The sequence below is a fragment of the Schistocerca serialis genome, chromosome 8, assembly GCF_023864345.2.
Source record: "Schistocerca serialis cubense isolate TAMUIC-IGC-003099 chromosome 8, iqSchSeri2.2, whole genome shotgun sequence".
Lineage (NCBI taxonomy): Eukaryota > Metazoa > Arthropoda > Insecta > Orthoptera > Acrididae > Schistocerca > Schistocerca serialis.
In genome coordinates this window covers 531,049,921-531,338,278 of record NC_064645.1, presented here as the reverse complement: position 1 = coordinate 531,338,278, position 288,358 = coordinate 531,049,921, and the positions used below count along the sequence as shown (strand labels likewise).

At 39.8% G+C, this 288,358-nt stretch overlaps 1 protein-coding gene across 2 annotated transcripts; it reads left to right on the top strand.

Moving 5' to 3' along the window:
- Window positions 1-53,541: 53,541 nt before the first annotated feature.
- On the top strand, window positions 53,542-263,398 carry LOC126416299 (vacuolar protein sorting-associated protein 16 homolog). 2 transcript variants are annotated; one of them, XM_050083957.1, is made up of 16 exons: window positions 53,543-53,717; window positions 53,806-54,124; window positions 97,489-97,633; window positions 123,806-123,927; window positions 145,559-145,734; window positions 172,281-172,527; window positions 173,659-173,784; window positions 174,182-174,309; window positions 176,634-176,778; window positions 204,347-204,481; window positions 218,725-218,886; window positions 219,072-219,221; window positions 228,915-229,159; window positions 255,173-255,269; window positions 256,387-256,490; window positions 262,800-263,397. In XM_050083957.1, exons 1-16 carry the CDS (start codon window positions 53,662-53,664, stop codon window positions 262,942-262,944), a joined length of 2,502 nt encoding a protein of 833 aa, XP_049939914.1. In that variant the 5' UTR covers window positions 53,543-53,661; the 3' UTR covers window positions 262,945-263,397. The 2 variants fall into 2 exon arrangements, with proteins under 2 accessions (XP_049939915.1, XP_049939914.1); XM_050083958.1 differs by lacking the exons at window positions 174,182-174,309; window positions 176,634-176,778 and having other exon boundaries at window positions 53,542-53,717; window positions 262,800-263,398.
- The last annotated feature ends 24,960 nt before the right edge of the window (window positions 263,399-288,358 follow it).

Here is a 288,358-nt window from a genome sequence, read left to right as displayed (position 1 = left end):
TAAGAACATTAGTAACGCCCAAGTTCTCACTAAGAAGCTCAGGAAAACTCTGTAACAAACCCTGTAATTGAGAAGCCTGATGTGGTGAGAGATGGGTAAGATCAAACTCATTAGCCATAGCCGCAACAGCCAATGCGTCTGTTTTTTGATGCACGATACGTTTAGCGCACTCACAGAAACCAAACTTCTCCACAGGAGCGAGAATAATCCAAGATTAAGCCCGTCTTGTTGATGAAATCACACCCTAAAATTAGATCTACGGGCAGCTCCTTGACCAAGGCTAACAACAAGGACTAGGAAAAATCCCTCGGACCCAACCATGCAGAGGCAACACCTGGCCATTGGCCACCAAACATCTCTGCACCAGAGAAGGGGCCGACCGAACTTTCGTAAGATGACCAAATTCCAAAAACCACTCGAAGTTCAATAATGAAAAGGAGCTACCAGAATCCAAAAGAGCACAAATCGGTTCGTCACCTACTCGAGACCAAACATAAGGCAAGGGCGGTGATGAGGGAGCGACAACATGGGTACGCCAGGGTCTAAAGGCTTGATCCCGAGGTCGCTGCCCAGCCCTGCGTCATTTATCGGCTCTGGGTGCGCAAGGGCGAACGCAAGAGCGCACCAATTGAGTCGTGCTAGCGCATCCGAAACAACGGCAAGGTTTCGTTTTTACGGATCCAGCAGATATCGACACTTCAGAATTTCCCTTGCCAGCACCAGTGGCCTGCCCCTTAACACGTTCACTGCCACTGTAATTGGCCTTGCTTTGCCACGTAACCAATATTTTTCTTAATAGAATCTGAAAATATATTGCTAAAAGTAATATAACATGTATTTATTTTATAAGTACACAATCAAATTTACTCTCGTGAATCAAAGTTGTTTTGGGGCGCACTAAGGCGTCCGTGGCATATCAGGCCATATTCTGTAGCGGGTGGCCGTGGACGCGCCAATGCGTCTAGTGTATTGTTCCCGGTTAGTGTGACAGTTTAGGTTACTACAATTTCATTTTATATTCATAAATGAAACGAAACATCCTACTGACAAACGACATATTTATTGGACAAAAAATATAGTAGAAACATTCAAATACAAACACAAGATCTCGAAGAAACTTCTGAAATAAAATGTATGTCAAATCTAAGAAAAATACAATCTAGAGCTTTATCCATTACTCTCAAACAAATAAAATAAATACAAAGTTTAAGAATAGTACCGACACATAACTGTCGAAAAATAAATGAGCAACGAAAGTGCTATCTGCCTTTAGAGGTGGTGAATAACACAACAATTCAAACAATATCCTGCTTTATTTGGGCAATCTAGGCACTCGTAAATCGTGTCTGTTCGTTGTCCACGGCTGGCGCATGATCTGCACTTTTTTCGCGGTGTTTTTGATTTTCCATTGGATTCTCGTTTTACCACAACATGTTGGGGATTTCTGACTGGCCGTTCTACCTGCTTTCGTGGCAATAGTGCTCTTATAATACTGAGTCTAAATTCTTGGAGGGGCATTTTTGTGCCACAATATTTATTGTGTAGGGCATGTGCGTTTGTCAGTATCATTTCCACAACGTGGATAAAAAGTTTCTTGTACCAGCGTATGGTTTTGCGTTCCGAGAGGTAATATGATAACATCTGATCGTGCCGATCAACTCCCGCCATAAATTTATTGTAGTTTACAATGGCCAAGGGCTTAGATTTCTTCTCCTGTCTTTTGGTTTCAACCTCAACCATTTCATTTGTAAATGCATTAGAAATGTAGCAAACCTCCCTCTTATCACGCCACTTACCTATCATAACTCCTTCCGCAAATCTGGCAACGGCTTCACCTTTTCGTAGTTTTGCTTCCTGTATTTCCTTGGGTGTATCCTTCCTATTCGCCCTCAGAGTTCCCGTGCAGTGGGTCTTCTTATCCAGGAGCAGCTTTGCCAATGCGAAGCTGTTATAGTAATTGTCCATGTACACATGGTGACCAGCATTCAACTTTTCATCTAGTAAATGAAGAACAATTTTTTGCGCATGGCCTCTTCCTCCTAAATCGTCCAGCATGCCAGTGTATACCGCGAATTTTAGGACCATTCCAGTGGGAGTTGTCAAAATATATAGCTTTATGCCATATTTGTGCTTTTTGTTTTTGATGTATTGGCGGAAAAGTAATCGTCCACGCCAAAGGATCATTGATTCGTCCAGAGACAGTTCCCGTCCAGGGTAGTAAACTTGGCACATCCTTTCATTGAAAAAATTGATAACGGGACGTATTTTATACAACCTGTCGGATGGTGTTGGTTTGCCCTGTTTTGGATTTTCAGAAAAGTGTAATGCACGTAGTATTAGCAGAAAACGATTTCGTGAAATACTATCGGCAATTCCTTTCACGTTGAATAAAGCGTCCTTTTTCCAATAGTCCTGCAAATTCCTCATCTTTACATTTCCCATGTGCAGGAAAACTCCCAAGAACACTAACAATTCGCCAACAGTCACATCTTTCCAACAGTTTATTCGTGATTGTCCTTTGGTTCCCGCAGAAAGGAATAATTCAATCGCGTTTCGATTTGTTTCTTCTACAACTGTCAATAGAAATTCGTCCGTCAGCAAAAGACGAAAATAATCTAAGGGAGTGTTTTCCGTCGGTTGAATAAGCAGTCCCTCATTTTTTATAAATGGGCAATTTCTCATTCCAACTGGCTCTCTTTCCCACGCAACAGTTGTATCAGCTGCGTTATCTCTTGTTACCACTCCTTCTGCCATTTCCCTGTCGCTAGGATTCACAGCCATTTCTACAGTCTCATCTAAAACAAACTCGGCTCCGTCAGACTCTTCACTGGATTCCACGCCGTCCTCCTCACTGGCCAGTTCCGTTTCCGAATCGCTTTCTTCTAATATTCGTAATAATTCCGCATCCGTTAGTTTTTGTACGTTTCTTGTGTCCTGTGTTTTACGTTTCTTAGGTTCTGAAGGGCCCGCCGTGTCACGATTGTCTTCCATTTTCAGTCCCACAACAGAGAAAAACTGTAGGGAAAACACACGAACCGCACCCGCAAAAATTGAAAACAATACGTTCTTAGAGTGCCTGCGCAATGAACCACACCGAATGGCTGTGCCCGACTAAACTGTGGCGCTGAGAAACAGCTGAGTGTCTCGCCGCGCAGGCGCGTCGACGGCATATGCACTAGTATCGGCCGGACGCGCTGGTGCGCCGATGGCAGTGAACGTGTTAACTTGATGACATACATCGTTCCCAAGCGGCAACGCCGATTTCGCTACAACCGCGGTACAGAGCTATTCCCAAGTTGAAGGCTGATTACGGAAGACAAAGTTCGACTTACCCGCCGCGCATTCCCCTAATAACAACAGACACCAACTCTCGTTCGGGCAAATCGATTAACAAGGCCAACAGCTCAAATTTTGTCACAACAGTGACAAAATGACTTGGCGCAGAACACAAAAGGCAGTAGCCTCCCCCCAACCCCCACACTTTCGTCTAAAATTTAGTTATGCCCTCATAATATTACAATAACTAAGCCAGGAATTCCATGCACAAGTAAAATGTAAAACGTGCATGCAGTCGTACACAATCAAATGACCAAACGTGCACCATTAAAGGAAAAACATGGAATATCAGATTTCCGACTTTGGTAGTGATGTATTTTACTTTGTTTTAGAACATTGTACAACAACCAGTTCTTCTAAATTCTCCCCTGTACAGGGTAGCCGTGCGCATTGGGATGCTGAGCTGAGATGAGACGAATCCGTGTATTCAGGAGGTGAGATGTTTGGAATCCGACCACCGACAACCTTGAAAATGATTTTCACTGGGCTCTTTCCTATTTCAGTGTAGGCAAATGCCGGGAATAGTTTTTATTATCGACCACAGCCCATTCCTTCATTCCTTTCTTTCCTGACAACCAAGCAAGGTGGCGCAGTGGTTAGCACATGGGACTCACATTCGGGAGGACAATGGTAAAAACCCGCATCCGGCCATCCTGATTTAGGTTTTCCATGATTTCCCTGAATAATTTCAGGCAAAATGCTGGGATGGTTCCTTTGAAAGGGCATGGCTGTTTCCTTCCCCATCCTTCCCTACTCCGAGCTTGTGCTCCGTCTCTAGTGACGCCACTGCCGACACGACATTAAACACTAATCTCCTCCTCCTTCTTTCCTCACAGGATTCAATTCCCTTAGAGATGCAGCCTTTCTGCTTATATGGAAAGAGCTCCGCATCAAACATGAGCCAGCATCTCTCTGGAGACTCCCACACTAAAAGCTATATGATAAATTCATAATAATCCAAATTCTCTTTATTTAGGCTCATGTGTTTATCTGCTGGGAAATTGTTTAACACAGAAAATGGTCTTTCTACATTGCAAGAAATGACAAATGCATATGTTTTGTAGGGAGCACATTGTGCTCAAGTGGGAGTGATATAGATGCTTGTAAAACAATAAACTGATAGCCAAGATCGCAGGAATTCTTTTTATTCCATGATTACCGATTTCGGCGAAAATAAAGTCGCCATCATCAGATCTAGGGAGGGCAGAAAACACTATAAAAGTGGGCTTGGATTCCACTTATATAATATGCATACATGTAAATTTAGTTACATACCTTAGGACACATACAGGTTACAACATCAACGCAAACAATAATGATATTAATCGTTGCCTGTAACTTGCAGGCCTTACAAAATTGTCATAAGTAGCACATAGACGTCCAAGAGAGATGACATTACAAATTTTAAGTGTCTCCATCACATACAAGCGCAAGCTAGGTACTATCGCAACTCTGGCTCTGTTCTTACACTACAGGCTGCATCGCGAGATGGCGATAGCAGAAGAGGCGCCAATGAATGTCACAGCTCACGTCATAACAGGCTCTGTGTGTGTGGTAACATTACGTCATTAAGGCTTGTACATAACTCTAGAGATCACTGTATCACGTAAACATATACAAAACTTATGAAAAATGCAGACCTACACAATTGCACATCTGCGTGGTCACATATAGGACATATCGAAAAGCAAATGCGAATTTCATGAGAACTGCAGAATTACAAAAATCTACATCTGTGTGGTCCTATACTTAATAAGATATGATCATAAAAAATGGCTCTGAGCACTATGGGGCTTCACTTCTGAGGTCATCAGTCCCCTAGAACTTAGAACTACTTAAACCTAACTAACCTAAGGACGTCACACACATCCATGCCCGAGGCAGGATTCGAACCTGCGACCGTAGCGGTCGCGCGGTTCCAGACTGTAGCGCCTAGAACCACTCGGCCACTGCGGCCGGCAATATGATCATACATAGATATTTCATGGGATCTGCAGGTTTATACACAGCACATCAGTCTGGTGATATATAAAATCAACCGAAAGTATATACAAATTTTAAGAACATTACAGGGTTACGCAGTGCATACCTGTCGGGTCATACATAAAAATACCAATAAAACACACCTTGCGTATGAGCACAGATTTTTCTGGTCATATCAAATGCTGCACAGCGACTTGTATTTCTCCATTATTGAGTTTCCAGGACCATTTTTGTACTTCCTCCTTTCATTGATCAGTTGAAGTGTTTATTATGTTACCCATGGTTTCTTTGCAGTTACCTTCTTTTTACCTATGTTTTCCTTCCCAACTTCTGTGATGGTCCTTTTTAGAGATGTCCATTCATCTTCAACTGTACTGCCTACTGAGCTATTCCTTATTGCTGTATCTATAGCCTTAGAGAACTTTAACCGTATCTCATCATTCCTTAGTACTTCCGTATACCACTTCTTTGTGTATTAATTCTTCCTGACTAATGTCTTAAACTTCAACCTACTCTTCATCACTACTGTATTGTGATCTGAGTCTTCGTATGCTCCTTGGGTATGCTTTACAATCCGGTATCTGATTTCAGAATCTCTGTCTGACCATGATATAATCTAACTCAAATCTTTCCCAAGTATACCTCCTACTCTTGTGATTCTTGAACAGAGTTTTCGCTATTACTAGCTGAAACTTGTTACAGAATTCAATTAGTCTTCTTCTTCTCTCGTTCCTTGTCCCAAGCCCATATTCTCCTGTAACCTTTTCTTCAACTCCTTCCCTTACAACTGCATTCCAGTCTCCCATGACCATTAGATTTTCATATCCCTTTATATACTGTATTACCCTTTCAATATCCTTATACACCTTCTCTATCTCTTTATCTTCAGCTTGCGATGTCGGCATAAATACCTGAGCTATCGTTGTTGGTGTTGGTTTGCTCTCGATTCTGATAAGAGTAACCCTATCGCAAACTCTTCACAGTAACACATTCTCTGCTCTACCTTCCTAGTCATAACGAATCCTACTTATGACGTTACAGAATGCAAAATAGGTCAACTTACTGATTTGTCCATCCCCAAGATTTGCAATGATTGTATGCACAAATGTGGCTGAACCAAGTTGTTTTAGGAGTTCCAAAACGTATTTTTACCCATTTAAAATCTCATCAATATGACTGCTAAGAATTCTAAAGTTTCCATCCTACTTATTATTTCATCACCTCATGTTACACTTATCATTAGCATATTACCTCTACATGTGCAGAATTCAATATGTTGTATCTTTTTAAAATTGTGGGTGAGACCATTCACAGAAAACCAGTCAATGATACTTTTTAGAACTTGGTTTACCATTTCTTCTGTTTCTGTACGTATGGATCGATTGATTAAACTAATTCTGCTTGTTGTATACTAGATGGAAGATCACTTACATATATGATGAACAATAGTAGATCTAATATTGAACCTTGGGGAAGCCATATGTCAATTTATGTAAGTGAATATTACAATAAATTGATGTTTTATGGAGTTGCTAGTATAGCCAACCAGTGGATAATTTCATACCTAACCAAAAGAATGCAGAAAGTGTACTTAGTAATTCAAACAATATAGTCCAGGGGCATAATTTTGACTTGGGAGAAATCACATATGGTGTTCCCCAAGATTCAATCTTAGGTCCACTACTGTCCCTTATAAATGTAAAAAAATTGCTTTGACAATTTGCTTTTCTTTTCTCACTCATTGTCACTGGCAATCGGACTATAGGAACATTTTGTCCGATTTTAAAAATCTTTCAGACACTTGTAAAAAGTACATAAACATTGGTATTGTGTAGTGCTTGCTCTCATAATACACTTATTAACTAGCTTATATAAAAAAACCTGACAGCTGCTACTGAATCTCTGTTCCAGTCCAGTACATTAATAGATACTTCTACATCTTCAGAATTATGAGATATAATTACAATACTCTTTGCGTTATTGGCAAATTCAATACACTGAAAGGGATGTTGGATAAAAATATATATATCTGCTCATAAACTGCTGTAACGGGATATGAACTGCTTGAGAGAAGTATGTAAAGCTCCATTATTTAGCTCCAGGTTAATAAAAGAAACCAGTGTCTATAATGTTTTTGCAGACATCAGCGATAAACTTGGGTTTCAGATCAGTCTATCTGTGCAGTACTCTATAGTCAGAAACATATAAAGTTAGTCATTTAAGATAATGAGAACTGAAATACTTTTCTCGTGGAAAATTATTTGTAGTTTGGGAAGAATATAAACTTAAGTATGTTTTTAGATGTGGGATATATTTTCGAGGGTTTTTGGTACATTAAACTATAGGTCGTAAAAACTGTATAAGCAGCTTAGGCACTTCTGCACACTGTGACAATTTACACAAATGAAATTTTCTTTCTCCAGTGGAGTGTGCGATGATATGAAACTGCGTAGTGGACTGAGACTCGAACTTGGGACCTTAGACTTTCATGAGCAAGTTCTCTACTGACTGAGCGACTCAAACATGACTCACAGCCCATTCTCCGAGCTATACTTCCGCCAGTTACTCATATTCTACACTACAAACTTCATAGGCGCTCTCCTGTGAAACTTGCAAGACTAGCACTCCTGGAAGAAACGATGAGCAGACATGGCTTAACTGAAGTCTGTAGGATATTTCCAGAACGAAATGTTCACTCTACAACGGTGAATGCGTTGATATGAAACTTCCTGGTGAATTAAAACTGTATTCTGAACCGAGACTCAAACTTGGGAGCTTTGCCTTTCTCTGGCAAGTGCCCTGCCAACTGAGATACCCAAGCGTGACTCATGATCCCTCCTTAAACGTGATGCTGGCGGAAGTAAAAATTTGAGGATGTGTCATGAGTAACACTTGGTAGTTCAGTCAGTAGAGCACTTGCCGACTTAAGACAAAGGCCTTGAGTTTGAATCTCAGTCCAGCACTTGGATTTAACCGATCAGGAAGTTTCAACTTACCCAAGATAAAAAACTATACTAATCAAAAACTCTAAATTTCACGCAGAATGAATCAGTTCCTTATCCTAAAGGTCAATGTAAGCCTTTGCTGTCTGCCACCGGGCAGTGCTATGACCTGCAACACAAGGCCAGCTGAGTGCAATTGATTGGCTCACCCAATCGGCACCAAGATTTGCTGTCCCTAGACACAACTGATAAAGCGTTTCTAATAATGGCTCTGGCACTCTGTTTAAAGAAGAAGAAAACAAGACTGTGGTCCAGGGAATGGTTTAAAATGAGAGATAAATATGCACATGACAACCTGTTAATGGAAATGTTACACTCAGAATAAGATGATTACATGAAGTTACTGCTGATGCTCAGTGAAACATTCAACAACATGTTTAAATTTACGTCGCCCTCAAATTGGACAGGAAGACACATGTATGCAAAAAGTTATTCTCTTCTATTTGCTCTTCTAATGACAGTTCATTAAAATACCACAACGTAGTAACATATAGCCCACATCGTCCATGGAAGAATCTAAATTACGTTTTATTTTAGTCCATTGCACTCTCATTTGTATGTACACTCCTGGAAATTGAAATAAGAACACCGTGAATTCATTGTCCCAGGAAGGGGAAACTTTATTGACACATTCCTGGGGTCAGATACATCACATGATCACACTGACAGAACCACAGGCACATAGGCACAGGCAACAGAGCATGCACAATGTCGGCACTAGTACAGTGTATATCCACCTTTCGCAGCAATGCAGGCTGCTATTCTCCCGTGGAGACGATCGTAGAGATGCTGGATGTAGTCCTGTGGAACGGCTTGCCATGCCATTTCCACCTGGCGCCTCAGTTGGACCACCGTTCGTGCTGGACGTGCAGACCGCGTGAGACGACGCTTCATCCAGTCCCAAACATGCTCAATGGGGGACAGATCCGGAGATCTTGCTGGCCAGGGTAGTTGACTTACACCTTCTAGAGCACGTTGGGTGGCACGGGATACATGCGGACGTGCATTGTCCTGTTGGAACAGCAAGTTCCCTTGCCGGTCTAGGAATGGTAGAACGATGGGTTCGATGACGGTTTGGATGTACCGTGCACTATTCAGTGTCCCCTCGACGATCATCAGTGGTGTACGGCCAGTGTAGGAGATCGCTCCCCACACCATGATGCCGGGTGTTGGCCCTGTGTGCCTCGGTTGTATGCAGTCCTGATTGTGGCGCTCACCTGCACGGTGCCAAACACGCATACGACCATCATTGGCACCAAGGCAGAAGCGACTCTCATCGCTGAAGACGACACGTCTCCATTTGTCCCTCTATTCACGCCTGTCGCGACACCACTGGAGGCGGGCTGCACGATGTTGGGGCGTGAGCGGAAGACGGCCTAACGGTGTGCGGGACCGTAGCCCAGCTTCATGGAGATGGTTGCGAATGGTCCTCGCCGATACCCCAGGAGCAACAGTGTCCCTAATTTGCTGGGAAGTGGCGGTGCGGTCCCCTACGGCACTGCGTAGGATCCTACGGTCTTGGCGTGCATCCGTGCGTCGCTGCGGTCCGGTCTCAGGTCGACGGGCACGTGCACCTTCCACCGACCACTGGCGACAACATCGATGTACTGTGGAGACCTCACGCTCCACGTGTTGAGCAATTCGGCGGTACGTCCACCCGGCCTCCCGCATGCCCACTACACGCCCTCGCTCAAAGTCCGTCAACTGCACATACGGTTCACGTCCACACTGTCGCAGCATGCTACCAGTGTTAAAGACTGCGATGGAGCTCCGTATGCCACGGCAAACTGGCTGACACTGACGGCGGCGGTGCACAAATGCTGCGCAGCTAGCGCCATTCGACGGCCAACACCGCGGTTCCTGGTGTGTCCGCTGTGCCGTGCGTGTGATCATTGCTTGTACAGCCCTCTCGCAGTGTCCGGAGCAAGTATGGTGGGTCTGACACACTGGTGTCAATGTGTTCTTTTTTCCATTTCCAGGAGTGTATGTTAAAAGAGTGATTTTGTTCATAACCTCTTCCTCCGAAATATATGGCTGGTAAAGATATGATACCTACCTCTACTGCTTTATCCTTGAATGTTGCTTTCACTGTTGTGGGAACTCAGGATACAGTGAGACAAACTGTAAAACAAAACAGTTCTTCACAAAACATATGCAATGAATCATTGACACAAACAACATCCACCATTCTGTCAAACTTTCCGTCAATCAAAATTTCTCACAAACATGCTCGATACTTGACAAGTATGTCAAACAGCACCACACACACTCAAATATTTGGCAAGCATAGTTAGGTTTGACAAAATGTTTGTCAGTTACAGGAGGCCTTTAAACTCTCGTGGAGTGCAGTAGAACAGTATTCCTGCTGACGTCATACACATTAGTCAATAGCAGCGCTACCTCCCAGAACAACCTACCTGATTGTTTCTATTGCCTTTGGTACAGACGGGTTCATATGACATAACTAATGTGACGCCACAGAATGTAGCTCTCTCTAGTGGTACCATGAACTACCGTTCACATAGAATGCCACAAATTATACTAGTTTCACAGCTTTCAACATGGCGTCAACTAAAAACATATGGGTGGTTTTTTTTTCATTACAGTACAGGTTATGGCATTAGAGCTGTGACAAGAGTTCAATACAAGGAAGACAAAGCCTACATCTTATACCTGAAAATATATTTCATGCAGAGATAAATCAGGGACCACAAACATATCTATAAAATAAACAACACTCAAAGACGAAAATGCTGTCTGCTATGGCAAACTAACCAGCTGCTGGCATGTAAACATCATCTGCAGATGCACCACTCTTCTAAGAGTCTTACTGTTTTTCTACTATGTGCATTCCTAATAACTAATTTGTAGTTTAACATCACACTTCGGGGCTATTTTCCACATATAATATAATCTACAATTAATATGGTACTTGATGTCTTAAATCATGATTCGCATTTTTGGTTACATATTAAGTTTATTTTTTTCTTCCAAAAATCTTTAAGGATTATGGGCTAGGCCTACACCATTGGTTTTCAAATACTCGTATTTCATCCAGGTCCATCCACCCACCCACCCACCCACACACACACACACACACACACACACACACACACATTGCTACAGGTCGTTGTTCTTGTACTTCCAGAAGCTGCGAAAGTGTACCTGCCCACCACTGTCTTCACTTTATTCAGTAATAAAATGAAAACATGCTGTAATCAAATGGAGCACAGAAGCAATTACCCCCAGACAACTGCAGCAGAATGCCCATGTTTCGAAATACATCCACAAGCGAACACTGGTTGAACAAAAGTGGCGTAACAAACTACAACCAAGTTGAACCTTTAGTGGCATGAGAAAACTTGTGTGTCCAAAGTTGCGTCACTGAATACCAGGAGTTCAAACATGCAGCTGTGTTGCAACTGCGGTATGCCACTAGTTGTGAGACACTTTAACTGCGTGTGTGAATCCAGCTTAAGGATACAGGGAACTTTATCGGCTCAATATTATGTAAAAATCAACACCTATTTCTTTCAGGCACTGTTTATAAGGTATATGTTTTATAGATTTTTTCATGATATCAGGTAATGCAGCACACGTTCTGAACAAATTAGAAATATTTTGAATATTTTTGAACCTGTTTAGGGTTATTAAAAATTGCAAAGAAATTTATGCATTTTTCCAAAATGGTTCCTCAAATTGAAGTGCCATTGAATCCAATGTTATACATTTGAAGTAGATCAAATTTTTACCAGATATGCATGACATGGTGGCTGAGGTGCTAGACCTATTTAATTCCACCTATTATGTGTATTCCAAGGATAAAAATATCACATCTTACATTTTTATAATTTTTTTTCTAGTAAAAATGTTATTTCTTCTATAACGTAGTTGATTCTGCAATAAAGCTTACGTCTACTACATAAGGATGGACTATTGCAAGTTACAGAAAAAAATTAAAGCTATGCTTTACAAACTTTAGGAAATATTTGTGCCAGAATTCTGTAAAGTACAACTTGTGGGAAATTGCAAATGAAGATACAAGTCCAATTACTCTGTGCCTCAGAACATTCCTGAAGCATATCCCTCAACATGCAGCATTTCTTCACCTTCGAGCTTCCTCTTGCCATTCCTTTTAGCACTTCTTGCTTCTTTGGCAACTTGAAGAGTGATTCTTTCAGCTTCATGAACTCGTCTGTCACACAGAAGCAATTGACCTTCAATATTAGAGCCACATTTTATGCCTAAATTTCTCAGCACTTCCAACCTTCCTATCATTGAAACATATCACTGCATCTAGTACACCAACTTCTAATGTATTAAGTCCTACAAAAACATTCTTGGGTAATCTTTCCCATATGCAATGGTTAAAACTTTCATTTGTATTCTGAGTGCCCCCATGAAGACATTTACTCAGCAAATCAGGGTAACTCAGGTCTCTAAAAATTGATTTTATTTCATTCATAACAGGCTCAGGAAGAGAATGCTTATGATGTTATATTTGACCACTTCCTGTTGCTTTTTCGCAACCACACCAAGAATCTGCTCCTTTAGGGCAAAGTCTGTGAACAGGGTGGTCATCTGTGGACAACTTATGAAAGTAGGTGGCCCATACAGCTTTTCTCATTGCTGTAACATCATTCAGAGGTGCAGTTCGTCTAATGGCTAGTCCATAATAACTCCCAGGAAGGTATATTTCAGTTTCTGTCAATCTGCCTCGGCCGGACAGAGATTTTCCATCAGATAGCAACTTCCCTTTCATTTCTCTTCATAACTTCCTCAATCTAGCACCCATTCTCTTTTGCACATGTCCACAATACTCCAGTTTTGTTACTGCAGATTCAACTTCTGACACCGAATTTAACAGCAACACCAAATGCAGTGGGAAGAGGTAGAAGGCACCGTATTAAGGCTCGTCCAAGCTTTCCAAGTGATTTATTGTTTCCAACTACAGTGCCGTGATCGCCTCGGCCTGCATCACCAGGTCCCGTAATGTTGAGGACACCAATTCGCTGTCCACGAAACGGCTTGGTGCGGAATGGCTGCCTCAGCGACCCGTGCACACACTGCTGTGTGTCAGCCTTGTATGGCCGCGACATCAGGATGCGCCGACAATCGACTCAGCGATCTTCGCCCCTGCCGCCTCATCTACATCTACATCTACATCTACAGCTACGCCTCCAGCGTGTGTTGGGAGCCAAAACGACTGCCTGTGGTAGCGAGCCGTGGAGTGGCCCGCCATTGGCAGGCTATAGACCCTCCATCGGCCTCAGACGGTCGAACCAGTGACCAGTGAATGCTGGCATCCCATTTGTTGCTGTGTGTAGCCGGTGGTGTGACACACCCTACTGTCTGGGGGAGCTGCCACACTTGAATGCTTTGTTAGTGAACCAGAACCTATTTATACGTGGCTGTGCACCTCTGTTCTGCTAAACGCACAGCTGCGCGTCACATACTCATAACACTTGGGTTGGCCAGTGGGCCCCTCCTGCCTGTGACTTGTGCCATGCAAACCACTGTGTGTACTTTTTACGGCGGTTCTACGCCCCTGTGGCCTCTATTTTACTTCGCAACTGCTGGTGAGCGTAACTCACTGTAACTTGCGTGCTCAGAAATATTGCACCAAAACTGACTTTTCCTATCCCAAACAGTAGTGCCACTATATTACTCTCCCCTTTGGAAAGAACCGGTCCTAGGGTCGACCTTTAACTAACTCTTAACTTGTTTGGGTCGGCACCTACGATATATTTCCTTACTTTTAGAAAACTTAAACGTGGTCTAGTGCCCCTTAAAACACATGACATGAAACAAAACGTAAAAATTCCTTACTGGACGACCACTGCTCGATCATCCCCATACCTATTCGTCTCACACCCTTGGTATCCGATCCATTGGGAATTGGACTACCATTGGTTCCCTCTTGGAATTGGCTCTCCACCTGATCAGAATGAAAACAACATGTAATAAAGTTAAGGCTATGAAGACACTTAGCACAGAGGTGCTCAAAATGATTATTATTTGCCGCTGCCTTTCCCTATACTAATCGACATGTTGCACAAGCTGTTTGGCTGATGTGCACCCCTCTTGCTCTAAAATGAACTGGTTTATGGATCTCAACAGACCTGACTCCAGAGTTTGATTTAACAAGGTCAGATACTGCCTTGGCAAAAACTCTACAGTGGCTTCTGGCCAGTACAGCTGTGGCTGCGTAACATTCAATTGCGTGACTCCTGAAATTGACGCTGGCAGGTGGAAGGTTGGTCCTATTATGTTACACGCATTCCATTGATTAAAATTCCGCTCTCCTCAAGCTCTATACGTTTCGCTTCTGCAAATATTGCCCGCTCGAAACAACTTGCTATTACTACCAAATTCTCATAGTTGGAGAAGATCCAATGCATACCGACCCGTTGCAAGCTCAATTTTAGCTCCTTGATGTCCCTTGGACAGTCTAGTCCTTTCCCCCTAGCTAAAAATAACTTCACCGTGCACGTGTTCTTGCTACTAATACCAAATTCTCGTAGTTGGAGAAGAGTCAATGCATCCCGACCTGTTGCAAGCTCAATTTTGGCTCCACGATGTCCCTTGGACAGTCTATTCTTTTCCCCCTTGCTAAAAATAACTGCACCATGCACTTGTCGGGATTGGTTCTTAGCATCCTGGCTGGACATAACCATTACATTTCCTCTATGGCAGCTCTGTAATTCCTCCCTTGTCATCTCGGCGTACCGGCTGTTAACTGCCGAGATCAGCAATACCTCCTCAGTTTCTTACTTCTACCAACTTGCTCAACCCTCCCCTTTTCAGTGTCCTGAGGACAGTGATCACCATCATCCTTCCTCCCTCTTCCAAACGACTTCTGTCCGCAGCAGGCTATACTCGAAAATACATATACGAAAATACAATGCTTAGTTAATCTACGCAAACCCAATGACGCAGAACAAGAAAACACACAAAAAACTACAAATACTCTACTACTTTCTGGATCGCAAGGCATATGATACATCATGCTGTACTCTATCTGCCTGGTTTTCCCTGCGCTTAACACGTCTCTCCACTCTCTCTTTCTTCCTCTTCCCTTCCTGTAACATGCCTGGAATCACATCCGGACAACCCTTAAATGGCCGCAACCACCCAATGTGTACTATCGTTGTTCTAGTTGGCAGCTGAAGCTTGGTATGGCCCTTGATACCTCGTGAGGGACTTGTTCGTTTACCCTTTTTGCGTATAGGGGCTGGACAGCACTACCCATTGCCCCACTCTATTCTGTGGTAAACTTCCTTTCTGCTTCACTGCGTCTTCCTGCCTTTGCAAAGCCTTTGTATTCGCATTTTGTACCCGTTTCCAAACATCCCGAACTGTTCTCGCGAACTGACATACATATTCACCGGTGCTTCCTTTTTTGTAGCTTCACTAAATCAAATGTTTACGGCAGTTTTCGCCCGTACACTACCTCATATGGAGACAAACCGGTATTTGTATGGATTTTTGCATTATATGTGCATACAATATGCTTCAAATACTCGTCCCACTGATGGTGATGAGAATCCATATAAAAACTCAGCAACTTCCCGACTGTTCTGTGTACCCGTTCTGTCCTTCTGTTGGCCTGTGGATGCAACGTGCTTGTCCTCAACTTCTTTACACTCAAGAATTTACACAGTTCCTTCATTAAATCCGACATGAACTTGGTCCTTTGATCAGTAATTATTGCCTCTGGTACAACAAACTTCAAAATCTAGTTTATATTCTTCATGGGTTTGCAGCCAGATCATGTCGTCGTCCTGACACAATATTTCGGCGGACCAGCCGCCATCTTCAGGTGAGTTAATGCTAGTGCACTGCATTAACTCACCTGAAGATGGCGGCCAGCTGGTCCGCCGAAATATTGTGTCAGGACGACGATATGATCCGGCTGCAAATACGTGAAGAATATCAGAAGTTATTACGCTGGGAAAGTCTACGAAATTCAAAATCTAATTGTTTACAAACGCTTGCGCGACCATTGCTGCCTGTTGATTTGGCATAGCCACCATCTCCACATACCTCGAAAAATGGTCTATTATTGCCAGAATGAACCTGTTCCCCTACGGTGTTCGCCTGAAATGTCCTAAGACATCAATCCCCAACAAAGAAAATGGACATGTCACTTCTGGCAATCGTTGTAGCTGTTATCTGCTCCCGACTCAAATCTGCTCTCTGCGCACATGGTATACAATTCTTGACATACTGATCCACATCCACTTTCCTACCTCTCCACCAATACCTATCCATCACTCTCCTATTCGTCGCTCAACACCCTCCATGACCAGATAACACGTGATCATGAACTTCCTTTAGAACCTCATCCCTCAACTTCGCTGGCACTATTACCCTTGGTCTTAACTTCATTTCCCTGCACAGAAGATTGTCGTACATATTAAATTGTGGCTGTGCACCACCTCGTAGTCGAATTCACTGATCCTCACAGCCCATCTAGCGAGCCTAGTGGACGGATCCTTCAACCCCAACAATACTTCAACGCAGCATGATCTGTCACTACCCGAAATCTTCTCCCATATAAATAACGTGTAAAATATGTGATTCCATAGATTACGCTAAGCACCTTCTCTGTTGTTGAGTAATTCCTCTCTGCTGCATCCAACTGCCTAGATGCATATGCTACAGGATGTTCTCTCCCATCAGTTTCCTGACTAAGAACACATCCTAATGCTTGATTCGATGCATTGCATGCTAGTATAAACTCCTTTTCAAAATCTGGAAACACAAGAACCGGACGTGATGTTAACATTTCTTTCAGTTTGTCAAATGCTTTCTGACACTCTCCCGCCCACTCAAATTTCACACCCTTCTGTAACAATCGCGTCAGTGGCTGTGCTAAATCTGCAAAACTCTTCACGAACTTTCGATACAAATTGCAAATTCCAACGAATTATTTCACTTCCTTAACTGTTTTCGGCTCCCGAAAATCCCTTACAGCCTGTACCAACCTCAGCTCTGTTCGCACTCCGCCCTTACTGATGATATGACCTAAATATTTCACTTCTTCCAATGCAAAATGACACTTCCCCAGGCTCAACGTTAAACGAGCTGCTCTTAACTTCATAAAGACTTCCCTTAACCGCTGTCTATGCTGCTCAATACTACTTGAAAACATTATAATGTCATCCAAATAGACAAGACACTGCCGTGGTTTCAAACCCCTCAACACACTGCCTGGCAACCTCTGAAACGTTGCCGGATCGTTTTTCAAACCGAATGGCATTCTGATGTATTGGTAATGTCCTCCCAAGGTAGAGAAAGCAGTTTTTGGACGATCCTCTGGCGCCATCTCTAACTGATGATAACCACTTGTCAAACCCACCGTAGAAAAGTACTGGTACTGTCCTAAGTGATCCAAAGTCTCCGATATGTTTGGAATGGGGTATGCGTCCATTACTGTCTTATTATTAAGGTATCGGTAGTCACAACAGAACCTGTATTTCTTAGTTCCATCCATAGATTTTTTAGGCACAACGACAATGCCCGCTCCCCAGCAACTATTACTATGGTCTAAAATACCGTCCGCAAGCTGCTGATCAATGAAATCCTCCACAATCGGCTGAAAATACCTCGGCATTCTGTATGGTTTACGGTAAACAGGTGCTTCATTCCCTGTTGGTATCCTATGTTGAACTAATGGAGTTGCTGGCAACGGTCCTTGCGGAAAAACCAAATCCTTAAGTTCCCACAATAATTCTTCTATATGCTCTCTTTCTCCTCCTTTCAAATGCTTAATTTTGCCATGGAATGCAGTTCTATCGGCAGTTAGTGGTTGATCGCTTTGCCTACCCCGCGAACACCAGCCTTCGTTATCTGGCACATCCAAATTTGGTACTAAAACTCCTTTTCTCAAATTCGCTTTTGCAGCGCTAAAATTATCCACGTTCACGGGAACTACTCGCCCGTCGTTTCCCTCCTGTAGGCGTACAATACTAAGTTTCACAAAACAACCTAATTGATCCAAAAATTCATTATCCTCCAATGTCTCAATAACACATACTGTACCCAGAGGCAGATTCGACTCCTCACTTACCCAAAGCGTCTTCCCGGTGCCACTAGACACACACTCATCTGAATTAAGCATTAATGCTAATTTGCGCGGTTCAACTGGTTTGTTCATTACGTTGAACGCCCTTCGCGACAGCTTTGCATCGACAACAGTTTCCCCTAGCTGAAATAAAATTCCACCAAGTTCTACAGTTCGTTGTCCAAGGTCAATTTTGGCATGATGTTGATGCAAGAAATCTACTCCTAGGATCACGTCGTAGCCCTCTCTTACCCATGGTACTACCTCCATGCATGCATCAAATCGGGGTTTCCCTATGTGAAAGTGAACTGTCACTGACACCAAAGGTGTGTCCTCCTTATCCCAGTCCAAGCAACCTATAACGTGGTGGGTCTAACTTCCTTCGTCCCATTAAACTCTTAGTAGCTACTGACACTTGCGCCCCTGTGTCCAACAAAATCTTAAACTTTTTAGATCCTATGGATCCTACCTCTGAACATTTCACCTCTACATACATATTTGCAGCATTAAAATTAGACGGGAGCTCCCTTAGGTGGGTCTTGGACTCCCTCTGCCTTTTAACGATTATCCACCTCTACTAACTCCACTTCTCCATCCTCCAGGCTGCAGATTTCCACACCATCTACTCCTCGGTACATTGCCCCTGCACGTGTCCCATACGACCACACTTATAACATTTACACCTGCTGTAAACACTTTTTTTTATCACGTACCCCCGTTACCACGTCTATTTCCTCACGTTGGATTGGCAGCTGAATGGCTGAATACAAATCTTTCGGAGTCCCTTCACGCACTTTCCGCGATTTATGCGCCGGTAACCCCCTCAATAATACATCAAGTGCCCTTTGCTCGGCTTCCTGCAGCAGAACACCATTCGCTTCATCGCTCTAGCCCAACTCGTAAGTGTACTCGTTAATTTCTCTTATTCTGTCCGCAAATTTCTCTACCATCTCAGCCTGTCTTTTCGTCGTTGTACTCAACCTCTCCGTAGAGTGTCAAGCGCTATTCTGTTTCTAGTAGCTTTGTAAAAGCCCCTCCTTCAACTGCTTAAACTGTCCTGCCTTCCTAAAGGCCTCAGAACACCTTACATATGTCTTTGCTTCACCCGTTAATCTAATCTTGGCTACATGTAACAACAGTTCATCCGACCTACCATTCCTCACAGCTGAAGTTTCCAAGTCCTCCACAAACGAACGCACATCTTCAGATGCTTTGCCAGAAAACGGAATAATCAAACTTGCAGCAGCTGGATCAATCTGCTGCTGCAGCACCCTAGGCAAAAACGACTGATCTGATGCGGTTTCCCACTCACTTCTAGATGTTAATTCACTTCTCAACTGCGTATTGTCTGCTATCAATTGTGCTACCTTTTCCAACAAAATCCATACCACTTCTGGTTCCTACACACCTCGCATTCCTGACTCTGCCATTCTGGCCGGCCGCGGTGGTCTCGCGGTTCTAGGTGCGCAGTCCGGAACCGCCCGACTGCTACGGTCGCAGGTTCGAATCCTGCCTCGGGTATGGATGTGTGTGATGTCCTTAGGTTAGTTAGGTTTAAGTAGTTCTAAGTTCTAGGGGACTGATGACCACAGCTGTTAAGTCCCATAGTGCTCAGAGCCATTTGAACCATTTTTTCTGCCATTCTGTTGCTTTCGTTCTCGTTAATCCCGAAAGAAAACAATTAAGTACAAAAATAACCCGACTCATTATCATCATACTCAGTAACATCATGCTCAAACCAATATAAAAGTAACTAAATGCCACGAAAAAAAAGACTTACTGCCACAAATACACTAACACTTGCTCTGACAACAAAAAATACTATGCCCACACAAAACATGCGCAATGGCCTGCCATAAGCCATACACAAAAACACAAAAAAGAAAGAAAACGTCGATCACTCAAAAGAAAACTAGTCAAAACTCACCACATCTTGTGACTGTAATGCAGGCAGTGAATGAGCTCAAACGTCGTACTGTACAGACGACGCCCGCTATTCTGACTCCAAATGTAGATATAACTTCTGACACCAAATGTAACAGCAACGCCAAATGCAGCGGGTAGAAGGCACCATATTAAGACTCGTCCAAAATTTCCAAGTGATTTATTGTTTCCAGCTACGCGTTGCCCTCAGTGTGCGTCACCGGGTCCCACAATGTTGAGGACACCACTTCACTGTCCACGAAATGGCTTGACGCGGTATGGCTGCCTCAGTAACCCGTGCATGCACTGCTGTGTGTCGGCCTTGTACGGCCGCGACGTCAGGATGCGCCAATAGTCGACTCAGCGGTCTTCGCCCCTGCCGCCTCAGCGCCACTCGCCAGCAGCCGCAGGCGGCCCACTGCACGCTTCTTCGCCGTCGTGGTTCAGATCGCGGGCGACGTTCGAATCTGCGCCCCTCGCCTCGTGATGCCTCCGGCGTGTGTTGGGAGCCAAGACGACTGCCCGTGGTAGCGAGCCATGGAGTGGCCCGCCGCGAGCAGGCTACAGACCCTGTGTCGGCCCCAGAGGGTCGAACCAGCGACCCGCCATGGACTGCAATGCTGGTGCCCCATCTGCTGCTGCTGTGTGTAGCCGGTGGTGTGACACACCCTGCCGTCCGGGAGAGCTGCCACACTTGAATGCTTCGTTAGTGAACCGGAAACTATTTATATTCAGCTCTGTGCCTCTGTTTTGCTAAACGCGCCACTCCACGTCACGTATTCATAACACTTAGGTTGGCCAGTGGGTCCCTTCTCCCTGTGACTTGCGCCATGCAAACCGCTGTGTGTACTTTTTCCAGCAGTTCTACACCCTTGTGGCCTCTATTTTATTTCGCAAATGCTGGTGAGTGTACCTCATTGTAAACAGTCCCACGCCTGGCTATAACTTGAACGCTCAGAAATATTGCACCAAAACTGACTTTTCCTAGCCGGCCGGAATGGCCGAGCGGTTCTAGTCACTACAGTCAGGAACCGCGCGACCGCTACGGTCGCAGGTTCGACTCCTGCCTGGGGCATGGATGTGTGTGATGTCCTTAGGTTAGTTAGGTTTAAGTAGTTCTATGTTCTAGGGGACTGATGACCTCAGAAGTTAAGTCTCATAGTGCTCAGAGCCATTTTTTTGACTTTTCCTATCCCAAATGGTAGTGCCGCTACATTACCAAGGTATCATCATAAACATTGAACTCATTAATTTTACTGAAAGATTTAGAGTCCCCACTGACTAGGTACTTTGTATATCTAACGTTATAAATGGACACCAATCTCTGAAATATTTTTAGAGCTCCATAGCTCCAATGTAACCATCATAATTCTTAGAACACTAATGTTCAATATGTCCATCAGTGTTACCATGGCAGGTGTGGCAGTACTTAGATAATCACTCAACATGAACCCATTAAGTACCAGTGTCCTATTTTGAGGACAGAGCACATATTTATTTATAAATACACAATAAATTATTAATTTGCATCTATTACTGTTCTACGTCATTTTTTGACGCTTTTTATAACAAATGTATGCTAAGAGGAAATTAAAAGCAATAAATCCTACCATTAATTGATTATTGAATACTAAGGCACACTTTTCGTTATTACAGGTATTTACTTTATCGACAATTCAGTAATATTTGAAATATGTGGCAAAGATCGTTTTGCGATTATTTATAGTCAACAATGTGTCTTTAAACTACTTGCATTGTTAGCTCAACTAGAGTTATATCCATTGTTATAAAATTTGGAGTACTCGAAATAGGACACTGGGACTTGGTGTTATCATTTCATTTATTTGTGTTGCTGCACGTTCCAATATGAAACTCTGCTACTGCTGATGTATTTTCTTTTTAGAATGTTGTAATTTTACCAGATTTTGTTGCTGAGGTAAGTAACGACCCCTCTTATATATATATAAATTAGAGGATATGAAATTTACTTTGAAACTTACAGTGTATTATGTAAGTATATTTATGAATATGTTACCCATTAGTAAATAATGCAGTTACAGATGGACAGTTTATCTGAGGCAAGCCTATTAGGTTTGGCTATAAGTTGTGGTCTCTTTGTGGAGCAAGGGGCTACTGTTTCAAATTTGATTTATACCGTGGAAAGGATTCAGAAGATACTGCAAGGGATTATCTACTATTGGGATCAAGAGTAGTCCTAAACATGTTGGACTGCATTGAAAAACCCGAGAATCATTGTGTGTACTTTGACAATTTATTCACTAGTAGAGATCTTCTGATTCATCTGACAAATTTGGGACTGTCAGAGAGGATCGAGTTGGTGACTGTCCACTACTGAGCAGCAACGAACTGAAAAAGACAGTTCGAGGAAACTATGACTACCAGTTCAACAGGAATGGTGAAGTGTTATTTGTTCGATGGCACGACAACAGATGCGTTACAATTCATACAAATTTTGACCAAGTTGAACCTTTGGGAGCAGCTACGCGGTACAGTAGACAAGCAAGTAAGAAGACACAAGTGCAACAACCTGCCGTTTTGAAGTTCTATAACGCGTACATGGGAGGTGCTGACCACCGTGACTGGTTAGTTGGAAAATATGCGACGGTAATTAGAGGGAAGAAATGGTACAGGGTCCTATTGCATGTTTGCTGGAAATGGCGCTCGTAAATGCCTGACTCTTCTACAGACTAGTACATGGAAAAAATGCACAGGATTTACTGGATTTCAGACGTGCTGCTACAGTTACATACCTAAAATTAGACACTGGAAGACCGAATATTGGACGTCCAATGGAATACCCATCAAGTCAGTTGAGAGTGATACCAGACATCAGGTTTGATGGAGTTGGTCATATGATTGACAAAAGAAGCATGCAAAGAAGATGTGTAAGAGCTAAATGCAATGGGAAACCAGAAACATATTGTGTTAAATGACGTGTAACACTGTGTGTGAAGTCGATTGTACCATTTCAAAAGAAATAAATAGTTGAGTCTAGAATACAGTTTAGTATGCTATACGATATTGTTAGATCCCAGTGTCCTATTTTGAGTACGGCCATTATCTCAGCATGTATAAATATTCTTTGGCTATTTTTGTACTTATTGTGGTTCATACACTATCTACATTATAATTAAGGAATAAAAAATTCAATTTAAAAAAAATTAATTTGGGACTTAATGGGTTAACAACTTTTCCATTCTCCAGAGAAGTAGCACTTACAACATCATTCAAGAAACGATGTCCTCGACATTTCCATGTCCCATCAAGTGCAACATCAATGTCCCTGGTTCCACTAATATTTACAGTTTCTTTTCTTCTACTGCAAGTTTCATAGATGCTTTAGACACAAACGTCAAAGCACCTAAAAGTATTTTTATGTACTTGCTTAACCTGCTGGGGGAAGGAGGAACGTCCATCAAACCACAAAATGTTTGAGCAGCCTTGTTCCTTTTCCTATTGCACGCACTGCATACACTAAATTCATATTCACATCATATGAATTATGCCGAAAGTTCGAAGTAATTTTCGAACTAGATTTATTGGAAGATCTACACAGAACAACTAATTTTGACGCTAAACCGTACCTGCTATTTCGTTGTTCAGTTATTTCCAGACAGCCTACACAATCGCATTGTTTACATTTCGCCACTTCTTTTATCAAATAAGATAAGGTGCCCACATCAACAACAATAAATCCACTACAAACACCACCATTGTTAACACAAAAATTTGATTCTCCAGGAGGTGTGCCATATAGGAGATTTTTTTCCCTGAAGAACTGACACATAGGCTTCTTTCAACAGTGTGGCTTGCTTTGTTTGTGAACTGCTTATCACAGAATTTTTTTTTAAATTTCTTGATGTGTGTCATAGTTCGTATTTATTGCACACTAAAGGATATGTATGTCCACTAATATATGCAGCACTTTGGCAACAAACATTCAGTAACACGTGAAGAAACTGCTTCAGCGAAACAAAAGTAAATACTAGCAAAGATAATCATTTACAGACACTACAAACCTGCACTGTCACCAACATATACAATGTATCAGACGTATAATCGCTGGAAACAGAAAGTTCACAGTTCTTTTCGAAATAATACTAGTTTATGTAACAGAAAAAAATAGGGCGTGATGGTATACATGACCGTAACTTTAAAATTTGGTATATATAGGTCATTTTTCATTTGAAACCCTATAATGTATGTATCAATATAATTAGGAAATTATATATATATATATATATATATATATATATATATATATATATATATATATATATATATGATTGTATGTGTCTTTTACGAATGGCTCTGGTCCAGGTTTGTTGAAGGGACTGAAATATTCCTCTGTTGTCACAGTACATATATCGTGGCGGCACCGCCGTTTAGGGTAGGGAAAGTTAGTTTTGTGCGATATTCTGAGCACAAGTTACAGCCAGGTGCGGGCCGGATGGTAGTGAGTTATGCATACCAGCTGGAGAGGGCATACACAGCAGTTTTCATGATGCAAGTCACAGGCAGGTGGGGGCCGCTGGCCAACCTAAGTGTTATGCGTACGTGACGCGAAGCAGTGCGTTAGCAAAATAGGGGTGCACAGCCGAGTATAGATAGGTGCTGTTTTCTAAGGGGATTCAGTCAAGTGTGGCAGCTCTCCTGGACGGAGGGGCGTGTCACACCACCAGCTACTTACAGAAGCAGATGGGGTGCCAGCATTCCAGTCCACAGCGGGTCGTTGGTTCGAGCCCTTGAGGCCAATGCGGGGTCCGTAGCCATCCAGTTAGCTAAGGGCTATTCCACGGCTTGCTACCTCGGGCAGTTGTCCTGGCTTCCAACGCACACCGTAGGCATCCCGAGGCGAGGGCTGCAGATTCGGACGAAATATCGTGGGCGCTTGTGGTCACTGCAATCTCAGCTACGCCAGCGAGAAAGGAAGCAGCAGGCCGCTCGGCGGCTCCCAGTGGAGAAGCGCTGATTCAACAGGAAAGAAGGCCACTGAGCCAGCATTGCGCCTGTGGCATGGACCGAGGTGAACAGGGCACTGTAGTTGAAAGAAATAAATCATTTGGGAATGCTCCCACCGAGTTTTAGTATGGCACCTCCTGGCACCCACCCACTACAATATCAATATATATATATATATATATATATATATATATATATATATATATATATATATACACACACACATATATATTTGGTCACTTGCTTAATTGTGAGACATTTATGATAGGTTTTTACAATATATATATATATATATATATATATATATATATATATATATATATATATATATATATGGGTGACACACATGGTGGAGGAATGCATATGCAACTTTTTGTTGCCTGTGGAAATGGGGTTTAAATTCGTTAGCAAGTGTTGATCATATAGTACGTGTATCTATGAAGTGAATGTAGCTCACTATGCATGATATTCTTAACATCAAACTGGTCTAGCCAAGTGACTTTGTGGGAGGACGCTGCCTGTCTACAATTTGTGGTAATAGTGAATGTTGAATATTACATGTATTTGTCTTGTTTCATATGCGTTTCTGCACGGTTGGGTTTTAGTAACATCTATGGTGCAGTATTGCCATTGCTACGAATGAAAAAGAAGTAAGTGAAAGGGAGGGGCCACTTACTTTTCGTAGATATGTATAGTCAAAGAGGGAATATGTGGCACGTTATTTAGCACTCTCTAACATGTTAGACTGTGGTGCTATGCTGTACTATTAGCCGCCATTAAAGCATAGTAGTAAATGTGCGAACTTGTAAGATAAGCAATTACAGAATTTCTTTTCGAAATCATGCCTATCGTTTCTGAAGCGTATAACTGCATGCACAGAAACAATAAAATTATGAATGTTACTTACTTCAAGTGAGTACTTCTTAAAAATATTATGTTAATGGTTTTGTACATTATAACACTACATCAGCACAGAAATAACTTTTATATGTTAAACTTTATGTGAATTTATTTTAACCTTAGATTTCCACTGAAAAACAAGCTGCTGATGAAGAAATGGGTTATTGCAATGAGAAGAGAGAGAACTGGTTTTTGACAGCAGACACTGGCATTTGTTTGTCACTCTTTTAAGCCAAATTAATGTATGAAGTGAATGGCAAAAGGCGACTGTATAATAACGGTTTGCCTTGTGTTTTCGATTTTCCTAATCATTTTCAAAAATGTAAAGAACAGAGAGGGCCACCAACAGAAAAATTGTCAAACGAAATGTGTTTTCAGGTAACTCACACCAGTGTGAATACATCGAAAGCATTGTCAGCATCACTTGTATCTTGTAAGTAAGTATCTTTGTATTTGTAAGTGTTTACAAATTTTTGCCACATTTTTGTGGTGGAATGTATTGACCACATATTGGTATGGATCAAAGTGTTAACACCAGACTTTCACTCGTTTCGTCAATTTAAATATTGCTCTATTACTTCTATTTGAAAATTGTGTGTCAGTGTTTATCTCATTCGTAGTCATTTTTGTTTTGTGGTAGTGTGCTTGAAATTGCTTGGTTTTGAGTGATTGTACATGCCTTGTTCTGAAGTATTAATCCACTGTTGGTTAGAGTACCGTAAATTATAGAAACCATCAACTCTGTTTTTTGCGCTGTGGATATGTAGTGAAACATGGTTTGATGGAAAAGCATCCTTCTTTGGTCACTTGCTTAATTGTGAGACATTTATGATAGGTTTTTACAAGACACTTTAAAATTTGGTAAAAAATAAATCATAAATAAGGGCCTAAAGTTTGTAGTATTTGTTGATCATAATTATTATCATGAAATGAAAATTTACTTGCATGTTTCTTTACTAGTTTTTGCTACCACATTTTCATTTAAAATGTAATTATTTTCTATTTCCTTCCTTTGTAGGCAATGCTGAATAAAGTACACTTGACCATACTGACTGTCTGCCCAGTCCTCGCAAAATGAAACGCAAATATGATGTCATGGAGAAACTGAAGTATGTGAAAACGAAGTACAACAGTTCCAGCCATGCAGCTGAAAGGCAAAAGAGCATCCAAATATCAGTCTGTAATGGAACGACTTGAGAAGAGGCTCTCTGAATCTGGACACTCTGCAATACTAAGCTCTTTTACAGGGGTTGTGAAAGAACTGCGACATCTTCTGCAAAGAGCCATGCCAGTCAATATCCTCTGTCAGGAAGTCTGCATTGATGTACATTGTTATTCAGCACATCCTTACCTACAAACGTTTTTTAAGCTTCCTCATCCAAGGACACTTCGATATTGGACAAGAACAGTGGGTGGGGATTTGGGGGTTACAAGTGAAAGTTTTAATGAACTAGGATATGAGATGAACAATTCAGAGCCAATACTTAGTGAACTAGTTAAGATGAAATGTGCACAAAAAATGATTTAATATGGGATAGCACTGACATGTATGGCTATGTTGATTTAGGTCATGGGTATATAGACAGTGACAACTTTGATTTAGGAATGGAGCCGCTTGTTTTCATGGTTATTGCACTAAATCGGGTATTGTTAAATTAATGGAATTTCTGCAGTTGTTAAAGTAAACTTGGTACAACAGTACTTAAGAAAACTACAGGAAACTGGTATCAATATTGTAGCTGTGGTATCTGGTGGGACGCAAGCAACAGAAGTATGCTATAGATGTTGGGTGTTTCATTTAATGGCCCAAATCAACAGTGTTGGTTTATTTACCCATCAGATGAAAATACAAAAATTTATTATGCTATTAATGTTGCTCTCGTGATTGATAAATTAACGAGAAATTTAATAACTGAAAAACAAGTTCTTGTTAATGGTAGTTTCACTTCTGGAGGGGGGTTAATAGTATAGAATGGAATTTCCTAAAATGGTTAGTAGAGCTTTAAGAGGAGGAAGATTTACACACTGCTAATAAATATACTACATCCTGCAGATTCAACAAAAAAAATGAAAGTAGCAAATAAGATGTCATGTTGCAAAGATATAGGTGTTAAGGGTTTTGAGGATTGCGAAAGCACAGCAAAATTTATAAAACATATTGACTTATGTTTTGATTTGCTCAGTTCCTGTCACCTCCTAGGAAAATGAAGGAAGGCTCCAATTACTAGGAGTAATAGGACAGAAACAGTGAATATGATAGAGGAGTGCATTGGTTACTCGCAAAACCTCATGTTTTCAAATGATACATTATTGCAGAGTTCATCGATTGTGGCAATTTCTGGACTTACAACTGATTTAAAGGGTCTTAAAGGACTCAGTGAAACATATGTTTTGACACAAGATGCCTCTCTGATACCTTTTGACACACAGGTTAAGCCAGGCCGCTTAAAATTGTTTTCTACTTTCATTTAAAGCAGAGGTGTAACAGAAACAATCCAAATGCAATTCAGTCTAAAGCTATGCCTATCGCAAATGTGTGAATGGAAACTGGGAGGCATCTACATCACTGTATTGGATGTTGGTGAGGTCCATGTATCAGGATTAGATAACAAAGTCGATACACAGTTGATAACTGTCATGGAGGTTATAGCACACTATCATTCTATAGTGAAAATGTTGTTGAATACACTGCAGAAAGTATGGTGAGGCAGATATTTAAAAAGTAAATTGTGTAGAATGTTTATCCTCATTATATTCAAATTCAGAAAAGAGTAGAGTAATTAAAATGGAAGACAAAGGTGGCTTATTCCAACCTTCCAGGGCTGTTGTGACGTGTAAAATAGCCGAAAAAGTTTTCTGAAACATCTTAAATTTATTGCAAAATTAAAATAAAAACATATTACTTAAGTTACAAGTGGTAGTGTTGTTATTTTAGCGGTTGTACTATTTTGTGGTAATGACTACATTTTCACTGCAACAGAAGTGAATTATGTGTTATTGGTAAAAGAAATACTGAATTTATATTTCATTTACAGTATCCATTACTTTTGTAAAGCTAAATCTGCAGAGGAGAGAGGAAAACAAATAAGACAAACTTTTTTGACACTTTTCCTGTTTAAAGGACAATGACAGTAATTCTTAAAAAGTGGTTTGTGGACAAAAATTATATGTAGTCCTTTTTTGTGTACAACCAGATGTTTACTTGTTTTGTATACATTCTTCCATTCAATATATATTTTTCTTGTCATATATCTTATCCCATATGATACAGAATTTTGTGAACTTGGTCATGACAGAGGAGAGCACTATAGTTTGCAACATTCCCAAAGTTTCTGACCCACAAGGTCATGTTGTGTCATTTTGTTGTGATTGAAAACTATGTTGTTAATAGGAGGTTGCATTCTAAAATAGATAGGTTGCCATAGCCATTGCGTGTACGTTTACAGTTGCAGAATCACTTTTAATGATTTTTTTTAGTTTCAGAAAAAAGTGTTATTGAAAACAGAGGTTTGGTCCTACTTTATTTTCTGTCAGATTTCTGCTAAATATTCAAATGAAGTATGAATTTGTATTAAAAAATATGGATTACAGATATGTAATTTCCTACAGCAGGTAGTTACATATTTTAATTCATAACTTCAGATAATTTTTGTAAATACAGTAAAATGTGGGAAGTGTAAAATTAATCTGCCACTGAATCTTTCCATCCACATTCAGACAATTAATCATATGGCTAAGTGGCTAAAGTATGATACTGCACCCCCTCTTGGTTTCAGTGACAGACTGATTGTTGGCTTCACCTGTTCAACACATTATCGCATTTCAGTCTAACGTAGACATTCAGTTATATCACAATAACCAAAGGTCTATATTAGGTGGGAAGGTAATAATTTGTTGAACTGATGAAGACAACAAAAATAAATAACATTTTTTGGTGACAGACTGTCCTGTAGTGTAGCCTCATGTTTACATATGCCCATGTTTAACCACATTTTGCCACATTTAACGATGCATTTTATTTAGAATATGGGAAACAATCTAAGAAAAATGTGACTAGGGATGGTCTTCTATGTTACTTTAACAGACTTTTTTCAAAATTTGGTTCTATATATAAACAGTGCAAGATGATATTGAGAAAGACAAGGCTGATCGTTAAATATAAACATATGAGCAAACGCAGTGTGGGGTGATGTTTTCTCCCCCAAGCAACACAGATTTTGTTTCGAACTTGAATAGTCAGTACAACTGAAATTAATGTAAACTTTCTACAGAACATTCTCCCTGACACCTTTGTCATTCATCAAAAATTTTCTGTAACATATGGTGTACTAAAATGTGTATGGGTTATAAGCCAAAGTTTCTAGACTGTCTCTTCTGCTTATATAAATGTGTAGCGACCTGGAGCCGCCTACCGCTAGCGCGCGAGCGCACGTATGTGTATGTTTTAGTGTGCAAGTGTCAAATTTTCGCACATACATCAGTAATTCCGTGCCCGCCGCTAGAGGCGCTGGGTTTATTCGCGTGAAGCGCGGATTATTTATTCATTGTTTTTGTTATCTTGTTTGTTAATTATTCTATGCTTTTTTTATCTCTATTTCTCTAGCGTGTGTTCCTTTCGTATGTGTTTAGTTACACTAGCAACAAGGAGCTCACTGACCTCGACTAGATCTTTGCACTTCACTAGAATCGTGAGGTCTGTATTTTAGCGGGTTACCCCGGCATGATCTGGCCTGCCTGTACGTATGTAACACCAGCAAGAAGGCTAGCCAACTTAATCCTGGAGCTCCGGCCGCTGTTGGTTACTTAGTGTGGCAGAATCAACAGATTCCTACTGCAAACCAACACACATTCCAAAATCAGCAGACACACCCCAGCAATTTGAAAAAATAATCAAAACATATCATACAAAACAGGTGGCAACCAACACAAGAGCCGCTGCAGCACCGATATTTGAAATAGCAGAAACGGAAACAACAAGAACTGGAACAAAAACAGACACAATTATTAGATTAGATTTACTTTCATTCCAATTGATCTGTAGTGAGGAGGTCCTCCAGGATGTAGAACATGTCAGAAGAACAACAATACATGACAAATATTTGCAACTCAAACAAATAAGCTAATGTACCACTCCACAGGTCCCAAGTGGAATGATCGTCATTTTTTAATGAACACTATATGAAACAATCATTTTGCAAATACTTAAGCACTGAATAAACATGTAATACAACTACTATAATACTTATTTACAATGAACACATTACTGCACTGAAATTGTAGAGAAGTTATATTGTACTTATTACTTATATATATACACACACAAATCAGTTGGTTCTACTGAGAAATTCATCATTGGAGTACACAGAGTTGGCCACCAAGTAATCCTTTAGGCTTCTCTTAGATTGAATTTCATTGGTTGTTAAGCTTTTTATAGCTGCTGGCAAGTTATTGAAAATGTGTGTTCCTGAATAATGCACACCTTTTTGTACAAGACTAAGTGACTTGAAATCCTTGTGAAGATTATTTTTATTTCTAGTACCGATTCCATGAATTGAGCTATTGGTTTGAAAAAGTGATATATTTTTAATGACAAATTTCATTCAAGAATAAATATATTGGGAAGCAGTAGTTAGTATCCCTAGTACCCTAACGAGGCTTTTGCAGGTTGTTCTTGAGTTCACACCACATATAATGCTTACTGTACGTTTTTGTGCCCAGAAAACTTTAGCTTGGCTTGATGAATTACCCCAAAAAATAATCACATATGACATTATGGAATAGAAGTAAGCATAGTATGCCAGATTTTTCATTTTTATATCCCCTATGTCTGACACAATTCGCATTGCAAATAGAGATTTGTTAAGACCCTTCAGCAGTTCTGTGGTGTGCTTTTCCCAGTTGAATTTATTATCAAGCTGTAATCTCAAGAATTTCACACTGTCGACTTCTTCTATCTTCTTGTCATCATATGTTAGGCATATACTCGTGGGACACCCCTTACAAGTTCTGAACTGCATGTCATGTGTTTTTTTTTTCAAAGTTTAGTGACAAGGAATTGGCTAGGAACCAGTTATTAATGTCCACAAATATTTTATTAGCTGATCTTTCTAAGACTACACTTGATTTACTATTTATTGCAATGTTTGTATCATCGGCAAACAAAACGAACTTGGCATCTGGTAATGTTACTGATGAAAGGTCATTGATATACACAAGAAAAAGTAAGGGTCCTTAAATGGAACCTTGTGGGAACCCACATGTAATTAGTTCCCAGTTGGATGATCCCTGATAGCTTGATACAAAATGACACCCTTTGTTTCCCACCAGAGATATAAGATTTGAACAATTTTGCAGCATTTCCTGTTACACCATACTATTCTAATTTACTTAAAAGAATATTGTGATTTACACAGTCAAATGCCTTTGACAGATCACAAAATATACCAGTTGCCTGCAATTTTTTATCTAATGAATTAAGCACATTTTCACTGTAAGTGTAGATAGCCTTCTCAATATCAAAACCCTTTAGAAATCCGAATTGTGATTTTGACAGTATATTATTTGAGATAAGATGGTTATAAACCCAATTGCACATTACTTTTTTAAAATTTTTGAGAATGCTGGCAAAAGTGAAATTGGATGGAAATTTCATGCTATTTCTTTATCTCCCTTCTTAAACAGTGGCTTAACTTCAGCATATTTTAACCATTCAGGAAATATTCGGCTGATAAACGACTGGTTACACAGATAGCATAATATGTTACTTAACTCATATAATCACATTCTTCAATTAGCTTTGTTGATATTTCATCATACCCACTAGATGTTTTTGATTTTAAAGATTTTATGATGGATATTATTTCTGCTGGGGTGGTGAGGGTCAAATTCATATTATGGAAGTTACTTGAAATGTCTGGTCTGAGGTATTCCATAGCAGCATCTACCGAACCTGACAACTTCATCTTTTCAGTAACAGTTATGAAATGTTTGTTAAGAAGCTCTGCAACACTATACACATCTGTAACCAATGTATCATTACTATTAATGCTATTTGTCCCTCTTCATGTCTGGTTCTACCGGTCTCCTCCTTCACTATATCCAATATTGTCTTTATTTTGTTATCTGATATGGCTATCTTTTCCATGTAATATATTTGCTCTGATGTCAGTATTACAGTCTTTAATATTTTGCAGTATTTCTTGTAATGTGCTATAGTATCAGCATCAGAACTGTTTCATTTATTGACAGATACAGTTTCCTTTTTGTTTTACAAGATACCCCCATTCCTTGAGTAATCCATGGCTTCTTTGTAGACTTTGCTCTAACCTTGGTATGTTTTTGGGGAAAACAGTGTTTGAATAAGGTAAGCACTTTATTAGCAAAAGTGTTATATTTTACATTCATGCCATGATCACTGCAAACATCAGTCCAGTGAATGTCTCTGAGGAGTGTCCTAAAATAATCAATTTTTGGCTTATTTATTACCCCCTTGAGCTCAGATTTAATAGGTTTTATATCCTGTTCAGTGTTAAGATTTAACAGCAGGAACTGCATATCATGATCTGAGAGGCCATTGACTATCGGTTTTGTAATATAATTTTGTTCATTGGACTTTTCTATAAAGATATTATCAATGGCTGTTTGTGAGCAATTGGCTACCCTAGCGGGGAACTTTACTGTGGGAATTAAGCTGAATGATAGTGTTACTAACTCAAATAAGTTCTTATTGGGAGAGTCTTTAAGGAAATCTACATCGAAATCACCAGCAATCACTATTTCTTTGTTTTTGGTTGTTAAATGGGCCAGTACAGCTTCAAGGTGGTTATGAAGGATTTTTTGTGAAATTCTACTTCTGTTGCACATGCTTCCATATGCTGTTCTAGGCAAAATTTATGAATGTCTATGTTCTTAAATTTATGACAGTTCCTGATGAATGTGGCAACTCCTCCTTTCTCCATTTCTGATCTACAAAAGTGAGATGCTAACCTAAACCCTGTAACACTTGGAAGTTCTATACCAGTGGTCACATGATGTTCAGAGAGGCAGATTATGTCAGCTGGGTTTGAAGACTCTAATTCATCTATGCAGATAATTAATTCATTAATTTTATTTCTCAGTCCTCGAATATTTTGATGCAATAAAGATAGCTGATATTTCACATTGACTGAGTTAAAATTGGGTAGAGTTAAAATATCTGCTGACTTTTGAAAATTCTTAACCAATGGCTGTTTATGCTGATGTAATAAGCTAGAATTATGTTTTTTGGATTCTTTCTCAAACTGAAGGTTTGTCTCAATCCTAATCTCTCTTAAAATTTGGTTTCTTTCTGTCCTCACTACCCTAAAAAAGGGTCTTTTCTGAACCCTATAACCACTGGTATTTTATCACTCATGACAGTGCCTCCCCCCTTTAACTTTCCTGTTATTTTCCAGCCAGTTTACCCTTCCCCTTCCTGTTGAGGTGAAGGCCATGTCTAGTATAATCCCACCTATTGAGAGAATCAACAGGAACCACACCAATGTGTGACCCTGCACCCAACATAAGCAACCGTTGCAACTCCAAATTAACTCTCTTGACAGAAGAATTCAAATGGGGTCTGCTATGCCGCCCAAGAACAGATACAAACTCAACACTAGTATGCATCAATGCTGATGCAATCTTTGCCAGGCCACACTCTATACTCTACCCAGGATCTCTGTCAATACTATTACCTGCCCAACCCACTATAACCAAGGTGTCTTCCTTAGTGAAATCTTTGCAAAGTGATCCTAAATCCTCTGTCACCTGCTCCAGACCAGCACAAAGTTTAAAAAAATTGGTGACCTGGTATTTTGATCCTAGTTCATCCTGCAAAAGCTGGCCAACACCTCTTCCATGAGAACTACCTAACAACAACACTTTCTTTCTGTTTACTGATTTACCTACTTTCTTACTTTTCAATTTGCTGCTAAAAGTTTGTTGTGCCCTGTCTACACCTCCAACTGCTTGAGGCTCACCAGTTTCTAACTGAAGCAACAGGTCAAATCTATTTTCCACATTCACCACGAAGCTGTCAGACAAAGTTCTAGTCATGTTCCTCCTGTTGCCACTTCCCACCTCTCTTTACCCTTCTCTCTCCTTAACCTGTCAAGATCTCCCCTCACCTTGTCTAACTCAGCCTGAAGGGCGGCAATTTCCCCTCCTGTTCTTGTATCTCCCTATCTCTACCACAAATCCTACAAAACCACTGATGAGTCTCACTTACTTCCCCTATTCCCACGCCACCACAGCCACTATCAGCCTGTACAAAACCAACAGCTAAACTGGAACAATAACTACAGCAAAACGTACCAAAATACTGATCCACCACCTAATACAGCATCAACACAAGTCCATGGCAAATATCACCACATCCTGTACAAAATCAAAATTGGACTTTACCCACCAATCAGCAGGTAAGTCAAGGTGCTCAACCACAAAAGCCACAACAGACTGGAGAGTGGAATACACAATACCCTAATGTAGACTTAATAGAAGTGTCAAGTGAAACTCCATCTCCACCTCTCACTCCACCTTCATCTGTATCAACACCTGCATTAATTACGACGACGACGACGACCTGTGACCCAGGTCATGGCTGAAGAAGGTTTGGAGAGCGACTTCAGTATCAAATCACTGTTTAAAATGCCCACTTATGAACGAAACAATGATTATGTAGCAAATAGTTTTAAGCAGCATCCACTGTTATTTATACCCTACAATCATAATAAGAGCTTATCTGATGAACTATTTCTGGAAAATACACAATGTCATTCATCTAGCGATGAAACAGTTTTAGCTACAACTACTGGTATAATAGAAGGTATTCTAACCAGTGTTGTTTTGGACACAGGAGCGGCTGTGACGGTTCTGTCGCATAATTTCTATAATAAAGTGATTGAATTTGAACTTGTACCAGTGTGTCCTGTTCAAAAGTGTAAGATTTTGGCTACAGAACGTAATCAGTCCAGTAGAGCTACGAAACAGGTTTCTGCGACCCTTAAAATAGGTAACAGGACAGTACAATGGTCATTCCTCGTGGTCCAGAATCTAGTTACTAATTGTATTATAGGTTTAGATATGTTATGTGAGAAGGACAGTATTATTGACTTTTCGAAACGTAAATGTTTCCTTAGACGTAAGGGCAGTGAAATCAAGATTGACTTGGATACCAGGACTCTCAAACATGACAAGTATTGTACCAGGAACAAAATTCAATTTTTGCAAGAGCACGACGAAACAAACACACAGACACTCGCCCCTGATGCAGAATATGATGATCTGAAAATACTGATTAGTCATAAGTTAAGTGAAACCACTGCTATAACTGATAATGAACGTAATGAGCTTTATCAAATACCACCTAAGTATATACAGGTCTTTACTACACGACCAGGTGTCATTAAGGCATATGTTTATAAAACTGAAGTCAAGCCTCACCAAATTTTCTATCACAAAATCTATAATGTACCACTATCTCAATGATATGCAGTGTGGCAAGAACTTAAACAGATGTTGCAGTGGAAGACACTTTCATTAACAAGTAAGTTAGTTCATCCTACATTATCACCCTGGGCTTTATCTCTGAAGCATTTTTCATTTGAGATTGTATACATTAAAGGTAAAGACAACATCATTACTGATGCTTTGTCTCATCATCCACAAGGAATGAATGATTTTAACACTGATCTTGATAATGTGAACGATAACAGAATACTCCTAATCCACGATAAACAATATTATCAATATTACATTTATTTATGTAGAAATATGGCGGCTTTACAAAAATCTGATCCGCACTGGAACATGGTAAGCACTATAGTCATAGATCTACATGACCATCCACTGTCTAGCTGTTGTCTGATTTGTAATGATATGTTATTTTATTGTCGTCATCCTCATGGCTCTAACTGATGTGTATGTATTCCCAAGGACTCTGAACACAACTTAATCTGGAAAACACACTTAGTTTGGGGACATTATGGAACAAAGGAGTGCCATGCAAAACTTAGCACGTATTGTTATTTCGCTAATATGAGATGAAAGTTTCACAATGCACTTAAAACATGTGTAACTTGTCAGAAATCTAAATCTTTCAAGGCAGGTCTACATTCCATATTACCCAGCAAACCTCTGGAAACTGTAAGTATGGACATAGGTGATCAACATCCAACAAGTAGTGTTGGTGTGAAATACATTTTAGTATTTTATGACATATTTTGTAAACAAGTTACACTGTATGTCATAAAACCGGCAACTGCTAACGCAATCATCAGATGATGATTAACGTGACTACATGCCTCGTGTGGGAAAACCCAAGGCAATTTTATCTGACAACGCCACATACAACTCAGGCCACAAATGACGGTAATTCTTAAAGGACAATATCATTAAGAGCATCTTTATCTCGAAGTTTGGGTCACAATCTAATCCTACTAAACGAAGTTTCAGAGAACTGAACAGTTTCGCGAGTACATATATACAGCATTCTAATTGGGTGAGTTACTTGTCACTATTTGAAAAAGTTCCCAACAACCTTATTGTATATGACACAACCTATACACCTAACGAGCTTATGTTTGACAACAAAGAATCAAATGAATGGAGCCGTCCATTGCCAAAGCTTTTATCTCAGCAGCTGTTGCAAAGTAAGAGAAGAACTAACAACACTGACACAGCATGCTAATGCAAGAAACAGATACTACTCTAGTAGGGAAAGCGCGAATTCAAGGTAGGCATGCAAGTATTGGTGCCTACTCACTGGTAAACCACTGGACCTACTGTCCCGATGCACAAAAGCATTGAAGACAATTCCACGGGTGGAGGAATTTTAGATGGGTCTTCAGGGAATGTAATGTTCTCGGAATACGATGGACCCTCTCACTGGACAAATTGAGGATCGATGCCAGCTTTTTGCCATCCGAAGTCTTGCATCCATGTCTTCATGGAACATACGTTGTGGAATGGAAATCCACTGGTCTTCTATCACGTGATGCATGACTTAGGAAAAACAGTGTTATCAGTGAAAATAAACAATACAAGAGTGAATGTTCCCACCATCACTGATTCCCACATATCGGCTGCCAAATCCGTGAACAGTGACGCTGATATGCAATAACATTTACATTATGCAAACTACCAAAACAATGCTTACCTTTGCGTTATTTTGTATGTATTATGAATATGAACTGCAAACGACGACACATAATGCAAAGAAAGCTAATCTGAAACAAAAAAAGACATTTTAAATGCAATACTGTTCATGAGAGACAATGACCAAAAATAAAATGTATTTTGCTTCAACATATGTAGTAGTTTTGAGGTTATTATACCTGTTTTAGAGTGTATATTTTTTGTAAAGACTTCGTGGAGTGTCGTGTCACAGTGACGTCTTGCGCACATGCACATACGTACTGTATATAAACTGTGATGACTGTGTCACAAGTTCAACTAGCACTCTAAGAGTTTACTCTCATACTGAAATATACACGACTGCACATGCATAGCAGCTGCAATACCAACATTCACGCGCCTCATTCAAATATTGTATGCCATGAAGTGTATTTGAATATGTATGTAAATAATGTACTGAATGTGCTTTATGGTGAATTGCTCGCCTGCAGGTGCGCCCTTTCGCCTCGCAGTACAGGGGGCAATTTAAAGGCACATTTGCAGGATGGGCATTGATATATTCCAAAAACGTAGATATAAGTTGAGAATATAAATAAAGAATTACTTAAGATACTAACTAGTATAAGCAGTTGTATCGATTGTGGCGTGAAACCGCTGAAACATTAGAATAATTACAAAGCTAAGTTGTCTATCTCAGAAGACGGCACCTTTTTTTTCTTGTTTCGTTCCAGAATGGATGCATATCTGCCAGCGCTGCCTGTAATTATTTGGCACACCGCAATTATTAATATTTTATTGAGTCGCAATCTGACTGACTGTACTCATAGTTCACACAGCAACAGAATTATTTTAAGTCTCTATGTAATTAAATATACTGTAATATTTTGTTAATACAGTGTTATTATTTAATCATTCATTTCATTTATCTTGCAAGCTATTATTCCAATTAAATGGCGTCTTGGCATGGCTAAAGAATCTGCGTAACAAATCTTATGAATGGTCCAGCATGAGCCAATCCTTTGGAATTATTCAACGTACAAAGTCCCATAAATAAATACTTTCAGAAGAGTCACTCATGGTCAAACTTACAGTGAATGGACCTTACAGAAAAAGCCACTGTCAAGCGCCCAAAGTGTGTATTAAGCACCACTAGAAATTTATACTCTGATCACATACTATTATCATTATCTATTATGTCTGTTGGCTGTATTCACAAACCAGACCTTAAAAGCCGATAAATTAAAAGGCCTTACCGCAAACACATCTAAATTTGCATTGGTGGTAAGCCAACTGGAGCAGCAATATACGGCAGAAGTACAAGATATCACTGTCACGCCACCTGAAAGGAATGCATATGAAAGGTTGAAGACGGAACTGATCTGTTATGTATCTGTGTCACAAGAAGAGTGCATCAGTTAGGTAGTAACTCAAGAAGATGTTGGAGACCAAAGACCATCACAGTATCTGCGGCAGCTTAGAAGTAAAATTGACGCTGGTACCATACCAGATCATCTGCTGCGTACAGTCTGGAGCAGTCACTTATTCCATCTATCAAGATGATTATCGTGACGCAGTCAGGGAGTTCTTTAGACGGCATGGCAGAATTAACCGACAAGGTGCTGGACGCCGTCTCACCCAAGTCTATCACACTATCAGCCACACAGTGCATGAGTACTGCCACCACAGTAGCGCGAGCTGAGTATGATGCATTAGCGGCGAAGGTCGATCAACTGATGCAACAGACTAGCCAGCTGGTAGTGCGCTGTAGCGTTGGTGGAGACTACGGCTGGCCAAGATACAAGAGACGCTCCTGCAGCAGAGCCGTGTCCTGCTCACCTGCGCCGTCATCTGACGCACCGTAGGATGTGTGCTGGTACCACCAGCATTTTGGCGAATGTACGCAGCACTGCACCAAACCGTGTGCATTTCCAAATGTCAGCGGCAATTGAAGGTAGGCGCTTCGTCCGATTTCTGGCCTGCATCACAGCTCCTATTCATTAGCGATCGACACGCCTGCTCTAAGTACTTGATTGATACTGGTTGCAACTTATGTATTTTCCTATGTACGACACTACACCAGCGCCGACCACGTACATTGTTCTGCCTGGTGGTCGCGAATAACTCACCTATTGTAACATACAGCTTGCACAGAACAGAGCTGAATTTTGGCCTCTGCTCCATGTTCCTTTGGAATTTTATGGTGGTGGATGTGACAGAGCCAATAATAGAACCGGATTTCATGGCGTACTATAACCTTTTGCCAGATATTATCAACGCCTGCCTTGTAGACCAGACCACTGGGCTGACGGCTGCGGGTTTCCAGAGTCATCCACCCAATCTGCCTCTCTGATTACCGCCACTGACGATGAGTACGCCATGATACTTAAGGACTTTCCAGCGTTAACAAAGCCACTGGGTGTACTGAAGGATGTCAGGACAACACTGTGCACTATATCAAGGCAACCGAGGGGCCACCAATCTCCTGCCGACCATGGCCACTGGTGCTGGACCATTTGAAGGCAGCTGAGGCTGAGTTTGATAACGTGATCATAGAGGGCATCATGCGACCGTCTGACTGCCCCTGGCCTTCACCGTTACACCTCATCCCCAAAAAGTCTGGTGTGAGGTGGCCTTTTGGCTGAATGCCTGCACAATACCTGACAGGTACCTTGGCAAGTACCTTGACAACAACCAGAGAAGGGAAAAGAATCGTATTGGTTAAAAAAGGATCATAAAGCTCAACCTCAGGATCAGAAATTAAGAATTAATACACATGATTTCAGAATAAAAATATATTTATCAATGCATATTTATTTCTTTTCTTTTAATTACATCTGAGAACTGAAATAATTAAAAAACTGTCTCTTGTGCATGTTGTCAAGTGCCATACACATCATTTGAGTAATCATGCTGGCTGTCCCTTTGTCAACACCAGTAAATTCTCCAATGGACAGAAAAAAATCACCAGGGGCAAAATATCTGAGCATCTGTAGTAGCTCGTTCATTGGTAGAAGGCAGTCATTTCTGAAAGAAAGAAAAGAATGATATGAGACAACTGAAGAGAAATTTAAAAACATAATTTGTAGCCACTCCTTCCACCGCTAAGGTTATGTAGATCCAATAACTAACACTTCCTGTTAACTGAATGAAAAGTACCTATGTTCTTGTCACACAGAGATAATTACTTTATAATAAATACGTATTTGGTTTTGTAGATAATACCATGAGAAATACAATAGCTAGCTGCTACAGATTTCTTTAAAAAAACTACTTTCTTATTAATTTTACTGTGTTAAACGTATATTGAATACACACAAGAAAGGGGCATTAGTGCGCTATCAAACTTTATGTTACATTAAACAACTACAACAGGCCATCAATTTCAGAAAAATGGTACTTCACACAAGTACAATATAAGATATTTCAATGTAAGTTACATTCAACTAGTTACAGTTTGAAATAACGGAGAACACTGAAAATAGCTAGATATTCAAGAAAATTTAAAAACATAGCATTCCAGGCACTTCTTCCACATGCTGCAACTATGAGATAACTAGATTTGTGTTCTGTTTCTATAGCACACAAATACAGCTATTATTTTATGATAAATACATGTCAGCTTATGTGGATAATACTAATAACAGAGAAATAGCAGCTACGTTCTGCAGCTGGGGAAGCATCACTTTAAAAAAATCTTACTTTCCTCTTAATCTTTCTGTGTTAAACTTACCCTAAGTAAGAACAAATAGTTCACTGGCTTCAGTGAATAATGATAGGTGGAAACATTCTTCTTGCTGTGAAGTATTAAAGGTCCTGTAGGCCTAATCCTAATGTTTTCAATAAAGGGTGGAAAGTTGTTTTGACACTGCTGTGGTGTTTTAAAAAAGAAGCATTCCCGATAGAAAAGAGAGTGAAACAATATTTTCTGCCATTGATGATATTGGGACACTATTGTTTTGTCAACACGTTCTTCAACAGGAAAAATCGATGTTTTGTCTAAAACAGAAAAAGCTGTTAATGCAAATTGTCGCATAACTGGTGTGCGTTTTTTCGATTTGGTTAAGCCTGTTACGGCTCTGTCTGTTAAACAGAACGAAATAGGCATTTTTGCCACTACAGCAGTTGAACACACACCAGATAAACAAGACTATTTTTGTACCAACTGTCATTTTAATGTGCCTGATTTACGGAAATACATGATGGAATTCACGAGGTACTGAAATCGAATACATATTGTTACAAATAAGCACTATTATTTATGAAAACAGAGAAATAATCTCACCTGTCCGTCATGTGCTCCAGTTTCTCATGTGCAAGACTTATAGGACGAAGTACAACGTCCTTTTATAAGCAAAATCTGCATATAAATTCGGAATGGCGTCGTCACTCTTTCTTTTCCTTCCTCAGTCTTATGAACAATTCAGCCAAAATCTCGTTATTGCTGGCTGCATCTGTCACTATCCCTGCCATCTGGAAACATTATTCCCCGTTTAAGCTCGCTAACTGGCCAGAAATCACTGGTTAAGTTATCTCGACTTTATTCTCTGGTTAGGAGTTATTCCGGGTTCGTACAATGCGTTTCTTGCGCTATTCAGAGTATAGAGCTTATCCGGCTGCTAACCAGGATTGTACAACTGGTCAACATCTTTTAAGATGGCCGTAAAACTCATATGCAAAGTCTTACGGTACTTCTGAGGCTGATCTGTCTCTAACAGCGAAGTAACAACATTCAAAATACACTGACCATTATTCAGGGTATAATCCGCAGATCCAAAATCACATTAACTTCAGCTGCTGCAGATGTTGCTTACAGCATTCTCGTACTGCGTATCCAAATGCTCACTCCACAGACTTTTATACTCTAGGTGTTGACTATGTGTCTATGGTTTTAATCAGAGAGCTGGTATTGAGCCAAGACCACATACAATACATCAGACCACAACACAGAAACCAAGATGGCGGCAGTCTTAGTCTAAGTATTTCAGCAGTACCCTAATACGAATTATTTACAAACTTCATAAATGGAAAGTAGATTCTAAAACTGCTTAAGAAATGTCGTATTGTTATGTATTTTTCTATATTCAAACTTAAATAAAAAGTTGTCACTAAAGCCACAAATTACGTAATAAGTACTATGACGAAGTAAAATCGGGAGATGCAATTCAAAATCAAATCCAAGCAACTACTACACAACACACTTAAATGGCATATTTGGACACTAATAATAATTTGCAAAATAGAAGCTACATAACAATAATAAATGAAGCGTTTAACTAAAGCTCAAAATTGTATTAAACAAAATGCAGTTAATTCTAGTCACTGTCATTACATAATATGCTAGAAGTGGTTTGATATTGAGTAGCTGTTGGATTTATTTGCTGCTCAGTTTGGCCACTTCGTGTTTTGTTATTTTTGCTGCAATGTCTTCATGAGTTCCTATTTTTTGTTTGACAAGTGTTCGAGTCCTACGACTTACCGTAGAAAATAGACTAAGGAAAGGCAAACCAACATTTCTAGCATTTGTAGACTTAGAGAAAGCTTTTGACAATGTTGACTGGAATACTCTCTTTCAAATTCTAAAGGTGGCAGGGGTAAAATACAGGGAGCGAGAGGCTATTTGCAATTTGTACGGAAACCAGATGGCAGTTATAAGAGTCGAGGGGCATGAAAGAGAAGCAGTGGTTGGGAAGGGAGTGAGACAGGGTTGTAGCCTCGCCCCAATGTTATTCAGTCTGTATACTGAGCAAGCAGTAAAGGAAACAAAGGAAAAATATGGAGTAGGTATTAAAATCCATGGAGAAGATATAAAAATTTTGAGGTTCGCCGATGACATTGTAATTCTGTCAGAGACAGCAAAGAACTTGGAAGAGCAGTTGAATGGAATGGACAGTGTCTTGAAAGGAGGAAATAAGATGAACATGAACAAAAGCAAAACGAGGATAATGGAATGTAGTCGAATTATGTCAGGTGATGCTGATGGAATTAGATTAGGATATGAGACACTTAAAGTAGTAAAGGTGTTTTGCTATTTGGGTAGCAAAATAACTGATGATGGTCGAAGTAGAGAGGATATAAAATGTAGACTGGCAATGGCAAGGAAAGCGTTTCTGAAAAAGAGGAATTTGTTAACATCAAGTATAGATTTAAGTGTCAGTGTATGGAGTGTAGCCATTTATGGAAGTGAAACGTGGACGATAAATAGTTTGGAGAAGAAGAGAATAGAAGTTTTAGAATTGTGGTGCTACAGAAGAATGTTGAAGATTAGATGGGTGGATCACATAACTAATGAGGAGGTACTGAACAGAATTGGGGAGAAGAGGAGTTTGAGACACAACTTAACTAGAAGAAGGGATCGGTTGGTAGGGCATGTTCTGAGGCATCAAGGGATCACCAATTTAGTATTGGAGGGCAGTGTGGAGGGTAAAAATCGTAGAGGGAGACCAAGAGATGAATACACTAAGCACATTCAGAAGGATGTAGGTTGCAGTAGGTACTGGGAGATGAAGAAGCTTGCACAGGATAGAGTAGCATGGAGAACTGCATCAAACCAGTCTCGGGACTGAAGACCAGAACAACAACAGGGACCTCCATAATCGATTTACTATCGCAACTCCAATATGTATCGTTTGGTAAAAATCGTAGAGGGAGACCAAGAGATGAATACACTAAGCAGATTCAGAAGGATGTAGGTTGCAGTAGGTACTGGGAGATGAAGAAGCTTGCACAGGATAGAGTAGCATGGAGAGCTGCATCAAACCAGTCTCGGGACTGAAGACCAGAACAACAACAGTGACCTCCATAATCGATTTACTATCGCAACTTCGATATGTATCGTTTGGAGCGCTCCAACTTCAATAGGCAATCATTCTTGGACATTACCCTTTAATTTAATGAAAGATACGTAATCATCCGTTACTAAAATTATAAATGGACAAACATTCCTTTTCTGCACTTCGCTTTTAAAATGCTGAAAGTCAGGTATATTGTCATTTTCGCACCACTTACTGAAACCACATTCATCATGTTCCAGCAGCTGTTCACCACGATCTTCAGGAGTCTTCCTTTCCTTAGGAACTGGTACTGTGTGATAAGAAAGTTGGTTCGGAAATATAGGTGGAACTGCATCATTTGTTAGTTTTGTCCATTTGTTCCTCAATGGTGTTTCTTTGGGAAACTTAAATGTTGAGGTATCGTATGTTTTGCCGTAATTGGATTTATATCCTGGTACACAACAGATACGACCAATCGCAAGAACAGTTCACACTTTAAATTATGCCAAACTTACTACGGAATCTAGAAAATAAATACTAGCGTGGCACTTGTGACGACATTCACAGCTTATAGCATAAATAACAGCTAGTAATAAATGCTTTCGCTTTTCTTGAACGTCACGCCATATTGTCAAGTTGTCAACTATCGATATATGCCTCTGATCAGTGATCTCCATACTAATGCTCGGTTTAAACTAGCAAGTTATTGCAGCAATTTACTTGCGCGGAGGAATTTGCCGCGCGATTTGCGAGTGTAAACATATCGCCAAGTCGACTTGCGACAGTAGCAATTTATTGATGAAGTGACTTGCTGCACGTTTTCCGCTTCCAGTGTGAACACCACACAAGAAATTTCTGCAAGTAACTTGCAGCTTTTAGGATTTAATTCTATTTCCTGCAAGTAGGTAGCGCAAGTTATAGTAAGTATGTCATCTGCATAACACCCATATTTAACATTTTACTTAATGTGGTAACTTAATTTTATGCAACCATCTTACGTATTATATGCAAACAAATTTCAGAAATGCTGGAGAAACGGGAATGGATGAAGCAGGATACAGAACATTTTATTGAAGCCATGGAGAGCTACCCCGAAATACGGAACGTGCATAACCGAGACCTTAAGGATAGAGTGAAGAAGATGAGCGCATTAAGTGAAATCTCGCCGATATTCGACACATCTATAAAAGAAGTACATAGAAAGTAGCATAACTTGAAGACACAACCCCTTTGCTATCTGCATTCACTCGCTTGTTGTTTTAGGAGTCTAGCAAAAGACGATGTGTAATTATTACATGTTATATTTTCTTAGCTTGTCACTTTCCATTTTATGAGCATTAGAAATAAAAAATTTTATAAGCATATCATTCTGTAAAATGCAGTTTATTTCAATAAAAATTTAATTTCATTGTTGTGTTTTCACATACCTTCAAATAATTTTCGCTTTTCAAGACATTAAAAATGGCTCTACATACATCGGGTACGATCAGAGAAATCATGCTGATGGCAATATGAAACAACTGCATTAGGGACTTGTATGAGTCTCCTACAAAGAAAAGATTTCAAAATTCAAACTTTTTTTGTTGTATGTTTCAAATAAATAAATGAAATGCTTATTTTATTCGTAGCTCACCGGTAGCTATAAATCATAGAGTGACTAGCAAACGTTCCTTTGCTGAAATAGCAGTACCAAAGATTGTGTCTCGTTTTGATAGGACGGACGCTATTAACATCAACAAATACTCCAGATCATTTGAGAACATTCTGCAAAAGTTTTCAAAAGTATCCATGCTCTCGATACTAAGTTCTTGAAAAAGCTTATTACAGGCACCATTTTGCGATCTTCTCATTATCTACTCTCTAACCCAAATACTTCTCTTTTCTTTTTCACGTTTTGCATTACAATTACAAGAGCTGCAGCTTATCTCACCCGCCTACTTGTCATTTTACACTTCTGCTGACACTCGTAGTGAAAGCATATGTAAACAGTATCAGCAAGTTGTTGACGCAAGTTTCTTGCTAAAGAACTTGCAGAAGAATCTTGCTTAATTCTTGTGCTGCTGTGTAAACACAGCTGCGAGCGGCTAGCAATAACTTCTGCAAGCGACTTGCTAGTGTAAACGCAGCTTAACTGGATGTACATCTTCTGTCCTTGACCATAGCGCTTATCCGTGGCGCCTCATGAGTGTTTTTTTATATCGTCCGCCATTTTTAGTTAGGCAAAAAGTTTCTCTTTGTGTTTATGAAGTGTATGTTGTGAGTGTAAAATGGTTATTTCGTGCTCTGCATACAACTGTACAAACCGGTGGAACAAGGAAAGTAATTTAACTTTCCACAGGTAATAATTGAATCTCAAGCAATGACAACAATCTCGTAAATATCTTGGTCGTTCCCTTGCATAATACATTGTGTCTTTTGTTTTGGACAGGTCTCCTCTGCAAAAAGGGGATTTGCTGAAACAATGGGTCATTGCCACTAAGCGCAAAGGTTTCACGCCTACAAGGGCTAGTTTCTTGTGTGGAGATCACTTCTTGGAAGAAGATTATTTAGTAAGGCCTGGTACTTCGAGAAGGCATCTCAAGCCTGATGCAGTGCCATCACAGTTTGCGTTTCCGACGCATTTAATGCCCAAGGAAAAGCAACCAAGGCGACAGGTCAGAATAACAACTGAACAGCCTACTGTAGAAACTCACGATTATATTGAACAGGTTAGTCACTTCACATAAACATTGTTTCTGTTTTCAAATAAACATGTTTTCTCATAAGTACTTGCCAAACTTTGTTTCATGTCTGTACAACTTGTATTCTATTCTTGTTTCAGTTTTCTCAGAGTTGTGAAACATCTAAGGAATGTGGATCTCAAACACAAATAGAAATGATTGACAAGGCCACTGACACATGCAGTTTTTTACCAGATGTTGTAGAGACACTGAGAAGAAAAATCAAGAGCCTGCAGGAAAAAATAGGAGAAGAGAGAAGAAAAACTATTCAATGAAAGACATCATAAGTGCTATAAAAAAGAAGGGTTATCTAACAGAGAAGCTGCATGAATTCCTGAATCAACAAACAGGGACTCAGGTGGAATTAGTGTGCAATTTGTTGAATGATAGTGTGTCATCCAAGGGAAACAGGTACAAAACGGACATCAAAATGTTTGCAATGACAGTGTATTTTTACTCTCCTAAGGCGTATGAATATTTACAGATATTAATGCCTCTGCCTCACAAATCACTGGGATCTCGTTGGGCAGGGACTGTGAATTGTGATCCTGGCTTTTTAAGTGATGTGTTCAGGTACTTTGAATTTAACCATCAAGTAAGAACTGAATTTAAAGATTCTAGCCTCATAACAGACAGTATGGCAATTAGAAAACAGGTAGTGTGGGACCAGGAAACTAAGAGCTATACAGGTTTTGTAGATTTTGGAGGAGAAGTTGAAGAATCAAAAGAAGTGAAAGAAGCTTAAGAGGTATTAGTTTTTATGCTTGTGTCCATAAAAGGTAAATTTAAGTGTCCTGTAGCGTATTTTTTTAGTGAATGGCTTTGATGGTAGTGTGCAGGCGAAGTTAATAAACTCTGCTCTAGAGAGGCTAAGCAATTCAGGCATCAGAATTTGGGTAGTCAGTTGTGATGGCACAAGGACAAATATAAGTACTCTTCGTTCATTGGGATGCAGTATTAATTTTCATCAAAATGTTTTTTCTTCTCAGTTCCATCATCCAGTTTCAAACCACAATGTTTACTGTGTTTTGGATATGTGTCATTTAGTGAAATTGAAGATTTGCATGAGACACAGTTTGTACATAAGATTGCATCCAGGTACATTCAGGTGTGGCTGAAAAACATATGCGAAAAGGTTTTCACTTGAGAAAATAGTTCACAATACAACTAGTGTAAGACAAAAACTCAGTAAGATCATTTTATTCAGTAATGTGTAGTGTTGTGCCTGTAACATTGCAGCAGTGGTTAAAAATGTATGGAAATGACAAAAATAAATTTCGTGTTTCAATGTGTTTTTGTGTTCTCATTTCAATACCCTTGCTCATGCTTAATGTTTACAGTATTCATCATTTTACAAATGATAAAAAAGTACATAGACATATGAAGGTGTTTCTTGGAACATTACAATCAGGGTACCTTTTAACTAATCATAGTATCTTTGTACCAGTTGCTACTCTTGTTTCAAATTGCTGGTGTTCCACCTGTTTGTATTATTTGTACCAAATGTAACGTTTTTATTACCTCTGTGATTCATTCAAATGTATTTCCACCTCCCTAAAAGCTCTTAGGCTTGTGATTTTTCTTTAAGTTCTTTGATTGTGAAGTGAGCTTCTGACAGTGATTTAAGTTGAACAAAGCCAGGTTGATACAAATATCTTGATATTTCAAAATAAATCTGGAAACTGAATCAACACTGTTTTACTTCTTATTAACACCTGATTTCCTTTTGTTGGGATGTAAATTTATTCAGAACATTAGATATGGGAAAAATACTATGTTCTTTAAGACTAAAGTTACTCAGAATGACTGAGTAATTTTGTACCAATATTAAAATTGAAATTTTACTCCAAGAGAGCGTCTCTAGTACATATTTCCTCATTGCCAAGCACACCTTAGCAATACGGGTGAAATTTTAGTGTCTGTTGGGATGTAGATTGTGTGTGCAGTACTTTCAAAACGACGGAAAAAAGTGGTGCAAAGTTACCCAGATTGACTTAACTGTTTGTATACGTTAGTTCTCAGTTAAATACGCGCTTTAAACTAACTGATTTCATCGCAATTTCCACGTTGGTACATGTGAATTAGTTCAGTAAAAGAAGAGATCAATTTTCGTGTCAGTGTCACACGCATTTTTGGTTGTTTCATATGGTGCCTGACAATAATTAGCATATTGTTGTAGATATCCAAATTCACGTTTAAATAAACCCCATTACGTTTATTGCCGACGCCAAAGATGATGTCGCCACTGATAAGTGCATGACATATGAGAATAAAACGGTTCCTTACGCCTGGGAAAAATATTGTTTCGCTTTTAGGTACTTTATATTCACGATAATACAGTAGACTTTAGTGTTCATGAGCGTAAAACGAAATTGGTAATTCGTTGCATTAATGTTAATCTAGTTAGTTTTATTATCGTCAAGAATGTAGATACTTCCGAACGAAAACGAGTGCCGCCTTTCTAACTGAAATATCACATACAGTTTCTTGCCTAACTGCAATATGGAGGCGCTAACAGACGACGGCACGCTGTGACAGCCGAAGTTCGCCATCCAGTTAGTATGGAGATCACTGGGTCTGATTTAATGTAGGTGGTTTTGATTGAGCTCACATAGGTGGGTCAAACGGTTATTCTGGAGTAACCGTTATCACAGTTCCAGTTATTCTTTGATAACCATTATTTTTAACGGTTATCAATAACTATCAAGTTATTTTTCACTACCGAATACTCCGACGGGGCTGTACAGTCAAATAAAAACATAGTTGGAATCCATCAGTTTAGTTACCAGTATAACTGCGAGTAGTGTGAAATGGCAGGAATGTCGTACGAATCGTGTCATAACCTTAGCTAATTAACTCCAGGTACATTTCAGTTGATGTTAGAACGATTATTAGTGTTTCATATTATATGTATGTAGGTTATCGGTCGCTATTAGAAGTATTATCCTCGTAGCTGCAACAGAAAGTACGAGGAACTTCACCACAGCACTGTTTAAGTAAAATGCTAACAACATGCGTTTTTAAGTATCGAGTAATATGTAAACTGAATACTGTAGTTTAAATTCGAAGCTTAATTTCTTGTGCTGCTCACTTAATAGAATAAGAGTGCACAGCCTTGTAATACAACAACAAAAATATACATAATGTGACAGATTCGTTTATGCCTGTCCTGTACAAGATAGTCCTATTGGGGAAAGTGTGAGTACGCTAATCAAAGTTTTATGTGAGATTTGGAAAACTGCTCGATTTCTCCAGCTACAACATGTGTAGGCCTATAACATATGAAGACATGCAGATCGAAAAGGTTGACACTGTTACATTCCTGGGACTACAACTCGATAATAAATTCAGTTGGGAACGGCATACCACAAACGGAGCAAAAGTTTTTAGCATGTAAAAGTGTGTAATAAAAATCCTTTGTGGTATAAATTAAGAACATCATGTAGGAACCTGTTCGGCGAACTTCGTATTCTAACCACTGCTTCCTAGTATATTTGTTCCTTAATGAAATTTTGTTGCACGTATTTCCAACCAATAGCTCAATACATAATATCAGTAGTAAAAATAGGAACAGCAATCTACATAAAGACCTAAAATCACTTACCTTGGTCCAAAAAGGGATCCAATATTAAGGAACACGCATTTTCAATAAACTGCCAGCAAGTTAACAACCATTAAAAACTTGGTTTCAGATAAAGTACGGTTTAAATAGAGTTGGAAAGACTTTTGATACAGAAGTGTGCGATTCCACCTGTCTGCTTTGACACATGAAGTCATCAATATGGCGGGAATGGCTATTCTAAGTGTCTCTTATAACGTCACTACATACACACGGCAACAAACACGAAGATACATATAAATAAGACAATAACATCTCCCTCCAAAAAATACAATCAAAGTAATGGGACAACCATGGGAAGGTGGGGCTTTAGGGTGAGGACGAGCTAAATATAATAGTAGAAAAACACACCACGATCCCAAAACACAAAATGACGAACAAAAAGAAAAAAAATTACAACATTCTGGTACGCCAACAAAATCTGCAGGGATTGGACACTTCCCTTCAACTATATAGGTCAAACGTAGGTGACGATACTAAAACACTAATACCTACGACTAAAAGTACGAAAATTGGAATCGGACATTTCCCTTGACCTATATGACGATACCAAAACACCAACAACTACAAAATGGGAATTGGTCATTTCCGGTGACCTATAAAGGTCCACTACAACTATTAACGCTAAAAAACCAACACCTACAACTGCGAAAAATAAAACCAAAACCACAACCTCCAAAATCCACAAATCAAACATCCCTACATAAATTAAAACACATTCAATACTCCGTAAATACACAAAACATCACAACTAGAAAAAAAAAGAAGGTTGCTTACCACCAGCAAATTACAGTGCTGCAAACTAGATCGACCAGCCCAAACCACCCCCTCCCCCATACACACACACACACACACACACACACACACACACACACACACATTAAACGTCTTACCACACTACTAACAACAAACCATTAACACCTAACGAAAACGCCAAACATATAAAGAAAAAAACTTGGTAATTCATTGAAAAAACTTTAAAATATTACGTTTGGAATTACAAACACTGTCGCCAAAGGCTTCACACATCCAACACCAAGGCTCAAATAAACCCCATATATAGGTGGAATCGGACGTTTCCATTTATCCCTTCTCCTACTCTGTAGATGAATACCTTAACAATGACTGTTAGACCAACTTAAGTAAAAATTCTGCTATATTTCAGTTTTGACAGCACTTCGACCCAACAGTCAAGATCAGGTATTCTGTGTATGACAAATTTATTAAAAGTGCATAACTATGTTTTATTGTGACAGTGTATCAATTCTGTAAATATTAGCAGTTACTGTAATATATTCATGTATTTTGACAATCTCCCAACAAATGATGAGGATAATAATTATTATATTCAAATGGTTTATGTTACGCTTTTTGGCATAATAATAAAATATCTGTTCGCTCCAGTAACTATCCTCTATGGAAATATCACCGAGCCAGGAACACAAGCACACAGTCATTCCGTTACCAGCTTCCCGGTTACCTGTAGCGGTAGTCCGATAACTGCCAGAGAACGAGAACTGTGAGCCAATCAAGGTAACTGGCAGAGAGAAATACAGATCTCTCACAGTTATTTCCATAGTCACTCGAATTCCTTATGGTAACTCTCTTTGTACTACCCGTCCAAGCTAAATTGACATATAAGGCGGTGGCTCAAGGGAACGACCGTACTTGTTAATGCCTATACTGCAGCTCCTATCAGCCACCGGTCTGACATTAACTTCATTTAATTGTTTGTGCTAAAGTAACGAAGGCGAACAAAATAGTACACAGTTCGTATCAACAGATGGTGCGCAGTCTCACAGTCATTGCCATGACCTATAGAACGGCTTCCAAATGGTCAATCTCCCTCCTTGGTAGCCAGATCTCCGATGAGTTGATGCGAAAGCGTAGTACGATATTCAGTCAACAGATAGCGCGAGGCACTGTTGGCAGTTATTGAAATATCTGTCAGTATCAGATGAGCAGTTATCGCAGTAACCATTACTTCTCAGTAACCGGTTATTTCTATCAGCTACGTTATTTTATGCCACCTCTAGAGCTCACTGGTATTGACACTGTTATTGACCCTCTGCCGCGCAACGCACTTTGCGTTCAAGAACATCTTTGCAGCTCATAACCCAATGCTTGTTGACACTTCACAGCTGTACGTCAATCGGTAGTGGGTGTGTTTGTTTGTGTGTATGTATATATACGTACCGGCCAAGCCATGTCTGCTATGTTGACGGCGGATTGGTGTCCTTTGGGACGGGATAAATATTACAGGTGTCGTGGTCTGTTTTGTGCAGTTTGCTTCCTTTCTAACAAACGACTATTATTCGTTATGTCCATGTATATTTTATTTTGTTCGCAGAAAATTTGAAATTTATTCAATGGACTGGCATCATGAAATAAATTTAGATAATGTACTGCTGGCAGCTGCACCGTACGGTGGCCCTGTTGCAGTTGTCAGAGACAGAAAAAAGATTGTCAAAGTACAAGGAAGCACTAAACCTATAATATCAATTTATACTGCTGCTGGAAAACTTATATCTTCAATCATGTGGAACAGTGGCCCCATTGTAGCAATGGGGTGGTCATCAACAGAAGATCTCCTTTGTGTGCAGGATGATGGTTCCGTGCTAAAGTACGATATTTTTGGAACGTATCAACATACCTTCAGCATGGGCCAGGTAAGAGTAACTTTCAGTTTGCAGTATGTGTTCTGCCTGTGTAAAACGTACGATGATAAGAAAGACTGTTGTTGACGTTAGTTACACCTGTGTTTCTGTTAAGTCAACAGCAGCTCACGATACCAAAACACACACAGCGACGACGATCCAATGGAATCGGTAACTTCACTTCACCAATGTAGCTCACGATATTACAACACACATAGCTACCAGAACATATTGAAATCATACACTTCCCATTACCAATAAATCTAAAAAAAAACTAATGATACCAAAAAAATTAAATCAAGTATTTCCCCAAAGATATCTAAATCGACCCCCCGTGCCAATACCATAACATCAACCACCAACCAAACAACACAGAAATACCCCACCAACCATCATAAAACACGAAAAATACTACCAAGAATACGACTACATACCCAAAAAAATCAAAGATCCATCAACAAATAAAAACTAAAAAATAAACAAATCCCAATCACAGACAACAACTCAAAAACCAACTGCAACAAAACAGATCCTCCACAACATAATCATAAAACAACCACCACCCACTACCCACACACCTCCACAAACATTACCAACAACTCTCTCCCCCCTCCCCCGGCCACTCCCTCGCCAGTGCCACAGCCCCCCCTCCCCCCCCCCCCCAATCGCAACATATCCTTAATCAACCCTTCGGCCTATGCATTTTACTAATAGCTCTTTTTTTTTTAAAAAAAAAAAAAAAAAAAAAAAAAACGGGAAAAATGCAATAATCCCCAGGGATTCTCTTCTGCCAACAATACTCATCTAAATGAGACTGAAGGTCAAAAGAGTGCGTCTTCCCCCTCCCAATAACTGACTTAACCGCCTCCCCCCCCCCCCCCCCCAAAAAAAACCCTCTGTCATATATGCACATGCTCCAGTCTCATAATTCTTGAATTCTGAACTATGGTTAACAACTAAATGATCATACCTCCTCTGGCTCCACCCCCTATAAGATGAAAAAGCATTGGAAACTAATGTGCTGCCCTTCTCTATAAACTCCTCAATTAATCCCACCTATTCCCTTTTTGTGCACCCCTCCAAAACCCTAAAAACACACTCTGAAAAATCACCCCCAGATACAACAGCCCCCCACACCCATAAACGAACCGGAAACTTAACCGTCCCATATGTCCTCTTCCTAACTGCAACCCGTCAACCTCCACAACCACACCAGACCCACCCCACTTACCCCTGCACTTAATATATTCAGAACAAACTTCCCTACGAAACGAAAACCAGTCATAAACCATCCTCTCACTAACACCAATCTCATGTGCACAATAACTATGGGAGGATTTATATAAAAAATAATACATCTTCAACACTATCTCTCACATGCCCAACCTAGACCTCTCGAACCAGGTACCATGTCTTATGGAGCGCCATAGGTTGTCCCTATGGCACCGCCACATGTAGCAGTCCGTGGTCGGAGAGGCCAGAACTCTGACCAACCGCATGTTCTGCCGACACAAGCTGCACTTCACCACTTCAGCCAACAGCCCGAATAATTGTAAGAATGTTATCAGGGACATCATATTGTCCCCCATTTCCGCCCACAAACGAGAACTATTATATTTATCTGTCATTTTCATACCTAACAAAAGCAGCCACAAATTAAATTAACTGACTCATACAGTGACATACAGCAAACAGCACTGCAATAATGTAGACACAACAAAAACTTAATTCTTAACTCCCTGAAAACAATTTCTGTCGAAGACCAGTTACAAACCACACCTGAGCAAATCAAGTGGCAACACCAAAATGAACCCAATACACAACATAACATACGAACCGTAAACACACCACCGACTGCAACAAAATGACATATACAAACACAACACACTCATAAACTAAACTCCATGCCTTCGTGACGTCACACACCACAACACCCTTACGTCATGAGTCAAAGCCGACGGGTGGGATTGGGCACCTCCATTGAACCCACAAGGTGTTATTGGAAGCTATAAAGTGACTTAAAATCAATCATGAAAATGTAAAGTTAAAGTTAATGGCTAATTTTTAACAAGTGTTCTGTTTTAACTTTAAGTATGTATGAGTGTGTTTTTTTCCTCCACTCAAGATGGAAAGTGGCACATTGTTCCTTGGGATGAAAAGAGACACATTTGGAATACAATGTTGCAATCATTTGCCGGAAACAAATCATGTGTTAAAAACAGTGGGAAGCTCAGAAATGTAATATTATGGATGCCTGCATTGTATCCACAAATAGTCAGGGTTTCAAAAGTCTGTGATTAATGTAGGAAGGAAATTAAAAAATACACAGTGCCTAAATGACATAAATGTTGGACATAATAATTCTCACTCAGAAACATTATTGCACAGTGATACAGAATTTATAACCACTTCACAGTTAGTTCAGTCATTGAATGTATCTCTTGAACACTTGGGCGAGTCTCCCATTGCTAAGAGAAAAATGAAATACAAGAATTATTGCACATCAAAAGTAAGAAAAATTTCTACAACCATGAAGCATAAAATTTGTCCTGCTTTTGCCAAAAGTTTGTCGTCAGAAAGCGATAGTGATTTTGAGAAATGTGGAGTTGTAAAAAATTGAAAAATAAGTCTTCCAGTTGTACGAATTGGATGAAAAGGCTAATGCTTCTAACATGTTTGCCAGATAACTGGAGCATTAGAAAGGTAATGCGTGGCTTTAATGCACTGAACAACATGGCCAGGCAGTCAGAAAGAATTCTTAAAGAAAAAGGCCTTTTTGATAGTCCATATTTAAAACCAGGTATAAGCTTGCCAATAGAGACAATTGGAATTGTATATTCATTATATAAAGATGATGTCGTTAGTAGGACAGTGCCATTTGTTGAAGACTATGACAGTTACTGGATCAGATGGAAGTAAATCAAAGATTTCAAAGACTTAAAGAAGCATACAAAAATTTTAAAGACCAGATTTCCAGCAAAATAGTAGATTTCCACAAGTTTGCTGAATTGAGACCTAAACATTGTATGTAAGCTGGTCAAAGTGGCACAACAAAACCTGAAACTACTGATATAAAATGCTAAATTGAAAGTCGTAACAAAAGGTAAAATCCAAAATTACAAGAAAAGTGTGTTTTAGCCATTGTCTATTGACTGCAATGTAGTGAAATGTGCTTACTGTCCATATGGAACTGAGATGGGTAAAAATTTTGGAAGAATCCTTTGCTGAAAATTCAGGTGAAAAAGTACAATCTCACCATTGGGTTTCAGTTGTCCGCTGTAATCAAGAGACGTTGGAGAAAGATTCGGAAGAATTTATTGATTTATTCTGCAGCAAGTTGTCCTCTTTGGTCCATCGTGACACAACTGCCATTGCATTTGTTACACACACACACACACACACACACACACACACACACACACACTTTTTCAGATGATTCTGCTGCCCAATAAAAAACCAAAAAGAACTTCTTAAACGTTTGTTTTCATGAGGAAGATTTTAAAGTGGAAGCAGAGTGACATTTATTTTGCCACAGCACATGACAAAGGGGCTTGTGACAGTGTTGGGGATCTTTAAAGAGACTGTTGGCTGATGCCAATATGCAAAGACCCTATGAAAACCAAATGCAAACCCCAGTGCAACTTTTTGAATGGGCTGTAGAAAATATTACCCATGTTATCATAGCATATTCAGCTCAAGAAGACTGTGTTGAATCAAAATGTTTCTTGAAAAATCACTTTGAACAAGTACCAACTACCAAAGGAACTCATCAATACCATGCATTCATTCTGAAGACTAGATCAAAAACATGGGTGAAAAATTTTTCTTTAGATTCAGAAGTTTGCGAAAAGGAAGTGTTGAAATTTCCTGATAAACCAAAATTAGCAGCTCTATCAGGCTCCATGACCAGTGTCTATTAAGCAAACTAGGGGCTCAGATACGTATTACAGAAAAATGAAGTACTTGATGAAGTAAAAATAACTTTTCTCTACCTAGCTGGGCCATATACATCCTTCTCATATCCAAAAAGTGCTGATATTCAATGGGTGTCAGTAATGGTAGTTCTGGCGAAAGTAAATTCCATGACTCCTACTGGAAGAACTTATACTTTACTTAAAAATGATGTGTACCAAACGAATGAAGCCTTTTAAAACTTAAAATGTTTAACAGAGCCAGTTATTTATTGGTTAGTTTTACTTTGGACTATTTACTTGAATCCTTATCTCAACAGTGTTCATGTTTATTTTCACGAAAATGTCAGTGTTAGTAATGTTGTAATAATTAACATGAGTGTACAGTTGAAAATGGTCTTTTTCTGGGTTGGTTTGACATGGAATGACCCATTACCAGAAAATCACCTCTCTCCTTGTGCTCATAATGTTTCTATCTCACAGTTTCAATCCCTTCACCTTAGTAAGGTAGTGTTGAGGGGGAGAGTTTTTATTTATCGGTGTCAGACTTCCTGCCACTGTAGCACAACAAACCGAAAAAAAAGTGAGGAAAAGAATACGCACCTCACAGAAAGATCACAGCTCTACATTCCCATGTGCCATTAAGGATGTAGTCATGTTGCATATTTCCCTTATAATGTGTATTCTGCTGTAACTTTGGTCTGTTGTTTTGTCTCTCTTGGCAGCCAGAACCATAGAAGCCTTTCTATTCAGTCAGATAAGCCATAAATGCATTGAACTGGAAACAGTGAATTGGCTGAAAGTTTAATGCAGAATAGTTGCAAGATAATTTTTTTGTAATCTGCTAAAATATTTGAGTATTGCAAATATCATTACTATTCTTCTTGCTTGTGTGCATTAGTTAAGAAGCCAAGAGGAAGCAGACATTCTGTGTCTTTTCAGAATCACTTAAATTTCAGACTCAAAAAACTGAAATTATTATTTAGTTGCCTGCTTTTGTGGGAAAGATGTGGAGAAAATATGGTTCGGATAAATGATAGCAATAAGGTAAAAATTATAATCACGTGCCTTTTCTTAGAACAATAAATAGAAGCAGTTATTTGTGATTTGTGTTGTCCAGCAAGACACTCCTAATTCTTGAATAGCTGTTACAGTTTCAGTGTAGATTTTGAATCCCTTAAATGAAAATCATATTCCGAAGGTATGACTTACTACTGTTACCGACTGAGTATTATTGGGAAGGACCACGGTTCACATTTGTGTCCAGCCGTCCAGATTATATTTTCTGTGACTTTCCTAAATCACTCCAGGCAAATGTGGGGATAGTTCCTTTTGAAAGTATATGCTGAGTTTCTTTTCCATCCTTGAAAAATACTGAGATTGTGCTCCATCTCTAATGACCTCGATGCCGAAAGAACGTTAAACCCTAAACTTCCTTCCTTTTTAATTTTACTTTTACACTGATCTTGTCTTAAAATGATGCTGAAATGGGCATTTTAACAGCTCTGTAACATTTAATAGATAATCATCGTCATCAACAAGAACGACAACAACAATGATCATTTGTTGTCCGCTGTTGGGTAAAGTGCATCTCTTTGGCTTAATCATCAGTGTTGTTCCTGCACGATTTCGATGTCGTTTACCAACTTTGCATTAGTTGGTTGTCTTGGCCTTTCAGATCCAGCAAAGAACTTTCTTGATCTCTTTACCAACCATTTGCAAACTACTTTTCCCATCAGCTATCATTTCGTTTTCACCCCAGTCATAATTATATCTTGGTCCCCAGTGTATTCCAAAATCTTCTGCTTTGTTTTCCATTCTCTTGTAGTATTTTCCACCATCCATTGCTTACTGTACAGTCATTCATTTTTCAATGGTTTTCATTTTAAATGTCCATGCATCACAGAGTCAGAAATGGTAACATCATCATTTTTGTTGCAGTGAGCCACTTAACAGTGAAACATGCAGTTTAATATGGTTTTTGTGATATAGCGCAACTGAGCATTTCTTTCATACTTGGAGCACTACTAGAGTGGAACCCACCCAGCCATTCCACAATTTTGATACAGATATTTTGCCACTTTCTCAGTCAGCTTCGAACATACATGGATTATAACAGTATACACTAATGAAGTGCTGTAGAAAGACAAAAAAGTAGAAAAACTGGTTAAAAAGATATTCTACAGCCTTTTTCAAACAATCTTCTTTATTTCATCATTAGTTTCATTTTCAAATGATTGCTTGTGTAGAATAGGTACCTAAGAATTTTGACTGATGTGGTATCAGTATTATTACATTGTCCAGTAGTCAGTTGATATTGATGTTATTATAAGCCATTTCACACCCACTATAAGATAAAGGCCTCATCTACAGTTTATGATCTCTTTCTAAGTGTGTCCATGTTGTTTTCCAAAATTTTGTAGTGTCATCTACTGATCTTTCATTAGAATGTCATTTTCTTTGCTCTTTTGTTTATTGTAAGGGGTGATCAAAAAGTTTCTGTTTTAAGGCCTTGTTGCCGTGTTTATGTAATCTAGTGCAACCCCAATGTTGGTATATAAGCACCAACATGTAGGCAAGGGATTAGTGCGACATTTGTATCTTTCTCACATGTTTGCAGCAAATATGGAAACATCCACTGTGATGATATTATGAAGAGGGCAGCAAGTCTGTCAAAACCACCATTGTGGAATGGTGCACCAAAGAGTACTGCTGCTTCATGGTAACACACGTCCCATACCTTTAATGTCATAATGCAGAAGATATGCCAACTCAAGTGGGAGGCACTTGAGCACAGCCCTGTAGTCCTAATTTTTCCCAGTGGAATTATCATGCCTTTGGTTCCTTAAAAAAGGTCTTGAAGGCTCAATGATTTCTGTCAGACGAGGACATGCAGCAGGCTGTTACAGATTTCTCTACGGAGCAGGACATTGTTTTTTTCCAAATGGTTTTCTTCAACTTGGTGCATTGATGAGGTGATTTGCCTAAATGTTCATGGCAATTTTGCCTAATTGGCATACCAATTCTGGGCAATATGGCCTTCAAACCGAAACTTTTTTTATCTCCCCTTATACTTTTGCTGAACTATCATAAATATAGAAACTGATCAATTGACCCTATGACATAATTATCAGTTTGTGCCATTTTCTTTTTGATCTTTCGCTTATACACTTACTTTTAAGAATTTCCTCTGGGTCAGCAGAGAACAGTTTTAAAGATATGGACATTCTTTTTCCGGACTCATCTTTCAGTCCTGATTTCCCAAGATCATGATAAAGGGTGTTCCTTGCATGACCTTAGGTGGCTTGCTTGAGTTGTTGTGGTCTTCAGTCTGGTTTGATACAGCTCTCCGTGCTAATCTGTCCCTTGCAAACCTCTTTATACATGCCTACATCGATTTGAACCTACTTACAGTAATCAGGCCTTGTTCTCCTCCCTCCCCCCCCCCCCCCCCCCGCCCGCCCCCGTACACACACACACACACTCTCTCTCTCTCTCTCTCTCTCTCTCTCTCTCTCTCTCTCTCTCTCTCTCTCTCTCTCCATTGCCAATACAAAATGTCCTCTCAACCAGTATCCGATTCCTCCTGTTAATCAAGTCCTACTGTAAATTTCTACTACCCATCTAAACTTTGGGATTCTTCAGTAATGCCCCATTTTGTAAGCTTTATTCTCTTCTCATTCACACTGTTTTTCATCTATATTTCACTTTTGTCCAAGGCTATGCTCCAGGCAAATATCTCCAGAAATGACATCTTAACACTTGAACTGAAATTTGATGTTAACAGCCTCGCGGGGTAGCCGAGCGGTCTAAGGCACCTTGTCACAGTTCACGTGGTTTCTCCCTGTCGGAGGTTCGAGTCCTTCCTCAAGCATGGGTCTGTTGTTGTCCTTAGTGTAAGTTAGATTAAGTAGTGTGTAAGCTTAAGGACTAATGACCTCAGCAGTTTGGTCCCATAAGACCTTACCTCAAATTTAAAAAAAAATAAAATGATTTAACGTTTTTTTTTCTGTTCAGAAATTCTCTTCTTGTTATAGCCAGTTTGTGTTTTATATCCTCTCTACTTTGGTCATCATCAGTTACTTTTCTGTGCAAAAAGCAAAACTCGCTTACTACTTTTTGCACCTAATTTCTTCAGCATTGTCTGATTTAATATGCCTACCTTCCATTACCCTCCATCTACTTTTTGTTGTTGTTCATCTTGTAACCACTTTTCAAGACAGTATCCAACAGTGCAACTGACCTTTCTGTTCTTATGCAGTCCCTCACAGAAGTACAATGTCATCAGCAAACTCCAGGGTGTATGTTTCTTGTCCTTGAACTTCAATTCCCTTATCAAATTTCCTCCATCATCTGCATCTATATCTACACAGCTACTCTGCAATCCACCATGTACGGTGCATGGTGGAGGGTACCACATACCTCCCCTGTTCCACTCAGAAGCAGAGCGAGGAAAAAAACAATTGTCTATATACCTCTGCATGAGATCTGATTTCTCATATATTATATTCTCAGTCCTTAAGCACAAAGTATGTTGGTGGTAGTTCTAGTACCAAGTGCCACGGGTTTTGAATCCGCGCCAGATGGTATGCACCTCGATTACCACTAGAGGTCTCCACAGCCAAGGCGCCATAAGCCATTTTCCACATTTGGAGTTAGTTGCCATTCATCATACCAACTAGAAACTTTTTCTGCCACAGTCACTGAACTTTGGCACTGCACTGTACACCACTGCATCATCAGTAAACAACAGCAGATTGCTGCCCATCCTGTCTACAAAATGATTTATGTATATAAAGAACAACAGCAGACCTATCACACTTCCCTGGTGCACTCCTGATGGTACCCCTGTCTCTGATGAACACTTGCCACCGAGGACAAGAAACTGGGTTGTATTACTTAAGGAGTCTTCAAGCCACTCACATATCTGTTAACCTACTCCACATGCTCATACCTTCGTTTACAGCCTGGAATGGGGCACCATGTTAAATGCTTTCTGGAAATCCAGAAATATGGAATCTGTCTGTTGCCCTTCATCCATAGTTCACAGTATGTCACGTAAAGAGTTTCACATGAGTGATGCTTTCTAAAACCATACTGATTTGTGGACATAAGGTTCTCAGTCTCAAGAAAGTTTATTATATTCAAACTGAGAATATGTTCAAGGATTCTGCAGCAAACAAGTTGGTGACATTGGCCTGTAATTTTGCATGCCTGTTCCTGTACCTTTCTAGTATACAGGAGTCACCTGCACTTTTATCCGGTCACTTGGAAATTTGTGCTGGGTGAGAGATTAACAGTAAATGCAAGATATGTAAGGGGTCAATTCTGTAGAGTACTCTTTGTAAATCTGAATTGGGATTCCCATCCTGACCTGGTGACTTATTATCTTTCACATCTTTTAGTTGTTTCTCTGCACCAGGGATTCTTATTACTATGTCATCCATATGGGAGTCTGTCCGATGTCAAATAACAGAATGTTTGCACCATTCTCCTGCATGGACGATTTATTTAACATGAAATTTAAAACTTCAGCTTTCATTTTGCTATCTACAACTGCTGCACTAGACTGGTTAACAAGGGATTGAATGGGAGCCTTAGACCCACTTTGAAATTTTACATATGATCAGAATTTTTTCAGGTTCTGTGCCAGATCTTTTACTAACAAGGGAACCTCCCCATCGCACCCCCCTCAGATTTAGTTATAAGTTGGCACAGTGGATAGGCCTTGAAAAACTGAACACAGATCAATTGAGAAAACAGGAAGAAGTTATGTGGAACTGTGAAAAAATAACCAAAAATACAAACTAAGTAGTTCATGGGAAGATATGCAACATCAAGGACATCGGAAATGCAGGAGCACCGTGGTCTCATGGTAACGTGAGCAGCTGCGGAACGAAAGGTCCTTGGTTCAAATCTTCCATCGAGTGAAAAGTTTAATTTTTTATTTTCAGTTTATGTGACAAACTCTTCACTTTTTTGGGAGTGATTATCACATTCACAAGAAAACCTAAATCGGGCAAGGTAGAAGAATCTTTTTACCCATTCGCCAAGTGTACAAGTTAGGTGGGTCGACAACATATTCCTGTCATGTGACGCACATGCCGTCACCAGTGTCGTATAGAATGTATCAGATGAGTTTTCCTGTGGAGGAATCGGTTGACCTATGACCTTGCGATCAAATGTTTTCGGTTCCCATTGGAGAGGCACGTCCTTTCGTCTACTAATCGCACGGTTTTGCGATGCGTCGCAAAACACGGACACTAAACTTATTACAGTGAACAGAGACGTCAATGAACGAACGGACAGATAATAACTATGCAAAAATAAAGAAAGTAAAATTTTCACTCGATGGGAAGACTTGAACCAAGGACCTCTCCTTCCGCAGTTGCTCACGCTACCACGAGACCACGGCGCTCGTGAGCTAACTGTCTCCATGATATTGCCTATGTCGCCCATGGACTACTCAGTTTGTATATTTTGCTTATTTTTTCACAGTTCCACACAACTTCTTCCTGTTTTCTCAATTGATCTGTGTTCAGTTTATCAAGCCTATCCACTGTGCCAACTTATAACTAAATCCGAGGGCGGTGCGATGGGGAGGTTCCCTTGTAAGGTATGACAGTGCTAGTTGTATGCTTCACACATAGATCTTTTCACAGATACACGAAGTTGTACTAATGTTTGCTTGTTGTTATTTGTGTGTTCTCTTTTGAACTACGGGTGCAACAGCATCTTACAAAGTTAGTTATTAAACCATGGTGCGTCTTGTCCATTCTTTATCCACTTACAAGGCACATAACTGTGCAACCAAAATTTACAATTTGCTTCAACTTTGCCCATAATTCCTCTGCACCCATCATATTGGAACTGAGGGATGTCAGCTCACTGTCTAAATGAGATGCCAACAACAGCCTATCTGCTCTATCTAGCAGAAACACTCTACTACCCTTCTTGACTGATTTATTAACTTTCATAACCATAGTTGCTGTAATGACATCATGATTGCTAATCTCTGTTTTTGTACTGATGCTGTCAGTAAGGTCCAGCCTATATCTGGCTACAAAGTCTAAGATATTTCCATTGCATGTGGGCAGCTGAGCTAGCTGCTCAAGACAGTTTTCATAAAACATATTCAACAGTATTTCGTGCAACTGTCTGTCTGCATCCCCTGCAATGAATCCATAGACATCCCAGTCTATGCTTGGTATGTTGAAGTTGCCTCCAACTAGCATTCGACAATTTGAGTATTTACGCACTACTGACTGTAGACTATATTTGAATGACTCTAGAACTGTCACAGCACAACTGGGTGGTCAGTAAAAATGTCCAACATTTTACTTGGTTTCATGTTATATGTGATCAGGTAAGTTCATTGTCACACTCAACTTTGACCTCAAAAGGGATAATATTTTTGTCAGCTGCAATGAACATCCCCTCCTAGGGCCTCTAATTTGTCTTTCTGATATACATTCAATGACCTGCTAAATATCTAAGAGCTTTCCTCTTCGGTTTCAGCTAGCTCTTGGTCCCAAGAATAATTTGAGCGTGGGAACTTTCCTGGATGACAGTAAATTTAGGAACTTAATTACAAATACTTGACAGCTTACTGATATAAAATTTTGACACTCAAAGTGTCTTTACTCTGGATGTGGTCTGACTTTCCTTGCTACGTATCAGCTGGCAAGTGTTCATCAGAGCACTTCAAACTACCGTCTAGCCTAAAAAGCCCTCATGTGCACTCCACAAATACTCTGCTATTCGAGTAGTTGCTTCCATTGTGTAATGCACTTGTGACCTGTCAAGGGGAGTCCTACAAATCCTCACACTATAACATAGGTGTAGAAATCTGCAGTCAAGACCGTCATAGAGTTGATGAAGCCTTTGGTTGAGACCGTCGACTTGGCACCAAGCCAAGAGACCTGGATCAACTCAGGGAACAATGCTGCACATTGCGAACTCTGCTTGCACACCATGTATGAGGCCGGCAGTCTTCACCACCTCTGCCAGCTGCATGTATGAACTGAGGATGGCCTCACAGCCCATGCGACAGGCATTGTTGGTGCCGATGTGAGCCACAACTTGCGTAAAACTGCAGCCTGCACACTCGATAGCCACAGGCAAGGACGCTTCCACATCTCAGGTGAGGCCCCCCAGCAGACATACCAAGCACACATTGGCTTTCTTTCTAGCCGTGAATGCTATCTGCCAAGGCGCTCCATTATGCATTTTGTGCCTAATGTTGGAGCTCATGTTAACTAGTAAAACCCTCTCCCTGCATGCCAGCTTGGACCGTGCTGAAGGAGCGGCCACTTGTCCACTCACAGGGTGAATGGGTGAGGACAGGCAGCCAGTCTCTGCACTGGCCCTACGCCTATAGTGATGTGCACGTGTTACTACCTGCCACTGCCAAGCCCCGAGGCAGCAGCCTGAAGATGACTGACCATAGCCAAGACTAACTGAGGACGTAAACTATAAATCCAAACAGTATTCTAGATATGCAACTTGCTACCTTTCTGATGTGTCACTAATGCATGCTGATGCATTAATGAGCTAAGTAGCTGGCTGTTGACTGAGCAACTATAGTGCTACAGATCGAGTAAATTTACCCTGACAAAAATGCAAGATTGAGCCACTTAAACAGAAAAACACACATGAAATTTAATAAATGGGCTGTGAGGAAAATGCAGAAGAAGAAAAACACACTGTAAATGTGAATCAGGTGAGAGCTGCTGCTTGACTGACTAGCTTACTAAACAAACAGCCAGCTCTTGTCAAAACAAAACAAATGAGCAACTACTATGCTACAGAATGAATGAATTTATGCTAGGTTTGCTCACTGTATAGATTGAATAACATTGTGGATTTACTATAACCCTTTCCCACTCACTTCTACACTAATGCTTCCCTTTCATGTTATTTAACTCTATGCGTCATTAAAATGTAAAGTTTCTCGTTTTTCTTTTTTTCTTTTTTAAGGTGATAATATAGTGAACATCCGATACATTACAGAGGGGAGGCAAATAAGGCTACAATTTTTTATACTTTACCTGACTCCTTTCTTATGAAGTGAAATAATTACACCATCAGTACAGTTTTGAGGAATAGTTGTTCTCTGCAGACATTCCATAGATAATTTTACAAAATCTTTACATATTACTTATGCTCCAACATCCTGTATTTTCCATAGCTTAATTTTGCTTCAACTTGGTGTTGATAACATTCTTCTCTAGGCACCTGTTCTTTCTTCATACCTTCAATTGTGTGTATTCAGTAGGGTATTATTTCTGGAATGTCAGTATTCTCATTATGTATTTCTGATTCATGTCTGACACTACACAGACATTTAAAGAAATTTCAAATTCTTGTACATGTGTTAATATGCCAGCTGCCTTTTTAGTTTATGAAATGAGTTACCAACCCAACATATGCTTCTGTTCATTTTTTCTCACTATTATTGTTTTCATTTGATTCTCTGAAGAAATTATCATTATTTCTTTTCATATTTATACATAAGACTAAGAATATTGTTGGTGTACCTGAACATTAACATGTACAAATAAATTTTGCGAATTATGTGTAGTTAGCCATTAACGACAACTTTACACATTCTAGTTAATTGTTGATGAAGGACCAAGAGTCTGATTGTTTATTTAAAAGCAGATGACACTCTAAAAAGTAAACATATCACAGGACAACTCCCAGTCTATCACATAGGTAGATGAAACTATTCATATTTATTACCAGGACTGTTGATATTTTTAAAAAATATCGGGAATCTGAAATATCGATATTTAAAAAAATATCATTAGCAGCTCTTGACATATTGAAAAATATTATCTATATATTGACAGAAAAAATATAGACGTACCGGCCTAGAAAAACAGGGTGTATACGACCCGGGACAACCGGGAGATCCGGGAAAAAAACCGGGAATTTTTTCATCCGGGAGAAGGGAAAACCCGGGAATTTTTTAGAATTCCGCGAATTTTTTGTTGTTTTAGTTTTCAGTTAAATTTTTGTAATTTTAGCTGGTAAGAACCGATACTCTAGCAAAGGATGTTACAGTATCCCACTACTACAGAATAATAATGCAGTACTAAAACTTGAACGAGAGAAAAAACGAAAATAAAACTTAAATTGAAAGGCGCCATATAAAATAACACAATGCACGTACAAGCGTCTGCCTACAGTAAAATGTGCCAAAGGCTTTTGGATGACTATGCAATACTTCATAACAACAAATTGCCTCCGATGAGAGTGACGTCACAACTGTTTACATTAGATTCATTTAAGCAATTACGAGCGGGGTCATGTACACGCGCAGTTGAGTCGCGTATGAATAATACCTTCTCCCGCTTCTGGCTACTGAAGTGTGACTGTTGGCTGTGAAACAGCAACAATAGCAGCAACCAGCCACACGGGGTACGCGGAAAAAATTTTACTGGCGCGCCCAAGCTGCCAGATTCACGCGTGCGCAGCAGGCCATGATCTGGGGTGCCAATTAATATTCTTGAGGAAAAAACCTTGGTTCACAAGGCACCTAGCATTCAGCGCACGTCGGGCCATCGATTATTCATATGATTTTGAAATGCACCTCTGCTGCTTTTTGGACATTTTTGAACACAGTCTAAGTTGATTTTTGAATGCGTGCATAGTGTAAGTGGTGTGTCCACCAGGGGAATCCTCGTCGCATCTAGAATTTTACTTTCCTGCAGACAAATGTTCATCGTTGTTATAATTACTAGCGAAATCCATAGATTCATACTACCAGAGTGGAAATAAACGACTAACAGGAATAACAGGTAAGAAAGATCATGTATTATCTTCACGGTGTATCCAAGAAAGTGAAATTCTAACAGAAAATTATTGGCCGGATCGCTACACTTGACAGGGCCAGTTGTATTCCCGGGCTAACAGCCATTTTAAGTTCCGTTCTGGGAATAGCGCGGAAAACGCATTGTACGAAGACGTAAATGTCGGCCGTTATGACCGAGCGGTTCTAGGCGCTTTAGTCCGGAACAGCACTGCTGCTATGGTCGCAAGTTCGAATCCTGCCTCGGGCATGGATGTGTGCGATGTCCTGAGGTTAGTTAGGTTTAAGTATTTCTAAGTCTAGGGGACTTTTGACCTCAGATGTTAAGTCCCGTAGTGCTTAGAGTCATTTGAACCATTTTTGAAAACGGTGATTGTGGCAGGGCTAGTAAAGTTAACCAAAGAATAAGTTTTGACAGTAGTTGGATTAGTTACAGAATTAGTGATGACAAGATTGTTTGTTAGGACGAGCAAGGAGAAGAAACGGAGACATCACACAAATTATATGACAATTCCAAATTTATACAAAACTTTCATTCTACTACTTTTCGGTCTCGAGCATGAGAAACTGGACTGTATGAATGAATTGATTGTTGTAGGCCAAATAGGTATTTCTATTGGTACTTCGTGAATTATATTGTCATACTATTATAATGATCATTATCGCCAAAACAGTCTCACTTATTTGGTGTGTGTTACAATTGCTGCAATATTAGAAAGGCCTATTTTGTTTCATCCAGCACACGGTGACAAAATAGACGTAATCAGATCGAGAAACCACACCAGTATTAACAGCTTTTTCAGTATTAGACGACGTCATTTCGATTTTTCATGTTGACGAACTTTGATGAGGTAATAGTTCTTTCGCAGAAAGGAAAGCACGCCATGTAAAGCTGTAGCAAGATCAGAGAAAAATCGCTAGAACCTAAGGATTGAATAAATGTGCCTTCTCCCTGTCTCTTGTCTTTGCTGGTTTTAGGTACCCTATATTGAATTTTATGTCACTCAGAAGAGCAGTTATTAGCTAATAGGCAATAAAGAGTGCTTGTTCTCCCGGTTACAAATAATCCCATTCAGTATTAATAGCGATTTTTTTTATTTTTAAAAGGGGCAACATGTCAAACCGGCCTACTGAGAGTAGGAGAGGCACTACAGGACATTTTTATTTCCACTGTCCTGAAATAGTTTGATGGCAACCATTACAAAATATACACGTCTGAGTTCCACGGAGCGAAATACAGTGATGTGCCGTATAAGAATGTTGTTCGAACAGGTGTGGCACTGCACTTCGGCACACTTAAGACCAAATAACATGTTTTACATTTCCTCGAAGATATATGTTTTATGTATTACACTCTTCATAAAGATGTGCGCTACAAAATGAACTTTTTTTGAAAAGCCGTTTTTCTAAAAAAAAATTTTTTTGACGTTCTCTGATGCGCAGAGCAGTCTGAGTTATAGTGGAAAGGGGGGGGGGGCGTAGTCTCCACGTGACCTTCGTTTACATTTAATTTTTGTTTTCTGTTTCCTCTTCGTTTACTGCTCTCACGTCAAATGAAAACAAGACGGATTTCTGTGGCTGGGAGCTATCAAGTGAATTAAAATACATTCGCATAATTACGGAAGGCTAAAATATGTTACTAGTTTCAGATTTTAATTTTTTTCCACTTTTCTGTCAGTCAAGCATTAATCGCCTTGCAGAACAATAAAGTTATTTTTTTCAGTTTGCTAAAGAAATTTGGCTTTCATTAGGCTTTCCTGCTGAGGCAGTAAATTTATTTGAAACGAAGTGTTTAATTCCACACTATTGGCTAGTTTCAACTGTTCGCTGCATTTCAAATGCACGTTTTCATCTTCTAGCACGTATGGCATTATGCCATAATAAAGAACCAAACATAACATAATACAGTACTGGTACTCCAAGAAAATTTACCTGCCGAAAACCACACTGAAAAGCGTAATATCAGATCGAGGCCTACGTCAAATGGGCGCTTTAAGGCGAACTATGCATTTTAGTATGGTTCACGAAATTCTGACGCTATTGGAGTATCTTCTGATGTCTTGTTTCTTTTAGGACGTAATGTAAGAAAGATCTAATGTTTTATACGTACGAGCATACGGGCTTCCCACGTCACCGTAGCTGCGCAAGCGCGGTGACGCCTCTTATCTGGCGCTCCCTGGCAACTGCTGAAATGAATCTAAACAGGTCGCGGGAAAATATTGCGAATTGTGGTTCGAAAAGGGTTATTTTCGAAGTAAATTTCCTTTAGCGCAAGATGAACTATGTGCGAGATTGTACGATGAAATTCTTAAATCATAAAGTGTTTGCTCTCATTTAAAAATCAACTCTTTGATGACGAGCCATTTAGAAGTATTTCGAGCCCAGAAGACCAGAGATTTATGTCGGTATTAAAAATGTTACTGGCGTATTTGTGTGATGTATCTTAAAGTGTAACATGCGCCAAACAGATCAACATTATATGTGAAAGCTCAGCTTCTCTTGTAGCTTATTAATTAGCACACTGGACTCGCATTCGGGAGGACGACGGTTCAATCCCGTCTCCGGCCATCCTGATTTAGGTTTTCCGTGATTTCCCTAAATCGCTTCAGGCAAATGCCGGGATGGTTCCTTTGAAAGGGCACGGCCGATTTCCTTCCCCATCCTTCCCTCACCCGAGCTTGCGCTCCGTCTCTAATGATCTCGTTGTCGACGGGACGTTAAACACTAATCTCCTCCTCCTCCTCCTTGTAGCTTATTAATCTTCGAGACAAATATTATATGCGAAAGCTTTGCTTTTCTTGTAGCAACACTATATATATTAACTTAAACCATTAACTTTTCTTGTTGGTGGAATTAGAATGTAGACTTTTGTAATACGAAAATATGCAGCGTACATGTTGCTGCACATCAAAGATCTTTCCAAAACGTGTTCCCCCCCCCCCCCCCCCCCTGAGTTTCGTTTTCTAAACTCTACGCTGCTATATAAAACCATATCCATTCAAAGGATTGATAAGTTTTACTGTTTCTACGGAAAGTACACTGTCACTTAACACGGAAAAAATGTATTTTCACCCGGGAGAAAATGTATTTTTGACCGGGAGATCCGGGAAAAATCCGGGAATTATTTTTCCTTGTCCACGTATACACCCTGAAAAATATTGGCTGCACATTGTAAATGTACTGTTGGTTTTAAAGCTGCACATTTAAGTACTCATTTACTATTAGATATTCTGTACATCAACAAGCTGGCAGCCTACTTCCCCCTTAGAGCAAGAATTAAAGGAAAATAATGCACGTTCATGATTGGTGATAACCACTTTGCTAACATTGGTAACTGCATGTAAGTGGCACAATAAAAGGTATCTGATGAGACTGTCTTTCAGTTTCGTCACATATCAAATTTGTCCGGAACACTTCATATTCATTTCCCGTTTCTTTTTTTTTTCCCCAATGCCAATGACCTAGCAGTAGTAGTGTCAAAATTGAATGATGAAGCTAAACATTGCAGTTTCTGTTGGTAGTGCTGAACACTGGTTATGTCAGCATTTCCCATCATGTGTCTCCATCCAATGCAAATACCAATCTTGTCATTTAGATTTTTGTTCATCAAACAACGGAAAATCCAGGATGGAATGTAACAATATTATGAGAAGGAAAGTTGCTGCAGAACCAGATGGAAGGTCTTTACTGCTGCACTATGATCCAAAAGGAACAACAGGAAATAAGTCAAGTCAAGTAAGTCATAGCGGAGACGCTGAGCCGCAGATAGGCACAACAAAAGAACTTGACTTTCACAGTTAAAGTTTTCGGTGATTGGCCTCCATCAACTACACACACACACACACACACACACACACAAACTGCAGTCTCAGGCAAATGAAACCTGAAATCAGTGGTTCCGGTTGCCTGAGACTGCAGCTGTGTGTGTGGGTTGTGTTTGCGTAGGTAAGTGAGTAAGTGTGTGTGTGTGTGTGTGTGTGTGTGTGTGTGTGTGTGTGTGTGTGTGTGTGTGCGCGCGCGCCTGCGCATGTTCGTGTGCGTGCGTGTGTGTCTATTGTTGATTAATGCGAGTGGCCGAAAACTTCAATTGTGAAAGTCACATCCTTTTGTTGTGCCTATCTGCAACTCAGCATCTCCACTATATGACTTACTTGACTTGACTTAATTCCTGTTGTTTCTCTTGGATCATAGGGCAGCAGTAAAGACCTTCCATCTGGTTCTGTTGGCAGCCAGACATTTCACTTCACTCAATGTTTTAGCTGTTTTCAGAACTTCTTCTTCCACCATTTTTTTCCATGCTTTTTTCGAGCGGCTATGTCTATGTGTTCCTTGTGGTTTCCAATCCAGTGCTGCCTTTTCAACAGCTCCTTGTTGTTTGCATATTGTGTGACCAATCCACCTCCAATTTCTTTCCTTTATTTATTCACGGGTTGGTCGCTGGTTTGTCATCTCCCACAATTCGTCACTTGATATAACATCTGGCCACCTCACATTTATAATTTGCCAAAGACACCGGTTAGTGAAGACTTGCAGCTGGTTTACAATCATGTTTGAACCTTCCATGTTTCACAACTTTACAGGAGGACTGACCTTACGTTGCTATTGAACAAGCGCAGCTTGGTTCATCTCGAGATGTTCTTATTACACCAGACAGGGTACAGTTGTACAAAGGCTCCATTTGCCTTCCGTATCCAACCCTTTTCATCCTCCTTGGCCTCTCCATCTTTACAGATGGTACTTCCTAGATATACAAAGGAGTCTACTTGTTTCAGTTCCTTTCCATACGCTGTTAGCTTCACTTGTTTTTCAGATTGCATTCTCATTTCCTTAGTTTTCTGAACATTTATTTTAAGTCCTGCAATTTCTGCTTCCTCTTTCAGTCTTTTCAGCTTTTCTTTCATGTCATACAATCTTTACAAGAGCAGACAGATATCGCCAGCAAAGTCAAGGTTTCAAACCTGTCTTGCATTCCCCACTGAATACCTCTTCTCCTACCATCAACAACTCTTTTCATTATGCTATCCATTACCAACAAGAACAATGTAGGTGACGGAATACATCCCTGCCTCAGTCCAGCATTTGTTTGGATACATTCAGTAAGTTTCCCATTGTGTAGCACCCTACATTCCTATCCATCATACATGGCTTTAATAATATTTATTATCTTTGATGGTATCCCATATTCTTCCAAGGTATGCCACACAACTCTTCTATTAAGAGAGTCAAATGCCTTTTCAAAATCAATAAGTGTAAGGGAGAGTGTGTTCTGCCATTCTGCACCCTGCTCAAGTATTATACACAGTGTGTTGATAAGATCGACACAACTTCTGTGCTCTTTAAACCCAGCTTGCTCTTTTCTCAGTCATGCCTCAACTTAGTCCTTGATACGATTTAGCATCAGTCTACATAATACTTTACTTGGTGCAGATAGGAGGCTGATGCCTCACCAGTTACTACAGTTGGTAGTATCCCCTTTCTTTGGCAACTTAATTATCAGCCCTTCTTTCCAGTCCTTTGGTATTTTCTCTTCTGACCATATCTTCTCAAACAATGGATGCAGTAGATTTACGGTGGTGTCAGTGTCTGCTTTTATCACCTCAGATGCAATATTACCCATACCTGGAGCCTTCCCATTCTTTATCTGTTTGAGAGCTATTTTAATTTCAGTCTTAGTTGGTGTGTTTGCATTGATTCTGTCACTGGCATCTGGAAACTTCCATTGCCTATCCCTCTCTTTAGGTTGCTCTCTGTTTAAGACTTCAGAAAAATGTTCTCTCCATCTTCTAAGTTGGTCTGCTTCTGTCATCAACAGTCGACCCTCCTTGCTTTTCACAGGTCTGTTCTTGTTGAAACCTTTTTTAGACAACAATCTAGTGATGCGATACAGTTATTTTGCATCGCCCCTTGCTGTGGCTGTCTCTGCTCTCAGAGCTTGCTCATCAATCCACTTTCTCTTGTCATTCCTCACAGTCCTCTTTATTTGAGAATCAGTAGCTGCATACTCAGCTTGCATTCGAGTTTTCTGCTGTCTTGTTTTACTCATATTTAATTTTACCTTAATCTCTTTTCTACAGCTGATCAAATTCCATGTATGAACAGACATACAATCTTTCTCTAAAAAGGTTTTTAAAGCCAAGGATCTGTTTTCTCACGTTGCAATAGATGTCCTTAATCTGAGTCCATGTATAAACAATACTATTTTCATCATTTTCCTGTGCTTCTTGTAGTGCCTCGTAGTGGCTCCTTAGCTCCCTACAGATAGCTTCTTGTTTTGCTGTTATTTTAAGTTTTCCCACATCATATTTTTTGTTCCGTTGTTCTAACTTTCTGTTTGTAGCCGTGATTTGTAGTCTAAAATTTTCAACAATAAGGTGGTGATCACTGCCAACATCAGCCCCAAGTTTATTTCTCACGTTCATCAGCGACCTTCTAAATTTTTATTGGTTTTCCGTTTTGTGTTCTGGGGATACCCGTGTAACCTTATGGCAATCCATGTGTGGGAATAATGTACCTCCAATCACCAAATCGTGACTGGCACAGAAATTTGATAACATATCCCCATTTTAATTCATTTCTCCATCCGGCCCCGGTAGCTGAGTGGTCAGCGTGATGGAATGTCGATCCTAAGGTCCCGGGTTCGATTCCGGGCTGGGTCGGAGATTTTCTCCGCTCAGGGACTGGGTGTTGTGTTGTCCTACTCATCATCATTTCATTCCCATCGACGCGCAGGTCGCCTAAGTGGCGTCAACTCGAAAGACCTGCACCAGGTGAACGGTCTACCCGACGGGAGGCCCTAGCCACACGACATTTCATTCATTTCTCCAATGCTGCTCTAGGCCTTCATTGTTCTTTCCAAATTTTGCATTGAGGTCTCCCATAATAATCAAGATGTCTCTATTACTGGTACTTTTAATGGTGTCACTTAAGGAGAGGTAGAACTCTTTTTTTTCTGTTCAGTATCTGAGGTTTCTGTAGGAGCATTGCATTGGATAACTGTGACATTTCTAATGTTTGTCTTAAAATTTGCTGTCAGTCGTCTTTCTGAAACCGGTTTCCATTCCATAAGGCTCTTTTTTGCTTCTTTGGTTAACAAAAGTCCAACTCAGTTTCTGTGCTCTGCGTCCTCTCCAGCGGGTCCAGAGTATAAAAAGGTGTATACATCTTGTGTTTGGATTTCTCCAAAATCTAGCCACCTCACCTCACTAAGTCTGAGAATGTCCACCCTGTAACTCTTCATCTGATTTGTAACCTGTTTCAGTCTGCTGGCTTCCCTCAATGTTGTAATATTCCAGAAACCTATTTTTGTTGTCCTTTTCATGCCAAAGATCGTCATACTTGAGTCCGTCTGGCTGTTCTTTTCTGCTGTTTCTTCAATCATGTGTTTTTGGGAGTGCCGGTGATTGGCCCACAGCTCCATAGTCTGGTGGTGGGGCTGCCACCTAAGAGCCTCCAGACTTGCCCAATTTTCTTACTCCCCTAGGGTGGCTGGTTCCCTACGCCTAAGAGTCCCCCCTACCCTTTATTATGATTTGAGATGGCAGGAAAAGGACAGGGTAAGGACAGGCTTGGGATAGGTGAAAAGGACCAGTGGGCTGTTGTGGGACACACTTCGTCTGGCTCCTCCCTCTTGGCCAATCCGGCATGGGTGACCCTGCTGGTAGCTAAGCTACAGTGGGTATAGCCCTCAAGCGTAGACAGTGCTACTGTAGGGGGGTGTCCCCCAAGGAGAATCTCCACTATGTGGTGAGGAGATTTTTGTTCATTATTTTCACCACCTGTTTTGAAGAATGCCAATGTGAAGTAGTAATGTACTAGTTGTGTTAAAAATTGGCTTTTAAAGCTACTGCTATTTCTTCACACTGGAATTTTTGTTATTACATTCACTCCGCCACCGCCCAGTGGAATTGGACTTCTTCTTTTGTGGCACCTATACTTGCTTCACATGGTCAAAGAGAAAGACTATTTGTGATGAAAGCTCAAAAAGTGACTGCTTCACACAGTGAAAGTACATTTATGTTCTACTAAAATTTCAAAAGAACAGCTTCAAATATATACCGAAAATTGTGAAAAAAGTATAATATAAAATAAAAATATGGGCACTCACTATTGCCATTTTGATACTGATTTATATTGGGGGATAAATATCCCCATTATATATATTAATATTTTTTGGGAAAAATATTGATACATCAGTATTTTATCAACAGCTCTACTTACTACCACTGTTACCAAGGAACATAGTAAATGTTGCATGTATAAGAGAAAAACCCACACATAAGAAAATAAGTTAAGCCTAGAAATAACAAGGATAGGAAAAAATAGAAATTGTGTATTTGAAGGATGATCTCATACAATGAAGAGGCATTCAAGAAATAATAAAAGTAATTTTAACAATGAACACAGTCGATTTTTGACAAAATAATTTAATTGGATAGATAAAAGAACTACTCACCAAGCGGTGGAAGAACACAAAAAGAAAAGAAGGTTGTAAGTAGGCAAGCTTTTGTAGCCTTCTTCAGACAGAAGGGTTGAACAGGAAGGAAGAGGGGTGAAGGAAAGGGCTGGAGAGGTTCAGAAAAGTCACCCAGAACCATGGGTCAGGGGAGACGTACCGGACAGATTGAGAAGGAAAGACAGACTGTTGGGGACTGCTTCGGATGAGATTTGAAAACCTGAGAGCTTAAAGGTGGAAGACAGGGTAATATGCAGGACAGAGATAATTGCGTAAACATTGTGCATGAGATAATACGAGTGAAAAGCAAAACGTGCTTTCCTGGAGCATCATATCCAAACCTGGTACTGTTGATCCCCCCAAAAAACAACTTTGGAGCACACCACTGTTCACTCAATACTATCCTGGTCTGGAATGTATTAATCAGCTATTTTGACAAGGCCATCACTTCCTAAAATCATGCCCTGAAATGAGATTTGGCTTACCATAACAGGGTTGCCACAAGTTCTGGAAATCAGAGAATAAAAAAAAAAAAATCTCATTTTTGTCTTGGCAGATAAAATGGTTTGTTTACGTGTGTCGCTTCCCTACTCTCTCATTCTCTGCTTTTCCCCTTCCTACCATTCCCCTCAGCTTGAAGTCAGTGCTGCCACTATTTGTTGCCAATAGCCTAGCAGCTGCCAACGAGAAGCAGGGAGGCATGGGGAGTGGTTTGTTTGGGTCTGATTCACTGCGACTGTTGATGCAGCAGCTGGAGACATTGGCGTGTGTACATAAGTTGTGTCTGAGTGATTATGTGAAAGTAAGTGAGCTCTCATTTTCTGACAAAGGTTATGGCTGAAAATTTAGTTGTGAGAGTGTGATTGCCTTTTCTACTTGCCTGACTGTGGCTCAGCGATCATCTTCATGGTGAGTTGGTACCTATTCTCATTAGCACTGGTTCTCAGCTATTTCTGCAGGCATCTCTAATGGATCATGCCTGCCAATCTGAGGCCCATTGTTTCCCAGCAATGCAGGCCCTGCTCATTGGATATAGTTGTACTGACCTGCCCGCAGGCCACGTCTGTCTGTGTGTGGCATAATGTGGTGGATATGTGTGGTTTATCCATGGACCCAGGACTGTGGTGCTCCTCGGCAGGCTAGAGGCCATGGGCAATGGATTTCAGCAATTGCGACTGTCTTACCGCAAATACATTGTGCAGTGTGGAGTTTTATAGACATTTTATTTATTCTAGTACATTTTGGCACTTCGAAAGTAGTTCGTATGTTATAAAGTATGGATGATAAGAAGAAGAAAATTGTGGCAGTCACTGGCGATTTGTATGCTATATACTCATACATTTCTCGAAAGAAAAATCACAAAATACCTGTTAAATGAAATGATCGTGTGGCATTGACGGCCGAGAGGCCCCATCTGGGGAAGTTTGGTTGCCAGGTTGCAAGTCTTCATTCAGGTGATGCCACATTGGGCAATTTGCACGTCACTGATGATGAGGACAATACAACACTCAGTCCATGAGTGGAGAAAATCTCCAACCTGGTCGGAAATCGAACCCAGGCTTGCTACATGGTAGACAAAAATGTTACCACTCAGCTAAGCAGGCCAACACACAATACCTTTAAAATAGTAGGCATAACGCAGTGGAGAATAACTGACAGTAACAAACATAGTAGAACCAACAATTTGTTGGCAGTCACCTACAGTGAGTTTACACAATATTTCCCCCCCCTTATTCACTTCTTTCAAGAGGCCTATTTTTTTCTGAGGTTATTTATGAAATCAGTGAAGGTATTTTAAATCTTTCTTGGGACTCCAAGGAAGTTTATACTTTTGTCACCAAATGTCTTTTGTTTTATTCAAATAAAATGACATCAATGGTCTTAATGAAACATACATACTATATGGCTTGCTTTCTCCATCTAAACCAAGTTCATTACAAAGGATGTTGATGTTAGTACTTAAGATTTTTGCTCAAATGTTTAGAAATACAGAAGTCCCTACACTTTTTTTGTCAACTGATATCTCTACTTAACCTTGAGATCTCAAAATTTGTCAGGGAAAAATGTTAAAACTTGTCTGGAAATACCAGGGAATTTCAGTTGGGGAAACATGTAGCAACCCTGCACACCTAGAATAGCTTTTCATTGCCCCGCCTCCAATCTCCACAATATTCTTGTCAGACCCTATGCTGATTCTGCACCCGTCTCCCTGTCCAATGGCTCCTATCCTTGTGACTAACCCCAGTGCAAGGCTTGGTCTATGCACTGTCTTACCGCCACCTACACCAACCCGTGACTGGCAAAACATATACTATCAATTGGAGAGCCACCAGTGAAATGACATGTCATATACAAGCTGTTATGTAAACACTGTTTAGCCTTTTACATCAGCACGACTACCACCAAATTATCAACTGGGATGAATGGCATAGACAGAGGGCATTAACTGGCAACACACAATATCCTGTTGGTGAGTAATTTTTTATCTATCCAATTAAATTATTATGAATAAAAATAATGTATTAGCTACGTCTATCTTTACTTCATAGAATAAAATTGAAAAGTTATTTCCACATGCTCCAGTGTGTGAACGCATGCCTGGTTCAACTAAAAGGTGACATGCCCTGAAAAAACAAACTGAAGCATTCAGGAAGGGAGGAGGAAACAAACTGAAACTTCATTGGTTGAAAGGTTACGTAATGTTATTTTAGCGATTACAGTACAAAGACAAATTTACAAAGAAATTGACAATATGAGCTCAATATCAACATGACTTTGCACGCCCTCTGTTCTGGATGCATGCTCCGAGTTGATGGAGAAGGGTGTTACAAAGCTGTTGTAGTCTCTCCTGAGACAAACTGGCCCTCAATTGTTTTAACTGGTCCTGAGCACTGACACTGATATGGGGTAGACGTCTATGCTGGTGCTCCCCACATTCTGTCAAGGATCAGTCTGGGGAACTTGGTGACCACAGTAGTACCCTAACAACATGCTGTCAGTTCATAGAGAGCCCCCACGGGGCTCATGGTTCTTTCGTGAGATCATGCGTGGCGCACACAGGACCCCAAGCTATAACAGCCAATTATTCCTCCCCTGGCTGCATTTCCTTCACTGTGCCCTCCCTCCGTATCCTTGCTCCTTTCCCATTGACCCCTCCTTCCCCTCTCTGGCTATCCACCTGGTTCCCTGTATTACTTGCAATTTTGTTCCTTCTGCCTATTTTTCATCCTTTTTGGTGTTTAGGTGCCTGCTTGACATTTGACCTCCACTTCTAAATTTTCTGTTTTTATTGTGAGCCATTTGGGGAAGAACTCCCTTCCTAGCATCTGTGATGTGGATTCCTTTCCCACCTTCCTTCCCCTCTCCTATTCCCACTGTAGCTCCCCCCCCCCCCCCCCCTTCCCCACTACTAAGTCGCCTGCACGTGTAGCCGGTTCACATGGTGCGGCTGTTATGTACCCATCTGGTTGAGTCCCCTGACAACACAGGAATCACACTACTGATACCTGAGTTGTCCGCTCCCCATGTATGCCAAGGAGTGGTTGCTTGTCTTCCTGGATCATTGGAACTCCCAGCAATGGTTGCTGTGCCAGGTGGCTCTTGCTGTGGCTGGGTGGCACCCATGAGGAGAGCCGCTGATAGGAGTGGGTGGTATCATGGCAGATGCTTGGCGCTTGAAGCATATCAAGCTGCAAAAATCTGGCCATTTTAAAACAGTTATCTTTTCGAATGGTGAACGATCATTGAATGCTGCTTCGTATGACCCGGCAGCCTTCCCTTTCCTGGCTACACCATGGGAGGAGGGCCAGGCTCGCTGGCTTGAGATGAAACACTTTCCCCACTGTTTCATCTGTACTAGGATGGATGGGGACACATTCACTGCCACAAAGCCATTGTTTTTTGTGGAGAATATCTAGGACAAGTTTGGTGAAGTGGAGTCTTTCAGTAAGATGTGGCTGGTCTCCCTGTTGATCAAAGCTGCTTCCTGCCACCCAATCTGCAGCTCTTCATGCGTGTGATCATCTTGGCAATGTCCCAGTGTTTATTGCCCCTCACGAATCTATGAATGTGGTCCAGGGAGTGATTTTTCATAGGGGCCTCATCCTGGAAGCTGATGAGGAACTCTATGCTAATCTGGAGTGACATGGTATTTATTTTGTTCAACGTGTGCAGAAGAGTTGCAAAGACAACCACCATTCTGGCTGTTGAGGGTGAGACCCTCCCAGAGAAGGTAAAGATTCTGTGATGTGAAGCTGTACGTCCCAACACCCATGAGGTGCTATTGGTGCTTGCATTTTGGGCCTATGTCTTCCTGCTGTATGGCTGACCCTCTGTGTGGTGACTGAGGACACGCACTCCTTGAGGGAAGCCCTTGTGTTCTGCCACCTGTGTGTGTCAATTGTCATGACCACCACACCCCTCGCTTGCCGGATTGGCTGGTGTACAAGAGAGAAAAGAGGATCCAAGAGTACAAGTCCCTGTATTGCCTGTCTTATGCTGAGGCTTGCCAGAAATATGAGAGACTCCATCCTGTATAACTTTCTTCAACTTTTGCGTCTGTTATATCCTCTCCCTCCCTTCTATTTCTTCATTACCCCCCTCCCCCGACCCCTCTTCCCAGTGTCTCTCAGGCTGGAAGCCTCCTACCACAACTTGGCCACAAGATGCACCATCTATGCGTCCCAAGGTCGCCTGCTCTCTTTTGGTTCCAGATGTTGCAGACGCCTGTACTCCCTCTGTGCCCTGCTCTCCTTCAGCTCTGAAAGAGAAGAAGAAGGAGAAACTTAACTCCCAAGACAAGCTCCTCCCACCTCCTCCCCCGGTGCCGTCTACCCCTTGCAACCTGAGTCTGACATCTTATTTATGGATGTCACCCCATCCTTGTCAGTGACAACCACTGATAGTGACATGACCTCCTCTAGGCTTCTTTGTGTCTAACCTGGACTCTTGCCACATGATCACCCAGCAGAATAGCAACAGATACTATTGTCTCCTACTGGAAATAAGAAGTCTTGTTTCCTTCTATTCTATGTCTATGTTTTGTCTTGATCTTCAAGAAAAGCACTTCTGTGATGACCACTCATCAACATTTTTTGCTTATCACGCATTCTGTTGGAATCAGTCCAGCCCTGTGGTAGCATCTGGCAGGGTCTGCACTTTGGTTTGCTCCTATGTTATTAGTGACTGGATCCCCCTTCATACCAACCTGGAAGCAATAGTGATTAGAGTGCAAACGACTCCAGCAATCACCACTTGCAATGTCTACTTCCCTCCCGATAGGCCACTTCCATAATACAGCTACTCATGCCTCCGGTTCTCCTCCTTTGGAACTTCAGTGCACACCACCCACTGGGGGAGTGCCACTACAACAAGTAAGGGGCCTCCTAATTGACCAATGTATTACAGACTTCAATTTGTCTCTCTTCTGTGATGGTTTCCCTAGCCATTTTAGTGGCGCTCATGGTACATTTTTTGCTATCAATCTCACGATCTCCTCCCATGCTCTCTAGGCTTCCCAACATTGGTCATCCCATGATAATCCTCATGACAATGACCACTTTCTTGTGATTCTGTCATTCCCCTGCTCCTGCCAGGCAGACCGGCCCCCTTGTTGGGCATTCCACAGGGCCAATTGGCCTTTATATACATCTGGTGTGCACTTCGAACCTCCCTCTCGAATTGCATTGATGTGGTCATGCAAGATGTCTCTGCCATTATTCTTCGTGTTGCTGGCACTGCTTTTCACCTATCCACTCTTTCACCTCTTATTTAACTGTAACTCGGTGGACACAGGATGTAGCAGTTGCTGTCCAGGACTGCCAAAAGGCACTGCAGCGATTTAAACGACACCCTTCACAGACCAACCTTCTCACTTTTAAGCATCTCTGTTGTAAGGCTTGTTACCTTATTAAGCAGAGTAAAAAGGAATGCAGGGAGCACTAAGTTTCCTTCCTGGGGATGTATGCTTCATCACAAGTTTGGTCCAAGCTCCGTAGCCTTCTGGGCCACCACTGTCAGTCAGCTGTCTAGGGTCTTAATTTCCAAGCTGCCCCGTGCACTGATCCATTGGTCATTGCAGAACACCTCGTCATACACTTTACGATGGCTTTGCCGTCCTCTACCTATCATGCTACCTTTCTCCAGCAGAAATGCTGAGTTGAACAGACCCACTCTGTTTCAGTCAACACTGTGCTGAACCCTGTAATAAGCGATTCACTGAATGGGAATTCTTGCAGGATCTTACCTCTTCACTTGACATGGTCGCAGGCCCAGATTCTGTCCACAACAAAATGCTCAACACTTGGACATTCCCCACGAGGCAGCATGTCCTTAGAGTCTTCAACTGCATTTGGCTCTCGGGTGCTTTCCCGTCGCAATAATGAGATAGTATAGTTATTCCTGTTCTGTAGCTCGGGAAGACCCCAGTGACTCTCATCACCTACCACCCAATTAGCCTGACGAATATACTATGTAAACTGCTCAAGAGGATAGTTATCTTGAGATTATGTTGGGTACTCGAATCTTGGGGCATTTTGCCCCTGTATCAGTGTTGCTTCTGGGAAGGACGATCTCCAACTGAACATTTACTCTGATTGGAAACAGCAATCCGACGGGCTTTTAGTAACCGCTGGCACCTTATGTACTGACGGTATCCCACATGTTGGTGAAATGTCCCCTTCTTTTAGCCCTTCGTGCTAAGTATAGTCTTCCAGATTCCTTAAATTTAATATTAGCAGATGATTCACAAATGGCTGAACTGGTCCTCAGTTTCCTCCATGAAAGTAGTTTTTATTTCGAGGTAAAAGGTTTTGCTTTCCTCCTGGAGCAGGGGCAGGATGGTTGTTGTTGGGACATCTCTTCATGCCTTCTTGCTCTGGGACTCCATGACCACTCCCCCATGGAAAGACCGCTCTTTTTATCTGTCATTTTCTTTTTTTTAATTTGGTTTCAACATTTATGCCTTTTACTGTGTGTGTTTTAACTTCATTGTGTTATAATTTGACTCCCTTGACTGGATCAACCCATTTTTAGTGGACCCTCTGTGGGACTGATGGCCTTGCCATTTGGTCCCACAACCCCTGTTGATTAATTAATCAATCAATCAGTTCATAGAGACAAGTGCTATGCCTGGATGAGCAGTGCCCTGTTGAAAAATTGCACCACAATATTGTTACATGTGAGTTAACACATGTCTGTGACATACTGACGTGCAGTTAGAATTCCCTCAGTCGTTACCATATCTTACCTGTAGTCATAATGAATGGCTCCACACACCATCAGGACTAACACAGCCATAGTTCTGTAAAATATTGGAAGAAAGACACCTCTTCCCAGGTTGCTACTCTACTCACTAAACGTGGTTTTCTAGGGTAGTGCAGAATGATGGTTCATTGCTGAACACAAAGCAGCACCATTCGTTGACAGCCCATGGCACCTGGTCACAGCACCACTCCAAACACAATCATGCATGGAATGGTAATTCTCTTGTCTAGCTGCTGCTATTCTTGCACCATTTGTGCAGGATGATACAGAATGTTGCAGGGAGTCCATTACTTGTTCTTGGATGGCAGCACTGATGTGATGGGGTTACAATCTTCACATGTGATGGTCAGGTATGGTTGCCTGCCCTCACATTTCCGTATAATTAGCATCGAGCCATGTTCGCATCTGCGTGCCGACAGATCTGGATATTATACTATTTGACCAGCTGGACAAATGGAGGTCCACAATGGGGCCCCTTTCAATCTCTGCCAGGTACTTATGATGCTGTCTTGCACAAATATGTGGCATCTCCATGTCCTTCACAGTTATCGCTCAACATCTGATGCTATTCAGACCCCTTATGTATCATATCAGGCCTGGTAAAAATGCGAATGTGCACTGGTGGCTGCTGTATCTATCACAGAGCATTGCACCTCCAGTCATTTACATACCCGGCAATGGAGTATATGTGTAAAAGTTACCATCATTGTTTTTTGTCAGGCAGTGTACAAAGAAGGGCTGCATGAATGGTTTGTATGACGCATGGGAAGGCATCTTGCAGATATTGAAAAAGCTAAGCTGGCAGACAAAGATAGTTGCCAGCTATCCTGCGAAAGCCTACTTACAAAGTTCCAAGAATCAGCATAAAGTGTGGAATCTGAGAGTATATTACAACCAACTATGTATCTCCTCCATAGGGGCTGCATAGATAAGACTGAACTAATCAATGCACAGAAGCATTTAAGCAAGCATCCTTCCTCTACTTTGTACACAAATATATGGGAAAAAGCTCTAGTAAGTGACACTATGGGAAACACCCTTTGTCACGCACATCAGTTTATTTTTTGCAGAGCAAAGATGTAGCTGTGATATAGTGCTGTTTTGTGGGCAGAGTGGTTTGCAAGTTAACGTAAGTTCATACAATCCTAACATAGCTACCACTATGACCTCTCAGACCGTTAGGTCCAGGAGACAAATTAGACAAAATATGCCCTTCGACATACCAATACTCCCATGTCACATTTTCTTGTAGCAGATGGTCCACATATCACTGTACAATACATCACATGTACCTAGGGAAAGAAAAATGATGTTTTCCTGAATTTTTACTAGTTTCCTGCAATTGGGCTGTTGCTTGAATGAAACAATTCCTTATTCTTCTTTGTTAGACAGCACAAACTTTACCAACAAGCATAAAACAGGAACAAATGAGATTGAATACGTGCTGCTGAAAGTGTCATGCTTACTACGTAAAGAATTTAAATTGGTGACTGTCTAACTAGGAAACATGTTGCCATAAAAGAGATACAATTTATTGTTGCACACAGTGACATTAATAAAAATGCAGTGAAAGTGGTTTACATGTCTCAGACACATTTAACAATTGAGTGCTTCAAAGGTCCGTGCTGGCCTCAGGGGCCTGTGCATGCCCTTATGAGCACATCATCCATATTGGGTGTCACCAGTGTAGTGTTGCACATGCACGGCACACCTGTTAATGGTGGTCAATGGGTAGGCTGCCCCTGGCGGCCACCTCAAGTAGTTGTGAGTGCATCATTTGACTGTCAACGTGCATTACACATACTGTAGTGACCGAATTATGTCTGCTGTGGGTGATAGGTGTAGCAATAGGTTGATTACTACACTCCTCCTCCTTTGTGGGGAGAAAGACTTACATGTTGCAGTCCACGGTGCTGTGACTGAAGAGAAGTCCATGGTGTCTGTGGTAGAGCTGGGGGTGGGAGCCTAAGATGTGGGAAGTTCCTGATCTGCCCAGACCAGCACGTATATGTGAAAATGAGTGGGATGGGATCACTCCTAACTGCCTGTAAACCCCAGTGTGACCACTGGATAGGACAAGTGATGGGAGCGAGAGCCATTTGGATGTTGGAGTCCATGACAAGGGGTGCCGGCATGGGCAGTGAAGATGGCAGGTTGGAGAGGAGAGGCTCTGGTGATGGAGATCCAGTTTCTGTACTTGCTGACTGCAGCACTTTCTCAGTGCAGTGGGAGGCATCAGCACCTGCTGCAGGAAGCAAACTTGTTGTCAGTGCTGACGAAGCCACGACTGATGGGGTAGGGGAGTGCAGCCAGGCCTGCTCAACTCCTGGAGTGCCCAGGATTAATGAAGAGGTGTCGGGCGAGGAGGGGTTCCTGTGTCCATCCTGGGATGCAGCTGGTTTTGGTGGCGTACCGTGAGTCAGTCTTTGGTGTGAACTATGAAGATGCAGTAACTGTAGTGCTTGTGGATTGTCTGGCAGCAAGAGGTTGAGCAGTGTCTGTGGCTAATAGCCATGCTGGAGCTCGGCAGGACTCTTGGCCCCAGTTGGCATTGTTCTGTAAGAGCTTAAAAAATGTGTGACCCCCTTCGCCAGGAAATCTTCCATGTACTCGCACATTTGTATGTTAAACATTCAGACAAGGTGTTCCACCTCACCATTCAACTGTGGATGGAAGGTAGGTGCTTAATGTAGCAAATGTCATTGTGTATACAAAAGTCCTTGAAATATTGTGCCATGAACTCAGGCCCATTGTTCAAATCCAGGGTGCAAGCAAGCCTTCTGTGAAGAATATCTAGGTGACAGGGGCTTGCCAGTCACGTCTGCTGTTGCAGATGGATGACAAATGGCATAAGAAAATGAGAAAAAGCACCAGTCATGAATAATCAGAAAGTGTCTAAAAAGGACCAGTGAAATCAATGCGGACTCTTTTCCGTGGCTGTGTAAGGGCTGGTCATTGCGAAAAAATCGTGCACGGCACCATCAGCTGATCTGAACATTGGCAGCAGCCATGATGAGGAGTTACACCTCCCAATCAATGCCTGGTCAAAACATATGGCAGTGCACCAATGGTTTTGTGCAAGAGATCTCCCCCTCCTGTGACCCTGATGAAGTAGAGGACCTCCCACTGCAGACTCACTGGAACTATGATGCAGGGAGTTTACTCTTCCATTGATATGCGAATAATACCATCCAAGAGGAAGAGGTGATGGCACAATGCAAAAAAATGCCGAAGTGGGTCCAATGCCCAGCCTGGTGTAGTCCGTATGACCTGTGGGAGCACTGGATCCACCACCACAGCAGAGACAATACAGGAACTAGTGAAGGGGGAGCCATCCATGGTGTGCCTCACCTCTCTGTATCCAGTTGAAAATAGAACAGTTCCCCCTTGTGGGTCCGGGGATTAGAATAGGCCCGAGGTATTCCTGCCTGTCGTAAGAGGCAACTAAAAGGAGTCTCACACGTTTCAGCCTTTATGTGATGGTCCCCCTTAGGGTTTGACCTCCATTTTTCAAAATTTTCCCAAAGAGCAAGCTAATTGGGGAAGGGCACCTTACATAGTGCGTAGTGTCCATCATGCGCTGAGACCTCTCGCGTCCTTTGTTGACATGGATCTGCACTTCTGCTCATTCTGCAGCTGTTGGGTGAGGTCACCCTCCTGGGTGCATTTTCCTCCATCCTCTGTGCAGTATCGCTTTCTGCACTGTCGACAATAATGGACTTCTTTCCTCTTTTGCGCATGACATCCAGCACAGTAGCCAGTCCGTTGTGGTGGGGCCGCCATGTGCCCTGTTGGTTGTAGCCCCCTGACCCTGCACTGTTAACTCTTCACATATGCCAAGGAGTAGATGCCCGGGAGGGCCCCTGGTCGGAGTGGATGGCATCAGGGCGGATGACACGCTATGAAGCATAGTACGTCATCTCTTGCTGGTGATCAAACTCCAGCAGTCTCTAAGAGATCAAGGTCTAACTTCAAAGCTAAGAAATACAACCACAAACCTCATATGTACGAGTGTTGATAGGAAATCTTTCTTCTCAATGAAACCTCAGTTTTTTGTGGAGCATTTAGAGGACAAGTTTGGGGAGGTGGAGGGCTTGTCCAAACTGCAGTCAGGGTCGGTCTTGATCAAAACAGCATCCTCTGCCCAGTCATGGGCACTACTTGTCTGTGACAAGCTGGGAGTGTTTTTGTTTCCATCACACCCCATAAGAACTTAAGTATGGTCAGGATATCATATTTCACAGGGACCTTCTTTTGCAGTCTAACGATGAGCTGCACGCCAGTTTAGAGCGGCAAAGGTGTCCATTTCGTCCGGCGCGTCCACTGGGGTCTGAGGGATAATCAGGTGTCCACCGGTGCCTTCTTTTTGGCCTTTGAGGGTGATACATGACCTGATAAGGTCAAGGTGATGATCTACCGCTGTGACGTAAAGGCATATATCCCTCCCCCTATGCAGTGCTTTAAGTACTGGAAGTTCAGCCATATGTCTTTCTGCTGTACTTCCAGCGTCACCTGTTGGGATTGTGGATGTGCTTCACATCCCAATACTCCCTGTGCCCCACCTCCCATCTGTGTCAACTGTGGAGAGCACCATTCGCCTCGCTTGCCAGACTGCGGGATTCTCCAGAAAGAAAGAAAAATAATGGAATACAAGAACCTGGACCGACTGACCTACACTGAGGCTCTGAGAAAATATGAGATGTTACGCCCTGTCCATATGACGTCAACCTACGTCACTGCTACAACAATGGTTCTACCATCTTCCATTCTGCCGTTCACAGTTGGCTCTCAGAGCCGTCAGACTCCACCTGCCCCCTTGATGGTGGGGGGCACTTCTCTCGCTGTTGCTCCTGCACAACCTATTTCAGGAGCCAGGAGCAACGCCCCCCCCCCCCCCCCCCCCTCCCCCCAACCGTCGGGGACGTCAGTCCTCACTCCCTCACTTCTCAGCTGGAAAAGCGTAACTCTTTTTCGGCTCCTCTCACCAGGAAGGGATCCCTTGGGCTACTCCCTTCCCAGGTTCCTACCAGTGGCCGCAGCAACCACAGGTAGCTGGTCATAGGGCTTCACGGTCCTCCTCAGTCCCTGAGACTGGATCAGTGAAGCCCTCCCAGCCAGACAAACCTAAGGAGCAGCAATAGAAACCTAAAAAGAAATAGACCCCCAAGAACCAAGGCACTGCAGTGGCACCCACACCACCACTACCTACAAGCTCTGTGTCTGAGGATGAGGTGGAGATTCTGGCGTCCGCTGAGGACCTAGATCTTGCTGGGCCCTCAGACACAATGGATGTTGATCGCACAGTTACTCATCTGCAGCAGGTGACCCTGAGACATAGACTGCCACTTAGAGTGTTTCATGCCTTCCCGGTCTCATGATCATGTAATCCTGCAGTGGAATTACGGCGGTTTTTTCCACCACCTGGCTGAGCTACGGCAACTGTTAAGCTTTACACATGCTTTCTGCATTGCCCTCCAGGAAACCTGGTTCCCGACAATGTGAACCCCCTGCCCTCTGTGGCTGTAAGGGGTATTACAGGAACCGTAGTGACTATAATAAAGTGTCAGGTGGAGTTGCGTCTGTGTCCTGAACTCAGTATGTAGTGAACCTGTGCCCCTTCAAACCCTTCTTGAAGTTGTGGCTGTCGGGATAAGGATAACACAGGAAATAACTGTCTGCAATGTATATTGTCCTCCAGTACCCCTGAATGTATTTGCTGCACTGATTGATCAACTCCCTAAACCTTTCCTACTTTTGGGAGATTTTAATGTGCATAACCCCTTGCGGGGTGGCGCCATGCTTACTGGCTGAGGTAGGGAGGTCGAAAATTTACTATCACAAAATCAACCTCTGCCTCTTAAATACAGGTGCCCACATGTATTTCAGTGTGGCGCATGGCACATATTCAGCCATTGATCTCTCGGTTTGCAATCCTGGCCTTCCGTCTATCCACTGGAGAGCACATGACAACCTGTGTGGTAGTGACCACTTCCCCATCTTCCTGTCACTCCCCCGGGATCATGCCCATGGACGCCTACCCAGATGCACTTTAAACAAGGTCTTCACCTCTGCTGTCACTGCTGAATCTCCCTCACATGGTGTCATCGATGTTGTTGTAGAGCAGGTCACAACAACAATCGTATCTGTGGCGGAAAATGTGATCCCTCGTTTTTTAGGGTGCTTCTGGCGAAAGACAGTCCCTTGGTGGTCGCTGGAAGTCGCTGAGGCAATTACAGTGCATCGGCGAACTCTACAGTGACATAAGCAGCACCTTTCCCCAGAGCACATAATAGCCTTTAAGTGGCTTCGTTCCTGCGTTCGCCAGACGAAAACAGGAGTGTTAGGAGAGGTACGTGTCGACCATTTGGGTGCCATACATCACCTTCCCAAGTCTGGATGAAGATTAGGTGTCTTTTTGGGTACCAGACCTCAACATGTGTCCCTGGCATTAACATCAGTTGTGTGTTATCTACCGACGCAAACACGATTGCCGAGCACTTTGGTCAAGCCTCTGTGTCGGAGAACAGAATGGTTGGCAGTGCCCTCAACATTGCATTTATTCAACCCAGTGCACCACAGTGGCATTCACCTGGTGATGGGAGCTTTTAGAATGAATCCGGTGACCAGTGTCCTGGTGGATGTCGAAGTCCCTCAATTGGAGGTTAGGTGTGCACAACTGCTTGCCATTTACGTCACACACGTTCGTAGTTCTCCTGCACATCTGAATTACCGTCTCCTTTTCCCAACCACGGCGGTTCACCTCCCTCATTGACGGCCCAGGTCAGGGCTTAAGATTGCAGTTAGCGTCCAGTCCCTTCTGTATGAACTGGAGTCCTTCCCATTACCACCTCTCCTCGAGGTCCATTCATGTACACCTCTATGGTGTACACCTATGCTGCAGATTCTTCTGGACCTTTTGCATGGCCCTAAGGACTCCGTTAACCCTGTGGCTCTCCGCTATCACGTCCTCTCAATTCTCGACATGTACCAGGACCACGAAGTGGTTTACACTGATGGCTCGATGGCTGATGGTCACATAGCCTTTGCGTATGTTTATGGAGGACATATTGAACAGCACTCCTTACCAGATGGCTGCAGTGTTTTCACTGCAGAGCTGGCGGCCATATCTCGTGCTCTTGAGCACATCTGCTCATGCCCTGGTGAGTCATTTCTCCTGTGTACTGGTTCCTTAAGCAGCCTATAAGCTATCAAAAGTGCTACCCTCACCATCCTTTGGTAGCGTCCATTCAGGAGTCCATCTATGCCCTGGAATGGTCCTGTTGTTCAGCGGTATTTGTGTGGACCCCAGGACATGTCGGAATCCCAGGCAACGAACTTGCCGACAGGCTGGCCAAACAGACTACACTGAAACCGCTTCTGGGGATGGGCATCTCCGAAACTGACCTGTGTTCTGTCGTACACAGCAGAATTTTTCGGCTTTGGGAGACGGAATGGCATAACAGTATGCACAACAACCTGTGTGGCATCAAGGAGACTATGAATGTGTGGAAGTCTTCCATGTGGTCCTCTTGCAGGGAATCAGTTGTCCTCTGCTGACTTCGCATTGGCCATATGTGGCTAACGCATGGTTTCGTCCTCCATCGCGAGGACCCACCTCAGTGTCGCTGGGGCTTACCAATGACAGTTGTCCACCTCTTGCTGAACTGCCCACATTTAGCTGCTGTGTGGCGTATTTTTAACTTTCCCAGCACCCTACCTTCAGTGTTGAGTGACAATGCGTCAACAGCAGCTTTAGTTTTATGTTGTATTCGTGAGGATGGGTTTTATCATTTGATCTAAGTTTTAGTGCATGTGCTTTGTCCCTCTGTGGCCTCCACCCGAGTGCTTTTGAGATGGAGGTTTTAATGTGTTGCAGAGTGGCTGGCTTCTCCTTTTTATTCTCATGGTCAGCCAGCCATGGTAATCTACTCTCTTGTTTTGATCTCTTCTACATGTTTCTTGCGTCTCTCTGTGGTTTTCTTGTCCGATTTTGTCCATTTTAGTGTTTGTTTGCCCTTCTGTCATTCTTGTGGTTTTCTTCTTTCTTCCAGCTGTGGTGTTTTGTATGTCTTAATTATTTTACTCCCATCTTTGTGGAATTATTTTAATTGGAATGAGGGACCGATGACCTAGCAGTTTGGTCCCCCCCCCTCCCCCCCCCCCCCCCCCTCTTATCAACCAACCAACAAGCAACAGAACAGTTCCTCCTGGTCAAATGATGGTTCAGGGCCCGTGAGGAGCCAGGACAGAGAATCTGCAATGTGGGGTGAAAGTGGGTCTCATTATTGTACAAGGACAAGAACGGAGGCCAATGTTCAAGACAATGAACGACTTCATTCAGTAAGTGTGCTGATGGGCTAAATGGGGAAACATGGGGAAACCAAGGGCTTATGGTCAGTAATGAAATGAAATTTTGCACCATACAAGAGCTAAACAGGGAAACCTCGGGCTTATGGTCAGTAATAAAATGAAATTTTGCACCATAAAAGAACACATGAAATTTTTTAAGGCATAGATGATAGCAGCAGCAGCTTGTTTTTCCACCTGAGTATAATGTTGCTGAGCCAAGCTGAGTGTTTTCAATGCAAGGGCAATAAGCTCTTTGGAGCCATCTGAATAGTGATGGACCAGGACCACCACCACCCTGTACTGTGACACATCCGTGGCCAGGACCAGATGCTTGCTGGGTTGAAATGTGGCAAGACATGGCACTGGGTGAAGACTATCAATAAGCTGCACAAAAGTACACCCACAGACTGCAGACCAAATGAAAGGAGCACTTTTCAAAGCAACAGATGCAAGGATGGGTGACATTAGCCACTCTGGGAATAAACTTGTGATAGCATGCTACTCTCCTGAAAGATGTATCGGGCATAATCATAAAGACAGCGACATGTTGTTCCATGGGGTGTATGCTGTGCTGAGAAATTTCATGACCCAAACAGACAATGGAGGACTGGAAAAAGTGAGAATCAGTGGTGTTACATTTGAGGTCTGTAGCCTATAACAGTAAACAAAGAACAGAGGTTACGTTGGTGATCCTCTGTGGTATTACCTGTCACGTTGATATCATCAAATAGTAATACAATGAGGGACAAATATCATAACTTGTTCTGAAAAATGTTGAAAGATGGCATGTGCACTAGCAAACAAAAACATTAGCAGTTGATACTAATAGAGGCAAAAAGGTGTATTAACTGCAGGCAACTGTTATGCTGAAACTTCCTGGCAGATTGAAACTGTGTGCCAGACCGACACCCAAATTCAGGACCTTGGCTTTTCGCAGGTAAGTGCACTACCATCTGAGCTATCGAAGCATGACTCACAGCCCGTTCTCACAGCTTTACTTCCACCAGTACCTTTTCTCCTACCTGTCAAACTTCACAGAAGCTCTTCTGTGAAATTTGCGGAAGTAAAGCTGTGAGGATGGGTCGTGAGTCGTGCTTGGATAGCTAAGATGGTAGAGCACTTGCCCGCGAAAGGCAAAGATCCTGATTTCTAGTCTCGGTCCAACACACAGTTTTAATCTTGCGGGAAGTTTCATATCGGTGTACACTCCACTGCAGAGTGAAAATTTCATTCTGGAATGTCAATGGACTCCAAAGATAGGTTTCAGCAAAATTGATCTTTGAAAGAATTGCCCCCCAGCCAACTTCATGAACAACTCCTCTGGGCAAAGTAGGAAGTAACGATCGATGACTGCCAGTGCAGTAATAATGACCTTGAAGTTATTACAAAGCTGAAGCAGACCGTACAGCTTCTTTACAATCACTAGGGGTATAGCCCATTCACCTGAGGAAGTTGGTCTAATCACTCCCAATGATACATAGTTGTCCAACTCTGTCTTAACATGGTCACATAAAGCTACTGGCACTGGCTGCACCTGAAAAAATGTGAGGGCGGGCATAGAGTTTGAGAGTGATGTGTGCTGTAAAATTGCTTCCACAACCTAACCTCGGGGCAAACAGATCCGAAAGCTCAGAACACAAGGAATCGAATTTGTGACAAGGCATTTGGACTGACACCAGATGCACTGCGTCTAAATGGAAACACCAAAAATAGCAAAGGTTCTAATCCGAACAGCTATTGTTAACCACAAATTAAGTAACAAACTGACCTGTAAACTGTGTTGGTCATAAAGTGGCCAAGAATAGGAATCTGTGGTTTGTTATCACTTACCAGTTGACACTCAACAAGTGCCAATGATGGGAACCATAATGTGATATAATTCTGAGAGTTGAGTAGGACACCATGGCCCCTATGTCAGCTTCCAGGATTAATGGCTGATCCATAACCCGAACAGGCCATGAAGACCCCACAGTACTGACTGGCCGCCATGTCATCCTCAGTCCATATGCGTCACTGGATGCGGAGTCCATAGGTGTCACTGGATGCGGATATGGAGGGTCATGTGGTCATCACACCGCTCTCCCAGCCGTATGTCAGTTTCCGAGACTGGAGCCACTACTTCTCAATCAAGTAGCTCCTCAGTTTGCCTCATAAGGGCTAAGTGCTCCCCACTTGCCAACAGTGCTCGGCAAACCGGATGGTCACCCATCCAAGTGCTAGCTCAACCCGACAGCACTTAACTTCAGTGGTCTGTTGGGAAGCAGTGTTACCACTGCAGCAAGGCCATTGGATCCATCACTCACACTTCCATGAAAAGTTGGTTCTAGCTTGCAGAATGTGGCAAGCACATTGACGGAATGTTATGAATATCAACATACATTGATTCCTGCAATGACTCCTGAGGGGATAGGGTTTAGAGATAGACATACCTCTGCTGTGTGAATTTTTCTTTCTTTCTTTTGTTTTTCTTTTTAACGTTTATGGTGAGAGGCTCTCTGCATGGGACAGGTTGCCCACTTGTGCTGTATGAAACAAGGGTCACAAAGAAAATGGTGTTCACTGTTCTTGCTTCTGACAACATGTTTGTCAATGTCAGCCCAGTGGCTTGTTTTTACTGCAGCTACGTCCTCTTTCCCCCAGCACACTAGGCTCCATTTGCCGGGGCTGCATACTGTCAACAATGGTGACATCAGTCCAGGCCTCTAGTTGGTGGCGCGTGTCGTGGGAGTCCTCAGACGACTGTGCACAGTATTCATTTCAAAATCTTTTCATATTTGGGGTCCTCAAATTGAATGACATGTTGACACATCTCCTTAACTGTGGTGGAACAGATGATTGCATCTCTGACCATGGTGTCCACATAAGACTCCTGAGAGTTAGCTGTGACCAACCAACACTTTCAAGTGAGGCTGTGGAGCTCGACTGTTCAAGCCTGATGTGACTGCTGCGACAGTGACATTGGTAGAATTCAACACACACAAGTGTATGCTTTTGGCGATAGGAGGAGAGTAAACTAGACATGTCATAAAGTGACATTGGTTCTTGTGGAGAAACTAATTGGCTCAGTGAATGATATATAAATGGGGGTTTCACGGTAAGAAAAGAGCCTTACAGTCCTCTGCGTTGGCCCCCAGAACACCATGAAATGTTCATGAAGCTGCTTCTTGTAAATGCCCCATGCTTCCATGGATTCATCTTGGGGGGGACAGCGGCATTTCAACACATCTGTGTGTGCTTGCTTGCGTGCTGTTGTTGCAGATATGACTGTAGTAAAGCCTCCATGGAAGAGCCGTATGACAGAAAAACTACAGAATCTGTAGCACATGAAAGTTTCAACCCTTGAGATTGACATTTATGCTCTAAGTTGAAACATGAGGAAATACACAGTTGTAAAAGAGATACAATTTATTGGGTCATGGAGTGAAGTCAACAAAAATACAAGAAAGTAGTTTACACATCTCGAACTGATGGCCGTGGAGGTCTGTGCATGCCCTTACAAAGATGCTATCCATGTCAGGTGTCGCTGGTGTAGTGCTGTGCGCACGTGGTGGACCTGGTGGATGGTGGTTGATGGACAGGCTGCTCCAAGCAACCATCTTGAGTAGTTGCAGGTGTGCCGTTCGAATGTTGGCACATACTACGCTTGCTGTAGTGGCCCATTTTATGTCTGCTGTGGGAAGTAGGTGGAGTAACTGGCAGGTGATCGGGCATTAAGAATATTGTTAAATTGCATAATTTCAGAAGTTTTAATCTGGATGTAAATGTACTCAGTAAACTAACTTCCTGATGAATTTATGTCATGAAATGAGTCTGCTTTTTCATTCTCAGTTTGCAGCAAACATTAACTCCTAAATGTTATTTGTTTCTGCCAGTAATGATCGGTTTCAACTGACAAACTGCCTATTGGCTTCTGTCTCAGGTTGTTCGCCCGACACTCATCTGATGATTTTACTGACATTTCGCCAACACAAGTGGCTGGCATTGTCAAAGCTTCACCCTCCATTGCCGGTGGTGAACTGGATGGGTGAAGCTTTGACAATGCCAGCCACTCGTGCTGGCAAAACGTCAGTAAAATCATCAGATGAACGTCGGCCGAAGAACCGGAGACATAAGCCAACAGCCAGTTTGTCAACAAGTGGCCACGAAAGCCTTAACAATTTTGGTTTCAACTGAACTGAGATAAACACAATCACTCGTGTCCAGTCTCACACGATACAGAGTCTTATGTAACATATGTAGCTAATCCAAGAACAGCACTTCTTTGCTAACTTTTTTTTGTTTTCCTTTTATTTCAGTGATACTTTTTTTGATGAAAGAAAAAAAAAAAATCTTCGAGCCTGGTGCAAGCATTTTAATTTTATAACACTGTTTTGATTGTATGTCAGTTCCACTGCTTGTTCCATATAAAAATAGGATTCAGGAATTCCATGTCAGTGGCACAAACCAGTATCTATAGAGTCAGTCCTATTTATGTATAGGCATACTGTAGTTGTGTTAATCAAGATAATGCTTATACTGTAATGTCACTGTTAATGTTTGTATTAAAATTAGAGGCAAATTTAAATGTGTTCCACAAATTTTTCAGGAAGCAAAAGACGCAAAGATTCTGGAAGCAAGAATATTTGCGAGCGAGAGTGGAACAGGTGTTGCTGTACTAACATCTTCCTATCGCATATTTTTAGTCAACAGTGTACTTGAACCAAAGGTCTACAGACTTCCAGAAATTCCTGGTAATAATTTTATTCTAATGAAACATTTTGCTGTGTTTGAAAGCAGTTAGTTTGTGTGTGTGTGTGTGTGTGTGTGTGTGTGTGTGTGTGTGTGTGTGTGTGTGTGAGAGAGAGAGAGAGAGAGAGAGAGAGAGAGAGAGAAGGTAGAGGAGAAGAGGGAGGGGTGGAGGGGAAGGGGGCAGTGGGAGACTGAGGTTCACGTCCCCATACATGCAGGTCCAGATTTGTGCTAAGAAAATGAAGGGGGAAAAAACTGGAAAATAAAGATGGTAATGAAATGCATCTTCATTTGATGTGGGTATATTGGAAACTTGTCAGTTAAACATTGTTGCTGTGAACAATAGCAGCAGAAAAGTGCCGCCACAGTAATTCTTATTTTTACATGATTTTTCTTGTCTTTAAGAATTAGGATGAACTCAGCTATTTTTATTTATGTATTTACTTTATATCTTTGATGTACCTCCTTTATAATTGTTCTGGAACCATCTCCTGTTTGCTTTGAGATGGAAGATTGTGACTCACTGTGATTGTTGTGAAGGTTTGTTGCAGCACATTTTCATTATGACATAGGACCAGTTAGCAACGTAGCTTTAAAACCATTGGCATATAATTATTATTCACAATATTCTAAGTTTTACATTTTTTCACTATCAGTAAGCAGATTTTATTACTCTTGAGCTCTGTAAGTATGGATTGTTATCTAAATTCTTCACATCTTACATTTACTACAGACAGTCATACTTATCAGCCTTGTTTTATGTACTATTACCAAAATGTTTGTAGATATATATTGTTATCAAAAGTTTCAAGAAATGACTTAACTGTTTTTTACAGAATGTGAGACACACTTTATTCTTTGAAAAATTGCCTCCAAAATTCAGATGCGTCTTTACTCAAAATTAATATAAACAAGTACGGCATTTGATTTAAAATTGCTACCAATCGTAAAAATGGCCATATAGTTGATACTGCTGGAAACCTATCTCTCTCTGGCAAAATTGGGTTCAACATGCAGCAGCAGTCTACCAATATGAAGAACATAGGTTGCAGGGATTCACAAGCTTGCTAATGATGTCTCCTTCTTGCCCCACCATGACAAACCCAGAATACTATGTAGCGTCATTCCGGTCTACAGTGCCAGTGAATTTGAATTGGAAGCTTTTTGAATGATTTTGTGAGGCCTTTAGCTGCCATTCTCTTTATTTTATGTACAATTGTACAATTTTGGCCCTAGGTCATTTCCGGATATCTAAAATGGAAGCATTATACATTGCATATGTTAGTGACACTTGTGATTTTGGCATAGGTACAAATCATTTCTGCAGATATATGAGGTACATTATAACTTACTTTATGGATGATTCTTTCGTAGTATTGGGTCAGTCCGTATGAAGTGGACCAGTGAGGGTTGCTTGACCATTTTTAAATATTTTAATTTTTTTACATGTCATTGCCCTATATTTGAGAAGTTCAGAACAGTTTTTAAAAATAATTTATCTTGCACCTTTACTGGATGGTGGCCATTTTTATTTCTAGGTGTGCAACGATTTTTCAGTCTGTAGACGTTAGCGAAAATTTGAATATCTCTGCACTGGGTTATGTTACAACATTGCAATTTATGTGATTGTTTTTAGAAAAGTGTCCTCTACAACATTGTCTATTACACAAAATACGCTAAATTCAAAAATAATCAGTCTAAATGACCTCCAAAGTTTGGTATCGAAATTTTTCAAAAATCCACTTGTTAGGCCCAAATATAACAAACAAGGAGTGATTTATGAGAGTCTATTTTTTCCTATAGTTAGATATCATACACTACTAGCCTCATATAGAGCAAGAACACTTACAAATGTTTCCTTAATTTTTTATGAATTTTTGAAATTTGAAAATTCTCATTTTTTGTAAAGTTTGGGGTTATTCTCTCAGGTGGGACTGAATATAAAAATATGATTTTTGCGCAGTTTGTACACCTATATGATAGCAGCATACTGTAAAAATTTCAACATTGATATCTGACTGTGAACAAAGATATGAATTTTTGAAAATGAGGAAATGATTCACATTACTCTACAACTGATCTTAGGGGTGTTGCCTATTTAAATGATTTATTGTTTCATTATAATAAAATTTAATTGTGACATACATTTAGTTAACACTATCACCCAATATTCATTTAGTTTATTTATTTTTAATATTGCAGTATTAAACAATAGGAGCTTTTGCTTTTGTTCTGTGGTAATAAAAATGCTTGGAATTATGCTTTAATAATACAGATACCAACATAATTTCTAAAGAAGAAGAAAACCTACCACCAGCATCATCTGGCTCTGAATATTTGAGCTTAATAGAGAAATTAAAAATTAAATGTTCAGTGACATCTAAAGAGGACAAAGTTAAAATTTTAAGTTTGCTCCCTGACTCATGGTCAAAAGGGAAAAAAAAAGTTCATGATTCCAAGGTATCTCATCGTTTGGTTAAACTAATCTGAAAATTAGTGAAAGAACAAGGGATTCTTCCAGTTTTAGGGAAGAAGAAAGGAGTAGGTATAAGTGAGGAAACAATTAAAAAGGTCCAGCAATTTTTTGAAGATGATGAAAGCAGTAGAATGTGCCCAGGTTGCAAAGGTAGCAAAAGAGTTGTTATAAATGGAGTTCAAGTAACAAAGCAGAAACGACTAGTGCTGTCAAATTTAAATGAACTTTATGTAACTTTCAAAAATTCTCATCCTGAATGCAAAATTAGAAGGTCAAAATTTTTCGACTTCCTCCCTAAGTGGTGTATTTTGGCTGAATTCACAGGGACACACTCCGTATGTGCTTGTTTATATCATCAAAATGTCAAATTGATGATTACGGGTGCAAAACTCAGTGATATTAACTACAAAGAGTTACTAGATTACAGTGGTTAAATCTCAGGAAGAGTACTTGGAATCTTTAACTGATAACTTATAAAAACTAAAAAGTCACCACTATTTTTCTAAAATCCAAAGTAAGTTTTTGAAAGACAAAAAAAGCACAACTTCATGAAACTGAATGCATAGTGCTAGCTGATTTTTCAGAAAATTTCACATTTGTGATTCAGGATGCAATACAAAGGTACCACTGGGTCAATGACCAGGCAACAATGAATCCATTTATTCTCTACTTTAAAAATGAGAACGATGAAGTTCGCAGTTCTTCAATTTGCATTCTAAGCGACTACTTGGAGCACAACACTTTGGCTGTACATGTGTTTCAAAAGTATGTAATAAATTACATAAAAGAACATTTTCCCCAGGTTGAGAAGCTGATATATTTTTCAGATGGAAGTGGTAGTCAGTATAAGAACAAAAAGAATTTTTCAAATCTGTGTAACCACAAAGTAGACTTTGGGTTGGAGGCTGAAAGGCACTTTTTAGCTTCTTGCATGGTAAAAATGCATGTAATGGAGTAGGATGCTCAACAAAACGTGAAGTAAGTAAAGCCAGCCTACAAAGACCAACGACATACCAGATTCTCACAGTACAGACATGTATGTCTTTTGCAAGGATAATATTAAAGGCATTACCTATTTTCTGATCAAGAAAGAAGAAGTGGTTCTGCATATGAAAACAACACTTCAAACCAGATTTGAAAACTGTATAGCAATAAAGGGAACAAGGCATTTCCACAAATTCCTTGGCATTGCAGAAAACTTAGTTCGATGCTGTGTAACATCAGAAACCGAAATTTACGAGGATCATTGTGTCAGTAAAATTACATCTCTGACTTTAACATTGAATGACATAGTGGCATGTGTGTATGATGGACAGTGGTGGCTTGCTGGCCCAAGAACATCATTCAAGAAATCTACTACTGACAAAGTTTGGATACCAATGAAAAATATTTTAAGGAAACTTTCAGTGCTTGAACTTACCACAGCAACTGGGAGGTCTTATTCTATATCACAGAAGCTGTCTGAAGGAATAAGTGTTCTTAGCATTCACCACCAGGTTTAGGAACAGTCGCATCTTGAAGGATGTTAATTGAAAATATTTATTTTAAGTATGTCAGAATAATATAAATATTAATTTCAGTGATGTTTCCACTTTTTGTGTATAATTCAGTGCCTTATTTCAATAATAATTGATTATATCCTGCCAATATCACACATGAATGGGCAACAGCCATAATATCTGTTGTAGAGTAATGTGAATTATCTCCTCATTTTCCAAAATTCATATCTTTGTTCACAGTCAGATATCAATGTTGAAATTTTTGCAGTATGTTGCTATCATATAGGTGAACAAACTGTGCAAAAATCATATTTTTATCTTCAGTCCCACTTGAGATAACTAATTGCTCTAGATGAGGCTGGTAGTGTGTGATATCAAACTTAAGGAAAAAATAGAGTCTCATAAATCACTCCTTGTTTGTTATTTTTGGGCCTAAAAAGTGGATTTTTGAAAATTTCAATACCAAACTTTGGAGGTCATTTTGACTGGTTATTTTTTAATTTAGCGTTTTTTGTGTAATAGACAATGTTGTAGAGGACACTTTTCTAAAAACAATCATATCAATTGCAATGTTGTAACTTAAGCCAATGTAGAGATATTCATATTTTTCCTAAGGTCTCTAAACTGAACATCGTTGCATGCTTACAAATGAAAATGGCTGCCATTCAGTAAAGGAGAAAGGTAAATTTTTTTAAAAAACTGATTTGATCTTCTCAATTATAGGGTAACCACATACAAGATTAATGTATTTAAAAATGGTCAAGCAACCAACTTAATTTTTATTGGACCACTTCATTTGGATTTGACCCTGTTTTATACCATGTATGACCTTACTCCTATGACATGTTATGCTCATAAAATAAATTGTACAGGTTTTCCTCTATTTTAGGACCACATTACTTTTGAACAGTTGTTGCAAAGCTCAAATATATAAGGTCCAGATTTTAACATGCTTAATGTTTGGTCTTTCCCACTCGTCTCGTGTAGAGTGTCTAAGGGATGCTGCAGTCTCAGAATGCTATACAACAATTCAAACAAGTAACATTAGTAGTTTTATTTCTATAAAGCATATTGACAACACTTAACTTTAATGTAGGAAGGTGTTGCAAGCAATGGATGACGTGCAACATAAATCCAAGTCCTCGCTATACACAATGTTCAAACAATCAATGGATATGGATCACTACAATATGATATTGTAGTGCTCTCTGATAGGCCATGCTAATACTCTGCTAATCCTGTCTACTAATGTCCGGCTGAGGCTGGCAGGAGCAGCGCTTATATTTCCTTCGGCTAGAGGGTGCTCCTGTCGTGGTGCAGTCTTATTCCGTGCACCATTGGCCTACGTCGTTTCACCGCCTTCTCCGGTCTTGTGTTCTTCATCTTTGTTCCAGCATTTGTGGTTACACCAGAACATTCCTCTCCCCCAAAGCGATGAACCGTCATTGTGTAGAGAGTGCGACCACAGCGGGGGATGCAGTAGTGTGGGCACAACATTGGGCTGGAAGCTGTGGCTGCAGGGGACGTCAAGCTTCCAGCTGTACCCCACCATCCGGCCTCTGCTCTGGTGGAAACACCCCCGGAAAATCACCAGAAGGGTTCGCATCCACCTCCTGCTGCCATGGACCAGATGATGCAGGCGGCAACCACTGCGGTGTGGGCGGGTCCAGCTGCAGCGGTACTTCAAGAGAAGTTGGAGGCTCCGTCTCCATGGGGTTGTCCCACAGTGTTGTGATGACACCCTCTGGGGGGCTGCTGTGGCTGCACTGTCCTCTGTGTGGTGAATCTGGGGGAAGAGAGACTGAAAGATCATCGTGTACATGACAGAGGTGAATTTGATTCTGATGGCAGCACTGCAAGCCATCTGGACCTGAAGGAAAATAGATGCAAGTGCCAAGTCGACGGATGATCTGTCCTCAAGCCCACTGTGTTCTGCTGCTAAAAACCCTGTAAAACACAATATTATGCAGCGTGAAGCAATACTTCTGGCCCTCCTTTGGCACCGGATGCAGAGGAGGGTGGAGCAGTTGGAGCAGTGTGCAATGGCAACGGCCATGAAGCAATTCCACCGGCGATGGTCCATCTCATCGGTGCGAATGATATGAGATGAGAAATGTTGCAGTGCTCGATCCCTGGTGTGTGTGGAGCAAAGTTTGGCCATCTGCTGCTTGAAGGCTCTGACAGAAACATTCTGCTTCACCGTTTGACTGTGGATGGAGTGGTGCACTAGTCAGATGCTGTATGCCATTGTGCTCACAGAATGTTTCAAATGCATTTGACGTGAACTGAGGTCAATTGTCTGACACTATTACTTCAGGTAAACCTAGGCAGAAAATCAATGACAAAACTGAATTGTGCTATGTGTGGTTGTCGAGTTCATAGGCACAAAAAAAGGAAACTTGCTATGTGAGTCAACCACAATCAACCGATGGGTCTTCCAAAAAGGTCCCACAAAGTCTATACGCACACGTTGCCATGGCAATTGCAACTTAGGCCAGGCAGTGAACTTTATGGTGGAGTGGACAGATTTTCCGCACATGCATGACACTGTGACGTCATCTGTTCTATTGGGGCATCTAGACCCTGCCAAGTACAGTGTCGATGCGCTAACTGTTTCATACGAACAATCCTCCAGTGTCCTTGGTGAAGTAACTGCAAAACTTTAGGTATCAACACACGTGACTGTCCACTGTAATTTTGAACAAGAATCACACCTTTTTCTGTACAATGAGGCTATGCGGATGTGCAAAGTATTGGCACACTACGGAGTTCTTTATGCTGTTCAGTGAGTGAGGCCAAGATGTGCGAATGTAATTGAGCAAAATGTTTAAATTGGAATTCGTTTCCGTGGCCTGTGCAATTTCATTATAGTTCAGCGGAAAAGATTGAAGCAATTCAGAATCCTGAGCATCGATGTGACAACAAGATGCAGCAGAGGTGTCAAAGTCTGTGTCATAGTCAATTGGAAGGCATGAAATTACGTCTGCATTTCCATTTTGAGCTGTCGGACAATACACAATCTTGTACTGGTATTGAGACAACAACAAAGCCCATCATTGCAATTTTTGGGCAGTTCGTACAGGAACTGGTTTTGTCTGATGGAACGAGGACTGCAAAGGCTTGTGATCCGTTACTGAGTAGAATTTTCTGCCATACAAATAGTGGTGGAATTTGGTCACACAACAGACAAAGCCTCTTTCTAAATTTGTGTATAGTTACACTGAGCTTTAGACAACACTTTTGATGCGAAAACAATAGGTCTGTCTTTATCACCAAGTGTGCACTGATTCTGTAAGAGGAAGCGTCAACTTGCAGTACAACTGGCTTGTCAGGATCAAAGTGAACTAAGCGTCAATCACTGAGCAATGCATCTTTAAGTTTTTGAAAAGCTACATGGCACTAAGAAAAGGGGACATTCTTGCAACGCAAGTGATGCAAAGGAGCTGCGATTTGTGCAGCATGAACCGAATATAATAGTTAATTTTCCCTCAAGCTGACTGTGATTCTGTGGTATTGTGAGGTACTGGCAAGTCTCTTATGGCTAACAAATATGACTGAAGAGGATGTACACCTTGACTGTTTATGACATGACCAAGATACTGCAACTCAGGTTTAAAAAAAATCACACTTGTTCAGTCTACACTTTAGTCCTGCATCAGATAACATACCAAACAAAGTACCTAAATTTGCAATATGTTCTTCAGTTGTATGACCTGCTACTACAATAAATAGTTTGAACAGTTTGGCACTTGCACAGTCAGCTGTTCCAAATATCATTGGAAAATGACGGGTGCGGAAGTACTGCCAAGAGGCAAACACAAATATTTAAACAAGCCCAGATGAGTATTCACTACACACACTTTTTGAGATTTGTCATCGAGTGGTATTTGAAGGTATGCAATGCACAGATCAATTTTTGAAAAGTAGCATCCAGCACCTAATTTGTCAATGAGATCTTCTGGGCATGGCAATGAATAAGTATCAATGACAGTTGGTGGGTTGACTTTAGACTTCAAGTCAACACAGAGGTGAATGTGACTTGAAGGTTTGGGGAGCAAAACCAGTGGACTTGCCCAATGACTGGCTGATATGGGCCCAATAACTCCGTTATGTTGCAATTCTTTAATTTCAGCAGTAACTTGGCCCCCTAATGCAATGGGAACAGTTCTGGCCCAGCAAAATTTCAGCTGAGCATTGTCTTTCATGGTAATATGTGTAACAAAACTGTTAGCTTTGCCTAAACCTTCAGAAAAGAGTTCCAGGAATTCTTTTAGCAAGCTAGCTACAGTGTCTTTGGCATTGAATGCAGACACTGACAACACATTGTCCTGAATGTTAAAGCTAAACAAATCAAAAGAATGAAGACCAAATATGTTCTCACAGTCGCATGATTTGAGCACTCTAAAAGTCACTGTTTGCTTATGCGAGCAATACGTAGCAGGCAAAGTACATGTTCTGAGAACAGGAATGTCTTGTCCTCTTTAAGCCATCAGTTGCATGCTAGTTTTAGGCAGGCACGGGGAGCCTAAGAGTTCATATGCATGATGATTGAGCAGAGTGAAAATCTCATTCTGGAAACATCCCCCAGGCTGTGGCTAAGCCATGTCTCCGCAATATCCTTTCTTTCAGGAGTGCTAGTTCTGCAAGGTTCGCAGAAGAGCTTCTGTAAAGTTTGGAAGGTAGGAGACGAGGTACTGGCAGAAGTAAAGCTCTGAGTACCGGGCGTGAGTCGTGCTTCGGTAGCTCAGTTGGTAGAGCACTTGCCCACGAAAGGCAAAGGTCCCGAGTTCGAGTCTCGGTCGGGCACACAGTTTTAATCTGCCAGGAAGTTTCATATCAGCGCACACTCCGCTGCAGAGTGAAAATCTCATTCTGGAAACATCCCCCAGGCTGTGGCTAAGCCATGTCTCCGCAATATCCTTTCTTTCAGGAGTGCTAGTTCTGCAAGGTTCGCAGAAGAGCTTCTGTAAAGTTTGGAAGGTAGGAGACGAGGTACTGGCAGAAGTAAAGCTATGAGTACCGGGCGTGAGTCGTGCTTCGGTAGCTCAGTTGGTAGAGCACTTGCCCGCGAAAGGCAAAGGTCCCGAGTTCGAGTCTCGGTCGGGCACACAGTTTTAATCTGCCAGGAAGTTTCATATCAGCGCACACTCCGCTGCAGAGTGAAAATCTCATTCTGGAAACATTAGTAGTTTTATTTCAATAAAGCGATTGACAATACTTAACTTTGAAATAACAAAAGTGTCGCAAGCAGTGAACGACATGCAACATAAAACTGGGTCCTCGGCTATTTATAATGTTCAAGCAAGTTTGACATACAGTTTGTGGATCGTTACTAAGTGTGATCAAAGCATTCTTTGCAGTACTGTCCACTAATGTCTGGCCAAGGCTGGCAGGAATGACGCTTATATTCACTTCTTTCAGGGGTCGCTCCTGTCATCGTATGGTCCTTGTCAGCGGGCTATTGGCTGAGATCACCACACCACCTTCTCTGGTCTTGTGTTTTTCCTCTTCATTATGGTGCTTGTGGTTACACCAGAACAGAACCTCCTAAACAAAAAAACACACATGAAATTTAATAAATTTACTATGAGGAAAACGCAGAAGAAGATAAACACTCTGTAGATGTGAATCATCTGAGAGCTGCTGCTTTACTGACTAGCTTACTAAATGAACAGACAGCTCTCTTCAAAACAAAACAAAACAAATGAGCAACTACTGCGCTACAGAATGAATGAATTTATGCTAGTTTTGCTCAGTGTATAGATTGAATAACAATGTGGATTTGCTGTAACCCTTTCCCATTCACTTCTACACTAATGCTTCCCTTTCATGTTCTTCAACTCTGTGCTTAATTAAAATGTAAAGTTTCATCTTTTTCTTTTTTTCTTTTTTAAGGTGATAATATAGTGAACATCCAGTACATTACAGAGCGGAGGCAAATAAGGCTATAATTTTTTATACTTTACCTGACTCCTTTCTTGCGAAGTGAAATAATTACATTATCAGTCCAGTTTTGAGGAATAGTTGTTGTCTGCAGGCATTCCATAAATAATTTTGCAACATCTTTTCATATTACTTTTGCTCCAACATCCTGTGTTTTTCTTAGCTTAATTTTGCTTCATCTTGGTATTGATAACATTCTTCTCTAGGGAGCTTTTCTTTCTTCTTACCTTCAATTGTGTATATTCAGTAGGGTATTACTTCTGGAAGGTCCTTATTCTCATTATGTATTTCTGATTCATGTCTGATACTATACAGACATTTAAAGAAATTTCAAATGCTTGTACATGTCTTAATATGCCAGCTGCCATTTTAACTTATGAAATGAGTTGTCGACCAAACATATGCTTCTGTTCATTTTTTCTCACACTTATTGTTTTTCTCTGGTGAAATCATCATTGTATCTTTTCATATTTATACATAATACTAAGAATATTGTTGGTATACCTAAACATTAACACGGGCAAATAAACTTTGTGAATGATGTGTAGTTAGCCATCAGCGACAACTTTATGCATTCTAGTTAATTGTTAATGAGGGCCAAGAGTCTGATTGTTTATTTAAAAGCAGATGACTCTCTAAAAAGTCAGCATATCACAGGACAACTCCCAGTGTATCACATATGTAGATGAAACTATTCATACTTACTACTAGGACTGTTGATATTTTAAAAAAATTTTTAGAAAGCTGAAATATCAATATTTAAAAAAATATCATTAGATGCTCTTGCCATATTGAAAAATTTCTGTAAAGCAGATTGACAATCCTTACCTTCAATGTACAAAGGTGTTGCAAGCAATGGGCGACATTCAACATAAATCCGAGTCCTTGCTATACACAGTGTTCAAACCATCAGTGGATATGGACCAGTACAATATGATATTGTAGCACTCTCTCCTAGGCCATGCTAATACTCTGCTAATCCTGTCCACTAATGTCTGGCCGAGGCTGGCAGGAGTGGCACTTGTATTCTCTTCGGCAAAGGGGCACTCCTGTCGTGGTGCGGTCATAATCGGCGCACCGTTGGCCGACGTAGTTTCACTGCCTTCTCTGCCCTTGCATTCTTCATCTTTGTTCTGGTGCTTGTGGTTATGCCAGAATGCTTAACACTAGGAAGATTATAATTATTTTACAGAAATTCGTTTATTAACCTACATATGCTTTTGTTCTCAATTATATTTAATTATCATTTGTCAGTGGTGTAAATTTGACAGTTTGTATTTTCTTTAAAGTAATTTGTAAGTATTTGTTCTCTTACTGTGCGAACACATCATTTTTGAACAGTTGTTACAAAGGTCTTATATATAAAACTAATCATAGTACTCTAATGAAACTGTACTGAAAAGTATGAGAGTCAAATAAAAACTTCTTAATGGTTGCACGATGTTTCATACTTATTAATAAGTGTAGTGATAATTTTGCATTCTTGCTTCTGTAATGCTTCATTGTAGAACTGGTAAGAAGGTGCCTTGGAATTTCCAATTTCGCAGGTGTTTTTTTCATTTAAAACTCTGTCTGACTGATCCGCTAAATGGATGTAAATCAGACTATGTATCATAGAATGAAAATATGTGAGCTTGTTTGCTCTCGAGTGGCATGATTGGTTGTGAATAATTATATCTGCTGTCAGTTTATGGAAAATATCAAATATGTGTTCAGATTTTTCATTTGAAATTTTTAAATCCAAAAAGTTTATGCTTTTATTTTTTTCCTCTTTCCATAGTGAAATTAATCTTTGGATGCAAACTGTTGAATTGTGGGTATGTCGTAATCACGAGCATCGCTAATGTATCCAACATATAATGCTTCCATTTTAGATACTTGAACATAGCGTAAGGCCCAAATTGTATAACCGTACATGAGATAAAGAGAATGGCAGTGAGGCATCATGAAATCATTCAAAAAATTCATTGCAGTTGCAGACCCTATCGCATTAAAAATTATAGAATCACTGCTTAGCCAGGCACAGGATAAAGTACTACAGTATCAACGCATCAAAGTGAAGATACTGAATGCCACAGAAGCCATCAAGTTAAACAAGCAATGTATATGAGACAATATCACAACAAAATATGCCAGGCTCAAAACAAAAAAAACAAATCTTGTTTGGTACAACTTATAAGAAAACAGTGTGAACATAATTGGGTGAACAGTGAAATCTGTGATAAATTTAGATGTAAGAACAATTTAAATGTTAAACTATATTTAGCTCATTTAGTCTTGCTAGTGTCCTATCATCCCTAAAGCCAAATCCCATTTTATCAGCAATTGATAAATTTATGGGTTATATGGGCTCAGACTTTGGTACCGTCCGCTGCGGAATTTGAATCCCCCCCCCGATAGCATACTTAAGCACCTGCCTCCTCGCGCTCAACCAGCAGTCTAACATCGCGTACGTCTCAGGACATATCGCCTCAGACAGCGTATTGATTTTCGTGTTTCTATTCCAGTGGACATGGTTGTCTTGTTTGGTTCGTACTCTGTTGTCTGTTCTTGTTGTGTCGTAATGTCCTCCGTTGGTCCTGTCTGTCCTCTCCTGTTGTGTTGTTGTTCGCGGGCCGCTCCGCGGGTCACCGCCGTGTTTCCGTCACTACTACCCCGCGACCATTCCGGTCGCCGTTACAACACAAACATTTAACTAAGATAGAAAAAAGTTAAAAAGGCGCATGTAAGAAAAAGATATAAGTACACTCAGTGAAAATAAACGTCACATGCAAAGTAGCTTCATGTTCTCCCACGAGGTAGAATATCTGATCAACAGTAGAATCACTGCCATAGAAATGAATGTACTAAACAAGGTCCTCAAATTTAACATACAACTCCACTTTGGAAACTGATTAAAAATGTTATTGCAAACACTAAAGTAGCACTTGATAAGGCATAGTTGCCACCTCATGTGCAAAACAACACTACTTGCAAAATAGCAAAAATAATACAAACACAAATAAAATGAGAAATTAGGATCAATATAAGAGCAAAGGACAGTAATGTCATATGTCATATTAATAATGAGTTTGAAGAACATAATGCAATGCATGTAAAATCGAGTAAAGGAAATAGATTGATGATTGTGTCTGAAGAAAATTACAGTAGAATCAAGTAGAGTTTTTGGACAAAATAATATTAAAATTATCATCCAGAATCCAGCCAACAAATATAATGCACAATTAAGGAAAGCACTGAAAGGCTGTAACTTCATAATTACAGAAAAGGACATAAAAGATTCCATAATAATGATCACAACACCACCATCACTGCAAGCCCAGCCCAAGATACATAAAGAACAAATCCTGAAGCGTCCAATCATTGACATAGTTAACAGCCCAGCAAATGCTGTCAGTAAAAAACTCAACATACTTCTTAAGAAGTGATACACATATGAAATAGAATACACTACAAAAAAATTGTTGCAATATTCTCAATAAAGTTAAAAATATAAAAATAACTGAAAATGGAGTGTTCTTATCTCTCGATATTTCTAATGTGTACATGAACATTCCAGTAACAGAGACTATAGAAATCATTAAAAACAACTTTCTCAAATATAAGAAAATCAGAGTAGAAGTTTGTGAAATAGTAGAACTTTTACAATTAATCACTTCCTCCAATTACTTCTCATTTCAGAACAAACTTTATTTCCAAGAAGGGAGGGTAGCAAAGGGCTCATACCTAGTGGATACATTAACTGATATTTTTTAAGAAAAATGTTTAAACAAGTTCATTCGAACAGCCAAAAAAATCCTTTATTACTACAGATATGTTGATGACATTTTAATTCTATTCAATAGCATCTAGAAAAGAGTAACATCACGCATTCACAATTCAACAGTTTGCATCCAAAAATTAACTTCACTGTGCAAAGAGAAAAAAGTAAAAACATAAACTTTTTGAATTTAAAAATTTCAAACAAAAAATATGAACTCACATTCAATATTTTTTGTAAACCAATGACAGCAGATATAATTATTCACAGTCAATCGTGCCACTCAAGAGCACACAAGCTCACGTATTTTCATTCTATAATACATAGACTGATCAACTTATCACTGGAAATGAAAAAAACTGAAAAAGAACTGGATTTCTCCAAAATGTGGCATTTTAACAGTTATCCTAAAAATGTAGTGGACATGTTATTCAAAAAGGAAACCAACCAGACACATGCAATCTCACAGATGAAATAACTTTAACCTGAAACACAAATGAACTATAGAAAAATAAAGTACTTGTAAGGCCTTATCTAGGTATTACTTCTGACACGATTACTCAATGTTTCAAGAATACAAAATTATACACCATCTACAAAAGCACTGACAATCTACAATGATTATTGAGACAGATACCACGGAAATCAGAGCTGTTTTTGCAAATGGTCATCTACAACATTAACTGTAAATAATTCTCAATATTTTATATTAGACAAATAGGAAGGAAAGCTAGCACACAATTTAGAGAACACATGACAATAAGTGACAATAATCCATCCACATTTGCTGCACATTTAAAAGAAACCAATCACAAAATATCTAATATAGATGCATCACGTCAAATATTACATACGTTACAGAAAGAATAAATTATGGATGTAATGGAAGGAATTGAAATTTACATCCATCTAAAAGACCAGTCAGACAGAGTTTTAAATTAGCAAAAAGACCTGTAAAACTTGAAGTTCCAAGACAGCTTCATACCAGTTCTACTACAAAGCATTACAGAACCATAGAATGTAAAATTATCGCTGCATTCATTAATAAATATGACTGTAATATGAAACGTCATGTAACCATAAAGAAGTTTTTATTCGACTCTCATATTTTTCAGTACTGTTTTGTTACAGTACTGTTATCAGTTTTATAAATGATCTTTGTAACAACTATTCAAAAATGACACGCTCCCACCATAAGAGTACAATATTAATGAGTTTCTTTAAAGAAAATACTTACTGTTTTACACTGGTGGTGAATGATAATTAAACATAATTGAGACCAAAAGCGTAAGTATGTTAATAAATTATAAAAAATAGAGGGAAACATTCCACATGGGAAAAATATATCTAAAAACAAAGATGATGTGACTTACCAAACAAAAGCGCTGGCACGTCGATAGACACACAAACAAACACAAACATACACACAAAATTCTAGCTTTCGCAACCAACGGTTGCTTCGTCAGGAAAGAGGGAAGGAGAGGGAAAGACGAAAGAATGTGGGTTTTAAGGGAGAGGGTAAGGAGTCATTCCAATCCCGGGAGCACAAAGACTTACCTTAGGGGAAAAAAAGGATGGGTATACACTCGCGCGCGCACACACACACACACACACACACACACACACACACACACACACACACACACATATATATCAATCCACACATATACAGACATAAGCAGAATTCATTTGAATATGTCTGCTTGTGTCTGTATATGTGTGGATGGATATATGTGTGTGTGTGTGTGTGTGTGTGTGTGCGCGCGAGTGTATACCCGTCCTTTTTTCCCCCTAAGGTAAGTCTTTCCGCTCCCGGGATTGGAATGACTCCTTACCCTCTCCCTTAAAACCCACTTCCTTTCGTCTTTCCCTTTCCTTCCCTCTTTCCTGATGAGGCAACAGTTTGTTGCGAAAGCTTGAATTTTGTGTGTATGTATGTGTCTGTTTGTGTTTCTATCGACGTGCCAGCGCTTTCGTATGGTAAGTCACATCATCTTTGTTTTTAAATATATTTTTCACGCGTGGAATGTTTCCCTCTATACACACACACACACACACACACACACACACACACACACACGCTTAGCAACTGCTAGGAGATAACATGCTCCTAAAATAGCGAAAAACCTCTCTAATTTATTTTATGAGCATAATATGCAGTCATAGGAGCAAGAATGTACATGGTATAATATACTACTAAAGAATCATCCATAAAGTAAGTTATAATGTGTGTAGTATATCTGTTGATGTGACTTGTACCTACACTGTGTGATCAAAAGTATCCAAACACTGGCTGAAAATGACTTACAAGTTCATGGCGCCGTCCATCAGTTCTTGATGACAGCTTCCACTCTCACAGGCATACGTTCAATCAGGTGCTGGAAGGTTTTTTGGGGAATGGCAGCCCATTCTTCACGGAGTGCTGCATTCAGGAGAGGTATCGATGTCGGTCAGTGAGGCGTGGCACAAAGTCAGCATTCCAAGACGTCCCAAAGCTGTTCTACAGGATTCAGGTCAGGACTCTGTGCAAGCCAATCCATTACAGGGATGTTATTGTCTTGTAACCGCTGTGCCACAGGCCGTGCATTATGAACAGCTGTTCGATCTTGTTGAAAGATACAATCGCCGTACCCGAGTTGCTCTTCAACAGTGGGAAGCAAGAAGGTGCTTAAAACATCAATGTAGGCCTGTGCTGTGATAATGCCATGCAAAACAACAAGCAATGCAAGCCCCCTCCATGAAAAACATGACCACACCTTAACACCACCACCTCCGAATTTTACTATTGGCACTACACAAGTTGGCAGATGACGTTCACTGGGCATTCGCTGTACCCACACCCTGTGATCGGATCACCACATTGTGTACCATGATTCGTCACTCCATACAATGTTTTTCCACCGTTCAGTCATTCAGTGTTTATGCTCCTTACACCAAGCGAGGCGTTGTTTGGCATTTAGTGGCATGATGCGTGGCTTATGAGCAGCTACTTGACCATGAAATCCCAGTTTTCTCACCTTCTGCCTAACTGTGTTAGTACTTGCAGTGGATCCTGATGCCGTTTGGAATTCCTGTGTGATGGTCTGGATAGATGTCTGCCTATTACACATTTCGACCCTCTTCAACTGTGGGCAGTCTCTGTCAGTCAACAGACGAGGTTGGCCTGTACACTTTTGTGCTGTACGTGTCCCTTCACGTTTCCAATTCACTGTCACGTTGGAAACAGTGGACGTAGGGATGTTTAGGAATGTGGAAATCTCGCGTACAGGCATACGACACAAGTGACGCTCAATCACCTGACTACACTCAATATCAGTGAGTTCCATGGAGCACCCCATTCTGCTCCCTCATGATGTCTAATGACTGCTGAGGTCACTGATATGGAGTACCTGGCAGTAGGTGGCAGCACAATGCACCTAATATGAAAAACGTATGTTTTTGGGGATATCCGTATACTTTTGATTGTGTAGTGTATGTCAAAATCATATGTGTCTCTAATATATACAATGTATAATGCTTCCATTTTAAACACTTGAAAATAGACTAAGGCCACAATTGTGCAATTCTACATGAAATAAAGGGAATGGCAGCTGAAGGTATCCTGTAATCATTAAAAAAAATTGTTGCAGCTGCAGACCCTATTGCATTAAAAATTATGAATTGAAAGTGATTTATGTTATCGGTAACAGTATAGGAGTACTTTTGTTAGTAGCTAGTTTCATAGTGGAAAAAATAAAAGGCATTCATATTATGTGAGCTATAAATTGAAAGAAATGGCTTATGCAAAAGATTATGGGAACAGAGCAGGATTTCGGCTCTGCCAACAGAAAAGCCAGTCGTGACTGATGGGCTAGCAGAGAACAACTCAAAGAAATGAGGGAAATCAAATGTGCAAATAGAGGACTGAATGCAAAATGGCCAAAACTAGAAGATGGCATATTGAACTGGATTCAAGGACACTGTCAAAATGGCATTTGAACTGATAAAAAAATGATTCAAATACACCCATATAAGCTACAACTACAGTGAAGCTTAAGACTTCAAGGGTGGAGTTTGTTGGTGCTACAGGTTCATGAAGCATCATGGGCTTAGCATGCAAACCAAAACCAAAATAGCTCAGAAAATGCCACAAGAGTATGAAGAGAAAATATTGTCTTTCCATTACCTTATTATTCAACATCAAAAGAAAAACAGTGTGGAACTAAGCCAAATAACGTATATTGACAAAACTCCTCTGACATTTAATGTGCCGAGTAACAGAAATGTTGTCATGAAAGGTGGTAAAACAGAAAATATAAAAAAAAGTGGACATGAAAAACTGCCCTACACCATTGTCTTTTTGTGTTGTGCTGATGGTACTATGCTTAATCCAGTGATCTTTCAAGTACAAAACAATGCCAAAACCTTCTGAAATACTGGCGGGTGTTGTTTTGCACATAGACAACAAGGGTTGAGTGGATTAGGCTGGTATGAAATTATGGATTAACAGAGTGTGAGAGAAAAGGAAAGGTGCTTCATGAGTTTAGTAGTTATTTGAAAAATTCTGTGAAAGAGAAATTGAGACAGGGAAATACAGAGCTTGCTGTTATTCTGTGAGGACATACTTCACAATTGCCACCTCTTGATGTCTCGATAAATAAACCATTTAAAGTGTGTGTAAGAGAGGAATGGAACAAATGGATGATGGATGAAATCCAACATGAATTCACACCGTAGGGAGCTTTAAAACAACCTACAATCAAACAAGTGTGTCAGTGGATAAAACAGTTGTGGTCTAGGGTGGAGATGACTTTATCGTTAAATCTTTCAAGAAGTGTGCCATAAGTAATGCTGTCAGTGTTAGTGAAGACCATCATATATATGAAGATGTCAACATCGAGGAAGAGGAGGAGGAGGAGGAAGAAGAAGAAGAAGAAAGTTCAGATGACGATTTTCAGGGATTTTACAAGTCAGTTCGGTTTTTTAAACTAAGAACTTTTTTTTTAGTCTTTCTTTGCAGTCTAATAATAAAAATGGTAAAAATGTTATTTTTAAAAGAAGATACTTAAAAATTAAGGTGCATCTTATAATCTGTAGTGTCTTATAGTGCGTAAAATACAGTATTGTGAAGGTGCAAAGTTCTGAGCCTGCAGTGAGTTTTTGGTAAAAAAACACAGTCCTGAGTCCTATTTTAGGTCAATGCACTGTGCGCTGTGAATGAATTGCACCTGTAAAGTGTGAAGTTGATAGTATGAAAAAATACACATCTGCACCTGCCATAATGTCTCCAAGGACAAACAATTTTTCAGCCTTCATTTACTTTAGACATGGCTCTAGGTGGAAATCAGAGGATATCAAATGTGCTGAATAGAGCGGACATTCCAAAAATTGATAATTCAGATCCCTTAGATAAATTCAATAATTATGAACTGTAGGACAGGATTTAGGTGGGAATGTTTAACTGGGGGCTGTGCAAGTGTGGGCTCTTAAATGACTATAATTTCATTTTATTAACAGGATGAATCACGCATTTACCAAGAGCGCATGCTTAAGACAAAACAGACCTGGAGTTAGTGTTCAGTTTTCCAAATGCCCTAGTGTCCGACATAATGATAAATTCAGTAAAATAAAATCTTGCCCCATGATAATAATAAAGCCTTAGTGGGGCACCAATGAATACACAGTCACAAAATTTTAGGCTTTTTTTTATATATATATAATGGAAGGAAACATTCCACGTGGGAAAAATTATATATAAAAACAAAGATGAGGTGACTTACCGAACAAAAGCGCTGGCAGGTCGATAGACACACAAACAAACACAAACATACACACAAAATTCAAGCTTTCGCAACAAACTGTTGCCTCATCAGGAAAGAGGGAAGGATAGGGGAAGACGAAAGGAAGTGGGTTTTAAGGGAGAGGGTAAGGAGTCAGTCCAATCCCGGGAGCGGAAAGACTTACCTTAGGGGGAAAAAAGGACAGGTATACACTCGCACACACGCACATATCCATCCACACATACAGACACAAGCAGACATATTGGTCTTTAAATATGTCTGCTTGTGTCTGTATGTGTGGATGGATATGTGCGTGTGTGCGAGTGTATACCTGTCCTTTTTTCCCCCTAAGGTAAGTCTTTCCGCTCCCGGGATTGGAATGACTCCTTACCCTCTCCCTTAAAACCCACTTCCTTTCATCTTCCCCTCTCCTTCCCTCTTTCCTGATGAGGCAACAGTTTGTTGCGAAAGCTTGAATTTTGTGTGTATGTTTGTATTTGTTTGTGTGTCTATCGACCTGCCAGCGCTTTTGTTCGGTAAGTCACCTCATCTTTGTTTTTTTTATATATATATATATATATATATATATATATATATATATATATATATATATATATATATATATATATATATTAACCTTTCCTCCAAACCTCTCTCCCAATCTGAAACCTCTGTCCTATCCAAAGGCCTCACCTTCAGCCCCACTCCCAGATTCAACCAAACAGCCCTCGTCAAAGATTTACTGTCCTACACCCATACTCTCTGCTGGAAGTATCACTTTGCCACGAAGAAAAATGATCCTAATCCTACTCCTAATGATCCGACTTCTCAAGACACCATCCAAATTGAACCCTGCCTGGAACAGTTCCGTCCTCCGTCACAGCGGGACCCACCTCCTCTTCCTCAAAATCACCCTCTCCAAACCTTTCAGGAATTTCTGACTTCCAGCCTTGCATCTCAATCCTTCTTAAAAAACCTTAATCCTACACCCAACATCACCACTGCTGAAGCCCAGGCTATCCGTGATCTGAAGGCTGACCGATCCATCGTCATTCTTCCGGCGGACAAGGGTTCCACAACCGTGGTACTTGATCGTCGGGAGTATGTGGCTGAGGGACTGCGTCAGCTTTCAGACAACACCACATACAAAGTTTGCCAAGGTAACCCCATTCCCGATGTCCAGGCGGAGCTTCAAGGAATCCTCAGAACCTTAGGCCCCCTGCAAAACCTTTCACCTGACTCCATCAACCTCCTGACCCCACCGACACCCCGCACCCCTACCTTCTACCTTCTTCCTAAAATCCACAAACCCAATCATCCCGGCCGCCCCATTGTAGCTGGTTACCAAGTCCCCACAGAACGTATCTCTGCCTACGTAGATCAACACCTTCAACCCATTACATGCAGTCTCCCATCCTTCATCAAAGACACCAACCACTTTCTTGAACGCCTGGAATCCTTACCCAATCTGTTACCCCCGGAAACCATCCTTGTAACCATTGATGCCACGTCCTTATACACAAATATTCCGCCGTCCAGGGCCTCGCTGCGATGGAGCATTTCCTTTCACGCCGATCACCTACCACCCTACCTAAAACCTCTTTCCTCATTACCTTAGACAGCTTCATCCTGACCCACAACTTCTTCACTTTTGAAGGCCAGACATACCAACAATTAAAGGGAACAGCCATGGGTACCAGGATGGCCCCCTCGTATGCCAACCTATTCATGGGTCGTTTAGAGGAAGCCTTCTTGGTTACCCAAGTCTGCCAACCCAAAGTTTGGTACAGATTTATTGATGACATCTTTATGATCTGGACTCACAGTGAAGAAGAACTCCAGAATTTCCTCTCCAACCTCAACTCCTTTGGTTCCATCAGATTCACCTGGTCCTATTCCAAATCCCATGCCACTTTCCTTGACGTTGACCTCCACCTGTCCAATGGCCAACTTCACACGTCCGTCCACATCAAACCCACCAACAAGCAACAGTACCTCCATTATGACAGCTGCCACCCATTCCACATCAAACGGTCCCTTCCCTACAGCCTAGGTCTTCGTGGCAAACGAATCTGCTCCAGTCCGGAATCCCTGAATCAGTACACCAACAACCTGAAAACAGCTTTCGCATCCCGCAACTACCCTCCCGACCTGGTACAGAAGCAAATAACCAGAGCCACTTCCTCGTCCCCTCAAACCCAGAATCCCCCACAGAAGAACCACAAAAGTGCCCCACTTGTGACAGGATACTTTCCGGGACTGGACCAGACTCTGAATGTGGCTCTCCAGCAGGGATACGACTTCCTCAAATCCTGCCCTGAAATGAGATCCATCCTTCATGAAATCCTCCCCACTCCGCCAAGAGTGTCTTTCCGCCGTCCACCTAACCTTCGTAACCTGTTAGTTCATCCCTATGAAATCCCCAAACCACCTTCCCTACCCTCTGGCTCCTATCCTTGTAACCGCCCCCGATGCAAAACCTGTCCCATGCACCCTCCCACCACCACCTACTCCAGTCCTGTAACCCGGAAGGTGTACCCGATCAAAGGCAGAGCCACGTGTGAAAGCACTCACGTGATTTACCAACTGACCTGCCTACACTGTGATGCATTCTATGTGGGAATGACCAGCAACAAACTGTCCATTCGCATGAATGGACACAGGCAGACAGTGTTTGTTGGTAATGAGGATCACCCTGTGGCTAAACATGCCTTGGTGCACAGCCAGCACATCTTGGCACAGTGTTACACCGTCCGGGTTATCTGGATACTTCCCACCAACACCAACCTATCCGAACTCCGGAGATGGGAACTTGCCCTTCAGTATATCCTCTCTTCTCGTCATCCGCCAGGCCTCAATCTCCGCTAATTTCAAGTTGCCGCCACTCATACCTCACCTGTCTTTCAACAACTTCTTTGCCTCTACACTTCTGCCTCGACTGACATCTCTGCCCAAACTCTTTGTCTTTAAATATGTCTGCTTGTGTCTGTATGTGTGGATGGATATGTGCGTGTGTGCGAGTGTATACCTGTCCTTTTTTCCCCCTAAGGTAAGTCTTTCCGCTCCCGGGATTGGAATGACTCCTTACCCTCTCCCTTAAAACCCACTTCCTTTCGTCTTCCCCTCTCCTTCCCTCTTTCCTGATGAGGCAACAGTTTGTTGCGAAAGCTTGAATTTTGTGTGTATGTTTGTGTTTGTTTGTGTGTCTATCGACCTGCCAGCGCTTTCGTTCGGTAAGTCACCTCATCTTTGATTTTTATATATATATATATATATATATATATATATATATATATATAAAAACAAAGATGATGTGACTTACCAAATGAAAGTGCTGGCAGGTCGACAGACACACAAACAAACACAAACATATATATATATATATATATATCACATGCAGTATAAATACTTTGCATTACTGAGAATAACTCATCAAAAGAGGCATTCTCTTCTCAACAAGCCGCCACAAGGACACTCCACTACAGCCAACACATTAAGCTAACACGGAGAGACACCGAAGACAACCTACACAGTCAACAGTGACACAATAGCCAAATGTGCATAAATTATCAAGGAATGTAGAACAACAACTTGAATCATTAAAAGCTCCACCAAAGTACACTTCTGTAGATAATTCATTACTTTAGAATATTCAGGCCCCACACTGCCTCATCATGGATTATGAAAATAAAATACACTTATGCCAGACACTGATCTTCAAATTACAGACCCAATAGTGGCCCTGCCATGTTACATCAATTCAGAATCTTGCCAATACACAAATGTCACCATAGACTCATAGGTCAACACAATATAATGGCACAAGTTGTTTTATGCACAGCCTTGCCTTATTATGATGGAAAGCTTTCTTCTGCAGACACTTCCTGACTCCCAGTCCTCTGGACATACAGAGGCATACTCCATGTGCTGCTCCAATCAAATGATGTCTGCAGTTAACAGCATGCCACATAATGTGTTGACAATCTTCAGTCCCACTGTCTTACTGTCTCCATGCTATCTGCTCCGTCTCCAGGTGACATAGTTGAGCTTCCTCCCAGACGTGTTTGCTTTTGTTGGTTGATTCCAATTCCCCCTTTAAAGTGAAATGTATTTACTGTGGCAACTCCATGGTACAGCCATATCGATGCAAAACAAGTTCAACTGGTGCACCAAGCATGGTCCCTGATGCCACACTGCAGCCTCGTCAGCCACAACCCGTGGTCCAGTGCAGGCTCCCAGTTCAAGCTGCTGCTCCAGTTCAGTATTTCGAACCCTGCTCCACTGTGCCTGCCTCACCTGATGGTGAAAGTGGCTGCAAGTTCTTAGAATACCCAGAACCGTGCTCCCAGCATCATTTCCCAGAATCTGTCCTGCTGATGCAAAACACAGTTGGCTGACTTGCCATTCCTGGTCCCCAATGCTGCACCAAACACTTGTCTTCCACAGAAGATGGTCTTCACAACTGGCTTCCTAATGCTGTCCTGTCCTTCAGACTGTCCATTGTCGTGCCACACCACCACAACTAACCTCATTGTGTCCACTGAACTCACATAAGTGCATGCCCCAGTGGCGGTAGAGATAAAAGAGTTGTTCTGTTGTCACCATTAAGTGGGGATGGAAAACAGGTCTGCTGTAAGGTTGCCTCAAAGTCTTCAACCATCACAGGAAGAGTGCCAAATGGGACTCTCTCTTGAATATCTGTGGTGCTACCTCAAGGAAGGGAATAAGTTTGTGTCTCAAGTGGTCACTGGAGACGAGTCATGGTGTTATGACATCAAACCTGAGTCAAAATGATGAAGTCTCCAAGAGAACCATGGAACATCACTACCAACCAAGAAATCCAAGCCCTTCCACACAAGTTTGGGATAGATTACTCTCATCTTATTCCTTGACCAAAAGGCCACCTTCTTATTGGCTTCTGCAGCATGGGTCAATGACGAAGACTCAGCGATACTCACGAACCTTGACTGCCCTTTGCAAGCCAATCAAATCAAAATGATTGGGGCAGCTCCACCATAGGTTCATGTTGCTCCATGACAATGCAAGGTCCTTTCAGCAAACACAGTTGAGGAAGTCTTGCAGACAGTCAAATGGGAGGACCGCAGTCACCCTACGTAGGCTCTGGACCTGCCTTCCTTTGGTTATGCCATTTTTGATGAGCTTAAGAATGCTCTGAGAGGAAAATTATTTACCTTAGAAGAGGATGTGAGGCAGTATGTACAGAACTGGATTTCAATTTTATGAGATGATCATTCACTGCCTTGTTGCCATGGGAAAAGTGCCTCAGCAGTGTTCCAATACATTTGAAGTAAAGTTAGAAGTTCCTGTTTACAGACCTGTGGCACTTTGTAATTTCCATCACAGTTATTTCATACACATTTTTTTCTTTTAGTGTTCATAATACCGTTGATAAAATTTCTGGTGCTGATAGACTTATACTATATTAATAACCCAAAACATTATGACCACTGCCAACAGTGACGTTAGATGCCCCCTGGTGGCATTGCAGACACATGACATGGCAACAACAGTTCGTAAGTGAAACAGACACGGACCGGGGATCACTTTAGTGAAGATATAGGCTTAAAATGGGGAAATCCATTGAGTTAAATGACTTTGACAAAACGAAAATCATTATTACATGGAGCTTGTGAACGACTATCTTCAAAACAGGGAAGCTGGTTGAATATTCACATGCTATTGTTGTGATTATCTAAGGGAAGAGGTTGGAGGATAGTGAAACTACCACTAGGTGCTAAAAGGTTGGATGTCCATGAGTCTTCACAGAATGTGGGGTTTGGAGACTTGTCTGCTCTGTAAAGTAGGATAGATGGTGATCTTTGGCATCTCTGCCGAAAGAGAGCAATGCTGGTACAAACACAAGTGTTTTGGAGTACACTTTTCATCGCACGTTTTTGAATGGGGAGCTCCACATTAGGCAACCCCTGTGTGTTCACAGGTTGACCCAACAGCATAGTCAATTACGATTGCAGTGGGTGTGGGACCATTGGGATTCGACCATCGATCAGTGGAAATGTGCCAGCTCTTTGGATGAATCATGTTTGTGCTGCACTAGGTCTCTGAGGTGCATGGTGGCTCGAAATGTGCAGTGCACCACAGCTACAGGCATGTGTGAGCAGTATTATGTTGTGGGAGACATTCTCCCATGCTTGCATGGGGCCTGTGGTAGTAATTGAAGGAACACTGTCAGCTGTGAACCACCTGCATCCCCTCATGCTTGATGTCTTCCCTGACAATGATGTCATCTTTGAGTAGTATAATTCTCCATTCCTTGGAGCCAGAACCATGCTACAGTGGTTTGAGAAGCATTATAGTGAACTCACATTGACATCTCAGCAACCAAATTTGCCAGCCATAAATCCTATGGAACCCATCTGGGTCGCTATTGGGTGCCACCTTTGCATAAGCAAATTGGTGCCCCGTTATTTACATGAATTACGTGACCTATAAGTAAACATCTGATGCCATGTACCTCCACAAACCTACCAACAAACTGTCGGATTCCTGATATGCAGAATCAGTGATGTATTTTGTTCCAAAGGTGGACAAACTATCTATTAAGCAGGTGGTCATAATGTTTTGGTACATCAGTGTATTTTATCTGGTACATATTATTTTTTAAAAGTAGTGCTAGTTTACATATAAACACAATATCTCACAAGCAGTTCCTTATTTTTTGTTAATTGTAATCAATTTCTTTAACATTTTTCATCTAGGACCAAACATGTCTCCAAGTAGCTGGCAGATTGTAGTGAAAGACCGTGAGAGTAGAGTTCTGGTTGCTAAGGGGCGAGATCTGTTTATACTTATCCGATCTGAGCTGCAAGCCAAACCAGTTGTAAGTATATTTTATGTTTTCAGTAAAAGTAAAATTGAGACAGAGTTCACACATCATCTTCATTGTGAATTGTGAATTATAATGTTTGTACGCCAGGGTTCCTAAAAGTGACCCTAACACTTAAACAATTCCAGTTATATTATTCTAAGATCATTTATGATTTAGCTGGCTTCAACCCAAAGGCTTTTCTGAACACTGCTGGTTTGAATTAGGCATGGGCCTACTGAAGGTGGTGTCCCCTAACTTTCCACTGACCTGAACTGATATATGCAGCCAGTTACCAGGGGCCCTGATGTTTATTGTGGACTCCAAATCATTGTGAAACTTGGCATTTGTCACATCAACAAATCATTGGCAGAGGTGAAAAAAAAAACAATAAATGAGAGAAAAACATCCAAAGACCAAGTGGGGATGAATGTGTAATGTGTAATCTGGCTATTGTCCAGTGGGCCACACATGCATCAGTGAATATACAAAAATATCTATTAATGACTGTTGGTTGGCACATAGTAACATGTAACAGTAAAGAGACTTCTCTAGACATTGATCAGCTACTCTTTTTCTAGTTTAAGCACTCATTCTCATGACAACCAGACAACAGATGCACATTCCTATCCACACCTGTGTCAATACTAACTGTTTATGAGTGGGTGCCCAGACTGACAGGAATGGGAAGGGAAAGGAGGATTTGCAAGAATATATGGTAGGGATCATTTATACCCGTGTAGTTCAAAGATCATGGAACTGGAGGGTTGAGGTTGGAGGGGGCTTGGGGCAAGTGATATGGGATACTGAAGCAGCTGTTAAATCATTGGTATCTGATGTTTACAGTATAGCATGTATAGGAATTGGCTGGCATTTTCATGATAGACAACAGTTTGGTGATGGTCACTCGTATCGGTGGTCTCTTGGTTGTTATCCCAAAATAGAACAGATTTCAATAATGTCAACAAGGCTGATAGATAACTTCGATACTTTCACCTGTGGCCCTATCTTTTGTGGTATGGGAAATGCCTGTGACTGGATGAAAATTTTCAGAAACTTCCTGCATTCAGCCACCTCCACCTCAGTAAGAACTAATATTCTTGAATGTCCTCTCCACATTTCCAACACTGTGTCAACCTATCTTCGAAGAAGACCTCATCTTAATCTCAAACCCATGTATAACCGTGCTGGACTTCTAAAGGGCCTTCCTTCATTTGTTCGCTGTACTGGATGCATTTCTTTGCCATTCATCGTACTGACCAGGACCAACCAAAAGCACACCATAATCTTGCTTCAGACAGGTCCCACCTCCCTCTAAGCATTATCTTTCATCCCTAATGCCCAGCCCCTCACTGATAGCCTTCTTAAGAATTCCTCACCTTCAACTTTGAAACTTTCCTTTGCCATATTCCTTCCCAGTAAGCTCAACATCACAACAATGGAATGAACAGCTATCCATAATCATAAAATCAGGCATGATCATATTGTTCTTTCAGCAGACAAGGGCTTCACCACTTTGCTCATGCATCAATGACTTTTTGTCTGAAGGTATCCGCCACCTTGCTAATACTTACAAGCTTTACCATTATAGTCCATTGCACAAGTCCAACTTGACATCTCACAGCTCCTTCATACATAAGGTCTGTCCCAAAAGCTGTCACAATAATCCATGTTCTTCCTCTCACCAGAAACATCCTGTACACTCACATTTTACCTGCAGCAGCCATAGCTTGACAAACATAATTTCACTGGTTTCCTTAGTGGTTGCGCCATTGTGACCGTTACAGTACTGTCACCGAAAGAAACTCTTTTTCCTCATTGATCTCCGAGCAGTTGTCTGGTGTCCTTTCTCACACTCAAGACAGTCTTCCTGCACTGACTTTCCGCAGCTCTTTTCCATTGCCATCAGGCTCCTGCTAGATCCTCATATACCAACATCCTCTGTGCCCACAACCACGCTGTAGTAGAAAACTTTATTTTCCAGAGCCCTCGTTGTACTAAAACCACCACCTTCTTCCTAATGCTGTTGGCCAACCTCATTATGAGCTGTAGTTATTTCCGCGTTGATGCCCTGATATACCTACAAGTCTGTAGGACTTCCATGGTTACCAGCATGGTACCATCTTATGATAACTCCAAACCAACCCACAGCAAGAGGAATCTGTCACATCCACTCTACTCTGAACAAACCTTGTCCAGTTTAATTCAGGAATGACACTGTCTGTTTTTATTTTTATTTTTTTTTCCAGAGACTCATCACCTATTCCCAATCCACTTCAGTTGATCCTACTCAAGTCATCAAGTTATCTTCCTAACTGATAGCCACATCTCAGGTACCTCGTGAAAACATCTGTCCATATAACACACAACAGTCAGGAAGGTACCCAAAGGCACCACTTTAGCAGTGGGTTGCAAAAATTATACATATGTGCCAATGATCTTGTCAGATGGTCAAAAACCTGCTCAACTAATCCAGAAACATATTTCCGATGTCATTTCATCCTGTGTTATCAACAAATCTACCTCCCGCCATGCCCGGAGTTGAAGGGTTTCCTGCTTGATATCAGACATCATCACCCAAAGCAGTATTCTGTTGCCCACCCATCTACACAGTGTGCTAGGCCATACCTATCTCAACTATGCTCCCAATCCTACATCTCATTATCCTGTGAACAAACCAGGAGCAAGATCTGTTCTGTACAACCACCTACATCTTCCTGTTGTCATACAGTCACAGGTATTTTCTATCCTGTAAATGGTAGGACCACTTGTGGCAGCAACGCTATTTTATTTTAAATTGAGGGCCACCACTGCCGAACTTCCACATTTTGAAAGAAATAATTTCCACTAGCTGTAGAATACTTTTTATCAAAAGTCATGACCTGTTTCGTGCCCTTAGAAGATGCGTCCTCAGGTAATAAAAATTATTTTTAACAGTTCATCACCAAAGTAACTGCCTTAGAGCCACTCCCCATCATTTACATCATGCTGTAAACAAATAGTGCCCTAAAAGCAGAAGTCCTTACTTAAGACAAAGGGGATAGCAGAACCATGCTGCCATAAGCAGGAAGGTTATTGAGCTGCAACAGGCAAGGCAGCAGTGACCACTATGCAATGGGGAAGAAGTTTAATGTAAACATCTTCTCCATCGCATAGCGGTCAGTACTGTCTTGCCTGCTGCGGCTCAGTCAACTTCCAGCTTGTGTCGTGGTTCTGCTGTCTCCTTCATTTTCAATAAGGACTACCGCTTTTAGCGTGTTAATTGTTTACAACATGTTGCGAATGAGGGGGAGTGGCTCTAAGACAGGTACCTTTTGGTCATGACTTGTTAAAAATAATTTTTATCACCTTAGGATGTGTCTTCTAGGTGCTGCGAAACCAGTCATGGCTCTTAATAAAAAGTGTTCCACAGCCAGTGCGGATTATTTTTCTTTCAAAAAGCAATGGTATTACAAATCAGCTGTAGTGAAATTAATGTGTAGCACAGTATGTTCAGGGATTACAACTAATTAACTGTCCATCAACATAATTGGATACTTACAGCATCTAAATACAAATTCTGCTATCCAGCTGCTGAACACACTGCACACAATACCAATGACTTGAACAGCTGCTGCAGTGGACATGCTTTCCCCTCCAATATCAGCTTTTGCGAACTTTGCAGGTCAGTACTGTCATTCCTACATGCCCCCTGTTTATCAGCATCTCTAACGTAAACCTCTGTACTTCTGTTAATGCTTTACCCTTTCCTCATAGTTTCCTTTGCCATCATTTTCCACACCGTTCCTCTCCTGCCCAAACCCCTACCCCCTATGCTATCCCATACCTTCCCTTTCCCTACAGTATTTTATGACATTCTCTTGCTACTCAGTACCTCCCCACCTACTTCCAGAAACCATACTCCTTTCCTCCCCATTCCTACCCCGTCCCATGAGCCTGAGCCATCTCTCATATGTGGTGGGTGTCACTGAGGCAAAGTGAAAGACTGTTTGGTTGTCTGTGTGGTTGTGAAATAAATGTGGCATCATAAATATGAAGCAGTAAATTCATTGTAGGCCAAGGAGGGCATTTCATGGTAAGGAAACCTGTCACAGTCCAAGTCCAAACATGAGCCTAGTGACAATGGGTGCAAAGACCAAAGAGCAACACAAACACAGTCAGAGGATAACACAGTTTATTATAAAGGGTACACTAGCATTGCTGTAAGGTGTTGCGACACTTATACACCAAAGTGCCTTGCAGTAGGCTTTGGCTGGCCTTCCCTCAACCCAGGTGACTAACTCACACAATTTGCAGCCACACACATCATGCTAAGTGGCTTGCAGAACACTGTAGTAGTTACTTGCCAATATCCTGCAGTGCTGGAAAATTCCTTCCTCCTGCTACCAGCCCATAGAACGAAATGAGCCGTGCTGATGTGGAATAGGACACCTGGCATGCAATGTAACAGTGCTGTTGGGACTGTGTGGTGTGGATGGGCTTGCAGTTGCAGGTGGTTGAGTGTTATTTGCTTTGAACCATTCCTTGAAGATGGAAGGTAGAGAAGATGCTAGCCAATGTGCTCCCTGAGGTGAGCACACTTTTCTCGGTTGGGATATTGAAAGAGCCAGTCGGTAGTTGTCGAATAGTGGTTGCTGGGTGCTTCTGAGACTCGGGAGGCAACAGCAGACGTGGTGGTCTATGGAACTGCTTCGTGAGAGCTGGTGACACCTGAGTGCCACATATTGTAGCAGTAAGAGAGATCGATGATGCGTTTTCCATATCAGTTTGCAGTGAGGCTATTAAATAACATGCAAAAAGCCTGCAGATTATGTTTTCAGTAACTCTGTCTTTGAAACTTCCATGCTGTGCTGACCTAAAACCAGAACCTTGGCTTTCTAAGAAAATGCTCTTCCTGTTTGAACTAGCCAGTGATTACACGCAACCTCCAATCACAGTAGAAATTCATTCTGGAAACAAACCCTAGGTTGAGGCTTACCCATTTCTCTGTGATATCCTATCTATCAGAACTGCTAGATAAAGAAAAAATGTGAGAGAGCTTGTTTAGTTTGGAGAGTAGGGGAAAGGTACGAGCAGAATTGAAGCTGTGAGAGCAGATCATGAATTGCACCTGAATATCTAAATTGGTAAGAACATTGTCGTCGGCTAGCTTACTTCATTCTGGCAGAAATTTTAATCTCAAAGAAGTCTGATAACAGCACCCTCTTTTCTATAAAGTGAAAGATTCACCGTGGAACTCTATTTTTGTCATTGTTGCAAATTGTAATAATTTTTACAGAGTGTTAAAAAGGCATTGCACATGTAGAGGGAGATAGCTACTTTATAAAAGTAGCAGAAAGTGCCCACCATTGTGTAATTCTCATAATAGGATATGATGTTTGCATATTCTTAAATACAGTTTGTAACCTATGAACATTTCTGAGGAAATGCAACAACACATCTTGAATTTCTTTGTGCAGTTCAATAATAGTGTATGGGTGAGTTTTGCAAGTAGCATCCTTAATTTATCCCCACAAGAAAATAGTCAGGTGGGTTTAAATCAGAAGACTGAGAAGACCACAGTCCCTTCTTAATCACTTGTCCAAGGAAACATTGCTTGAAAGAGTCATGGTGTTGTTGACTGTATGAGCTGTAGCATTGTCATTTTATAGCAGTTTGGTCTTCATAGTCAGTGTTTACAAATTGTTGCACTTTCTTATGTAATGCTCAGTTGTTCATCGCTGTCCCATGAAAGAATATGATGAAAATTTGGCAATATGATATTGCATACACAAAATCCTTAAGGTCAGAAAGCCATAACTTTACACAGATCATTCTTACTTTGTCTTTGGCAATGCTCCCACTCCCTCCAACCCCCCTTCCTCCTCCCCCCCCACTCTCTCTCTCTCTCTCTCTCTCTCTCTCTCTCACTCACACACACACACACACACACACACACACACACACACACACACACACAAACAACAACAACAACAAACATTTTTGTTCTTTTCAAGCTGTAATTTGATTTATCCTAACATTCACATAACTTATTAAATGGGGAAAGACAACAGTGTTGACTAAAGATGTAATAAACAACAGATTCATGGTAACCACCAGAACAGGAATGGGACAGAGGTAAATGTCCTTGATGTAGATAGATGGGCTGCGGGCACAGGCAATAAGCTGAAGATCTTGGTCAAAAAGTGAACTATTTTTAACTGTGACCATAAGGACTGTGCAACGTGTGTGTGTGTGTGTGTGTGTGTGTGTGTGTGTGTGTGTGTGTGTGTGTGTGTGTGTGTATGTGTGAAGGGGATAAAATTTGCTACAGCCATAAAATTCCATTAGCTATAGTTACCTTTTGGGTGTTGCTAAAGGGTGGCGACCCCACGGAGTTCAGCTTCTAGTGGCTAATTTCAGATTTGACAAACTTGATATTCCTTTGCTGGGGACTGATCCTGTATTACCAAAGGTTTGGACAAGCCATCTTGACTAATATTATTTGCGATAGTAAAATATTGTGCCTTGAATAGCGTAATCTACTGTCTGGTCTGTCTGTCTGTCTGGTCTGTGAGGATAATTGCAAACTGTATGAAGAAGCAGTAGTAGTCTCCCCCTCATGATGCACTATGTGCCAACGGGAATGACAGCTTCACCCTGAAAGCATTCTTGGCAGGCAGTCCGTTGAGCAAGTGCTGCGCCACCGGACTTGCTTTGATGTGTGGGCCTCTGCTGGAGTCACTTTTTATACTCGTAGTTCCTCATGTGAAGAAAACGATTTCCAATCTTTTGTGGGAAAACACCCGCTACTGGATATGTATGGCATCTGAGAGCAGTAACATTCACTCTAAAAGGAGACCAGCTGGAGAGGAGAGCCAGACAGGTACTACTTTCCTATATACAAGAGCTAGTGAGACAGTGAGAAGAATTCTTAAAGTCTTTAAATTGTTCCACCAAGCCAATGGTTATCGAAGATACTGTCAACAGGATTTAAATCCAGAATGCAACACGTCCTATTAATACTGTAACAAGGAACTGTGTTGTCTGGATCGGCAATTAGACATTTTCCAGAGCATAGCACGGATTTTTACTTGCGATACGGCTACCCTCAGTCAGGATGTAGCTTTCCATTATATTTGAAGGCTCACTGAGTGGAGCTGTTGTAAAGTCAGAGTTTTGCCAATGATATATATAAATGCCCTCTGTCAGTGCTGGGGCTGGATTTGGTTTGGTGTGCGAAACTTAATGTGGCACAAAGTCATTACAAAATTCATAAAGGCATGTTGCACCTCTCCACAAATACTAAGGAAACCTTTGCTGTTATTTGTAATTTCATATATGAAGCAAAGAAGGGAATCTGAAAGGTGGGAGGAATATTTAGTGGGGCTCTACAACATCAATGAGTTTTAAACCATGTTATAGGAAGGGAAGAGAATGTAGATGAAGACGAGATGAGAGATATGATCTGCAACAAGAATTTGACAGAGCACTGAAAGGGCTAAGTCAGAATGGACCCCTGGAGTAGATGAGATTCCTTCATAATTATTGAGATTTTTGGGAGAGCCAGCCACCTGTTGTACAAGATATACGAAACAGGCGAAATACCCTCAGACTTAAAGAAGTTCAATAATTCCAATTTCTAAGAAAGCAGGTGCTAACAGGTATAGCATATTACTGAATTATCAGTTTAATAAGTCATTGTTGCAAAATGCTTACCCAAATTAATTACAGAAGGATGAAAAAACTTGTAGTAGCCGACACTGGGAAGACCAGTTTCGGTTCTGGAGACTTGAAGGAATACTGACCAACAACTTACCTTGGAAGATGTGTTAAAGAAAAGCAAACAAATGTTTATAGTATTTGTAGATGTAGAGAAAGCTTTTGAAAGTATTGATTGGAATACATGTTTTGAAGAGTTGAAAGGAGCAGAGATAAAATGCAGGGAGCAAAATGTTATACACAGCTTGTACTGAAACCAGACTGCAGTTAGGAGAATCAAAGGATATGGAAGGGAAGGAATAGTTGAGAAAGAAATTAGATGGGGTTATATCCCAATGTTATTCAATTTGTACATCGAGCAAACGCTGAAGGAAACCAAAGAAAAAAAAATGGAGAAGTAATTAAAGTTCAGGAAGAAGAAATGAAACTTTCGAAATTTGCTGATGACATTGTAGGACTTGAAAGAGCAGTTGAACGTAATGGATAATGTCTTGAAAAGAGCTTGTAAGACAAAGTTAAAAAAAAAAAAATACAAGTGTAATGGAATGTAATTGAATTAAATTAGGGTGCGCTGAGGGAATTAGATCAGGAAATGGAACATGGAAAATAGTAGATGGGCTTCACTGTTTGATCAACAGTGCAGCTGATGGTGGCTTAATTGGAGAGAATATAAAATGCAGACTGGCTATTTCTGAAAGCATTTCTGAAAAAGTGGAATTAGTTAAGTGTTAGGAAGTCATTTCTGAAGGTATTTATCTGGAGAGTAGCATTGTACGAAAATGAAATGTGGATTGTAAGCATTCCAGACAGGAGGAAAATAGAAACTTTGAAATGTAGTGCTGTAGAAGAATGATGAATTTTAAATGGGTAGATTGCATAACTGGTGTGCAGGAACTGAATCAAACTGGGGAGAAAACAAATTTATGGCACAACATGACTAAAAGAAGGGATCAGTTGGTAGGACATATTGTAAGGGTTCAAAGAATTATCAGGTTGTTACTGGAGGGACGTTTTGGCAGTAAAAACTGTAGAGTCAGAACAAGGGATGAATGTAGTAAGCAGGTTCAAGTGGATGTTGGTTGCAGTAGTTATTCAGAGATGAAGGGGCTTGCAGAGGATAGAATAGTGTGGAAAGGCACATGAAACCATCGTTCATGATGAAGACTATGACAACAAGAAGAACAACAACAACATATGAAGAACAGCAGTTTCCTGACCTGTAGGAAGAAGCTGTTGTCATTCCCCTCCACATACCTGGTGGAGACTACACAAGTAATTATTGTTGTATTGTTCTAACTAGCTGCATGTAAAAAGAATTGTAATGAATGCTCATCCACTGCCTTGTCTGGATGATTGAATACAAGCAACACTTTAATCGCCTTTTGTGTAGGCTTAGAAGGTAACCAAGTAATACACTAAATGATCCAAGTAACTCAAATATGGCTTTATTAACAAACTTCTGAACAATAACCTCATGTGACTCCATATGTAACAAGACAAAAGAATCATACAGAAGTTGCAACATAAACAATACACAGAACTCATTAGGGAGCGCTATGATCTAAAAGAACATAGTGAGAGTGGGTTAGTGCTGTTCCACGTGTATGTAGGCACGAGTCGCCAGTAGATGGTGTGGTGGAGACTGTGCCGTGCACACACTTCATACAGGCAGCCTCTAGCGTTAGGCCCAAGCAGATGCAGTTGGTGGTTGATTTAGTGTGTGACACTATGCTCGGTGCACTCACACTCACATACACTAGCAGCAAGATACAGCACACCTCTCCCTCATGCGAAAAGGATTCCCAGGTGACAGAGGAGATGGCAACAGCCCAACAAGAGACATATCCATCGGATATGGAGTGGTGGTAGCTGGTGTCTACGGTAGGGTGGGACAATGTACCAAGTGGGCACTGAACATAGTGCCAGAACATTCAGAGACATGGGTGCACTCGAGGGCAGTGGTCCCATGTGGCACCTGACAACAGCACCACAGAGGAGGGTGCCATCACTATATCTGCATTGCATTGTCATCAGCACGCAGGTCCTAGTGGACCCACCGGCAATAGTGGCTCAGATGATGATGACAAGGGGGCCGGTGTAGAACAGCAGGCTGCGGCAACAGATGTGATGCTGAACACGGACCAGTGTCTGGTACCACAAAACCAGAACCCCAGGGTGCTGCATGTTCAGGAGGCAGCCAATGGGAGGGGGCATCTACATAGCAGGCAAAGACGGACTTGAAGTGGAGGGCAGTGGTGCAGGCTGCAGTGAAGGGGGCTGCACCCTTGAACCAGTAGCTTCTGGTGGCTAGCGGGAGTGCAACTGATCAAAGTGGCTTTCCACCAGCCCATTGGCTGGAGGGATGTCACAAAGATGGCGTCTGGTGGCAGACAAAAGCGGTCAGTATCCTCTTGAGCTGGTGACCAAGCCAATATGCCCACACCAGCGATTGCAGTTCAGAGTGACCGGGTGAACCTTCCCACAGTGGGTGTGGTGCATGCTGCAGAAGCTGGAGGAGCATGCGTGGCTGTCAGCTGTGAAACAACTCAACCCGGCTCTGCTCTCTCATAGATGTGAAGTGATAGGTGCTCACAAAATGGAGAAGGGTGTCGTCTGGTGAAGAACTCATAACAAACTTTTTCATTTGGGACTTGAACTTACTCACTACTTATTCCACCTCACCATTCGCCTGAGGGTGGAATGTCAGAGCTGTAACATGATGAATGCAATGATGCGAAGAAAGGTATGAGAAATGAAGTGGGGCCTCGTATCAGAAATGAGATGCAAGGCAACACCTCAATAGAGAAATCTTTAAAAGCGTGAGAGTTGTGATCTCAACCAATGTTGAGACACACTGGAGAATGTAAGGAAACTGGGCAAATGCATCCACAACCAAGAGCCAACAGGAATTCAAGAAGGGACCCGTAAAGTCTATATGAATGCATTCGCATAGCTGGTGTGGAGTGGGACAGGGGGCAGAGATGTCTTGGAAGGTGCCTGTTGTCAGGCACAGTGCTCACAAGCTGTGACAAAATGCACAATTTCGCCACCAGTCCAGGTCCAAAACACGTCTCCTAGCTGACAGTTTAGTGTGTGAAACTGCCTGATAGCTGTGGTGGAGAATGCATAGACCCTCATGCCATAACATGGTGGGGTGGTTACTCTGGGAGAGAGGTCTTCCATGGACAACAACAAAACACCATCAAAAACAGACCTGGCAGTTAGTGTGGCCAGTCCTTTGAACAAACCGAACCACCTGGTGCAGAACCAGGTCAGAGTAACGACAGCTGCTGCATGAAAGCTTGTAATTGGAAAACCCTCGACCGCAGTCTGCATTTCAGTATAAAGATAGAAGCAAAGCAGTTCTTCGTAATCAAAGTTGGGGTCAAGACCCACAGGAAGGTGGGACAAGGTGCTCACATTGGCATGTCTAGGCAAAGGTTAAAAGTGGATTTCATAATTGTGACAAGAGAAGAACGGCACCAGCATTGTAGATGGTGTGCCGCCTTTTCAGGCAAGGAAGTGTGAGGGACAAGGAAACTAAGGGTTTATGGTCAGGAATAAGGTGAAACTTGGAGCCAAACAAAAAACATGTAATTTCTGGAGAGCATAGGCTATGGCAAGAGCCTCTTTTTCCACCTGAAAGTTACACTGCTGGGCTAGAGTGATAGATTTAAAGGCAAAAGCAACAGGTCATTCAGAGCTACCGGCATGTTGGTGCACTAGGACTGTGCCGAGGCTGCACTGTGAGGTATCAATCGCCAAAACTATGTGCTGGTCTGGAGAGAACCTCGCCATAACAGATTGCAGTGCCCCTAGAGATTGAAGTCTGTCCAGTTCTGCATTCACCTTATCTTTCAGGGTGACAGGAATAGGATGCACACAATAAAAACTAAGCAGACCCTTGGGTTTCAAAGAAATATGAGCAGAAAAATTCACACCCTGTACTTTCCAAAAAAAAGACCTGAAAACTCCTCACACAGTGTTTCCAGTGGAGAATACAGTACCTTATTGGACAAAAGGTGAACTGAGTTGGTGATAGAAAATCCAAATTCCTGAAATGTGTCCATCCTGAACAAGTTCTCAACACCAGCATCACCAACTCTCATACGTTTGAGAATTCAATAACATCACTGCAGCACCTGCGTTAACCTATAGCCGGAGCACTAGTAGCATCATACAGCAGTATTGTACCATCATAAACAGTGTCACACAACTGTGGCTGCACTGTAGGCTTTCTGGTGCAAGTGTCACCTAATAAAAGCATTGCCTTTTAACTATGTACAAAAGCAATGAAAGAAATCATTTTTGATACGAATTGTTTTATTGTTTTTGAAAATATTCATCTTTAAAAACTATACTGTTTTGCAAGGGTTCAAACCAATTATGGGAACATTTTTTCTGCTCTGATGATGCCTCAGAAATACATTTTCAAAGAAGTTCAACAGCTTCTTAATGTGATTAAAGTGACTATCTATGGATTTCTTGTTTGACATAAGGGAAGAAAAGAAACTATTAGGTAATTAACACAATGAAACATTAATTTGATTTTTCTCATAAAATAATCAATTATTTGATGCACTGTGTGGCTGTGGCAGATGGCATTGTCATTATGATAACTGAGGGTAAGTTTTTGGCTATTTTTCCTTATTTCATTGATTACTTGTAGCAAAGATATTGTTGTATAACATTCAGCATTATCTGTTCTTCCATATGTTATTGCTGCAGTTGTGTCAGTGACAGGCCGATTGAAATGGAATCAACAAGTTACCATTTCCTTGGAATTGCTTCCTGGTTGGAACTTCTTTTTTTGGATATCACATCATATTGTAACACCCAAAGAGTGCTGATTAATTTCCAGCTCGTGTGTGTATCCAAATTTCCTCTTCTATTAAAATGTTTTATAAAAATTTTGCATTTCATCAGTCAGATTTTTTTATCATTTCCATACATCAATTGACAAGACCCTGTTTTTTCCATTGCTAAACGTTAATGCTAAATTGAATTTACTGTTGTTGTTGTGGTCTTCAGTCCAGAGACTGGTTTGATGCAGCTTTCCATACTACTCTATCCTGTGCACGCTACTTCACCTCCAAGTAACTATTGCACCCTCCATCCTTCTGAATCTGTTTAGTGTATTCGTTCTTAGTCTCCCTCTATGATTTTTACCCTCCACACTGCTCTGCAATACTAAATTGTTGATTGCTTGATGCCTCAGAACATGTCCTACCAACTGATCTCTTCTTCTGTTCAAATTGTGCCACAAATTCCTCTTTTCCCCAATTCTGTTCAGTACCTCCTCATTAGTTACGTGGTCTACCCATCTAATCTTCAGCATTCTTCTGTAGCACCCTATTTTGAAAGCTTCTATTCTCTTCTTGTTTAAATTATTTATCGCCCATGTTTCACATCCATACATGGCTACACTCTATGCAAATACTTTTAGAAAAGACTTTCTGAAACTTAAATCTATACTCGATGTTAACAAATTTCTCTTCTTCAGAAACACTTTTCTTGCCATTGCCAGTCTACATTTGATATCCTCTCTACTTCGACCGTCATCAGTTATTTTGCTCCCCAAATAACGTCTCATCTGCTACTTTAAATGTCTCATTTCCTAACCTAATTCCCTCAGCATCACCTGATTTAGTTCGACTACATTCCGCTATCTTCATTTTGCTTTTGTTGCTGTTCATCTTCTATCCTCCTTTCAAGACACTGTCCATTCTGTTCAACTGCTCTTCCAGGTCCTTTGCTGTCTCTGATGGAATTATGATGTCAATGGCAAACTTCAAAGTTTTTATTTCTTCTCCATGGATTTTAATACCTACTCCCAACTTTTCTTTTGTTTCCTTTACTGCTTGCTCAATATACAGGTTGAATAACATTTGGGAGAGGCTACAACCCTGTCTCACTTCCTTCCCAACCACTGCTTCCCTTTCATGTCCCTCGACTCTTATAACTGCCATCTGGTTTCTGTGCAAATTGTATATTGCCTTTCGCTCCCTGTATTTTACCCCTGCCACCTTTAGAATTTGAAAGAGAGTATTCCAGTCAACATTGTCAAAAGCTTTCTCTAAGTCTACAAATGCTAGAAACGTAGGTTTACATTTCCTTAATCTATCTTCTAAGATAAGTCATAGGGTCAGTATTGCCTCACGTGTTCCAACATTCCTACAGAATCTGAACTGATCTTCCCCCAGGTCAGCTTCTACCAGTTTTTCCATTCGTCTGTAAAGAATTTGTGTCAGTATTTTGCAGCTGTGACTTATTAAGCTGATAGTTCAGTAATTTTCACACCTGTCAAAACCTGCTTTTTTTATGGATTGGAATTATTATATTCTTCATAAAGTGTGAGGGTATTTCGCCTGCCTCATACATCTTGGTCACCAGATGGTAGAGTTTTGTCAGGGCTGGCTCTCCCAAGGCTATCAGTAGTTGTAATGGAATGTTGTCTACTTCCCGGGCCTTGTTTTGACTTAGGTCTTTCAGTGCTCTTTTGGATTCTTCATACAGTATCATATCTCACATTTCACCTTCATAAATGTCTCCTTCCATTTCCATAATATTGCTCTCAAGCACATCACCCTTGTATAGATGCTCCATATACTCCTTCCACCTTTCTGCTTTCTCTCCTTTGCGTAGAACCTGTTTTCCATCTGAGCATTTGATATTCATATAAGTGGTTCTCTGTTGTCCAAAGGTCTCTTTAATTTTCCTGTAGGCAGTATCTACCTTACCCCTAGTGATATATGCTTCTAGTCATCCCTGCTTAGCCATTTTGCACTTCTTGTCGATTTCTTTTTTGAGACATTTGTATTCCTTTTTGCCTGCTTCATTTAGTGCATTTTTATATTTTCTCAGTTCATCAATTAAATTCAATATCTCTTCTGTTACCCAAGATTTCTACTAAGCCTCATCTTTTTACCTACTCGGTCCTCTTCTGCCTTCACTATTTCATCTCTCAAAGCTTCCCATTATTCTTCTATTGTATTTATTTCCCCTCTTCCTGTTAGTTGTTCCCCAATGCTCTCTCTGGAACACTCTACAACCTCTGGTCTTTCAGTTTATCCAGGTCCCATCTCCTTAAATTCCTACCTCTTTGCAGTTTCTTCAGTTTTAATCTACAGTTCATAACCAATAGATTGTGGCCAGAGTCCACATCTGTGCCTGGAAATGTCTTACAATTTAAAATCTGGTTCCTAAATATCTATCTTACCATTATATAATCTGTCTGAAACCTTCCAGTGTCTCCAGGCCTCTTCCACATATAAAACCTTCTTTCAAGATTCTTAAACCAATTGTCAGCCATAATTAAGTTGTGCTGTGTGTAAAATTCTAACAGGCGACTTCCTCTTTCATTCCTTACCCCCATTCCATATTCACCTACTACTTTTCCTTCTTTTCCTGTTCCTGCTATCAAATTCCAGTCCACCATGACTATTAAATTTTCATGTCCCTTCACTATCTGAATAATTTCTTTTATCCCATTATACATCTCTTCAATCTCTTCATCATCTGCAGAGCTAGTTGGCATATAAACTTGTACTACTGTGCTAGGCATGGGCTTTGTGTCTCTCTTAGCTACAATAATGCGTTCACTTAGCTGTTCATGATAGCTGACTCGCACTCCTATTTTTTTTTAATTAATTATTAAACCTACTCCTGCATTACTCCTATTTGATTTTGTGTTTATAACCCTCTATTCACCTGACCAGAAGTCTTGTTCTTCCTGCCACTGAGCTTCACTAATTCCCACTATATCTAACTTTAACCTATCAATTTCCCTAAGAGACCTGACATTCCATGCTCCAATCCATAGAACACATTTTCTTTCTCCTGATAACAATGTCCTCCTGAGTAGTCCCTGCCCAGAGGTCCAAAAGGGGGACAACCTCTGATATGCAAGGGTGCCTGTGGCTCATGGTGAGTCAAATGCTGAGTCTCTTCAGTATCACTGCTCATGTATGTACTACCTATGTTCTGAAATGCTATGCATAAAATTGAGATTTTTTGGGGTTCATACACTGGATTCAGTTGGTGATAGAGGGTCAAGTATTTCGGATAGCCCTTGCATTATGGACGAATTATGGACGATTTGTGTACCCAACTGAAGGATTGTCTTACTTTAACTACAGTACAGGGCCAAAGTTTTAGTATTGCACACTTCCTCTAGATTAGGCAAATGGAGAAAATCATTTGGTTCTTTTTGTTTTAGATGTGGTCAGTGGTGTGCCTTAAGGGACTTACAGGGCCACCATTTAGTTCGAGTGCTATTCCTGAAAAAACGTGAAAAACGTGGTGTTTGGGTACCAAAACTGAGCTGTAGGGTCCAAGATCAGTACGTTCAGTGAATGGCTGTAATTTTTATGATGTATTCCTTAGATCCCTATCCAGAACACCCTTGAAAATTTTCTTGAAATCTCTATCTGTTTCTGAGATACAGAGTTTAAAAGTTAACCTATTTGTACACGTAAAATATGCACATAAAATCTGGTATGAGGACAAAATGTAGTTTATAAAGTGTTTTAGCATGGAGAAATATACTGCAAAGTGTCTCCATAGTCAGCAGAAGGGTTCTGGGAATCCCGTGTTGTTGTTGTACTGAAGCACTTAAACATATTTTTGTGCACATAAAATCTGGTCTGAGGTGTAAAATTATATAGTTCTATATTACTTCAGTTTCACATAAGTAAACTATCAAAATTTTACTGATCCATTAAGTTCTTTTCATGTATGAGTGAAACGCCCTACTGTAGCAGGGAAAAGAAGGGAACCAGCAGAAAAATGCTACTATTAGAGCACAAAGAGGGAAATATGCCCCTGTTTAAAAGGCTTTGACTGAAAAGTGGGGTGCGAGCTGCCTCATTCCACGTTCTCCAGCACTTTTAAAAATTTTTTGAAAAATGTTAACATGCGAACATTTTCCCTTTGTTATTTTGAGAGAGAAAGAGATAGTGTCAGTGGGAAAGAGCTTGCGGTAATAAATACTGCAAGGTAATAGACGGGGGTTGTGATATAGGAAGAGTGAAAGAAACAGGGGCAGTGCAGGAGAAAGAGTGGGACATAGTGGTAGTGGAACATAGTTGACAGTGATGGAACTGTGCTAGGATAAGAATGAAGGAGACTATGCCACTGGGAGAGAAATCAAGAGAAGTAGAAACTAGACCTGCAAAAAGCATTCGACAGTGTAAAATGGTGCAAGATGTTCGAAATTGTGAGAAAAATAGGGGTAATCTGTCTTCAGGGAGAGAGTGGTAACATACAATATGTAAAAGAGCAAGGAGAGAATAATAAGAGTCGACAACCAAGAACGAAATTCTTGGATTTAAAAGGGTGTAAGACAGGGATGTAGTCTTTCGCCCCTACTTTTCAATCTGTACACTGAAGAAGCAGTGATGGAAATCAAAGAAAGGTTCAGAAGTGGAATTAAAATACAGGGTGAAAAGATATTAATGAAATGATTCACTGATCACATTGCTATCCTGAGTGAAAGTGAAGAAGAATTACATGATGTGCTGAATAGAATGAACAGTCTAACGAGTACAGAATATGGACTGAGAGTAAATCGAAGAACAACGAAAGTAATGAGAAGTAGCAGAAATGAGAGCAGCGAGAAAATTAATATTAGGATTGATGGTCACGAAGTAGATGAAGTTAAGGAATTGTGCTACGAAGGCAGCAAAATAGCCAATGATGTCAAAAGGAGACTAGCACTGGCATAAAGGGTATTCGTGGTCAAGAGAAGCCTACTGGTATTGAACATTGGCCTTACTTTGAGGAAGAAATTTTTGAGAATGTACCTTTGGAGAACAGCATTGTATGGTAGTGAAACATGGACTGTGGGAAAACCAGAACAGAAGAGAACCGAAGCATTTGAGATGTGGCGCTACAGACGAACATTGAGAATTAGATGGTCTGATGAGGTGAGGAATGAGGTGGTTTTGTGCAGAATCAGAGAGGAAAGGAATATGTGGAAAACACTGTCAAGGAGAAGGAACAGATTGATAGGACATCTGTTAAAGACATTAGGGAATGACTTCCGTGGTACTAGAGGGAACTGTAGAGGGCAAAAACTGTAGAGGAAGACAGAGATTGGAATACATCCAGCAAATAATTGAGGACATAGGTTGCAAGTGCTCCTCTGAGATGAAAAGGTTGGCACAGGAGAGGAATTTGTGGTGGGCCGCAGAAGACTGATGACTCAAAGAAACTTAGAAATGAGTGAGAGTCAGCGATAATGAGAAAAAGTTGACAGTGACTGTGAGGAAAAGAGAGATAGTGACAATGGAAAGAGACAGTAGCATGGGAATGAATGAATGAATTGGAAGAGGGAGACAGTGACAGTGAGAGGAGACAGTATTGATAGGATAGAACAAAGGAAACTGTGGCTATGACGTGGGGGACAGTGACAGTTAGAGACACATGAAGAGATAATGACAACGAGTTGGCCTGAATGGATGAGAGAGAGTGGGCAAGTGGGAGTGGATGGGTCTGATCGACTTACAGTGATCGATTATTGGGTGTGGTGAGTTACAGGTATGGGAGCTTATGGGAGTGAGGGGTGAGTTGCATGTTAAAAAGTGCAAATATGTTCTCATGTCAACATTTTTTGGAAAATTTTTGAAGATGCTTGATGTAAGCAGCATGAGGCAGCTGATATTCCACTTTTCAGTCAGTCTTTCTGTAAACAGGAGCGTATTCGCCTTTTTTGTGCTCAAATAGGAACATTTTTTCCACTGATCTTTCTACTCCTTGGCAGCATTGCCCCAAAAGATTATGCCATAGGGAGACTATTGCGTGAAAGTACAGAGTATGCTAGCAATCTGCAGGTCAACATGATGAGAGAGTTTTCTAAGTGCAAAGTGGACAGAACTGAGCTTTTTAGTTAACTTATCCACATGTTGGAATCACGTTCGCTACATTAAAAAAAAAAAAAAAAAACTATATTTACATAAAGTAAGGGAAAGACAACCACTCTCTTATAGCAGTTCGATGTGTGGAGCACAGAAACATGTTACTGAAAACAGCAATTACTCTAACTTTTGAGCAGTAGCTCTTTTTCAATCACAAGTCACACACACACACACACACACACACACACACACACACACACACACACACAACCTCACAACCTCACAGACACCCAATGATCATGGCAACACTATTCTATATTCTCATCAGAAGGCTTCTGTATACATGAGGAGCTACCCTCTATATTAGCTGATAATGAAACGACTTTTGCGTGTGCATTAAATATTGTCTAGGCTCTAACCTAAACCTCTCATATAATACTTTTCCGTGTGGGTGATTGTTCAGTTTTTAGTTTAACCTTTATGTTAGTCTCTTCTTTATGGACTTCTGTCCTTTGTTTCATACCAAGTTTTAAGAAATGATAAGAAACAATCTAGCTTCAGTTTATATTTTGTCATTTATGTGCCTCTCCATTGCTTAGTACAACTTCTTGTATGTGATAAGTGGTTGTTTTCCTCATAATGTTATGTTGCATTCAGACTTTTCAGCTATTATACTGTTGTCATCATTGTTTTCAGTTTTAAGGCTGGTTTAATGCAGCACTACACACTAGTTAATTCTGTACAACCCTCTTCTCTCAAGCAACCTATGTCCACCTCAAGCTGTTTATTGTGTTCATGCCTAGGTCTCCCTCTCAATTGTTACCTTCCACACTGCCCTCCATTATAAAATTGTTGGTTCCTTGAGGATGAGTCCTATCAACTGATTCCTTCTTTTAGCCTAATTTTGCCAGAAATGTCGTTTTTCTCCAATAGGATTTAGCACCTCCTCATTAGTTATTCAACCGACCCATCCAATCTTCAGCATTCTTCTACAGCATCACATTTCAAAAGCTTTTATCCTCTTCTTGTCTGAACTGCTCATCATCCATGTTTCGCTCCTGTACAAGGCTAAACTCCAGAAAAATATATTTTAAATGGAGCTCCTAGCATTTAAATTCATCTAAACGAGTTCCTCATTTCATATGCTTTGTACTTTGGCCATTGTCAGTTCTTTTGCTGCCTAAATAGCAAAACTCATCTACTATCTTTTAGTGTCTCATTTCTTAAAGTACAAAATTCCCTCAGTATCCTCTAATTTAATTCAGCTACATTCCATTACACTTGATTTACTTATTTGATGTTCATCGTGTAGCCTTCTTCCAAGATGCTTTCCATTTTGCACAACTGCACTTCTAAGCACTGTACCATCTCAAATGGAATTAAAATTTCATCAACAGTTCTCAAAGTTTTTGTTTGTTCTCCCTTATCTTTAATTCCCTTCCCAAATTTCTCCTTGGCTTTCATCACGGCTCTCTCAGAGCACAGACCAAAAAGCATCAGAGAGAGGCTGCAACCCTGTCTCACTCCCTCCTCAACCACCTCTTCCATTTTATCTCCTTAGACTCTTACAACTGCAGTCTGGTTTGTGTACAAGTTATAGGTAACTTATAGCTGTCTGCATTTTATCCGTGCTACCTTCAGACTTTCAAAAAACGTTCTGTAAATTTACAACTGCTATAAGTATAGGTTTACCTTTTTTTAATCTATCTTACTCAGATTAGTGTTGGATCAGAGTTACCTCGTGTCTTTGTACATTCCTCTGGAACCAAGCTGATCTTCCCTGAGATTGACTTGTACCAGTTTTTCCATTCTTCTGTAAATAATTCATGTCAGTATTCTGCAACTATGACTTAAACAGGTGGTTCAATAGTGGTTGCTCCTATCAGCACCCGCACTAGCCTTCTGTAGAGTATGAAGTACTACATTCTTCTTGAAGTCTGAAGGTATTTCACCTTTCTCATGTATCTTGCACACCAGGTGGAGTAGTTTTGCTGTCTACCAAAGATCTCAGTAATTCTGAGGTAATCTCATCTACTCTGGGGCCTTGTTTCGACTTAGGTCTTTCACTGCATCTCGTAGCATAATTGCCCCCATCTTACCTTCATTTTTCCCCTCTTCTCTGTCTACAGTATTCCCATTTACAGTGATTCTATGTATTCCTTACACCTTTTTGCTTTACCTTATTTTCTTAGTACTGCTTTCCCATCTGAGCTCTTGATATTCATACAATTGGTTATTTTTTCTTTAATTTTGCTATAGACAGCATTTTTATTTCTCCTAGTCATGCATGCTTCTATAGCCTTGCATTTGTCTTCTAACCATTCCTGCTTGGTAATTTTGCATTTTCTGTTGATCTCTTTTTTTTAGATGTTTATTCTCTTTCACCTGCTTCAGCTGCTGCATTTTTATCTTTTCTCCTTTCAACAGTTAAATTCATTATCTCCTATGTTATCTAAAATTTCCATTAGACTGTGTTTTTACCTGTTTGATCCTCTACTGCCTTCGCTATCTCATCTCTCAAACCTACCTATTTGTCTTTTATTGTGTTCCTTTTGCCCATTTCAGTCAAATGTTGACTAATGTTCCTTCTGCAGCTCCCAACACTTTCAGGTTACTTCAATTTATCCAGGTCTCTTCTTCTTAATTTCCTACCTTTTAGCATTTAAAAAAAAAAATTTATCTGCAGTTCATAACCAATAAATTATGGTAAGAGCCCATATCTGCCCTTGGAAATGTCTTACAGTTTAATGTCGGTTTTCACAGTCTGTCTTATATTACGTAATCAGTATGATACCTCCTAGTGTCTCCTAGTTCTTAAAGAATGCTCTGTGCAGAATTACACCAGTAGTTTTGTCATTCATTCCTTTCCCTCTGTCTATATTCCTCTATTATTTTTCCTTCTTTTTCTGTTCCTGCTATCAATTTACAGTCCCCCATCACAATTAAAGTTTCATCTCCCTTAACTGTTTGAATATTTTCTTTTATCTTATCATTAGGATGTATATAAAAATATCTTTTAATAATGGTAGTGTTTCAGTTTCCACAGGGATGCTTAATGAGCTGTGAATTAATTGACTCTTTTGTTATAGATGCTTGACATGACTGATGGTAACAGTTCAGTGGTGGAGATGGCAGTGTCGCAAAACAACCGTCATGTTGCACTTATTACTGATGATGGAAAATTATGGCTTGGTTCATCTGACTTACGTGACAAATACATTGAAAGGGACACAGAATTTCCTTGTAAGCCCCGACAACTTGTATGGTATGTCTCCAAAGATACATAGTTAGTGGTTGATAGTTTATTAATACCTGTCAGTATTCTTAATTTTTTAATTTCTTAGTTTACGGTATGTATGTATCTCTGTTTCTGTTGAGGTGACAAATGACTATCTCAGTAAAATAAGAGCACATTCTGCTCGAGTTAGTTTCAAGATTAAAAGAGTTTTTCTTTGTTGTATACATAAATATTAAATAATTAATTTTTGGCAAGGAATTACAAAGTTCAAGAAGCTTTTTGTTTGCAAAAAGTCAATATAAGTTATTTTTGAGATTATTAATCATGTATTGTAACATTTCCAATCAATCCCGTGTAAATGGACAAATGTCATTTCATATGGAAGATATGGTTGTAAATTATTTCATATGGTAGCTACTTTTTATAAATTTTATTGCACGAAGAGTACATGTGAAGCAGTCTCTATAAAGAAAGAAAACGAGAAGATGAATATCTTTCTTTAACATCAGGTCATAGGTCTGAGTCACAATCTACACCCCCCAATTGTTAGACACAGAAGTATCTTTAGCTCCTACTGTGTGGTTTTTATATAAATCTGATATATAGGAGACATGAATTTCATGAGAGATTTGATATCATCATATTCAAGCTTCTTAAGTGACCTACAATGAGGTGTTTCAAAAGACAGATTAAATCACATTACAAACAGCAGTTTTCTTTCCATTTTTACAAAATATATTTCTTTTGCAACTATATTACAGAAAGAATATTGCATACTTACATCTGTAATATACAAACTGGGGCATCTGCCTACTGCAAACTTTTACAGAAAGAATATTGCATACTTATTTCTGTAAAATAGGAACTATGGTGCCTACCTATTGCAGACTTTCTGTTTGCCTGTTGACACATTTGTTTTTACCAATAATATATACATATTATTTATTTATGTGGTCCACCAAATCTTACATGTACAGTATAGAAGGTGTGATCAAAAAGTAATGGGAATTTTTGTTTTTCTTAAAGAATCTTTATTTATTCATCAACATCAACTTTGTCCTCTTCAGCGTAATCCCCCTCAGATATATGGTAACACACTTGTGCCAACACTTTTTCCATTCTCTGAAAGCACTTCTGGAATCACTTTTTGTTATAGTGTTCAACAATTCTGTTTTTATCTCATCAATAATGGCGAAACAATGTCTTTTCATGGTTCTTGACAGCCTTGGAAATAGAAAGAAGGGGGCCGTTTGACCATAAGACAGGAGCTTATGATGCACTATCCCACTGTAATTAAAGTAAACAGTGATCATTCATATATGATTGAGTGTGTCAAATTTTTTTTTGTCTTGGGTCTTCAGGCAGTTTCCATTGCAATGATAGAGCCTTGGTTTTGATATCACACATGTGTAGCCATGTTTTGTCACCTGTTATAACCTTCTTTAGGAGTTCTGGATCATTGTCAGCTTCTTTTAGCAGTTCCTGAGTGATGTCTGTTTTTTCTGAAATTCAGCAGTTTCGGAACAAATTTTGCTGCTACATGTTTTATCTCCAAAATGCCAAAAACAATTACGTAGCATGAGCCAGAGTTAGGCTGACATTATTAGCAACCTCTCTGATAATGATTTTCCAGGACCATTTCCTTTACTTCTGTATTGTCAGTAAATGATGTGCTAGTCATCGTCTTCGGTGTCTTCTCAACTCTCTTTGAAATGTTTATAAGTGTTTAACCACTCATAAACTCTTGTTTTGATCATAGTAGATTCACCAAAAGCCACAGTCAACATTTCAAATGTGATACTGGACTTTATTCCATTTCCAAGCAAAATTTAATGCATATTCTTTGATCCATCTTTTTTAAAAGGAAGAATTCACCAAGCACTCAAGAAAATGTGTAACCTCTTTGATTGTCTACAGTAAACTAAATATTCAAAACAGCTGAAAATGCAAACACATATCGGGAACATGTTGAGCGATGGGGAGAGAAAGGGGGGGGGGGGGATGAAAATTGGATGTATGAAGGCCACAAAATTATAAAATTCCTGTTAATTTTTGATCACACCTCATACACAAGAATAATTTTTTAACAAAATTCAATTTACAATATAGGATAGAAATTTTAAACTATAAATTATACAGCACTGTTAAACAGATTGGCCTATCTGATATAATACATTAATAACTGAGCACAGCAAAATTCATCAAACTAGATTTGCAGTTAAAACTTAATTAACTGCAAGTTAGCAACACTTAAAATTTAAAATAAAATACAAAATCATAATAGCACAACTCAGGCCAGTTATATACAGTGTGTTCCACATAAAACCAGTACACGCCCGAGATTCAAGTAACAACAAACTAACTAAAAAAGAATAGGTAATAGTAACATTAAAAAAACATGTAGTTACTTGTTTATCAGAGATGCTGAAAGAGGGTGCTATTGGCATCCAGACATTGCTGACTTTATGTGATGACATTACCGGCAACACACTGTAATTCTGCAGATATGATGTTAATTTCCCTTCTAATGTTCCGTTTAAGATTGTCTATTGTGTGATGATTGTCAGCATACAGTTTGCTTTTTAGTGTGCCTCATAAATAAAAATGACATGATCGGAGACCTTGGGGGCCAGAGGCCCCTATTGACAAGTTCATCTACCGTGGTTATATGTGTGACTGGTTGCTCCATCTTGTTGGAATACTGCTTACAGCTTGTCCGCATCTGTTAATTGTGCATAGAAGTAGTCAAAGATCTCTAGAAATCTGGCACTGTTTACATGTACAGCTACATTTATACTCCACAAACCACCATGAGCTGCATGGCTGAGGGTACATCCCGCAGTACCAGTTATTAGGGTTTCTTCCTGTTCCATTCATGTATGGAGTGTGGAAAGAATGATTGTTTGAATTCCTCTGTGTGTGCTGTAATTATTCTTATCATATCCTCATGATACCTGTGTCATCATTTAAAACCGGTTCTAGAAACTTTGTTAATAGATTTTTTTGGGATGGTTTACGTCTGTCTTCAAAAGCCTTCCAGTTCAGTTCTTTCAGTATCTCCATCACACTCTACGATGGATTTAACAAACCTGTGCCATTCGTGCTGCCCTTCTCTGCATGTACGTTCATTATCCCTCGTCAGTCGTATCTGGTATGGGTCCCACAAACTTGAGCAATATTCTAGAACTGGTCACACAAGTGATTTTTAAGCAATCTCCTTTGTAGACTGATTGCACTTCCCCAGTATTCTACCTATTATACAAAGTCTAACATCTGCTTTACCCACGACTGAATCTATGTAAGCATTCCATTTTGTATCCCTACATAGTATTACATCCAGGTGTTTGTATGAGTTGACCGAGTCCATCAGTGACTCACTGATTTTACAGTCATATGTTACTACGTTTGTGAAGTTCACTATTGTACATTTATGAACATTTAGAGCAAGATGCCAATCTCTGCACCACTCTGAAATCTTATCAAGATCTGACTGAATATTTAGACAGCTTTTTCCAGAGAGTACTTCATTGTAGATAACTGTCATCTGCAAAAAACCTGATTTTAGTATTAATATTATCTGTGGGGTCATTAATATACAATGTGAATAGCAAGGGCCCCAACACATTTCCCTGGGGAACACCCAAAGTTACTTTTACATCTGATGATGAGTCTCCATCCAAGATAACGTGCTGTGTCCTCCCTACCAAAAAGTCCTCAGTCCAGTCACAAATTTCGCTTGATACCCCATACGATTGTACTTTTGACCATAAGTGTAGGTGTGGTACTGAGTCAAATGTTTTTCAAAAATCAAGAAATACTGCAACTACCTGGTTCCCTTGATACAAAGCTTTCAGTATATCGTGTGAGAAAAATGTGAGTTGGGGTTCACACAATTGATGTTTTTGAAGTCCATGTCGGTTGGCATTGAGGTGGTCATTCTGTTCAAGGTATCTCATTATGTTTGAGCTCAGAATATGTTCTAAGATACTACAATAAATCAATGTCAAGGAAACTGGACAGTAGTTTTGTGCATCACTTCTAATACCCTTCTTGTAGATGGGTGTGACCTGTGCTTTTTCCCAAGAACTGAGCACGGTGTTTTGTTTGAGGGATCTACAATAGATCATAGTTGGAAAACGGGCTAACTCAGCTACATATGCAGTATAGAATCTGACAGGGATTCCATGGGGCTCAGGAGCTTTGTTCAGTTTAACAATTTGAGCTGTTTCTCAACGCCATTGACACTAATACTTATTCATTCATCTTTTCAGTTGTACGAGGATTGAATTGGGGCAGTTCTCCTGCATTTTCCTTTGTTAAGGAGCATTTGAAAATGGAGTTAAGCATTTCAGCTTTTGCTTTGCTACCCTCAGTTTCAGTTCCTGTGTCATTTGCAAGGGACTGGACACCAATTTTGGTGCCACTAACAGCCTCTACATATGATCGGAACTTCCTTTGGTTCTGTGAAAGATCAGTTGACAATATTGTGCTATGTTAGCCATTGAAGGCATCACAAATTTCTCTCTTGACAGTCAAGCACATTTCATTCAGCATGTCTCTATCTAAAGCACTACACTTTGTTTTACACCTATTATGCAGTAATCTCTGTTTTCTATATCATGGAGTATAAGATGTAATTAAAAAACATGGAGCAAATGAAGCACGTGCTGGACTATGCACACCAAACAACCATCATCTATCATTAGAGAGGTTCTTTGTGCAGAATACGTGTGTTGTCCCTTGATCAGTATCTGCAATTCTAGGAGTTTACATAGGCTGACAAATGAAACCAGGCCTCATCTGACATGAAGTAAAGTAAGGGATCAAAGGATAACCATTGGCAAATGATGTTAACAGTCAGTCACAATAATGAACTCTTCGCCCCCCCCCCCCCCCCCCCTGTTCTTCAAATTTCAACTCTTGCATCACACTCACACGACAGGCTTTTAATTTCATATCTTTTAGTACATGATGGCATGATATACGAGATACACCAACCTGCTGCGATAACCTCCTTATTGACTTGCAGAGACTTCTTTTAATGTCCAGGCAAATTCTGTCTGTAGTTTCAGGGGTTGTCACTGTTGGTTGCCTATTCCTCTCAACATTCTGAATGGATCCAACAGCCTCTCATTCCTTGTACAGTTCTTGAACAGTGCTAGTTGTGGAGAGTTCCTATCAGGACACTTCACTTGAAACATTTCTTTTCATTCTTCGATGGAGCCTGTATTTATGTAACGCTCCACAATATCAGTTTGCTGTTCTAATGCAAACTGCCCCATTTCTGTAACACCTCAACAGTATGAGCTTCTTACAACACTAAGTGTGAACACACAACTGCACTCAACTTTCCGATAAAATGTAGTGCAGCCAACTTTCAAGACAGTGTTGCCATTTCACAGGCAATTTGGTTATAGGTGCTTAACCAGTAAATGAGGCAGACCAGTTTTATGTGGGACACCACATACTATTCCATAAAACTTATACATTTATACATAGTGTAGTACTGTAGAGTAGAAGTACAAGAACTGTTATAACAAACTGGATTTTAGATATTCATCAACACAATAAAAATAGTAAGTAAGATATATTTTATTTTATTCCTAAATGTATTTCTATTTTCCCTAAACTAGAGGGAAAGTTAATAGTAAGGCATGCTACCCATATTTCTTACACCAAATAAACTTTTCGTCAGTCTTTGACCATTCAGGTGAATGCCTGCACTATAATGACTATTATGATCATGAAGAGATCTGTTGGTCTCAAATAAATGCAAATTCTTATTAACAAAAGCCACAGTTTTTAAGATATAAATGCAGGGAACAGGCAGTATTTTGAATTCCCTGAAAGTAGGCTTAGTGGTGATACATAGAGACACCTACTTCGTTACCTTTAAGAGCCTTTTTCACATCACACAAATTTTTCCAAATCCTGACATCCAAAACGGGCTGTCAAAAGAGTGTACTAAAGCAAGACAAACTGTTTTTAGGTTTGAGATACCACAGGACTGTCTAAGAATTAGGGAAGCAAAGCACACAATGCTTAATTTCTGTAGCAACTTTTCTCTGTGAATATTCCGTTATAAGTTATTGTCAATCAATACCCCAAGAAATTTTATCTCATTTGCTTGCTGTATTGTTTCATCGTCAATTAGTATGGGCTCTATATGCTTTGGGTTATTTTTGGAGGCACTAAAAAGCATATGGGCAGTTTTACTTTAGTTTAATAATAGTTTTTGTGTAAGTTACCCACAGAATTAACCTTGTATAGACTGTGTTTATACATGCTTTACAACCTGAAGAGATGGATTTTGGAAAAGGAGAGTTAGTTGTCTGCAAACAATGCGGGTAAGGCACTAGGTAAATTCAGATGCAGATCACGGAGAAATAAGAGGAAAAGTAAGGGCCCTAGAACTGAAAGCTAGGCTCTTCTTTTTGAATGCAACCCATTGTCCCTCTGAGTAAACTTGCAGTCTTCTTTCAAATATTTTTAAATTGCTCGAAAAAATCTTTTACATCACTCCCATAACTTGTATATTTTGTATTTTTCTGACTGGGAACCTCTTTCTTCAACACTTAAATCTACATACATATTCTGCAAATTACTGTAAAGTGCATGGCAGAGCATACTTAGCAATGTGTCATATATTAGAGTTTCTTCTCTTGCCATTGTTTATGGAGTGTGGGAAGAATGACTGCTTAAATACCTTTGTGCACACATTAATTAGTGAGTACTGGTTCTCGAAATTTAATGAGTTGGCTTTCGTAGGATAACTGGCATTTCCCTTCATCTGCCAAATCAGGTTTCCCAGCTTTCCTTTGTCTTCTGCGAGTCAAATAAACCTGTGAACAATTATGCTGTCCATCTTTGAATATGTTCAATCTTCCCCATTAGTCCTATTTGCTAAGGACGCAACCCACTTGAGCATTATTCTAGGATCACATGAGTGCTTTGTAAGTGCTCCCCTTTTGTAGTTTGGCTGCCTGTTCCCAGTAGCCTGTCAATGAATCATATTTGACATCTGGCTTACCTACAAGTGAGTGTATGTGATAATTACATTTCATATTCAGACAGATTGCTACACCCAGGTATTTGTATGAGTTTGACGGATTCCATTTATTTGTCATGCACTATTCATCACTATGGCACTACAAGACTCAAAGCAAGTTTCTTAATTTTTTAATGAACATAATAAATCATATTTACATAAATTATTATATCATAGTCTCTACTGCAGTGTCAACATGCTGATGAAGCTAAATAATGGTGTTCATGTGCCAAATTCTATTTTATTGCAGCTTAATTAAAAATTATAAATAATTTAACAATTTTTTTCATGCATGTCACACAATGAGCCTGCTTATCATGTAAATGAAGTCATGATCTATTTGTTGGTGTGTTGTATGTGTTAATAAGATGTCTGCTGATGATTATTATGTGGTATAAATAAACATTTAAAACTGAACTGCTTCTATAAAAGACATTATATAGACATTGTATAGATATAGATTGTGTTCTAGGGCTTCCACTAATTCCAGAAATGTCCTTATATTTTCTGTACATCAACTGTAGGCAGTTTTGGTTATTTTTGTAGGTATACAATACTTTTCTTGTAACACATTCAGCTGCCAGGCCATCTTGGCATTCACTTACTTTGTCACCAGGGTTGTTAGCTTTGGGCTTTCCCCAGGCCCGTGCTTTGTCTGCAGGTAAACTAGTATTCGGCTGCTTTGCTCGTGCTGTGGCTCTGTCCATTCGTCCTGATTCACGTAGACTGTCCATACACAATAACAAACAGTTCTTCACTGCTTACCTCAATATAGCACTCAACATATCAGCCAAGCAGTTTGTTTTGTCACATGTCCATCACAAAGGAGAAGCGCTATATTGAGTGCCAAGCAAATCGTAGCCCCTCAGATCTGTGCCTGCCAGCAAAAAATAAGTAATGGACTCCCTGCAATATTCTGTGTCATCCCACGCTATTGATGTGGGACTAGGGAATTACTGTCCCATGCATAGGCTGCCATTAACACCACAATACAAACAACTGCATTTGAAATGATGATGTGATAGGTAAGCATGGAGTGCCAACGAACGGCATCACATTGCGTTCAGTGATGAATCACAGTTATGCGCTACTCTGGGGATCATTATCAGTAAGTAAGACAGTGACCTGGAGAGAGATCTCATTTTTCCAGTGCTTTGTAGAGGTATAGCAGAGCTACTCCTGGTATCACGGTATGGGGAGCTATTGGGCATGACTCCACATTAAAGCTGGTAGCGATTGAGAGGACTTCCAATGCACATTGGTATGTCATAGACATACTGCATCCTCTTGTGTTACATCTCATACCATTTTACAACAGGACAATCCTCATCCACACATGACAAGTGTCTCTGAACTGTGTGTGTGATGTTGAGGTACTCTCATTTCCAGCAACATCTCCACATCTGCCCCAAAAGAACATGTATGGGACCAGCTTGGATGTCAACTCCTTTCCATTGCCAGAATCCAGGACTCCAAGGAACATTTACAGCAATTGTGGGTCTGTTTGCCTCAGGGGAGAATACAATGATTTTGGTGTTCAAGATGGCGCCGATAGGAAAGTGTAGTAAAATTTTGCTCTCATCAAAAAAAGGAAAAAACAAACAGTTTTTCATGTAGAGAATGTGAAAAGTGAGTGATGAAGGGTATTTTCTGTGTCAAGTGCAATTACTGGTTGCACGAAAAGTGTGCGAAAGTGAACCTAAAAATCATCAATGATGTTATTCCATGGACATGCTATGTTTGTTTGTGAGCTAAAACAGCTGATCTTGTAAGTACACTGGACTCAAAAAACGAAATTATAAAGGTGCTGCAAAAGGACACTGAGGCATTAAATGCTGAAATAGTGACTATAAAAAAAGAAAAACATAGATTAATACGTGAAATGGAAATAAAAGAAGATACAAAAAACAAAATTATAAAGCAGCTACACAAGGACATTGAAGCATTGAAAACTGAATTACTGACTACAAAGAAAGAAAATGATAGAGTAACTCAAGAAAAACATTTCTGTGTGTGTGATATCCATCAAACGGAAATAAGTGAAACGGAATCCAGGGTTTCTGAAAAACACCAGCCAAATACAAAACAAAACCTTCAAAATACACATAGTGTGTGAAATGTGACCAAAAACCCTCCCACCAGACTATCTGTAAACAAATATAAATGGGAAACAGTGACCTACAAAAAGGACAAATGTGGAAGTGCCACAGCAAAACGGATTGAAAAAAGGGATTTTCTTGTTGTTGGCGACACCATACTGAAAAATGTTATAGCTCCAAGCTGCGAAATCGATGTATATCCCACAATCCGACTGCATCAGATCAGCAGACACTTTCAAAATATCCTAAATTCAAAATGAAGTGAAACTGAAAGTGGAAATGAAAAAAAGGACAAACACGAAGGTGTTTTCATTCATGTTGGCACAAATTCTATCCAGAACTGCAGTGAGGAAAAAATAATCAATGGAACACGGAACTTGATCTGCTCAGCAAAAAGTGTGTTTGCAAATTCAAAAATTGTCATTAGTGCAATTTTACACAGGTAAGTAAGTGATACACACATAAATAAGATAAACAGTGGAATCAGGGAACAGTGTGACAAGCTGGATGCAATTTTTGTAGACTCATATAAATTTGTAAGTGGTGAGTGTCTGCGAAAGAATGGGCTACACTTCAATAGGTTAGGTTCAATGACTTTCAGCAAAATGATCGTGGACATTCACAGATTCATTAAAAGCAAGGGAAACTGAAAGCTTCTGAAAGGGTTGAGAAAACAAAAGTGGTGATCCAAAATGGAAGCTGTAAATATAAAGGAACAAATGAGGCTCTTCAACAAACTCAAAAATTCTATCTTGAATCTTGATGCTTCTAAATATAAACGGTTTAGCAGAAAGACGTCCAAATCTATGTTACTCTAAAATTTATGAACTGCAAGTTATACTTTCTGACATGACAAACATACGGGTAGTCTGCTTAAATGAACACTGGCTCACAAAAGAATACGTAGACATTCTAAATAAAATTAATAATTTCAAAGTTCCCAGGAGCTTTTAGAAAAAAAAAATCTCATGAGGTCTCCTGTATCTTACTGCATGCCTCTGTAAACTTTAAAGTGAAAGAAGATTTTAGTTATCTAAATGAAGAATGTATTTTTGAAAGCTATTGTGTAGACCTGTGTGATTTAAATACTGTGATAATATCAATTTATACAGAATTCCTGGGAGCTCTGCTACCGAATTGATCTTAAAAAAATTTCAGTATCTCTTAGATAAAATTAAAAAAGGAAGCAAGAAAAAGGTTGTGATTGCAGGAGACTTCAACTTAAATACATTATTGAAAGCAGTAACATTGAAAAATTTCATGACTTAAAAAAAAAAAAAAAAAAATCTGGTTTCAAATGAAACTAAACTATGTGCACTAGAGAAAACTTCCACTCAGTAACCTGCATAGATAATATTACTACAAATTATCAGTTTGATGATACAAGGAAGTTTTGCCTAGATCTAGGGATTTCTGATTACTCAGCTTCGTTTATAGAACTCCCCAAAACAGAGAAATTAAAATCTGAATCTTATATCAGAAGGAATTTTAGCAAAGAAAATTTAGAGTTGTTTTGTGATAAGTTGAGTGTTATAAGCTGGCCTTTAAATGACTGTGATTTAAACAGCAAAAATTTTGATAATTTTCTAAATTGTTTATTGGGTGTATTCAATGAAACATTTCCCCCAAAATCTTTTCAAAAGAGAGTCAGGAATAAACGAAATTGGACTACACCAGGCATAAAAATTTCAAGTGCCAGAAAAAGACAGGTGCACAATGAGCTCAAAGAAGATAAAAACCTTAATTTTGTAACACATATTAAGTGCTATAAGACTATATTCAAAAAAGTGATAATGGCAGCAAAAAAACTGTCAGATAGTACATTCATAAACAAACAAAGAAATAAAACAAAGGCAGTCTGGTCTGTTGTGAAATGAGAGTTGGCAGTCAATTTTAAAAGTCAAGAAATTTCTCAAATTAGGTTTCAGGGCGATATTATTGTAAATCATGTTCAAATGTCAAACTGCTTCAATGATTCATTTGTCAATATAAAAAAATCTGACATAGACATGACAGCCCATCAGGACAATATGATTTTCAGGCATAGAGATGACATACAGAACATTTGTTTTTAAAAAATCAGAAAAATCTCTCAGAAAGATGTGAAAGACACAATATTATCATTAAAAAAAGGAATACCTTCAACGGTAATCAAGGCAGTATGCCATATTATTTCATACCCACTGACGATTATTGTAAACCCATCCTTTGAACATGGGTCTTTCCTATATATCCTAAAATATGCAGAGATTAAGCCGTTATTTAAAAAGGGATCACCAGAAGATAAGGGAAACTACCAACCTATCTCTCTCCTACCTTTATTATTATTATTTTTTATTTTTTGAATATGTGAAAAGCTTGTGACAAAACAACTAGAAAATTTCCTTACAGTAAATGACATTATTTGTAAAAATTAGTTTGGTTTTCAAAGAGAAAAAAGCACCATAAATGCCATCGGAGAATTTACAGAAAAAATAAGCACATCACTAGACCGGGGTACAAAAGTCTCAGAAATATTCTGTGATCTAACGAAAGCCTTTGACTCGGTGAACCACTCATTATTACTTCACAAACTGAAGAGCTATGGGATCGAAGATACTGCATTAAAGTGGTTCAACTTTCATCTGACAGAAAGGAAACAAAGAGTTATTTTAACATCAAGTTCAGTTAACAACCACTCCAAATGGAAAACAATTTCCCAAGGAGTTCCACAGGGTTCAATACTGGGTCCTTACCTGTTCTTGTTGTGTATAAATGATTTACCATTAAATATTGAAGTTCATTCAGTCTTGTTCGCAGATGACACCTCAGTCCTGATAGCAAATGATACAATAGAAAAGATTCCAAATAGTAAAGAAAATGTTTGGGGAAACTGGAATCCTGGTTCCACAAAAATGGACTAAAGCTCAATGTCACTAATACCCAGATAATGCAATTTCTCTCTAAATTGTCAGCAATATGTCCTGTAGAAATAGCCCATAATAATTGACTGATAACAGAAGTGAGCCATGTGACATTCTTGGGCCTAAACCTTAATAAAAGTTTAAACTGGAAGACATATGGACTTCCTGGTAAAGAAATTAAATTCCCTAGCTTTTGCAATGTTAATTTTATCTAGTGCCACTCATATGGAACAATAAAGACAGCCTACAACAGTTATTTTGAATCTGTTACTCGGTATGGGATAATTTTCTGGGAAAACTCTAGGAGCAGTACAAGGCTGCTAATTCGTCAGATGAAATTCATTAGAAACATATGTTATGCCCACAAAAATGAGTCATGTGGCCCATTGTTCAAGAAATTAAAAATATTAACAATTACTTCATTGTACATCCTTGAAATTTTGATTTTTGTATGTAATAATAAACATAATCTTGAAAAGTTATGTTTTAAGCATAGCTATGGTACTCGTCACAAGGGAAACATGAGCTTCACTTAAAGCTTTATGCTCAGACACCACTGTACATGAGGCTAAAAATATATAACAAATTAAAAGGAAGAAACACATTAACAGTGGACCTTGGTTCACTGAAAAGTTTACTCCAAAATATTTTAATAGAGAAATGTTATTACACCATTGAAGAATTCATGGAAGACAGTCTGTCACTTTGAACAATAAAAATCTATAGCTAATATTGCAGTGTTGTCTGTGTACAACAAAGGAAATTGGTAAACTGTTAATTTATAGCAAATAGTGTAGTATTGTATTTATTGGCATTATTCTTAAAATAGTGTAAAAAGAATTTCTGTAAATCATTATACATTATATTTTTGCTAAACTTGATAGTGTCTCCTGTACAACAGATTGTATGATCTGTGCAATGTATATAATGAGACTAATAAATCACGTTTTACATTTTACTCTCTCTAACTGAATCAGTGCATGCATCAGAGGGAGTGCAACATCTTGCTCATTGGGCTCACACTCCATCCATCTCATCCTGAGAAGCTTTCTTTCTTCCTCCCTTTCTGGGCCCTTCACTCTTTTTGACTGGCAGTGCATGTCACTCATCCTTACAGTAGTGAGTAGTGTAATTATTAAACTGACAGTACTCCCATATTTTCAATTGCAAAGCAACTTTTGAAATCAGGTTTCAGTATTTCTGCCTTTTATTTGCTACCCTCCATTTCTGTTTGTCATACATGAGCGTGTGGGCACTTTACATATGACCAGTACTACTTCAGTTTTGGGTGAGATTTTTCTATAAGATCTTACTGTAGCAGTCATTGAGGGCTTCATACATTGTCTTTTTGACAGCAGAGGCATTTCATTCAGCATCTCTCTGTCTGTATACATATCCTTTGTTTTGCAGCTAATATGCAGTAGTCACTGTTTCATTAGAAGTTTCTTTAAAGTGACTTTATTCCATGGTGGGTTCCTCCCATCATGAACTGTTCTGCTATAGGTACATATCTGTCCAGTGCTTGGTCAATTATTCTTTTAAACCTGAGTCACTGTTCTCTACATACTCCTTTCGAGAGGTCAATGTTTTGAGCTGCTCTTTGAGATATGACGTGACTGCCTCATTATCAAGCTTTTTTAACATGTAATTGTTTCAGCTTGTTTCAGTTGCCATTTGTTCTTTATTAATTAACATTGATACAGCTGTCTGATAGTCACTGATAATAGTTTCATTATGGACATCCTCAAAAAGACCAAGTTTATTTGTTGCTATTAGATTGAATATATATCCTTCATGAGCAAACTACACTCCTGGAAATTGAAATAAGAACACCGTGAATTCATTGTCCCAGGAAGGGGAAACTTTATTGACACATTCCTGGGGTCAGATACATCACATGATCACACTGACAGAACCACAGGCACATAGACACAGGCAACAGAGCATGCACAATGTCGGCACTAGTACAGTGTATATCCACCTTTCGCAGCAATGCAGGCTGCTATTCTCCCATGGAGACGATCGTAGAGATGCTGGATGTAGTCCTGTGGAACGGCTTGCCATGCCATTTCCACCTGGCGCCTCAGTTGGACCAGCGTTCGTGCTGGACGTGCAGACCGCGTGAGACGACGCTTCATCCAGTCCCAAACATGCTCAATGGGGGACAGATCCGGAGATCTTGCTGGCCAGGGTAGTTGACTTACACCTTCTAGAGCACGTTGTGTGGCACGGGATACATGCGGACGTGCATTGTCCTGTTGGAACAGCAAGTTCCCTTGCCGGTCTAGGAATGGTAGAACGATGGGTTCGATGACGGTTTGGATGTACCGTGCACTATTCAGTGTCCCCTCGACGATCACCAGTGGTGTACGGCCAGTGTAGGAGATTGCTCCCCACACCATGATGCTGGGTGTTGGCCCTGTGTGCCTCGGTCGTATGCAGTCCTGATTGTGGCGCTCACCTGCACGGCGCCAAACACGCATACGACCATCATTGGCACCAAGGCAGAAGCGACTCTCATCGCTGAAGACGACACGTCTCCATTCGTCCCTCCATTCACGCCTGTCACGACACCACTGGAGGTGGGCTGCACGATGTTGGGGCGTGAGCAGAAGACGGCCTAACGGTGTGCGGGACCGTAGCCCAGCTTCATGGAGACGGTTGCGAATGGTCCTCGCCAATACCCCAGGAGCAACAGTGTCCCTAATTTGCTGGGAAGTGGCGGTGCGGTCCCCTACGGCACTGCGTAGGATCCTACGGTCTTGGCGTGCATCCGTGCGTCGCTGCGGTCCGGTCCCAGGTCGACGGGCACGTGCACCTTCCGCCGACCACTGGCGACAACATCGATGTACTGTGGAGACCTCACGCCCCACATGTTGAGCAATTCGGCGGTACGTCCACCCGGCCTCCCGCATGCCCACTATACGCCCTCGCTCAAAGTCCGTCAACTGCACATACGGTTCATGTCCACGCTGTCGCGGCACGCTACCAGTGTTAAAGACTGCGATGGAGCTCCGTATGCCACGGCAAACTGGCTGACACTGACGGCGGCGGTGCACAAATGCTGCGCAGCTAGAGCCATTCGACGGCCAACACCGCGGTTCCTGGTGTGTCCGCTGTGCCGTGCGTGTGATCATTGCTTGTACAGCCCTCTCGCAGTGTCCGGAGCAAGTATGGTGGGTCTGACACACCGGTGTCAATGTGTTCTTTTTTCCATTTCCAGGAGTGTATTTATTCCAAGTAGTAGTTCGAGAAAGTATTTAGTATTATTTCACAGTATGTCGTGTCATGCTTACCACATACAAAGCTGTAATGAAGCCAATCAGTTGTGATGTTTAGAGTCTGCTGTAATAAGAACTATATAATTGAGGAACATACGTATTGGTAAACTAACAATTTGTGAAATTTTTGGCTACATCTAAGACTGAGTCTGGTGGTTGATAGAAGAACACTCTTGATACTGAGTCTTGTTCAAACACGTGCATGAAACTCCAATTCCCACTTTGGTGGTCTGAAGTTTCTTGTCTACTGCAACAAATATGCTGCCACCATTCCTTTTTAGCCTATAATTTTATTACATATGTAACTTTACCCCCAAAATAATGCTACTGTAATATTTTGGATTTAGCCAGCTTTCTGTACCTAGTATAAAGTGAGGTACCTTTGCTTTTTGGGCTTATTTTACCAGTTTCTCAAAAGGTTTTAACAGGCTTGTCTGTAGGTCATATTTCTTTGGATGTTACACTAGTACTTGGGACTTCTACATTTATCATTATTTGGACTGAATGGAGAGTCAATTAAGCTAAAAGAAAACCTTTGTGCTAGCTAGTCACATGGGATAGCAGTCTCAGATAAGTAGTGTTCTCCTGACATGTTTAGGTTGATCCTAGCATTTTAAGCTGTTGTGCACCCAAGAAATCATAGCATAGACTATCACAGAACCTTCAAAGTCTCTGGATCAAGCCTTCTCTCTGACTCAGAAACAAAGGGTCGCAATTGGTTGTGGGGACAGTGCTGCAGATTGTGAGATTCATTGAACCTCCATGAGTGTGGTTAGTCTTCTCGACCTCTTCTGCCAATCTCTGGTATGATCCAAGTACAACCTTAGAGCTCAAATGACAGGCTTTATTTGTACCAACCTGCAACACAATCTACAGTTAGTTGTATTCAGTTCCCTCAGTGGATACCACATCAGTCTCTTCAACATGTTGAAAGTAGTCTCCAGGCATACAACAGAGTGCAAGCGATGAGGCTTCCCATTCTTTGCCACAATATCCCTAAGGAGCACCATTATTTGCTCTACATTCAGATTACCACTGATTGACAGGTTGGTACACGTTTGTGCTTGCTTACTCCTGATGTGCTACAGCATGCCTACCAACAGTTGAAGTGTGTCTCAATGGCTGAGTTTCAGTAGAAAACAGCACCTCAGGCTTGTTGGTTAGTAGAATGTGTGTACTGCCCTGAGTTCTCCCTTGTCCCAGCCTTTCTTTTAAGGACCTCTAGATCTACGACTGACAAGCCACTAAGTCAGTTGGGCAACTGGTGATAGATCATGTACTTTCTATAGAGGCCCAGTAGCCATGGTAGACGATAGTACTGCAGGGTTCCCCCTAAATGGGCGGGTGTGCACTACACACCAGAGGCTGCTGACCATCTAGCTAACCATGTAGAAGATGTACGCAAACATTTTTTCATTGTTGTCATAATTGTAGGAGACATGGAAGTATCAGTATAAGGTCCATGAAACCCTCCCATGGGAGAGAGTATTAAAATTCTTATGGTTAACTACCAAAGCAGTCAGAACAAAGTGCCACAGTCTGAAACACTCATAAAACTGCAGTGACACTCACATAATACTAGTTAAGAAAGCTGGTTAAAAACTGGAATTGACAACACTTAGATTTTTGGGAAAATTCAAGCACATATTGAAAGTATAGGCTAATGGAAAATGGGAATAGTGTACTTGTCATATCCATGGATATAAAAATTGAAGCTGCAGGCAATGTTATATGGGCATAAAATTATAACTGGATCTTTCTATTGACCAGCAGGCTATCTCCTGATGTAACCAACAACTTCAGTTGTTATCTAGTATTTAAATTCTCTGATCATATTGTAATCACTACAGGAGATTTTAATCACCAAACAGTCAGCTGAGATAATTACAGTTTTGTTAGTGGTAGTTGTGGCAAGACATCTTGTGAAACATTACAAAATGCCTTCTCAGAAAACTACCTAGAACGTGTAGTTCGAATCTGCTTTCATGATGTAAATACGATCAATCTAATGGCAACAAATATACCTGACCACTTTGATAATGCCCACATTGAAACTAGTAACAGTGACAGTGAAGCAGTTGCAGCAACAATGGTTGCCAAAATACAAATGTCAACTAACACAAGTAGAAAGATTTACATTTTAAGTAAACTAGGTAAAGAAGCAGTAGTAGTACAATATCTCAGTGAGGAACTTGAAACTTTTATCTAAGAACAGGAGCATGAAACTTTTAGCTCAGAACAGGAGCATGTAGAGTAAACATGGCTTACATTTAAAAGAGTAGTTGACTGTGCACTGGATAGATGTGTATATAATAGAATAGTTCATGATGGGATGAGCCCTCCATGGTACTCAGTCAGTGTAAAGAAACAGAGACGACATAGATAGGGAGCTACTGAATGAAACACATTTGACTCTCAAGAGAGCAGTGCATGAAGCCTTCAGTGACTACCATAGCATAATATTATTAAAACAATTATTTAATTGGCTAGATTAAAAATCTACTCCCTAAGCAGTGGCAGAACACACACACATAAAAGATTGTTGTGATTGGCAAGCTTTCGGAGCCAGTGGCTCTTTCTTCAGGCAGAAGGGTTGAAGAGGAAGGAAGGAGAATGATGGAAAGGACTGGAGAGGTCTAGGTAAAGGGGTAGTATCAGGAAGGTCACCCAGAACCGCGGGTCAGGGGAGACTTACCGTACAGGATGAGAAGGAAACACATTTCTGTGTTGGTTACAAAATATCGAGTCATCTAGAAACTTCTATAATTGGTGATTTCTTTTTTTTTTTTTTTTTGTAGAATAAAAATATCATGATTTCAAACAGTATGTTCTTTAAGTCTAGTTCAACCTGATAAAACATCAAAATTATAAATGTCAGAACATTAACAGTAATTACAAGTATTTTCATTCCCATGAACTATGTATTGGGTGCTATATTAAAGATAAAGATTGATTAGTATACTAGTCTGTACTATTAAAGAACTCCGACTTGAGTGTACTGTTCAGCCTGTGAACATTCCTTGAATGATCAGTTTAAGTGTGGATGGTGCTTCCATTGCCACTTTATGGCAAGAAGATTCATCAGCATGGGAAGCTGATTGTGGGATCAGCATACACTCCAGTGATGTCAGTGAAACGTACAACTGTTGTCGTGTGACAACAGAACTGTCATTGAGATTTTTGTACAAAAATACCACCCAAGTTTCCAACTTTTCTGGTGTATTTTCCAAAAGTTTTCTTTTATATTAGCCTTATCCTGACAATTATGTACATTGTAGATCTGGCTCTGAGCACTGTGAGACTTAATATCTGAGGTCATCAGTCCCCTAGAACTTAGAACTACTTAAACCTAATTAACCTAAGGACATCACACACATCCATGCCTGAGGCAGGATTCGAACCTGGGACCGTAGCGGTTGCGCGGTTCCAGACTGAAGCGCCTAGAACCGCTTGGCCACCCTGGCCGGCTGTAGATCTGGGTCACAGTGGTTGCCCATGGGCAACAACTCAAGTTGTTGACTGCTACTTAGAAATTATAGTTTGTAGGTACTCCAAGAAGAAAGCAATGTAAGTGTGTACTACGTTCGTGGAGGCAACTGGGATGGCTGTGTCTATCCAGATAGTACAAAACTGTCCCTACATGATTGGTTTGTTCTCTAAGTGTCCATTATGATCAACCGTATAAAACCCCCGGGCAGTGTGGGTTAGTGGATGTGGAGTTCTCTTCATTAACAAGAGCAAAATTTGTGTCTGACATCTGATGATCATCATTGAAGAGAGTGGAGGTGGACAGATACCAACACACACCTGAGGCATGTAGTCCCACTGTAATACACACTCTCCTATGCAGTTATTTTACTAAATTTTGATCTTGGATGTGTTACTAATGGTTTATGTAGGCAATCAGACTAAAAATTACTTTATGTATTGCCTGTTGGCTTCTTGTTTCAGGACCTTTGGCCAACTTTTGTTTAATGGTTTCCCTAATACTTTTACAGCTCAAGTAGCTGCCATCATCAAAGGTTCACTCTTCATTGCTGCTGGTAGACTGGAGTCAAGCCTATGACCAGAGATTATATGTACCTGTTGTGCCAATGTATGAGGGTTTGGCCAATACATGAGGGTTTCCCTGATGATTATCGCTTTAGGTCTCCTCATGCTGCCTGCAATGGTCTTTAGCTCTAGCTTGGGAATCCAGGAGCCTCAAGGTAAATGGATACTGGATTTCTGTAGGTCAGTGAATGACCATTGCGGGTAGCAAGGGGAGAAAAACAGTGGTAATGATAACGGGGAAGCTCTTAAACGTTGGTGTGATGGGTACATATAATCTCTGGCTTTGTTTGGAGTTGACTCCAGTCCACCACCAGCAGTGGAGGCTGAATCTTTGACAAAGCAAGCCACTCATGCTGACGAAATGTCTGGAAAATCCTTAAACAAATGTCAGCCAAAGATCTCAAGACAGAAACCACCAAGAATTATGTCAACAAGTCGTCACAAAACCCTCAGCAATTTTGTAAAAGTTGTTTGCTCATCTTTGAAACTCACAAATGCTGATTTTGAAATGTTTTTGTCGGGTCACACAAGGCAGATGGAACTATCTGTTACAAGTAATAAAATGATTGCCACTTCAGATTGGACATTTATTTTAGTTAACAGGGCAATTGCAATCTTTAAAGCCAAAATCTAAATAAGTACATTAAATTCATTCACTAACAGTTTCATGAGAGAACTGTTTCATAGAATCAACTCTTTGCCAATGTATAATTTTTCCTGTTTACTTTGAGATAATGATTAATAAGAAAATCATTTCCTCACACTAACAGTTTTCAAAATAATCTGGATAGTTATAAATAAATCAACATTTAAAGTTACTGTATAGCAGAGATGCTGAGTCACAGATAGGCACAACGAAAAGACTTTCACAATTAAATCTTCTGTCCACACACACACACACACACACACACACACACACACACACACACACACACACACACACACACACACACACGTGCGCGCACGACTGCAGTCTCAGGCAACTGAAACCACACTGCGAGCAGCAGCACCAGTGGATGATGGAAGTGGCAACTGGGTGGAGGTAAGGAGGAGGCTGGGGTGGGGAGTGGGAGGGGTAGTGTGGTGGGATTAGTGGACAGTGAACTGTTGCAGGTTAGACAGAGGGCAAGGGAGACATGGGGAGGGGGGGGGGGGGGGGGTGAAGTAGCGGAACAGTAGAGAAATAAAAAGGCTGGGTGTGGTGGTGGAATGATGGCTGTGTAGTGCTGGAATGGGGACGGGGAAGGGGCTGGATGGGTAAGGACAGTGACTAACAAAGGTTGAGGACAGGAGGGTTAGAGGAACATAAGATGTATTGCAGGGGAAGTTCCCACCTATGCAGTTCAGAAAAGCTGGTGTTGGTGGGAAGGATCCATGTACAGGCCATGAAGCAGTCATGTTTGGCAACATGTTCAACATCAGGGTGGTCCACTTGTTTCTTGGTGGCTATTCATGTGGACAGACAGCTTGTTGGTTGTCATGCCTACAGAGTATGCAGCACAGTGGTTGCTGCTTAGCTTGTAGACCACATGACTGGTTTCACAGGTAGCCCTGCCTTTGATGGGATAGGTGATGTTAGTGACCAGACTGGAGTAGGTGGTGGTTGGAGGATGTATGGGACAGGTCTTGCATCTTGGTCTATGCAGGGATATGAGCCATGAGGTAAGGGGTTGGAAGCAGTGGTTGTGTAAGGATGGACGAGTATATTGTGTAGGCTTGGTAGACAGCGGAATACCACAGTGGGGAGGGGTGGGAAAGATCGACAAGAGGTAATCGAAACCCTGGCGGAGAGTGTAATTCAGTTGTTCCAGTCCTGGGTGGTGTTGAGTTACGAGGGGGATGCTCCTCTGTGGCCAAACGGTGGAACTTTAGGAGGGGGTGGGAGACTGGGAAGATCTGACATGGGAGATTTGTTTTTGTGCAAAAACATATCTCCTGTTTTTTATTACCTGTAATTTAAACAAAGACTGTTTTCATCCTTGCGTGGATTTCTATCAACAGAAATGGAAAATGTTAAGTGGAGATGTTGAGCTGCAGACAGGCACAACTAAAAGACTACTAAGCACAAAGCTTTCAGCCAGAAGGCCATCGTCTGAAATAGTGTACACACACACACACACACACACACACACACACACACACACACACACACACACTTTCATGCAAATGCAGCTGTCACACACTTGACCACTGTCTTCGGCTGCTGGGGCCAGACTCTCTCTCTCTCTCTCTCTCTCTCTCTCTCTCTCTCTCTCTGTGTGTGTGTGTGTGTGTGTGTGTGTGTGTGTGTGTGTGTGTGTGTTTTGTCTGTTTCAGAAGAAGGCCTTCTGGCCGAAAAATTACATGTCGAATAGTCTTTTTGTTGTGACTGACTGCGACTCAACATCTCCTCTTTATGGGGAGTGGCAACCTATCCTTTTCATAATATTATCAACAACAATATTTTTTCTATATATCATCAACTAATTATATGGAATAAATTGTTACATCAAACACAGTACTAGTTCCAACAATGGAAAATCCAGAATGGAATGTAAAAATTGTTACAGTACTAGTTCCAGTTAATATAACTAATTCTGGTATTAATAAACATTACACGTACTATAAAACTAACTATTTCTGCCACTACTATAATAACAAAGAAATATGGGTAACATAGGATGGGATAACAACCATATGGAAAGGAGAGATTGCTACTCACCACATAGAGAAGGTGTGGAGTCACATACAGGCACAGTGAAAAAGAAAACTAGATATATTTTTAGCTTTCAGATAAGGTATGTCTTCAAAAGTAGAACTTTCACACATATACATAACAACAGTTCATGCACATATGACCACGTGTGTGTGTGTGTGTGTGTGTGTGTGTGTGTGTGTGTGAGAGAGAGAGAGAGAGAGAGAGAGAGAGTTGGTTTTTGTTGTTTTGGGAATGTGTGAGAGCTCTACTTCTGAAGACGGACTTTCTAGAATTTTTCTGTTTTATTGTACCTGTCTGCGACTCAGTGCCTCCTCTTTGTGGTGAGTAGCAATTTATCCTTTCCTTATAGTGTAAGTTCTTGTCTGCCACATTCTACAAAGCATTCCATAGCTCCCCAGTCTGTAGGTATACCCTGCCAGTTCCTTGCGTGCTGCAGAGAGCATCATGGTTGCATCTGCCTCTTCTGTTATCTGTCAGCTCCCCTGGTTGCAAGGGATGACTCACGTGATCCAAGGGATCATTGTTGCTGCCCGTGAGGAGTGCAGGCACATGCCAGCCCACATCATCCAGGTTCCAGTTCCTTGGGCAGTGAGACATGGCCCATGGCTACATTTCCACACTGGTATTGTTGTTAAGATCACTGTTGTTAAATAAAGTAAATTTTATGGAAACTAGGGTATAATTTCCCCTCCCAAGTCCTCCCCACCCACACCCCACCTCTCTCTCTCTCTCTTTCTGAATATTGCTTATGTTACATCATTTATTTTTTGCAAGCCATGCTGTAGGTGAGCTGTGCCATTATTTGACAGGTGTAGATTCCATGTGATGTGTTATCTTAAATGAAATGGAAGACATAAGACATTTATTGTAACATTGGGTGTCATTAAATTCAAACTCAGGTCAAACTTTACTCACCGCTGAGATTTCTCAAACATTTACTTGTAGGGCCACAAAATGAACTCCTGCATAAACAAGCTTTGCATCTTTTTTGATCCTTAACAAAATATTTAAAAGGTTTTTTTACTGCCAGACTGTTTTCTCTGCAAGTGTACTGAGTCTTCTATAGTCATACTGTTTGGTTAGTGTGCACTAGCTGGTGAATCAGCCATTCTGAAACATTTGATACGCAATGCATATTTTTTTTGGCGGTGGGAACATTGTCAAGTTGTGTTGGAATTGTTCCATTAAGTGACAAGTGGACACGTGAGTAGGACGGTGCTGGAAGCTAGAAGTGTTGATCAACTATAAGGATATGTATCAGTCATGGTAAAAGTTGAAAGTATTGTGAGGAAGAACTGTACTAGCAAATCAAGTGATTATTCATTAATGATTACATACATCAAAGTTAAGCAGAGGGAGCGAGTGTTAACTTATCTAGCGTGAGTAGAACTGAAGTTACTGATTATAATTTACTCAATTTAACAACCTGCAGGAGACCGTAGTATAAGTAGAAATGGACATCTTTGAAAGAGTTAATATTAAATAATGACTTCTCTGGAGTGACAATTCATCATTGTGGTTTGCAAAACGTGGGTGTGGAAGGCATAGTTAGAAACTTCTGTTTTCAAACCAGTAAAACAAGTTCATATACTTTGTGTTATCTTTTATAACATATACTGATCACGTAAAGTTACAGACACATCACGAAAAATTAGATACATAATTTATTGTTTATGTCAGACATGATCTGTTGTAAGTCATCTCCCTTAAAAATCCGTGGTAATGTAACTAATATTTGTAGTGGGAGCTTATATCTGTCTTTTTTGTAGGCCTTTTCTGCATCAGTGGATCTTAAGAGAATGTGCGGGATGGTTCCTTTGAAAGGGCACGGCCAATTTCCTTCCCTATCCTTCCCTAACCCGAGCTTGCGCTCCATCTCTAATGACCCCGTTGTCGACGGGACGTTAAACAACACTAACCTAACCGAAGAGAATGTGTAGATTAAGCGTTTTGACCATTTGTAGAGGTCACAAGGAATAGGTCACCTTTCTTCCTTTCTTATCTGCTTGGCAACTTGTCTTATAATGTTGTTTGATTTCAGTGAGCTTCATCACATGAATCACTTTCCCAGAGGCAGACGTGTTCATTTCCAGTTCTGCAAAAATTTTATTCTTCATTTCTATCATTAACATTTCTTTTCCACTTCTGGATTTATTTCAGTTTCCAAAATCACAAACTGCATTAACTTAGCTTAGATCAGCCCTATATGACATTTTCCATAAAAATGTAGTCAGTATAAAGATGGAATACTAGATTGCTTTGTGTGTCAGAATACTAATTGTTCTGAAGTGGGAAAATCACAAAGGCCGTAGTGGGAGTGAAACTGATTTTATTTAGTTCTCAGTTAAGATGTGATTTGAACAGATGTTCAGTGTAGCTGATTCTGAGTGTGTTCCCATAATTTTTCCCACTGTGATGAAACCAGCCACAGAGATCACCGTAGGAGAGGGATAAAATGGGTGATGGTTGACCTTGTTAAAATGTAGTACAGCATGACGAAATATGTCACAGTGCATGGCAACTTCTAATAATAAACAATTTAGACTACAGGTTCTAAGAGAAAGGATGCAAATATGCATATTGACAGCAAGCTCATGGCATGTTTTTGTAACATTGCTGAACTTGCACTTTCCAGCAGAATTGGGTTGCTAAAATGGGTAACAAACTTGTATAGACAATTAGTGATACAACATGGTATTCTTACTTGCATCTAGACAGATGACAGAGTGGGAAGAAAGTAGGACTCCAAGGAACTTTGTTCATTTCATATGAAAGAATAATGAAATTATTCCATTGACTCTAATAAATGAAGATCAAAGATATACATATATGTCTGCATAGTATGTAATTAAAAAAATAATTTGTTACTTCTACTCTCTTTTGTTTGTGCAACAACACAGATGCATCTCTGGGGTGGATGGACCCTTCTTCCACAGTACAGAAACATTGGAATCACATGATTATAACAATTTCCATTCATTTATTCAGTTTCTTTCACTTCCCCTGCATCCTGGCAGAGAAAGATATAAATTTGGTATTCTGTAAATTAATTTATCACAGGTGTAACCAGAATGAATGATATGTGCATACTTAACTTCAAATTGTTCACAGGGTTGGTTCCTTCTTAAACTAAGCGTCTCAAATGGTAACCTTGTCCTGGAGCTGTTATGAACTGTATTTTAAGAAACATACCAAAAGCTGCAGGGTGAATTGCTTTCATTTGACAAGCATTTTCAGTATTTCAGAACATCTTCAGGAACAAAAACATCACTACAGTGTTAACATGATTACAATTCCAATCGTGTTTATCAAGACAGTAGAGTGTTGTAGAATTTTCATGAGGAGTGACTGAACATAGTTCACTCATAACAAGAGGCTAGATGGCTTTTTTTGACATTATGTGCTATGTGAGATAATTATAAAAGTTAAGTCAAATGTATATGAGCAGTTCATTTCACTGATTAAAGAAACATAAATGTGAGGTTTTTCTTGAAACACAATTTAAATAACTTTTTGTCACCGATTGACATCATAAATGTGTTCTGAAATCATAATGTGAACATATGTACAGTGGGGTGATGTCTTTGTACCTGAAAATGGCCTGAAAGACCGAAACTGAATGTAAAATAAAAGCATTTCACTTAGCACCTGTCAGTGTGAGTATCTTTGCAAAAAATCTCATTTTATTTTACACTTTTGCTAATGTAAGCTTTTCAGTATAGTTGCTTAAGTTGGATATTATATTTATAATATTCTCATTTAATTATAAAAGACAAATATATTTCACTTATTACTTTTAAATTAAATTATCTTATTCATCTTTCAGTATATTGCATTACTGTTGTTAATTTCTCACATCTGTTCTCTGTTGGTAAGAGTCTTTTCTTTACATCATCATTTCTCTGTAATATTTTCCTTCTGTATACTAAGCTTTTCCTTCTTATGTATGTTTTGTGCTCACAAAGGTTTTTCTCTTTTGTTTTACTCAATTGAATTCCTGTTCATATTGTGTTAGTTGGAGGGAAGAGTGTTCAAGACCATAGATACTGTAAAATATTGTTGACTACACTGCAAAAGTGCAGCACTAGGTAAATGCTTCTGTAGTCTTTCACAAGTTTTAATTGTCATTTAGTGGAACCACAAACTGTTCGTACGTGCGATCCTGAAGGGTCTGCGGTAATGAATGCGCGGTTGTGTTTGAGTGTTCTGTTGTTGTATGCTGTTTGTGTCATGAGAATTCTATTTCATAATAATTATTATGTTTATTGGTAAAGATTATTTTTTGAAATACTCCTTAGTTTGGTTGTTGGGATAGATAACATAGCGAAAAAAGTGGCAGGTAGATTGAAAGGATAACTTTTTCGTAGTTCTGCATATTTCACACCAAAGGTAAAAATGTTTACCATGTTTCATTATTTCTTTATCATATGTGATTGTCTGCAGTATGTACGTATCCACAGAGCTCAATAATTTTAAATTGTTGTTTGACAGGTGTGGGACTGAGGCGGTCATTGGATATTGGGAGAGTGTACTACTACTTTTTGGACGGCAAGGAGACTCCACAAAGTATGGATATGATTCTGGAGTGTACTTAGTGCCTGAGATGGATGGTGTTCGCGTGCTCTCTCTGTTCTCTCATGAAATGATTCAGAAAGTGCCAGTTGTGGTGCAAGAAATTTTTCGAATCAATAGTAATGATCCTGGATCTTATTTATTTGAAGCTTCAAAGCAGTTCCAGGTACAAAAATTACAGTGAGGGACATTTCAAAATTTTTCAAGCAGTATGACTGAATAAAAAATGTCTGTCATCACTTTACAAGCATTAAGCATAATAACCATTGTTTAAAACATCTGCCGAACAGTGATGGAAACATAAAATTCGAAAAAAAAAAACCCACACACACACACACACACACACACACACACACACACACACAGACACAGTGCATTATTGTTAAGGTATTTAAGTACTTCAATCATTTCTGCTGCTTGTGTTGTACTAAAAGTGCTTTCCATCCGAATTAGGTGCCCTAGGCTGGGTAACAGTCAGTCTGTTGGTTCATATCATAATTCTACAATACAGGAAAAGTTTTTTCATTGGTATCTGTCTAACATTTATCATTTTGTATCTAGAATATGTAGCTGTACATTATTGTTCAACATGTGAATATTGGGTTTGAGAATGTTTGATGCTCTGTGATGAAGTCTCTGTCACTGCAAAACCTTGTATAATGTAAAAGAAAAAATTGTTATAGATGCCATATAGATTATTCTGTTACTGTAATTGTTTTGTCATAATGTTAGCCAATAAGTAGATCACCCCTGACTGACAGTAGTCCATTTTCAGCAAGGACATAAGATTTTTCTGTTGAAAAGATTGTTTATAGTTCTGTGATTCACAATTATGAATATGGGAAATGAGACTGGAAGACTTCATGTTGTAACCTTTTTATTTTATTGGCTTCTATTTGCATGTGACCTGTTATCTGTTGGCTGAGATGGGTCATGTTTATGCTGTATAAAATTGTTCATATATTTGAAATGAAGATTATTTGTTTTCAGGGTCTTTTAATGAAGTAGCAAAATATGAAAGTTACTGCAATTGAACAGTCACAGTTGCATATTTACCTGTAAAGGTCATACGTTCAGAAGTCAGTGATTAAGTAGTAGCTTACATTTGTTTTAAAATGTAGTATGAATCTGTGACTGACAGCTGAATGAAATGTTAGGAAGAATAACTGAAAGAGAGAACTAACATAATGTGTCATCTTTAAATGTACTACGATACTTGTGATGAGGTAAACTTGGTAATGATGCAGTAAGTGGTATACCTCTGTTAGAAAAATATCATGTGTCTCTGTTGTTCCAGAAAGGAAGTCATCGAGCAGATGAATATATAAGAATTGTCAAAGACAAGCTAGAGGAAGCAGTTAAAAATTGCATTGAGGCTGCAGGCTATGAATTTGACACAGACACACAGAAAATGCTGATTCGGGTATTTTTTGTTCTTCTGCTTATTATCTTCATTGAATATATAGATGCAAACTGTTTTGAAGTTATTTGTTGATTTTATGTTATTGGTGTCTTGTTTTACTATTGCCTCATACATCATAAATTAACCCAGTTTGATGTTGTTGTCTTCCAGTATAGTACAGATTTTTGTGGCTTAGTATTTAAGTTCTCATGAATGCCTTTCTGGCTGCAGTACACAAATAGATTTCTAATTTGTCTTTTTCCAACACATTTTTTAAATTACTTTTTAGAAAGTGCTTAGTAAAATTTATATGAAAAATACTTGGGATATTGTAAATACAGCTTCTGACCAATTTTTTATCTGGAAACAGTAATTTGTTTCAGCATGGTAACATCTTTAAAATCTGTTCCCTTTTTAGGCAGCACAATTTGGCAAAGGCTTTGTTCCCAGTATGAACTCCGATTCATATGTTAGGATGTGTCGACTGCTACGTGTTCTTAATGCTATGCGAAATCGGCATGTTGGAATACCATTGACGATTACGCAGTATCCTTTCATATCACTTGGAGGTGGATTTTTAACTACTACTTAATAGTTAATATATTTCATTGCTGTGGCAACATTCTGAAAGGGCAATAAGGTACATGGATGTGGGGATGTTGCTGTAAACAGTGCAGGTCAGTACTGATGTGTGGGACTGTGGGATTAAATATTAACATTTGTCTTTGAGTTCGAAGATGTTAAAGTGGGCCATGTTCTTGAAACTTTTTATGCAATGAATGTGAAACTAGAACAATAAGCATGGATAAAAATGTGGTAGTGTTTGCTTCTAATTATTATTTACAAAGTTTCTTGTGGTGGCCATTTTCCACCAGAGCTGTATATAAATTGCAGTAGTTTACAAGAAAAACACCTTTGGAATGCTGCACATCAATTTTCTGTTCTGTTTATGCATCCACACACATTATGCCATTTTAACAATGTGTCTTCCGTGGATGTCCTGGAATATTAAATGATTTTTTGTTGTTGTCATGTATTGGCTATTGATTTAAAAACATTTTATTGACTTTCCCAGTTTTTGCGTTTGGTTGTTTTTGTTTGTATCTATGTTACCCAAAGACAGACAGACAGACAGACAGAGAGAGAGAGAGAGAGAGAGAGAGAGAGAGAGAGAGTGAGTGCGAGCGAATGGGTGTGCGCACGCACCTGGTGCCTGATTGTGTGAATGTGTGTGAGTGCATAAATGAAATAAAAAAAATTAATGTGCAGCATATATAAACTGTTCTTCTTGTGAACCTCTGCAGTTTAATACTTAAATTTTCTAATACATGGATCTCTGTGTGTTCTGAAGTAGTTTGTTGTATTGGAGATATGATTTTCATTGGAGATATGATTTTCATTATCAATTGGTATTGACTGTGATTGTCATATGAATTATCTGCATCAGCTGTATTTCAAATCTTTTTTCTTAGATTTATTCTAGTTGGATTCTGGAATCTGTCCTCTTCTCGCTTTGGGAAATGAGTGCATGTGTAAAACATGATGCAGAATGAAATCCAGTGTAATGGCTGGGAAGGTTCAAAGACCTATTCATCATTATCATTATGGCTGCCATTAAATCAAACTGTCTTTTATGCATTTACTATACTACATATAGCCTTGATGTAGTGCTTAACTAACTACACAAGCAGAAGATAAGAGAGATAAAAACCACTGAAGATGCCTAAAGCAGTTAGGCAAAATCCTGGATGTTTCAAAAAGATTCATATGATTTCATAAGACTATCTTTTACATGAATGGAAATAGAGACTTGGGGTAAATTTTAACTTATACATAGAAACTAACGGTCTACTTTGGCACTAGTTGTAAGTTGCCTGTTCATTTGTTTGCCAGTAGGCATCCTACTGGTGGACTCTCTCTCACTTGTTCATTCATCTGAGTTTTCCACAACTGCTAGAACATGCTGAAACTCATTTTTTAATAGGACAGAACACCACCACACTTGCACCCACCAGTAAAATAATTTCTTAACATTGAGCTGCTCATTAGTAGATTGAGTGTAAAGGGCTTATGGATCTTGCATTGCACCATGGGCACCTAAAGTCACCTGATCTCATGGTACATTGTTCTTTTTTGTGAAGGTTTGTAAATGATGTTGTTTATGTGTCTCCCATTCCAACAGTTTTTGGGTAAACTGTGACACCACATAGCAACAGTGGTGACATGGTTGTAAAAGTATGGGAAAAGTTGAGTATCATCTGGATGTTTGCTATACTTCTGGTAGAGCGTGCATTGAACGTCTGTGAAAGGTAAATTTTGATTGTAAATGTAATTGTGAAGAATGCCCAACCTCTTCTCTCTCTCTCTCTCTCTCTCTCTCTCTGTGTGTGTGTGTGTGTGTGTGTGTGTGTGTGTGTTTGTGTGTGTTTTATTTGAAAATAACAACATATTAGGTCTATGCATTAGTCATAATGTACTCCAACTGTGTATTTTCAAGTGGAAAAGTGTAGTCATGTGAAATCAGATGAATCTTTTTCAAACATTCTACATATTTGGTTAAGAAGCGACATAAAATTCAGTAGTAAAAGAGGAGTATGATTATTCTCACCTGCAAAATTAAATAAAAAAATATAAATTTATAAATTGTTGAATGTCCCTCATTTGTATTTACATCTTGCTTAATTTCCAGAGGAAGATTGAGTGTCATGCTGCTTATTAATTTAGAAGGAAAATATAAATGCATTGTAATTTGAATAGAACTCTCTTCATTTTGAAAAGTACAAAGTAAACACTCATTACATTTTATTATTGTTAAGTAAATGTATAAATAACAGCCAAGAGTGAGATATTTCTTCCTCAACTTTCACAAGATTGGAGCATTTGACTACACAGGTATTGCTGGACAGATTGGTGCTGAGACACCACTACTGCCTGGCCATCCACATCGCCAAATATTTGCGTCTGCCAGAGATAGAGGGATCAAGTCGTATTCTTGCGCATTGGGCCTGCTATAAAGTGAGCACATCATTGTTTATTTTTGTCATCACATTAATTGATGGTATGTAATGACTTACATGAACTTTATTATTAATTTCTGGTTGTAGTATGCATGAGAGGACAGGTATGTGAGTAAGTGCCACAATTGCACATGTTCAGTTATCTGATCGTACTGTGTCCCCCCCCCCCCCCCAAAAAAAAATCTATTATCCTACTGTTGTTATATCTTTTTTCCCCCATATGTAAAATTAATGTAGGCTATACACATTGAACTTTGGTCAGAGAAGTATTGGATATGCAGTATTCCCATAATTCGATATTTTACTAATATTGGAAATGTAAATAGAAAGAAGCATGCCTAGTGGCTAGGAAAATGGAGAAGACTTGTTAAAGGGATACTGAAAAGCAACTATATTATGACCTGCACAGTTAGCCGTGCAGTCTAATGCATGGCTTTCTGAATTGGGAAGGAACACCCGGTCCCCGGTACGAATCTACCCAGCCATTACTCTACTACGCAAACATAGGGGTTACACTCGATTACACTCGTCTGGTGTGACACATTCCCTAGGTGGGGGGGGGGGGGGGGGGGGGGGGGGGGAGGGGGTGTGGTCCACTGGGGGTCGAAGTGCACAATAACCCTGCAAGAATGGTTCGGTGTGGGGCAGCGGAGGGGTGAAGTGGACTGTGGTAGTCATCGTGGGTTGTGGACCACTGCGGCTGTGGTGAGGACGGAGCCTCTCTGTCATTTCTAGGCCCCTGGTTAACATACAATACAATACAATACAACTATATTATGAAAAGAAAAGTTGCTACTCACCATACAGTGGAGATGCTGAGTCGCAGAGAGGCACAACAAAAAGACTGTCGCAAATAAAGCTTTCGGTTGGTAGGGCCTTCGTCAACAATAGATGACGTGCACACACACACACACACACACACACACACACACACACACACACACACACAAACTCAACTCACGCACATGGCTGCAGTCTCAGGCAACTGCACTGCAAACAGCAGCACAGTGTCTGATGGGACTGGCAACTGGATGAGTGTGAGGAGGAGCCTGGGGCAGGGAGGGGGAGGGATAGTATGGTGGTGGTGGAGGTGGTGGACAGTGAAGTGCTGCTGGTTAGACAGAGGGCAGGGGAGAGGTGGGAAGGGGGAAGGGCGAGGGGAAATAGTGGAAAAATAGGCAAGTAAACAGGCTGGATGTGATGGTGGAATGACGGCTTTGTAGTGCTGGAATGGGAACAGGGAACAGGGAACAGGGAAGGGGCTGGATGGGCGAGGACAGTGACTAACGAAGGTTGAGGTCAGGAGGGTTACAGGAATGTAGGATGTATTGCAGGCAAAGTTCCCACCTGTGCAATTCAGAAAAGCTGGTGTTGTGGGAAGGACCCACATGGCACAGGCTGTGAAGCAGTCATTGAACTGAAGGATGTCATGTTTGGCAGCTTGCTCAGCAACAGGGTGGTCCACTTGTTTCTTGGCCACACTTTATCAGTGGCCAGTCATGTGGACAGACAGCTTGTCGGTTGTCATGCCCACAAAGAATGCAGCACAGTAGTTGCAGCGTAGCTTGCACAGGTAGCCCTGCCTTTGATGGGATAGGTGATGTTTGCCATCAGACTGGAGTATGTGGTGGTGGGAGGATGTATGGGACAGGTCTTGCATCTGGGTCTATTACGGGAGTATGAGTAATGAGGTAAGGGGTTGGAAGCAGGGGTTGTGTAAGGATGGACGAGTACATTGTGTAGCTTTGGTGGATGGTGGAATACCACTGTTGGAGGGGTGGGAAGGATATTTCTCATTTCAAGGCTTGACAAGAGGTAGTTGAAACCCTGGTGGAGAATGTAATTCAGTTGCTCCAGTCCTGGGTGGTACTGAGTTATGAGGGGAATGCTTCTCTGTGACCGGACGGTGTGACTTTGGGAGCTGGTGGGAAAATGGAAAGATCTGGCACGGGAGATTTGTTTTTGCACAAACCTTGCACTGCATACTGCTTGTCCAATATAAGACTGGCCACCTTTGCAAGGTGTCTCATAGACCTTAGATGTTCTGAGACCTGCTGCATCTTTAACTGGTCTCGGTAAAGGATGAATTTTTGTCGTAGGCTTGAAGGTTGATTTTGTCTTGTGTCATTTCAGCAGGTGGCTTATCTTGCCTGACACAAAGCCACAGAATGGCAGGTTTCTTTTCTTTCTCGGTTTGGTGGGCTTGTGAGACTTGGTTGAAAATTTACTGTAAATGCTGTGATATGGCATGAACAGCCGCAAGTGCCAACCCCATGCTGTATCCTCTGTTTGAATCAGAATCCTTGACTGAATGTAATCCGAGTACATTGTTTGAATATTATACTTATTGCAGACTGTAACATTTGCCTGTCTTTCCTCTCACTGCAGCACTTTTTGTGGTATTAAGACAATTAATTTGCGTAGGACTAGCCTTCGTGACCTTTCTTTTGCAGTTTTATTTGCACATTTTGCTGAACTTTGAATCTACTTTTCTCACAATGACCACTGCTATTTTTTGGGTCATTGTCAAAATCACTATCTCTTCAAAAGATTGCAATGGCTTTGTTTATGGGTTCACTGCATACAGACTGTATTAAGTACTATTTGTGACGGCATCTTCATTGCAGTTGCCATTTGAACAAACATGCCTTACGAACTATCACCATTACATAAACTGTTTTTGGAACCCTGGGTTGTGACTGTTGATTACTTCACAAGCTGAAAAATGGAAAAATATAGAGATACTAGCCACTGAGTGGTGCCACTTTTGTTTGGAAACAATCCATGGGGATGATGATTCATAATTGTTCATCTGTGCTTGCACTGAAGAAGACTTCATACCTTTCGTCAAATCTTAATTAATCAGAATAAATAACCAGCCATCATATCTTAACAATACACCAACATGAAGGACATATAGTTGAGTTTTTTTGTATTGTAGCTTTTCTTAAGATATGATGATGTCTGTAAACCTGAAACTGGTTGTATGTCAAATAAATTAAAATATGAGCAGCACTGCAAAGCCTAAAATTTAGAATCCACGGTCACTCGCCTCCTCCAAAGGTTAAAGTGACTTAACTTCATAATGAAGATATTGTACATGAGGATGTTGTGTGACAAAAATGAAAATAGTAATGACTGTATACTAATGCAATTAGTGCACAAAACTCTGTTGCAGGTAGCAACTCACCAGAGTTCTGTTATATGTTCCTTATCAGGATGATGTAATCCATCGTTAATCACAAACTTCTGCAAACTTTTGCAAGTAAAACAAGGTACTCTGTGTTGAGTAAATATCTTCAGCAAATATTGATCCTTTTGCGGGCCGTGAGGGAAATATGCTTCCCACTAAATGTATTTCCTTACAGCATTTAAGGGAATATGTGCTGTTACCACTTCAATATCCTCCTGGCATTTAGTAACAGTCCACTGCACCAGCTGTAGTTTCTGTTTGTTGTAAAATATAGCCTTCCCATCAAACAACTGTGTTTTAATTGTTCTTGGGAAGAATGTTTACCACCAAAGTAGTTTCTGGAAGGGTCTTGGGAAGGATACTTCCCACAAAATTAATCTGTCATTCATGGTCCTTGGGAAGTATACTTACCACCAACGGGGTATTCTAAAGCTTTTGGGAGTACATATTACCACCTCTGTCTGCGCCTGACATCTCGTGATATTACACTGCATGAGCTATATGTAAACAACAGTCAGTTTCTACAGGGTGTTTATAAATGAATATTGGGGTTTTAACACTTTATAACATTTATTACATTAAACTTACAGTTATAAATGATATGTTAAATGAAAGAGAAACTCAAAAAGTGTTATCAAGAACCTTATAAAGCTGGTAGACCATCGATTATGTGCCAACTTCGCAAACAAAATGTTGTTTCATGACGATGTAGATTTTCTGGATCATGTTGTCTTCAGTGTTGAATTGACCCTTCACCTTAGTGGACATGTTAACACTCACAATGTGTGCTCTGGGGCTCAGAAAATCCTCATGAGATGGTACAGATGCAACGAGATTCCTCTAAAGTGACGGTTTTTTGTGCCGTATCCCAGTGGAAGGTTTATAGGCCTTTCTTTTTTGGTGAATCTACTGTAACTGGCACTTTTTACCTTGATATACTAGAGCAGTGGGTCTTCCCTCAGTTGGAAGAAGATGAGCCAGAGAACTTCATTTTCCAGCTAGATGGTGCGCCATCTCACTGGTGTAGTGAAGTATGGCGATTGGTTGAACTTCGCTGTACCCAAGTGCTGGATAGGCTGCAACGGGCCCAATGACAAGGCCTCCACGTTCACCCGACCTAATGCCATGTGATTTTTTCCTTTGGGGATTCATCAAGGGTCGTGTACCTCTGCTATCAACAGACCTCCCTGAATTAAGAAACCGGATTGAAGCAGTTGTTGCTACAATCACTGAAGACACACTTATCAACATTTGCGAAGAATGTGGCAATAGACTTGATGTGTGCTGCCGTGTGACAAATGGTGCTCACATTGAACATTTATAAGGTCCTTGGTAAAACTGTTTGAGTTGCTCTTTCATTTGACATACCATTTATAACTGTAAGATTAATATAATAAATATTATAAAGCATTAAAACCTCGATATTCATTTATAAACACCTTGTATTTGACATAGGATCAACTGTTGTTGGAACACATTGCTTCACTTCTGCAATATGCTTTATTCTGACTTGTATCAGCTCATACCATTATAGTGTGACAAAGTTTCTAGGATTGTTTGCACATTGCCGTAAGTCAGCTTTAACATCAGTGAAAAGAATTTGAAATCTAATAAAAGGAAACATAAAATAAAAACAGAAAAGACTGTTCATTATTTTTATGTGTAACAACAACACATAATAGCTCACAAAAGAGAAGTGGGAAATGAGATTACCACCATAGTTCTAATCCCTCACGAAAGTGCTGTGGTGATATATGTACCAACATAGTTTATGCTCCCTAATAACAAAAATAAAATTATCGAAAAATAAATATAGTGAGTGGATGACAATTCTAAAAGGATAGCAAAAAAATTATTTTAACTGAGTTGGAAAAAAAAAAAAAAAATGCATCCGCGAAAGGGTTAATATTTAATGTAAAATAAATCGTTTGAATATCGTATGTGGCTGTGGCTGAACATCAGATTTTTTATGTTATGACACAGTCACTCATCCATAAATAGTCTGATTTTTATCATGCTCTTAATACCCCTTAATTGTGAGGAATGAAGCTGTGTTGCTTGTTTGCTTGAAGGCAACAATGGAAAGAAGACAAATAGTGCCATGAAATTTTCATCTACTCCGATGCCTGAATACCCTTCAGGCTATTCAATTTGACCATCCACACCAAACTATCAGTGTTAGCGAAAGAATAGGGTTGTCGTTCTCATTATATTTACTTCTTCCTTCCTTGAAATACATTTCTTGTAGAAGGCAGTTTGAATCCTAAATGCAACTGCTAATAGAAGCATGCTAAGTCCTAAGAAGTATCAAACTCCTTGACATGGTTCACACTCAGACCCTTCCCTTTCTCGAGCAATGTTCTTGGCATATGGGCTATGCAGACATGTGACACAGCCCACTTCAAAGCTTCAGTTCTTCCAGTATCTCTCCCTTAATTTCAAAACTCTATGTTGTTCCCCTCATTCACCTTTGATGTGTATTATAGTGGGGCCTTTGAAAAGGATGAGATCAAATTCCTTCCTCATTCTTCCCTAATCTGAGCTTGTGCTCCATATCTAATGATGTCCTCAATGGGCTGTTGAACTGCAGTCTTCTTTTCTTCCTCTCTCCTTTCTTCAAAACCCCAAAATACCCTCCTCTCCATGTTGCCAGGATAGTGGGCTGGGAGAAGGGACATTGGGATAACGGCTTGGTCACAGCTCAAGAGTTATTTCTGGAATAAGTCTTTCAATCTATAGTAGAGAGTAAACTACAATGAAATTTCCCAGCACAGTGAGAGTAATGTTTTTACTCTGCAGCAGGCTCTTTTTAGTCAATATAGCATTAAAATGTTTCCATCCAAAATTTGTTTATTTCATTTCTTGGTGAAGAACATTTCAAAGCAAGAGGACAGGGCACTGTAACGTGCATTATATTACTACTGAATCTAGAAGGTAAAGTATCATACTTCATAAATCACAAGAAATCTCCCTTTCCCTGTTAGACTACTGCCACCAATTTAATTAATTGAGTTTTGTTAGACACAAATAGAATACTGTACTTCTGCATTTCAAGTCTTAAAGCTGATGGCAATACCATAATTCTGTCAGATATGCAGTCAAAAAATGGTGTCCATGTTTATTATTACTTGTTTGCAGTGTTGGTATCCATAACAATTAAATTGTGTGTCTTCTGAATTATGTCAAAAATAGAATAAATACAGAAAAAAAGTCTGCAACCAGAAACATCAGACCAACATATAAAGAAAAATGTGAAAGATTTTATCTGAAAGTGGTTGAAGAAATTGCATACTGTCTTAGAATTGAGTTAAGTACTTCACTGGTAAGACATTCAGTTAGCATCCATCTAACATAAAAGAAGACATTGGCAATCCTGACCAACTCAAAAGAAAATTAAAAACGTACTTCATTTAACCACTCCTACAAATTATCTGAATAGCTTAATTTAGGGACTGAAAAATTCTGTAAAGTTTGCTATAAAGCTGTATGGCAAGTAGTTATTTACTGTCTATAAGATTCAGTATTGACAGATACAGGAAATTATAGTATATGAAAAATATCAGTATAATCAAGTAAATGTTCAGCTATATGTAGCAGATAAACACCAGCTTTATATTACACTGAGGAGGCAGCAACTTTTTTCGATGTAACCACTTTCTTACTAATTTGCTTGATTAGATTTAGATGAAAAAAATTAAGCAGTACAGTTTTTGTAAAAGCCTGCCTATTGACACAAACAATGGAGTTTATTCAGAACAAGAAATGTATATGCAAGATGCAGTGCAAGCTATCTTAAATCCAGTCAAGCCCTTATCAGAGTTCTGTGTATTACAACTAGAGCCCACCAGAATAACACAGTAGCCAATACAACAACAGGCCACACACTCTACTGTTACAAGAATAAATGCTTAGATCAGTCTAGGCTAGCTCATATTCTGTAGTTAGGCAAGAACCCATGAGAAAGTGTGTCTGGTGATCAGTGCCATACGAGTAGTTGTCGATAATAATGTCACACCCGCTCCACAGTTTCCATCGTAACTTTGCATGGTGTGAGTAGAATAGTTGATTGTTAAATGTAGTATAAAAATTAAGTATCTATGATATCCTAGTCTTTTGTTAATGTATACCTTAACTCATTTGACATCGCGAAAAGTTCCTCTTGTTGATGGGATGTATGGAATGCACGGAATGAATGAATAACAAATACATTTTCAGCTTCACCGCTACCTACACTTTTTAAAATTCCTTCACAAGCTTCATTCACTAGCAATTTTTCACACTAAGATATTTGCTACCTCCTAAACTGATTAATCATCATGAAAATAATGCATTGTACCTCTTATTACTCAGTATTATCCTAGGGTGTAATGAATGAACTTTCTTGCAATATTTAGGTGCTCCTTAAGTCATTGTTTAATCCCAACCTATCCAACATTCTTCCCACATCACAGAAACCAAGTGAGGTGGCGCAGTGGGCAGCACACTAGACTAGCATTCGGGAGGACAATAGTCCAAACTCATGTCTCGCCATCCTGATTTATGTTTTCCATGATTTCCCTAAATTGCTTCAGGCAAATGCTGGGGTGGTTCCTTCGAAAGGGCACAGCCTATTTCCTTCCCCATCCTTCTCTAGGCTAAGCTTGTGCTCCATTTCTAATGACCTCGTTGTTGACAGGACGTTAAACACTAATCTCCTCCTCCTCCCCCTCCTCCTCCTCCTCCTCCCCCCCCCCCCCCCCCTCCGCTCCATCATTCACAGAACCATTTTCCTCGTATAACAACATATGAAACATTGTTGCACATGCTTATTGTAAACTGTTCTCACAAATTTAGATGACTATTGTTCTAGCAGTTGCTGTGTAAGCATGTAGATATTAAACTAGCAGTAGCAAATAAAGCAACAAATCTTCAATATAAGCAGCTGCTTTTTTCAAGCTGTCTTAGAGTTAGCCAAGATAAGAACACACAGTTTAAAGACATTAAGTTACAAATATAGTGTGTAACAGCTACTTCTTCCTATTAACTTATAATTAATGTATAATTTTACTTGTTCCACATGCTGAAAAATTTTCATTTGTTATGTGATCTACAAAAGAAAATGAGTGAGACAAAAGTCGGTCCTCAGCACTAAAAAGTATTTTTTTCTTGTTTTCATTCACAAAATTCATTAGGAAATTAAGAAGTCTTCGACAACTCAAAAGATTTTCTTGGTTCATTGTTATTTTTCATATTTTTTCCCTAATATTTGTAAACAATTGTAGAATGAGTTTTAATACTTCAGAGGAAAGCAATGAAATTTTGAATTTTTGAGATTTGCGTGTGAACCCAATCAAAGTGAAAACTATTGAAGCAGTATGTTCTTCCTACTGGAAGTACTTTTACAAAATGTGAAGATGTGTGTCTGGTTTCCAAAAAATGGGAGGAAGAAATGACGAAACATTCGTTTGGGTGTATGGTACATATATCACCATCACATAAAAATTTAGGTAACTTCATTCCATGAACACTTAAAATGGTATGTTGAAGATTCATAAGTTTAGGAAGAGTTGGTAGTGAAGTTGTTTCTGTGAAGTGGGAAGTGGTTTGAGATGATGACAGAGCAAAAGTTATTAAATTATTATTTTTTAAATATAGAGGGGAAACAGTAAAACTGCTCCAACAAGAAATGTTGATACTTCAGTAGAAACGAGATATCATCAGAGTGAACATCTAATTGTGCTGGAAGTATTGTGTGAGGCTCTGAGTGACTATTAGAGAAATGGAAATGAATCTAGCAGAATTTTAAGAAGAGGCATGTACACCTTTGCTGATAACAGTTGTATGTCTGATTGTAATCACTACAGAGACTGTCAGTATCACATAACAAAATCCACTACTGATATGTTCAACATTAAATGTAAGTAGCCAGAACGTTGACCTAAAGATACTGCAGTGAGCTCATTGAAGCAAAAACAGCTGAACAAATTTGACAAAAAGTCAGGAGAATATCAAAGAGTAAAACAAAAAATGTCACTTAAATTTGATATGTTCAAGAATGATGTGAACATTGTAAATGAATTAGAATGCAGGTTTAACATGCAGTTGCTTAAAGAAGCTTCCAGACCAGATTAACAGTTCTGGAAGCTGAGTTAGCTGAATTGTGAAACCAATGGCAACAGAAAGAGCTAGAAATAGCTTACATAGAAAATCATGCACTGAGAGAGAGAGATTTCTAGATATTGTTGACAATTTATTTGCAAAGCAACTTGAAAAGGAGTTGGGGTATCATGAGCTCACATGCCTTGAATACAAATGGAGGCCCAGAGAGTTAAACAACACTAAACAAGGTTCAATTGCATAAAATCAAACTATCACCATATTATTTTGTATTAAATAATGGAAATTTCTGGACAGGATAAAAACTATATGAAAGGATTGACTGCTACTCACCACTCAGAGGAGGCTTTGAATCCCAGACAGGCACAATGAGAAAGACTGCTGAAATATTAAGTTGTTGGACTAAGTTCTTCCTCCGAAATAGAAAACACACTCACTTTTACTAAAGCAAAACTCACACACATATGGCCTCTGTCTCCGAGCACTGGAGCCTGACTATGACTGTGTCTGATGTGAGCCGCAATCTGCTGGGGTGGGTGGTGAAAGTAATGTAAGGAGGAGGAGTGTGGTGCAGGTAATGTAAAGAGGAGGAATGAGACTGGGACTGGAAATGGAGGGGGAGGGATAGCAGGGAAGAGGTGGGAGAAAATGGTATGCTGCCTGTGGGAGCATACAGGGACATGTTGAGGACAGGAGAGGGCTGTTAGGTGTAGTGTTAGGAGGCTGTGCTGGGAGGGGAGTGGGGGGGGGGGGGGGGGGGGAGGAGGGAGGAGGAGAAGAGAGAAGTAGAGAAAGTGTAAAGAGTAATAGGAGTATTAGTGGGATAGAAGGCATGTGTTGTGCTAGCGTTGGAGCAGGGAAGGGGATAGATTGGTGGAAGACATGTTCTATAGTTGAGGCCCAGAAAGTTACAGGAATGAATGATATGTTTTAAGGAGAGTTCTCACCTGCACTGTTCAGAAAAGCTGGTGTTGGTAGCAAGAATCCAGATGACAAACACTGTGAAGCGAGCGTTAGAGTGAAGCATATCGTGTTGGGCAGCATGTTGAGTAACTGGGTGGTCCAGCTGTTTCTTGGCTGCAGTTGGACAGTGGACATTCATGTGGACAGACAGCTTATTAGTTATCATGCCCACACAGAAAGTGGCACAGTGGTTGCAGCTTGCTTTGTAGATCACATGACTGCTTTCACAGATATCTTGCCTTTGATATGATAAGGAGTTACCTGTGACAGGACTGTGGTAGTGTGGGGATATACGAGTCAGGTTTTGCATCTGGATCTGTTGCATGAATATGAGCTGTGAGGCAAGGGGTTGAGAGCAAGGGTGGAGTAGGGGTGGATATCCATACATGCCATATCCATACATGCCTTCTGTTCTCCCGGTACTCCTACTAGTCTTTCCATCTTCTCTAATCCTCTCCTACCCCCCTCCCTTTCCTCCACCCTCCAAGCAGAGCCTCCCAACACTGCAACTTGCATCCTTATTCTGTCCTCAGTATGTCTCTGCACTCTCCCACAGGCAGCCCAGCATCTTCTCCCACCCCTACCCTGCTATCCCTCCCCGCCCCATACCTCCTCCTGACCTGCACCACCCATCCAGCAGATTGCTGTTCACGTCAGAAGCAATCAAAGTTGGGCTCCAGTGCCTGGAGACAGTTGTCATGTGTCTGCGAGTTGTGCTTGTGTGAACGTGTGTGTGTGTGTGTGTGTGTGTGTGTGTGTGTGTGTGTGTTTTCCTGGTTCTCAAAGACCTAATTAACTATAACATTGGCAGTCGCTGTCACTTACATCTGAATTGTTGAACTGAGAAGACGATGAGCTCTGATGAACTGGTTCCCAACTGCTGTCGCGGTTTGTTTGTTTGTTTTGTTGGTTGTGTGTTCTGTTGATCAATTGCACTGTAGAGTAGCCATTATGATGTGGAACGTGTCAAGTGCACAAGAAATGCACATACTGGTATGAAAAAATATTTTTTAAAGTACAGTGTTAAAGATTAATATTTCTGTTATTTACCCCATTACCTTAAATGGCACAACATGCATATACTATATTTATAGATTTTTTTATTCCTATTCAAGAATTCATCTATGGTGTAGAAGGAGTTGTCAAGAAGGTATGATTTCAATTAATTTTTGAAGCTATTGATGCTGTCTGTCAGACATTTTATTTTGTCTGCTAATTTGTCAAAAATTTCTGTAGCAGCATATTTTACCCTTCTCTGTGCCAAAGATGGGTTGAGCAAAGGATAGTGTAAGTCTGTCTTTCTTCTGGTATTATAATCATGAATGTCACTGTTGTTTTTAAACTGGTCCATGTTGTTGAGAACAAATTTCATTAGTGAGTAAATGTACTGTGAGGCTGTTGTAAGAATTCCCAATCTTTTTAAAAAAATGCCTACAAGAGTGTGACTATGAACCCCACACATTATTGTAACCACTTTCTTTCGAGCAGTGAATACTTTTTGTCTAAGTGTTGAGTTACCCAAAAATATTATTCTGCATGACATCAGAGAGTGAAAGTATGCAAAGTATGTTAGCGTACTAATTTCTATATCCTCAAAATTGGCAATTATTCTGATGGCAAAAGTTGCTGACCTAGTTGCTTTAGAAGATCCAAAATATGAATTTTCCAATTAAGATTCTCATCTATATTGTCAGATGAAGCTGAGAAGTACCGTGGTGTAGTGGTTATGTTGAATGCAGGGTCGTGAGTTCAAAACTCACCTGGACTGTACCATTTTAATTTCTATATTCAGTTCGAGTACATTCTAGAAGTATCCATAAATGTCAAGAATCATTATACTGGAATGTTCTGTAGCTGTATATATACTGAATGCGTTCTGGCTGGAGGCAGTTTGCTCCACACTCTTGTGTGTACAAGTGGTGAATAAAACTTTGTTAATTGAAGTTAGTGTTCGCCATTGATCTAATTACATCTTCTTCTGTGTGACATTATTCTGGTGGAGGCACTGGGTATTGGAACTTGTGATAGTGCACATTATCGACGACACAGTGGCTTCCATCAGGCCACGACAGAGCCACCGTTTACGTGGTGAGAAACCCGAGTTCAAGCCATATTTAACAGATCGCAATCTATCAGAGACAGCAACTGTGTGCCACCACATGAGACATCCTTCCGGGTTCTCTGGTGACAATGGCCAAGATCCAAACGAGTGGCTGAAGGTATATGAGTGTATAGCCAAATTTAACAAATGGGATGGCACCATGTGTTTGGCTAACGTATTTTTCTTCTTGGAGGGCACTGCAAAGCAATGGTATGAGAACAACAAGGAGAAGTTCACAAGCTGGGAAGTATTCCAGGCGGAACTGCACAAGTATTTTGGCGACACACCACGACAGAAGTGCAAGGCTGAAGATAAATTAAGGTGCAGGGCACAGTGTCCCGGAGAAACTACAGCATCCTACATTCAGGACATCTTGGAGCTGTGTAAAATAGGATACTAGAATGAAGGAGAAAGATAAGGTTGCACATCTCATGAAGGGTGTTGCTGGGGACATGTACCAAGCCTTACTCCTGAAGGAGGTTTCGACAGCAGACGACTTCATAAAATGGTGCCATTATATCAAGACAATGCATCAAAAAAGAATTACACGCAAGAAGTTTGAATGGCTTCGAAATGTTGTATCAATGTCTGTGATGGAGGGAGCAACTGATTTCACAAGTTTTCTTCATCAGATAGTGAGAGAGAGGAAGTTCAGAAGGCACTTGGATTGCACGGCGAACAAAAAACCGAAACGCTTCAAGAGGTCATAAGGGAGGAAGTGGAAGAGACATTGAACCCAATCTCTTGTCCTTCATTTCCCTTTAAAATGGTGAAAAAGTCGAAACTGAGGCGGAGTTACATTCCTACAATGCTGCATAAGGAGCCTGTTTGGGCACCAAGGAAGACTTGTCAGGAGGACCCAGGATAACCAACCAGTATGTTTCTACTGCAGACGACCAGGACATATGGTGCGCTATTGTTGAGAAAGGCAATGAATATTTGATGACGCCTGCGCCAGAAGACAGCAGACCGATCTTAGCTGACCCCAACTTCGGGACGACGAAGATGAACAAGATGATGTGGGTGCAGTACGGCATAGGTCACCATCGCTGCAAGCTAGCCAGTGGAGAGGACGCTCCCCAACACACTGATCAAGGTCTCCATTGCCTGATCAAGGTCTCCATTGCCGTTTAGAAGCTCCAGCCGATCACCTAGCCACTGCAACCTGGAAAACTAAAGGGTGCGACCTTCCTTGGAGGAAGAGCAAAATCGTCCACCATAGATCACTACAAAAATGATAGGAAACTACATCGATATCCTCATGGATGGTCAACCAGCCCAAGCTCTTTTGGACTCTGGAGCATCATATTCAGTCATTTCAGAGAAGTCCTGTCACCAGTTGCAGAAAACCGTATTCATCGACAACAAAACATCTCTACTGAAGGTGACTAATGGGAAATATGTAAAACCTGCGGGAAGATGTACCATTTGTGTGGGTGTAAGTGGCCATACACAGCCCTTAGAATTCATCATTTTACAAGAGTGTAGTCATGACGTTATTCTCGGTTAGAACATTCTGAAAGCTTTGCAGGCAATTACAGATTGTGGTCGCTCGAAGATTATGCTAGATGAGATGAGGTACTGTGGAAAGGAAGACGAACATCCGAGTGTATGGAGACTATGTTTGCTGGATGGAGTGATCATTCCTGCAGTCAGTGCTAGAAAGGTAACTGTCACATGTCATGCCATGCATCAACCCATGGATCTTGTAGTGGAATGTAAGAGAAGCATACCACTGAAGAATAACTTGGTCATCCCAGCCTCCATCATCTCGTTTAAGAAAGGATTCGGTGAATTGTGGATAGTTAACTGTCGCCGAGAACCGCAGATTCTTCCAAGATGCGTGTGCGTAGCAAATGCTGAGCCGTTAATTGAAGAACAGCTGAGCATAATAGAAACCTCCCATGTCGAGTCTGTGGGTGAAATTAGCACTACCACTACGAGACAAGATCTTCTAGCTTGACTATCACCAGATCTCACTAAGGAACAACAGAAGAAGCTACTTGCCATTCTTCAAGTGGTCTCTGAATGCTTCAATCCACAGGTGAAGAGCAAATTACACAAATCGATGGTGAAGCACTGGAGACTATCAACCAATAAGCCAGAGAGCATACCGTGTGTCAGCAACAGAATTTTGAATAATTCGCTATGAGGTAGAGAAAATGATGAAGAATAACATCATTCAGCTTTCGCAGAGCCCATGGTCGTCACCATTGGTCCTCGTCAGGAAGAAGGATGGCAGTTGGCACTTTTGTGTTAATTACAGGAAGCTTAATAAGGTAACTAAAAAGGATGTTTACCCTCTTCCACAAATTGACAATACACTAGATTGTCTGAAGGGGGCTACATTTTTCTCAACCATGGACATGTACTCAGGATACTGCAAATCAAAGTAGATGAGGCTGATCGTGAGAAAACTACATTTATCACCCCTGAGGGCCTGTATGAGTCTAAGGTAATGTTATTTGGTTTGTGTAATGCACCAGCAACTTTGCAACGGATGATGGATAATCTTCTACATCACCTGAATTGGACGATGTGTCTTTGTTGTTTAGATAACATTATAGTGTTCTCAGAGACATTTGATGAAGGTATAAAAAAGTCTGAGGGCCTTTCTTAAATGTCTCCAACAAAGTGGACTGAAACTTAATCCAAGAAAGTGTCTCTTTGGAGCAAAAGAAACCAAAATACTTGGACACCTTGTGTCAAACGAAGGTGTGTGGCCAGACCCAGAAAAGGTGAGATCTATAATGGAATTTCCTATTCCTAAAAGTATTAGAGATGTGAGAGGCTTCCTCAGATTCTGTTCTTATTACCATCATTTTATCAAAGACTTTTGTGTCAAAGCCAGGCTATTCCAAGAGTTGTTAAAAGCTGATGCTATATTTGTCTGGGGTGATGCTCAACGAGATTCTTTCGATGTGCTGCGAAAAACTCTGATGTCTGATCCTATACTTGGTCTGTATGATGAGAGAGCACCTACAAAACTACTCACAGATGCCAGTGGGTATGGGCTCGGTGCTGTTCTGGTGCAAATTTCGGATTGAAAAGAGAAGGTTATAGCCTATGCTTCTAGGACACTTACAAAAGCCGAGAGAAACTACTCAACTACAGAAAGAGAATGTCGTGCTGTGATCTGGGTCATGTGCAAATTTCGACAGTATCTTTATGGAAGGTCATTCACAGTTGTTACAGACCATCATTCACTTTGTTGGTTGATAGGTCTTAAGGATCCAACAGGACGACTCACCAGATGGGTACTACGTCTTCAAGAGTATGACATTACCAAAGTGTACAAAAGTGGAAGAAAACACCAAGATGCCGACTGTCTCTCAAGAAACCCAGTACAAGACCATCAAGACTTCGATGAACGTAGTAACTGTCTCGCTGCACTCCAGGATCTCGCTGCTGAGCAGAAGAAGGATGCCAAGATATCTCAAATTTTGCTTGCGTTAAACTGGTCAGAGGATGTGAAAGGACAATTTAAGATAGTTAATGGATTACTTTGCAATAAAAACTTTGATCTGTTTGGAAAGAGGTGGCTACCAATGATTCCTAAACACATGCACTTAGATGTTCTACAAAAATTCCATGACTCACCTGAGGCCGGACATTTAGGATTTATTAAGGCCTATGATAGAATTCACAAGAGATTTTTCTGGCCAGGTTTATTTAAGAGTGTCTGTCACAATGTGTCCCACTGTCACGAGTACCAGAGGAGATAGGCAGTTCCTCAGAAACCACCTGACCGACTTGTACCAATTCCACCAGCTGAAATGCCTTTCCGGTGTTTTGCGATTGACCTCCTCCGACGATTTCCAACATCTGCTAGTGGCAATAGATGGATTATTGTTTGCACTAATCATCTGACACACTATGTCATTACTAAAGCCGTGAAAATAGCCGAAGCATCCGAGGTACCCAAATTCATTGTGGAAGACATTGTATTAAAACAGGGTGCCCCAAGGTCATTAATTATGGATCGAAGGAAAGTTTTTCAATCAAATCTTGTGACCAAGATAAACCATCGGTGCAACATTACTGCCTACCATCCGCAATCTAACGGGCTTCTGAATGCCTTAATAAGACCTTGGTGGATATGCTATCAGTGTTCATCAATGTTGAGCAGAGCAACTGGAATGAGGTGCTACCTTTCGTGATGTTTGCCTACAACACCGCCAAACAAGACACCACAGGATTTATGCCATGTTTCCCGGTGCATGGGCATGAGGCGACTACGACAATGGACACTGTGTTTCCGTTACATCCTGATGACGTGGATGACTACATCGGCCAGGTGTTAACCAGAGCTGAGGAAGCTCGGCAGTTAGCTCTACTCCACATGCTGCAGGCTCAAGGAAATGATTGCCGAAGGTATGACGTTAGCCACCGCCCTTTTGTCTATCAGCCTGGTGACCTCGTCTGGATCTTCACTACTGTTTGGAAGGTTGGTCTCTCTGAGAAGCTCCTCAGGCGTTACTTTGGACCTTATAAGGTTGTAAGACAGTTGTCTGATGTTACTTATGAAGTTGAAGATTTCAACCCCGAAAGATCAGAGATACGGTCCATGTCCTTCAAATGAAGCCCTGCAAGGATCCTGTCACCCAGGGTAAATTCGAAGCTCCAGTGACAGGCAACAAGCAGAAAGGTGATTAAGGGCATAGTGGCAAAAGAAGTTCTAAGAAGATCACCACCAGGGTGAGCATCAGTCATCGGGAGTTGGAGTATGCAGGACTGATGATTCGTTCTGGACTAGGAGGATGTAACACCGAGACGCGGTTCTCTTAAGGAGGGAGCAATGTTGCAGAGGAAGCTGAGTAGTACCGTGGTGTAGTGGTTATGGTACTAAACTGTTGAGGGTCATGAGTTCAAAACTCACCTGGACTGTACCATATTAATTTCTATATTTGGTTCGAGTACATTCTAGAAGTATCCACAAATGTCAAGAATCATTGTACTGGAATGTTCTATAGCTGTATATATACCATATGTGTTCTGGCCAGAAGCATCTCGCTCCACGCTCTTGTATGTGCAACTGCTGAATAAACTTTTGTTAAGTGAATTTAATGCTCATCATTCATCTAATTACACCTTCTTCTATGGGACAATATGTATGCCCAAAAACTTAGTATGCTCTACCCTGTCTACTGACTTTTGTTGATGTGTTATATTTATTGAAGGAACTGTACTTTTTGCAGCAGAAAATTGGATGTACTGTGTTTTTCAAAGTTTAGAGCAAGCCCATTTGCAGAAAACGAATCAATGACTTTTCCAAAGACCTTATTTGTATCATTTTCAATTGGAGTTTCTTTTACTGGTTTAATAATGATGCTTGTATCATTAGCAAACAGTGTCAGTTCAGCTTCTTGTTTCAGATGAGAAGGGAGGTCATGCGCATATATCAAGAACAGAATGGGACCCATGATTGAACCCTGTGGAACACCTACTGTAATTTCACCCCAGTTAGATGAAGAGGCAAACTTATTTAAATCACTTGACCCATATAAAGAAACTTTTTGTTTCCTGTTCTGTAGGTATGACGTAAATCACTCATATACTATTCCATTTATACCATAGAATTGCAATTTCTGTAATGCAGTGCCATGGTTCACACAATCAAATGCTTTGGACAAGTCACAGAAAATTCCTATTGGTGACAATTTACTATTTAGAGACTCTATAATGTGGACAGTGAAATTGTGTATTGCTGTCTCAGTGGAACAACATTTTTGAGATCCGAACTGTGATTTAATAAGTATCCCATTACTATTGAGATGGCTAACCACTCTTGAGTCATTATTTTCTCGAAGATTTTTGAAAATGCTGCAAGCAGGGATACTGGCCGATAATTACTGACTTCTGCGGCGTCCCCCTTTTTGTAGAGAGGCCTGTCAATGGCATATTTTAACCTGTCTGGTAAAATACTTTGAGTTAGTGATGCATTAAATATGTGACTCAGAACATCAGCTGTAATTGCGCCACATTGTTTTAATATATTATTAGAGATGTCATCTACTCCAAAAGAACATTTATTTTTGAAAGATTTAATAATTTTACTTATTTCACAAGAGGTTGTTAGGTGAAAGTTATCTGACTAAAATTTTTCGAAATTGACTCTTCCCTGTATTGCCTGGCTTTTTCTTTTGAACTTTTCTCATGTTGCATTTATCATCAGCATTTGGCTCATTATATACATCTCCACAATTGACATTTCTTAAACTTTCTCTGAAGTGCTCTATAGATACCGGGTTGAGCAACCTCACACTTTTATGTAATGGTTTCAGAACTATACACCCTGTTAGGTTTTGTAAGTTAATCAGTTGTGCATCATGGTCTGACAATCCAGTTACCACAGGGAAAGCATGTGACTGTTTTACATCCTCTTTCTGTACAAATACATTATCTATTAGAGTTCTACTGTCTTGAGCTATACGTTTAGGGAAATTGTTAATAACACTTTTAGTTCACTTTTCCTATCAGAACTGCTTAGAAAGTTTACATTGAAATCACCACAGATTGATAAATACTTCTTTTTGTCTGACAGACAGCATAATAGGGGGTCAAACCTTTTTATGAATAGCTCCCAGTCTCCTAACGGGGACCTCTACACTGTTGCTAAAATCAATAGCACATTATCTAGCTGAAGTTGACGTGCACATGATCAGCACATGATTTGCTTACTTCTACAGTTTTTGTATTAATACCCTTGTTTTATGAAAATGGCAACTGCTCCTTTATCCAGCCTAGATCTAAAAGTGTAAGATGATAGTACTCAGAGCCATAAAAGTGTAAGATGCTAAATTATACCCATTTATACTGACACTATCCATCCCTGTTCAGACAGACAAGAGTATATCAATCTCATTCTTATTTTTGAGATCATGTAAACACACTAATAGCTCATCTACTTCATTTTTTATTCCCCTGATATTTTGATGAAGTAAGTTGATACTGCCCTTAGCTTTGCCCCAATTTACTGTACATGAAGTTTCTTTTATTCTATTTATCTCGATTGTTGTCTTTAATCTGTCTGGACCCATTAACCACAGGGATCTCCCCTTGTGTGTCTGTGGGCCCCTTCCCCTTCCTATTCAGGACAGGCCATGTGTAGTGTATCCCCACCTACCAGTTGCATTAACTGGAATGACACTTATGTGAGATTTTGCCGGTGTCTGGAGCATCCTGTTCAGCTCAGTGTTAACATGCCTGACAGCAGTGTTTACCCAGGGCTGGTCATGGCACTCAAAGACCTCCACAAACCCCACACTTGTGCACCCAGTTTCTGCTCCTATTTTATCCAGGTCACTCCTAATACTGCATCTTGGATTCATAGCCAGGCTGTTTCCTGCTTCCCCAACTATAATTACCTGATCTTCTTTCTCAATATCCCTGCATAGCTGACCTAAGTTTTCTGTCGCCTGGCTAAGGCTAGCACTTGGTTTCACAAAACTTGTGACCTGGTACCCTGCACGTAATTTCTCCTGAAGCTGCTGGTCCACACCGCCCCATGACTGCTGCCTATAAGCAGAATTCTACTTTTCCTATTCTGGTTTGATCCCGACCTGTCTTTTTCTTTAAGCCAGTATTCTGCTTCAACCTAGTTTCAACGACATCTGGATGAGGCCCTTTCTCCACTTCAAATAGCAAGCCGTTGATTCACTATTTGAATTTCTAGAGTTTTTTCAAGTGTTTCCCTTTTTCGCCCTTTGCTTGCTACCTTTTCCCAGTTCCCAGTCTCTTTTTTCCTCCCTTAACCTACATAATTCTAAGTTCATGTTATCTAATTCAGCCTTAAGGGCACAAATTTTTGCCTCCTGTTCAGCAATTTTTCTGTTGTTTCTACATAACCTACACTGCCATGGAAGAGCCACATTTTCTACCCTCGTTTCCTCACCGCTATATTCGCCCCAATGAAACTATAACTTACAATCTACACAGAACACCCCCTCTTTCAAATTTCTACAGCAACCACCACATTTCTAACCGACAACTCTAGTCAAAAACGAAAATCTACACTCACACAAAATTTACGACTAGAAAACGTAAATAAAACTAGCAACTACCGGCCTTTACAAAATACTTTCTTTTTGATCTAAATACGGTCAGGAAAGCGAAACCTTCAATAAATAGCCTAGAGAAGAAGTAAATACACTAGTCTAAAATGTAATATTAACTAAATTAGCTCTTATGTCAATATTAATCACTTAACTTAGCGAGGGCTCCGTATACATGCATCTGCTTAGCTGCAGGGCTGCCAACCACATCATCCTTTATGCCAGTGCCAGAGTGAGAACACTGGTATCATGTAATCATCCCAGAGAGAGGGGGGGGGGGGGGGGGAGGGGTGTGTAATTTATGTATACTGCAATGCTGGTGCCACCCTTTGGGGTCCGCAGATACTGTTCGCGCTGGGGTAGGCTTTTGATGGTCAGCGCACGAGTGGTGTCTTACGATGACACCACATGTTGCATAATGTTTTAACACATTTTATGCTTGCACACTATGACTTTGCTGTAGAATTAAAATCTCCTCTATAGGGGTCAAAATTGGTGGTGCAAACAACAACCATCTCAAACCCAACTCCCTGTTAGTTTTTGTGTATCATTTTGCATGGTAGAGCAAGTAATTTTACATTCACATCGCAAATTAATTTGTACATATAGCTACGTTCTGAACATTTCTAAGTTGTTTCTTTTTTTTCCCCGAAAAGAAAAAAAAAGTATGCAGGTATTGTGATTTCATAAGTCCTGTTCACTACCTTTTATATTTCAGTAACCCATTAAACCTATAAGGCAGAAGGTAGTGGCTTCTAGGTTGATGGCATGTTCCTTTAACTTTTAGAAGGCATTCAGTTCTGTCCTGCACTGAATAAAATATCTGTGTACAGAATATCAGACAAGTTTTGTGATTGGACTGAAGAGCTCTTTGCGAATGAAACTGTATGTCATTCTCAATAAAGAGAGATCTCCAGGCATAAAAGTAGGTCCAGGCAGACCCCAAGAGTGTGTTTTAGTACCTTTAGGGTTTTCAATATTTATAAATGACATAGTGAATAATGTCAGATGTTCCATGAAGCTGATCATGGTTAACATTGTTGTATATAGAGAAGTTGCAACACCAGAAACTTGTAGTGAAATGCAGAAATACCTGCAGAGCATTAGTGCATAAATAAATGGCAAGACCCATTACCTTTTGATTTACATGATTGCGAACTATCACTGGAAACAGTCACATCCATTACTTGTGTGGAAGTAAGCTTACAGAGCAGAGTAAAGTAAAATGACCCCATGAAACTAATCATAGGGAAGGCATATGCTTGACTGAAATTCGTTGGACGAATCCTCAGGAATTATAATCTACCTACGAAGGAGGTAGATCACAAAACATCATCACCAATACTTTTAATATTGCTGCTCAAGTTGTGAACTTTACCAGGTAGGATTGACAGAGGAAATATGAAAGATCCAAAGAAGTGGATTTTATCACTATTTTGTTTAGTAAGTGCAAAAACATCATGGAAATGCTCATCCAGCCCCAGTAGCAGATGCTACAAGAGAGGTATTGTTGAAGAAGTTGACTATTAAAATTCCAACATTTTATTGAGTAGTATGTTGGAGCCTATATATATATATGGAAAAAAATTTGCAAGGAATTAGCTTGTGCACCAAATTCACACATAGGTTACTTTTAAATGTGTGTAGTAAAAGATACTTATTGATATGAAGAATATAACATGAAATGTGGAACAATAATTAGCCTTAGAAAAGCTATTTACTCTTTGACTTTTGAACTGTAACATACTTGTGAAAATGCTTTCATTTTTAATATGTCCTACATATTATGATTCAACATAATGAAACCGAGCGAGGTGGCGCAGTGGCTAGCACACTGGACTCGCATTCGGGAGGACGACGGTTCAATCCCGCGTCTGGCCATCCTGATTTAGGATGAGACCGATGACCTCGCTGTGTGGTCTCCTTCTGCAAACAACCCGACCCCAATCCAACATAATGAATACAGTGTTTAAATAACCCTCAAAGTGGTACAAGCCCATTGCATTTTAGCATTTAGAAAGTCAGGCTATCTTGCAGCTTTTGAGATGCTTGAAGACTCACAATGATGGCGATGCATGACATAGAGATGACATTCCTCTATGTGTAGAATGTGGTAGGTTTTTAGTGAGGCTGGATTTGATTATGATATGCAAGCATATCTGCAGGTAACAGGTGCACACACACAAAAGTGTTGTTGCACATAGAAATATTATAACATATGTGCTGCACCAAACTAGAAATTGGTCATTTTATTTCTTCGTCAAGTTATTGTGTTTGTTACTCCATTATGGTTAAGCATCTCTCTGGTTTTGGATGAACTTTGGAATGGAGATAGCCTGTATCCTGATTTAACACATAGGCTACATTTTTTTCTGAAAAAAAGTCACTGTACTCGTGGGATGGTCAATGTGATTACTGTTCCCATGGGGTGCGTAACATGACTAAAATGTCATCCTTGAAATTTAACTGTGAAATGAATTCATTAACTTTAGCAAAGAGTTAGTGGTTCATGGTGTGGGTTACTGTAGTCATGTCCTAGTTCATGAACCACGGGCAACGTATGAATGGCCAAGTAAGTGGTCCTGACAGTCGGGATACCAGTTACTTTGGAATAAGGCTGGGCACCTCGGACATATTCTGAGTCGTGGTCACCTTTGTGCTCATACGGCAAAGACTACCAAATCCACCGGTTAGTCCCTCAGCCGTTAGGGGTAAAACCCAATGGGACTCGGGGCAAGTAAGGCTAGCAACCTGCTTCCCTGGTACTTTAAATATGATGCTGGCAACAATCAGAGAAAAATGCCTCGGACCTTTGGAGGTGACGGAGTCCCACCTCTAACTGACAAACCAGGGACTCCTGAGATACGACTTGGCAAACAAATGGTAATGAGATGGGGAGCTATTAATATCAATGGGGGCTACTCTGGGAAGAATGTAGAGCTGGCAGAGGCTGCAAGTAAGATGGGGCTGGACGTTTTAGCTGTTAGTGACATTCGGGTAAGGGGTGAGAAAGAAGAGGAAGTGGGAGAATACAAGGTCTACCTGTCAGGAGTCAAAGCAGGAATAGCACAATGGGGTGTAGGGCTTTACATCAGGAGAGAAATGGAACCCAGCGTAGTTGCAATAAGGTATGTAAACGAACGACTGATGTGGATAGATTTGACAGTGTCTAGCAAGAAAATTAGGATTGTGTCAGTATATTCGCATTGTGAAGGGACAGATCAAGATAAGATGGATAGTTTTTATGAGGCACTCAGTGATGTAGTTGTTAGAGTAAAGGACAAGGACAGTGTTCTGCTCATAGGTGATTTTAACGCCAGGATTGGAAATCGAACAGAAGGGTATGAAAAGGTTATGGGTAAATTTGGAGAGGATATGGAGGCCAACAGGAACGGGAAACAACTCTTGGATTTCTGTGCCAGTATGGGCTTAGTAATCACAAACTCCTTTTTTAAACATAAGAACATCCACCAGTATACTTGGGAAGGCAGGGGAACCAGATCTGTCATTGACTATATAATAACAGATCAGGAATTCAGGAAGGCTGTGAGGGACACACGTGTATTCAGGGGATTCTTCGATGACACTGATCATTATTTAATCTGCAGTGAAATTGGGATTGTGAGGCCAAAAGTGCAGGAGGTCAGGTCCATATGTAGGAGGATAAGAGTGGAGAAACTTCAGGATAAGGAAATCAGGCACAAGTACATAACAGCGATCTCAGAAAGGTATCAGTTAGTTGAATGTAGTCAATTACAGTCATTGGAAAAGGAATGGACAAGGTACAGGGACACAGTACTAGAAGTGGCTAAAGAATGTCTTGGAACAGTAGTGTGTAAAAGTAGGATGAAGCAAACAGCTTGGTGGAATGATACAGTCAAGGCAGCCTGTAAAAGGAAAAAGAAGGCGTATCAAAAATGGCTACATACCAGAACCCAGGTAGACAGAGAAAGTTATGTTGAAGAAAGAAACAAAGCCAAACAGATAATTGCAGCATCCAAGAAGAAATCGTGGGAAGACTTTGGAAACAGGTTGGAGACTATGGGTCAAGCTGCTGGAAAACCATTCTGGAGTGTAATTAGCAGTCTTCGAAAGGGAGGTAAGAAGGAAATGACAAGTATTTTGGACAGGTCAGGAAAACTGCTGGTGAATCCTGTGGATGCCTTGGGCAGATGGAGGAAATATTTTGAAGAGTTGCTCAACGTAGGTGAAAATGCGATCAGTAATGTTTCAGATTTCGAGGTAGAATGGGATAGGAATGATGATAGAAATAGGAGCACATTTGAGGAAGTGGAAAAAATGGTCAATAGATTGCAGTGCAATAAAGCGGCTGGGGTGGATGAAATTAAGTCGGAACTCATCAAATACAGTGGAATGTCAGGTCTTAAATGGCTACACAGGATGATTGAAATGGCCTGGGAGTTGGGACAGGTTCCATCAGACTGGACAAAAGCAGTAATCACACCAATCTTTAAACATGGAAACAGAAAAGATTGTAACAGCTACAGAGGTATCTCTTTAATCAGCGTTGTGGGTAAAATCTTCTCAGGTATTGTTGAAAGGAAAGTGCGAGTATTAGTTGAGGACCAATTGGATGAAAATCAGTGTGGGTTTAGGCCTCTTAGAGGTTGTCAGGATCAGATCTTTAGCTTATGGCAAATAATGGAGAAGTGTTATGAGTAGAACAGGGAATTGTATGTATGCTTTATAGATCTAGAAAAGGCATATGACCGGGTTCCTAGGAGGAAGTTATTGTCTGTTCTACAAGATTATGGAATAGGAGGCAAACTTTTGTAAGAAATTAAAGGTCTTTACATGGATAGTCAGGCAGCAGTTAGAGTTGACGGTAAATTGAGTTCATGGTTCAGAGTAGTTTCAGGGGTAAGACAAGGCTGCAACCTGTCTCCACTGTTGTTCATATTATTTATGGATCAAATGTTGAAAACAATAGACTGGCTGGGTGAGATTAAGATATGTGAACACAAAATAAGCAGTCTTGCATATGTGGATGACTTAGTTGTGATGGCAGATTCGATTGAAAGTTTGCAAAGTAATATTTCAGAGCTAGATCAGAAATGTAAGGACTATGGTATGAAGATTAGCATCTCCAAAACGAAAGTAATGTCAGAGGGAAAGAAATATAAACGGATTGAGTGCCAAATAGGAGGAACAAAGTTAGAACAGGTGGATGGTTTCAAGTACTTAGGATGCATATTCTCACAGGATGGCAACATAGTGAAAGAACTGGAAGCAAGGTGTAGCAAAGCTAATGCAGTGAGCGCTCAGCTACGATCTACTCTCTTCTGCAAGAAGGAAGTCAGTACCAAGACTATGTTATCTGTGCACCGTTCAATCTTTCGACCAACTTTGTTGTATGGGAGCGAAAGCTGGGTGGATTCAGGTTACCTTATCAACAAGGTTGAGGTTACGGATATGAAAGTAGCTAGGATGATTGCAGGTACTAGTAGATGGGAACAATGGCAGGAGGGTGTCCACAATGAGGAAATCAAAGAAAAACTGGGAATGAACTCTATAGATGTAGCAGTCAGGGCGAACAGGCTTAGATTGTGGGGTCATGTTACACGCATGGGAGAAGCAAGGTTACCCAAGAGACTCATGGATTCAGCAGTAGAGGGTAGGAGGAGTCGGGGCAGGCCGAGGAGAAGGTACCTGGATTCGGTTAAGAATGATTTTGAAGTAATAGGTTTAACATGAGAAGAGGCACCAATGTTAGCACTGAATAGGGGATCATGGAGGAACTGTATAAGGGGGGCTATGCTCCAGACTGAACGCTGAAAGGCATAATCAGTCTTAAATTATGATGATGATGATGATGATGATGATGATGATAGCAAAGAGTTATTGGTGCCCATGAATGAATCAGTGACAAATACCAATAAAAAAGTTATTGATCACATGTCTAAGGAATTGACAACCTAATGTCAGTTGATACAGTGGTAACAAGAGATGACACTACTACATACTCTGTAAAATTTCTACTCATTATAGCTGTTGGGGGTGTCATCCCAGAAGATGGAGCTGAAGACGGGTGTGCCTGTCGTATTGATGCATTCTTTTTATCTGTCGTAGCAATATGGCTAAAACCATTTAATTTTTAGCTCTGGACCTCTTGTTTCTCTAAAGCATATTTTGTAGACCTTTATCCAAATCCCTGTTTTTAGCTGTCTTCTCTTCTGGTGATTGGGATTAACGTGTAGTCATTTTTAATTCCTCTCTTTGTCTTTGTGTTCTACAGTTTTGACATGGGCATGTATGGCCCCAGTTGTTCTTGCAACCTATAACAAAACAACAACACTGGTGCATAACCTGGATACTCCAAAGTTGTGCAATGGCACCAGGTTACACATCATAGAGCTGAGTGGGTGTATCATGCAGGGCATCATCATCAGTAGTGGAGCCAAAGGAGAGATGGTATTGATACCATTTGCCTGCTTACAGTTCCCTTTGAAAGTGGCCTTCTCGATCACTGTACATAACAGTCGAGGACAATTGTTAAAAGTGGCAGGTATTCATCTGGAACACCACGTTTTTCGCTTGGACAGCTCTAAGTTGGCTGCTCGTGTATATTGGGACCCAGAAAACTCTTCATATACACAGAGAATGAGAAGTCACAGAATGCTGTTTACAGAGCTGGCTCTCCATACACACCAAGACAGTTATGATCCTTTCTGTGCTAGGAATGTTGCAAACAGTCATGAAATTATTTACTCTCTCTTTCCTGGCACATTTTGTAATTTAACTGTAACACTGAGGGGTGCAACTAGGTTATTCATATTTTAAAAATACCTGAGCTCAGTGCCACGCTGCACTAACAAAAACTTGCTCTGGAAGTCTACATTAACATCGACAGTTGCACCTTGAGAGCCACTTTAATGGTATGCAGCAGTATGCTGATGATGTTTATACTGACTTAATTAAAAACATTTCATTTCCAAAATAAGGTTACCTTCCTCCATTCTGGAGTAGCCAGTATGCTAAATGTTTTGCTTATTCACTCAGTGCCATTCTGTTTGGAAAAACCCAAAGCTGAATGCCTGGTGTGGACTAGTATGCAGAGTATGTATGTACATATAGAGGTATGCAGTTTCCTTCTTCTTTTTTGTAGTTATGTTGAAATTATTCTTTGAATCTCTTGCAGGTAAAGCAGACACAGCTGGATCGTGAACAGGTGGCTCGTGAAATCGCAGAGAAGTTGGGGGATACGCCTGGTGTATCATACAGCGATATTGCTATTAAGGCTGCAGACTGTGGTCGGACACAACTTGCAATAAAGGTTTGTATAATTCAGTCAGCAATTCACCTGTTCACAGATGGAAAGTGCCAAAATGCAGTTGTTTTCATCACATGTAAATTTAAAATCATACTACAGCTCATTCTTAACTTGGGAAACAAGTCAGTTATAGGTAGGCAGTGTCACTTCAGTTCTAGGAGGTCTTGTAATTCCCTGTGGTCTTCAGATTAACCCCAAGACTAATAACTATTTTTCTTCTCTGTTGCTCCCCTCCCCCTCCCCCTCCCCCCTCCTCCCTCCTCCTCCTCCCCTCCTCCTTCTGCGACTTTTAAGTACACATGACAAATCAGCCCTTTTTTAATGGTTGTAAGGAAATTTAAATTATTTTCAGAACAACTTTGCACACAATAATTTCACTGTGTCACAGCTACTGGATTCAGACAAGTGCTGTATTCCCCCGCCTTGCCAGTATTATTTCACTACTTTGCAACATCTTTGATTGCTTTTCAGTCAAACTGGAAAAAATGTTTATTTACTAAAATCTTTGAAATGTAGCAAGGTGGAATAGCCCACTTTCTGTAATAATGCTCCTAATACAAATACTATTTTTTTCTTTTTTAAATTTCTTTTCAGTCTTAATGCTTATGCCATGAATAATTAAAATCTCTAAATTTATGTGTCTAATGTATTTTACTAAACTTTATTGATTTACGGTAAATTTTTTGTACTGCTGAGGATATGATACAAGTAGTTTTCCGAGACATTTTACATAAAGAAATATATACAGTTTTAGGGTCAGGCAATACAGTTTTAGGGTCAGGCAATCCATATACATTTCAAAAGCTAATCCTGCTAATAATTATTTGTTTTAAGAATAACATAGTTTATTTGAAAACCCTCACTCTATTTCAAGCAAACATTTTTGGTTTACCAAAAACTTAGTATTTCAGAAGTTATTCACATTCAAAATTATTGTATTCTAGAAAGTTTGAATCTTAAAATGTAATTCTTTCCAAATTTCAGTGTTAATAGTTTTGTAGCCACATTTTTTATTCAAAATTGTATAAAGTTTCATTAGTGCATAGAATATTTCAATTGGAAAATTTAACTTCACAGAAAATTCTGGCTTTTGTAGATCCAGGTAGATGCCCAATTTTATATGCCATAAAATATAACCATTATTTTTGCCAGATTATACAGCTTACAGTTACAATTACAATTACTTATTGTGTAATGTATATGTGTGTTAACAGTAGTACCTATTTTTCCGGTCTTTTATGCTGTCATTGAAGTTGTAGGTACTGGGTATGTTGTTATGTTTGTCTATCATGCATCTGCAAATAGGCATTGTGCACGAAGCCATTGTCAGTTGGTGGTGAACAATCAACCAGTATGAACTCTGTGTTATTCAGTTTGACCTTTTAGTCAGTCATTGCTCATTGTTGCATTAAGTTATATGTCAGTGCTGAGCTCTCAGCATGTAAGGTCAGTTGGCAGCCACATTCACGCACACAACCACACAGACATACATGCTCATACACACACACACACACACACACACACACACACACACACACACACACACACTCTTCTGTGGCCACATCAAGACTGGTTATTCATTCTTGATTATTAAAAACAGTTGTCTGAGCTGATAGATTGGGGAGGGAGAAGTAAAGCGTGTAAGGAGGGGGCAGCAATAAAGAGGGAGTTCTTTGGACAGATGACTGTGGGGCTGCACTACAAGTGGAAACGAGTACAGAGAGTAGAGCAAAAAACACATGTAGGAAGAGAGAGAGAGTGGGAAAGGGAGGAGGGAAGGAGATAAAGATGAAGACGGAGAGGGCAGAAGGAAAGGGGGGGGGAGAGTAGGAAGTGTGGAGAGAGAGAGTGAGAGAGAGAATATGACCACGTGGTGGGGGGGGGGGGGGGAGGCAGAATGGTGGGAGAAAGCGATGAATGACCTGGACAGAGAAGCTGAGCTGTGGACTAATGAAAGAAGAGAAGAGAGAAGGTAGTGGGAGAGGGGTAGTAGAGGTTTAGACTAGAGGGATTGCAACAGTGCATGATAAGCTGGAGAGAAAATTCCCATTTGTGCAGTCCCAAGAAAATTGTGCTGGAAGGCAATATCCAAATGGCCCACACAGTGAAACAACTGTTAAAGTCTTTGTGTTGAGGAGTGCAGCATGTTCAGCAACTGGATTAATAGCTGATATATAAAATGGCTGCTTTCACAGGCATTTCGTATCACTAGGGCCACGTGTGAAAGCAGTCATGTTATGTATGAGCTATGCTCCAATTTCTCTACAGTATCCTATGTGGGCATGACAAGTAACCTGCTGTCTACTCACATGAGTGGCCACTACCAAACTGTGGCAAACTGCAAACTTGACTACCCAGTTGCCAAGTATGCTGCACACCACAACACAAATGACTTTAACAGCCGCTTCAGTACATGGGCCATTTGGATACTCCCTACAAGCACAAGTTTCTGTGAACTACACAGATGGGAATTGTCCCTCCAGAATATCCTGCACTTTCAGTCCCCTTACCCTAAACCTCCACTGACCTGTTCCTATTGTATCACTTTAAGCTCTGCCTTCTCCCACCACTCTTCTCCCCCACCCTTTCCCCTGTGAGCCCTCTCTCTCTCTCTCTCTCTCTCTCTCTCTCTCTCTCTATCTCTATCTATCTATCTATCTATCTCTATCCTCCCTCCCTCCCTCCTCCTCCCTCCATCCCCCTTCGTCCCTCCCTCTTTTCAGCCTCTCATCCTTCATTCTCCCTCTGTATCTTAACCTTTCCCCCCCTCACCATCTTCCTATATATCTTTTTGTTCTACCCTGTACTCTTTTTGTCTTGTAGTGTGGTCACAGATTCATCTGTCCAAAGACCTGCCTTTTTCCTTTACTGCCTTTTCTTGTTCTTCTCTTCCCTGTACCCACCTTCATCAGCTCAGGCAACTGCTTTTAATAATCAAGTACCGATAACCATTCCTGCTGTGTGCATTTGGGTTTCTATGTGGTTGTGTATGTGAATGTGTGTACTTTAGTTAGAAAAACATCTGGTATCTAAAAGCTAGTGGGGATGCTGTTTTCTGTTACGTGTTTCTGGGCTTGATGTATTGATCTGCTATAGGTGAATGCTTGCCTTTCCCTTATTTTACATATTGCTCCATCCAAGAATTACCGTCATTGTTCTATAGGGTAGTTATAATTGAACTTTTGCTACTGGAGAGGGACTCCATGAAAAAGAGTGATCTTAGGACAAAGAAATTTTGTGAAAACATTTCTAAGCACATGCGAAACAGAAATAATGAATGAACCATTGGCAGAAACACATTTTAATTTCCACACAAGAGAATAACATATATTAATTGTGTACCATATATATATATTCCAGTTTAAAAATGTTACTCAGTGTGATGGCCATCTCTATCCTCAACGGCCTGGAACCGCACTAGAGATACCATTTCACAATTTTTCACAGCAATTTTCGAATGGTAGACTATGGAATGTCCAGCTGTTGAGACACAGCTTGTGCACTGCTTGAAGATCACACGTTGGTTTCAGCATTATCAGCTGTGTTAGCAATAACTTCTTCAACAATTTGTGGTAGAATTGGCCATCAGCCTCTCCCAGGAGCAATTCCCAAATCACTAGGTAATTTGAACTTCTGAATCATGTTCTTCAACCCTAGTGTGGAAAGAGGGCCTCCATATTCCTTTAATGCATAGATACCAACAAAGGGCAGCGACACTGTACCTTTTTTTCCTTTTTTCTTTTTTATAAAACAGCATTCAAACCTGTGTTGCTGTAGCAGTATTGGCACGTAATGGCATGTCAAGACGCCAACATACTAACAGTGCAAATCCTGCAGTGCACAGTCCGAACATCATTTCTGTAAAGTTGGGTACCCTTACGGTAAATAGTTTTGTGTGTACACTGGCTCAAGTAGCGGAAGTTTAATTATAACCACCATGTATGTAAGTTATCTGTTACACTTGTGACTTTTTCGTAGATAGCCTATGGAGTTTACCAGTCTGTGTTGTTAAAGCTGTATACTTCATTGTAAGCAAGCTGATCATTCATTATGTGTTTAATAACAGTAAATATGAATGAAGTGAGAATTAAAATGTAACAGTGTTGTGCTAAATTATTATTAACTGAATAAAACGCTTACTAATCATCAGAAGAAGATAGATGAAAATGAAAATCTATGACCTTTAAGAGACATCAAAATAGGTTGGTAAAGTTCCAACCTGACTGGTGGCTGCAGCTGGAGAAAGATTGTGATCAGCAATAGGGAAATGAGCTTTTTAATACTTACATACTTACTTTGTTTGCAATACAATCAGTAGTGCAGACATAGTGTCTTTCACACTGTCTCTTGTTGGAAAACTTGGTGGAGTTGTTTGTGAAACAGGAGCAAAGTACGCATCACTGTTTTTGCGAAACAGTCTTTGTATTGTGCATTCAAAAACTACGATTCCTCCTCTTAAGAAGGAAGAGTTAATATAAGATTTCCACTAAGGCTTGGCTAAGTCTCATTGATCTGTAGTGCACTGAAAAGAGGAATATCACCTGAAAAGTCCTTCCCACCCTTCCAAAAGTTATACTCAGCTGTGTTCCCAACATATGCAGAATCTCTATTTGTCCATATGCCCTCTGCCTCCCAGCTCCCTCTCACACTGCTCATGACCTTCTGAGAGATTAAGTACAGGGCCTGTTCCATACATCAGCCCACCACCATGTATTTAAGGCCTTGCACTGTGTTTCTTATCCCATAAAATGTAGAGCCACATGTGGAAGCAATCAGATCATATATATGGCGTTTCTGCTAAGAGTCGTCAGGAACATTTTGTCTGTACAATTTTGTTTTAATAATGCATAGATTGAGACAACCCAAACAAATACTATTGTTGATCATGTTGAGCACCACAGCTGACACTAATGTTGATGATTAAAAAACCAGCTCAACTGTATTATTTAATAAAAAACCAGCTCAGCTGTATTATCACTCATTTATTGTGTTGTGACCAGATTCATTCATTGAACACCTTCAGGTTGCCAGCAGTGAAAAGAAACTAGGCTAAAACTACAGCTAGGTAACAAATAAAATGGGCAACTCACACTGATAACAGCCTTATGCTAAATCCTCACTGAGTCATGCTAAAGTCATGGCGTATATGGTCTGGACATCATAGGAAATGTTGAAGACCAAATCCATAAACAGTCATCGTAAATATTCTGCTGACCACCGGGTAGAAGTACAGCAAGCAGGCGTGGCATGCTGTGTACAGACTGTACTAATCATTAATAAAAATACTTTTTTATGAATAATATCCAGCTACAATGCTATGTAAGTTGTTTATATTTTATCTCATTCACAATGAGCCCATTTTGGCAAATTGCCTTTGTCAGGTGCCCTTACACGTAACATTGTTGCTGTCATGTCCTGTCTGTTTTGGAATTATTATTTTCTTCCAGGTGTAGAGTGGAGATGTATATCAGATGTTACTTGTTTTCCAAATATGCTGCTTTTCTGACTTTTGGATGACAGTGGGTCAGTGATGTTATATGTAACATTGCTGACACACTCTCATCACTTTTCTGACAGTTGCTGACCACCACTTTTCTGACAGTTGGATTACGTGATGGAAGGACTCCGTCAGCTTTCACATACTTCCACCTACAAACCTTGCCACAGTGACCCCATTCCAGTAATCCACCAGGATCTCCAGTCACTGCTCAAATCCTTAGGCCCATCCCAGAATCTCTCCCCAGAGTCCATCTCTCTACTTACCCCTACCACTTCTTGCACCCCCACCTTTTACATACTTCTTAAAGTCCATAAACCCAACCACGCAGGATGACCCATTGTGGCCGGTTACTGTGCCCCAAGTCAATCTCTGCTCTCATAGACCAACACCTTCAACCTATTACCTGGAACCTATCCTCCTATATAAAAGATACCAACCGTTTCCTCCACCGACTCTCCACAGTTCCTGTCCCTTTACTACAAGGTGCCCTGCTGGTCACTGCTGATGCCACCTCCTTGTAAACTAACATTCCTAATGCCCATGGCCTTACTGCTATTGAACGCTAACTTTCCAGATGCCCTATGGATTCCAAACCAACAATGTCCTTCCTAGTCGCAATGACCAACTGTATCCTTTGAAGGTATTACCTACAAACAAAACCGGGGTATGGCTATGACCACCTGCATGGCACCATCCTATGCCAACCTATTCATGGGCCATCTAGAGGAATCCTTCCTAGAAACCCAGAATCCGAAACTTCTCACCTGGTTCAGATTCATTGATAACATCTTTGCTATCTGGATTGAAGGTGAGGACACCCTATCCACATTCCTCCATAACCTCATCAACTTCTCCCCCATTTGCTTCACCTGGTCCTACTCAACTCAACAAGCCACCTATCTAGATGTTGACATCCACCTCAGAGATGGCTGCATCAGTACCGCCGTCCATATCAAACCTACTAACCACCAGCAATACCTCCAGTTCGACAGCTGCCACCCATTCCAACCCAAGAAGTCCCTTCCATACAGCCTAGCCACCCATGGTCATCGTATCTGCAGTGACGAGCAGTCCCTCTCAAAATATACCGAGGGTCTCACTGAAGCCTTCGCTGACCGTAATTATCCTCCCAACCTTGTACAAAAACAAATCTCCCTTGCCTTATCTTTCCAGTCTCCCACCACCTCCCAAAGTCCCACAGTACAGCCACAGAGGAGCATGCACCCTTGAAACTCAGTACCATCTGGGACTGGAGCAATTGAATTACCTCTTGTCGTGCCCTGAAATGAGAAATGTCCTGCCCAATACCCTTCCCACCCCTCCTACAGTGGTATTCCGCTGTCCACTGAACCTTCACAACATACTCATCCACCCTTACACAACCCCTGCTCCCAATCCCTTACCTCATGGCTCATACCCCTGTAATAGAACTAGGTGCAACACCTGTTCCATACATCCTCCTACCACCATCTACTCCAGTCCAGTCACTAACATCACTTACCCCATCAAAGGCAGGGCTACCTGTGAAACCAGTCATGTGACCGAGCGAGGTGGCGCAGTGGCTAGCACACTGCACTCACATTCGGGAGGACGACGGTTCAATCCCGTGTCCGGCCATGCTCATTTAGGCCCTATCCCTGTTCCCATTCCAGCACTACACAGCCGTCATTTCACTGCCACACCCAGTCTTCTAGTTTCTTTTTATTTATCTCCTTTTCAGTACTTCCTCCCCCCCCCCCCTCCCCACCTTCTCCCCTGCCTTCTGTCCAAACTGCAGCACTTCACCATCCGCCACCCCCACCATACTGTCCCCCTCCCCGCCCCAGCGAAGCCGATGCTCCAATTCATCGCAAAGGTATTCCAGTGGGTGCAGATTGGGACTCTGGGCAGGACAATCCATTTCAGGAATGGTATTGTCCACAAACCATTGTCTCACAGACGGTGCTGTATGACTGGGTCCATTGTCATGCCGATACAAGCAGCCTTCTACAAATTGTTCCTGTACTGTACACAGTACACAGCACTGTAAAATGTGTTCCTATCCTTCCACATTCAGCATTTTTATAAGCACCATAAGGGGACCACATCCTAACCATGAGAAACATCTGCATACTGTAACACCATTTTCTCCATACTTTACTGTTAACATGATACATGATGACAGGTAACATTCTCCAGGAAGTTACCAAACCCAAACTCTTCCTTTGGGTTGCCACAGGGTATAACATGTTTCATTGCTCCAAATTACTCATTTCCAATCACCCACTGTCCAGCGGTATTGCTCTTCAACACCACTTCAAGCTGCTCAACCATAGTACTTCATTCCTTCTAACTCCCTATGGTCAGTCATTGTTTTAGCTGGATTGCTGGTAGCTCTTCAGAACTCATGAGGGATTCCTTCTGCTGATTTCATGCAATTTTTTTGCAAACACTTTCCACTGTTCTTGTTGATCCCTTTACATCAGTCCACGAGGTCTGCTTTGTCGTGGTTTTGCTATGGTTGTTACTTTGTATTTCCACTTCACATTTACATCACCAACAGTTAAACTAAACAAATTTCGAAAGGTTGAAATGTCCCTGGTGGATTTATTACTCAGGTTACGTCCATGACTAGTCTACATTCACAATCACTGAGCTCTCCTGACCGACCCATGCTGCAGTTACTGGTTCTTCACTGACAACACAGTACTTTCCTCCTCCATTTATAATGGCATATTTGCCTCCTGTGACATCTTGAGGTCAATTCTGTATTAAGCAGAAGTGCTTAGTTGCTTTTGATCAGGTAGTGTATGAGTTTATGCTAAGATTCACACCCTGAGAGTGTGGATTCAAATCTAGAGAGCTGCCCAAGTTTTGGTGACTTGTATATTAGACAGGTAGTGTTTTATCTTTTGAGAGGTTTAAGTTCAGTGAAAATGTGTTAGGCCTGTTGTCTGTTCTTTTGTGTCTCTGGAAAGCTTAGCCATTGAGGCTTAGAAAGCTGGAAGGAATACTCTGCTTCAGCCATGTCTCCAACAAGAGTATGACATGAAAGCTGAGGTTCTGAAGTATGTAGGGAAACTCAGCCAAGTGGGCTGATAAGGACTGCATGTTTTCATGTGTGGATTGTAGTGTAGAGGCATCAAAGTCGTTTTTGCAATAAGTCTACAGGTACAAAGAACAGTTGTACCGGAGACAGGCATGGCTGGGCGCCTTGCGGAATGCGAGGGGGTTGGAACGGGAAGGGAAGGGTGCATAAAACTGAAAGTGAGAAGGTTGGAGGAAGATGGGAGGTTTAAGGTCAGATATGCTTGCTGAAACATCGGGCATTAAAGTCAAAGGTACATGAGTTATGCAGAAACAAAGATCTGTGATATAATGGATGAAGCATGGTGGCAAAGTGAAAAATGTAGAAAAGCACAAGAAAATACCAGTAACATTTATTACTAATGTCTCTAACGCAGCTGATAACCACAACAGACACCGAAAGTTTGATAATCATTTGTACACCATGTCTGCCTTGCCCAATTTGTGCTATATTCCATGCTGTCCCGCTCTGTGCTGTCTCCTATTGCCATGCAGGAGTGCTTCTCAGACTGGAGCGCCAGTTGTGCTTCATGTTTTACTGTTCTTGTTAATACATAGTGATAAAATGAATATTGAACTAGACTAGTTTGCGACTGCTCTATCGAATGGCTGTGTAAAATTCAGCTTGAAAAGTAATTTTGCTAATAAGGGGATACAAATTGATGCTTTTTGTTGACACTGGGCTTAGCATGGAAGATGTGATGAACAGTATTTGTTTAGAATGACTCAAGCTACACATCCCACAAACGAAATTGCAAATACCTGGTGAAGCACCAGGGGAACTGCAACTGACGACTCTCAGGAGAGAAATCCTATGTATTCCTCGCTGTAGTCATTGCACAGCATTCTACATTGGTTTGACCACTAAGAAACTATTTACTCATGTTAGTGCACTCTATTAAATTGACTAAAGGCAAGCTGCATAACCTTGGTTTTGACCATGCTGTGCAATATGACGTGATTGACTTCAGTAGGTGTTTTACAATCCACAACATTTTAATTCTCCCTGATTTTCTGCTCTGTGTAGATGAGAAATCTATCTTTGTTCCTACAATCTTTGTGATCTCAATCTCCCTACTCCCTGTCCCCCACGTACATTTTCCCCCTCTCCCATGCCCACCTTATCCCACTCCCTCATCTGTTCATCACTAACCCCACTTTCTTTCTCTTCTACTACATCTCAGCTGTCTTCTTAGAGTCTTTCCCTGTCTCCTCTTTTTCCCTGCTCTACATCCTTTCTCTGATACTCTTAAGCCTTTTTCTCCTTATATATCCTTTGCGGAATGGCTGCCCCTGCACCCCAGTACTATCTTTTCTAGCCTTCCTTTCTTGTTGTTCCTGTTCCATGAGCTTCATTTCCGCACCTTCTGTTCCATCTGAGTCTTCTACTCACCCTGGTTATTTGGTGTGTGTGTGTGTGTGTGTGTGTGTGTGTGTGTGTGTGTGTGTGTGAAAATACTTTATTCTAACAACCATAAAATGAAATGATTCACAAACAATGTCCTCATGGACCTTAAGTTATTAAAACTGATAACTATTTATTATTATTTTGAGCTTTTCCTCATTACAGAGGCTTATCTCCAACATAATAATTTATTGGAAATTACAATACAAACAATAAACATTCTTAAACTACATTTTCAAAATATTCCTCCAGGTGTTTCAATCTTGTGTGTCCTCTTCCTCTGTGCCCATTCTCCTCATTGTGTGCTGTACATTTTAGAGCCAGGTGGTCATAGGTCGTCTTCTTCTTCTTCTTCTTCTTCTTCTTCTTCTTCTCCTCTCCGGTTCCCACTCCAGTATCAATTTTGGTATTCTGGTTTTCTCCATTTGTTGTACATGCCCGTACCACTGTAATTTCTTCCTATCCATTATGTCATACATTCTTTCTTTTATTTCCATTCTCCTTATTAATTCAGTGTTCCTTATCTTTTCTTTCCTGGAGATTCTTGCCAATCTTCTCCAAAAGTCCATCTCCAGAGCTTGTAATTTTTTAATGTGCTTCATGTTAATTGTCCAGGTCTCCGTTCCATACAGAACCACACCCTCTAATATGGGTTTGTAAATTAATTTTTTAGTTCTGCTCATTACATTCCTGCTCCATAAGACTGAGTTAAGCATCCCAATGACCCTCCGTCCGCTAGTAATTCTTTTATTGATTTCTGACTCTGATTTTCCCTCGATTTCTAATTTGGATCCCAAATAACAGAAAGTGTTTATCTTTTTGATTTTATTTCCTTCAATGTACAGCTCATCTGAATCATTAGTCAAGTATTCTGTTTTTTGGTAATTACTCTTCAAACCACAAGTATTGTATGCTACTGCTAGTTGATTGCACATATAGTTAGCATTCTCCCCATCTTGTGCTACGACTACTTGATCATCAGCAAACAATAAATGATGTAGGTAAACTCCATCTCTTATTTCTAATCCCATACTGTTACATTTACGAGACCATGTTCTAAGGCTAATATCTATATAGATTTTAAATAATGATGGTGACATGGGACAGCCCTGTAAAAGGCCTTTGCTTGTTCTAAATGTCTGTGATAGTTTATTACCAACTTTCACTTGGTAAATGTTACCTTTATACATCTGTTGTATTATTTTAATCAAGGAAGGGTTTATGTTTGCCATATGTAGTGCTCTCCAAAGTAATTTTCTTGGAACAGTATCATATGCTTTTTTCTAGATCTATGAAAATGAATCCTATATTTTTTGATTTTTCCCTATGTTTCTCCAAAATCTGTTGTAATGTGAAAATATGGACTACACATGATCTCCCAGGTGTGAATCCACATTGTTCTTCTTGGGTTCTAAAATTTTTTTGCAGTTTGTTTTTAATTACTTTCACAAAAATTCTCATTAATGTGTTTGTAACACAAATTCCTCGATAGTTTGAACAAATTTTGCGATCCCCTTTCTTAAATATTGTATTAATGTAACCTAGCTCATCTCGGTGGATATTGAATCTCTATGTATCATTTTGTTGAAGAGCTGTGTTCTCAGTTTCACAATTTTGTCACCACCGTATTTCAGACACTCCAGATTGATATTGCCTGGTCCTGGTGATTCACCATTCTCTCCTGTTCTCAGTGCCTGAAGTACTTCACTTTCTAAACTCTGGATCTCATCATCTTCATGTCCTTTTTCTTCCACTGTTCCTTCTTCTAGCTATTATTCTCTGTCCTCATTTAATAATTTTTGGAAGTACTCTTCCCATTCCTTTTGTGTTATCACTTGGAGATTAGTTCTGCTTTTTGTATCCTGTCGAAGCCCTTTTAATACTGACCATGCTTCTTTTGCTCTCCCAAATCCTAATTTGCTATTCACCTTGGCACATGTTCTTTCCCATGCTTCATTTTTTGCCATCCTTATTTTTTTCATCATTTCATTCTTCTTTTCCTTGTATATTGATTTTGTTTCATCTGATTTATCATTCAACCACTGAAGGAACGCATTTCGTTTTTCCCTAACGAGGACCTCTAGTTCCGCTGACCACCACTCTGCTGCAAGGTTGTGGTTGCTATCTGTTTTACCCAACACCTCTGTTGCTATGATTTTCACATTAGCTTTTATAGAGTCATATATTTCCTCTGTACTTCCTTCAAATGATTCAACCAGTTTCCTTTCCATCCTGGCCGCAAAGAGTGTTTTGATACTTTCGTCTTGTAGGCTGTCAATATTAAAAGGTAAATTTTCATCTTTCTCAGTCTGGTTCGTTTTATTTATGTTACTTGTATCATTCCTTGCATTCTTCCATGGCCAGAAAGACTTCATTTTAACTAGATAGTGGTCTGATCCACAATAAGCTCCTCTATAAGATCTGACGTGTACTGCCTTGAAACCACTTGTTTGCCTAATGATAATATAATCTACTATAGAACGAAGTTCTTTAGTGTTCTGTTGCCAAGTATATTTATGAATGTCCTTATGTTTGAAAAATGTGTTGGTAATTTTTAGATCAAATTGTTCACAAATTGCAATCAATCGTTCCCCATTGTCATTATATTCGTCCTCTCCATGTTTACCTACTATTCTTAAAGATTCTCTAATTCCTACCCTTCCATTCAGATCTCCCATGATAATTAGTTCCTTTCTTCTTGGGATTTTTTTCAATAGTCTCCCTGAGGGTGGCCCAGAATGTATCTTTCTCCTTATCTTTTGTGTCGTTCGTGGGTGCATATACGCCAATAATCACAACTTCCCTAGCAAATAATGTCATTTCAACAGTTATAATACGTTGATTGATGAATATCCAATTTGTGATTCTTTCTTTCCATGATTTCTTTATCATAATGGAGACTCCTGCTTTGGCTCTTACTGCTTTTGATACCCCACTCCAGATATGTACATAATTATCCAGTTCTTCTTCTTCTCCTTGGCCTTTCTTCTTTGTTTCAGAGAGTACGACAACATCCATGTTGAACATGTCAAATTCTGCAGGTAGTAAATTTATTTTAGTGGAAGTATCTTGCACATTCCAGCATCCAAACATCATTTTCCGTTTCTCATCGCCAGTTCGTTGTACAAAGTTCCAATTTTTCCAAGGCATATTATTAGGTTTTTTAGCATTGTTATGTTTTTATGTGAGTGAGGAGCTGGCCCGCTGCACAACCCCAACCCGGAGGACCAGGTAATTTTTACTCAGGGTTTTCTTCCTTTAGCCTTTGATAAGCCAATATCATACTACAAGGCAGCAGTTGCTAGTTTTGGTCCACTCCGGATATTTTATTTCCCCGGTACCCATACCCACCATATCTGGTGAGCATTCCCCTATCCGCCACCTGGGGAGGCACCTGATGGGAGACCAGCAAACTCCACACGGGAAATCTGATAACACACTAAATAATAATCTTCTTGATGTGCACTTTAGATAAGAAATAATAGTCTCTGACTTGATTAGTTAGTTGACACAGAACACAACCACTTGGAGTCTTTTATAGAATGTCATTCACCATTGAAAGTTAATTTGTACAGTTCTAATACTGGTCAGCTGCCTGTCATTGACAATAGTTAATAGGCAATAATACTGAAGTCAGCTGGTGTATTCTAATCCAGGAGCACAGGATATGAATGAGACTGAGTTCAGAGGAGGTGAGGGCTCTGCCTGCAATTGCTGGCTGCTCATGGATGGATGCTATAGTGAACCACCATGGTTGGCACTGTGGTTGGAACTGCCTGCCCTGTAGCAAGTACAGCTTTGGTGGAATGATGTTTGCACAGTGAACTTGTGGGCATGTGATCAGTGGAAGCAAGCAGTACCATACCTGTAGTGCCTCCAGTGACAATGCAAGTACTGCTTGTGGTGAAGTGGGCACTGCCCTTTTCTGTGACACCTGTTGGAGGGCCACTTGAAAACAAACCATTGTGTTGTGTTCACCCATAGTTTTAAGTGTAGTCTTGCTGTGATAGAGTCGCTGGTGGGGCCACAGCTTCAGCAACCCACCCATCATGCTTGTATTGCTGGTAGACAGAGTTTCCCAGTTCATTGCATGAGGATGAAATCTAAGGATTTTTTTTTACCTATTTTCATGCCCCTGTCCACTGCTCAGTACCACCTCTTTTATGAGCAGTGATCAAGTCCCTCCTATTTGTTTAATTCTTTTTCTGATTGCATATAAACTTTTTTCAAAATGGTTTTGTACACTTATAGTACACATTACATTCTTGTTCACAGTTAATGGATTATGAGCCTCGTGCAAATCTTCAAGTTCCGCTCCTGTTGAGATTGGGTGAAGTAAAACCAGCCTTAGTAAAAGCCATAGAAAGTGGTGATACAGATCTTGTGTTCACTGTGCTGCTCCATCTCCGTGAGAATATGCCTTTAGGAGAATTTCAGGTCAGTAAAATGTTTGAGAGTGTAGAGTGTTTATTTTTTTAATTTTTTCTACAAATTTGAGTGTAACAGACTTCTGTTAACAACTACATTGTTTTTATATTATGGTCATAATATAATGGGAAACTAAATGTAGAGGATTGCTTTTATGTACCATGTATTTAATATACACATTATGTGTGTTTCAGTTGGCAGTAAGAAATTTTCCCATGGCTCAAGCATTGTATATTAAATATTGTCGAGATCACAATCCTGAAACCTTGAGGGACATATATGTTCAGGAGGATGATTTCAATGCACAGGCTGCCTGCTTTATTCGTGAAAGTTATGACTTGAAGGTAATATATTTATTACATTTTTGTATGCTGTTCTATTTTGGTTGATGAAGTTGCAAGCTACTGATAGATCCAAACTAATATTGGTTTGACTCTATCACTTTTACAATTAAAATAATATGCTAATATTTACTATTGCTTCTTTTGTAGTGTAATAGGACTGCAGTTGCTAAATCCTCAGCTTGAAAATAATTACACAACACTTATGTTACAAAGAAGCCAAGAGAGTTTCTTATAAAAGTTCATCAAAGTCCACATGAGAAAAGGGGGATTCAAGACATCGAAACATTTGTACATAAGAATTCTTACCAGTGTCACAGTTCATATTTTTTGTTTTTAGTTAAATGATGGAATGGATTATTTTTCTAAATAGTAATGATAGATGGAGATAAAGAATAGTTTTCACTAGTGACACAGACTGAGATGGATTTGGGTTAAGTAGCATTACGATATCATAGGGGTTCTCTGGGTTTGCCCTTCATAATGTTGTAGGTCGCAGCTCTGCAGAAAATTCTCTAGTCCGATACTCTCTCTTCCTCAGCTTCTGTTGATTCAATGTCTTCATGATCTCTCTCAATACCCTGTCCCATCCTACCCATCCTTCCTCTGTACTATTATGCTGAATGAACCATACAATGTCACCTCTCTTAATGTCTCTTTGTTGATCTCATTATGCCATTATCACTGTGGCCTTCATGATTAATGTGTAATTACTAACCTGAAGGTCCTGAGTCCCACCATTGATTGCTTTTATACAAAAATAACATCTTAATTCAGATATTTTCAGTGTACAGTGGAACCATGTTTCTGTTGATTATATTTTGAAAAGTGATTAAAGGAACAGATAAGACACTTTCTTGCCTTTGGGGTGCCTTCAAAGATGAAAAAAAGAGAAAAAGGCCAGAGATGAGCTAGTCCCTTGTTTTAGTCCCTGATTGAGGACTGCACAGTAGGGAGCATGAGTGAGGGAAGGGGGAGGCAAGTGAGGAGGAGGAGGAGGAGGAGCATATTAGTGAATATTTTTAGCATGCATTGATTTGTTATGAGTAGATTATAGGGTGAGAGTGAGTTACTGTGAACAAAACAGTGATAAAATCCAGAAAGCAAAATTCTAAGAACTGCTGACTGACGCAATCAAAAGCACGAAAAGCAATACCTCACTTTCAGAACTGTCCTACATTTTGGCACCTTACATGTCATATGTGTCTCCCTCCTCCTCACAATAAGGCAGCACTTCCAAACCTGGGGTCTGAGTGATTTGCTTCTCTTTTCCAGCTTTGCCAAACCTGTTCATCTCTTCTCCCAGAGGACTGTCAATTCCAAAAGCTAGGTATTGCTTTTCCTACTTCTAAATATATCTGTCAACAGTACCTGAAATTCCACCTCATGATGGTAAAAACTGACCAGCCATTGTGTCTCATACTAATTGTGCGCTTTCCTCAAGTGCATTTTATTTTGATACGGTGATGAAATTATGCTTTTCAGGGCTTAAATAAAGGAAACAAGTATTATTGTACAGGTTTACATGCTCATTTAACAGTCAAAGATTATAAAATAGTGTGTGTGTGATGAAAATAAGGAACTGATTAAGTATGCAGGCCGGAATGATGATTTAGTAATTTTGAGTTGTTGCAATTTGGTGGCATGAGAAGACAATGGGGGGGAGTGGCAGAATTAATGAGCAATATGGGTTGGGTGAAACAAACAAGAGGGGTTACAATCCTAAAAGAGTTTTGTGGTCCCATACTCAGGAAATGAGTGCAGGGGAGCAGAGGCAGGAATCCTTCATCACCACTCTTTACAAGGTCGTAGTGGAGGTGGTTTGCCATTGTCTTCTGAAACCTGTCACAAATTGTCATGTGTGTAACTATGTCATGGGGATGACTCTGATGAGAGTGTTTGTAGATGGTAATATTAGGTTTGTGTTGTTAAGGATGAATGGAAGGGAGAAGGTGACATCCAGTACTGGCAGATTGCCTACTTCTGTTGAATAGTCCTGAGTGAGCCATTGGGCTTAATGTAATGGACAGATCACCACTGTCAGTGTCAAACACCTTCACTTCATGAGACACTACAGAGAGGTTTGCAAAGACTGTGATGAGAAGCCTTACATCACCAACTCTCCTCCCCTTTCTGGTCAAATACGGCCAGCGAAAATTTTGCAGCACTAAGATTTGAACTGACTTACTGAGAATTGAGCACCACTCTAAAAGCATACATTAACATCTTTGGTTATTGAGGTGGGTATTACGAGTTATATTACAGGTTTGAAAATCGGAAAAGGAGATATACTTGGAAAAAAGAAAACATAAGTGACACTGGGAAATATCAACTGGACTCCCTCTGAGTAATGAGTTATTGTATGGAAAGAAAAACAAAGAAATATTGAAAGTGGGATACTGGTAAATTAAGACAGAATGATATGGGCTTTGAGGCAATGGAGGGTAATCCAGAAGAAGATGAGAGAACAATAGTAAAGAAGGAAATAACTAAGGCCACTGTTGATACAGCAAAGGCAGGGGCATATAAACCATGCATAATTCCACAAAGAGTCATCATCATTGTTGTTGTCATTTGTTGTTATCTTGAGTCTGAAGATTGGTATCATACAGTTCTCCATGCTAATCTATCCAGTGCAAGCCCATTCATCTCTGCATAAGTTCTGTAACTTACAGCCATTTCAACCTGCTTACTGTAATCAAGCTGTGGTGTCCCTCTAGTGTCCACCATCCCCCTTTCTGTTCCCATGAGCCCACACACTGTCCTAGTTGCCAAAGTGACTATTCTTTGATGACTCAGGATTTGTCCTATCAACTGATCCCATCCTTTTACAAAGTTTTGCCATAAATTTCTTTCCTCTCCAGTTCGATTCAATACTTCCTCATTAGTAATCTGATCCATCAGATGTACTTAATCTTATTGATAAAAATATTAGTTAAAAGAACATAGAGAATAAGAGAATGATGAGTCAGCAGTAGAAGTCAGTTTGAAATAAAATCCAAAGAAGGAAAATAGGAAACGTAAGACAGTTGTACAGAAATTATAAAATACTTGCTTATAAAATATATTTATACTGTCTGTAGGAAGGTGAAGCATAGTATTTCAAAATAAAAAGCAATTTTTCATAAGATCACTATCACAGATGGCATATCGGTAAATCATCAGTATGAAACCAATTAAAAAAAGGGAATGATAGGAAGCTAACTATATGAGGGGTGATAAAAATAGTAAAAGGAGTTTTTTAATCTCCTGGCTTTGTACATATGATTTTCAAAACTATTTCTATCTTTTTGGAACACAAATTCTTGGTATATGTTTGCAGTTTATGCTGTTTTGAATATTGAGTTTTTTGTTAACAATTGAAAAGGTTATATGTGTTTTCGAGTGATCGGCAAATTTTTACTTTAAAAAAAATATTGACCAAAGAATCTGCATTAAATTTTGCTTGAAAATGGAATAAAGTTCAGCATCACATTTCCAAAATATTGACTATATCCTTGCTACGACTACGTCTACATCTATGCTCTGCAAAGCTCCATTAGGTGCATGGCAGCAGGTATGTCCCATTGTACTAGTTATTAGGGTTTCTTCCCATTCCATTCACATATAGAGTGTGGGAAGAATGATTGATTGAATGCCTCTGTGGATGCAGTAATTATTCTAATCTTATACTCACAATCCCTTTGGGAGCCATAAGTAGGGGGTTGTAATATATTCTAGAGTAATCATTTAAAGCCAGTTCTTGAAACTTTGTTAACAGACTTTCTCGGGATACTTTATGTCTATCTTCAAGAGGTTGCCAATGCAGTCTCTTCAGCATGAATGTAACACTCTCCCATGCGTCAGACAAACTTATGACCATTTGTGCTGCCCTTCTCTGTACACGTTCAATATCCCCTGTTAGTTTTATTTGGTACGGGTCCCACACATTAAAACAATATTCTAGAACTGGTCACATGAGTGTTTTGTAAGCAATCTCCTTTGCAGACTGCTTAAATTTCCTCAGTATTATTCCAATAAACTTATTCCTACCACCTGCTTTATCCACAACTGTTATCACTCCACATCATATCCCTACAAAGTGTTACACACAGGTATTTGCATGAGTTGGCCAATTCCAGCTGTGACTCATTGATATTATACTCATAGGATACCACGTTGTGCTGTGTTGTTGAGTGCGCAGTTTTATGTTTCTGAACATTTAAAGCAAATTGCCAATCTTTGCTCCACTTTGAAACCTTATCAAGATCTGACTGAATATTTATGCAATGTAATGTAATTGTACATTATATTATTAAAATTGATTATTTTCATAGTTGAATATTTATACAACTTCTTTCAGACAGTACTTTATCCATGTAACTGTGTCACCTAAGACTGATGTCGTTATTGATATTGTCTACAACATGAACAGCAGGGGTTCCAGAACACTTCCCTGGAGTACACCCGAAGTTACTTCTACTTCTGATGATGACTTTCCATCCAAGATAACATGCTGCATCCTCCCTACCAAAAAGTCCTCAGTCTATCCCCAAATTTCACTTGATACCCCATAGAATCATACTTTTAAGAACAAGTGTAGGTGTGGTACTGAATCAAATGCATTTCGGAACTCAAGAAATACTGCATCTCCCTGACTGCGTTGATTCAAAGCTTTCACTATGTCATGTGAGGAATGTGTGAGATGGGTTTCAAATGATCGATGTTTTTGGAATCCATGCTAGTTGGTTTGGAGGAGGTCATTCTGTTCAAGATACCTTATTATGTTTGAGCTCAGAATATGTTCTAAGATTCTGCAGCAAGTTGATGTTAAGGATATTGGATGGTAGTTCTGTGGATCACCCTCTTCTTGTAGACCCGTGTGACCTGTGCTTCTTTCCAAGAACTGTTCACGGCTTTTTGTTCAACGGTTCTACGATTGATTGTAGTTAGAAGAGGGGCTCCCTCAGTTGAAAATTCAATATAGAGCCTGATAGTGATTCGATCACACCCTGTAGCTTTGTTCTATTTCAACGATTTCTGCTGTTTCTCATCACCACTTGCCCTCTGTCTAACCTCCCAACTGCACCTAGCTGTCCTACACTCTCTCCACTTTGTCCCTACATGCCCCCACTAGCAGCACTTCATCATCCCCCACTCCTACCCTGCTATCCCTCCTCCTCCCACCCGGTTGCCTCTCCCATCATGAGCTGCTCTTGTAGTTTGGCATCAGTTGCCAGAGAGAGAGAGAGAGAGAGAGAGTGTGTGTGTGTGTGTGTGTGTGTGTGTGTGGGGGGGGGGGGGGGGGGGGGGGGGGGCGGTGTGTGCGGGCGGTGTCCTTTTTTTTCCGACAAAGGATTTGTACTCAAAAGGAAAGAGGAATTATTTTTTAAAAGCTATATATTTTCAAATTGTTTACAAAACATCCTTATCCCCTTCAAAATACTTCCCATTACAACTAATATATTTGTCCTACCGGTGCTTCCACTGTTTGAAACACTTTTTGTAATCATCTTCAGAAATGGCTGACAGCTCCTCCCCACTTTTTTCCTGACTTTTCAGTGTTGTCAAATCTGTGTCCTTTCATGCCCCGTTTCATTCATGGAAATAAGAAAAAGCTGCACTTAGCCAGGTCAGGCGACTAAGGTGCGTGAGGTAATGGAACCATGCCATTTTTAGCCAAAAACTGTCTTAACAAAGATGGCTGTGTGTGCTAGTGTTTTGTTGTGGTGAAAAAACCCTGTCTCTTGTCAGCCACAAATCGGTCTTTTTTTTTGACTGAACCAAGCTGCAAGATAACCCAGTAATCTTTGACAGTTGATCAATTGTCTGTCAGTGGTCTGTGAGCAAAAGCTTTTGAATTTTTTTTAAAAATTATTATTTTCATTGATTTGAGCAGTTGATGGATGTCCAGAACGAGGTTTGTCATCAATCAACATGTCACCATTTTTAAGTGACACAAATGATTCATACACTTGGGTTTTCCCACAGCATCATTTTGGTAAGCTGTTTTAAATGTTAAAACAGTTTCAGCAGCATTTTTACTGGGTAGAAAACAAAATTTCACAGCTATGCATTGTTCACTTAAACTTTCCATCATAAAAAATAGAACAGGAACAAAACAGCAGTAGCAAAAACAATTGCTGCAGGTGAACAGAACAAGCCAGGTCAGCAACACAGGCACCACTGAACTAGCTATGAGCTGTGCTGTATACGCCTAGTGGTAGAAATGTGTACTACACAAGCTCCACCCATGGCAATGTTGCAATTTCAGTTTTTTCTTCTTTTTTTGGGGGGAGGGGGGGGGTGTTCCCCCTTGTATGGTGATAGCAATTATCTTTCATAATATTTCCACTGACATTAATACTTATTTCATTCATCATTTCAATGGTACAAGTATTAAATAGGGGCAATTCTTCAGGGTTTTCCTTTGTGGAGGAACATTTGGAAAGGGAGTTCAGCATTTCAGCTTTCACTTTGCTACCCTCAATTTCAGTTCCTGTCTCATTTGACAGGAACTGGACACTAACTTTTGTGCTACTAACAGCCTTTACATATGACCAGAATTTCTTTGGGTTTTGTGAAATATCATTTGATGACAATATTCTGTTACAACAGTCATTACAGGTATCACATATTGCTGTCTTGACAGCCAAATGCATTTTATTCAGCATTTCTCTCTATATAGCCTTAAACTTTGTTTTGCATCAATTGTGCCGTAATCTCTGTTTCTATGGAAGTTTCTTTACAATGATGTGTAGCATGGAGGGTACGTCCCCTAATCAATTGTTCTACTGGGTATGTATCCATTCAATGCATCTGCAACTATTCTTTTAAAGCTGAATCATAGTTCATCTACATGCTTCTGCCCTGTGCTGAAAATTTCAAGTTCCTCACTGAGGTATGACACTAATGATCTTTTATCTACTTTACTGAACACACTTTCTGCTTGTTTTAGTTGTCCTTTCTTCTTCGGTAATCATTATTGCCACAACCATGTCATAGTCACTGATACCAGTTTTGATACAGACATCCTCAAAAAGGTCAGGTCTATTTATTGCCATTAGATCCAATATATTTTCATGAGTGGGGTTCCTAACCACCTATTGTAGGTAGTTTTCAGAGGAGGCATTTAGTAATGTTTCACAGAATGTCTTATCATGCCCACCACTAACAAAACTGTAATTTTGAGGAATCTGCTATGAGTAAGACAAGAGCTTACGAGTGCTATAAACATTTGAAAGAGGGTTAAGAAGACATTGAAGACAGCCACCACTCTGATGCCCAGCACATCAATTAGTGATGACAATGTGAAAGAAGTAAAGAAAATGGTTCTGGAAAATCATTACATCACTGTCAGAGAGTTTGCTGAAGATGCCAGCATATCCTTTGACTCATACCAAGCAATTTTTTTGGGCATTTTGGCCATGAAATGTCTAGAAGAAAAGTTTGTTCCAAAATTGTCAAATTTCAACAAGAAATGATGTTGCATAGACATCACTCAGGAATTGCCAAATGAAGTTGACAATGATCTAGAACTTCTAAAGAAGAGAACCATAGAAGCACATTGATTTGCCACTGTTTTTGAGGTAAAAACAGAATAGCTGAAGAAGCTGAAAACCGTAATTAAAAATGAGTTCCAGAAGTACTTTCAAGACTGGAAGAAGCTCTGCCATATATCTGGGGGTGGGGGGTATTACATGGAATGGGGAAAAGTTGATGTTGTTGAATGAATAAAGATTCCTTAAGAAAAAAAATAATTCCCCTTACCTTTTGACCACATCTTGTACATCAAGATTATAGTCTTAACTGATTAATTTTGTATGCACGTTAGCAAAAGTGCTCTTATTCACTTGATGGTTTTGTACTGTCAATATAACATCTGCAACCACTCGAATTGGGTTAGTAGTGTTCTTACTTTTAAGACTAATATTTAATTTTACTTAATGATCAGGGGTCTATTGCACAAAAACAAACTTCTGAGGGTCACCCTTATTTTTCCAGGACAAATGATTTTAAACCTTATGTACTATGTTGATTCAAATTAAGTAACAATTACCTACATGCGTGAAACATTCTAGGGTATCTTACCAGAAATTTATAAATGCAGACTCAACTTGCTTATGGAAACCCACTAAATAAAGACACAGTAGTGCCTTTACTATAAAAGTTGTAGGAAAAAATAACAATATAGTAGCCAAAAATGATACAGAAGAAATAAATGATGTGGTAATGTGATAAGACTTTAACAGAGCATTTAGCGACGTGACCTCAAAGACAATACCATTGAAGTTACTAATATCATTATGAACTACAGCAATGTTATTGGACAACCAAATTGCTTCACACATGTCAGTTACAAAATAGAATTATATACAGGCAACCAGAAAGAAAGATGGAAGAGAGGAAGAAGATTGGACAGGGAGATCACACAAGCCTCTGATAATGTAAGGTTGAATAAGATGTCCAAAATTCTGAAGAAAAATGAAATCTGTTGAGCAAACGATACGAGGGCAAGAGTGCAAGGAAACAAAACCGCAGTTCATTGGCAATTTTGTTTGATTATTATCTGAAAAAATTAATGAAGGCAGTTAAATTTGAAGAAAACAAAGATATTTCAATCTTCAGTTTAAAAATTTAAGCAGCTAAATGCAGCGGTTTTTTTACCTTTATTGAGTGAGATAGCTAGAGTGGAGCAGTGTGGACCACAAGGCAAGAAACATATTGGGGTAGGAGTGAAAATTGGTCAGGGATTGAGACAGAGATGGATTTAAGTATGAGAATAGCAGAGGTTGTGACCAAAGGGATTGCAGAAACTAATGTTGTGTTGGACAGTAATTCCTATTTCTGACATGGCAATTTTAGTGGGTACACAAGCTACTGCCTGTTACACCTGTTAAAGTGTAACAAACACGCTTTATTACACAGTAAGGAGATACACAATTATCACCTGATAGTTCACAAAAATGGTCCATGTTGGGTCAACGTAAAGTTGTAGACACATACCAAGAGAAGACTCCAGACAGTCCGTATCAAGCAAGTTTGTCAAGCATCCTTGTATTCGCAATCCAAAGAGTTGTCCAAATGAGATCCAGTAAGCAGCCGAATCACATATGCACTGTGCCAGTGAGGTAGGTATTAGAGCATTGCACAGTATAGAGTGAGTTTGTGCTGGCAAGGTGAACTGTTTTATTTCCTGTGTATTTGATTGCTCGTGAGTGGTTTTCTTTCTTTTTATAAAAAAAAAAAAAAGTCAGATGCAGGTGAAGTCTTTGCTAGTGTATAATGCAAGCCATTCAGGGCACAGATGTAGCAAACATCCACATAAAAAGCCATATACAAGCTGCAGCAGAGTTTGTTTATAACATGCCTGTTTTCATGGGTGATTGTGCCTCTTAGCCTGTACCAATGTCGGTACTGTAATAGAAATAAGGGAAGAGTTAAAAAGTGCTGTTAAGATGAATTAATGGGGTAGTTAACAGAAAAATGTAGGACATGCTGATCAGTAGCTGAAATGAGAATAACCATGGGCATATGTTGTAGTTTTGAGAATTACAGTATAGGACTTTAAAGAATTAAGTTATCTAGGAAGCATGACCGGTCAAGATATTGTTTGTAAATTTGTAAAATGGGCACATTCCACATTGTATTTGTAAACTGTGCATTTCTTATGATCTCTCAATTTCAGCATTAGTAGTAATATAGCTGATGTTACAGAACCAGTCACGAGATGCATCACTGGAAGCTGCTCAAGATGCATACCGAAGGGCACGTAATGACTTTGGTGCCAGCCTTTGTGAGGAGCAGCTGCGTCTCTCTAGATATCAGCGACAACTGGAAGAAAAAATGGGCACCAAGTTTGCAGGTGCCTCACTTCGAGACACGGTGTACAGGTTGTTGATGTTGTCAGAAGTCAAGTTGGCTGACAAGCTACGCACTGAGTATAAAGTCTCTGATCGCACGTATGTTCACAATATATTCTTTTATTTTATGCTCTCTAGTGCTGGTTAAATAGTATTTTCCTATACACTTGAAACAGTGTAAAAGGGCCATGTCAAAATTTTTCAGCAGCATTGACATAGAACAACTCAGAAATAAAATAATGTTAAATGTTGGTACCACACGCCACAAAGGTGTTGATTCAGTATATTTCACTGAAATAACGGGAACAGTGAAAAACTACAAGGCATAACAAACAAGTCGTATTCCAAAATATATTTCTCATGGCTTGATTTTGTATGATTATAAAAATGTCTGAAATGTAGAAGATACCTGTCTTCCCTTTTCAGTGTGCTGTCAGAATTTGGTTTCATCTCTCTTGAGATGACACACTGGGTGTCCAACAACATCATTGATGCAGCAACACATTAATACTTGAGGACATCTGTTGCCGAGAACCCTTATAAATTATGTTCAAGATAAGAGTGGTCTCCTCTGTAAGCCCTACTTGATTTTCCGTTTTTCCATTTACCCACTCTTTTGATCACATGACAGATATAATTAATTGTCACAGCTTCAGTTGTTGCTTGGTGCTTGAAACAGCTGTGAGTGTCTTTTCACCATTCTCCAAGTTATCTGAGTAAAGTTTGCCACATTCTCTGAATAAAAGCATCTGTATAGCTTAAACTACATCCGTAATTGTTCACTTAAGATGATTTGTAAAGTTGTCTTCCCAAACTCCAGTATTCTTGCAAAAGATAGTGTCACAAGTTGATAATGACACAGTAGTCCAATAATGATGTCTTGTCTGGTTGTGATTTTTATCCATGGGCTTTTTGTACAATATGTAAAATGAGTATGAATTTGATTTTAAGAGCACGTGAATGCACAGGGTGCCTATTCTCTATATATATTGTAATTCGAGAATATTTTCTGTGACCAAATATTCAAATTATTGACAAGGGCCAGCTTTTCACCTTTGATGTACTGTATAATGTGATTTACACGTCAAGTGGACTCCTAATGTTGAATTGACTGGGGTATGAATTATTTTAAATGAACATTGTTTCATTAAGTGGTGTGCCTGTTGGTTGTCATATTTACTCACAGTTGCAGAAGAAAGCCAGAAGGATGGAGCAACAAAGGTCTATGCTTGAAAAATTCAGCAGAGTAGATACTAAGGAAATGTAACTATGACACAATGCTCTATAATTCTATGCTACTAATGTCTAACCTGGTTCATGATTCTGTGTGATGGTGCACAGCCACAGCTGCTGGTTGCCTTTCTAATGGATTCCAAGGACAACATAAATTTGATCTTCAATATTTTGCATAATTATTGAATTATTTTGGCATAATCCACTCATTAAGAGATGCAGCCTTTTGGTAAAGGTTTAACACATTAAGACAAACACTATGTTAGAAAGTGTGTGTGTGTGTGTTTTGAGGTAGTGTAGCTCAACATGTGTAAATACTCAGACCATATTCAGTCTTGAGAATGAGAGCATTTAGTGAATTGCAGATTGCAGTAAACTTCACATAATTTCAAATGTTTATGAAACTTTTTCTTACCCCCCACCTCCCGACAGAATGACGATGAGAAATGAGTTTATTGCATACACATTTTTGCTGTTCATGGACTAAAACTGCTACAATAAATTTTAAGTTATTAATTCTTTACTACTAACTCATTTTGCAGACAGTGTCCACATATGTACCTCGAAAACTGTATCATTGTATGACACCTAGTTCAGGACATATGGCATCAGAAAACATTGTGATGCATGACAAACTAGCTTTTGCTTAAAACAGGTATATTCATCCAGTGTTTGATAGTGAGAGCACTTAGTCACTTCTAATCAACTCTAAACATAATTTCAAACCTTTTCTAAACTTTTTCTCTCTTGCAAGCTTAATGTCAGATATTTAACACATTAACTCATTTGTAACGTAATCAGGAGTTTGAAACTGTTTTGCACATGGGAGTGGAATCTTCTTTAAAGAATCAGTGGTTTACTTGTTTGCACTAAGACATTATTATACCACACAGCCACTAAGACATTATTATATCCCTAAGACACTATTATACCACCATGATGTATACCACTAATTGAATGAAAATACAGTGTTAGGTTTTACTCTATGAAGGGTGCTCCCTTCACCTCTTTTCTCATGAAGACAGGACTTTGTAGTTGTTTCCTTGAGTAGTTCGTGTTCAGTGACTACTGAGCATTAAGTGACACTCTTTTTAACTCGGCTTGCTGTCTCTGATATTCCAAAGTAGCAGTGTCAAGGAAAATTAATTACTTTCTTGAACACAACCAAGGATTGAATACAAAGCTGAGAGAGCTATTGATATTTTGCCACAGAATGATTCATTGGTAACGTCAGCGTGCCTATTCATGCGATCTGAAATTGTTTGACTTCTTCTTAATTAAAATTCACAGGTCATGGTGTACAACTTTGACTGAACAGCAAATGGGGAATGAAGTTGGCTATGTCATTTTCAAAGAGTCAGCCTGGCATTCATTTTAGTGAAATCATAGAAAACATGCATCCTAATGTGTATGTGTTTCATTGAACACCACTCCTCCTGAATTTGTTCACCAAGACCATAGGAAAGGTATGAGAGGGTAGCACTTACATCGTTTTTAAAACAAAAAGAATGTGGAATCCTTAACATCCCTAAGGGATATGGATTAGCACAATCCAGAAATGATTCTTTTTTTTTAAAGTTGGAAAATGGCAAAAGAGTAATGGGGAGGCTTGCAAAAGTGTAATTCCCAATGCATTACAATAGATACAGCTAGTGTAATACTAATAAAATGTCAAAATATCTCTTTCAGTGTGACCGCAGATTTAAAACAGTGGATGTACTTAATTGGTAAATGTGAGATTTATTAATTATGGCTAATTTTTTTCATTGTTATTCCTCCCCCCCTTTCCACTCCTGCAGCCGGCCATAATTTCCTCTGCTATACCAAACTTATCATCTCAGAGTAGCATTTGCATTCTACATCCTCAACTATTTGTTGCATGTGTTTCAGTCTCTGCTTTGCTCTACACTTTTTACGCTCTACAGCTGCCTCTGGTACCATGGAAGTTATTCCCTGAGCCTACCACATTTCCTATCTACCACTCCCTTCTTCTTGCCATTGTTTTCCATGTGTTCCTTTCTTTGTCAATTCTGCAGAGAACCTTGTCATTCCTCATGTTATCAGACCACATAATTTTCAACATTCTTGTGTAGCACCAATTCTGAGGTGCTTTGATTCTCTTCTGTTCTGGTTTCCCATAGTCCACAATCAACTACTGTACAATTCTGTGCTCCAAATGTAAATTCTAAGAAGTTTCCTCTTCAGATTAAGGCCTATGTTTGATACTAATAGACTTCTCTTGGTCAGGAATGTCCTTTTTGCTTGTGCTAGTCTGCTTTTTATGTCCTGTAGTTCCATCTGTTGTTGGTTATTTTACTTGCACAGTAGCAAAATTCTTTAACTTCGTCTACTTCATAATCACCAATTTTGATGTTACATTTCTCACTACTTTCATTTCCACTGCTCCTCATTACTTTTGTTTTTCTTCAGTTTGCTTTCAGACCATATTCTGCACTCATTCGACAATCCATTCTGTTCAAGAGATCCTGTAATTCTTCTTCATCTTCACCGAGAATAGCAATGCCATCAGTAAATCTTATCATTGATATCCTTTCACACAGAATTTTAATACCTCTTCTGAACCTTTATTTTATTTCTGTCATTGCTTCTTTGATGTATAGATCAAACAGTAGGGGTGGATTACTTTAGCCCTGTCATAACAGCCTTTTTAATCTGAGCACTTTGTTGTTAGTCTTCATTTCTCAATGGAACGTTGCTTCTTCTACATATTGTATAGGGTGTCCAAAATTAAATTTCCAGTTTCAAAACACAGTAGAAATAAAACCACTGTTCAGAATATGCACAACAACAGATGTGCGGCACACAGCTGTTCCTCAGTTTGCATCTGAGATGCACAATGTGACGGGCTACATGAAGGGTTGCATGCTGCTGATGAAATTCTTTTACAAGAACAGTGGCCAATGACAGTGACTGTGTTCTAGTAGCCCTGCAGAAGTTCTGGACACTCAAGAGTATGAAAAAATGCTTTGGTGTGATGTCTGTAAGGGTGCGGAGAAAATGATTACAAAATTCAAAAAGACAGTTTCTTTTGAAGTGCAGTGTGGCAGAGTGAGGAAAGTAGTTGATCTGACACCCCCTACCCCAGGAGGCTAGCTGCTCTTTGGTGGGTTTGTGCTTGACTACCATGGGGCTCCAACATTTGTAGCATCTTTTCCCTTCCATGCTGCACGTCTATACTCTTGCTCTTCTTTTTCCCCTCCCTTGCGGAAGATGTCTGGGATGTTTCAGGAAATGTGTTCTACATTTTCAGTAGTCAATATCAGAACAGTCCCTCTAGTGCTTTTTGTTCCTTTTTTTCTTTCTTCATTCTCCTTCTCCTATCCTTCCTCTACTTCGGCATTTGAGGTTCCTCTTTTTCTTCTTCCTCCCTGTGTGCTCCTGAAGGCCAGCCCATGCATCTGATGTGTGACAGATGACTGCGTAATGCATGATTCCCAGCCCTTGGTTGACAGGTAGGATTCACACGTAATCCCCCCCTCCTCCCCCCCCCCCCCCCCCTCCTCACCGTAAGGACCAGGCCCAGGGAGGGGTGATTGCCTGAGGTGCTAGCTTCCCAAATTGCCAATTGGTTTATCTGTCAGATATTCAGGAGGTTTCACCTCAGGTGTGAACAGTCACCTAGGGCACGTTTGCCCCCTTCTGAGGCCCCCCCCCCACCCCCACCCCCAGTTGGAAGGAGCGTGCCATCGGAGACGTGGGGATTTTCTTGCTATGAGCCAATCACCTTCTTTACAGTCAATTTCTACAAAATGTAAATGGAGTGAGGCTAATGATTCAGAGACCCTCCCAACTACCTCACAGTTCCTCATGGTTTCACGTACTGAAGGTGGTCAGACCTTTGCTACAGTCAACCCATTTATTATTCCGAAAGTTGTTGATGCAATTGCTGGCTCTGTGAAATCGTGCTCTTGTTTACGCATTGGTACTTTGCTTCTGGTTTTCAAGCACAACAACTGCCTGCAGCTTTGCTCCTCTATGGCTGTCCTGTTTGTGTAGAAGCCCATCAAATGCAGAATTCTTCGTATGGCATTATTTACACTAGGCTGCTCAATGGTCTGACCGAGGCAGAAATCCAAATGTACTTCCCAGATCAGGGCGTCATTGCAGTCCATGGGGCAGTGAAAAAGGTAGAAGCATCCTTAGTGCCCGCACGAACTCTTTTTCTCACTTTTGATATAGTGCTGCTTCCATCAAAGATCAAAGCAAGTTATGAAGTTATAACAGTCCGACTGTACATTCCAAACATGATGCGCTGCTACCAGTGTCATCATTCCAATTACACTTGAATATCCTGTCGACACCCAGCCAAATGTGTAAACTGTAGTAGGGATGCTCATGAGGGTGATTGTCTGCCTCCTTCTGCCCGCAGTATCAACTGCAATGGCGACCATGTCGCCACCTCTCAAGATTGTCTCATGTATCTAGATGAGCGGGTTGTCTAGGAGATCCGGGTGAAGGAAAAAATGCCTTACCCGGTTGCTCGCAAGTTGTTGGCTAGTCGCAGACCCTGCGTTCTACCATCTGGCACTTACAGTACTGTTCTTGTTATATTTTGCTCCATGAAGGACATGGCCATGCAGTCATGCGACCTCAAATTCAGCACTGCAGTTGTAAAATTGGCCAGTGTCATGGTAGCATCCCCATCTCCTCCTCCAGCTGTGCAACAAGCCACTAAACTTTCACCACAAGGGGCAAAGTCACCAGCTACGCAACCGGCAGGACGGAAAGAACAAAAGGAATACTCCCGCAAAGACTTCCTATGTCCCTCCAGCCAACAAACATCTGGGGTCTTCCTCTGTCAAATGCAAAGGCTCCAAGAAATCAAACAAAGACAAACGGTCTTCTTCTTCTCTGACTCTGAGATCCTCTTCAGCAGTGTCACCATGTGATACCCTCACCCAGCTGACCTCTATGTTGCTGATGTGCACTGCCAACCATTTTTGTGCCCTGGGCTCTGCAGATTGGCAGAGGGAGAATGCCAAAGCCTCTGTAGATCTCATGGAGCAGGATTCTCCAGCCTCTGTGCCCTGTAGCAGTGAGTCTTTGAGGACTGCCATTCAGCAGCCACCGAGGTGACACCCCTTCAGTTTTTCCCTCCTCCCCTTCCCTGATCCTGACTCACCTCCAACGGAATGTTTGCAGCCTTCGATCCACAAAGAGGACTCGAGGCTGTTCTTAGAATCACAGCATTCACTTGTTCTCTGCCTCCAGGAACCTAACGTGTGTCCTCACGCTCACTTTGAGCCCTCGCATTTCTTCCCCATCCACTTTGGCCTTCCCCCTGAGGATGGCATTCCACATTATGAGGGAGTCATGCTGCCCATCTGGGATGACGTTCATAATCAGCCCATTCTCTGACTGACTGGCTACAATCTGTTCCAGTCTGCATTTTCCTTCTTCACTTGACCTTTTGTCTTACACCAGGGCAGACTTTCTCCAGCTTATTGGGCAGTTCCCTCACCCCTTTCTGCTGCTCAGTGACTTTAATGCACACCATCCCCATTGGGGTTGTCCCAGAACCTGTCCCAGAGGTGCCCTCTTGGCTGATCTTCCCAATCAACTTAACCTCATCTGCATTAACATGCAAGCACCCAGGGGGATGAGTGGTCCGTTGTGTCTGACATGTACTTGAGTGACCATTTTCCGTGTGCTATCTGTTTGTTGACTTCTACTCCTCGTATGTGCACACCCAAATGGCAGCTTTCTCAGGCTGACTGGAGGCTTCTCTCCTCGCTGGCAACCTTTGACGAACAACATTTCCCCAATTGTGATGACCAGGTAGAAAGTCTTACAAACATTATCCTTACCTCCACAGAATGTTCAATTCCTTGCACTTCCTCTTTACCTCACTGTGCCCTGGTATCTTAGTGGACTGAGGCATGCCATGTCACAATTCGTGCACTGAAACATGCTCTCCGCATTTTTAACTGTCATCGTATGATGACAAACTGCATTTGTTGTTAACAGTTGCGTGCACAGTGTAGTCGCATTCTTTGGAATAAAAAAGCTAGCTGGATTTCACTTAGTAGTTCTTTTAACAGTTCCACTCCCTCGTCAGTCACTTGGTCCAACCTCCGATGATACTCTGGGACCAAGGTCCATTCCCCAATTTCCAGCACCTTATGCCGCTATTTTGCAGAGATTTCAAGCTCCTCCCACTATCACCCTGCCCTCCTCCATTGGAAATGAGTGCTCCCTTTACTATGAGGGAGCTATATCATGATCTCACTTCATCACGATGCTCTGACCCAGGGCCGTACATTGTTCACATTCAGATGTTGCAGAACCCTTGTTTTGGGGCAAGCACTTTCTCCATACGTACAATCGCATGGGGGGGGGGGGGGGGGGGAGTTCACATTTCCCGGATGCAAGTGTGAAGCCACTGTTATACCCATACTTAAGCCCGGCAAGGACAAACACCTTCCTTCTAGCTACCATCTCATTTCTCTCACCAGCTGTGTTTGTAAGGTTATGAAACATATGATTCATGCCCAGCTGCTATGGTGGCTCGAGTCTCGCAATTTACTAACCACTGCACAGTGTGGATTTCAGGCACAGCATTGTGCAGTTGACCAACTACTGACATTGTCCACCCATGTCATGAATGGTTTTCTGTGCGGAAATATCATACTGTGGCTGTGGTTTTCGATTTGGAGAAAGCCAGACACCTGCTGCAGGACTGGTATCCTCTGTACTCTCTACATGTGGGGCTCCCATGGATGCATGTCCCTTTTCCTTCGGGCATTTTTAAGAGACCAAGTTTTCAAGGTATGTGCGGTTTCTACCTGTGTGTGCTGTACTTCATCCATCCCTTAGTGCAACGGGTCCAAGAAAGCTGTCACTTGCTCACTCTTGATGGAGCCACTGCGATGTTATGTCAGTTCCTGATCACATCGGTTTGATGTGAAACGAGGCCACTGATGCTGCCGCCAAGGCTGGAGTCCTCGTACCTTGGCCCGCTAGTTCTCCCATTCCCTCCAATGATCTCTGTGTTATCTCTCAGCAGGTGGTGTCACTTCGGCATCACCCGGTCCTCCCTTCAAGGGAGGTGGGGAATTGAGCATCTCTCAGCAGCTTGAATGACCTCCTCTCTGCCCTCTCGCCATGAGATCATTTTAGCTAGGTTGCGTATTGGGCACTGTCTTTTTAGCCATTGCCATTTGTTGAGTGGTGCTCCCCCACCACTTTGTGCTCATTGCCCTCAATCTATGACGGTTCGCCATGTCCTGATGGAATGCCCTTTTTTTAACCACTTACATTCTCATTTATGTTTGTCATCTGAGTTATCGGCCACTTTAGCGAATGATGCTCGGGCTGTTGACTGCCTTTCACTTTTTATCCACCATAGCAATATGACAAAGGACATTTTATCTTTTGTTCAGGACCTCTGTTTCTCTATGATGTATTTATAGATCTTTCTCCACCTCCTTGTTAGTAGCTGCCTTTCCTTCTGTTGATTGGGCTTAATGTGTAGTCATTTTTAACTCCTTTTTCATCTTTGTGTTCTATGGTTCTGTCATGGGTGCATATGACCCTAGTTGTTCTTGCTCCCTACAACAAAATAAACAAACAGTTGATCCAACATCTGTTGAAGATGTGGCCATTGCAGATGGAACCATGTGGTGGTTTGCAAATATGCAGTGCACGAGGAATCCCCTGAATGTTGGACGTGCCTGTGAGCACATTGCATAAAATCCTATGAAACATCCTACGTTGCTATCCATACAAGGTCACCTGTGTTCAAGAGTTACTCCCTCTTGATCTGCCAACAAGACAGACATTTGCTTCGGAATTTCTTGCTCACATGAAAGTGTACAGTGAATGGCCGTGGAACATCCTATGGACAGACAAAGCTCATTTCCATCTCCAGTGACATGTCAGTGTGCTGAATTGCAGGATATAGGCAATGGAAAATCTGCACGCACATCAGCCAGTACCACTTCATTCTGCAGAAGTGACTCTGTGGTGCAGGTTGTGGCACCAATTTCTGTGGGGTCATATTTTTTCAAAGAGAGAAGTCCTTCCTGCCCTTTTATCTGTACTGTCGCTGGTAGGCACCATGAGAGTCTTGTTGAGATTTACACTTATTACTAACACTGTTCCATAATCACTAGACAGACTGATGATGAACAAGATGTACAGTATCTCATGGTCCAAGAGTAGTCCTGGTTCAAAGTGGTCATTGTTGTTACAAGGCGGCCAGCTTAATATGCAGATCATACAGAGCACCAGTGGGAACTGCTGTTCCTGGTGGAGCATCTGCTTATATCAGTTAGATCGGCCACAGTATCCTGCCAGCTGATGCAGTGATCGCCTCGAGGGCATGGCTTCTTTCTGGAGCTTGTCTTGGGGTGGACACTCGCAGATCACAGTGCCATCAGTAGTGCAGGTGGAAAGTATGAATTGATTTGGGATAGTTGTGATAACTCCATCTCACTGTCCAAGTCAGTCTTTTGTGCACCAGCGTTATTCCAAAACTTCGGCAATGTGAATGCATGGGTCAGGTCATTTTTATGTAGTGTGATGCTCTTTGCACATTGCACTGCCAGAGAAGTGGCTGCTGCAGAGGTATTTCAGAAATGTTAGAGTTATAAACCGTCATTCCTCTACGGCCGGCCACCCATATCACCTGATTGTAATCCATGTGCCTCCTGGTAGTGGGATTATCTTAAAGATGTTTCCAGTGCTCCAATTATGAACATAGCTGAATTGAAGGCATACATTACATGACACATTCTGAGCATGTCCCTCGAGACACTTGGATCTGACATGGAACATGCACATGAAATGACCAGTTTTCGTTCTTATCCACATTCGTTTATTTTAATCATTGTTAGGGTGCTAATAACGTCCCATAAGATCCCCAAACCACACACACACACACACACACACACACACACACACACACGGAACATGATGTTTCTGAATTTCAACTTGTGGCAGAAAACAGTAGATAGCAAATTGAATATGTCTTGCACCATTCTTGTGACTATTAGAAACCGATGTCGTTTTGCTTGTTACACGGTTTTTGTTTACATGACAATTAAAATCCAATGTCATTTTGCTTTTTATGCAGTTTTTGGCTCTGGAAGAATTAAAAACAGATGAAATTTTGTTTTTCATGTTGTTTTTGGCCTCAGGACAATTAAAAACAAAATCTTTCCGGCCAATTTCATATGACCTTGCTGTGGTGGATGGGCTTACCTGACTAGTAGTGCCACATATGTTGACTGCCAAACTTGTGCTGTCATGCACATTGACTGTACGGCTGGTGAATATGCAACTCAAACCATAGCCGTCATATTGCAATTTATCTGTCACTTGTAGCCAACCCCATTTATGAGAAGACGCTTACAGTGCCATCTATTGGAACATTTTTGTTAATTTTTTTGTCCGTGGCATTTCTCCTGTGCAATAATATGCTGTTCAAATTTGGCATTATTCTGAGCAGTTGTTCTCTTTCTACAGCATATTGAACCTGAAACTGGAACTGTAATTATGGACACCATGTATATTATCTGTCTTTCCCTATTGCTTTATCCTATTTTTCTGAGAAATTCAAACATCTTGCACTGTTTTACATTGTCAAAAGCTTTATCAGTGTTGACAAATCCTATGCTTGTGCCTTGCTTTTTCTTTGGTCTTGCTTCCATTATCGAGGGAAATGGCAGGACTGCCTCACTGGTGCCTTTACCTTTCCTAAAGCCAAACAGATTTTCATCTAACAGATCTTCAATTTTCTTTTTAATTCCTTTATGTATTATTATTGTCATCAACTTGGATGCATAAAGAGCTGATTTTGCAATTGTGCTTTCATTTATCAGCTCTTGCTGTCTTTGGAATTGTGGAATTGTGTCAGTAATATTTTTTTGTTTTTTCAGTCTCACAGATTCTGCTCACCAGTTAGAACACTAGTTTGGTTGCCACTCCCTCCAATGATTTTAGAAATTCCTGTGGAATGTTATCTATCACTTGTGCCTTATTTGAACAGCTCTTTCAAATTCAGACTCTCATAATGGACCCCGTATCTCTTCCACATCACTCTGGGTTCTTCTTCTATCACATAGAGGTCTTAAGTGCACTCTTTCCAGATATTCACTCTCTTTGCATTTTACAATGGAATTCTCTTTGCACTCTTAATCTTGCCACCCTTGCGTGTAATTTCATCAAATGTTGTTTTGAGTTCTCTATATGCTGAGCCAGTCCTTCCGACAATCATTTCTTTTGTATTTCTTCACATTTTTCCTGCAGCCAGTTCACCTTGGCTTCCCCGCATTTTCTATTTATTTTGCTTTTAAGTGATTGCTCTATTCCCGTCTTTTTGTGAACATTTTTTTACTTCATGCTTTCGTTGATCAATTGAAGTATTTCTCCTGTGCCCAAGTTTTCTTCAAAGCTACCCTTCTAATGCCTATGTTTGGATTTCCAACATCTGTGGTAGCTCTTTTGAGATATGTACACTCTTTTTCAGCTGAACTGTCCACTGTTTTATTCCTTATCACAGTATCAACATCTTGCATGAACTTCAAATGTGTCTCATTTTTTCTCAGTACTTATTTCCAACTTCCTTCCACAGTGATTCTCTTAAACCTCAGCCTGCTGTTCACCATTACTAAATTGTAATCTGAGTCTATATCAGCATGAGCAGCAGGCAATCCAGTATTTAATTTCAGAATCTCTGCCTGATCGTGATGTAATTCAGCTGGAATTTTTCTGTGTCTCTGGGCTTTTCCCTGTATATCTCCTCTTGCTGTGATTCTTGAACAGAGTATTCCATTTCCTGTCTGAAATTTATTGCAGAACTCAATTAGTCTTTCTCCTCTCTCATTCCTACTACCAAGCCCATAATCTCCTGTAACCCTTTCTGCTACTCCTTCCCCTACAACCACTTTCCAACCCCCCATCATTATTGGATTTTCATTTCCCATTATGTATTGAAGTGCCCATTCAATATCCTCATTTACTTTCTCTGTCTCATTATCTTCTATTTGCAACATCAGCATTCCTATTGGCATTGGTTTGCTCTCAGTTGTAATGAGAATGACCCAATACTGAACTGTTCACAATAATTCTCTCTCCTGTATCTTCCTATTCACAACAAATCTTACTCCACTCATACCATTTTCTGCTGCTGCTGATATTACCCTATATTTGGCATTCTGTAAATCCTTATCTTCTTTCCATTTCAGTTCACTGACCCCCCCTATAACTAGATTGAGCCTTAGCATTTCCATTTTCAGATTTTCCAGCTTCCCTAGCTCACTGAAACTTCTGACATCACATGTCGCAACTAATAGAACGTTGCTCTTTTTGTTGGTTATTCCATCTTTTTCTCATGGTCCACTCCCTTTGGAAATTCCCTCCTGCAGATCCAATTGGGGACTAAACCAGAGTCTTTTGCCAGTGGACATGACAATATTTCACTTACAGGCCACATTTCCTGTGGACACATCTTATTTGTCTTTAATATAGTGGTTTCCATTGCTTCTGCACCCTCACGCCATTGGTCATTGCAGATGCATCTGCCTTTTCTCATCGCAAATGCAGGAGATCAACTTGAACATCTGTCTGCTCCTCCACCCTCTTTGACAAAGGTGTATGCAAAATGAGAGTGACTTCTTACCCTGCCATTGCCGATGATTTTTATTCAAAATTTAAGCAGTGGCTATGTTCAGACCTGGGATCCAGGATGTTTTGATTGCTAGTCATTACTCTGCATAACTCTGTTATCAATAACCAGAGTGTTGTGTCTTACCATCTGTGACTCAAAGTTGATTTCTCTTTGTTATTCTATGGCAACGACAGTAAGGCACATGAGATGTATGTATGAAGGTTTCGTGCATAATCAAAAGTGTGATGGAATAACAACATGAAAAGATAGTTACTTGCCACATTACAGGAGTACTTGGTGAAGGCCTTCATCATGTGGACAAAACAAAACACACACAGATTCACAAATGCCTCACTGAAACACAAACATGGCTACTGTTTTCTCTGGGTGCTAACATCCAACAGCGATTGCGTCTAAGGCAAGCAGCGATCTTTACTGTGATGGGTAGTGGGGTACATGTGTGGGGCAGTGAGGGGAAGGATAGCAGTGTTCAGGAAGATGCTAGTACTGCATATGGGATTGAGCAGGGACATGCAGAGTACAGGATGGTGGGTTGCTAGCTGCAGCATCAGGAGGCTGTGCTTGGGGGCAGGGCAGGAGAGAAGTGGACAAGTGAAATGGGCTACACAGGTGCTCTGCCAGGATAGAAGGCATGTTTAGGTCTGGAGTGATATTTGGTAAGGGATTAGCTATGTGGAGAACAGGGGTAGTGAAGGTTGAGGGGGGCAGGGGGAGGTTGTTAAGAGAATGAAGGATTTGTTGCAGGGAGAGTTCCTATGTATATCATTCAAAAAAGCTGGTGTTGGTGATAAAAAACTTTCAATCGCACAGTCTGTGAAGCAGTCAAGCACATCATGTTGGGCAGAATGCTCAGCAACACAGTGTAGTGGTGGCCATTCCTACAGACAGGCAACTTGTTAGTGGCCAAACACATGCAGAACATGGTGCAGTGGTTGCAGCGAGGTTGGCAGATCACTTTCATAGGTGGCCTTGCCTTTGATGGGATAATTGGTACTGGTGACAGGACTGGAGTGGTAATGGGAGGTTGTATGGGACACATCTTGCACTTAGGTCTGCTGCAGGGATTTAAGGTATGGGCCCAGAGGCAACAGGTGTTAGAAGCCGAGGAAAGGTGTAATTGCCTTTACATTATTGTTGATAAATTGCTGGAAACATTAACAAATGTGAAATATATGAGAGAAACCATCCAAAGTACCATAACATTGAACATCCTCGGTAAGCTAGTGCTAGGAGAAGTAGATACCAGCCTGAATCAAACAATGGAAACTCCCTGTAGGAATATCAACAATATAGGAAAAGACAAGATTGCTACTTACTGTAAAGAATCCACATTAAGTTACAGACAGGCACGATTAAAATACACTTACCCAAAGCTTTTGCCCACAGCCTTCATCAGCAAAAGAGAAACAGAGAAACATTTTCACCAAAACCTTCAGCTCAACAGAAGTTTCAGTCCTCTCTAGAGACCTCGCCTTTAGCCCTACAACCAAATTTAACCATGCTGGATGTGTCAAAGACCTACTGTCCTTCTCCCAATACCTGCAATGGAAGCACTTCTTTTCATCTGTCCTTCCACCCAAAACCAACCTCATTCCAACAGTGAACCCTGCCTGTCCTGGTTCATACCACTATCCAACCGTTATCCACCCTCCCTCCCATCTGACCACCTGCTAGTCCTTACCTCCAGCTTAGCCTCACAATCCTTCCTCAGAATACCAGTCTTTCAGCAGAAAAAAGACTAGTCATACACAACCTTAAAACAAGTCCTGGCATAATCATCCTACCTACAGATAAAGGTTCCACCACTGTTGTTATGAACTGCAGTGTCTACCTGGCAGAAGGCCTCCAGCAATTTTCTGGTTCCTCCATCTAGAAACTCTTTCAGAGTGATCCCAACCCAGAAGTCTAACACAACCTCCAATCCCTGCTTAAAGCCTTAGGCCCTTCCCAGAACCTCTCCCCTGAATCCATTTCCCACCTCACCCCTATGACACACTGCAAACCCACCTTCTACATGCTCCCCAAAATCCACAATCCTGGACACCAATTGTCGGTGGTTATTGTGCCCCCACTGAAAAAATATCACCCCCCATTGACAAACACCTCCAACCAATTGCCTGTAATCTAGCCTCCCACAGCAAAGATACAACCACTTCCTTCGCTGACTCTCCACCATCCCCACCTCTTTACCATCTGGATCCCTACGCGTCACTGTTGATGCCATCTCCCTCTACGCCAACATCCCTCATGCCCATGGTCTTACTATTATTGAACACTACCCAGGGTTGCCGAAAGTTCTGGAAATCAGGGAATATAAGGGAATTTCAAACGTATCAGGGAAATCAGGGGAATTTGAAAAAGAAAAAAAAAAAAAAAAACACTGGAAAAATCTCATTTTTGTCTCAGTAGCATGAAATTGTTTGTTTACTGAGATGTCATGCTGTGTCACTGGCTTGGTGCAGCTGAGTACATGTGCCACTTCCCTACTCTCATTCTTACTGCTTCTCCCCTTCCAACCCAACCCATCCCATCACTGCTTGCTGCTAGCCTAGCAGCTGCCAATGAGAGGCAGGCAGGATGTGAGGAGTGGTTTGTTTGTATCTGATTCTCAGAGCTTGTTGATGCAGCTGTTGGAGACAACGGCCATGTGTGCATGAGTTGTGTCTGAGTGGTAAGAGTGGTTATGTGAATGTGTGTGCACTCTCTTTTTCTGACAAAGGCTATGGCCAAAAATTTAGTTGTGAGAGTGTGATTGTCTTACCTATGTGCCTGTCCGTGGCTCAGCAATCATCTTTATGGAGAGTTGCTACCTATCCTCATTAGTATTGATTCTGAGTATTTGCACACATTATCTGTTGTGTGGGTGATCACTGCGATCTCATTTCATCAACATAGTGTCAGTGACATGTTAATAGCTGGCCACATGAGTGGACTTCCATGGTGGGCCAAAACCACAGGCCAGTTCTGTGGGGATCTCTAATGGATCAGGCTGCTGATCTGAAGCAAATGTACATTGTACAGTGTGGCATTTTATAGACATTTTATTTATTCTAGTACATTTTGCCACTTCGAAAGTAGTTTATATATTAGAAAGTATGGACAATAAGAAAAAGAAAATTATGGCAGTCACTCGCAGTTGGTACGCTATTTACTCATGTGTTTCTTGAAAGAAAAATCACACAATACCTGTAGAATAATAGACATAAGACAGTGTGTAATAACTGACAGTAATGAACATAGTAGAACCAACATTTGATTGACAGCCACCTGTAGTGCTGGTTTACACAACTCTTCCTCACCTTATACATTTCTTTCTGGAGACCTACCTTTTTCTGAGATTATTTCTGAAAACAGTGAAGGTATTTTAAATCTGTCTTGTGGCTCCAACAAAATTCATATTTTTGTCACCAAATGTGTTTCACTTTATTGAAGTAAAATAACATCAGTGGCCTTAATGAAACAGACATATCATTTGCCTTGCTTTATCCATCTAAAAACAGTTCATTACAAAAGATGTTGATGTTAATACTTAAGATTTTTGCCCACACGTTTAGAAGTACAGAAGTCCTTACATTTTTTTGTCAACTTATGTGTCTACTTGCCCTAGAGATCTCAAACTTTGTCAGGGAAAAATACTAAAACTTGTCTGGGAATCAGGGAACTTTACTTGGGGAAACTTTTGGCAACCCTGCTACATTTCGCAGCATGCTTCAGATTCCAAACCCCCTACCTCATTCTCATACACCTTGCTAACTTTATCCTAGCCCACACATACTTGTCCTTTCCAGGAAAGGTATACAAACAAATCCACGGCACCCTTGTATGCCAACCTGTTTATGGGCCATCTACTAGAGGAAACTTTCCTAGCCATCTAAAATGCCATATCCTTTGTCTAGATCAAGTTCATTGATGATATCTTCATGATCTGGACTCAGGATCAAGACACCCTATCTCTGTTCCTTCACAACCTCAACACCTTTTCTCCCATCTGCTTCACCTGGTCCTCTACAACCCAGTGTGCCACCTTCGTAGACATTGACTTCCTCCTCTCTAATGGCTCCATCCACACCTCTATCCACATTAAACCCATCACCCTCCAACAGTTCCTGCACTTCAACAGCTATCATCTCTTCCACACCAAAAAAAATTTCTCCCATACAGGCTGGCATTCCGTGGATGGTGTATCTGCTGTGACAAGAACTCCCTTGCTCAGTAAATTGAGAGTCTCACCAAGGCCTTCACAGACAGGTACTATCCCCAGACCTAGTCTGCAAACAGATCTCCTGTGCCATTTCTCCTCACACTCCCAGTCCTCCCACCACCCCCAAGAAATGGCCAGTCCACCTTGGACTGGAACAACTGAACCACATCCTTTGTCAGGTCTTTGATTACCTATCATCATGCCCTGAAATGAGGGACATCCTACTCGAGATCCTTCCCACCCCTTCTAAAGTGGTGTTCCATCGCCCATCCAAGAACGGTATCCCTGTGGAAGACCGAGGTGCAAGACCTGCCCAGTCCACCCAGCCAGCACTTCCTGTTCCAGTCCAGCCACAAGTTTATCCTACCCCATCAGGGGCCAGCCACCTGTGGAAGCAGCCTTGTCATTTACCAGCTCTGCTGCACCCATTGCACAGCTGTCCACCAGGATGAACTGCCACCGCTAACCTGTGGCCAAGAGCAAGGCAGACCATCCCCGTGTCGCACATCATGCAGCTGAGCATAATATACTGGATTTCAATGACTGGTTCACTATCCGAGCCATCTGGATCCTCCCATCCACCATCAACTTTCCTGATCTGTGCAGGTGGGAGTTATCCGTGCAACACATTCTCTGCTCTTGTAATTATCGCAGTCTCAACTTACCGTAACATATTGTCCCCACATCTTCCACCCAACAGTTTCCACCCTCTCTGTCCTACCTATCATCAACTCCTCCTTCTTGTCTCCCAACCTCTTTGTTTGCTGCCCTCTGCCAACACACCCACCTATCTTTCCCTGCTCCTCTCCTTTTCTCTCCTTTTTTCCCCAACTCCTTGTCCCACAACCTCCTGACACTGTGCATATTGGCATTCTAATCCCTGCACACTCCACCAGACAGTGCTCCTCTGTCCCCCACCTGTACACTGCTACCCCTTCCCCTTCCCGTTCCCCTTTCCCTTCCCTTTCCCCTTCCCCACCCCCTCCAGATTGCTACTGCCACCCCACATGATAGTCACATTCTGGCCGGAATTGCTGGAGTTGGTGGTCACGCGTGTGAGGTGTGCTTGCTTGTGTGTATGAATAGTGTGTGTTTCTCTGTTTCTCTTTTGCTACTGAAGGCTGTGACTGAAAACTTTGTGTAAGTGTTGTTTAATTGCACCTGTCTACAACTTAATGTGTCTTCTTTATGGTAAGTAGCAATCTGTCTTTTCCTTCGTTGTAGATACCAGGCTGAGATTAATTAGAATAATCTTAAAAAAAATTATTTCCTCCCAGATGAACTGCCTTACAAAACATTTATTTTATTGATTCTTGAGTACTGCCCAGAAGTGTGAAAATCATATGAGGGGATGATGAAGATCCAAAGAAGAGCAGATTCAAGTAGTAAGCAAAGAGTGTCATTGAGATGCTTATCAAACTCCAGGGGTATATGCTCCAAGAGAGGTGTTGTGCATCACAGAGAGAATGATTGTTTGAATTCCAAGAGAATATGCTCCAATGGATCGCAGAAAATGGAGAGGCAAAGGACCTGCTAATATAGCAGATAACTGATGATGATGATGATGATGATGATGATGATGCTCCAAGAAGAGTCAGTTATCATATTACTTCCTTCCACATGCATATTGTGAAATAACCATGATGGAAAAATCAGAGTAATGTGACATGTTATAGAGGTTCTCACAGAACGAAGAAAACTGCAACAGTTGTTGGATCAGTTAAATTTTATTATTTGCCACCAGTTTCGGAATAATACAGTTCCATTTTCTAGCATGTATTGTAATGATGGGAACAATAAATTACAATTATGGGTAAGAAGTCATTTAAAAACAAGAATGTACCAGGCATTACTCACGTAAAGTGTAAACGAGATAAGATTGGCTTCCATCCTGTGGTGTCAGTGGAACAAATGTTCTGTGTCCCACTTTATAAAATAGTGAATCTAAGAAGCTACCAAAACAAAACAAGCCATTAGAAAACCACTTTCCACAGAATCGCAAAAAATCGAAGAAATATTAAAAAGAGGAAAAGGTCCCCACATGAATGTTTTATGTTATGGAGCCATAACAGCAATTGTTCTTCTTGCTTACTATATGTGAAATGAACAGTAAATGGGGTAGTATGTTACTAGGCCTTGTTGCGATTGATGTTATATTTCTTTACACTCATTTGTTATCATAACCATCCATTTCAGACATTACAAGTGGTGCTGTAGGTTTGCTTGAAATACGGATTATGAGATGGCGAAATTTTTCACCTATTTGATGTGGTTTTACATAGGTGTCTCTCTCATAGGCAATTTTTACTGTAATTACTATTGGAAAACTCCAATTTTTAATCTGAATCTCATCAGGCTACCTAAAAGAGTTCTGTAAATTCTTAAAATGGTGCCATATACTACATTATGTAGGCATTAAAACTGTTGTCATGTGATAAGACTTCAACAAACTGTGGATGCCCAAAAGAGTGTGAGTTTTTTTAGTGAGGGACATAATTTTATTTGTTGCTGTACTTAATATGAAATACATTTCTAGCCAAACTCAGTTGCTGGATGAAATTTTTGTCATAGCTAGTTATGCCAAAAATGTGCTAAGTGTTTGAAGGGCAGGTCAGAATTAATTCAGTTACATCTGTCATTTGCTAATATCAGAAATATATTGAGAATGTGATGCTCTGTAAAAGGTGGCTTTTATTGCAAGCTGTCTTTTTCAACAACACAGATTTTATTAAACCCAATTATGTAGAAACAAATCACAGAAATTAATAGTTCTTGACTATTCTGAAAATATAGGGAAAGAAAGACTTCTGAAGATGTATATCTCTTGGTTGATACAGTACTCTGGATGTTTGTTGAATGACTCATAAGTTTGTACATGAAAACACTGTTTGTAGTTTTGACTGGGAAGCACTCGAATATGAACCATCTATCGGTGTAATCAAGTGCCATCAGTTTGTTCACTGAAAGAACAGTTGTCAGTGGAGTGGTGTACAAAAACAGTACCACAGTAGGCAGACAAGTAATTCCATATGGTTGTATGTAACAATGAAGTGCAAGTCACAGTCCAGCAGAAAACCACATAACACAAGGTCATCATCAATACATGTAATGGAGATCTTGATGTAAACATCAGCTAGTTGACAAGTGAGACCGTGGCAGTCCACAGCAGCCTTTACATCTGCTGCAGGTGTTTTTCCAAGTGACATGGTACTGGCATATTTATCCTTCTGTGCCATGCCTAGCAACTTTAGCAGACATATGCACAGTTATATATTGATGACCCACTGATACTTCAGTGGGATTACAAGATCATTGCCCCCTTTCAATCAGCTATATGGCCTGAACCACCATGGCTAGTACAGGAGAGGATGAAGTGGACACAGCATAGCCTGCAGTGAAACCTGCGGTGCAGCTTCAGATGCTGTCGATAGTAGAGGAGCTGCTCCCATGTCCTGCACCAGAGAGGCAGAAGGCAATTGTGGTACAGACTCTCGGTTTGCTGTTGGTTTTGGAGAAGGCTGTGGATCTGACATGAGGCCCAACACAGAGATGGCGGTGTGGGGGGGGGGGGGGGGGGGCGTGTTCCAGTATACATATTCTAGGTTCAGATTCATAAGGGATATGGATGACAGCTGGAAAACTGAGAATGCTAGGCATCCACTGCTTTTGGAATCTGTGGTAGACTTTTAATTAATTTCAAGATTCTCGAGTCTTTAGAGAAATGACTGTCTCTGATTATACTCAACCACATGCAATGAGCAAGACAGTGGCTTCATTGAATACTCTATTGTTTATTTTTCGGGTTGTTAATAGGAAATTATACCATTTTCTTGTTGTGGCAGCAATATCAGCATTGTTTTGAAATCTTGCAGGCTTTGAATCTTTACAGAACATTGCCAAAACAGGATACCCAAACTTTTCTCTGTCATTTCTTACTATGGTCCTTAAAAAGCTACAAAAAGGGACAGTCCCAGCACTTACCACAGTACAAGTATGGCTGCATTATACCAGCCAAACATGTGTCACCACTCCCTGCAAGAGCAGCCCATTCACTTGTGCACATCTTAATCTCAACAGTAATTTTGAATTTGATTCATCAAGGCTTGCTGAGGCTTCATTCAGTTTTCATGGTCAAGCAATTATATTAGCGTGTGAACACAGTCAAGCGTTACTGTTGGTAAACTATACATTGTGTGCAAGTCTGAATACAGAAGAAATAAAACTTCTGCACCCGATAAGAAGAAAAAATGGTGAAATATCAAGGTTGAAGAGGTGTTTTGATCTTCTTGAACTACACAGTTCTTGAATTGTATGGGGTGCAATCCTGTCTGACATCTAACATGCGTTTGTAGTCCATTTGACAAGTCTACACAATAACATACCAAACTAGAGAAATGAAGATCATTTTTATTGAATTGTAGGCTGTTAAGAGTTGATGCTACTGACCAGTTTGATGGTCATTTTCAAATATCCATATCCATATTCATATTCATGTTAACAATATATAAATGTATACTTTAGTTGTACAAATAAAGTGGGGTTATGTGTAAAGTACAGCGGTAATGTACCTTCCATAATTTTGATTGGATAACTGTCAAATGCTTAAGCTGCAATGAGTTTCATGTACTTCTTGTCAAATTCATTTCTTTGGGCATGACATGTTCCCAACTAATCAGGTGTCTGAAAAGAGGGACTTTTGGAATCTTGCCTTCTCTTGGATAAATTTCTGTGGGTGGCCGTGGGTGAGAGAGCATCTTAGAGGCAAACATGATAGGCTGTTCTGAACAGTTTGGGTAGTTATGCAATAAAATGGCCCCAATGCTATCTGCAGTCAATTCAATGGATGGGCTATCATTGTAATTTTGTCCATAAAAACCTGCATGCCCTTTACATTCTTTGGTGTAGGAAAATTGGAAATGACTGCCACATTCTCTGATATCAGTTTAAGACTATCCCAGTGAAATGTGCCTATAGAACATTTTCTTACTGTGCAAAATGCTCTTGCGTTGTTGGCAGATAATTTGTGGAGTTTTCTTATTAATATGTTGTGTCACACATGCAAAACAGTCCACAGTGTCACCAAATACAGCTTCTGAAAACTAACACAGGATTTGTACCAATAAATACCATTATTGAAAATGAACATGTCAATAAGGCACATATATGAAACATTTAAGTTTTGAGAATCATTTCTACTTTTGAACTGACACTCTACATGGAATGTGTAGTATATGTGCAGTATTGACACTATGAAGCAGATGGAGACTTTCCTCATACACCACTCCCCCCCCCTCCCTCCCCCTTCTCCTGTAAGCAGTCACTCCCTGTACACTGACCTGTAAGCGATCAGGAAAATACTGACAAAAAAGCAAATGCAAAGTACTGCAACTTAGAAGGAGCCCCTTGAGTGTGTGCAAGTTCAGTCTTCAGTAAGGCTCATTTGAAAGTTTTGTGTGAACAATTTTGACATGAAAAATGTTAGCTTCTATGAACTCACCATGTGCATCAGGAGGGTGATATAAAATGAGTGTGCGGGAGGTGCAGAGATCAATCTTCTATGGAAAATATGTATCACACTTCATAAAATGGACATCGTTGACATTTAAGAAATGTTCAAAACAAAACATTAACATGCACCATGAACACTAAATGAAAAATGACACACCATGGTGATCACAAAGGTTCACACCATGTGCATCAGAGGTAGACTCCTTGGGAGTTACAAACTATGCATGACATTCAGCTATGTATCCACTCATAAAGAATGCACATAGAATCATTTTGGTGTAACAGGCTGATGAGAACTGATGGAATGTGATGGTATTCAACCGAATGCGGAACAGTCTGTCACAGAGCTTATTGTGAAACTGACTATCCATTAAGGCATAGCTGCAGATAGTGTGATAATTTGTTTTATAGGCACAGAAAAAAGAATCATCCAGAGGCTGAATTTGTCTGGTGGTTCCATGTGGTATGAACTGCGATGTCAGACACTTTTCAGGAGGGATGGTTTGCTTTAACGGAGTATGATTTTTGTAGCAGATGAGAAATCAAGCAAACGCAAGCTATTTTGACCAGCTATTGGAGAAAAGCAGTGCTCATGCCATAGTTGTAGTTCTCTTACATCCATTTTCCCACTTTTGCTTGCTGTGACACAAATATTTCCTAGTGCCCTGCAAGATAATGCACATGAGAAAGAATCAAAGGGGGGACAGAGCACCTCCAGCTTCTCACAGCACAATAAATAACTTTCCAGCCTGTTTACCATGCAGATGAACAGCTGACATAATTGTTTGTGACTGCATTATGGCATTGATGTTAGTTGATCTTGATACACTCTCTTGTTACCTCAAATTTCCAGGGCTCCTTCCATATGCATTTCCTATTCAAATCCCAATTGTTCAGAGTTGAAAACAAATTCCTTACTAAATGATAGGATAAGTCTGTTTATCTCATCTACAAATTTTTGGGCCAATTCTGCAGTTTGCTGTGCATTGTCAATTTGACACTTTGTTTGAAATTTCGTTATCTTACATGTTTAAATTCTGTAACACTGGTTGAAGTTACACAACAATCCACTGCTTCCCTTGAAATCAGAGTAATCTATGTTGGACGTAGTTTGATATGCACAATGTAGTAGGTCATTATCATTCACATTCTGTAAACTGTATCAAGAATCCTTGAAATGTGCATACACCAGATTTTGTAACAAGTGTGCGTTGTCCCCCCTTGAAAATTTGTAGTTTTCCTTATCCACAAAAGCTGCACTTACTCAAAATCTGTTCATAATTGTTTTTTATTGTACTGTGGATGATCTTCCATGTATGTAATTATGTTTAGCACCTGCTCCTTGGACAATGAGTGCTCTTTACTGTGTTTCACTGGAGAAGGGATGTTTGGCTCAAGTACTGTATCATCATCATTGTACTCTCCATGTACATTGTCCACACATTGAACGTAAACAACACCACAAGTTCCACTGACTCGTCCTGCAGAAATGCTAATTTTTCATCAGCCAATTCTTTCTCACTCTGCAAAATTCACTGGATTCCTTTCTGACGGAATGTCAACTTCGACAACTGATGTTGTAGATATAATACAGTGCAATGTTTGATTTGTTTATTGTTGCTATTACTCTGATTTGTATCAACACTTCTAGCATTGTAGCAAAGTTGTGAGTTACTCGTCAACTAAGCAGTTCAACTATGCTCCATTCCTCTTTCTATGCTAACCCTTGGATACCTCCAGTCCTGCCCCCTGTTGCCATTAACAGCCAATGTTGTGGTTGCATGCTAGAGGTAGACAGTATGTGGTGCATCAAGTGCCATAAACATCATTGGCCTTTTCGACCTTACTCTCAATGGATTCCTTGTTACAACTCCATCTGTGTTTTCCAAATCCATTGTCAGTTAGTTGGATGTATGGCATGTTACCTTGTGAAGGGACGTCACCATTTTGAATTTGTGGTATGTATACTATGAGCCTGGATCACCTTGCTTACCTTTACAGTGTCACTTGAATTGCTCAGTCAAATGTTCAGTTTGGAGCAAAACTTGCCCAGTCTGTGATGCAGAGAAGAAAGTACAAGAGTTAAAGACCACAAAATGAAATCCGTATTCGTAAGCAAGGAAACTGCGGTCCTCGGTAGTTCCAGCTTCATTTGTTACAATATTCAGTAAACTAAACCCCAAGCACGGTATAGGACACCCTTGACTGAAGTTAGCAGAAATGCTGTATCTGAAGCTGCAAATATATCTCTGTAAACAGGGAAAAAGTGCAACACTACACTTCTTTCTGGATGAATATAAAATGTACATAGTACTGTACAGGCCTCCGCAAGTTGCCCCTCTTTTACAGAAACTGATGAAGAATTGATCCTGAAAAGAAAACAATAAATGAAAGAAATACTTGTTGTTAGAATGACTTCCTTGCTTCAGTGGAAAATTAATGGAATCTGGCTACACATGGAAGTGAAAAATGTTTGTAGGTATGTCTCCAGAAAACTAATTTGAAGTCATCTGATCCCCTATTGTTGAAAAGTTTCTCTCCTCAAAGAAAAGATGTCATCAGTGATGAAAGTCAGAAGGCCAGAGTGGCATTATTTATGATTAAATCTTATGCAAAATTCATTCTATAAATAACTAGTTTGTAAGCAGTTATTCCTGTTACAGACACTTCACTAAATATCATTGTTTACTTATTGCTATATGAAATTCTTGATATGAATGGACCACTGACCTAATTAAACGACTACTCCTAATGGTTATTATAATGGGAGTTTTCAATGCATGATGCGATACTTAAGGCACACCTGCATAGAAGTTGTGCTGTTGAGGGACTCAACTGAAAGACAATAATAGTTTAAACAGTGCCTAAGTGAACTTTTACACACCCTGAGTCATCATCCGCAACTGACCTCTCACTTTGTTTGTCAACTGTACATGACATGGCTGAATTAGAAATTCAGGTGGCTCTTCATTCAGTGATAATCATTCCATGTGGTGCAGGTTGCTACAAACAACAGTACCTGTAAGGAGGCTGTTAAGATGGGTGGTAGACAAAGCTGATTTACAGGGGTCAAGGAACTAGCTGTATTTGAACAATAAGGAAACACCCAGAAAATGGTGGCCTGATGATATTTGTCAAGCCACTTAATTCATCAGTCCCAAAATCTTCTAGTCAGTCTAAGAGTCAGCTTCTCTTGTGCAGTGAAGACTGTCAGTACGTAGTTCGGTGTAGGTGTAGCCAGGACAGTATAGTATTCCCTATCATATTGTTTTTACGTTAGACTATTGTCAAGATTTGCTGTTCAGCTTAATTCTAATTGGTCTCATTCTCTACAACTGTTTCCTCTCAATTGTTAGATGCTGGAACCTATGGTTTTGAGAAACTAATGTTCCCTCAGAGTTGTTCATGTGGTTCAGACTATTGCCATGTGTTTATATTACACTACTTCTTTCGTAAGTTTCATCGTGGAACATGGAGAGTAATGGAAAGTTGAGTTGTGTGTTGTTTTTTGTTGCAGTTATTGTTGGTTGCGAATACTCAGCCTTGCTGAGCTTGGTAACTGGACTGAGTTAGAGAAGTTGTCAAAAGTCAAGAAATCTCCAGCAGGTCATGAAGTGAGTACTTAATTTGTTTTTGTCAAACATACAGGGCAGCTATAAATGATTCATTCATTTCAGAGCTCTTTATTTTCCAAAGTATTACATGTACAAATATTATTGATACATGACTAGAACTATAAACCCACCAAGTTTGCATTTGCACTGTACAGATATTCTATGAGTGCCCTTCTGGTTACACAACACATGTCCAAATGGTAGTCAAGTTTGTTCCTTACCTTATGTAGCAAAACCATGTCAATGGTCAGCACAGCAACACTGATAGGTTTTCTGAGCTGTTCCAGTGTTCTTGGCAGTGGGGGCACACAACAATGGTCCTTAATGTACTTTCAAAGAAAAACTTAACAAAGTGTTAGGGGACAGAGCTGCATCGACTGTACCACTACACACAATCCAGTATTGTGGATGTCCTTCATTTAGGTAGTGATGAACATTGATGCTCCAGAGAGGCAGTGCCCTGTCTTATTGAAAGATGAAATTCTCAAAATCAGCAGTCAATCATGAAAACAAACACAACTGCGACATATCAAGACAAGACATACTCATCACAGTCTTCTCGCAGAAGAAAAATGACCCATACAACTTTGTCTGTGACAGTGGTAGTCAACATGGTCCCTGTCACCCAATAGTGGCCATTCCAGTTTCCTTGGTGGGCATTCTATTATGTTGCACAGGAAACATTAATCTTTGGCACATCTCATTCATGCACTACAATTTCATGATGATTTTCAGTGTCCCACTTCCTCAAATTTTGGCAATTAACCTTTCCAGATAAATGGAATGTTGCTTCATCACTGAATATGAGCTTGGAGGTGAAATGTTCATCCTCTTAGGTGTCATTTTGTCAAGGCACTTCGCTTGCAATACTATCTGGTGGGCACAATGCAAATTGGGTGAGTTTACGGATGTGTTAATGTGTTAGTCATATTAGTAGATCAAATACTTTGGAAAATATAGAACTTTGAAAGTGAAAAAATTATTCGTAGTAGCCATGTATTTCAATTTGCTTGCAGTAATTTCTTGTTATTAGCCATACTAATAAAAACATAAATTTTTGATCTAAGACAAATCTGTACAGTTAATTTCATTGGGTGCTTCTATTAATCCATTTCAGCCATTTGTGGAAGTCTGTCTGAAGCATAATAATATACATGAAGCACAGAAGTATTTACCAAAAGTGAGGGATGAACTGAAGGTTAAGTATTATGTGAAGGCTAAGTGAGTATCTAGTACTTGTCAGTGGTTTTGTGTTGAGTATTTGTTTAAAGTTTTAGTTCTGTTTGAATATGTTTTCTGCCTCTGTGACATTAAGTCCTTCAGATATTGATAACCTAATGTATAATTTAGTGTTTTATTTTTGTCAAAGGGTTAAAGCAATTGGGTTCAGTAATAATGTATGAAATCATTGGAGGGGACAGGGGAGGGGAAACACAGGGCTAGATTACTATGAGGAGGAAAGAAGTCATTTGGATTTTTTTTTTTCTAAATAGTTTTGTATCATTCAAATAGTACGTACTAAGATGGCACAGGGTAATTTATTTAGTGAAGAATGTTGTTCAAATTCTATCATAATTGTTGTGTTTTGGATGTTCCATAAATTTTCAGCTTTTTATAGTTACCTCAGAGTCAACAAAATGTTTAAAAAAAACCAAAGCTTCATTGATGATAAAATAAGGGGAAGCTGTGTTTACATAAGAAATAATATAATTGTAAAGAGGCTGGGGATACCTCAATACAGGCACTGTTATGCAAAAGATAATCATATGGTGTTCGTAATTTGCATAGATCTGATAAACAGATAGATAACTTAAAAATATAAATCATTATTTAAGTCAAAATATCTGTAATAAAACTAATAACTTTACACATTTCAGATAATTTCTTATTTTTGTTGTGTAAAGTCACTCATTGGTTTTGGCTAAGGAAGTTGATAAGACATGAAAACTAGGATAAGGAAATGTAGCATAATAATGTTCAGTGGTAATGGAACTGCATAGAAACGGGAGAGGAAGGTGAAATCCATTTTCAAGTGAAGATAGGGAGTACTCACATTCCGGAGGATAAGACAGTAAAGAAAGACACTCACAAAATATGAGAAAATAAAATAAATGTTATCATGGTGGGTTGTAAGATAATGGAGTGTACCAGCAGCACTACACCCTTTTCCAACTGTGCAATTTTTGAAAAGCTATTCTTTGGTGGGATGAAAAAAGAGGGACAAGGGATTGATAAAATGTGACTCAGTTGTGCTGTGCTGGACAGCAAACTTGACAACTTTGTGATCATGTTCGCTGTTGATAAAAATTTGATTCTGGCCATTCATGTGAGTGGTCAGCTGGTTGGTGTTTATCTGTGCAGAGAATGATGGTTGCAGCAAAGATGATTAATAAATAACTCAGGTGGAACGTGTGGGAAGATTCAAAATAAACCATAGTCATTTGTTTTCCAGATTTATTTACAAACTGCAATTTCACACAGATTCTAAATGTTTGTATGGCACAGTCAGAGGAAAAAAGCATTGTCTTGTGCAAAAGTGGGTACTGCTTGTTCCACCACAACAGCCCGCAGCACCTATTTGTGATTATGCATCAGTTGTTAACCAAAAAGCCAGTCATGAGAACTGACAACAGCTGTCATCCAGTGATGCCTACAGATGAGGATGACATTGTGGTCGGTCAGTACTGTTGGGCCTTAAAGGACTATTCAGACAGAGTTTGTTTGTTTTGTTAACCAAAAAAAGATCAGGATTCAGGCTATCAACCAGTCTCACTATGTGTGGCATCAGGAGGTCAGTTTGTGCACAAAACCCTGCACTGACAACACTTCTGCAGTTATGGATGGCTGTAGAGGCAGCTTGACTCAATATGTCTCCAGGGGACTTCCAGTGACTTATTGAGTCCATTGCGGTAGTAGTATCGGTAGGATCATGTACACAGTGTAAAAAGAGCAGCGCATTTGCAGAGCTGTCATTTGTACCCAGGTGATTTATGTGAAAAGATTTCTGATGTCATTATGATCACACAATAGGAATTACCAGACTTTGAATCCGGGGTAGTTGTTGGAGCTAGAAGCATGGGACATTCCATTTCAGAAATCATGGGAATTCAGTATTCAGAGATCTGATGTGTTGAGTGTGCCGAGAATACCAAATGTCAGGTATTAACTCTCAACATAGACAATGCAGTGGTTGGAATTGTAAGCGATACCAGACAAGCAACATTGTTTGTGAAAAATGCAGAAATTAATGTGGGATGTATGATAAACCCATGTGTTTGGACAATGTGGCACACTTTGGCTTTCTTGGGTGGGCTCATGACCCTAGATGACTGGAAAACAGTGGCCTGATCAGGTGGATCCAAATTTCAGCTGGTAAGAGCTGATGGTGGGGTTCGAGTGTATCGTGGACCTCAAGAAGCTAAAGTGGCAGGGGGGGGGGGGGGGGGGGATGATTACATGGAATGGGCTGGGTCCTCTGGTCCAAATGAACCAATCATTGACTAGAAATGGTTATGTTCATGTTCGCAAACAATGATAAGCCATGTCACTGAGCCACAGTTGTTTTTGATTGGTTTGAAGAACATTCTGGACAATTCAAGCGAGTGATTTGGCCACCCAGATTGCCCAGCATGAATCACATTGAACATTTATGGAACATTTTCAAGACGTCAGTTTGCGCACAAAATCCTGCACTGATAACACTTCTGCAGTTATGGATGGCTGTAGAGGCAGCTTGACTCAATATGTCTCCAGGGGACTTCCAGTGACTTGTTGAGTCCATTCCATGTTGAGTTGCTGCATTGTACCAGACAAAAGGAGGTCCAGCATGGTGTTAGGAGGTGTCCCATACTTTTGTTATCTCATTGTAACTGCTAAACATATTTAGATTAGGGACATGCACTGTTGGCAAATTTGCTGATCTCAGTTTCATCATCGATGTCTAACACAGATGTTCAATAATAATTGACCCATAAACATAAGTGTTTTTAACATTGATGTAAATAAAAATACATCTAATACAATGTTTATTGAGCAATAATTAAAGTTATGCGTCCTGCAGCTTTTTGTATACAGACTGGAAAAATAACGTTTTTTGAAAGGAATTGCCCCCTAAGTCTGTTGTATTCTTGACAGAGCACGCATCCTGTTTTTGAGAACAGCCTGCAGAAACTGATGATGTAGCTATACAGCTCAAATACTTCAGTGCAAGGATTTGTAGCTTCGGGTGGCGGCACCGATGATGTGTTTCCGTACTTCTAATGGATCGTGTTTAAGATCTGTAAGGCGGTCTTTCAGATAATAACTGATCTTTTTCTTCCACTGTTCATAAATTATTCTTTTCTTTTGCTGTTTTATAAAGTTTACTCCACAAATAAAATTTTATTTCTTTGTTTTCCTGTCATGTATCGATGTATACGTGCTAACTGATAGTTGCTGCAACCTCTGCAAGCAAATCTGTGATGGTTTTGATTGCCTTTGAACATACAAAGCATCTTCTTGAATTTAGGATTGAGAATTGTTGATGTAGATAATATGTTAATATGTTCAGTTGGTAAAAAGTGCTTTTTGATTTCTGTTGTGGTGTTCCCCTTGAGATTGTCTCCAGCAGTCTGCGTTTGTTGGAAGTCAGACATTTTGAGAACCAGTACTGAAAGTTATGGGGATTACATTACTGCCTGCAACATACTTATCTACACAATTTTCATGAGTAGCCAGTTCTGTAGACTGCAAAATGGCCAATCATCTTCCATAGTTACAATACATGTGGCTGTTAGAATGGCTTGGTGCACTAGTATATCAATGACATTTTTCATCATTGCTAACAGCTGCCAGATAAGTTGTTTAGTTGTGTGTAGCGTTGTATTCATCTGGTGGATATATCTTGAATCAGTCTGAGCCTCATTCACTTTTCAGCTCATCACTTGCTGCTGTACTTTGTTTAGATCACATTAAAATCCTTTTCACATCAGTAATCAAGTCAGGAGTTTGCCTGGCTTCTCCATAGATGTTTTGCCACTAAATTGAGTATATGGAGAAATGTATGACATTTTCTTCGAAATACTATTTCTACTGCTTTAACCACTCCACTGATGTTATTGTGGGCCATGTTCAGAAAAATATTTGTTTAAATAATTAAAAAAATTCCTGCCTACAGGAAAATTAAAGAGACCTTTGGAGAGAAGAGAACCACTTGTATGAATATCAAGAGCTCAGATGGCAACCCAGTTCTAAGCAAAGAAGGGAAGGAAGAAAGGTGGAAGGAGTATATAGAGGGTTTACACAAGGGCAATGTACTTGAGGACAATATTATGGAAATGGAAGAGGATGTAGATGAAGATGAAATGGGAGATAAGATACTGCGTGAAGAGTTTGACAGAGCACTGAAAGACCTGAGTCGAAACAAGGCCCCGGAGGCAGACAACATTCTATTAGAACTACTGATGGCCTTGGGAGAGCCAGTCATGACAAAACTCTACCATCTGGTGAGCAAGATGTATGAAACAGGCAAAATACCCTCAGACTTCAAGAAGAATGTAATAATTCCAATCCCAAAGAAAGCAGGTGTTGACAGATGTGAAAATTACCGAACTATCAGTTTAATATGTCACAGCTGCAAAATAATAACGCGAATTCTTTACAGACAAATGGAAAAACTGGTAGAAGTGGACCTCGGGGAAGATCAGTTTGGATTCCGTAGAAATGTTGGAACACGTGAGGCAATACTAACCTTACGACTTATCTTAGAAGAAAGATTAAGAAAAGGCAAACCTACGTTTCTAGCATTTGTATAGAGAAAGCTTTTGACAATGTTAACTGGAATACTCTCTTTCAAATTCTGAAGGTGGCAGGGGTAAAATACAGGGAGCGAAAGGCTATTTACAATTCGTACAGAAACCAGATGGCAGTTATAAGAGTCGAGGGGCATGAAAGGGAAGCAGTGGTTGGGAAAGGAGTGAGACAGGGTTGTAGCCTCTCCCCGATGTTATTCAATCTGTATATTGAGCAAGCAGTAAAGGAAACAAAAGAAAAATTCGGAGTAGGTATTAAAATTCATGGAGAAGAAGTAAAAACTTTGAGGTTCGCCGATGACATTGTAATTCTGTCAGAGACAGCAAGGGACTTGGAAGAGCAGTTGAACGGAATGGACAGTGTCTTGAAAGGAGGATATAAGATAAACATCAACAAAAGCAAAATGGAATGTAGTCAAATTAAATCGGGTGATGCTGAGGGAATTAGATTAGGAAATGAGACACTTAAAGTAGTAAAGGAGTTTTGCTATTTAGGGAGTAAAATAACTGATGATGGTCGAAGTAGAGAGGATATAAAATGTAGACTGGCAATGGCATGGAAATCGTTTCTGAAGAAGAGAAATTTGTTAACATCGAGTATAGATTTAAGTGTCAGGAAGTTGTTTCTGAAAGTATTTGTATGGAGTGTAGCCATGTATGGAAGTGAAACATGGACGATAACTAGTTTGGACAAGAAGAGAATAGAAGCTTTCGAAATGTGGTGCTACAGAAGAATGCTGAAGATAAGGTGGGTAGATCACGTAACTAATGAGGAGGTATTTAATAGGATTGGGGAGAAGAGAAGTTTGTGGCACAACTTGACTAGAAGAAGGGATCGGTTGGTAGGACACGTTTTGAGGCATCAAGGGATCACAAATTTAGCATTGGAGGGCAGCGTGGAGGGTAAAAATTGTAGAGGGAGACCAAGAGATGAATACACTAAGCAGATTCAGAAGGATGTAGGTTGCAGTAGGTACTGGGAGATGAAGAAGCTTGCACAGGATAGAGTAGCATGGAGAGCTGCATCAAACCAGTCTCAGGACTGAAGACCACAACAACAACAACAATTAAAAAAATTACTGACATTGGTAGCAAGTGCCCTAACACTGAAGGGTTTATATTTTGTCTTTAACATCAACATTATGGTGTTTCAAAGACTTCAGTATCAGCATTGAAACATCAGTGTTACAATGCCCAATGTTGATATTTTGTAAATAACAATGATTATTGAACATCCCTAATTGAAACTGTTGCATTGTGTCAGATGGCAGAAGTTTGAAGGAGTTTTGATTTCCTTGTTTATAAATAGAAAAACAATCCTTATATTTAAAAAAAACCCAGTACTTTTGCTTCTTTTTTAAGCGATATGCGAGATTCACTGTGTCCAGTAACTAGTTAGTTGCGGTGCATGAGGTTGTAGAGAGCATAGAAAGATTACCCATGTTAAAGGTGGGAGGATACTGTCAGTCTGTAGAACCCTTGTTAGGACCTTCAGCATATTTCAAACGGAATTAAATCAGAAATGTGTATGATAAAATAGACACTTGGTATTAATAGCTCATGGAGTAATTTTGTTTACAGTGACCTGTATCAGGTACTACAACAACAACATGCATTTAATTTTTTCAGATTAAATCTTTTATGGCTATCAAATTATTCACTGTAACGAATATAATTCAGTCTTTCTGATTTTTTGTGCCCCTGTGAATGTTAATTAATACGTTTTTCCTCATTTCACCAGGTTATTTGAAGAGGCGTCACGCATAGCGTTTGAGCAGAAAGATGTACAAGGTCTCTTGTACATTCAGAATCATTGCCAGACATCTGACAGAACACTGTCTGACAAAATAAATGTACTTGTGTCACAGCTTGCAAACAAAAAATGAAAGAAGAATAAAAACATTGCCTATTGCTACTCCAAGGAACATTTTTCAGTTGTTCAAGAATATTATAGAATGTTTGTTGATGCAGTATATATGCATCGAGGTAGATGAAGAAAGAAATTGGAGGGTAACTATTAGAGTGTGGTGAAAAATACAAGTGAATGATCTAATTCTGGAACTCAGCAACATGACCCAGAATCAACCTACTGTGATAAAATTTGTTAGCAAAAATTAGACACTTTTTATTATCCAACAGCAAGGTGATAATTCCACTTACAATATTCTGACAGTGAGTAAATGCAAATTGTGATTCCCTACAATGTTCTGCCAACATTTCCTTGTTCCTATAGCTTGTAAGCAACATTTATTAAAGCACAGTTTTTGTGAATGTATTTATATATGTGTTGTATGTATATGTAAAAGTTTCTAGCTTCTGGCAGTCTCAGACTTGAAATAAACATTTTTCAGTTTTTATAAAAAGATGTAATATCAGTCATTGCATTTTTTCTGATTGTTAATGTAAGCACTTCATATAGTAAACTGTTTATCTTAGACACGTTTGAACTTACCTCCTCTGTTAGTCCACTGTTTCCTTTTAAGTATTTCAGATTAACACATTTTATTTTTTCTGTAAACGCAAGCAAAAATTCTTCTGTCATTATTTTTATTTTTTTTAAACGTTTGTCTTCCATTTCTTCTTCATGTGTAGGGAAAAAAGAATGAAAACTTTATGTTTAATGATATCTGCAATGTGGATGCCATTTCAGATGATGTTGAAGATCCACATGTAGCTTGCTGTGGATTCATGATTCTTATTTCAGGAGTCTGGATGTTTCCATGACATGTCCAGAATCACTGAAGGTGACTACTATTCCAAGATGTAGATAATTCTTCTGGAAGGAACACAGCTATTTTTCTTCCAATTCCTTGTCTTGGGTTAGCTAGTGCTCCAACTCAGATGACCTCATCATTAGTGGATTTGTTTATTTTGTACATTGTAAACTGTTGCCTTTATTTTAAAAGCAATCTGTTTTCAGCCTTACCTACATTTGAAAAATATCATGTATTAGGAACTCCAAGAACTGCTAGTGAAAAAATCTTTATTAACTACCAGTTTCAATCAGCTTATCATTCCCAGGTATCATATATTACAGCAGTTTGTATGGCAATGTTCTTACAATAACGTCAAATTAAATAAAATCCATCCTTCATCACTGCTGTCAGTAGTAAAATACAAAATACAGTCAACAGTAAAATGCATTGCTATAGTTCATTAATTTTCATACACTGTCATAATCAAATTCCAACCTTCTGGGTGGAGTGCACCATATGTTCTGACCCTAATATCAGTAACAGTACTCAAAGGAAACCAGTTGTGTAATCTCATCATCTCATGTTGAAGCTTGCTAATTAGTGAGAGTCCATACACATCAGGCTAATAGTATCAGTGATAGTAGTTGGATGCAAAATATGTTAAACTTCGTTATGGCTTATCTTTTAGATTAAGAAAGAGGCACAAATGGAATATCCATTGTTTGAGCCTCAGGAATGAAAACTGTCACCACCATCATTGTTGTTGCGAGTAGTACTGTGTGGTGTACAATGACAGCCTGCATTAAATAAGGAAAAGTATCGTCTATAATTCACCACAGTGGCTGAAGGTTGGACTTAAAGAAATGTAAGGACTTTAAAGTGAATTGTGGAAGGAGGTACAAAGAAATGGCACCTGAGATGAATATACATAGACAAGATGCTATATTACCAAAACCTATCAAATGTGAATCTCTGTGCCAAACATTTGTGGTAGAGTGCCTATATCAGAACTATTGATGACACCATGCAATGCCTTGAAATGATGAAACTGGAGTAATGAGCATTCAAACTGGGTACAACAACAATGGGGAGAATGTTGTTAGTCAGGTTATTCCCAGCTATAGACATGTTTAAATTTTAAAAATGTCAGCAGAAGCCTGGTATTTTGAACATGCATGCCCTACTGTGATGCATTATGGGTGTTCAGTCATGCTATGGGGTGAACACAATAGTCTTGGTCTGCTTATTGTCCTACTTGGACTATGCGAATCTTTGCAGAAAGGAGACATACATATAAAATTGAATTTTTGGTATAACAGATTCAGTGAGATCAATGTGTCGTGTCTCAAGAACTAACTTTGAAACCAAAGTACAAAAAGTAATTGCTTTATTATATATTTTCATAGTAATCCACTCAATATTTTTTTGAAGGTAGATTGTGATGATACTTAAAAGGTAAGCATATTTTATTAGTACATACGAAGTACATATTTCTGTATTATTGATGTGAATATGGATGCCGAATTTTTGGTTTCATCATCTGGCATTATGTAATCACATATGTAAATGCTTTGTATCCAGATGTGAACACTGCCTTTTTGATTTAACGATCTGAAATTATGTCTTCATATAATTAAATGCAGCATATCCAGCAAGCTTACCAAGTGAGGCTGCAGCGGTAAGACACTAAATGGCGGTTCAAATCTCAATCTAGCTAACCAGTTTTAGGGTTTCCTTGACTTCCCTAAACTGATTAAGATGAATGTCATGTTTTTTGTTTTGAAATAGTTTATATCTGATAACTTTGCCATGGATAAGTGCTAGTCATCCTTCCCTCCAATGAGTTTGGGAATAAAAATAGAAAACGTTATTCATATACTATCAATGTCTGATTGACGCTCAAACATATTACTTGATTATTCAAGGTGTGCTGCCATGGGAAAAATATTAAACAGGTGAAAAATTAGGTTGATTAGGGAAGTCATGTTAGATATCAACAAAAATATTTAACAGTAACTGCCATTGACTGATACTCCTCAAAATAGAGAAACAAAAAATAAAATATACTCATTTAACTTTGATGTCATATACAACATTTTATTGATCAGGGAACATAACATCTAATCATGTTAATTAATTTAGTGTATTAATTTCATGACTACAATATTATGAAAAGGAAAGTGAGTAGCAAATTTCCTTTTTATAGTACTGTTATATTCCATCCTGGATTTTTCGTTTGTGATTTTCATGACTACTGTTTTTTAATGCTGATGGGTGTAATAAGTCAGGCTAATATGTTTTGAAAGCTACATTACAAGTGTAATTTATGGTCAGCATTCAATTAGATGAAAGTGGGATACCTACCGAAACGACATTCATACCGGCAAATAGAATGACTTAACAGCCTAGTACTGAATAGGTGGTCTCATGTCCCCAGTTTGACAAGTTATTATGCAGTTTTGTCAACTGGACTGCAGAATTCACAACTCTGTGACTGCATGTCCCACTGTCCTGCTTTTAATAAAACTGAGAAGTTTGAAACTTGAGGAGAGATCACTTTTTTGACCTGTAATTTGCACACTTCAGTAGAGAGAGCGTTGTGAACTTGCGCAACATATGTGTTTGCTACAGGAAAATCTGAGAGCAAAAATGGTTAGAGGTAACCAACACAGGCGTAGTCAGAAAAGTATGGGCTGGGATAATGTGTGATAATATCATTGAGCACATCTAATGCCAACCGAAAGGGACCAATATACATCATTTTTCTCATAGAAATTTTCCTACTCTAGCACATTGTGGTGCAAATGTGTGGTACCACCTGGATTCTATACCCCAGTTTAGGGACTGGTAGACATAGGCCAATTCCATGTCCATCAATCATCAGATCAAACACCTCTTGATCATCTTCTGTTGAGGCCTATGAAAACCACATGTTGTTACTCCTGTAACATCAGAAAAGGATCTTATCGCAAGAGTCCTAGCTGAAACAAACATGCAGCCATACTTGATCATAATGTGTGACAGTCCCCACAGGAGTGATGTACTCTCTGTAATCAAATTTTGAATCCTTTTTTAAAAATGTATTACACTGTGTGATGCCTTGGATGGGCTTCCTGTCAAAATGTGGAATACTAACTGATCACCATACCCATAACATTCTCTACATAAGATGACCCACATCACAAAAATTGTAATTTTCCTCTTGTTGAACATACTAGGCATTCTGCAGGTGCAATCCATAAAACCACTTTATACCGCTGACTGATGCGCTGTATCACTAATAAGGTTGCCACCATTCTCAGACTCCGATGTCCCTCATTGACAAAACTATAAATGTCCGGACACTAGTTTCCTATTGAAAAATGATCAGTTGGTTGTCGCGCAATAACAAACTCACCGGGTTCCCAGCCATCGTCAAGCTACAGTTCTAACACCCAGCACAAAGTGAATATGACTGCAGTATACAAATTCAATATCTGTTCACAAGGACAGCCTCTTCACTGCCCCAAAAATCAGTCATGTCAGTTGTTTACTATTTTCTGAGGACAAAGAAAACCAGCTACAGTTTGCTCAGATGACACTGAAGTAGACTGAGTGAAGAAAATGGCCATTCTATATTTAAGTGTGTTTATCTATGGACACAAATGCATCAGTTAAAAGAAGAAATACCAGTTTTTGTGAGATGCATAATGGGTCAAGCTGCATAATAGGTCGGTATAACTTTTTGAGCAGTTGAGAGTGTAGGGAATTCCCTGCTTGCTCTTCAGTTTGCAGACCTATGAAGAAGGTAAGTGAATGACCACAATCTATCAACCTACATTCTCTCACCTATGTAACCTGACGCCCCCCTTCTACCGTGTTACAACACTAGAACGAAATTTGTCATTTAACACAGTTCTATTGCATTTAGATGTGGTATGCATATTTCATATTTGTTTTAACCTACTTTATTTAACAGTAAATGTTAATTTTATGCCACTGTAACACTATTTTTAATAATCTGCTATTTTTCTGTTCCCTGCAAAGTGGAAACTATTAATCGTAGAGAAAAAAATGAATAAGACCTTTTTTTGTAGGAAATGTAAAGTAGTTTAATTTTGTACTGGAAAAAATTTTCTCTTGACAGAGCATGGAGACGATGCAGGAGACCTGCACTGCCGTACTAGGCAAGGTCCTAATGGAGGTGGTTTGCCGTTGCCTTCCTCTGTAATGGGGATGAATGATGATGATGATGATGATGAAGAAGATGGCAACAGCACCCAGTCATCTCGGGGCAGGTGAAAATCCCAGACCACACCGGGAATCTAACCCGGAACCCCGTGCTCGGGAAGCGAGAACGCTACCGCAAGACCACCAGCGGCAGACACTCCCCCTACTACTATACAAAAATTTGCGACTACATGAATTTTTCCTCAGTTGACCTTTATCAATCTTCCCTGACTGGGCTATTACTGGCAGTCCATTGTTGAGATGGTGCGTAGTGCCGGACTCTCGCCACATAATTTTAACTGAATTTTACGGGTTGAAATGCGGAACGCAAAATGTCTTTTGGTGATATGTTAGATAGCCATCTCGACTTGACACACTGTGGTTAATGAATGAGCTAGATAGCTGCATGAGGAAGACCCCCATGACAACCGTATGAACTGGCAACTTAGAACTGTGCCAACATAAATTTTAATTTTGATGTGTAAGTTAAAATTCATCTGAAGCCTCTATCTTCATTCACATAGTAGGTGTCTTGTGAAACTGGATGATGAACCTTTTTGAGACATCAGTCCCACTTCAGTAAATAATTATGGAGTCTGTGGCTTGCACAGGGACTTCGCACTCGTTTCATTGTTCTAGAACACTATAGTCTCAGCATTCACACGAGATGCACCACCACATGCTACTATCTAGCTGAGCTGTCTATGCATCAGCTGAATTTTAATATGCCTTCAGGTTGAGACAAATGCGCTGCTCACTGCATGCCTTTTTAAGGCTGCTTTTGCACTGATGACTCAGTCTTAGCGATTCAACAGCGTGGTTCAGTTGTTGCAAGGCGTGGCTATTGTGTGATTGAGTTGTGCAATTGAATCGCTGGAAATGCGATTGAAGCATTTGGCTGCTGTTCTCTGACAACTGGCAAGAGTCTTGTGCTTGTGCGAGCCAGTTAGGAAATGACAACAAAATAGTGAATATTTCATCGCACAAAATGTGATGGGATGTTTAAGGGGGACTAAACAGCTAAGGTCATCAGTCACAAAATGTGAAAGAGGACTTCCGTGCAGTAATAATTTGAGCATGCTGTATTCTGCAAAACTTTCTTCTTGAAACACATGGATTCAAGTTGTATGAACCTTTAGAAATAATTGGTTTAGAAGATGGACACAGCACCATGCCTTTAGGAAGCAGCTATGAAGCGAGTGTACGAGACAGATTACTTAGTTACCATTGAAACCACCATTGCTTGGCAAATAAACAAGATTAAAATGTATTATAGTAAGTAATAAATAAAATAATATGCATGAGACTCTTTTTTATGCAGTTTCATTTTCGAAGTAAAGAACATTTTTTTTTCTTTTTCCAGGCATTACATTTTATGATCTTTCAGCTATAATATGTACTTATATAGATATTTATTAGTTATTGTTGCATATTCCATGGATCATTTTGCTTGATAGATCGTAATGATGTGGAATGAGTCTTTTACATTCACATTGCAAGTCAGTTTATATATTTGGTTACACTCTGAACATTTCTAAGATGGGAGTTAGTAATTCCTACTCACCACTTTTTGCACATTACAGTAATGGAAGTTGTTCTACGGTCTATAAGTAACTGTCAAGGAATAACTTCATCAGTTTTTTGTGTTCGGCCCACTCGTCTAATACAAGGTGCATAGGAAGCTGTTTTCTTGGATTGCTAGGCAATAATTCAAGAAAACCGTATTAATGAAGTTTATTACGGTACTTTAAATCGACAACACTTAACTCTGTGTATTCACAAAGGTATGTTGCAAGCAAATAGCAACATGGAAATAATCTGTGTCATTCAGTATATACAATTTCATTGCAAGCAAAACAGTACAGTTCATAAGTCACTGCTGTAGTGTTTGTAGGATGGCTCGTCTTCCACTCCGGCCATGGCTAGTTAGTGCAGGGCTTATGTTCTCTTCATGTAGAGGCCGCTCTTGTCTTGGTGTCATCCTAGAGAGAGGTTTGTCAGTGTACTATTGGCTGACACCATCTCGCAGCCCTCTCTGCTCTTCCATTCTTGATCATCGTGCTAGCACTTGTCGTTACGCTGGAACACAGTTTGCTGTGTGTTAGACAATTTTTATCACTGGGTAAGTGATCAAAAATTTTTATCACAGCATTGTACACCCTTTTTGTGCTAATGACAACATTAATGTGGAGTAATGAATGTCATTTTCCTTTTTGGTATTGTAATTATGTACATCATTGTTCCTCTTGCACTGTAGTGGAGTATTTACAACAAATGTAGGAGGGAATAAATATACTGTGAAGCAGTAATCAGAATGCCAAACTACTTAAACAGGTGTTTAAAAGATGGTCGTGAGTGAGCACCTCCTATTATTCCTATGGCAAGTTTTTGCACAATGGAGATCTTTCTGAAAGATGAGCTACCACAGAACATTATTCCATATGACATTCTTGAATGAAAATGTACAGAATATGGCAACGCACTGATTGATTTCGCCCCAAGATTTGCAATGATTCTAAGTGTAAATGTGGCAGAACTAATAAGGAGAGGCCATGACGTAGGGATCATAGATTTACCTCAAACTTTACACAGCTTTAGAAGGTCATTAAAACCAAATAATGTGCAAGCAGTGCACTACTCTGGCAATTCTGAGAAAATCACAAGAGAATTTTTCCACATCTATTATGTGACACTGATGTAGCTGTATGTAGATACCTCACTAGAGTTCGTGGTGGTCAAGTCATCATGGTCATACTATTTAATTTATATGACATTTGATAGGTAATATAATTTATAAGAACACATGTATTTGCATGAAGTTTTAGTGAATTTCATGTTATTTGATTACTTACTATTTTTGATTAAGTTTAATTAATTGAATAAACGTATGTATCGATGAGTAAATGAAGAAACACACAGAGTTTTCCTCAAAATGTTGGCCTGTTGTGATTTGCAAAATCTCTCATACGTGCAATCTAATAAGGTACCCGGAACTACTTTCCACCTCAATGCTTCGAACTGCAGACACAGAGGTAGCCCCATTTGATAGTTAACCTGCGTAGCAGTGAGATGTTTCTAATGTAGCAAGAACGAATAATGTAGATGCCAATTTTTTGAGTATCACAGAATTTACACTTTTACTACAAAAATCGAGCTGTCTTGTAAAAAAGTTACCTAGAACTTACAGTTATCATCTACTAAAGTGCAATTTTCAGGGCTACTTCATTTAATTTCATTAGAAAGCATGTTTTGCAATAAATTACTCAAAAAAATTAAGAAAAATGAATATTTTTTCTTATTGCATTCACTTATTATAAAAAAATTATTTTTTTCTCACAAAAGGTGAACATAATGAAATAAATTTAATATTTTTTTCATCAGAGGTGCATGAAGGAAAAAAATTTGATCCACTCTCACAAAGAATAATTAACATTAAAATTTTACTGGCTGGCTAGTTTAGTGTGTTTTATTATAAAAGGTGAATAAATAAAAACTGTTTTTGTATGTTCTGTTCTATACCCAAAATTTTTCTAATATTTTCTTCTTGAGCGGTCATAAGATTTTTATCAATCGTTGATTGTAAATGCTTTTCAGACAAGACTTATCGATAGTTTTACCACATTTTCATGTAATGTAAATTTTCTGTTATTTTTTACAACATTCTTTACAAATATTACGATGTCCATCTTTTCAATACCTATCTGTATTAAATTCATTGATATCATTTTTATCCATACAATCACTACACTGCTTTAGCTGTTTAGTATTATCCATTTAAAGCTTATAAAATTTTATAGGAAAAAATAAATTTTAAAAAAATTTCACAAAATGAATTCTAGATCATGAAATTTATTATTTCTATTTTTAAGTTTCTTCATTCCTTTGTATTTCAGTTTCATCAGTTCTTTTTCAACTAATTGAAAATCCAAATCAGTAATTAATTTAGAATGTTTGCCTGGTAAAATAATCTAAAACTCATTATTAAGCTCCTTATAAATTTTTTCTCCATATCTAGTATTTAAATATTCACATCCAGTAATGTTATGAAAAACATTTACCTCTAACTCACTTATTTTTCTAATCTCTTTCAAGACATTTGCATTGTGGAGCTTCTTGATTGCTCTCCATTTGTATAGAAAACATTTCATCAGGTTTTTTACAATGCGTAATGTCTGTATGACGATGTATATATTTTATTTCCCAAAACACATATCTTATCCTGTGAACTCAATGCTTTGTTGCTTACCTCACCTTCGAATCATATTAATTTTTCTGTACTGTCATCTATTGTTAAACAAACAATCTTTATAATCTTCTAACCTTATTCTGTTCTGAACAGTACATTTCTTAACTTCCTTAAATTTTTCCTCTATTTGATCACCAATTTTATAAGCATACATTTTTGCTCTCAAACCACACAATTATTCCATTACTTTTCCACTACATTCGTCTTTCATTTTTCATAAACTTTTATTGTTTACTTGTGGAATTCCATAAATATTATGTTTTGGGTAACCACTTGTATCAATGTAATCAATCATCGATTTCATATCCTTAAAAAAATTTTCAATTTTAATATTGAAAATGTAACTGCCCATATCTCGATATTTTCTCCCTATTTCGCTTTCATTATTCTGTAGTGAAAATCATACATCAGTTCCTTAGGTAGATTAAGTACCCTCATACCAATATAGATTGGTTTATTAAGTGTAATTTTTGTTTTATTCATCTGAATAGCAACAAAATTTTCATTAAATGTAGTTCATCCCTTAAAGTTTGGTTTAGCTATAAGTTTTATTAACACTTTTTTCCATCTGAATCTAATTTTATATCTACTCTATTTCTGATATTTGCCATCACTTTTTTTCAGACACTGCATTATTCATTAATTTATAGAAATTGGCTTTAGGTCTCATATCCGTATTTAAATTTATATATTTCTTCAACCAGTCTGATTGAATTTTAAGACTATGTATTTTTGTTATTTTCATTCTAAGAGAGAGATATTGTGTAAGATTTCCATAGTGAACTACATAATTATGTTTGTCATTCTGAGTAGTTAACAACTTGCTTTCTGTAGTTCCTGGCACAATTTTATTTTCAGGAGCTGATGATATTCAAATATGCTAAAAAAATTCGATATCTTTTTAACATCATAATCTCTCATATATTTATTATTTGCTTTTGCATATCCTTTACAACTGTGAGATATACCACCTCTTATTCCTTTTCTGCCATTAAAATCATATAATAAATCAAGTGCTTGTTTAGTCACTTTCAACAATGAATCCCAAGATAAACCTGCTGCTCTCAAATACCAAGATGAATGAAGATCATATGCTTATATACAAGTTTTTCTAAAGTTTTCAAAAACATCAGACAGTAACAATACCTCTGTTTTAAGATATAGATCATGATATTCATGTAGGTAAACAAAATCACTTCCCTTTACATTCATCTATCCAGTCTTTAAATTATAAATTGTAACTACTTTTACAAAAATCTAATGTTTTTTTTTCCTCTGTAGATGGAGATTGAAATAAAATGTCTACTACTGATAAAAGCAAATATTCTATTAGAGAACTTTTCAGAAATAAAGTAAAACCAACCAACAAAAGATTTGGATTATGTCTACTAACAGACAATTTAAATAATAATAATCTTGTTACTAATACTGGAGATATTGTGTACACAAAAGGTGAATGAGAGTTAGAATAATTTAAACCTATTACAGAACCCTTTTGTGATAATACTATGGTTGTTGACGTAACAGATTTTGTAGATTGAGAAGAAGAAATGAAAAATGGGAAATTTCTTGTAAAAAATGAAGCATGTGGTGGTTTTATTAGTATTTTAATATCTAGATATTATAAATTGAATTGAGTACGATATGAAGTTAAAGCAAAAATTCTATATTGATTGGATTATAATGTACAAATAATCAAAGGTACTAAACAAATTATTAATGAGGATATAAAAATCATTAAACCAAAATAGAAGAATCCTGTCGCTATTTCTTATAAAATAGAATCAGCAGAAGTTAACTTAGATACACTTTAAATAGAATTACCAGAAATTTTATAAGAACTTAAAAAGGAACGCTAATATTTATTGGATTTAGACATTGCACAAGATTTTGTAGGAATTTTTAATAAAGAAGAAATCATTGAATATTTAACAAATAATTTTAATTTTCGAAAACAGGGACAACATAAAGAAGAATGTAATGTAATAGTAAACAACAATAATTCTGTTGGAAAAGATTGTTTATTTTGGATTAATTCCAATTCTGGAGTAAAAACATATTTGTCAAATTACAAGTACAGATCTAAATAAAAGTTTAGGTAACCATATTGTAGATTTTTTAAACTGGCCAGGTAAAAGTTTAAAAGAAATATTTGCTTCTAAATTAGCTAAAGAAGATGGAATTACAAGATTAGAAGCAACCATTTATGACCATATTAACCCAGATTTCCAAAAAGAACAAGACTTTGATCCATTAACAGATTGTTTAGAATTAATAACTAGTAATACCAAATATTTCGAAAAAGCTCTTTTTTATTTTTTCCACTCGCTGAAATGCGGAAAAAATTAACAGATACTCTACAATGTAGTTGTTGCCTTATTTACAACAATCCCTTACAATATGTCTCTTGGGGCAATAAAAATACCAAAAAATTTACTGGAATACAAATAAAAGTTAAAACAGTTAATAAAGAAAAAAGAGAAGAATTAGCTACATTTGTTTTATCTGTTTTTAGTTTTAACTTATTACGTACTAACTGTATAGAAATTTGCAAAGAGGCAGTGAATGTAATTTCTGTAAAACAAACATATTTTATAAAATCTGGAGAAACATATTTTTCTGAAATCAAGAGTCTGTTTTCTACAATACCGAAATAAATAAATATCAAAGAATTGGGACTAATTAAAATAAGCAATATTATTGCATTAGAGTGTGGAAAAAGAATAAATATAACCAATAAACTTTCTCCATTTAGTATTCGAGAAATAAAACCAAATAATAAACCATATTTACAATCTGCTTACAAGAATGAGTAGGAAATTTAAATATAGAAGAAAAAAAACTAGAGAGTTGGATAATACACAGTCTTAAAAGGTAGAAGACAAAAATATTTTGGAGAAGGAACAAACGATAACAGAAATAGCAGAAGAAATAAAAAATTATTTTAAATGGCAATGGATAGATTTTCCTACATATGAGTTTATAAAATATATGCTTTTATGGTAAATAATAAAAACAAGTTTACACATGTCAGCATATTGGGTGAAAATAATAGTAAACAATCTTTTTATATTGTTAAAGGTCCCAATAAATATAAATTTATAGAAATGAAGAATAATAGCAATATTCTTAAAAAAAAGATGGATTTATTTGTGTTCCATATAGTAGTCTTCGGCAAGAATTAGAAATTTTTTACTATCCCAAGGAAGAACTATTTTTTCAAATGAAAACAGATGGCTTTTTCTACCTATAATGGAAATTCTTTCCGCACAACAGCTTACTTAAAAATGCAGCCAATCCTCGACAACAAAGAGAGTTTATTGTATAAAGAAAGAGATAAAGAAACGATAGAAAATATAAAAATGGGTGAAATATTAGAAAAAATAAAAATAATAAGCTGTAAATGACTACAATGTCCAGAAGAAGAATTGGAACTAACTATTTCCCATATTACAGTCAAAAATTATTTTGGAAAGATAGACGTATTTTTAAATTCGAAAATATACATGGTTATTATTGTTATAATTATAGGCTTGAGGAAGAAATTAGAAATAACAATATAAATCTAAATTACAAGATTAAAGTTAAATTAGATAACATTAAAACAACACCAAATAAGAATAAAGAAATATTAGTGTTTATTGTTTAATTTTTTATGTGCATATGCTTGTAATTGCATCTACTTTAATTGTTTCAAATATCTATGGACTAATTGTATTATTTTCTTCAAAAAATCTAACATTAATGGTGGATATTGTAAATTAAGTCCAGCTAAACGTGCTATATGTTTACAAATATAATAATCTCCAAAAATATAACAAAGACTAATTAAATTTCCATATTCTGCAGAATAAATATGGTAAACATGATATGCTAAATAACTAAATAATAACAGAAACCATTTCTTTTCTATAATTTCCTTAATTTTATAAACAAATACATTGATTTCCGAACTTGCAATATCTTTAGGACTAATAAGTTTTTCCATTTATTTTAATTAAAATTATGTAGATTAAAATTTGTAGTAATAAATGGTGGAAGACAGAAATGCTAAAGTTTTATATCTATTCTGCAACAATAAAATGCCCTACTAAGAGACAAGAGAAAACCTTGTGTTACACTTATCATTGGTGTACTATCCCTATATGTGCAAAACTTAATACGTTGTGTCTTTTTAAAATTGAGAGGTTGGACCATTCACAGAAAATAAGTCAATGATGCTTTTAAGAAACCTGTTTGCCGTTTCTTTTGTGTCTGTATGTATACTTGGAATGCACACAATACTACTCTCATTTGCAAAATGAACAACTTTTGCTTGTTGCATATTAGACAGTAGATAGTTTACATATATGAGGAACAGTGTGTGGACCTAAGACTGAATCTTAGGGAACTCCATACGTAATTTTTCTTCAGTCAGAATTATGTCACTGGACTATATTGCTTTAATTACTAAGTACGACTCTCTGCCTTATTTTCGTCAACTATGGTATTATCCATTACATGGCTGTACCATCAGTCCCATAAAATGTAAATTTAGATGAGAGAATACTGTGATTAAAACATGTAAATGGCATTCTCAGTAGGGCAACCCTCCTGAAAAGATTTCCTTAATGAAAGTTATTTTGCACCACAAAAGAAGAAGAAAAATCTTTAAGACAACACAAGTTAAGCACGTTATTCAACAATCATGAAGCACTAACAAAAATTGCAACACAACATGACATCCGCGCCACTAGATCACCACGTATGGGAGGGTCAAATGCTGCTGAGTGTCTGCGACAAGTCACATGGACCACACGCAGCAGCTTGCGCAGTCAAATCGCAAGTATGTATGCTCAGTGAGATCTTACCTCCAGGCTGCATTCACATTGGCGCCGATATCGGTGGATTCCATGATGATCAACATGGTCCAAAGAATTTACAACTGAGTTAGCACCTCTTCGAACTATAACCTCAAAAATAACAGGTCACACCTATCTACAAGAAGGATAGTAGAAGTGATCCACAAAACTATGATCCAGTATCCTTGACATCGATTTGTTGCAGAATCATACAACATATTCTGAGCTCAAACATAAGGAGGTATCTTTAACAGAATGACTTCCTCAAGGCCAGCCAGCATGGATTCCAAAAACATCAGTCATGTGAAACCCAACTTACACATTTCTCACAGCTTTGGATCAAGACAGTCAGGTAAATGCAGTATTTCATGATATCTGAAAAGCATTTGACTCAGTACCGCACCTACGCTTATTGTCAAAAGTATGATCATACAGGGTATCTCATGAAATTTGGGACTGAATTGAAGAATTTTGGTAGGGAGGCCACAGCATATTATCCTGGATGCAGAGTCATCGTCAGATGTAGAAGTAAGTTCAGATGTGCCCATGGAAGAGTATTTGGAAACATGCTGTTCATGTTGTATATCAATGTCCTCGCAAACAACAGAAGCTGTGGCATCAACTGCAGACTCTTCAGCATCACTTACTCAATCAAATGTGGTGGAGTATACAACTCCAGTTACTGCAACACCAGGCAGTTCAGCAACTCCTCGGACTGTACGGAGCAAGAAGGCACCTCAACTGCTACTTTGACAACTAGACAGAGAGAAGCCAGGTTGGGTAGTAGAACGAGAAATGCAAGATTGCCAAAGAACAGGAACACTTTTAATGCCTGGATCCAGAACTTATGTAAGTGAACCAACTCAGAGCATTTTAAAGGAAGATAATCAGAGTGACCAGTTAAAAATACCACTAAGGCTCGTGCACCTAAACATACAGTACCTAAAAACAAAGATGATGTGACTTACCAAATGAAAGTGCTGGCAGGTCGACAGAAAACACAAACAAACACAAACAAACACAAACATACACACAAAAATCAAGCTTTCGCAACAAACTGTTGCCTCATCAGGAAAGAGGGAAGGAGAGGGAAAGACGAAAGGATGTGGGTTTTAAGGGAGAGGGTAAGGAGTCATTCCAATCCCGGGAGCGGAAGGACTTACCTTAGGGGGAAAAAAGGACGGGTATACACTCGCGCACACACACACATATCCACCCACACATATACAGACACAAGCAGACATATATGTTTTTAGATATATTTTTCCTACGTGGAATGTTTCCCTCTATTATAAACATACAGTACCTTAGAAATAAGCTTAATATATTACATGTTTTTGTAAATGAACAGTCACCTCATATAATAGTGTTAACTGAGCATGGATTAAAATCTGATGACATTATTTACTATAAACTAGAGGGCTACTCCTTAGCAAATAGTTATTGTAGACAGCAACATAAGGGTGGTGGTGTGGCAGTTTACATTAGTGAGAATCTCGAGTACAAGAAAATAAACTATCTAGACCAGTACAACAAAGAAGGCTTGATTGAAGTGACAGGCATTGAAGTCCACACCAAAGAGTGTTGAGAGGTTATGAGAAAACATAAAGTTATTGGGATTAATCATCCACCAAAGGCTGATGTAGTTAGCTTCATAGACATATTTAGTAGAGTAGTGGGACATTGTGGACACAGTGACCTAACTATACTAGCTGATCTGAATATTGAGGCAAAATCTTCCAGTTTGTGTAATACGAGGTTAATAGATACTCTTAACCCATATAATCTCATAAATGTAGTAAATAGTGATACCAGGGTAACAAAGTCCACATCTAGCAGAATTGATTACGTTATACTATGTAAACAATTAAAGACAGTGTTAGGTGCTGGAATATGGATTTTCACTACTCTGACCACAAATGCCAGCTTGTAGATTATGTAAACACAAGCATCCCAAAAATGACAAAAGTTATTGAAAATAAAAGAATCCTAAAAGAGGGTAACATCCTTGCCCTAAGAACTAAATTAAATATAGAGGACTGGGATCTGGTATACCAGACTGAAGGATCTGAAAACAAATGGGCCAAATTCTATGATACTATGCTATATATTGTTATTGTTATTTATTGAGCATCCATTTTATCATATACAATGATATAGGAGTTGTCATGATACATTATATGAGTTTGTAATTCTACAGTAAATTAATAACATAGGCCTACGGTGGTAAACATATATAAATATATATCTTGTGCAGTGTATAGTAGAGAATTACAAAACAAACAATAATTAATTATTTATAGTGCATACTATTTTCATACATTTGTTTTTCATATATGACTTATCATTATCGTTGACCAGAAACTAACTGTGATGATAAAGTATACCAGACACCAATTCCTCATGATATTCTAAATGTGCATTTTGTCAGTCCTCAATCAGATAACAGCATAATGGAGAACTCGAGCAAGATAGAGGCACTGCTGCCAGAAATGAACAGTAAGCAGACAGACAGCTTTCACTGGACTTGTGTAAATTTTTTATTTATTTATTTATTTATTTATTTATTCATCCGTAGACAACTTGTGTTGTATGGATGTCGTCAACTGTATACATGGAATGAGTATATACATAATAGTACTTCTGGTAGCACATATTTCTATGGTGCAACTTAATCGTTTGTACACAAAACAAATACAGACCAATCTTAGTTACAAATAAATATAAATTTACAAAAACAAAGATGAGGCGACTTACCGAACAAAAGCGCTGGCAGGTCGATAGACACACAAACAAACACAAACATACACACAAAATTCAAGCTTTCACAACAAACTGTTGCCTCATCAGGAAAGAGGGAAGGAGAGGGGAAGACGAAAGGAAGTGGGTTTTAAGGGAGAGGGTAAGGAGTCATTCCAATCCTGGGAGCGGAAAGACTTACCTTAGGGGGAAAAAAGGACAGGTATACACTCGCACACACGCACATATCCATCCACACATACAGACACAAGCAGACATTTTTTATATATATAATTTTTATATATAATTTTTATATATAATTTTTCCCACGTGGAATGTTTCCTTCCATTATATTGATATAAATTTACAAATGTATTCTTGCATGGATTACACAAAACAAATACATACCAATCTTAATTAAAGATAAATATAAATTTACAAAGGTACTCTTGCATGAATTGAGGTGAACACATGTCATTTACAGTATTCTTTGACAGTATAGTAACATTTATCTGCTAAATAATTTTTTGCAGCTTTCCTAAAGGCATGTATTCCAGTTTCAGCTTTGATCTCCTCTGGAAGTCTATTATACATTTTTAATCCATTAAATAATAAACTATTTTGGGTTTTTGTTTTGTTTTTTCGTATGAGATGCAAATGGTGGCAGGATCTAGTCCAGTGTTGGTGTATAGATCTGTTTTGTGTGTACTGGTCAATGTGTTTCTTTATATATATCACAGTCTGAAAGATGTATTCACATGGTACTGTCAAGATTCCCATGGTTTTGAATAAATCAGTACAGTGAGCTCTCTTGCTGCTTTTGGTTATTATTCGTACTGCCCTCTTTTGGAGCTTGAAAATTGCTTGTATGTTCTGCACATTTGTACCCCAGAAGGTTATGCCATAACTAATTATTGAATGCACATATGCAAAGTATGTCGTCTTAGCACATGAACTATTACATACTGACATAATTATCCGGAGTGCATAGCAAGCAGTAGCAATTTTCTTTTCTAGTGCTGCAATATGGTCAGTCCAGTTAAGCTGTGAGTCAACATGCATTCCTAGGAATTTTGTGTTTGTGACACAATCTATAAGTTCATCTTTAACTCTTAGGCCTATGTTATTATGTTTTTTATTTATGTGGAAATTAATACTGTTTGTTTTTTTAATATTGAGGGTTAATTTGTTGCTTACTACCCACTTGCATACATGATCGAGAGTTTCTTCAGCTTTGTCTCTCAATTTGTCCGGTGACTCGTCACTGATAAGGATACTGCTATCATCTGCAAATAGTATTGCTTCCCCGTATTTGACACTCTGGGGAAAATCATTGATATATATTAGGAAGAGTATTGGCCCTAACACACTTCCCTGAGGGACTCCTATGTTAATATGTTCTGGTTTGGAAATGTGTTTTGTCAATCTGCTGAACTTCGTTTGTGAGATCTCTACACACTGTACCCTATTTTCCAAGTACGATTGAAACCAATTATTTACTGTTCCCCTTATTCCTAGTGCCTCCATTTTGTTTAGTAGTATTTTGTGGTCTACCATGTCAAATGCTTTGCTAAGGTCAAGGAATATGCCTGTTACATGTTCACCTTCGTCAAGTGCTTCTAAGACTAAATTTGTGAAGTGAGCTACTGCTGTACCTGTGCTTCTTCCTGGCCTGAAACCAAACTGTTCATTACACAGTAGGTTGTACTTGTTTAGGAAATCCATTAGTCTCTTTTTCATTATATTTTCTATTACCTTGGAAAAGGATGAGAGTAATGAGATGGGCCTATAGTTTTCTATATTTTCTGGATCGCCTTTCTTAAATAGAGGCAGGACTTTTGCACATTTTAAGTATTCTGGGAAGCAGCCTGCGGTGAAAGATTCATTTATCATGTGTGCCAAAGGATGTTGTATGCTGTCAATGCAGTCCTTCAGTAAGCACACTGGCACTTCATCTAAACCTGCTGATGTTTTATTCTTTAGATTCTTCACAACCATCCTTACTTCTTCTGTAGAACTCGGTAACAGTAACATTGAGTTATCCATATAGTTCAATTTTTGTTCAGGCTGTTTTTTGCCAAACTTTTGCTGTAGCTTGGTAGCAACACTGCTGAAGTACTCATTTACAGTATTTACTAGTGTATTCGGGTTATGTATAATAGCACCATTATGTTTAATTTGAATGTTTACTGTTTTTAATTTATTACTGTTTGTTTCCTGTTTGCTAACAGTCCAGGCTGCTTTAATTTTATTTTCTGCCTTTTCTATAATACTGTCATTGTGGGCTTTTTTTGCATCTCGTAATACTCTTCTGTATATTCTTTTGTATGTGTGGTAGTAGTTTAGGAAACCAGGATCACTATGGTAGTTTTTTAACCTGTTCAGTTGTTTGAGTGTTGCAGAGGATTTCCTTATTCCTTTGGTCACCCAGGTATTTCTTTTGTGTGAGTGTACTGCAGTTTGCACCTTTGGGAATGCTTCATCAAATCTGAGTTTAAATAGTGACATGAATTTAGAAAATTTCTTATTTACACTAGTTTCAGCATACACTTCTTCCCAAGTTATACTGTTTATTTGCTTGGCAAATTCTGATCTGTTTGGTTTGGAGAAAACCCTTCTGTATGTGTATGTTTTAGTTGTATTGTCTATATTTATGTTTAATTTTAGGATTTGACAGGAGTGATCAGAAAGGCCAAGGTTATCTACAGTAATCTCACAACTTTCTTTATCTATGTCTGTGATGATGTGATCAATTGTTGATGATGAGTTTTTGGCTATCCTCGTGGCTCTATTAACTAATGGTGATAACTTATAACAGTGCAATATATTCAAGAATGAGTTACAGAATCTATCTGGGTTTTGTGTGTTTATATTTAAGTCTCCACAAATGAGAACCTTCCCTTTAGGATTCGAAGCCATGTCTAGAATCTGGATTAGTTTTGCAGTGAAAGTATCTGTATCACCACTGGGTGAACGGTAAATACATATTATAGTTAACCTTTGTGCCTCATCTGTCTTGCTCATCTCTATGGCTGATATTTCTATGTGTTTTTCCTCACTTACAGAATTAATATCATTTCTAATTTTATAGGCAAATCCTTGCTTAACATATATACTTGATCCACCACCTCTAATGGTGGTTCTAATATAATGACATGCTAGTATATATGAGTTTAAATTTATTAATGTTATTTCAGTTCCTCTACACCAATGTTCAGTAATGCAAGTGACTGAACTGTTTAAAGTTTGTAGTTCCACTTCTAATTGTTGCACTTTGTTTCTGATAGATTGTATATTTTGATGAAAGACTGAGAAACGAGCACAGCTTACCTTGCCTGTATCTTTTGTTTGCATTTTGTTGACAGTGACTGATGCTTTGCGCCAGTTTGTCCCAGTTTTTTTCTCCTCTTGGTGCTGAACCATAAAAAATTCTCCTTTGGAGTGATGTACTTTCTTGTCCTCTGGCTCCTTCTGATGGGGTGTGGTTTAGCTGGTAGCTTCTCCATTGGTACTGTCGTTTCTGGTGCTACTGCTGTTGTTGGCTTTGCTGTTGTCTGTCCCACTGTTACTGTGTCTCCTGTTCTTATTGTTGGTGGTGGTGGTGAAGGTTCTGCTGATGTCAGTTCTGCTGCTGACGAGATGACTGCCTTTGTTGATTTTTCTTGTACTGTGGAATGTTCTATTACTGATAGTGGTATAACAGTTGTTTTTGTGTTGAAGGTGTTTTGAAGTAGTTTTAATTCCTTCATTATCATGTTCGCCAGATATTCTTTCCCAATACTGTTTAAGTGTAGTCCATGTTGTGTATGGAATCTACGAGGAGGAGGAGGAGGAGATTAGTGTTTATCGTCCCGTCGACAACGAGGTCATCAGAGACGGAGCGCAAGCTCGGGTGAGGGAAGGATGGGGAAGGAAATCGGCCGTGCCCTTTCAAAGGAACCATCCCGGCATTTGCCTGAAGCGATTTAGGGAAATCACGGAAAACCTAAATCAGGATGGCCGGAGACGGGATTGAACCGTCGTCCTCCCGAATGCGAGTCCAGTGTGCTAACCACTGCGCCACCTCGCTCGGTTGGAATCTACGACCTATATTATTTATATTAACACATTTAACATTTTTAAAACGTCTACAGATTTTGGCAAACTGATAGTTGGCTTTTTCTATTTCTGTGTTTACACATGATTGGTTATCCATATCGTGCCGATGTGGTGTATTCACGATTATCACATTTGTATGCCTGAGGTTCGTCAGACACTGTTTAAGATAACGTGTAGCATTTGCAGTTTCATTTTTATATATATCGTTTGAACCTCCGATGAGTATTACACAGTCTTTATCGTGTAGATTTTTAACCTCTCTAGATTCAGTCGTTTTTATTATTTCCACTAGTGGGGCTCCAGGTTTTACTATGCTACACAAACTTTTATTAGTTTTCTCTTTAATTTTCTTTGCGAGTCCACGGCCATGACTGTCTGAAAGCATGAGTATTTTATTGTGCGAGTTATCTGTTACAATGTTTTTCGTTTGGGTGTCTGTTTGTATCGGTATTTTGTGACGTACTTCAAGGTCATTTTGTACCAGTATTGTCTCATGAAGTTCATACGACACTTTATCGCTGTTTCGAGATTTTTTGATGTGGTTAGACTGTTCACTAGTGGGTTTAGGCCTACTATCTTGAATGCTTTTCTTCCAAAGCGACTCGTAACGGCTCGTTTTACCCTCGCTGTCTACAATTGCGAGTACTTCAAACGAGTTTTCATGCACGAAATTAACGTTGCGGTCATTGTTCACACGATTTAACACTTCTTGTTTGTTGTTTTTAAACGTAGCTTGGTTGTTTTTAAACGTAGCTTTGTTCCAGTTTTTGGAAGCAGGCGAAATGTTTTGCACCGAGTCCCGCGTGTAGCACGTACCTTGTTTTGATCGGAGATCATAATTTTCTTTCTTGAGCCATGAAATTTCTTTACGAAGCACTTCGACAATTTTCTGTAGGCTGATAATACGTTCATTTAATTTTGTTGTAACACCATTATCATTCACATAATGACTGTTTTTCACTACGGAGCTGTAATTTTCGCGCAAAGGAATATTACGAACACTTGAATCTGTCGCCACACTTTGACAGATGGTGCCCTGTTAAGAAAATACAAAGTGTGTTTACCCATAACCAAAGTGCAAAAACCAACAGACTGATACTTCCAGCAAATATGATAAAACTCAGGCAAAACATCCAGGACCTGGATGTGTTACACAAGTCAACAAACCTGCAGGTTTTTAAGGTCAAGTACAACGAAGCCAAGAAAATCTTTAAGAAAGAGCTTTCAAATCTAAGAAAACAGATATACAGCAGTGAAATAGCTCAATCAGACAATATAGCCAAGACCTCATGAAGAATTGTAAATCAATTTCGCAAAGCCACACCAAAGCCAGGGTTCACAGGTAGATGCCGTGTTTCTTGACTTCTGCAAGGCGTTCGATACAGTTCCCCACAGTCGTTTAATGAACAAAGTAAGAGCATATGGACTATCAGACCAATTGTGTGATTGGACTCAGGAGTTCCTAGATAACAGAACGCAGCATGTCATTCTCAATGGAGAGAAGTCTTCCGAAGTAAGAGTGATTTCAAGTGTGCCGCAGGGTAGTGTCATAGGACCGTTGCTATTCACAATATACATAAATGATCTGGTGGATGACATCGGAAGTTCACTGAGGCTTTTTTCAGATGATGCTGTGGTGTATCGAGAGGTTGTAACAATGGACAATTGTACTGAAATGCAGGAGGATCTGCAGCGAATTGATGCATGGTGCAGGGAATGGCAAGTGAATCTCAATGTAGACAAGTGTAATGTGCTGCGAATACATAGAAAGATAGATCCCATATCATTTAGCTACAAATTAGCAGGTCAGCAACTGGAAGCAGTTAATTCCATAAATTATCTGGGAGTACGCATTAGGACTGATTTAAAATGGAATGATCATATAAATTTGATCATCGGTAAAGCAGATGCCAGACTGAGATTCATTGGAAGAATCCTAAGGAAATGCAATCCAAAAACAAAGGAAGTAGGTTACAGTACGTTTGTTTGCCCACTGCTTGAATACTGCTCAGCAGTGTGGGATCCGTACCAGATAGGGTTGATAGAAGATCCAACGAAGTGCAGCGCGCTTCGTTACAGGATCATTTAGTAATCGCGAAAGCGTTACGGAGATGATAGATAAACTCCAGTGGAAGACTCTGCAGGAGAGAAGCTCAGTAGCTCGGTACGGGCTTTTGTTAAAGTTTCGAGAACACACCTTCACCGAAGAGTCAAGCAGTATATTGCTCCCTCCTACGTATATCTCGCAAAGAGACCATGAGGATAAAATAAGAGAGATTAGAGCCCACACAGAAGCATACCAACAATCCTTCTTTCCACGTACAATATGAGACTGGAATAGAAGGGAGAACCGATATAGGTACTCAGGGTACCCTCCGCCACACACCGTCAGGTGGCTTGCGGAGTATGGATGTAGATGTAGATGTAGATGAATAGAAATTGTAAACATAAGACATGAAGGAAACACAATTAAAGATCCCAATAAAGTCTGCAATGTTTTCAATAAATACTTTATATCTGCAGCTGTTAGTCCAGTTAATAACACAATTGTGAGTAGTGAGGTAAAGCTCTGCCCCTTTGAAGAGCCACCTTTTGAATTCAAACAAGTAAGTGAAAAAGAAATAGGCAGGATAATAAATAACCTAAAGAATAAGTTCTCATCTGAATGGGATGGTTTGAGTAGTATCGTGATTAAAAAATGTAATAAGGAATTAGTTAAAATAATCACCCACCTGGTAAACTGCAGTATCAGAGAACGTACATTTCCAAATGTATTGAAATGGAGCACAGTTAAACCAGTGCATAAAAAAGGATCCAAGGAAGAGGTTTCAAATTTCAGGCCCATATCATTAATACCTGTCTTCAGCAAAGTATTTGAAGCTGTGCTGCTGACACAGCTTAGTGACTATTTCTTGAAAAATAAGTTCCTAACAGAGACACAACATGGATTCCGAAAAGATCATAGTACCATCACAGCAATTACGGAATTTCTTCACAAAACGTATGGCGCCCTGGATCAAGGAATGCAAACATCTGGCATATTTCTAGACCTTACTAAAGCCTTTGACTTGGTTAACCACGAGTTACTTTTAAGTAAACTTGAGTCATACAATGTAAATGCTGCATCCATGCAATTGCTGGCTACATATTTATTTAACCACAAGCAGTGTACAAAGCTGACTTACAAAATCAATAATCAGATCATTAATTTTCAGTCCAAATATGAGACAGTCACACAAGGTGTACCCCAGGGCTCAATTTTGGGCCCTTTCCTTTTCCCAGTGTACATAAATGATATAGAGCAACCTTTCAACTCCTAATTGGTAACCTATGCAGATGATACCTCACTGTTATTTCTTGGTAAACAAAATGATGAGTTGACGTTGGTAGCAACTGAGGGACTACGTCAAATAACTACTTATTTCCAAGATCAAGGTTTGAAAGCTAATATCAGTAAATCTCAGTTATTGCCATTTAAACTTACAAACTCACACCAAACCTCTATCAGTAACATAGGTGGAACTGAAGTAGGGGGCACAGAAGGCTGCAGATTTCTAGGTATTCACCTAGATGAAAATCTAAGATGGGCAAACCATATCAAATTTTTATGCAATAAAATCAGCAGTTCAGTACATCTAATCAGTCAGTTATCAAAAGTAGTCCCACATCAGACATTAAAAACAATTTATTATGGAACAATTTTTTCCACAGATTAATTACGGGGTAGAGATATGAGGTTGTGCTGCCGACATACATATGAACAGAATATTAACCCTACAGAAAAGAGCAATCAGAATTATCCATGGAGTAGGGTATAGAGATTCATGCGGGGAAATCTTTGTTCATCATAAATACCTCACAGTCTACTCACTGTATCTTTACAAATCAATTATATTTTTTGTGACACATCAAAACAAAGCAACAAAGTGCTCTGATATGCATGCCTATAATAAAAGAAATAAGGACTGCTACTACAGACAAAGAACAAAATTAAAAACAACAGACCATAGTCCATGCATTAGTGGTCAAATATGGTACAACAGATTACCGAGCTCTATAAGGTGCCACAAAGGGAACTTATTTGAAGTGAAACTGAAATATTTCTTGATTGACAAGTGTTTATATTCTTTAAGTGAATATTAATATTAAACTAAAATAAATTATTGTATATATATATATATATATATATATATATATATATATATATATATATATATATATATTTAAAAACAAAGATGATGTGACTTACCATACGAAAGTGCTGGCAGGTTGATAGACACACAAACAGACACATACATACACACAAAATTCAAGCTTTCGCAACAAACTGTTGCCTCATCAGGAAAGAGGGAAGGAGAGGGAAAGACGAAAGGAAGTGGGTTTTAAGGGAGAGGATAAGGAGTCATTCCAATCCTGGGAGTGGAAAGACTTACCTTAGGGGGAAAAAAAGGACGGGTATAAACTCGCACAC

What these genes read in the sequence shown, in the direction of transcription:
- LOC126416299 (XM_050083957.1), top strand. Translation starts at nt 53,662, where the DNA reads ATGTCTGCTATGTTGACGGCGGATTGGTGTCCTTTGGGACGGGATAAA. An exon ending in CAGACTTCCAGAAATTCCTG is followed by an intron (nt 97,634 to 123,805) that starts GTAATAATTTTA and finishes TTTTTCATCTAG; the next exon opens with GACCAAACATGTCTCCAAGT. An exon ending in TATAAAGTCTCTGATCGCAC is followed by an intron (nt 229,160 to 255,172) that starts GTATGTTCACAA and finishes TTTTTGTTGCAG; the next exon opens with TTATTGTTGGTTGCGAATAC.